Genomic DNA, 256646 nt, shown 5'->3' with positions numbered 1-256646 from the left:
TTTTTTTTCTTTTCTTTTTTTTTTTTGAGATGGAGTCTCGCTCTGTCACCCAGGCTGGAGTGCAGTGGCGCCATATCCATTCACTGCAAACTCCACCTCCTGGTTTCAAGCGATTCTCCTGCCTTAGCCTCCCAAGCAGCCGGGATTACAGGCGCGCACCACCACACCTGGCTAATTTTTGTATTGTTAGGAGAGACAGGGTTTCACTATGTTGGCCAGGCTGGTCTCAAACTCCTGGCCTCAAGTGATCCACCCACCTTGGCCTCCCAAAGTGCTGGGATTACAGGTGTGAGCTACCACACCCAGCTTTTATTTTTTAGAGATGAGATCTCCCTATGTTGCCCAGTCTGGTCTCAAACTCCTGGTCTCAAGTGATCCTGCCACCTCAGCCTCCCAAAGTCCTGAGATCATAAATATGAGCCACCGCGCCTGGCCTAGAAGTCTTAAGCTATCCTGGAACAAATGGGGCAAGAGCAGGGAGCAGGAGTACCTGGTGGGTCAAACCCAGACCTGAAGCTGCAGCTGGGAGTTGGCTGTGGATGGAGTAAGGAGCGGCAGTCCTGGCAGCTGGCGGCAGGAATAAGCTGTGTGTGTGATGGTCGAGGACCCAGCACGGACCTCCTCCATGCGCCCTAACTACTTACAGGCCATGTTCCTAGTCCAGAATATTCCTCCCTAAAAAACAAGAACATCTTAGATCAGCCTAAACTTACGGCAGGAGTAGGGACCAGGAATCGTGGGTGATCAGCTTGGCACTGGGACAAGCTGGAAAAAAAAAAAAAACAACTGTACCTCTGTACCTTGGCGGGGCGCGATGGCTCATACATGTAATCCCAGCACTTTGGAAGGCCTAGGCGGATGGATCACAAGGTCAAGAGATTCAGACCATCCTGGCCAACATGGTGAAACCCCGTCTCTACTAAAAATACAAAAATTAGCCGGGCGCAGTGGCTCAAGCCTGTAATCCCAGCACTTTGGGAGGCCGAGACGGGCAGATCACGAGGTCAGGAGATCGAGACCATCCTGGCCAACATGGTGAAACCCCGTCTCTACTAAAAATACAAAAAACTAGCCGGGCGACGTGGCGGGCGCCTGTAGTCCCAGCTACTCGGGAGGCTGAGGCAGGAGAATGGCGTGAACCCGGGAGGCGGAGCTTGCAGTGAGCTGAGATCAGGCCACTGCACTCCAGCCTGGGCGGCAGAGCGAGACTCCGTCTCAAAAAAAAACCACAAAAATACAAAATTAGCGGGGCGTGGTGGCATGCAACTGTAATCCCAGCTACTCAGGAGGCTGAGACAGGAGAATCACTTGAACCCAGGAGGCAGAGGTTGCAGTGAGCTGAGATGATGCCACTGCACTCCAGCCTGGCGACAGAGCAAGACTGCATCTCAAAAACAACCAACCCCACAAAACTACCTGAGTCATTCTTCACCCCCCTGTCAATGCATGTGTCCCCAGGGTTTCAAACTCACATGCTGCAAAGACCAGACCCGGAATGTTAGCAGGAAGCAGGGAAAACTGAAGCACACGTTACTCCTAAGTGTGATCTGCCTAAGGCTTGGGTAGATTAGGAAGGGGAATTCTCCCCAGTGTTAATACTGGTTTTGGCCTGGCGGGGTAGCTCGCGATTGTAATCCCAGCACTTTGGGAGGCAAAGGCAGGATGATCACTTGAGCTCAGGAGATTGAGACCAGCCTGGGCAACATGGTGAAACCCCATCTCTACTAAAAATATAAAAATTAGCAGGGCATAGTGGTGGATGCCTGTAATCCCACCTACTCAGGAGGCTGAGGCAGGAGAATCGCTTGAAACCAGGAGCCGGACATTGCAGTGAGCCGAGATTGTGCCACTGCACTCCAGCCTGGGTGGCAGAGCGAGACTCCGTCTCAAAAAAAAAAAAAAATGACTAATATAGTACTCTATGGAGCCTATTTGGCCTGTGAGGCTCCAGTTTTAATCCTCTAGGTACGGCTGAAATTGCATACATTGCAGATTGGAGGCTGCTTCTTGACCTGATCCCCAGCCCACCCGCTGAGTATCAGGAGGAGTCACATTCCCAGAAGCCTCCTGTGCTACATCAGGGAATCATACTAAGAGTGCCTACTCTGCAGGATTGGTGGTGGTAGTCAAATGAATGGTCATATATGTGCTTAGAATGGCATCTGGTACAGAGCAAGGGCCCAGTCGTTGCTGGGCCTCCCACATACTGAGCCCTGTGGCTGGGCAGATAGTAAGGTCTCATTCTTTTGTCTTTTTCTTTTCTTCTTCCTTTTTCTTTCTTTTTTCTTTTTCTTTTTTTCTTTCTTTTGACATAGGGTCTTTCTCTGTTGCCCAGGCTGGAGTGCAGTGGTGCCACCATGGCTCACTGCAGCCTCAACCCCCCCAAGGCTCAAGTGATCCTCCCATCTCAGCCTCCCAATTAGCTGGGACCTGCAGGCATGTGCCACCATGCTCAGCTAATTTTTTAATGTTTATTTTTTGTAGAAAGGGGACCTTACTGTGTTGCACAGGCTGATCTCAAATTCCTACCAAAGGTGCTGGGATTACAAGTATGACCCACAGCACCCAGTCTGGCTAGGTCTCGTTCTTTACCAATTCTCTCTCCCAGGGTGGAGGAGGAGGCCATACCCCATCCCCTTCAACAGGACAGTGAGAAGCACCTAACACAGGGCCTTGGTGGGGAGGAGTGTCAGACAAGGAGGGCTCAAGGTTCCACAAAGGGGTGACAGTTGCACAAAACTGCCTGTACCAAAAATTATTGAATTGTACACTACACATGCGTGACTTGTGTGGTATGTGAATCATAACTCAATAAAGCCCTTCTTTAAAAACCCCGACTCTACAGAGGGTTTCAGGAAGTTACCCTCCAGCTGGCACAGGGAACCCGACCCAAACACTAACTCCTCACTCATTTCGTTCAACAGATATTTTCCTGCTTTGCAATAAGTGAATTCGAGGACCACAAGCTTTAACCCAGCCTTATGGGGTGGGAGGTAGGGAGGGCTCCTGGAGGAGATGTTGCAGCTGAGAGTTGATCACTGTAGGGAAATGAGCAAGACAAAAGTGGTGGAGATGCCTATAATCCCAGCTACTTGGGAGGCTGAGGCAGGAGAATCTGTTGAACTCAGGAAGCGGAGGTTGCAGTGAGCCAAGATCGCACCGCTGCACTCCAGTCTGGGCAACAGAGTGAGACTCTGTTGAAAGAAAGAAAGAAGAAAGAAAAAGAAGGAAGGAAGGAAGGAAGAAAGGAGAAAGAAAGGAAGGAAGGAAGGAGAAAGAAAGAGAAAGAGGTGGAGAACCATGTTCCAGCTGGAGGGAACAGCACTTCCAAAGGCCTAGAAGTAAGAAAGCAAATATCTGTTAGATGTTTTTCCTTTGGTATGTAAGGCCTGTGTTGGACAACAATGGTGACCTTCTTGGTGCCTGAGAAACCCCAGGCCCCTACCTTCATGGGGACACTGACACATCACCACACATGACAGCCTGTGCTGTACAGGGGAGGCACAGGCAGGGGTCAGGCTGGGGTAGGGGAAGATCAGAGGGCATGGGTGCCCAGAGGAGACACTTGATCCATTCTGAGAGATGATCAGGGAAGGCTTTCTGGAGAAAGAGACAGAGCTCTGAACAGTCTCTGTTTGGGGATCTAGATCCCTTTGAGAATCTGTTGAAAGCTCATTCACAGAAGAAAAACTCACACGAACAAAGGTTGCAGGCAATTTCCAAGTATTCTCATCCTCCCTCGGAATCTTCTGTGGGTATCCCATTCCCACCCCCGCCTCCACAACCACCTTGCTGCATAAATGTCCCAGGAATTGCGACAGGGCTGGCCAACAGTGCTGGAAAACTGCAATCGAATTTCAGCATCCTGGGAGTGGGATCTTTCTTCTGAGATCTCACCCGCTGCCGGGCCCGGAGGGTGTGCCCCATGGATCTAATTGTTATCCTGCCTGCATTCCCTGCACTAACCCCTAGCCCTGGCGCTGGGGCTTCTCGCACTGGCCAGGACCGACGCGTTCTCCTCTGGAATGTTTAGAGGGAGGTAGTCCAGGCGGTCACCGCGCTCTCCAGACAAGCAACGCAGCGCCCCCAGATGGCCGCCGCGCGCCGGCGCAGCCCAAGCCGGCTGCGCCCCTTAGTGGCCGATGCTCGTAAAGTCTTCAGCGAGCCCTGAGCTCCTTTTGCGAGCCAGCCTTGGTTTTGCAGGCTGGGGTCGTTGTCGTTGTCATCATCATCATCATCATCATCAATAGCTAATAGACCGGGCGTGGTGGCCCACACCTGAGACCCAGACACTTCAGGCCATAAGTTCGAGATCAGCCTGGCCAATATGGTGAAACTGGGTCTCTACAAAACAATACAAAAAATCAACTGGGTGTGGTGGTCGGCACCTGTAATCCCAGCTACTCTGGAGGCTGAGGCATGAGAATAGCTTGAACCCGGGAGGCAGAGGTTACAGTGAGCTGAGATTGAACTACTGCACTCCAGCCTGGGTGACAGAGTGAGACTCTATCTCAAAAAATACATAAATAAAATAAAATAAAGCTATGATTGTCCAGGCACAGTGGTTCATGTCTGTAATCCCAGGGCTTTGGGAGGCCAAGGCAGGAGGATCTCGTGAGGCCACGAGTTCTAGACTAGCCTGGGCGACATAGCAAGAGTTGTCTCTACAAAACAAAACAAAATGCTATAGGCCGGATGCAGTAGCTCACACCTGTAATCCCACTACTTTGGGAGGCCAAGGCAGGCAGATCACCTGAGGTCAGGAGTTTGAGACCAGCCTGGCCAACATAGTGAAACCCCGTCTCTATACATTGAAAACCACTGCTTCAGCTGTCTCTCCCACTGGGAGGAGAGCTGCCTCCTTCACTCTCAGCTCATGTGGTTCACATGTTGACCCTACTAGAAGACTCCAGACCTGGCCAATGACAGAATCCCTTCCCTTCAGCCTTTGCAACTGGCTCAGGGACAGGCATGTCCCTGAAGCCAGACTGATGAGCGCTGGCTCTGGGACTACTGCTCGTTGTTGAAGAAGGGGCTTCCTAGACATGCTGTGCTGAAAGGGTATAGGCCTGGAGCACTGGGGTCTTGCATGGGAGAAGAGCTGGCCTGAAAATGCAGCCAACACAAGGGGAAGCAGGGCTGGGAGAGGAACAGAGAGACTGGTGCCTGGCGCACGTCATCTGCACCTCTGTCTCACCCTTCTCCAGAACATTTCAGGAATGTGACGTTTTTCTTTGCATCTTACATCAAATTTGTCAGCAAATTCTGTCAGCTCTAGTTAGAAAAGATGTCCCATCCTGTGTTGGAGGAAAAGCGATGCTATGTATCAGGACATTACTGGGTCAGTTGACAGAACTGGAATACAAACAGTCGATTAGAAAATTTCATGTACTAATATTAAATTTACCAAAGTTGATCACTATATTGTGGTCATGTAAAAGAACATCCCTATTCTTTTGTTTTGTTTTGTTCTGTTTTTGAGATGGAGTCTCGCTCTGTCGCCCAGGCTGGAGTGCAGAATGCAGTTCAGCTCACTGAAATCTTGGCTCACTGCCACCTCACCTCCCGAGTAGCCAGGACTACAGGCGTGTGCCACCACACCTGGGTAATTTTTGTATTTTTAGTAGAGACGAGGTTTCTTCATGTTGGCCAGGCTGGTCTCAAACTCCTGACCTCAGGTGATTCACCTGCCTTGGTCTCCCGAAGTGCTGGGATTATAGGCGTGAGCCACCGTGCCTGGCCCATTACAGAATCTTTTAGGGGTAGTGTGTTTGTAACTTAGCCTTAAATTTTTTTAAAAAAAATCAGAAAAAGAAAATACACCCACATAATAGAGAAGAGAGCAAGTGATAAAGGAAATAAGGTAGAAATGTTACCAATCCATGAACCTGCATATGAAATACAGGAGAGTTCTTTGTCCTATTATTTGTCTTGCAATTTTTTGGTAAATTTGAAATTCTTTCTTTCTTTTTTTTTTTTTTCTTTTGAGACGGAGTCTCGCTCTGTCGCCCAGGCTGGAGTACAGTGGCTGGATCTCGGCTCACTGCAAGCTCCGGATCCCGGGTTTATGCCATTCTTCTGCCTCAGCCTCCTGAGTAGCTGGGACCACAGGCGCCCGCCACCTTGCCTGGCTAGTTTTTTTGTATTTTTTAGTAGAGACGGGGTTTCACTGTGTTAGCCAGGATGGTCTCGATCTCCTGACCTCGTGATCCGCCCGTCTCGGCCTCCCAAAGTGCTGGGATTACAGGCTTGAGCCACTGCGCCCAGCCTGAAATTATTTCTAAAGGAAAAGTTAAAACACTTTCTAAAAATGAGAGATCTAAAATCTTAGGCCAGGCACGGTGGCTCACACCTGTAATCCCAGCACTTTGGGAGGCTGAGGTGGGTGGATCACCTGAGGTCAGCAGTTGGAGACCAGCCCGGCCGACATGGTGAAAACCAGTCTCTGCTAAAAATACAAAAATTAGCCAGGCATGGTGGGGGGTGCCTGTAATCCCAGCTACTCAGGAACAAGAATCGCTTGAACCTGGGAGGTGGAGGTTACAGTGAGCCAAGATGGCGCCACTGCACTCCACCCTGGGTAATAGAGCAAGACTCCAACTCAAAAATAATATAAAATAAAATAAAATCTTAGACAACACTATCATTATAAGTAGGATTAGGGAGATCAAAGACAACATGCTCTGTGCTGCAGGTACTGTTTGGTATGATGTTGAAAATATCAGATTGTAGACTTGATTTTTTTTTTTTTTTTTTTTTTTTTTTTTGAGATAGAGTGTTGCTCTGTCGCCCAGGCTGGAGTGCAATGGTGCGATCTTGGCTCACTGCAACCGCTGCCTCCCGGGTTCAAGCGATTCTTCTGCCTCAGCCTCCCAAGTAGCTGGGACTACAGGTGCACGCCACCACACCTGGCTAATTGTATTTTTAGTAGAGATGGGATTTCACCATATTGGCCAGGCTGGTCTAGAACTCTTGACCTCATAATCTGCCCTCCTTAGCCTCCTAAAGTGCTGCACTAACAGGCGTGAGCCACCGCGCCTAGCCTAGACTTGATTTTTTAAATCGTTTTCCTCCAATAGAAATAGACTTGATTTTTAAAAACGTGCATGGCCAGGCACGGTAACTCATGCCTATAATCCCAGGGCTTTGGGAGGCCAATGTGGGACAATTACCAGAGCCCAGGAGTTGGAGATCAACCTGGACAACATAGCAAAACCCTGTCTCTACAAAAATAAAAATATTAGGTGGGTGTGGTCGTGTACACCAGTAATAGCAGCTACACAGGAGGTTAAGACAGGGGGATCCGGCCAAGCGCGGTGACTTAAGCCTGTAATCCCAGCACTTTGGGAGGCCGAGACGGGCGGATCACGAGGTCAGAAGATCGAGACTATCCTGGCTAACACGGTGAAACCCCATCTCTACTAAAAAAATACAAAAAAGCTAGCCGGGCACCTGTAGTCCCAGCTACCCGGTGGCTTAGGCAGGAGAATGGCGTAAACCCGGGAGGCGGAGCTTGCAGTGAGCTGAGATCCGGCCACTGCACTCCAGCCTGGGTGACAGAGCAAGACTCCGTCTCAAAAAAAAAAAAAAAAAAAAAAAAAGACAGGGGGATCCATTGGGACCAGGAGTTCCAGGCTGCAATGAGCTAAGATCACTGCACTGCAGCCTGGGCAACAGAGCGAGACCCTGCCTCAAAAAACAAACAAACAAGCAAACAAACAAAAAAAGCAAGGTAAAATTTCAAAGATTGCTACTAAAAGAATAGAAATGGTGCATAGATTCCAAACTAGTAGAGGGAAAATAAAGAATAAGAAAACATAGGACAAAACCAAACAAAAAAATGCAGCCAATTCAAAGAAGCTTAAATGAGCATGGAAAAATAAATAAACGCAGAAATATGAGGACACTAAAATCACAAAGCAAAATGGTAGAAGTAAACAAAATACACCACTAGTCACACACACACAAAATGTATTCAGGACCAGGTATGGTGGCTCACACCTGCAATCCCAGCACTTTGGGAGGCTGAGGCGGGCGGATCACTTGAGGTCACGAGTTTGAGACTAGCCTGGCCAATATGGTGAAACCCCATCTCTACTAAAAATACACATACAAAAAAAAACAAGAAGTTAGCCAGGCATCGAGGTGCATGCCCGTAATCCCAGCTACACGGGAGGCTGAGGCAGGAGAATTGCTTGAACCCAGAAAGCAGAGGTTACAGTGAGCTGAGATTGCACCACTGCACTCCAGCCTGGGCGACAGAGTGAGACTCCATCGGAAAAACAAACAAAGAAAAAATGTATTCAGAGGCCAAATACTTCTTACCACCTCCACAGCTGCTACCCATATCTCACCCTCCTTCTTAGGGTTTGGAGTTCCTACTCCTGTCCCCACAATCTCTCCCTGTTATGCAGCTAGAGGGACTCTGAATACCCACGTCAAATCAAGTCCCTCTGCTGCTCAAAACCTTCCTGTGGCTCCATCTCACTCGAAGATATTTTTGCTCATTTGGTTTTTGTTGTTGTTGTTCTTGCTGTTATTGTTGAGACAGGATCTCACTCTGTTGCCCAGGCTGGAGTGCACAGTGCAAATCACGACTCACTGTAGCCTAGACCTCCTCGGCTCAAGCCATTCTCCAGGCTCAGCCTCCTGAGCTGCTGGGACCTCAGGCACACACTACAACAACCCAGCCAATTTTTTGATAGAGACGGGGTCTCCTTTGTTGCCCAAGCTGGTCTTGAACTCCTGGGCTCAACTTATCTACCCACCTTGGCCTCCCAAAGTGCTGGGATTCCAGGTCTGAGCCACTGTGTTCTGCCAATCTCATTCAAAGTAAGAGCCAAAGTCCTCACTGTGGTCCAGCAGACTCTGCACCATCTGCTTCTTGTTTCCTCTCTGACCTCATCTCCCTTCCACCTCCCACATCCTCCTCTGCAGCCACACAGATCTCCTTTTTGTTTCTCTAAGATCCACACATGTTCCCACCCCAGGACCTTGGCACTGGCTGTTCCCTCTGCCTAGGGGTCTCTTTCCACTAGGCTCAGTCTCTCTTATTTTTTTTTTAAATTTGAGATGGAGTTTTGTCACTTTTATTGCCCAGACTGAAGTGCAGTGGGGCGATCTCGGCTCACTGAAACCTCCGCCTCTCGGGTTCAGGCAATTCTCCTGCCTCAGCCTCCCGAGTAGCTGGGACTACAGGCACCCGCCACCACTCCCAGCTAATTTTTGTATTATTAGTAGAGACAGAGTTTCACCATGTTGGCCAAGCTGGTCTCGAACTCCTGACCTCAAGTGATCCATCTACCTCATTCTCCCAAAGTGCTGGGATTACAGGTGTGAGCCACTGCGCCCGGCCCCACTTGGCTCAGGCCCTCGCCACCAGCAGGAGAATGGATAAACTGATCCCACAGTGACCCTGTGTGCTGCAATGAGAATAACCTGTAACTACACACGACAACCAGGATGAATTTTTTTCACGGTACTGAGTGAAAAAAGCCAGATGCTAAAAAGAACATATTTTCAGATTGCATTTACACGAATTCAAAACAGGCACAACCAATCTATGCCGTCAGAAGTCAGGGTGATAATGACCTTGGAGGGAGGGCAGGTGATAAGGGAGCGTCGAGGGGGCTTCTGGGGGCCTGGAGATATTGCTTCTTCGGTTGGGGGCTGGTGACACAGGTGTGCTCAATCGGTGATAATTCCTCCAGCGGTTATACTTATGGTTTGTACTTTCCTGAATGTGGGTCTACTTCAATAAACCACTGCCGAAAACAAGGAGCTGCACCCACCACCCAGTGTCTCCTCCACCCAGTTTAAGCAACAGGACAGTCTCAGCCCCCTGGGGTCCCTCCCTCCCAATGCAATGGGCTTTTATATCTTCAAGGCGCCTGGCTCTGCCACCCTGGTTCCTTTCCCCAGCTTGCTATGCATGTCACCCCACGCATGTTCCAGGCAGCTCCACAGAGGTCCCCAGAGAGAAGGCTGGCTGTGGGCGGGAGGAAGGGCAGGGGTGGGGGATGTGGCTTCCCAGTGGAGACTGGGCAGGGGAGGAAACATTTCTGCAACACCCCACGCCAAGTCCTGACTTCCGGGGGAGCTTTGCAGGGTGAACTCTAAGTGCCCAGGGCCCCGTGTGAAGGGGTCAACTGTGTCCCGCTCTGTGTCTGTCTCTGTCTGTCTCTCTTCCTGTTTCCCTCCCTCCCTCCCAATCTCTTTCTCCTCAGGATGAAAAAACTCACAATTATCTACATAACAATTTTATATCAGACTGTAACCCAAAAACCCAAGTTCCAACTTTGAATTTTTCAATAAACTTTGAATAAATAGTAGTGCTATTTTTCTTTCTTTCTTTCTTTTTTTTGGTACTGTAATGTTTACTTTTAAATTTAATTTTTACTGGCACGACTTTACATATATGAGATTCAAGAAAAGAAAATCTCCACTGTTTACATTTCTTTTCTGGCTATTAATATTGTTCATTTCATTCCGTGATTATTACTGGAAATAATTTTGTCCTATGGGGAAGGGAGGCGCTTGGCAGGCCTTGACTTATTCTTTGAGACATGGGGGGCTGTGGTCAGATTTAGAAAATGCTTGTGGGTGGCTGGGTGGGAGTGGGTCAAGGGAGACATAAGGGCAGGCTGGAGTCCAGGGAGGAGGCCGGCCTGGCAGGCACCCAGGCAGCGGAGATGGGCAGGGCTGTGGAGAGTCCAGGAGGGGCAGGCCCTGGGGACTGTGGGTTGGGGAAGGAGATTATTTTATTTTATTTTTTCTTTTTTGACAGAATCTCGTTCTGTCTCCAAGACTGTAGTGCAGTGGCACGATCTCTGCTCACTGCAACCTCTGCCTCCTGGGTTCAAGGGATTTTCCTTCATCAGCCTCCCAAGTAGCTGGGATTATAGGCACGCAACACTACACCTGGCTAATTTTTAATATTTTTGGTAGAGACAGAGTTTCACCACGTTGGCCAGGCTGGTCTCATCCTCCTGACCTCAAGTGATCCACCTGCCCCAGCCTCCCAAAATGGTGGGATTACAGGGGTGTGCCACCATGCCTGGCCTAATTTTTTGTATTTTTAGGAGAGACAGGGTTTTGCCATGTTGGCCAGGCTAGTCTTGAACTCCTGGCCTCAAGTGATCCGCACACCTCAACCTCCCAAAGTGCTGGGATTATAGGTGTGAGCCACCACGCCCCGCCAAGGGAAGGGGAGAATGTGAGTGCTATTGAAGGTAGAAAACACAGAGCATAGGCTGGGTGTGGTGGCTCACACCTCTAATCCCAGCACTTTGGAAGGCCAAAGTGGGAGGATGGCTTAAGCCATTCAAGATCAGTCTGGGCAACATAGTGAGACCCCTGTCTCTACCAAAAATAATAAAATTAGCCAGGCATGGTGGCCCCCACCTGTACTCCCAAGGCTACTTGGGAGGCTGAGGTGGGAGGATCACTGGAGCCCAGGAGATCTGCGGTGAGCCGTGATCATGCTACTGCACTCCAGCCAGGGCAACAGAGTAAGACCCTGTCTCTAAAAATAAAAAATAATTTAAAATAAAGCACGGGGCCGGGCGCGGTGGCTCAAGCCTGTAACCCCAGCACTTTGGGAGGCCGAGACGGGCGGATCACGAGGTCAGGAGATCGAGACCATCCTGGCTAACACAGTGAAACCCCGTCTCTACTAAAAAATACAAAAAACTAGCCAGGCGAGGTGGTGGGCGCCTGTAGTCCCAGCTACTCGGGAGGCCAAGGCAGGAGAATGGCGTGAACCCAGGAGGTGGAGCTCGCAGTGAGCCGAGATCGCACCACTGTACCCCAACCTGGGCAACAGAGCGAGACTCCGTCTCAAAAAATAAAAATAAAATAAGGCACGGAACACAGTGTCAGGTTGTCTGTGGGGGAGCAGCAGGCAGGTGACCAGGAGGGCTGGCTGCTCTGTGTAGGGCTAGTGCCTGGGTCGGGATGACTCAGTCTCAGAGGCTGTAAATAAAGAAGAAAGAGGGCCGGGCAAGGTAGTTCACGCCTGTAATCCCAGAGCTTTGGGAGGGTGAGGTGGACAAATCACCTGAGGTCAGGAGTTCGAGGCCAGTCTGACCAACATAGAGAAATCCCATCTCTGCTAAAAATACAAACTTAGCCGGGTGTGGTGGCGCATGCCTGTAATTCCAGCTACTCAGGAGGCTGAGGCAGGAGAATCGCTTGAACTTGGGAGGAGGAGATTTGCAGTAAGCCAAGATCGCACCACTGCACTCTAGCCTGAACAAAACTCTGTTTCAAAAAAAGAAAAAAAAAGAAGAAGAAGAAAGAGCTGCCACAGTTGACAGCTTCCTGGATGCTTTTGTTAACTCTTGGGGTTCTCACAGCACCCACTTTACAGATGGGGAAACTGAGGCTCAGAGAGAGGAAGGCCCAAGTGGAAGAGCAGGCCTGGAGCCCCGGTCTCCTCCTGCCTAATCCTGGGCTTTTGCTGGTAGACTCCCACCCAATCTTGAATAACCCCAGGCCTTAAACAACCTCCCACGATTGCTTTTCCTCCCATTAGAACAATAAATGCAGAGATATAAAAACCAACTATGCTTGTCTACAAAGCCCAAGAGAATTTTTGAGGTAATAAAACTGTCATGAATCCATACCGTGGTGATTACATGACTTACGAATTTGTCAAAACTCAGAATCGAGCTGAACGAAATGATTCCTGCCTATAATCCCAGCACTCTGGGAGACCGTGGCAGGACGATCGCTTGAGGCCAGGAGTTCAGGACCAGCCTGGCCAACATGGTGAAACTCTGTCTCTACTAAAAATACGAAAATTAGCTGCATGTGGTGGCACATGCCTGTAATCCCAGCTATTTCAGTAGCTAAGGCAGGAAAATCGTTTGAACCCAGGAGGTGGAGGTTGCAGTGAGATGAGATCATGCCACTGTACTCCAGACTCTGTCTCAAAAACCAAAATCAAAACCAAAAAAAAAAACCCTTAAGAATCAGGCTTATACATGAACACACCCACACTCACCCATAAATTTTACTGTTTGTAGAAAAGAAGAAAGTTCAAAACCAAATACAATGAATGTACTTTCTCTGGATTCCAATTCACACCAAACAATTGTAAAAATTTGTTTTTGAGACAATTGGGGAAATTTGAATACCAACTGGCTTTTAGGAGATATTAAGGAATTTCTGTTATGTTAGACTTGATAATGGCATTGTGGTTGGATAATGCCCACATACCATGCCTTGGCTGGGTGTGGTGACTCACACCTGTAATCCCAGCATTTTGGGAGGCCTAGGTGGGAGGATTGCTTGAGCTCAAGAGTTTGAGACCAACCTAAGCAACACAGTGAGACCTCATCTCTACACAACATTTTAAAAAACGTTAGTCAAGTGTGGTGGAGTGGGCCTGTAATCTCAGCTACTCGGGAGGCTGAGGTGGGAGGATTACTTGAACCCAGGAGTTTGAGGTTTCAGCAAGCTGAGATGTGTCATTGCACTCCAGTCTGGGCGACAGAGCAATACCCTGTCCAAAAAATAAAGAAAGAAAAGAAAATGTACCCTATTCTTCTTTTCAAGATGCTCATTGAAGTATTTACGAATGAAACAACATAATACCTATCACCTGTAATTTTTTTTTGTTTTTTGAGACGGAGTCTGGCTCTGTGGACCAGGCTGGAGTGCAGTGGCCGGATCTCAGCTCACTGCAAGCTCCACCTCCCGGGTTCACGCCATTCTCCTGCCTCAGCCTCCGGAGTAGCTGGGACTACAGGCGCCCGCCACCTCGCCCGGCTAGTTTTTTTTTTTTTTGTATTTTTTAGTAGAGACGGGGGTTTCACCGTGTTAGCCAGGATGGTCTCGATCTCCTGACCTCGTGATCCACCCGTCTCGGCCTCCCAAAGTGCTGGGATTACAGGCTTGAGCCACCGCTCCCGGCCTCTCACCTGTAATTTTTTAAAAAATTTATTTATTAATTTTTTAGAGATGGGGTCTCATTCTGTTGCTCAGGCTGGAGTGCAGTGGCATGATCATAGCTCACTATAACCTCAAACTCCTGGGCTCAAGTGATCCTCCTGCCTCAGTCTCCCAAACAGCTGGGATTACAGGCGCTGGCCACCATGCTTGGCTAATGTTTTTTAATTTTTTTTTTTTTTTGTAGAGACAAGACTAGATTGACCAGGCTGGTCTCAAACTCCTGGCCTCAAGTGATCCTCCCAACTTGGCCTCCCAAAGTGTGGGAATTACAGGCGTGAGTCACCGTGCCCAGGCTGCAGTGCAGTGGTGTGATCTCGGCTCACTGCAAGCTACACGTCCTGGATTCACGCCATTCTCTTGCCTCAGCCTCCCAAAGTGCTGGGATTACAGGCGTGAACCACCGCACCCGGCCCTGCCTGGCCTATTTTTCATTTTTATTTTTTTACAGACAGGGTCTCACTATGCTGCCCAGACTGGTCTCAAACTCCTGGGCTCAAGCAATCCTTCTGCCTCAGCCTCCCGAGTAGCTGGGACTACAGGGTGTGATTTCTTTTTCAAGTATTCAAAAAAAATGGGAAGGGGAAAGAAGATGCAATGGCAAAATATTGATGGTTCTTGAACCTGGGTGATGAGTATATGTAAGCTTATTGTCTCTTGACTTTTTGTGTCTGTTTGAAAATTGTCATGATAGAAGAGTTTAAAAATTGAAAACAGGCCGGGCGCGGTGGCTCAAGCCTGTAATCCCAGCACTTTGGGAGGCCGAGACGGGCGGATCACGAGGTCAGGAGATCGAGACCATCCTGGCTAACATGGTGAAACCCCGTCTCTACTAAAAAATACAAAAAACTAGCCGGGCGACATGGCGGGCGCCTGTAGTCCCAGCTGCTTGGGAGGCTGAGGCAGGAGAATGGCGTAAACCCAGGAGGCGGAGCTTGCAGTGAGCTGAGATCCGGCCACAGCACTCCAGCCTGGGCGGCAGAGCGAGACTCCATCTCAAAAAAAAAAAAAAAAAAAAAAAAAAAAAAAAAAAATTGAAAACAAAATTTATAAAAGGAGTGTTTGGGCCGGGCGCAGTGGCTCACGCCTATAATCCCAGTACTGTGGGAGGCCAAGGCAGGTGGATCACCTGAGGTCAGAAGTTCAAGATCAGCCTGGCCAATATGACGAAACACTGTCTCTACCAAAAATACAATAATTAGGCCAGGTGTGGTGGCTCACGCCTGTAATCCTGGCACTTTGGGAGGCTGAGGTTGGTGTATCACCAGGTCAGGAGTTCAAGACTGGCCTGGCCAAGGTGGTGAAACCCTGTCTCTACTAAAAATATGAAAATTAGCCAGGCATGCTAGTGGGCGCCTGTAAATTCCAGTAACTTGGGAGGCTGAGGCACAGAATTGTTTGAACCCGGGAGGCGGAGGTTGCAGTGAGCCGAGATCACACCACTGCACTCCAGCCTGGGGGACAGGGTGAGACTCCTTCTCAAAAACAAAAGCAAACAAACAAAAAGCCCCAAAATGTGTCCAGGCGCGGTGGCTCAAGCCTGTAATCCCAGCACTTTGGGAGGCCGAGACGGGCGGATCACGAGGTCAGGAGATCGAGACCATCCTGGCTAACACGGTGAAACCCCGTCTCTACTAAAAATACAAAAACTAGCCGGGCGAGGTGGCGGGCGCCTGTAGTCCCAGCTACTCCGGAGGCTGAGGCAGGAGAATGGCGTAAACCCGGGAGGCGGAGCTTGCAGTGAGCTGAGATCCGGCCACTGCACTCCAGCCTGGGCGACAGAGCGAGACTCCGCCTCAAAAAAAAAAAAAAAAAAAAAAAAAATTAGCCAGGCATGGTGGCAGGCACCTGTAATCCCAGGTATTCAGGAGCTGAGGCATGAGAATCGCTTGAACCCGGGAGGCGGAGGTTGCAGTGAGCCGAGATCCCGAGATCGCGCCACTGCACTCCAGCCTGGGGGATAGAGCGAGGTTCTGTCTCAAAAAAAAAAAAAAAAAAAAAAAAAAAGAGAGTTTGGTGTTCATTAAGCAACATTTGGACTACGGAAAACTAGCAAGGCAAAGACGTTCCTCCCATCCCTAAGTCCTGTACCACTATGGTTGTTGACATTTTGATATATTTCCTTTCAGTCTTTTCTATTCTATGTGAGCTTTTTAAATGCGTGTGTGTGTGTGCACGTGTGTGTTTTACATAACTGTGTGAGCAAATTGTTTATACAGCCCTGTTTTTTCCCCTCTTAAAATGTAAGCTGTTCCCCTGTTAATACATCTTTGGATAAACACAATCTCTAATGTTTGCACTATGTTTATTCAAAAGGGCAGCATTGCCAGAGGTTGAAGCTGTTTCCAATTTCCTCCCATTATAAATAATGCCCCCATGGACCTCCTTGTGTGTCCCAGAGGAGGGATTCTTGGGCCAAAGGGTGCGGACCCTTTGGCAGAGCTCATGGTCAAAAATCTCGGCAGAGTTTCAGCCTGACCCGAAGCTAAGATGACCTCATACGGTTAAAGCGAGATTGGACTGCTATTTGTTTCCTAAACGTTTGATTCATGACTCAAGCTTGTCAGGGGATCTGTTTTTTTTTTTTTTTTTCCTTCTTCTGTATGTGCTCGGTTGCAAGAAACAGAAATCCATTCACACTAGCTCATGTCAAAAGGGAGTTCTACTGAGGCAGGGTAATTGGTTGAATCTGGGAGGCAAAGGTTGCAGTGAGCTGAGATTGCGCCACTGCACTCCAGCCTGGGCAACAGAGAGAGACTCCGTCTCAAAAAAAAAAAAAAAAAAAAAAGGTGGGGTGTTGTATCCATCAGCAAGTAAAGCTCATATTCAGCTTGGACAAGCTGTCTGCGGGGAATGTTGTTGGGGTATATTTAGGCTATGTTGATTGTTGAAATATTGAATTATTTCCCTATTGATTGGTAAATCATGCTGTCTCAAGTCGCTCCAATGATGTCCCCCACCATGGCCACTCCAGCTGCCCTGGTCCCTCTCCCAGGACTTCCCAGACCGCTCCACAATGCAGGAAGTGAAAAGGTCAATATCAGGCACTGAAGTAACCACGCTTCTTGATCAGTGCCCAAAGTATTGGTTGTCAAATTCACTTTTTCTTTTCTTTTTTTTTTTTTTTTTTGAGACAGAGTCTCACTCTGTCACCCAGGCTGGGGCTCAGTGGCCAGATCTCAGCTCACTGCAAGCTCCGCCGCCCGGGTTTACTCCATTCTCCTGCCTCAGCCTCCGGAGTAGCTGGGACTACAGGCGCCCGCCACCTCGCCCGGCTAGTTTTTTGTATTTTTTAGTAGAGATGGGGTTTCACTGTGTTAGCCAGGATGGTCTCGATCTCCTGACCTCGTGATCCGCCCGCCTTGGCCTCCCAAAGTGCTGGGATTACAGGCTTGAGCCACCGCGCCTGGCCTTTTCTTTTTTTTTTTGGAGACGAAGTCTCACTATATTGCCTAAGCAAGTCTTGAACTCCTGAACTCAAGCGATCCTCCTGCCTTGGCCTCTCAATGTGTTGGGATTAAGGTGTGAGCCACCGCACCTGGACTGGTTGTAAAATATTTGAGGATTCGCCTAGATGCAAGTACCAGAACAGCTGACTCTAATGGCTTCAGCTGTAAGGAGAATTTGTGGCTGGAAAATCCACACTTGTGCTGGCTACAGCCAAAGTTAACACAATGGCTCAGCCATGTCACCAAGGACCCCATTTCTTTCTGCCTTCCTCCTTTTTTACTTTTTATTTTTTTTGTGATGGAGTCTGGCTCTGTTGCCCAAGCTAGAGTGCAGTGGTGCAATCTCAGCTCACTGCAACAGCCTCCAACTCCCTGGAATTCAAGTGATTCTCCTGCCTTAGCCTTCCGAGTAGCTAGGACTATAGGCATGTGCCACCACGCCCAGTTAATTTTTGTATTTTTAATAGAGACTGGGTTTTACCATGTTGGCCAGGCTGGTCTTGAACTCCTGACCTCAAGTGATCTGCCTGCCTTGGCCTCCCAAAGTGCTGGGATTACAGGCCTGAGCCACCATTCCCGCAGGGCCCCATTTCTTTTTATCTCTCTGCTTTATCTTTTCCAGTGGAAGCTCTCAAGATGGCTGCCTCCAGCCTCTGGCCACAGGGAACCTCCTTCATATCCCACAAGCAAAGGAGAGCACCTTTGGCTCAAATTTCCTGCCAAAGTAATGAGGCTAACTCTGATTGGGCCAACCGAGGGCACGTGTTCATGCAAGAGCCAATCACTGTGATCTGAGGGACAGAAGGAAAAACCATAATGGCCAGATTGGCTGAGCCAAGTCACATGTTCCTCAACTAGTAAGGTGAGTGGCTCACACTAGGGCTGTGGAAGCCACACCTGGGTTCAATTTCCATTCTAGGCCAATTTCTGTCTTCTCTGCCCTGTTTCCCTTCAGTAACATAGAGATAATGAAGGCAATCATATGGTAGAGTTCCAGTGAGGATTAAATGAGTTAGTTAATACAAAGCACTGAGAATGGTGCCCATATACAGAAAGCGTTCAAATGTTAGCTTCTGTTATTGTCATTATATGCTCATTCTCACCTCTCAAGGCTGCTTTTCTTTGCACGCTCCTTATGCTCCACACATTTCCCTCTTTCTAGTTACTATTGCTTGGTAACAAATCACTCCAAAACATGGTGGCCCAAAACAACAACAGTCATCCTATTATTTTTCACTGTGTCTGTGGTCAGAGTTTTGGGAATAAACCAACTGGGCAGTTCTGACTCGGAATTTCATATGGTTGCAGTCACTTGGCCGCTGAAACTGGAACAGGGAAGCAGCTGGGGGTGGGTGGGTGGATGTCTCTCTCTCTCTCTCTCTCTCTCTCCTCTCTCTCTCTCTCTCCTCTCTCTCCTCTCTCTCTCTCTCCTCTCTCCTCTCTCTCCTCTCTCTCCTCTCTCTCCTCTCTCTCCTCTCTCTCTCTCTCCTCTCTCACCCCTCTCTCTCACCTTCTCCTGTGTCCATGTTGTCTCAGGCCTTCTCCATGAGCTGGTTTGGGCTCCCTCACATCATGGCAGCCTCTGGGCAGTTGGACTCACATAGCAGCTTCGGTCTCCAGTACAAGCGTTTTTATGAAAGTGGCAGCCTCGACCAGGTGCGGTTGCTTATGCCTGTAATCCCAGCATTTTGGGAGCTTGAGGCAGGCGGATCACCTGAGTTCGGAAGTTCAAGACCTAGATGTAAGGGGAGCTTACACAAATTCCACTTCCCAATGGAAGGGGTATCAAGGTTCTAGAGGAATATATGGGCTGGCAAACATTGTTGCAACCATCTTTGGAAGTTACATCTAGCTTTTCCCGGTACTGATTTAAGACCCACCTCTATACAGCCTGTGCCCAATAACATCCACCTGGGTACAACTCCAACTCCCTGTTCTAAACGGAAATAGTTAATTGAGAAATCTCAATCCTTTTGGATCAAAAACATGACGGTTTCCGTTTGTTTTGCAGTGACTGCTCTCTACCTGCTATCTATTGTTTTCCAAGACTGTGATCCAAACTCACAGCATCCAAGACTATGTCTTTTTTTATTTATTTATTGTTTTCGAGACAGGGTCTTACTCTGTCACCCAGACTGGAGTGCCGTGGCGCGATCTCCACTCACTGCAACCTCTGCCTCCCAGGCTCAAGCCATTCTCCTGCCTTAGCCTCCTGGGTAGCTGAGATTACAGGTGCACACCACTACTGCCTGGCTAATTTTTGTAGTTTCAATCGAGACGGGGTTTCACCATGTTGGCCAGGCTGGTCTTGAACTCCTGACCTCAAATGATCCACCCACCTCGGCCTCACAAAGTGCTGGGATTACAGGCGTGAGCCACCGCGCCAGGCTGGTGGTCATTCTTAAACTGTTGATTTTTCCCCTTCCCACCTGTTCCCCTCCACGATCACAATCTTCCCAGTCTCAAAAATGTCTCTACCTGGGACCTCAAGCCAGAAACCCAGGCAATTTGGAGGCACTTCCTCTCCTCATTCCACATATGCCACTCATGGACAATTCCTGCTTTCCTCTAAAGCAGATGCTTACCTCACCCCCTACCCCCACCCTTCTATTTAGAAAATTTCTAAACATGCGAAAGAGTTGCAAGAAAAGTAGAAGATATAATTATCAGGCCTCTGAGCCCAAGCCAAGCCATCACATCCCCTATGACTTGCACATATACGCTCAGATGACCTGAAGTAACTGAAGAATCACAAAAGAAGTGAACATGCCCTGCCCCGCCTTAACTGATGACAAAAGAAGTGAAAATGGCCGGTTCTTGCCGTAAGCGATGACATTATCTTGTGAAATTCCTTTTCCTGGCTCATCCTGGCTCAAAAAGCTCCCCCACTGAGCACCTTGTGACCCCTACTCCTGCCTGCCAGAGAACAAACCCCCTTTTGACTGTAATTTTCCTTTACCTACCCAAATCCTATAAAACAGCCCCACCCTTATCTCCCTTCCCTCTTTTCGGACTCAGCCCGCCTGCACCCAGGTGATTAAAAAGCTTTATTGCTCACACAAAGCCTGTTTGGTGGTCTCTTCACACGGACACGCATGACAATAATAACATACCATGGATATGGATTCACCAAGTTTTTGTGGTTTTTTGTTTGTCTGTTTTTGTTTTGAGATGGAGTCTTGCTCCATCGCCCAGGCTGGAGTGCAATGGTGTGATCTCACTGCAACCTCTGCCTCCCAGGTTCAAGCAATTCTCCCTGCTTCAGCCTCCCAAGTAGCTGGGATTACAGGCACCCACCACCATGCCCGGCTAATTTTTGTATTTTTCAGTAGAGATAGGGTTTTGTCATGTTGGCCAGCTGGTCTTGACCTCCTGACCTCAGATGATCTGCCAGCTTTGGCCTCCCAAAGTGCTGGGATTATAGGCGTGGACCACCACACCTGGCCTTTTGTGTTTTTGTGTGTGTTGTGTATGTGTGTGTGTGTGTGTGTGTGTGTTTATGAGACGGGATTTCACTCTGTTGCCCAGGCTGGAGTGCAGTGGTGTAATCACAGCTCACTACAGCTTCAACCTGCAAGGCTCAAGTGATACTCCCACCTAAGCCTCTTGAGTAGCTGAGACTACAGGCATCCACCACCACACCCAGCTAATTTTTGTAGAGATGGGTTTTCACCATGTTGCCCAGGCTGGTCTCAAACTCCTGGGCTCTAGTGATTCCCCCCACCTTGGCCTCTCAAAGTGCTGGGATTACAAACATGAGCCACTGTACTGGGCGTATTTCTTTGCGTCTTAAGAGGCAGGGTCTTTTTCTGTTGCCCAGGCTGGAGTACAATGATTCGATCATAGCTCACTGCAGCCTCAAACTCCTAGGCACGGGAGATCCTCCTGCATCAGCTTCCCGAGTAGCCCAGACTACAGGTGTGTGCCACTATACCTAGTTAATGAAAAGAATTTTTTTGTAGACATGAGTTCTTGCTATGTTCCCTAGGCTGGTCTGGAACCTCCAGCCTCAGGCAATCCCTTTGCTTCAGCCTTTCAAAGCAGTGGGGTTACAGGCATGAACCATCTGGCCTGGTCTCACTCTTTCTCTTTCTACATCTACATTGAGCTGTAGATATCTACATACTATAGATATCTAAAAGTTATGTAAATGTCTACTTAAGCTTATAGGCATGAGCTACAAATTGCTATTGTATTATGAGGGGAATTCAAAAAGTTCATGGAGAATGGAATTAAAAGATAAAAATTAAAAAAAAAATTATTTCTCACCATAAACTCCATCAACGTCAAAGTCAAGACACTTTTGTAAACCATTATACCAGCCATTTAGTTTATCACTAAATAACTGAGGGTCCCAGGAATTTAACCACATCAGTGCAGCCTTTTTACCCTTTTCTTTTCTTTTTTTTGAGATGGAATCTCACTCTGTTGCCTGGGCTGGAGTGCAGTCGTGCGATCTTGGCTCATTACAACCTCTGCGTCCCAGGTTCAAGCCCTTCTCCTGCCTCAGCCTTCTGAGTAGCTGGGACTACAGGTATGCACCACCACGCCTGGCTCATTTTTGTTGTTGTTGTTTTTTTTTTAGTAGAGACGAGGTTTTGCCAAGTTGGCTGGGCTGGTCTCAAACTCCTGACTTCAGATGATCTGCCCGCCTCCGCCTCCCAAAGTGCTGTCATTACAGTTGTGAGCCACTGCACCAGGCCGTTTTTGTTGTTGTTGTTCTTGTTGTCCAGGCTGGAGTGCAGTGGCATGATCTCAGCTCACCACAACTTCCGCCTCCTGGATTCAAGTGATTCTCCTGCCTCAGCCTCCTGACTAGCTGGGCTTACAGGCATGAGCTACCACAACTGGCTGATTTTTGTATTTTTTTTAGTAGAGACAGGGTTTTGCCATGTTAGTCAGCCTGGTCTTGAACTCCCGACCTCAGGTGATCTGCTCTCCTTGGCCTCCCAAAATGCTAGGATTATAGGTGTGAGCCACTGCGTGCAGCCCAGTCTTTTTACATTTTTTTTTTTTTTTTTTGAGGCGGAGTCTCGCTCTGTCGCCCCGGACTGGAGTGCACTGGCCGGATCTCAGCTCACTGCAAGCTCCGCCTCCTGGGTTTACGCCATTCTCCTGCCTCAGCCTCCCCAGTAGCTGGGACTACAGGCGCCCGCCACTTCGCCCAGCTAGTTTTTGTATTTTTAGTAGAGACGGGGTTTCACCGTGTTAGCCAGGATGGTCTCGATCTCCTGACCTCGTGATCCGCCCGTCTCGGCCTCCCAAAGTGCTGGGATTACAGGCTTGAGCCACCGCGCCCGGCCTTACATTCTTAACTGAAGAAAAATGGGTGCCCTTCAAAGATTTTTTTTTTTTTAAGATGGAGTCTCCCTCTGTCGCCCAGGCTGGAGTGCAGCCGCCCGATCTCAGCTCACTGCAAGCTCCGCCTCCCGGGTTCATGCCATTCTCCTGCCTCAGCCTCCCGAGTAGCTGGGACTACAGGCACCCGCCACCGCGCCCGGCTAGTTTTTTGTATTTTTGAGTAGAGACAGGGTTTCACCGTCTTAGCCAGGATGGTCTCCATCTCCTGACCTCGTGATCCACCCGTCTTGCCCTCCCAAAGTGCTGGGATTACAGGCTTGAGCCCCTTCAAAGATTTTAAGATTAGGAAACCAAAAGTCAGAAGGAGCCAGATCGGGACTGCCAAGTGGATGCCTAATAATTTGCCGTCAAAACTTGTAAAATGGTTCGTTTGATGAGCGGAATGAGCGGGAGCGTAGTCATGCTGGAAAAGAACTTTCTGGTGAAGCTTCCCAGGCTTATTTCTGCTAAAGCTTTGGCTTTCTCAAAACACTCTCATAATAAGGAGATCTTACTGTTCTTTGACGCTCCAGAAAGTCAACAAGCAAAATGCCTTGAGCATCCCCGAAAACTGTTGCCATGACCTTTGCTCTTGACCAATGTGCTTTTGCCTTGGCTGGATCACTTCCCCCTCTTGACAGCCGTTCTTTGATTAGGATTTGTCTTCAGGATTGCACCAGTGAAACCATGTATCATTTCCTGTTACAATCGTTCAAAGAAATGCATTAAGATCTGGATCTCACTTGTTTAGCATGTCCATGGAAAGCTCTGCTCTTCTCTGCAGCTGACCTGGGTGCGACCGTTTTGGCACCCATCCGAGTGGAAAGTTTGTTCAGCTTTAATTTCAGTCAGAATCTTGTAAGCTGAGGCCAGGCGAGGTGGCTCAAGCCAGCAATTCCAGCACTTCGGGAGAATGAGGCAGGAGGATCACTTGTATCCAGGAGTTCAAGACTGGCCTGGGCAACCTAATGAGACCCTCATCTCTACAAAAAAATACAAAACCTTAGCTGAGCGTGGTGGTGCGCAATTGTAGTTCTAGCTACTTTGGAGCCTGTAGTGGGAGGATTGCTGAAACCCAGGAAGTCGAGGCTGCAGTGAGCCACAATCTTGCCACTGTACTCAGCCTGGGCAACAGTGCGAGAACCCTGTCAGAAAGAAAGAAAAGAAAAGAGAAGAGAAGAGAAGAAAAGAAAGAAAGAAAGAAAGGGAGGGAGGGAGGAAGAAAGAGAGAAAGAGAGAGAAAGAAAGAGAAAGAAAGAAAGAAAGAAAGAAGGAAAGAAAGAAAGAAAGAGAACGAAAGAAAGAAAGATTTGTGTAAGCTGAACCAATTGAGATGTCTATGGTGTTGGCTATTGTTTCTGCTGTTAACTCTAAGTCCTCTTTAATTAGGGCATGAACAAATTTAATTTTTTTCCAGAAAAATTGATGTGGATGGTATGCCACAGTGGATTTCATCTTCAGCATGATCCAGGCTGGAGTGCAGTTGTACAGTCACGGTTCACTGCAGCCTCTACCTCCCAGACTCAAGTGATCCTCCCACCTCAGCCTCCTGAGTAGCTGGAACTACAAGTGTGCACCACCATGCCCAGATAATTTATCTATTTTCTGTACAGATGGGGTTTCACCATGTTGCTCAGGCTGGTTTCACATTCCTGAGCTCCAATGATCTGCTGGCCTCAGCCTCCTACAGTATTGGGATTACAGGCGTGAACCACCACGCCTGACCTTGTCCCTTCTTAAAACGAGTTATCCATTTGTAAATGGCTGATATCTCTGGGGCACTGTCAAGTTTTCGTAAAACATCAATGATTTCATCATTCTTCCACCCAAACTTCACCATCAGTTTGATGCTTGTTCTTGCTTCAATTTTAGAATTCATGTTGCTCTGATAGGAGCTCTTTTCTTTTTCTTTTCTTTTTTTTTTTTTTTTAGACGGAGTCTTGCTCTGTCGCCCGGGCTAGAGTGCAGTGGCTGGATCTCAGCTCACTGCAAGCTCCGCCTCCCGGGTTTACTCCATTCTCCTGCCTCAGCCTCCGGAGTAGCTGGGACTACAGGCGCCCGCCACCTCGCCCGGCTAGTTTTTTGTATTTTTAGTAGAGACGGGGTTTCACCGTGTTAGCCAGGATGGTCTCGATCTCCTAACCTTGTGATCCGCCCGCCTCGGCCTCCCAAAGTGCTGGGATTACAGGCTTGAGCCACCGCGCCCGGCCCTTCCTGCCTTAGCAAACTCTTGGCGGGGCTGCCGCCCAGGCGCCGCGAGCGCAGGACCACGAGGGGGCGCTGCTCCACCACGCTAGGGGAACGTCCCCGGCAACCACGTGGCCCCGCAGGTGCTGGAGGTCCGCGAGCGCGCCGCGAGGGTGGATGGGGTAGGTTACAACCAGGGAGCCCGGGGTGGCGCGTGGCCCTGCGCAGGGCAGTGGAAGCGGCGGGCCCCAGGGAGCATGAGACGCTGCGCTCCGTGGGGTGGTCCCAGCGCTGTGCAGCGAGGGGCCAGGGCTGTCCTCGGTCCCGCGCGGGCGGCTCCCAGAGAAACTGCGGTCTCCTGGGGGCGGAGCTTTAAAAAAAAAAAAAAAACCAGGAAGCGGGGTGGGGGCGCCCGGCTCTGTCACCCGTGGAATGCATCAAAATAGCCCGCGCGGCCGAGGGCGGTTCCGGGAGAGGAGGTGGCCGCACGGGGCGGGGCTTCAGCAGAGGGCGGAGCTTCCCAAAGAACGGAAGAGAGGAGTGCAGAACCGATCCCAGGGGGACGTCCTCCTGTTCCCCCAAAATGACCTAGATAGGCGTTTGTGTGGGATGGGGTTCCCGGGTAGGGCGGGGCTTTCAGTGCGGTGTCCCGGGTCTATTCTGAGCGGGCCGAAACCTGGGGAAGTGGGAGTGGGCGGTTGATCCGGGTTCCAGGGCCTCTTTGGAGCGAAAAGCTCCATGGAGAGCCAGAATCTCCAGCCTGCGCGTGGGAGGGAAGATGGGAAATGGGCCAAGAGGAGCCTGTGGGAGGTCCTCCCCGGGACGGCCCTCTTCCATCTACATCTGCGGGGACCGTTGTGGGGGCAGCTCTGAGAAAGGCTGCTCTGGGCGCAGGGAAGGGTGGTTGAATGAAGAGATCAGTCAGGGACGGGGTGGGGGTGCCTTGACTGTGTCCCAGATTTGCGGCGTGCTTCTGACCTCAGTTCCCCATCCTTCCAGTTGCTCAAATCCTCTCTGTCCCAGTCCTAGGCCGTTTCTGCCCCTCTCATTTCCTAGTGGTTTGCAGAGGGGAACCACTAAGGCTGCCTCTTCTGTGCCTGACCCTGTGTTGGCACGGGGAAGTGACTGAGACGCCCCAGACCCCCTTCTCCCTCACAGACCAGTGACTCAGATAGACCTGACACCAGTAGTGACAGCCCGAATGCGTCATTGAGAGGACGGGGGCCGGGGAAGGAGGCACAGGCAGATGGGTCAGGGCTGGGGTAGGGGAGGACAGGGGCCTGTAGGATCCAAGGAGGAGAGTGGGTACTGCTGACTCAGTCTGCGGGGGTTGAAGAGCTGTCTAAACCTAGACCAAAAAGATAGGATGGGGCCCGGACACCTGGCTCCTGCCTGTAATCCCAGCACTTCGGGAGGCAGAGACAGGAGGATCACTTGAGGCCAGGAGTTCCAGACCAGATTGGACAACATAGCGAGACCTGCATCTCTACAAAATAATTTAAAAATCAGTTGGGCATAGTGGTGCAGGCCTGTAGTCCCAGCTACTCAGGAGGCTGAGGTGGGAAGATTGGTTGAGCCCAGGAATTCAAGGCTGCAATGAGCTATGATTGCCCCACTGCACTCCAGCCTGGGTGATAGAGTGAGACCCCTGTCTTTAAAATAATAATAGCAAAAATACTGGGCTGGGTGCAGTGGCTCACGGCTGTAATCCCAACACTTTGGGAAGCCGAGGTGGGCAAATCACTGAGGTCAGGAGTTCCAGACCAGCCTGGCCAACATGGTGAAACCCAGTCTCCACAAAAAATACAAAAATTAGCTGGGTGTGGTGGCAGGCGCCTGTAGTTCCAGCTGCTTGGGAGGCTGAGGCAGGAGAATCACTTGAGCCCAGAAGGTGGAGGCTGCAATGAGATCGCACCACTGCTCTCCAGCCCGGGCGACAGAGTGAGACTCCGTCTCAAAAAATAAATAAATCCTTCACGCCTGTAATCTCAGGACTTTGGGAGGCCGAGACGGGCGGATCACGAGGTCAGGAGATCAAGACCATCCTGGCTAACACGGTGAAACCCTGTCTCTACTAAAAATACAAAAAAAAAAAAAATTAGCCGGGCGCAGTGGCGGGCACCTGTAGTCCCAGCTGCTCGGGAGGCTGAGGCAGGAGAATGGCGTGAACCCGGGGGGCGGAGCTTGCAGTGAGCCAAGATGGCGCCACTGCACTCCAGCCTGGGCGACAGAGCGAGACTCCGTCTCAGATAAATAAATAAATAAATAAATAAATAAAATTAAAAATAAATAAGTAAATCCATCCTAATGAAAGGATAGAATGGGGCTCAGGGCCTTGGAAGAGGGTCAGCTTCTAACAAGAGGTATTTGAACTGAGTCCTAAAGCATCAGTAGCATTCTTCTGGGAAGTGCTGTGTCACCCTGAAGGAAAGGGTGTTCTAGGCAGAGAGAATGACAAATGCAAAAGCTTGGAGGTGAGAGTGTGGCTCATCTCTGGCAGGGTCCTCTACTCCCTGCCCGGGGAATTCCCCCAACATCACACCCTGACAGAGCTTTTAGGTCTCCTAGTCCTGGAGTCCACAACAGGTTAATGGGCTGTAATGGAAACGCTATAGAGGGCAGGCCCTAGGCTTGTTCCCTCACAGCCTGATGCTTTTTTGTTTGTTTTGAGACAGTCTTGCTCTGTTGCCCAGGCTGGTGTGCAGTGGTGTGATCTTGGCTCACTGCAACCTTGGCCTCCCGGGTTCAAGCGATTCTCCTGCCTTAGCTTCCCAAGTAGCTGACAGCCACCTACAACCATGCCTGGTTAATTTTTGTATTTTTAGTACAGACGGAGTCTCACCATGTTGAGCAGGTTAGTCTCTAACTCCCAACCTCAGGTAATCCACCTGCCTCGGCCTCCCAAAGTACTGGGATTAAAGGCATGAGCCACCACGCCCAACCTTTTGTTTTGTTTGCTTTTTTAGACAGGGTCTCATGCTCACGCTGTCACCCAGGCTGGAGTGCAGTGACTGCATCACGGACCACTGCAGCCTGGACCTCCCAGATTCAAGCAATCCTCCCATCTCAACCTCTCGAGTAGCTGGGACTACAGACGTGTGCCACCACGCCCACCTAATTTTAAAATTACTTTGTAGAGACAGGGTCTCATTACATTGCCCAGGCTGGCCTTGAACTCCTGGGCTTAAGCGATCCTCCCACCTTGGTCTCCCAAAGAGATGGGCTTACAGGCGAGAGCCACTGTGCCGGACTCAGCCTGATGGTTTCACGACTGCCTTTAACTTTGGCCCACACAAATCAAATGTATCACCATGGGCCACTGACTCAACTTCCCCATCTATCCAGTGGGAACAGAATATTGGATTGCACATAATCAATCATCTCATTTTAAAGAGCTATAACGAAACAAAATTTATATAGCTTTTTTTTTTTTTTTTTTTTTGAGGCGGAGTCTTGCTCTGTTGCCCAGGCCGGACTGCAGTGGCGCAATCTCGGCTCACTGCAAGCTCCGCCTCCCGGGTTCACGCCATTCTCCTGCCTCAGCCTCCCAAGTAGCTGGGACTACAGGCGCCCGCCACCTCGCCCGGCTAGTTTTTTTTTGTGTTTTTTTTTAGTAGAGACGGGGTTTCACCATGTTAGCCAGGATGGTCTCGATCTCCTGACCTCGTGATCCGCCCGTCTCGGCCTCCCAAAGTGCTGGGATTACAGGCTTGAGCCACCGCGCCCGGCCTATATAGCTTTAAAAATACATCTTGTAGATTAAAGGACTCAAGAAATAATAGCAAGACTGCAAAACGCTGCCACGTCCGGTGACACTTTGGGCAGTTATGGAAAATGCTGACAAAACAAGAATTTGCCAGCATGGGCAAATATATACTATTACCAACCTGACTCATTAAAATAGTAATATTGAACTAATTTGAAGTAGTTTGTTTTTTGTTTTTGAGACAGAGTCCCGCTGCTCTGTTGCCCAGGCAGGAATGCAGTGGTATGACCTCAGGTCACTGCAACCTCCGCTGCTTGGGTTCAAGTGATTCTTGTGCCTCAGCCTCCTGAGTAGCTGGAATTACAGGTGTCTGTCACCACGCCTGGCTAAGTTTTGTATTTTTGGTAGAGATGGGGTTTCTCCGTGTCAGCCAGGCTGGTCTTGAACTCCTGACCTCAAGTGATCTGCCTGCCTCGGCCTCCCAAAGTGCTGGGATTACAGGCATGAGCCGCCGCGCCCGGCCAGCAGTTTATATTTTTCTTTTTTTTTTTTTTGAGACGGAGCCTCGCTCTGTCGCCCGGACTGGAGTGCAGTGGCTGGATCTCAGCTCACTGCAAGCTCCGCCTCCCGGGTTCCCGCCATTCTCCTGCCTCAGCCTCCGGAGTAGCTGGGACTACAGGCGCCCGCCACCTCGCCCGGCTAGTTTTTTGTATTTTTTTAGTAGAGACGGGGTTTCACCGTATTAGCCAGGATGGTCTCGATCTCCTGACCTCGTGATCCGCCCGTCTCGGCCTCCCAAAGTGCTGGGATTACAGGCTTGAGCCGCCGCGCCCAGCCAGTTTATAATGTTTTTTATTCCTCGGTTCTAAATCTGTAAGGAACATAAATGGGGTGATTAATTTTGGCTCCTTGAATACCTGCCTGGCAGGTGCTGAGTCAGTGGTACCACGCGATGACTCGGAGGTTCTCACTCAGGGACACCCTTCTGACTCCGTTTCAGTCCATGACTCAGGAGGAAAGGTTCTGGGGCCTCACCAGCGCCCTACACACACCCTCGTTTCCCGAGGGGCACCATTATAGTCTTCCTTTATTGGCTGTCCTTGTATAATACAAATCTTCAAGTTTAGATACAAAAAAAATCTGGAAATAAAAGATAGAAAAGTACCCGCCAGGCACCCCTTCCCCTTCTTCCCGGACCCCTCCCCAGCGGGCACGGACATGAGGTAACTGCGCATCTTCTCCTCCTCCCCCCTCCCGGCCTCCTGGGCCCCCAACTTGGCCCCAGCCCCCATGAGACCTTGGCTCAAGGAACACATGGGCCCCAGAGTTGGAGGGCAATGGGGGTGAGTACAGCATTGGCAGTGAACGCAGCGTGTGGGCAGAGGGCAGCCCTTAGCTTGTGCTGTGTATGGGGGGAGGAGACGACCAGATTTGGGGTGGGCACTGGTGTGGGGCCCAGGAGAGCCCCTAAGCAAGTGTCCTCCCCCATCCTGTCCAACACTGGAAGGTGGGAGGTCAACAGAAACTGGGAAATGGAGCGTGAACCAAGGGCATTCAGTGGGATTGTGGCCAACCCCTGTGTCTGGGGTGGGGGAAGGGGGCATTGCCAGCCTAAGTCCGGCAGTGAAATGGTTCCCTTAGCCAGGCTGGGTCCATCCCTGAATTCCATCCTGTTCCAACCTGGGTGTCACAATGTTGGTTCTGTAGTGGTTGTTGGGGTGGTTGAGAGAGGGGGGTGTTGAGAGGGTGCTGAGGGGCGCAGCCCCAGAGAGCAGGGTTAGGGGAGAGGTTGTGCCTCCACCCCCAGGCGTGGGGCACCTGCAGATGATGGAGTGGGCGGGGCGGCTCGGGCTACAGTTCAATCTCGAATGTCTTCTGCAGGTCACCAGAAAAGGGGTTGGAGGGTTTCTCTACGGTGGGTTTGCCTTCTAATGCCGCCCACTGGGCCTCAAAGGGGTCCAACTCTGGAGCTGGGGCAGGCGCTGGCTCTGGGGGCCAGGGGGCCCCATTGGGGCGAGGGCGGGCCTGGCTCCCAGGGGCACTGGGTATGGCAGGGGGTGGGAAGGCCCCAGCTTTCCCAAGCAGGGTGGCGGGCTGAGGCTGGAGCTGGGCAGCTGAGCAGAAGGCGTTGGCCACCATCTGTGAGGGTGTGATGCCCACCACAGGCACCCGGGGCATCGGTGGGTAGCCCAAGCCCGGATAGGTGGGCACAAAAGGGGGCTGCATGTGCGGGGGTGGCAGGAACACGGCCACTTGGGCAGATGCTGCGTCAAAGGGCCCCACAGGGGCAGGGAAAGGCTGCAGGGCAGGAGGCATGGTGGGCACCGGGGTCACAGAGGCTGTTTGCTGCTGCTGCTGCTGCTGCTGCTGTTGCTGCTGCTGCTGGGCCTTGGCCACCTGTGACACCTCCTCCAGCCATCGCTCAGCCTCTGAAGGTGTCCGCTTGTGCCCGGGCTGGAAGGCAGCTGCAGGGGGCACAGAGGGCTCACCCCAGGCAGAAGTCCCTGGAGAGAGAAGAGGGACAGGTGAGGGGGCAAGGGCTTCAGCAGAAGAACCTCAGGCTGGGAACTGGCATGGTGTGGGGATCAGAGCACAGACTCTGGAGCCAGACCGCCTGCCTCTGAATCCCAGCTCTGCACCTCCGTAGCTTGCTGACTTCAGGCAAGTGACTTCACCATTCTGGACCACATAATGGCTCTGGAGTGCTAAGAACATACAATTCTGAGCTTCTAAGGTCCTATGATGGGAAAGTCTAAGTAGGACTGACATCCTCCTAGCTCCACTACCCTTCTGACTGGTGAGTGCCAAACCTATTCACTATTTTGTTTTGTTTGTCTGTTTGTTTTGAGAGAGTTTCACTCTGTTGCCCAGGCTGGGATGCAGTGGCCCTATCTTGGCTCACTGCAACCTCCGCCTCCCAGGTTCAAGCAATTCTCATGCCTCAGCCTCCTGAGTAGCTGGGATTACAGGCACGCACCATCACGCCCAGCTGATTTTTTGTATGTTTAGTAGAGGCGAGGTTTCTTTTTTTTTTTTTTTTTTTTGAGACGGAGTCTCGCTCTGTCGCCCGGCTGGACTACAGTGGCCGGATCTCAGCTCACTGCAAACTCCGCCTCCCGGGTTTCCGCCATTCTCCTGCCTCAGCCTCCCGAGTAGCTGGGACTACAGGCGCCAGCCACCTCGCCCGGCTAGCTTTTTGTATTTTTTAGTAGAGACGGGGTTTCACCGTGTTAGCCAGGATAGTCTCGAACTCCTGACCTCGTGATCCGCCCGTCTCGGCCTCCCAAAGTGCTGGGATTACAGGCTTGAGCCACCACGCCCGGCCTGAGGTGAGGTTTCAACATGTTGCCCAGGCTGGACTCAAACTCCTATCTCAAGTGATCCCCCCACCTCGGTCACCCAAAGTACTAGGATTACAAGCATGAGCCACCACACCCAGCCGGTATTCGCCATTTTGAATGTCACCCTTGATTCTCTAATACTTTCAGAATGTATTGTTTTAGGAGTTAAGATTCTAAGATTGCATGGATCTTTCTCCACATGTATAATATTATCCTAACATAGTAAGGTCCGACAGTTTAGGGTGGGGCTTTCTAAGATTCTCGAGTTCTGCATTTACAGCGTTTGAGATTCTAAGGTGCTCCTGTGGTTCTAGGATAAGCCCCTGGCTCTAAGATGATACACAGTTCTCAAGGATTCCATGGTTCCAAAACGATCTCTGGGATCTAAGGTGATCCCAAGATTCTAGGATGAGCCCATGCCTCTGAGATGACCCCATGGCTCTAAGATGATCCCGTATCTCTAAGATAAATCATGGTTCTAAGGTGATCACTTGATTCTCAGGTAATCGCATGGCTCTAAGATGATCCATGGTTCTAGGATGATCCTCTGGCTCTAAGATGATCAGTGTTTCTAAGGTGATCCTATGGCTCTAAGATGATCCATAGTTCTAGGATGATCCCTTGGTTTTAAGGGGATCCCATGGTTCTACGGGGATTCCATGGCTCTAAAATGATCAAGGGCTCTGAGATGATCCATGGCTCTAAGATGATCACATGATTCTCAGACAATCCCATGGCTCTAAGATGATCCATGGTTCTAGGATAATCCCCTGGCTCTAAGATGATCCCTGGGCCTAAGGTGATCACATGATTCTCAGGTAATCCCATGGCTCTAAGATGATCCACAGATCTAGGATAATCCCCTGGCTCTAAGATGATCCATGACTCTAAGATGATCACATAATTCTCAGATACTCCCATGGTTCTAGGCTGATCCCCTGGCTCTAAGATGATCCCTGGGTCTAAGGTGATTGCATGATTCTGAGGTAATCCCATGGCTCTAAGATGATCCATGGGTCTAGGATAATCCCCTGACTCTAAGATGATCCATGGTTCTAAAGTGATTGCATGATTCTCAGGTAATCCCATGGCTCTAAGATGAACCACGGATCTAGGATAATCCCCTGGCTCTAACATGATCCATGGCTCTAAGATGATCACATGATTCTCAGATAATCCCATGGTTCTGGTTCTAGGCTGATCCACTGGCTCTAAGATGATCCCTGGTTCTAAGGTGATTGCATGATTCTGAGGTAATCCCATGACTCTAAGATGATCCACAGATCTAGGATGATCCCCTGGCTCTAAGATGGTCCATGGTCCTAAATTAATCACATGATTCTCAGGTAATCCCATGGCTCTAAGATGATCCATGGTTCTAGGATGATCCCCTGGCTCTGAGGTGATCCATGATTCTAAGCCTGTAGGATCCCAAGACCCCTGGAGTGTCTGGGTAGCCCTGGATAGAGGAGGGGGTACAGGAGGGACATGCAGGGTGGCTGCCCAGTAGAAAGCCTGGCTTTACCTGTTGTGGCAGGTGGTGGCCCTGGTGCTGGCGCTCCAGCACTGGCAAAAGATGAACTGATCTGTGTGCACAGAGCGTTGATGCTGTCACTGTCACTGGCGCCAGGAGGCTCCATCTCAGGCACTGGGAAGCAGGGCAGGACGGAGGTCAGCAAACAGGCCCAGGCCCTGTCGCAGCCCCGCCCTTTATCCCACGCCCTTTGTGGTCCTCTCTTGTGACCTGTATCCTTTCCTGCTGTAGTAACTAAGTGGCCATGACCGCCAAATAACTGCACACATGTGTGTCACATCTGAGTGGCAGAATGATCAACTTAGTGTGTGATCTTTGATGGTTGACAGTAACAGGGACCCCAAACCAAGGACCTCAAGATTTGTGTGTGGCCACAAACCAGAAGAGATGTCTAAAATATTTAGCAACATATATTAGTTTAAAAATATGCCCAACCACGTGCATGGCAAGGACATGGGCCCAGTCTGAATGGATTGTGGCATGGCCGCTCACTGGCTAGGGACCATTTGTCCAGCTTTGGGCAGAGAAGTGGGGCCCTGTCCACCCCACCCAGCCTGACCTATGGCAAACATCATGAGAGCAGAGATGCACCTGTGCCAGCAAGGCAGGAGACACTGAGCAGGCATGGCGGCCCCGCGAGCGCTTGGGATGAGCAAAGGTACCATCCAAATAAACAATTAAGGACTGCCATGTGTGGTGTGTGACACATGTCTGTGACGTTTTAGCCAATGGCTGTCTCCAAGGGGCCATGTAGATGCTCCAGTGAACATCAGAACTGGCCGTAGGAGTCTGCAGGTGTGCTGTGGGGGCGCCCAGGTGGGACAGCCAATGTCAACAATGATTGTGTATGTTCATCCATACAGGCATGCAGCTTCTGAGGTTGTGGCATCTGAGTGTGACTGGAGTCCAGGTGTGTGGCGTCCTGATGCATGACTCCCAGGTGTGAGTGCATCTGCCGTGTGATGTACGAGTGTGTTTGCAGGTGTGCATGAATCTGCACATGTGGCTTTGGAGTTTGCATAAATCTGGGTGTGTGATCTGTGAAGGTGTGTAAATCTGAGTGTGTTTCTTTTTTTAAAATATTTATTTATTTTTGACACAGGATCTCATTCTGTTGCCTAGGCTGGAGTGTAGTGGCACAATCTTGGCTCACTGCAACCTCTGCCTCCCAGGCTCAAGCAATCTTCCTGAGTAGCTGTGACTACAGGTGCATGCCACTGCACCTGCTTAACAATAAAGGTTAATTTTTAAAATTTTTTTGTAGAGATGAGACCTTGCTGTGCTGCCCAGGCTGGTCTCAAACTCCTGAGCTCAAGTGATCCTCTCTCCTTGGCCTCCCAAAGTGTTGGGATTACAGGTGTGAGTCACCACGTCTGGCCATGTGTGACTTCTGACTCTGTGATTTTGGAGTGTGTGTGACTTGAGAGTATACCTGACTCTGAGTTTGTGACTTCTGAGCATGTGTGACATGTGTGTGAGGGTACGATGTCTATGTATGTGAAATTTCTGTGTGGCAAGTCACATCCAAGTGAGCGTGCAGCTGGCCACAGGAGTGTGAGGCTTCTAAATAAAGCCTGGAGCTCCTGCCACCTCTCAGGAGCGTGTGTGACAGCCTGGGGAGTGTGCCTGATGTCAGGCTGCATAAGGACAGCAAATGTGAGGGTGTGTGATGGCCCAGGAGTGCTGCAGGCATGGAGTGAGTATGCGTCACTCTCAACAAGGGTGGGCACCTGCTCACCGGTTACCTTTTAGAGCAGCCCAGCCTCCTGGATACAGCTCAACACCCTCCCACACCAATCCCCAAGGCCATAATGGGTAGGCGATGCCGATTTGGCATCCAGGAACAAGAGAGTGGGCCAGACCACATGGCTTCACTGGCTGCTGGTGGGGAAGACAGCCCTTCTGCCTGCCTCCCTCAGGCAAAACTCAGTAGCATGCCACTTCTATCTTCTTCCTTTCTCATGGCAGACATTGTTCTTAATTTTTTTTTTTTTTTTGAGACAGGATCTCACTCTGTTGCCCAGGCTGGAGTGAAGTGGTACAATCTGAGCTCACTGCAGCCTCAATCTGCTGGGCTCAAGCAATTCTCCTTTCTCAGCCTCCTGAGTAGCTGAGACTACAGGCATGCACCACCACACTAGACTAGTTTTTGTATTTTTTTGTAGAGACAGGGTTTAGCCAAGTGATCTGCTTCAAGGGATCCCTGAACCCCTCTTGGCCTCAAGTGATCTGCCTGCTTTGGCCTCCCAAAGTGCTGGGACTACAAGCATGAGCCATTGCACCTGGCTAGACATCGCTTTTAGATCATGACGTATACCACCTGTCTCCTTTCCCTGGCCCACGGCAGACATTAGTAATCAAATACAATTTTTTCCTCCACGGAGCTCTTTGCTCACTGTACCCATCACCTGTCCAGACTTCATGGCTCCCCTGGCCAAGTGCTAGAAGAAACAGATCCTTGTAACTCCATCTTCCCTTCAAGTAAAACAGGACCTTTATATCTCCTCTCTCCTACCACCAGCCATGGCAGACAATGCCAATCAATTATGATGTGCTGCTCCTTTTTGTGATGGGTACTGCCTCTGCTCAACTCTGTGCCCACAACAAATATCCCTGATCCATCACTATGTCCCCTGACCCCTAGGATCTCTGAGCTCACTGGTGTCCTGCATGTCATGTTTCTACTGACCAAATTCTGGGAGTCTCCCCTTTGGGTAAAAACATAACACTCTTGCTACTCTCTCTTCTCCCTTGCCCATGACACACACTGTAAGGAGATCATGATTGCTAACCAATAATGATGTGCACCATCTTTCTTGTTTTCCTTAACCACAGCAGACATTGCTAATTGATCATGATTTGTGATGCCTTTTTTGCCATCCCTTGATGCTGTCTGCCCTAGGCAGACATTGCTAATCCATCGCAATCCTCCCTTCCTTAGAGTCTGAGGAATACCTGTATCCTTCACCTAGCCAGATTTCATAGGCAAATGCTTGGAGGGAGAGAGCACGCATTAACTTACAGTGCTTCAGTCCACTTCTGAGCAAAAACAGGCCAACAGTGTTGCTTCTCTTCTTTCCCTGGCCCATGGCAAACTTCCTTATCCATACCCGACTTCTTTGTCCATAGCGGACTTTGCTAACTAATCATGACGTGCGTCATCTTTCTCCTTTTCCTTAACCACACCAGACATTGCTAATTGATCATAACTTGTGATGCCTTTCTGCTATCCCTTACTCAGAGCAGACACGGTTTATCAATCCTGATTTGTGCTCTTTCCTCTCCCTTGCCCACTGCTAATCGATCATGACATGTTCCACCTCTCTCTCCTTTGCCCATGGCAGACAGTGCAAATCAATCACAGTGTGAACCATCTCGCCTCTATCCCTTGCCCACATCAGATAGTGCCAATTGATTCCAGTGCCCTTTCCCACTGGGCCCAGGGCTCACCTGTGCCCTTCACCTGGAAGTCAGTGCGGCGCTGCAGCGTGGATGGCAGCTCATTCAGCCGTAGGCTCAGCTGCCGTTTGAAAGGTGAGTTCTTCTGGCTGAGTGCTGGGAACCCACGGAAGGAGCCCTGGCGAACCAACTGCTCCAGGGGTGCATGGCGCCGGGGGATGGCGGCCGCAGTGGTGCCTGCAGCCACGGGGGTGCCTGCCTCACCCTTCTCACCAGGGGATGTGGTGGCTGGTGTTGGGGACACGTGCCCAGGCTGGGCAGGGCCAGGAGCCACAGTGGGGGCAGCTGCTGCCTCTGCTGGAGACATGGGGGAGATGGATGGTTAGATATCTCACCATGGCATTCAAGGCCTCTCCCACCTGGTTCTCTGGGTCATTCTCCAAGGCTGCCTTCCTTGTCAGTGAGTCCTGCCCTTAAGACGAGCTAGTCAAAGCCTTGAGATATCCCTCACTCCCACCCAAGTCAAGATCCCCTTCCCCAGGTGGCCCTTGGAAAACCGTCCCCCAGGCTCACCCTCTGTGTCTCTCCAGCTTCCTGCCCCTTTCTGTCTTGCCCTGCTGCTCTCACCATTCTTCCCTCGAAGACCCTCTATCTCCCTTTCCGATCATTTAACAAACATTTATTTGGTGCCGGAATAACGTATCAGGCATTGTTCCAGATGCTTTGCAAGTATTAACTCATTCAATCCACACGACTACGCATGGGGTTGATACGATCCTCATTTTACAGATGTGGAAACTGAGACCCAGCAAACGCCCAGTGTGATATGCCCAAATGACACTGCTAGGAAAGGACAGGCTGACTCTGGAGCCCATGCTCCAAATGACTGCCCGCCCTGTCTCCCTCTGGCCTGTCTCTCCGTATCATGTCTTTCTCTGTCACTGTCTGTTCCCCTCTGTCTCCCACCTCCCAGCCTTCTTCCCACCTCAAGGAGCTCCTCCCTTCCTCCAGTCATTCTAGACATGGCTTAGATGCTTCATCCTCTGAGAAGCTTTCCAGATTGTTCTGGTCTCTCAGCCTGGCTCCCTCCACTCTGAGACTGTTCTCTGTCCTCTGGGAGGAAGCCTGACCTCCGGACTCAGCAGGAGAGGCAGGCTCTTCAAGGGCAGGGCTCCCCTCACCCCTGCCAAACTACGAACACACACCTACCCTCCTACCAGGGCCTCCCCGAGCTGTGGCTTGAATACCATGGAGCTTAAACTCAGGCCCAGAGAGCCCCTCCCAGAAGGATGTCGTCCAGTGCTGCTTCTCCCATCGTGACACAATGGGGCACCCATGCAGGTCTGGCCCAGGGCAGTGGAAACAGCCCAGGACAGGTTGGAACCAGGAAACCACCTCTGCCCCCACTCACTGTGTGACCTCAGGAAGTCCCCTCCCCTCTCTGGGCTCCAGTTTGCCAACCAGAAACCTGGGATAAGTATCTCATGCTACTTCCCAAGCCTCCGAGAGGGTCAGTTTAGGTGGTGAATGTTAAATGTTTTGGAATCCAACAAAAGCCTGCCTGGACACAGTGGCTCATGCCTATAATCCCAGCATTTTGAGAGGCCGAGGTGGGAGAATCACTTGAGGCCAGGAGTTCAAGACCAGCCTTGCCAACATGGTGAAATACCATCTCTACTAAAAATACAAAAAAAGATTAGTTGGGTGTAGTGGCACGTGCCTGGGATTACAGCTACTCCAGAGGCTGAGGCAGGAGAATTGCTTGAATCCGGGAGGCAAAGGTTGCAGTGAGCCGAGATCGCACCATTGCACTCCAGCCTGGGCAACAGAGCGAGACTCTGTCTCCAAAAAAGAAAAAAAAAACAAGCAAGCTTAGCTGGGTGTGGTGGTGGGCACCTGTAATCCCAGCTACTCAGGAGGCTGAGGCATACGAATTGCTTGAAACCAGGAGGCGGAGGTTGCAGTGAGCTGAGATGGCGACACTGCACTCCAGCCTGGGTGCCAGAGACAGACTCTGTCTCAAAAAAAAGATGTTCTTTTTTTTCCCCTTACAATCTGGGATCCAATTCAGGATCACATCTTGCATCTATTAATACCTGTTAAATCTCATTAGTCTCCCTTAATCAGGATCAGTTTCCAATGGTAAATTCTTTGTAAATTCTAAGTAGTGTTTTCCCAAAAAACGTAAACTAGAATTCACAGTAAAAAATAAATTAATTAATTAAATTATATGGTGACTCAGGACATACATACAATTATAATTTAAACACACACACACACACAGTTTTAGAACTTAGAAAGTAACCATTTACCTAGAAAGTTAGTTTTACCAAGTATGTTTCAAACTTTCTTGATGGCAATCCAGAGTAAGAGATATCTTTTATATGGTAGCCTCTTACATGCACATACACACACACACACACACACACACACTCTCTCACTCAAATAAAAGTATCATTAAATTATATTTAACCCTTATGTCATTCAATATACTCTGATATTTTCTATGATTCTCTATTTCATTGTTTTTAAATTCATTTTTTTTTTTTTTGAGACAGGGTCTCACTCTGTCTGTCACCCAGGTTTGAGTGTGGTGGCATAATCGCAGCTGTCTGCAGCCTCTCCCTCCTGGGCCCAGGTGATCCTCCTGCCTCAGCCTCCTGAGTAGCTGAGACCACAGGCTGCACCACCATGCCTGGCTAATTTTTTAATTATTTGTAGAGACAGGGTTTCCCTATGTTGCCCAGGTTGATTTCATTTTTTAAAATGCCAGCCACATGGGCTGGGCCCAGTTGTCCACACCTATAACACCAGTGCTTTGGGAGGCTGAGGTGGGAGGATCGTTTAAGGCTAGGAGTTTGAGACCAGCCTGGGAAACACAGCAAGATCCTAGTTCTACAAAAACTAAAAATAAAACTAGCCAGATGCTGTGGTGCGTGCCCATATTCCCAGCTACCTGGAGGCGGAGGCAGGAGAATTACTGGAGCCCAGCAGTTTGACACTGCAGGGAGCTGTGATCACGCCACTGCACTCCAGCCTGGGCAACAGAATTAGACCTCAACTCAGCCGGCTACAGTACAGCAAATTGGCTTCACAGGTCTTGATACACAGGTTGAAAAGTCCTGAGAAGGCCAGGTATGGTGGCTCACGCCTGTAATCCCAGTACTTTGGGAGGCCGAGGCAGGTGGATCACCTGAGGTCAGGAGTTCGAGACCAGCCTGGCCAACATGGGGAAACCCTGTCTCTAATAAAAATACAAAAATTAGCCATGCCTGTAATCCTAGCTACTCGGGAGGCTGAGGTAGGAGAATTGCTTGAACCCGGGAGGCGGAGATTGCAGTGAGCTGAGATCGCACCCTTGCACTCCAGCCTGGGTGACAGAGCGAGACTCTGTCTCAAAAAAAAAAACACAAACAAAAAAAGAGAAAAGCCTTGAAAATCCCTGAATTGGTGGATAGTAAACCACTTAGTGTACCCTTAGAATACTGCCCAAAGAACTCTTTCCATGGAAGTTGCTTTGTTTGTTTATTTATTTATTTTTTGAGACAGAGTCTTACTCTATTGCCCAGACCGGAGTGCAGTGGCGTGATCTTGGTTCACTGCAACCTCCGCCTCCAGGGTTCCAGCAATCCTCCTGCATCAGCCTCCCAAGTAGTTGGGATTACAGGTGTAGGCCACCATGCCCGGTTAATTTTTGTATTTTTAGTAGAGACGAGGTTTCACCACGTTGCCCAGGCTGGTCTCGAACTTCTGACCTCAAGTAATCTGCCCACCTTCGCCTCTCAAAGGGCTGGGATTACAGGCGTAAGCCATGGCGCCTGGCCTGAAGCATCCCCTGCTTTGTAAACTGTTGAGTCCCTGTACCTCTGAAGCCCCCCGTCCCCTGACCTTGGGTACCCTGTGCCCACTCTGTGCCCTGCTGGTGCTCGGGGCAACACCCACCTTTCTTCTTGTCCGGGGCCTCTCGCTCAGCAGGCCGCCCACCCCCAGAGAGGCGGAAGGAACCCTCGCGGGCGAAGCTGGTGCGGCTGGCATCGAAGGCGGCCGTGACCCCGCATTCCTTCTCCCGTCGCTGTTTTCGCTCCAGGCAGGCGGCAAAAGCACAGCCCACAGCGTGGCTCAGCCTCTCGCCCTGTGGGGAGAGGATAGGCGGGGGTTAGAGGTGCTGGGCAGTGCGGACAGGGGCCAGGGGCACTGGGTTACAGCCGCTAGGTACTGGATCGCGCTGGATGAGTCCCTGCACTTCTCTGGGCCTCAGTGCTCATCTGCATCACGAGGAAGGGCTGGAAATGATAGCTCCAAGTGAGAGAAGCCAGAAACCAATGAGCCTGTTGTGTGGCTCCACTTACCGGAAATTCCAGAGGCAAAACTAATCTATGGTGAAAAAAGTCAGAACAGGCCAGGAGTAGTGGCTCTCGCCTGTAATGCTAGCACTTTGGGAGGCTGAGGCAGGAGGTTCCCTTGAGCCCAGGAGGTCAAGGCTGCAGGGAGCTATGATCGCACCACTGCACTCCAGCTTGGGTGACAGAGCGAGATTCTGTCTCAAAAAAAGAAAGTCAGAATAGTGGTAGTTTCCTACGGGGTGGGGAATGACTGGAAAGGGTATGAAGGGATGATTGGGTGGTGGCAATGTTCTAGATATTGATGGGGTTTGGTTACGTGGGTATATGCAGTTGTCAAAATTCGTTGACTATACACTGAAGGCTTGTGCATTGCTATGGACTAAATGTGTGTGTCTCTCCCAATTCAAACACTGAAGCCCTCATTCACAATGTGCTGGTATTTGGGGGTAGGCCTTTGGGAGACAGTGAGAGTTATGTTAGATCATGAGGTGGGATCCTCATGATGGAATTAATGCCCTTATTTATTTATTTTTTTTCTGGGACAGGGTCTTACTCTGACGCTCATGCTGGAGTGCAGCGGCACAACCTCAGCTCACTGCAACCTCCACCTCCCGGCTTCAAGTGATTCCCCTGCCTCAGCCTCCCAGTAGCTGGGATTATAAGCATGCACCACCACGCCCGGCTAAGTTTTGTATTTTTAGTAGAGATGGGATTTTATGATGTTGGCGAGGCTGGACTCAAACTCCTGACCTCAAGTGATCTGTCCACCTGCGCCTCCCAAAGTGTTGAGATTACAGGCGTAAGCCACTGTGCCCGGCCAGGATTAATGCCCTTAAAAAGGAGAAAAAGAGGCCGGGCGCGGTGGCTCAAGCCTGTAATCCCAGCACTTTGGGAGGCCAAGACGGGCGCATTACGAGGTCAGGAGATCGAGACCACCCTGGCTAACACCGTGAAACCCCGTCTCTACTAAAAAATACAAAAAACTAGCCGGGCGAGGTGGCAGGCGCCTGTAGTCCCAGCTACTCAGGAGGCTGAAGCAGGAGAATGGTGTGAACCCGGGAGGCGGAGCTTGCAGTGAGCTGAGATCCAGCCACTGCGCTCCAGCCTGGGCGACAGAGCAAGACTCCGTCTCAAAAAAAAAAAAAGGAGAAAAAGACATGAGATCTCCCTTCCACCTTGCCAGGTGAAGATACAGAAAGCAGACATCCATCTGCAAACCAGGAAAAGTCCTCACCAAGAAATGAGCCATTTGACACCCTGACCTCAGGCCTCTAGAAGTGCAAGAAACAAATGTTTGTCATTTAAGCCACAGAGTCTACACTATTTGGTTACAGCAGCCTGAACTAAGACAATTATATCTTTCGCTTTGAAGAAAAAAAAAATCTGGAAACAAATACAAATTCTACTTAATGGTGTGCATGCTGAAATATGGAGCGGGAAGTAGTCCGATGCCTACAAATTTGACATACAGAAAGTATCGGATGGTCCAAGCACAGGGGCTCACAGCTGTAATCCCAGCACTTCAGGAGGCTGAGGCAGGCGAATCACTTGAGGCCAGGAGTTTGAGACCAGACTGGCCAACATGGTGGAACCCCGTCTCTACTAAAAATACAAAAATTAGCCGGGCGTGGTGGCACGCACCTGTAATCCCAGCTACTATGGAGGCTGAGGCAAGAGAATTGCTTGAACCTGGGAGGTGGAGGTTTCAGTGAGCCAAGATCGTGCCACTGTACTCCAGTCTCGCTCTGTCTCAAAAAAAAAAAAAAAGGAATGAACTACTGATCCAAGCGGCTCACGCCTGTAATCCGAGCACTTTGGGAGGCCAAGGTGAGTGGATCACTTAAGTCCAGGAGTTCCAGACAAGCCTGGGCAACATGGTGAAACCCCATTTCTACAAAAAATACAGAAAATTAGCCGGGCATGGTGGCATGTGCCTGTAGTCCCAGCTACTCAGGAAGCTGAGGTGGGAGAATCGCTTGAACCCAGGTTGCAGTGAGGTGAGATTGCACCAGTGCACGCCAGCCTGGGTGACAGAGAGAGACCTTGTCTCATTAAATTAATTAATTAAATTAAAAATATTGCCGGGTGTGAGCCACCGCGCCCAACCAATACTCCATTTTTTTTTGTTTGTTTTGAGATGGAGTCTTACTCTGTCACCCAAGCTGGAGTGCAGTGGTGCAATTCTGGCTCACTGCAACCGCCACCTCCTGGGCTCAAGTGATTCTCCTGCCTCAGCCTCCTGAGTAGCTAGGACTACAGGTGTGCACCACCACACCTGGCTAACTTTTTGTATTTCAGTGGAGATGGGGTTTTACCATGTTGTCCAGGGTGGTCTTGAATGCCTGAGCTCAGGCAATCCACCCGCCCCAGCATCCCAAAGTCCTGGGATTACAGGCATGAGCCACTGCACCCGGCCCTCACGTGAATACTCTGAATTGGGAACTGAGTATGCCCTCTTCTCCAGATGAGGAAACTGGGCACACAGAGGTGAGTGACGTGCCTGAATGTAGGAAGCTTGTCAGGGTGGGGCTGAGATGCCAGGGCATGGGAGGGATGAGTCGGTCAGCTGTGGCAATACTCACGGAGTCCTTGAGTGCCAGAAAACAGTGGCAGATCCAGCGGCGGGTGGTCCCATCACGGCAGATATAGGAGAAAGCCTTGTCCAGGTTGCGGTCAGGAGCACAAAAGGAGACCTTTTCGATGGTCTGGTCGACCAGAAGATCCTAGGAGGGGCCGGGGAGGCCAGGAGAAGAGTGTGAACTGTCTTTCAAGTATTCACTCAACATTCTCTCCGTGTCTGCTGAAATCCCGTCCTGAACAGGGTAGGGACCCAGCAGTCACTGAGACACCCTGTGCCCTGCCTGCAGAGGGCTCCCAGATCAGAGGGAAGATCAGACCTATCACGAGATGGGCAGCCCAGAGTACAGCCAGGATGTGATGAAGGAGGCCCAGGCAGAGGGGTCAGGTCCAGGACCGGGGAGGCACAGGCAGAGGGGTCAGGGCCAGCATGGCAGAAGCCAGCTTGGGGTTAGTCAGACAGGGCTTCCTGAAGCAGGTATTAACTAGGAAAAAAAGTCAAGGAACAGTATTTTGGGCTGAGGGAACTGCTTTGCAAAGGTGGTGGTCTTGTTCTGTCATTAACCCAACTCTCAGCATGTCCTGGGCACCTCCTAGGGCAGTCTCTGGGCTGGGGGCAGGGGATTCAAGGTGAGCAAACAGATACCTAGATCGTGGCCTCATAGTGCTTCCTTCTGGCTGGGCAGAGTGACAACAAACACTTAACGGCTAACATTCATTGATCTGAGCAGTTATGTACGATGTACCAGACCCTATTTAAATAATTTTTTTTCCCAGAAGAAGTCTTGCTCTGTCACCCAGGCTAGAGTGCAGTGGTGTGATCTTGGCTTACTGAAACCTCTGCCTTCTGGGTTCAAGCGATTCTCCTGTCTCAGCCTCCCAAGTAGCTGGGATTACAGGCACGCATCACCATAACTGGCTAATTTTTGTATTTTTAGTAGAGGTGGGGTTTCACCATCTTGGTCAGGCTAGTCTCGAACTCCTGACCTCAGGTGATCCACCCGCCTCGGCCTCCCAAAGTGCTGGGATTATAGGTATGAGCCACTATGCCCAGCCCACATTAAAAAATTTTTTAAAAATTATTTTGTATAGATAGAACCTTATTCCTTTTCACAGGCTGATCTTGAACTCCTGGCTTCAAGGGGCCCTCCCAGCCAGGCACCATTTCAAATAACTTGCATATGCTTTCTCACTTAATGGTAGGGTCTATGATAATCCCACCCCTCTCCCCCCTTTTTTTGAGATGGAGTTTCACTGTTGTTGCCCAGGCTGGAGTAAAATGGCATGATCTCAGCTCACTGCAACCTCCACCTCTCAGGTTCAAGCGATTCTCCTGCCTCAGCCTTCCAAGTGGCTGGGATTACAGGCTGCACCACCACATCTGGCTAATTTTTGTATTTTTAGTAGAGATGAGGTTTCACCATATTGCCAGGCTGGTCTTAAACTCCTGACCTCAGGTGATCCTCCCTCCTTGGCCTCCCAAAGTACTGGGATTACAGGCATGAGCCACTGCTCCCGGCCTATAATCCCCACAACTGAGACCCAGAGAGGTTAAATCTCATGCCCAGGGGCCCTAAGCTGGGATCCGAGCTGAGGCAGCTGCTCCAGTCTCTCTCACCCACAGCCTATGCCAGTTCCCAAATAATCACAGCATTTATTCCTGAGTTATGATGACTGAGGGAGCACGCAGCATCGTCTAGAAGGTCCCTGAGGGAGGGATGTGCAGAGGAGGTGGGAAGGCGTCCTCCGCCCTGATTCCAGCAGGGTGAGCAGACAGGCCCCCTGGCATCCACCTCCACAGGCCTCCTACCTTGGTTTTGTCATCCACCACTCGGAGCCCATCGGCTGACACCCACAGGACAGACTTCACGGACTTTCGGCCCATCTGGGGGGAGGCAAGGGGACAAAGGAGCCGGGTCAGGGTGCCTCTCCCTGTCTGACCTCGCCCCCTCCCTTGTGCCAGCCCCCTCACTCACCGCCTTCAGCTTCTTCACCGCGTCTTCACACACGTGCATTCCCCGGGACTCCTCCACCTCCACGTGGCCCAGGTACTTGGGTTGGAGGGAATGGAAGGATATGAAACAGCACAGTAATCACTCATTCTCAGTGTCCACTGAGCATCTGCCATGCAGCAGACAATATTCTAAGCACATGACGTGTATGCAATCACTTATTCTGCATCTCAACTCTACAAGGTGGAGACCCCATTCCTAGTCTAGACATGCAGATGGGGAAACTGAAGCACAGCATGTGGTAGTGATTCAAGTCTAGCTATATCCCTGGGCCCTAACCTGGCACCACGGTCCTCCGGAGAGCCACTATTTGCATCTCTGTGCGTGAGGACTGGCCCCAGGCCAGGCAAAGCTGCTCTGCCCACCCTAAAGCAGCTAAAAAGAGCCCGAGCCATTCCCCGCAATGATTGATGGGAGTTAGGGTACCTGAGCCCCAGCTCCCTCACCTGCAAGTGGGATGACCGTTGCCTCGAGTTTCCCAGGGGAAAGCTCAGTTGCACACAGCTGCAGTTTTAATAACACACCCTTTACTGACTGCCTTACTTTCCTCACTCCCAACACCATTTCCTGCACCTCCCAAATGAAGCCCTCACACTCAGAGTCCGTTTCCGGGGGAAGGGAACATAAGGTAGTAGAGGGGCTGTGACCATGGTCAGTCATCACTCAGCCAGGAAGGGGCTGAGCTCCATAGTCCATGCCATGATTCCTGCTCTCCCCCTCATAGGAATGTAAAGGTATAGGGTATGGCTAAACCAGAACGCCCTTAATGGTAGAGTGCTTTGCAAATGCTACACATGACATGATGGTTTCCAGGTGATAGTTTGCTGGTACAAGAAAACGTGTTTTGGTTGGTTGGTTGTTTTCAAGATTGGGTATCACTCTGTTGCCTTGGCTAGAGTGCAAGGGCACAATTAAGGCTCACTGTAGCCTCGACCTTCCTGGACTCAAGTGAGCCTCCCACCTCAGCCTTGCGAATAGCTGGGACTACTGGTGCGTGCCACTGTGCCTACTTTTTGTAGAGACAGGGTCTCTCTGTGTTTGCCTAGGCTGGTCTTGAATCCTCCCACCACAGCCTCCCCGTGTGCTGGAATTACAGGTGTGAGCCGCCACCACGCTTCACGCCTTTTTTTTTTTTTTCCGAGACGGAGTCTGGCTCTGTCGCCCAGGCTGGAGTGCAGTGGCTGGATCTCAGCTCACTGCAAGCTCCGCCTCCCAGGCTTATGCCATTCTCCTGCCTCAGCCTCCCGTGTAGCTGGGACTACAGGCGCCCACCACCTCACCCAGCTAGTTTTTTGTATTTTTTAGTAGAGACGGAGTTTCACCGTGTTAGCCGGGATGGTCTGGATCTCCTGACCTCGTGATCCGCCCGTCTCGGCCTCCCAAAGTGCTGGGATTACAGGCTTGAGCCACCGCGCCCGGCCTTCTGCTCTGTCGTCCAGGCTGGAGTGCACTAGTGCTATCTCGGCTCACTGCAACCTCCGCCTCCCGGGTTTAAGCAATTCTCCTGTCTCAGCCTCCCCAGTAGCTACAGGCGCCCTGCACCATGCCCGGCTAATTTTTGTTAGAGACGGCAAGATGGCACCATGCCCAGCTAAGTTTTATATTCTTAGTAGAAAAGGGGTTTCACCATATTGGTCAGGCTGGTCTCGAACTCCTCACCTCAGGTGATCTACCTGCCTCAGCCTCCCAAAGTGCTGGGATTACAGGCATGAGCCACCGCGCCCAGCCGGCCTCATGATTTTTAATACCAACTTCAAATGACTTGAGCTCGTGTCCCAGTCAGGCCGTGCATGCGCACAGCACAGCACCCCCGTCCTCGCCCCCGCCGCGCCCCGCCCACTCACCCTGACCGGGAAGCTGCACGTGCCCTTCCGCACCGCGTCCTCGTCCGCCTGCCACTGGTGTGGGCGCGACGCCTCAGGCACGTAGGCTGGCTTCCTTCGCCGCAGGCTCTGCCGTAACTTGTTCATGGTGCCCGCCCCGTCTGGTGACACAGGACAGTGATGTGGATCAAGGGCAGGGGTCAGAAGGTATGGAGCTCAACGGGGAGGGACCAGTGCTCAAGGAGCATGAGGAAAGGAGCCAACAGAAGCCAGCGCAGTGCAAGCACTGGGCACTGGGGATTCAGAACCACGTGGCTAAGGGGCCAGAGGTCTGGGGTGGGGGCATGGGGCACAGGTTTCAGGGCGTTGCAGGGCTTCTTATCCATGTGGTGGATGCTTCCTCATTCCCAGGGCCATGAGCATCCAAAGGGTGGGAAGTCAGACATAGGAGGGCATGGGGGTTGGAGGGCATAGGGGTTGGAGGGCATAGGGGTCAGGGGCCACACAGTCAGGGGTTTTAGGGGTATGAGAGTCAGGCAGTGGGGTGATCAGAGGACGGCAGAGGAGTTGGGAACTGCATGGGTCAGAGGTGCGGGAGTCAGGTGCATGGGGTGTGGGGGATGGTGGCTTGTCTCTGGAACTTCAGACGCAGCCATTCTGTGACAACCGTGTCTAGTCCCCAGGCAAGGCTTCTGGGGCCTTGCACCCACGACTGTCAGAGGCAGCGCTGTGGGTGTGTGGAGTGGGCGTGGAGGTGGCAGCCACTAGGACAGTCTTCACTGATCAGCCATCCTGACAGTCCCAGGACTGGGAGCACCAACAGCAGAGGGGGACGTGTGTGTATAAGCAAGTGTGCAATGGTATGTTCTGGAAAGCTGTCTATGAGGGGATCTGTATCTGAGCATGCAAGTAATGTCTGTGAGTGTGTTTCTGAAGGCTGTTTGGAAGAACGCATGTCTGAGAGTGGTGTATGATAGTGTGTATCTGTGAATGCTTCTGTGAGGGATGCATCCAAAAGTGTGGTTGTTGTCTGTGAGTCTGAGTCCCTGAAGGTTGTTGCTGAAGGGCATTGATGTCTGAGAGTGCTTGCGTGTGTCTGCTGTCTATATCTGAGAGTGCCGTTGTTGTCTATGAGAACTTGTGGCTCAGTGCCTGTTGCCTGTGAGGGAGGGTGTGTCTGTGTTTGAGCATGAGGCTGTCGTCTTTCAAAGGGTGTGCCCATGGCTGTTATCCATGTAGCTATGTCTCTGTGTGAAGGTGTGGCTATTATCTGTGAGTCTGTGATGATATTGCCTCTGAGAGTGCGTCTGAGGGACCCACGAGGCTGTCTGTGTCCAAGAGTGCAGCTGTTGGTGGCAAGCCTGTGTGGCTGTGGCTGTGGCTGTGGTCTTAGAGTGCGGGTGCATGGGTATTGCACAGAGGTTGTATCTGTGTGCAGTGGTGCATCCGTTAGGGTGTGTGAGAACATGAGGTTGTCTTTAGCGAGAGTGTGTTCATGAGGGTTATTTGTGAGGGTGCGACTGTTGCCTGAGAGAGTGCTGGGTGCTCTTTGTGAGACTGTGTTTGTTCATGTTTGTGCACAACCGTAGCTCCCTGTGAGAGCCTGGGCCCACGGCTGCTGTCTGTGAAAGTGTGACTGTCATCTGTAGAAATGTGAGTCTGTGTGTGTTGTCAGATTGTGCAAGAGTAGGTCTTTTTTTTTTTTTTTTGAGACGGAGTTTTGCTCTTGTTGCGAATGGAGGCTGGAGTGCAATGGTGCGATCTCGGCTCACAGCAACCTCTGCCTCCTGCGTTCAAGCAATTCCCCTGCCTCAGCCTCCCAAGTAGCTGGGATTACAGGCATGCACCACCACCCTTGGATAATCTTGTATTTTTAATAGAGACGGAGTTTCTCCATGTTGGTCCAGCTGGTCTCGAACTCCCAACCTCAGGTGATCTGCCCGCCTCAGTCTCCCGAAGTGCTGGGATTACAGGCATTGAGCCACCGCTCCCAGCCAACAGTGTGTCTCTTGAGAGTATGTATCTCAGAGTCTATATCCAGCGAGCGTCTGTGGTCACCTGTGAATCTGGGTGTTGTCTGGGGATGTGTCTGTGTGTCTATGTATGTGTATATATGTTTGTGTGTGTATTAGTGTGATGAACATCTACTTAAGCACGTGTTCGAGTGTGTCACTGCATTAGCAAGTGTGTGTGATCTGAAAGAGATCTGTGTTTGTGTGTGTGTGTCTAACTGTATGTCTACAGATCTGAGTGTCTGAGTGTGGCCCTGCACTTGAGGCTGTAAGGGTGTCAGGGTGTGGGTCTGTGCATGCGTGGGACTCTGGCAGTCGCTGAGGAAGATGCCTGAGGGGGTCCACTCATGAATGTGATTAAGCCCATGTGACAGCAGGGACAGCTCCTCTGGTCGTGCTAGGCAAGACCACATACCCATTCAGCCCTGTCGTGTCCCAGGCTGGTCACTCACCTGGCTCCGTCCTGCAGGTTTCTGGGGGCCCCGGGGCCCCACACGGGGCTGGGGGCAGGTGCCGCTCAGGCCTCCGGGGTCCGCCCTGCCCGAGTAGGGGAGGACAAGGTGAGAAGTTTGTCTGGGGTGGGGCTCAGTCCGATACCTCACCCCAACTTGGGACTTCAGTCAGCCCCCTCCATCTTGGGCTCCCTGATGACAGTCCTAGTTGTCCTAGCAGCTGTTACCAGGGAGATCAGCCACCTGGTTCCAAGGGCCCAGGAAGAAGTAGGTATGTTTGGGGGCATATGTTGGGGATGGGCTGGCCTCAGGAGAGCCTCACTGCCCAAGGGGATGCTATGAGAGTGGCCTTGCCCTCTAGATGCATGTCCAGGGCTATACACGTATGCAGCCAGCTCTATGTATCTATGTATCTACAGGTGTCCCTAGCATCCGGCAACAGCCCTACACACTTGGTTACACAGAGATGCAATCACAGCTACATACCTTAGATCGCAGATACACAGAAACAGTCACAACCCCAGAAAGCTGCCACCGTAAACATCTGGCCACATATTCATGTTCAGACACACAGTCTCTACTACAGACATCTGTCCACATACATGTAGCACATCCCAGCCCACTTAGTCCCCACCACAGACACCTGCTCACACCACGCACTGAAATCTGGTCACTTCCATCCACATTCTCAGCCACATACAAATAACGGGGTCCAGACACACCCACTAGAGCCGCACATGCACGGCCACACCCAGTGACAGCTATGTTTCCTCAGGCACCCGTCCAAGATACTGACGTCACAGGCCCACCCAGATAGAATCACACCCAGAGTTCACCACACAACACAATCGCAGCTATACACACTTGTCACATGTATCTCCACTGCTGCCCACTGACATCTGGTCACAGATGCACACGGACAGGCACACATTTGGTCCCACGGAGACCACATGCAGGCACAGCTACACGTGGACATGCAGCCTCAACCAGACCAGTCACACCAGCACACTGTTTTTGGTCACACACTGTCACATGATCACACATACCCAGTCATAGGTGCTCACATCTGGTCACAGCATCAGTCACACAGTCTACTGTGACAGCCATACTCATGGGGACAGTCCTCTATACACAACCTCTATACATGGAGGTACTGATGGCCACAGCACGCAACCACCCACAAACAACTATCCCCAAGGATGGCCACCCTCAAGACACAGCCATGGTGGTCCTGTAGGCATGGCCACAGCATCAATGTCCACATGACCCAGCCACCTATCATGGTCATAATCCCGTCACCTAGTGTCCCATACACAGCTGTACCATGTCACTCCAACACAGTGAAACATATAGCCTTTCTTCATGAAGGCACACAAGTCACACAGACAAGTATGTGGCCACACAGAATCACAGCCCCGTGTGGACAGGTGTACAAAGTCATAAGCCCCACCTATACACGTCTCACACATAGAGACAAAAGCACACAGTTTTAGTTTCCCACCTCACAAGTACACAGTCCAGCGTATGCACAGAAATGCAGTGACCAGGACGTGGCATTTAGAGTTGGGTTTACACAGAAGACACAGGTCCTGATGGAGCCATGTGCACAGTCAGGGGCCAATCTCATCACCAAATCATACATTCAAACACAGGTAGTCCAGCACATACACACAGAGACAAAAACAGGCACACAACTACAGACCCCAAACTCTCACAGATGATGACATAGACACAAACATCTAGTCACCCAGGGTCACAGACATGCAGGTCATACACAGTAATATGGAAGCCATAGTCACATAAACACCCCTACAAACATAATTTCCTGGCACCAACACTGAGACACATCCATAGCTTTAGTCACACACAAATAATCCGTTTAAATAGCCACGGTTTCAGACACCTAGTCAAATACATAACCCAAATCACACATACAAGGCTAGAAATACACATAATCACTCATTATCACACACACAGCCAGATACAGTCATTGATATTAATACAACCCCAGTCACACACTCAGACATGGTTCTGCATACGCAACCACTGTCATACACAATACTGTCACACAACCCCAGGCACATAGACACAATGTGACTTCAGATACAATGGCAGTCACACAGGCAGAGTTGCACAGACAGGTGTGTGTCACTCATGTATATAAAATCAGGTAGAGACACAACTATAAACATTGTCAGTCATTGGGAGGGTCACACATGCACATGGAGCCATAGACAACTCCACTCACACAGTCACAACTCCACCCACATCCTGTCAGTCACACGCATGCCCACCCTCAGACTCAACACATACTGTCACATACCCAGTTATAGTTACCGAGGCATACAAACACAGGGTCACAAAAGACATAATCACAGACAACCACAGTCACAACCATGCACACCTCCAAACACAGTCAGACTAAAAAGTACAGGATTTTGCATAGTAAGCAGCTGTCACATACACACAAATACTAGGGTCACACACAAACACAATCATAGACACCAGCACAAGCACACACACAGGATTCCTCAGTCACCAGCTGCAGCGTACGCGTGCACACACACACATACACAGCCACAGCCACACAAACACAGGGCACACTCCTAGCCACCTCCCCATTGCTTGCTTCCCCCCTTCCCCCAGGTACCACACACAAAGCCGCTGTCACCGTCACCGCAGACGCTGCAGACAGACAGGGCTGCACCCGGTCCCTGGGGAGCCGCCCCCAGCCCAGCCTGTATGCTGGAGCCTGAGGGGCCCGGTCCAGGAGGGGGAGGCGGTGCATTGTCTGCGGGTGGGGCCACTCTTGGACAGCTGGGCAGCCCTGGGGACAAAGGGGGTGGCCTAGGGGTTCTGTGCCCTGGGACCCTTGACCAAGCCGGGGGGTGGAGGGATTGGGGGTTGCCTGAAATTATCCTTATTTTATTCAGGCTGGGGTGGGGTGGAGTCCCAGGCACGGGACCTTGTTTTGAGAAGGGGCTGTGCCTGGGACACCGCCCAAGGATTGGGGGGATGCTGTGCCCAGGGTGCCTCTGAGGCCTGGGGGCAGGCTGTGCTTGGGGTGCCCCCACGCCTTGGCGTGGTGGGAAAGCTGTACCCAGTGACCCCATCCTTGAGACCGTGCCTAGGGAGTTGTTGTGCTGAGACCCCCTTAGGCAGGGAAAGGTAGGGATTGTGTCTGCAATCACCTCCTGGAGGCCTTGGTTTGATACGGGGGCTGTATCCCCGACCCCATCTCCATCCCCATCTAGTTCTAGGAGTTGTACCTAGAATCTCTGTACCCCTGTCCTTGATTTTGTGGGGGGTCTGTGTCCAGGATCCCTATTTCCAGAGCCTTGGCAAGAGATGGCCCAGGGGTCTGTCCTGGGCTTTGGCTTATTGGGCCTGTTCCTGGACCCCCACCCAGGACCACCCTCTCCAGCCTTGGCACCCTCTCTCCATCCGGGCGCCGCGGCCGCCTCCCACCCTCCGCCACATCAGCAGCGGCGCCGCCCCCGACCCGAGCCCCCCTCTCCCGCCCTTCTCACGCTAGCCGCCGCGCTGCGGGACATCCAGGGCCCGGGCGCCCCCGCCTCCCGCGGCCCTAGCTGGGCCCGGCTCCCCGACTGCTGCTGCTGCTGCTGCTGCGGTGGCGGCGGCGGCAGCTCGGTCTGACGCGGGCCAGGGCCCGGGGCCGGGGGATGGTGCGGGATGCACGCGCGCGAGCCTGCTCGGCTCCCGAGAGGATTCCGTTCCGGGGGCGGGGGAGCGTCCCTCGGCCTCGGCTCCCCGCCCCGGCCCCGCCCATTGGCCCGCCGCCTGCCGTATATGCAGAAAGGCCCCGCCCTGCCCCGGCGCCTTGCCGGCCCTGCCCCGCCCCTTGGCCTGCAGGCCCCGCCCCCACGCAGACACCACCCCGCCTTCCCCGGCGCGGCCACCGCCCCGCCACGCCCATTGGCCAGTCCCGGGCTGAGCATGCCAATGAACATCGCCGAGTCGTTCCCCCGGTCCATCCTGGCCTGGACTCCCTTCCCCTCCGTGACCCCTGACCTCAGATCCCCTCCAGCTCCGCGTCCGAAAGAGTTGCTTCTGGAGGCGCCTTGCCGCCCCACACCCCCAAATCTTCCCGCTAACCCCATGGTTCCCCAGCCCGGCGGAGGCGGGCAGAAGCGGTGATGAGGCACTTTTTGCGAGCAAGGGGAGGCCGGGTGTGAACAGACCAAGGCGTCCTGGTGCGCGACCGGTTCGGCTTTGGGAACGGGGGCGCCAGGCTGGGACCAGGGCGTGGTTCTGGCCGCTGCGGCGCCCCCGCCGCCCCCTACGCCAATCCTGTGGATTTGGCAAAGCAGCTGGCAGTGACATTAGAGCCCATTAGTAAAGGCGAGGTTGCCGGGAGCGAGGGGAGGGAGCCTTCAGCCAAGAGGCACTGTGTGTGGGGGAGGCCTCAGCTGCCACAGCCCTTAGAGCAGGTGGTCAGCACGTGGGGGGGTGGGGAAGGCGAGAAGGAGGTTCCCGGCAACAGATGGCACAGGCAGGGCTGGGGCTTTCAGACAAGGGGGTGGGGGGGCGCTGGCCATCTGCACCTGGAGGCCGCTGGCGAGCTCCTCCCCCTCTCCCCGGAACCCTAGCGCAGAGAAAAGAGATGGGGGAAGGGGAGGGTTGCTTTTATTCCGATTGAAGGTTCAGCTCCCCCCTCCCCCCGCACCCCTACCTCTCCAACACACTGAGAGTCTGGAACCCGGGAGAAGGCAGCTGTTGGAGGAGCGAGGGAGGCAGAGGTGAGGACTGCCTCCAGGACCATCATCTCGCCTTCCACGGGAGACTTGAGGCAGAGGTGAGGGCTCCCCCTGATGAGTCCGGATCTGAAAACGGCATGCAGGGGCCCAAGGCTCCCTCAAATGTTGGCACAGATAAGTTAACTGCTTCCCTGGCTTAGAGTTCCCGGATGCCCACTTTGGAGTGGGGAGGTGCAGGATCTAGGGCATGAAGTTGGGAGTTCCCCAGCCCCAGGAATCCTCAGCTCCTGGGCCAAGGAGGAGAGCCAGGCAAGACTGGGAAGCCCAGGGGGCTCCCCTGACCCAGGGCAGACGGGAAGGGCTAAGAGGCACTACAGCAGGGTATGGCCTGCTTTGGGGACTGAATCCCCCACGGAGGCTGTCATGAGGGATCCGCCCAGGAGTCTCCTTTGGTAGGGAGGCTGCCGGCAGTGGCTGCGTCTGTCTGGCGACTGGCCCAGTAGCGGTGGTAGGTGTCCTGGAAGAGGTCCCTGCAGGCGATGTGGGCTTGGAGGCGGGCACAGGCCAGGAAAGCCCCTGCCAGCTTGCGGTGCAGAGCATAGGTCTCCTCGGGTGGGGGGCGCAGCCGGTGCCGCAGTAGCACCGGGATGAGGTCCTGGATGCGGCGGGCAGTTTCCCCCGACCCAAAGTCATAAAGGCCCTCGGTGGCGAAGGGCTCCCCCAGGATCATCACTGCCTCCACGTGGGCGTCAGAGAATGCCTGGGGGTGGGGTGGGGGGGACAGCAAAGGCAGCAGTGTGGACATAGAGCCCTCTGCATAACCCAGAAGCAACATGTAGCCTCCACTCCTTCCAGTCTCCACCATCAACACAAGCCTGGACACCCCCAAGAGTGAGCAGCTTCCGCTCCTTCCAGAACCTGGACTAGACAAGCAGCTCCCTATTCCCTGAGTAAGCACCCCTTGCTTCCCCGCAGAGCCTCCAGCAGACAAGTAGCCCTCTACTCTCTCTACAATAGAGAAGCGGCCCCCGCCCCTCCTGAACAGATCCACAGTGCCCATGTTCCCAGGGTTCCTGAGGAGTCAGGCAGCCGCCTCCCCTCACTCCTCCCACTCCTCCCCAAAGCCCCCAGCATGAATAAGCATCCATCCTAGAGTCCCCCACTCCCCGGGTATAGACACAGAGCCTCCATTCTCCCTAGTAGAGACAAGCCCCTCCTAAAGCCCCCAGTCCCCAGGTATAGACATGTTCCATACCCCACTTGAGTTCCTCAGTGGAGATAAGCAGCCCCCCACTGTACCCCACCAATAGACACCCGTCCCTTTCTCCTGCAGTGTCTCCCCACCTTGGTTTCAAAGCCTGTGAGGAATTTGAGGTCCCTGGACTTCTGTAGGACACGGTCTCTGTCTCCGTCAGCTGCAGCCTTCACCACCTGGGGAGACGGGTGGGAGTTAGAGGGAGAAAGGCCGGGGCTCAAGGGGGCTCTGAAGAAGAGGAGCTGGAAGCCTGGGCCTCCCGTGTACCCACCTCCATTCTCATCTGCCTGGGCCCTCCCTCACCTGGAAGCTTCCTGCTCCCCACTCTGCCGGTCTGTGACTCCCTTAAAGACTGTTCCAGAGCCTGGAGTGGAGGTGGGCAGGGATCCTGCCCACCTAGCTGGCAATGTGGGGCCTGCCTGGGAACTGCCACAGTGAAACAGTGCAAGGAACAAGTGTCAGGGCTGCTGGTGGGTCCAAACACTCAACTGGACGGGTGTGAGCGTGACCCAGAACTGCATCCAAAGTTGCCAGGGGCCACCTCTCTGTCTCCCGCACTGGACTTTAAGCCCTATGAGAGCAAGGATCCCAGTTGGGTGTAGTCGCATGGGGCACAGGGTCTGGTGCTCAGGAGGCCCTGGGTGAACCTTGCTTTAGCAAATGAGTGTGTGGAGCTGAGCAGCTCTCCAGCCATAAGCTCATACACACAGGGCAGGAGTTGTGGGCATGGACAGACACCCAGCTGGGGCCAGCTGGCTAGGGCTCCATCCCAGCTCTGCCACCTGCCGGCCTGTTGGGCCTCCACTTTCTCATCTGTGAAGTGGGGATGCTAAAAGTGCCTTCCTCATGGGGCTGTTGGGAGGATAAAGAAGGTGATGCCCGTGGCATGCCTGGCGCTGTGTCTCATGCAGGAAGCACCGAAAATATTATAATCTACCATTATTAAGAGGTGGGCACGTGGGTCCCAATTTCACAGAAGGGGAAGCAGACCCGGAGTAGGGACTGGAACCTGGGTCACACCCCTCACCACTGGGTTGCCCGTTTTTGTGAGGAGAGGGGTTCGGGATTAATTCCATTCCCTCTCTGCTCCCCCTGTCCGAGCCTGTCTGGCCATCTGTCAGGCCTGTGGTCCTCAGAAGCCGGTGTGATGGGGCTTTTATAAACTGGCAAAGGCTGAAGGCCTGCGTAGGAGGGGAGGGTGTCAGTGGGGAGCAAAATGTCCCAGCTACCCGAAGGGCCTCGGCTTTGTGCCTCAGTGGCCTGCAGACAGGGCCCCAACGGGCCTCTGTGTAAGGGGTTATCACCTCCTCTTCCTGTTCCCATCTCAGAGGTGGCCCCACCAGTCCCCAGGCCAAATCCCTGGACACCTCCATTGCTGACTTCCAGCCTGTCTGCTCCCATGGATTACCAGCTGGGCATCTCCCAGCCACCCCTCTGCCCCTCTCCACAGCTGCCCTGGGCTCCCAGCCCCCAGGTTTAGAGACCACTTCTTATTCAGAGGGAGTTTTCAAATTCTAACTGCATCCTTTCCCTGCTCAAATCTTTTTCCACGGCTCTGCAGGGCACCTGGATACAGTACGAGCTGCAGAGCGCGGCCTCCAAAATCCACAGTGATTTGCTGCAGCCTCGTCACTGGCTCCTGTGCTGCTCCCCCACCTGCCCTCCCAGTCAGAATGGGAGCTTCCTTTGGGTGCTCTGGGGCCTTACTACAAGTGTGGTCCCCATACGGGTAGCCTTGGCATCACGTGGGTGCGTGTCAGAACACAGCATCTTATGCCCGCCTCCAGACCAGAATCTGCACCTGCACAGGATCGCCAGGCTTCACATGCACATCCAAGTCTGAGAAGTACTGCTCTAATGGGAATATCACTTATCACTGCCTGGCCTTGGCACATGTTGTCTATCTGGAATACCCTCCGAGCCTTTTCCCAATTGGCCCCCCTCATCCCTCAGGTCTCGACGCTGACAATCCCTCCTCCAGGAAGCCCTCCCTGGCTCCCCAGGCTGGGTCAGGCTCCTCCTCTGGGTTCACGGTCCCCTGTGCTTCCCCCATCCCAGCCCTATCCACGTTGGGTCCTCACTGTCCCCTCACTGGACTATGAGTTCTGTGAGGAGGGGCCTAGGCTGGGCTCAGGTCACTGCTGTGTCTCCAGCTTTGCCTAGAATACAGCTGGGCACAGAGAGGGGTCAGAAAACATTTAGATTGGCTGGGCAGGGGGGCTCATGCCTGTAATCCCAACACTGTGGGAGGCCAAGGCAGGAGGATCACCTGAGGTCAGGAGTTCGAGACTAGCCTGGGCAACATGGTGAAAACCCATCTCTACTAAAAATACAAAAATTAGCCGGGCGTGGTGGCACGTGCCTGTAATCCCAGCTACTCGAGAAGCTGAGGCAGGAGAATCGCTTGAACACAGGAGGTGGAGGTTGTGGTGAGCCAAGATCACGCCAATGCACTCCAGCCTGGGTGACAGAGCAAGACTCTGTCTCAATTAAAAAAAAGAAAAAAAAGGCCGGGCGTGGTGGCTCAAGCCTGTAATCCCAGCACTCTGGGAGGCCGAGGCGGGCGGATCACAAGGTCAGGAAATCGAGACCATCCTGGCTAACACAGTGAAACCCCGTCTCTACTAAAAAATACAAAAAATTAGCCGGGCGTGGTGGTGGGCACCTGTAGTCCCAGCTACTCCGGAGGCTGAGGCAGGAGAATGGCGTGAACCCAGGAGGCGGAGCTTGCAGTGAGCCGAGATTGCGCCACTGCACTCCAGCCTGGGCGACAGAGCAAGATTCTGTCTCAAAAAAAAAAAAAAAGAAAAAAGAAAAGAAAAGAAAACGTTTAGATTGATGGCTATATGATTAGAGGACCCAGGGCAAATGTCTAATCTCAACAATTAATGAAATGGTGTTCTCTGCAGCCTCCAAGACAAACTGACCCCAGTGGGTGGGAGAGACGAGCAAAGTACATGAGGAAGCACCTCCTGTAGACAGAGTTGCCCCCAGGGACACACACCTGGGCTGGACACCAGGGCCCCTGCACAGCGTGGGGTCTGGAGAGGTGACAAGATGGTCACTGTGGGCCTTTCTCTTAAGAGGGAGCTGGGCAGTGGTTGGAAGCTTGGACTCTGGACCTGGACTACCTGAGTTTGAATCCCAAGTCTGCTGTGATCTTGGGCAGGTGACTTAACCTCTCTAGGACCCAGTTACTTCATCTGTAAAATGGGCCTAAAAATGGTCCTTACCGCATTGTGTTGCTGTGTGGTTTAAATTGGTTACGTAAGCACTAAAGATGGAGCCTGACATATTAAGTGCTTGGTGTGTGCTAGTTGCTACGAGTATTACTATTATTTATTATTTCTTAATTCCAGAAACTGCATTTCTCCTTTTTACTCCTCTGCCTCAGTATATGGCCTGAGCCTCAGCCTTTCAGAGGCTCTGGGGTCTGGGGGAGACTCACCTCGATGTAATGGTCTGTGAACTCTGTCCCAAACTCCCGGCTTGCACCAAAGTCCAGCAGGGTCACCTGGAAGCAAGGAATGGTGAAAGGAATGCTGGGATCCCAGTCACACCCCCACTGTCTATTGGGGCAGCCAGGATCTGTCTTCCTCCCCATGACCCTGCCTGCTCCTGCCAGAGCCCCTGCCTGGCTGCCTGACTGGGCTCCTGGCCTCATCTCCACATTTCCAACCCACCCCTAGAAGGTAGCTGAAGGCTTTTATTTTTTTAGTTCTAATTGTTTATGCAATAACAAATTTTAGACCCAGAAAAAAAATCGAGAGCATAATAAAATATACAGAAAAGTAAAATGAATACCCACAAATCCCACCACCCAGCACCTAGCCTAAAATATAAAATACTCCCCATCCGTCCGGGCGCGGTGGCTCACGCCTGTAATCCCAGCACTTTGGGAGGCCGAGGTGGGTGGATTATGAAGTCAGGAAGTTCAAGACCAGCCTGGCTAACATGGTGAAACCCTGTCTCTATTAAAAATATAAAAATTAGCCGGGTGTGGTGGTGCGTGCCTGTAATCCCAGCTACTCGAGAGGCTGCGGCAGGAGAATCACTTGAACCTGGGAGGTGGAGGTAGCGGTGAGCCCAGATTGCACCACTGCATTCCAGCCTGGGTGACAGAGTGAGACCCCGTCTCAAAAAAAAAAAAACAAACTCCCCATCCACATGGAGCCTCCTGTGTATCCTGCCCTGATCACACCTGCCCTGATCACACCTCCCCCAGGTCCCCAGGGTCACCACTTTCCTGCAATCATTATTATTTCCTGAAATTCTCATTTATGCATTTCTGTATTTTCTATGTATGTGTACAGCCGTGAACAATCTACAGTAATGGTGTGCATATTTTCAAACTTCACCAAAGTGGTATTTACTATTGTTCTCCTGCAACTTGTGCTTTTTGCCCAGCATGGTTTTGCGATTTATCCTTGTTGCCATGTGTCACTCCAGCTCAGTCACTCATTTCACATTGCTGTAAGGACTTCGTTGTGTTAATCTATCACAGTACATTTATCTGGCTGAGGAATACTGTGGCTGTTTCTGAATTTTTTCCTTCTTTTTAATATGTTTATTAGTTATACACTCTGTTTCTGATTTTTTTTTTTTTTTTTTTTTTTTTTTGAGACATGGTGTTGATCTGTTGCCCAGGCTGGAATGCAGTGGCACAACCATGGCTCACTACAGCCTCAAACTCTCACGCTCAAGTGATCCTCCCGCCTCAGCCTCCTGGGTAGCTGGGACTGCAGGTGCACCCCACAACGCCTGGCTAAGTTTGCAAAATTTTTTTTTTTGAGACGGAGTCTTGCTCTGTCACCCAGGCTGGAGTGCAGTGGCCGGATCTCAGCTCACTGCAAGCTCCGCCTCCTGGGTTCACGCCATTCTCCTGCCTCAGCCTCCCGAGTAGCTGGGACTACAGGTGCCGCCACCTCGCCCGGCTAGTTTTTTTTTTTGTATTTTTAGTAGAGACGGGGTTTCACCATGTTAGCCAGGATGGTCTCGATCTCCTGACCTCGTGATCCGCCCGTCTCGGCCTCCCAAAGTGCTGGGATTACAGGCTTGAGCCACTGCGCCCGGCCGGTTTGCAAAATTTTTTGTAGAGATAGGGTTTCACTATGTTGCCCAGACTGGTCTCGAACTACTGGGCTCCAGTGATCCTCCCACCTCAGCCTCCCAAAGTGCAGAGATTACATTAGTGAGTCATCTCACCTGGTCTGTTTCTAATTTTTGTGCTCAATGAACACATGAAAGAATGTTTCTAGGGCAGTAGTTTAAACAACTAACCACAACCCACAGTAAGAAATTGTTTCTACTGGTGACTGGGCGCGTTGGCTCACACCTGTAATCCCAGCACTTTGGGAGGCCAAGGGGGGCGGATCACCTGAGGTCAGGAGTTCAAGATCACCCTGGCCAACATGGTGAAACCCCACCTCTACTAAAAATACAAAATTAGCGGGTGTGGTGGTGCACACCTGCAGTCCTAGCTAGTTGGGAGGCTGAGGTGGGAGAATCGCTTGAACCTGGGAGGTGGAGGTTGCAGTGAGTTGAGATTGTGCCATTGCATTCCAGGCTCCATTGGCAACAGGAGCAAAACTCTATCTCAAAATAAATAAATAAATAAATAAAAAAATATATATATATGAGTATATGTGTGCATATATATGTGTGTGTGTGTGTATATAGTTTCTACTGGGCGTTCATGCAGATGCACAAATAAATGTCAAAAAGTGTCCCAAGTCCGGGCACAGTGGTTCATGCCTGTAATCCCAGCACTTTGGGAGTCCGAGGCAGGCGGATCACCTGAGGTCAGGAGTTCGAGACCAGTCTCGCCAACATGGTGAAACCCCGTCTCTACTAAAAATACAAAAATTAGCCAGGTGTGGAGACACGTGCCTGTCATCCTAGCTACTTGGGAGGCTGAGGCAGGAGAATTGCTTGAACCTGGGACGTGGAGGTTGCAGTGAGCCGAGATCACACCATTGCACTCCAGCCTAGGTGACAAGAGCGAGACTCTGTCTCAAAAAAAAAAGTGTCCCAAAATAATATGGATCCCTCCCATCTGTGACATACTGACATCATCTATTTCATTAAAAAAAAAAGTGCTGGTGGATCATGAGGTCAGGAGTTCAAGACTAGCATGGCCAAGATGGTGAAACCTCATCTCTACTAGAAATACAAAAAATTAGCTAGGCGTGGTGGCAGGCACCTGTAATCCCAGCTACTTGGGAGGCTGAGGTGGGAGAATCGCTTGAACCTGGGAGGTGGAGGTTGCAGTGAGCTGAGATCGCGCCATTGCACTCCAGCATGGGCAACAAGAGCAAAACTCTGTCTCAAAAAAAAAAAAAAAAAAAAAAAGTGCTGTTGAAAACCAATAAATTGATGTCAGGACTCCTATCACTTGGAGTTGGGTAAACATATCTCTGGGGTATGAGCCTAGGAGGGGACACGGTGTATGCACATTGTGGAGAAAGAAGGGGCAAAGGCCTGGGGCTGGAGACTCAGTGGAGCCACAAGATGCTCGGCAAAGCGTTCAGACTTGATTCTGAGGGGGCTGTGAAGCTGTGGGAGGGATATCTTGACCAGATTTGTGCTTTAGAAACACCCCTCTGGGGACAAAATGGGGATAGACCACTTTCGAAAACCAGTTGGCAACCCTTGATAAAGGTAATGATGTATCCACCAACACTCAAGCCTGTAGGTCCAAACCTTCCCTCCAGGTCTTTGTATGCCCCCTGCCCTCTGCTGGGAACAGTCTGCTCTCTGGATGGTTGTCTCCTTTTCCCCTGTCTCGTCTCAACTTTTTTTTTTTTTTTAAATAGAGTTGGGGGTCTCCCTTTGTTGCCCAGGCTGGTTTTAAATTCCTGGCCTCAAGGGATCCTCCTGCCTCAGCCTCCCAAAGTGCTGGAATTACAGGCATGAGCCACCATGCTCAGCTCTGGTCTCAGCATTTTTTTTTTTTTTTTGTGAGACAGTCTCGCTCTGTCACCCAGGTTGGAGTGCAGTGGCACGATCTTGGCTCACTGCAGCCTCGGCCTCCTGGGCGCAAGCATTCCTCCCACCTCAGCCTCCCAGTGGTCCCAGCTTTCATGGCACTTGCTTTAAGAAGCCTCCCTTAATCCCTGCTCACCCCACAGTGAGTCAGGCACGTTCCCTGGGATCCTATACCTTGCTGTGCCTCCCCCAACTCCAGCCCCCACCCCTCTGCCTGTGCCTCCCCCATCCAGGTCCTGACCCATCTGGCCTGTGCTCCTCATTGTGGTTTGTACGAACCACTCTAGCTCATCACTGTGTGGTGCCAGGCCCCCCCCCACCCCGCACTGGACTGGGCATTCTGAGAAGGCAAGGGTCAGGGATGTCTTTTTATTGCTATCAAGAGGCAGGGGCAGGTGATGGTGTGTTCTGTATGGATGATGAGTGTGGTAGTGATGGCTGACTGCCTTCCAAAAGCTGTACTTCCCCTCTGTGCTGTCACATTGCCACCGGGAACCACTGCGTAGCCAGGGACTCCATTTTCTAGCATGCCGTGCACCTAGGCAGGCCATGTGACTAGCTCTCACTGATGGAATGGCAACGGAAGTGGTATGTCCATTGCCCTAGGATGAGCTTAGTGTATTCAGCCTGGGCATTACTTTTTCCACTTCTGGCCAAAGCAGTAAGGCAGGGGGCTACCCTCTGAATCTCTTACCCTTTCCTTGGGAAGCAGAGCATTGCCAGGCTCCAGGGATGGCAAAACCACAAAAGGGAAGGAGCCAGGTCCCTGAATCGCCACTTGGAAAAGGGCCACCCCTGCCTCTTGTGGGGGTAATCAACTGCTATCATGTTGAGCTACCGAAATATCAAGGAATATTCGTTACAACAGCAAATGTACCCTGACACACATCACTAGGAACCAACCTGGTGGCTGGAGGCGTCATACAGGAAGTTGGCCCAGTTGGGGTCTGTCTGCATGAATCGGAACTCAAACAGCTCCCGCAGACACAGCGTCAGGAGCTGGAAGCAAATCTGGGGTGGGGAGGAGTAGCAGGCATCTTAATGTGATCTCCCCTGTGGCACCCTCGCTGGCCTGGAGAGGGACCATGAGCCTGGCCCACCCGCCGTGGGGCCATGCCCTTCCCACTGTGCTAGCAGATGGCATACCTGGTTCCGCAGGTCCTGGCTCAGGCCCTGGCACTGGTCCAGGGGGACTCCTCCGGCCAGCTCCATGCCCAGCACCCGTGTCGTGCACAGCTCCTTAACCACAGCTGGCACCCGGAAGAAGGGGTCATTTGCCAGCAGCTGCCTGGGGCAGGAGGGAAGGGAGGAAGGGAACTTCGTGCTTCAGGCTTGTGACCCAGCTCGAGGCCTCCTTCTTGTGCTCTCAGAAGTCCTCCATGAACTGTAGGTGCCATGCCCTCCCTCCTGCCCATCTCTTGCTGCTGTCTGCCCTGGGTGATGACCAACACCTGGCTGGACTGAGATTTAACAAGTATCTCCAAGGTGCCTAGTCTGCACCTGTCCCTAAACTGGGTGCTGTTGGAAACTCAGTTACCACTTCCCTGCCCGAAACCCTTCTATGACTTCTGATTGCCCCAGAAGGATGAGTTCAGGTGTATTTCAGCCTTTGCATTACTTTTTTTCATTAATTTATTAATTCATTCATCCCAAAATAGCCACTGGTATCAAAATCTGTGAAGTCTATAGTGATACCCATGGGTCACTCCTTGCAATCACTACTCTGAACACAGGTAAATAACAGGAAAGCATCCTCTGTGTCCGTCCCTGTGCTAAATGATGCTGGGGACAGAGCAGTGAATGAACCAGTCCCTGGACCTGGCCCCCAACCCCGAGACTCTCACAAACAGACGGATTATAGATTGAGGTAAGTGTGTTAGCCGGGTGCGGTGGCTTACACCTGTAATCCCAGCAGTTTCAGACACCTAGGTGGGAAAATCGCTTGAGCCCAGGATTCAAGATCAGCCTGGGCAACATGGTGAAACCACGTCTTTACGAAAAACTACAAAAATCAGCTGGGCACGGTGGCTTGCACTTGTGGTCCCAGCTACTCAGGAGACTGAGGCAGGAGAATCACTTGAGCCTGGAAGGTCGAGGCTGGAGTGAGCTGTGATCTCACTGGAAAACAGAGCGAGACTCTGTCTCAAAAGAAATAAAAGAAGTATGTCCATGTAAGATTTGGGAGGCAGAGAATATGAGAGAGGCCTCTGGTTGACGACCCATGGGATGGCTGGAGGAAAGTGAGGGGGAACAGGAGGATGGTGTGGGGTTTTACCCTAAGGGCACCGGGGAATCCTGTGGGGACAGGGGGTCTCTGGCCCATCACCCCACTTCACAGTCTTTTCCTCAAGCTCCCCTCCTTTGGGGTTTGTATTTTTGTCCTTGTTGATGAAAATCTCTGAACTGCTCCTCATGAACCAGACACGTGCTGTGCATTTAATCGGCACACTCCCCTTTCATCCTCACTCCACAGTGAGTGGATGCTCTCTGGAGACTACTGTACAGATTGTATGGATGCAGGCCATGCAACCCAGTAAGAGCTGACCCAGGATTTCATTCCACATCTGAGTCTAGAGTATGTGCTTCTAACCACTGCCTTCTACTGATCTTTCACTCTCTGTCTACGGAGCTTGGCATGTTTTAGGCTGTCAATAAATGTGTGAGCCACACTGTGGAGGATCCCACTGAGGTGCCATTAATTGCTACACATCAGGATGTCGCCCAGATATAACCACATTATTCCACATAGCCACGGTTCATGCATTTTCACTGCTATGAAATATTCCACAGATGAATATAGCATTGCTTCTTTGTCCACCCTGCTGGATAAACTTGATGGATATGGATTGTTTCCAGTTTGGGGCTGTTGCAGACAGAGCTGCTGTGAGCATTCTAGAATAGTCTGATGGTGTATACTGGCATAAGGGTCCCTGGAGTGTTCAGCAGGGAGGGCAATCGTTGGCTTGCAGAGTTCGTGAATATAAGGGCTTATGTGATGATGCCAACCTATTCTCAAAATGCTTCTACCACCTTCTCCCCCAACCTGCGGTGCAGAAGGGATGCTGTGGAGCCCACTCTCTCCACCTCCCAGTGCTATGGGCTCCTTGGTCTCCGTCAGTCCAGTGGAGGTAAGAGTGTGTCATTGCGTAATTAAGTGCCTGTGTCGGACCACAGGGGATATATGTGGTCCATCTCACAGAGAAGAAGACTGCCGCTTGGGAAGTGACCTGCCCAAGCTCACAGAGGACAAAGGGAGTAAGCGAAGTGATGGATGAGTGGACGGATGGATGAACAATGATTGAAAGAGAGAGTCTGCCCCACCCCACAGCTCCAGCTGCCAGAAGCTGAGGGGGCAGCTACTTCCCAACCAGCCTGGGAGGGAAGGAAGGAGGGAAGCCCAGGGGACTCAGCTCACCTGAAATTCTGGGCACAAGCTGCCTCACGACGGTAGTCACACTCCCAAGCCAGCTCCTGCTGCAAGGCCTGCAGGCTCTGCTCGGCAAATAGGCCTGCGGGGGAGGCGTGTCAGCCAGGGAAGGGCCCGGGGTGCACCCAGTGGTGGATGCCTTCTCCTGCCAACCCTCCCTCTCCTGCCTCCCGCACCGTCCCTCGCAGCTCCTGCTCCAGACCTGTAACCCACATCTGTCCCTCTCCTGTCTCCTGCACAGCTCCTGCTCCAGGCCTCTGACCTGCATCGTATCATCTGTCTACACATTTCCCTCGTCCTTCACAGCACCGCGGGGTTCCCGGGGTCTTCTGAAGCCTTTCCTGGGCTCTGTCTCTTGCGTGTGCCTGCACCCCAGTCCCTGGCAGCTCTTTCAGAGTCATGCTCGCCCCATTCTGTCTCCTTTTCATACTCACCCTCACGTTGCTCACTGCCTTTGAATCTCACTTCTGGGCCTGGCTTTCCCTGTCCCTCTCCGTCTCTTACACAAACACAACCCGCCCTCCTTTCTTCAGGCACCTCCTCACGTGCCATCCCCAGGACTGTCCTTTTCTGCTCTGCCGCACCTACAATCCCGCTCGCTGCATGCACACCCTCTGCGAGTCTGCTGCTGGATCTTGGCCCTGGGCTCCCGTCTCTCTGAGGCTCTGTTAAAATCCGTGAGGCTTTTCTCACACCTGCTTATGTTCCCTGGGCTCTCCCTGCCTTGGTGTCCTTTCTGTCTCTCACACCCCCGCTCACGACGCCAGCACACCCTGCCCATGCTCTCCTCTGGGCTCCCTCTCCTGCTTGCTCTCTGTGGGCATAGCCCCTTTGGGAGGTCAGCAGAGGAGTGGGTGGGCGCCTCACCCGCGGGCAGGGCTGTGCTCATCTTGAGTACCGCCAGAAGGTTCTGGACATCACTGTGAATGCTCTGGGCTACGCCGGGGTACTGTAAAGGGAGAGGGGAGGGAAGGAAGGTGGAAGTCACTCCTCTGGGCTAGCAGGGTGCCTGCCTCGACCCTGCCCGGCCTCCCCTCTCACCTGGATCTTCACGGCCACCTCCGTCCCGTCCTTCAGCAGGCCCTGGTGCACCTGCCCAATTGAGGCAGCAGCAAAGGGCACCTCCTCCAAGAAGGCCACCTTGGCCTGCCAGTCCCTGCCAAGCTCCTCTTCAAGAACTCTCTGCGGGGAGTGGTCACAGCCGTCATCATCGCGGCAGAGTTCATTCCCCAGGCTGAGTGCTTTACATGTTGATAACCCCAGCACTCACCACATGCAGGGCCCTGGGCTAAGCTCTTAGCTGCCACCCCCTTTACAGATGAGGAAACTGAGGCTCAGAGAGAATTCCCTTGTGCAAGTGACTAGGCCCGCACTGGCAGACTGTGAGGCTCAGCCCAGCCTGTGTCCCCTGAACCTGGACTCCCTGGGCTGTTGTGGGGATTGCTATTATTTATAGTTAAGACTCGTAACAATCCTTTTTCCCTTTTTTTTTTTTTGAGACAGGGTCTCGCTCTGTAGCCCAGGCTGGAGTGCAGTGGCACGCTCACGGCTCACTGCAGCATCAACCTCCCCAGCTCAAGTCATCTTCCTGCCTCCTGAGTAGCTGGGACTACAGATACGTGCCACTGTGCCCAGTTAATTATTACTGTTATTATATTTAGTAGAGACAAGGTCTCACTGTGTTGCACAGGGTGGTCTGGAAGTCCTGAGCTCAAGCGATCCTCCAACCTCAGCCTCCCAAAGTGCTGGGATTACAGGCATGAGCCATCACACGTGGTCAACCATCCTTTATTATGCTCTTATGTGGTATTATTAACTCACAGTTAATGTGATCAAGAAGAGCTAAAATTCACAGTGGGCTTCCTGTGGGCCAGATCCTATTCAAAGTGGCCCAGAGAGAGTCAGTACCTGCCTGAGGCCACATGGTGAGTAAGCAGAACAGGGATGAGAGGGCAGGTGGGTGGCAGAATCCTGGATTCCATGCCTTACCCAGTTATTAGAACAGCTCATGTCCTGGGCACTTACTTGGTGCCAGGCACCGTGCCAACCTATTTACAGACACAATCTCCTTTAATTAAAAAAACAGTAATAATCACAGCTAACACCTGCATGTCAGTCATGGTGAATTGGGCCGTTCTCAGCGCTCTATGTAAACTGATTTATGTGACCCTATGATGTGGGTGTGGTTGTCACTATCACCATTTCCCAGGGAAGGGAACTGATGCCGAGAGGTCAGGCTGCTGTTCTCTCCTTTAATCACCACAGCAATGCTAGGAGGTGTGTACTTTGGTTATCCCCATTTTACAGTTGGAGAAAGTGAGGCTCAGAGGAGGGGAGTGAGGCAGTGAAGCCAGGAGGGTCAGGCAGGTTGGAGGAGATGGAGCCTGCCTCCCTCACCGCCCTCCCCCACCAGGCACTCACCAGCATCTGCCAGCGGGGCATGAAGTCGGCGCTCTGGCGGACCCGCTCGAAGATGCGCTGCAGCTGAGGGCTGATGAAGCTGTTGTCTTGGGAGACAGTGGAACAAGGGGGGCGGTAAGTGAAGAGGTGAGGAGGGACCCCCATGTGAGTATCTGAAGTTGGGGCCTGTCGGTGGGTAGGGCTGGGGTGGAAGTGAGGTCAGGGGTCAGGGGTCGAGGATCATGCTGTACCCTGGATGCTGAGCATCTGGCCAACCTTGAGGGCAGCCCCTCGAACTGTACATAAGGTCTGCACAATCCGCTCGGCATTGGCCTCCGACAGGAAGGGGCTGGAGTCCAGTCCAGAACCACCCTCTGGGGAGAGAACAACCATTAGAATTACAACCACAAATATCATCACTGCGGCCCACGCCTGTAGTCCCAGCACATTGGGAGACCAAGGCAGGATGAATGCAGGAGTTTGACACCAGCCTGGGCAATAATGACATCCTTTTTCTATTAAAAAAATATATATATAAAAAAATATATATCTTCTGCACACCAACAGGAATGGCTAAAATGAAATAGAGGCCAGGCTCGTTGGCTCACGCCTGTAATCCCAACACTTTGGAAGGCCAACGCAGGAGGATAGCTTGAGTCCAGGAGTTCCAGACCAGCCTGGACAATAAAGCAAGACCCTGTCTCTGGGTGTATGGTGGCATGTGCCTGTAGTCCCACCTACTCAGGAGGCTGAGGCAGGAGGATTGCTTGAGCCCAGGAGGTTGAGGCTGCAGTGAGCTGTGATCCCACCACTGCACTTCAGCCTGAGCAACCAAGCAAGACCCTGTCTTGAAAAAATAAAAGAAAGAGAAATAAACATAAATTAAAACAAATTGCAGGAGAGTCAAAGAGTAACTACTACAGTATTGAATCGGTGAGCTACCACTACATGCAACAGCCCAGGCGGGTCTCAAAAATGTAATGCTGAGTGAAAGCAGCCGGGTGCGTGAAATCATCACCCAGTTAGGCTGATATAAAGAGCAAAACAAGGCCAAACATATCCAGGGTCCAGGAGCCAAGACAGAGGTCCCCCTTGGTGAGGGGAGTGACCAGGTAGGGACGTGAGAAGGGCAACGATTCTCAAAATGTGGGCCGGGGGCCTCTGAGGGTCCCTGAGACCGTTCAGAGGGGTCTGAGAGATCAAACTATTTTCATCATAACATTAAGATGTTATTTTCTCTTTTCTGCTCTCATGTCTCTAAGAACATTCACTGGAGTTCTCCAGAGGCTCCAGGACATGTGAGGACATCATCAGGCTGACAGCTGATGGAATGTGTACGTGTGTACTCTTGTATTTTAAAAATATCTCTGTATTTTTTTGTGTTTTTGAGACAGTGTCTCATGCTATCACCCAGGCTGGAGTGCAGCGGTGCAATCATGGCTTATTGCAACCTCCTGGGCCCAAGTGATCCTCCTGCCTCAACCTCTTGAGTAGCTGGCTATAGGTGTGCACCACCATGCCTGGCTAATATTTTTACTTTCTGTAAAAATGGGGCCTCGCTATGTCACTCAGATTGGTCTCAAATTCCTGACCTCAAGAGATCCTGCTGCCCCAGCTTCCCAAAGTGTTGGGATTACAGGTGTAAGCCACCGCACTTGACCTAAAAATTTCTCAGTTTTAATCTCTAATATGGTAAACATCAATAACTATAACCCACATAAACAAGCTCTTTGGGGGCTCATTCTAACAGTTTTATTGAGAAATAATTCACATACTGTATAATTTGTCATTTAAATTATATAATTCAATGATCAGTAGTATATTCACAGAGTTGTGCAAGCATCACCAGAATCAATTTTAGGACAGTTATACCACCCAAAAAAGAAACCTGGCTGGGAGTGGTGGCTCATGCCTGTAATCCCAGCACTTTGGGATGTCGAAGCGGGAAGATCACTTGAGCTCATGAGTTTGAGACCAGCCTGGGCAAAGTGGTAAAACTCTGTCTCTATAAAAAATACAAAAATTAGCCAGACATGGTGGTGCACGCCTATAGTCCCAGCTACTCAGGAGGCTGAGGCAGGAGGATCACTTGGACCCAGGAGGTAGAGGTTATAGTGAGCTGTGATCCTGCCACTGCACTCCAGCCTGGGTGATAGAGTGAGACCTTGTCTCAAAAAAAGAAAAAAAGAAAAAAAAAAAGGAAACCCTATACCCATTAGCAGTCACGCCTCATTTTCCCCAATCTCCCCAGGCCTTGACAACCACTAATCTACTTTATGTCCCTACAGATTTTCCTATTTTGTACATTTCATATTAATGGAATCATTCAATATATGGTTTTTCTGTGTGTGGCTGCTTTCACTTAGTGCTTTTTTTTCTTTTTTGAAACAGTGTCTCGCTCTGTCTCCAAGGCTGGAGTACAATGGCACGATCTCGGTTCACTACGACCTCCACCTCCCAGCGTCAGTCCCCCAAGTAGCTGGGGTTACAGGCGCCCACCACCACACCCAGCTAAGTTTTTGTATTTTTAGTAGAGTCAGGATTTCGCCATATTGGCCAGGCTGGTCTTGAACTACTGACCTTAGGTGATCCACCCGCCTCGGCCTTCCAAAGTGCTGGGATTACAGGCGTGAGCCACTGCGCCTGGCCTCACTTAGTGTTTTCAAGATTCATCTATACTGGAGCATGTGTCAGCCCTTCATTCCTTTTTATGGCTGGATAATATTCCATCGTATGCATATCACATTTTATTCATCCATTCATCAGTTTTAAGGGTATGCAGGGATCCTGAGTCCAAGCAGTTTGCGAGCTGCTGTTCTAGGGTTTCTTGCTGTGGGTACGGACACATCTACTTGGTGAAAATGCACCAAGCCATACACTTACCAGGTATGTGTACCTGGGTTTATATGCAAATTACATTTCAGCTTTGGCAGAGCAGTTTTTCTTTCTTTTTTTTTTTTGGAGGCGGAGTCTCGCTCTGTCGCCCAGGCTGGAGTGCAGTGGCCGGATCTCAGCTCACTGCAAGCTCCGCCTCCCGGGTTCCTGCCATTCTCCTGCCTCAGCCTCCGGAGTAGCTGGGACTACAGGCGTCCGCCACCTCGCCCGGCTAGTTTTTTGTATTTTTTAGTAGAGACGGGGTTTCACCGTGTTAGCCAGGATGGTCTTGATCTCCTGACCTCGTGATCCGCCCGTCTCGGCCTCCCAAAGTGCTGGGATTACAGGCTTGAGCCACCGCGCCCGGCCCAGTTTTTCTTTTTTTTAATATGAACACTTTATGAATTTGTGTGTCATCTTTGCACAGAGGCCATGCTAATCTTCTCTGTCTCATTTCAATTTTTATTTATATGTGATGCTGAAGCAAGCACAGCACCACAAAGCAATTCTTAGGCTTTTATTAATTTTGAAGGCCAGTTGTGGTGGCTCACAGCTGTAATCCCAGCACTTTAGGAGGCCAAGGTAAGAGGATCTCTTGAGCCCAGAAGTTCAAAGCTTCAGTGAGCCATGATTGCACCACTGCACTCCAGCCTGGGTGACAGCAAGACTCTATCTCTTAAAATTTGAAATAAAACAACATTTTATCGAGGTCATTATTGAGCTGTTCCAGGCAGAATCCTAAGTATCTTTGTGGATTCTCTGTCTGAATGCCCACAATCCCACCAGAAAGTAAGAATTATCAATCCTTTAATTTTCTTTCTTTTATTTTTTTTTTGGAGACGGAGTCTCGCTCTGTCGCCCAGGCTGGAGTGCAGTGGCTGGACCTCAGCTCACTGCAAGCTCCGCCTCCCGGGTTTACGCCATTCCCCTGCCTCAGCCTCCCGAGTGGCTGGGACTACAAGCGCCTGCCACCTCGCCCGGCTAGTTTTTTGTATTTTTTAGTAGAGACGGGGTTTCACCGTGTTAGCCAGGATGGTCTCGATCTCCTGACCTCGTGATCCGCCCGTCTCGGCCTCCCAAAGTGCTGGGATTACAGGCTTGAGCCACCGCACCCGGCCCAATCCTTTAATTTTCTTTCTTTTATTTTTTTTTTGGAGACGGAGTCTCGCTCTGTCGCCCAGGCTGGAGTGCAGTGGCTGGACCTCAGCTCACTGCAAGCTCCGCCTCCCGGGTTTACGCCATTCCCCTGCCTCAGCCTCCCGAGTGGCTGGGACTACAAGCGCCTGCCACCTCGCCCGGCTAGTTTTTTGTATTTTTTTAGTAGAGACGGGGTTTCACCGTGTTAGCCAGGATGGTCTCGATCTCCTGACCTCGTGATCCGCCCGTCTCGGCCTCCCAAAGTGCTGGGATTACAGGCTTGAGCCACCGCACCCGGCCCAATCCTTTAATTTTCAAGGTGAGAAAGCAAGAGACTCAGAGAGGTGCAGCATCTAGCCCTGCTCCAGGCAAAATCCTAAGTGTCTTTGTGGATTCTCTGGCTGAATGCCCACAATCACACCAGGAAGTAAGAACTATCAATCCTTTAATTTTCAAGGTGAGAAAGCAAGAGACTCAAAGAGGTGCAGCACCTAGCCCTGGGTCACACAGCATGGAAGTGGCAGAGTTGGGTGTAGACTCAGGCTGGTCCTACCCAAACCCTAATCCTCCACCTACCCTCAACTTTTTATTTTGAAAAAAATATCCAAGCTGGGTGTGGTGGCTCATGCCTGTAATCCCAGCACTTTGGGAGGCCGAGCAGGTAGGATCACTTGAGGCTAGGAGTTCCAGACCGGCCTGGGCAACACAGCAAAACCCTCTCTCTACAAAAAATACAAAAAATTAGCCAGGCGTGGTGACACGTGTCTATAATCCCAGCTACTCAGGAGGCTGAGGTGGGAGGATCACCTGAGCCCGGGGAAGTCAAGGCTGCAGTGAGCCGTGATCGTACCACTGAATTCCAGCCTGGGTGACACAGCAAGACCCTGCCTCAAAAAAAAAAAGAAAGAAAGAAAGAAAAAAATCCAAACAGAAAAGTCACATGTATGATATCATGAACACCTGCACACCCGCACACCCTCCACCTCGATTCAACATGGTACCATTCTGCTTCGTCTGCTTTATCTGTGCGTGTACCCACACACTTACTATTATTATTTTTTGCTGACCCACTTACATGTAGTTGCACTTAAGCTTTGCTAAGAATAAGGATACTCCCCTACACAATCACAGTACCATAATCACATGTAAGAAAATTAACACCAATTCCCTAAAATTTGCCATCCAGTCCATATTCAGATTTTCCATTTGTCCCCAAAAAGTCTTTCATGGCTGTATTTTCCAAAATGATATCCAATCATGGTTCAGACGCTCCATTTGTCAAATAATGTCTCCTTCGTCTCTTTTTAATCTAGAATATCCACCCCCACTTATTTCAAGACATTGACTTGTTGAGGGATCCTCCACCTACCCTCAGCTTTTTATTTTATTTTTTATAACCGCAAATGCTACACATCTAATTCCATCTCTGAAGTACACAGACCCTTGCTGACACTTCTATTTTCAGCTTTCCGCTCCTGCTCTGAGTTAGGAACTCCCAATGGCTTAAATTTTTTCTCAGATAATCTAATATATGGCCAGGCACAGTGGCTCATGCAATAATCCCAGCACTTTGGGAGGCTGAGGTGGGTGGATCACGAGGTCGGGAGTTTGAGACCAGCCTGGCCAACATGTCGAAACCGTCTCTACTAAAAATACAAAAAATTAACCAGGCGTGGTGGCATGGGCCTATAATCCCAGCTACTCAGGAGGCTGAGGCAGGAGAATCGCTTGAACCCAGGAGGTGGAGGTAGCAGTGAACTGAGACTGTGCCATCACACTCCAGCCTGAGTGACAGAGCGAGACTCCGTCTCAAAAAAAAAAAAAAAAAGAAATCTAATATGCTTCTCTTATTCATGACCCTGATAGTGGTTTAGGGTTGTTCAAAGCACTTCACAATGACTCTAAGAGGTGGGTAAATTATCATCACTTCCATCTTCCAGATGAGGAAACTGGAGCTCAGAGGGGTGAAGTCACTTGCCCCAGGTCACACAGCAAAGCCAGGATCTGAACCCAGGCAGTGTGGCTCACTCACCTGATTGCAGACGACCTCCTGGCAGGGACTTCTTAGCCATCTCGGCCAGCGCTCCCAGCCCCAAGCCCACAGCCAGTCCTGGAGGGAAAGAGAAAAACATGAGAGACCGTTTGCCTGGGCTGTCCCCCAGCCTAACCCACTCTCCTTTCCCAGTTTTTCTCCAAGAATGCTTGTCTCTCAACTCTTTTTTTTTTTTTTTTTTCTTTTATTTGAGATGGAGTCTTGCTCTGTCTCCCAGGCTGGAGTGCAGTGGCACAATCTTGGCTCACTGCAACCTCCACCTCCCAGGTTTAAGCGATTCTCCTGCCTCAGCCTCCCTACTAGCTGGGATTACAGGCATGCACCACCACACCTGGCTAAATTTTTTTTGTATTTTTAGTAGAGACGGGGTTTCACCATGTTGGCCAGGCTGGTCTCGAACTCCTGACCTCAGGTGATCCTGCCGCCTCGGCCTCCCAAAGTGCTGGGATTACAGGCGTGAGCCACCTCACCCGGTCTTGTCTCCCAATTTTTTGTATCTCTGTCTCCAAATCAGTCTCTGACTCTTCTTCCTGCACAGGGCTCCCTTTAAGGTGCAGCTTCCTCTTTCTTTAACCCTTTCTCCACGTCTCTGTCTCCCTCCCAGCAGTTCTCAGGCCTGGCTGCACATTCCAGTTACCAGAGGAGCTCCAGTAAATATAATGCCCAGACTCCGCTCCCGAAATTCTGATTAAATTGGCCTGAGACATGGGAATTTGTGCTTTGTTAAAAAGCACCTCAGATAATTCTAACGTGCAGCCAAGGTTAAGAAGGCCCCTCGGCCAGGCACAGTGGCTCATGCCTGTAATCCCAGAACTTTGGGAGGCCAAGGCGGACAGGTTACCTGAGGTCGTGAGTTCGAGACCAGCCTGGCCAACATGGAGAACCCCTGTCTCTACTAAATATACAAAATCAGCCGGGCACGGTGGCGCATGCCCATAATTCCAGCTACTCAGGAGGCTGAGGCAGGAGAATCACTTGAACCTGGGAGGTGGAGGTTGCAGTGAGCCGAGATCACACCTTTGCACTCCAACCTGGGCAACAAGAGCGAAACTCGGTCTCAAAAAAAAGAAGGCCCCAAAACAACTGTCCCAGGTCCCTTTGTCTTCTGGTGACTCTTCTTTCTCTGTCCACACCTCCTCTTCTTTTTCTTTTTAAAGACAGGGTCTCACTCTGTCACCCAGGCTGGAATGCAGGGGCACCATCACAGCTCAATGCAGCCTCAAATTCCTGGGCTCAAGTGATCCTCTTGCCTCAGCCTCCCGAGTAGCTGTGACCCCGTGTGCATACCACCACGCTCACCCAATTTTATATTGAGACACAGCCTCACTATGTTGCCCAGGCTGGTCTGGAACTCCTGAACTCACGTGATCCTCCTGCCTTGGCCTCCCAAAGTGCTGCGATTACAGGTGTGGGCTGCCAGGCTTAGCCTCTCCTTTTCTAAGCCAGTTATTTCTGCATCTCTTCCCTTCTCCCCATTTGTCCTATCTAGGTCTCTTTTTCTCTTTTCCTCCCTTCAATGTTATCTGTCCATCTCTGATTTCCTCTGCTACCTCTCCTCTTGCCCCTAAAGACATCTCAGGTCTCTCTCCTTTTGTTGTCACCATCTCTGTCAATTACCATACCTGGCAATTCCTGTGTCCTTTCTACATGTCAGAGGCTGTTCCCAGTGCCTTCTGTGCACTTACTAATTTTTGTCCTTACATGAGGTCTCCACCTTCATAAAATATATTTTACAGAAAAACTTTCATTTTACAGAAAAGGAAATTGAGGTTCAGATAAGTGAAGTAATTTGCCGACAGTCACGTCACAAAGCGAGGACATAGCAGAGTCATCCCTTGATCCCTGGGCAGCCTGGTGCCAAAGCTCTAACCAGTGCCTTCCACTACCTCTGCAGACTGTGAATCAATCAATCAATCTATCTATCTATCTATGTATATATATATATATATATATATATATTTTTTTTTTTTTTTTTTTTTTTTTTTGAGATGGAGTTTCACTCTTGTTGCCCAGGCTGGAGTGCAATGGCACGATCTCAATTCACCGCAATGTCTACCTCCTGGGTTCAAGTGAGTGAATCTATATTTTTAAAACCTGAACCAGGCCGGCCGCGGTAGCTCACACCTATACTCCCAGCACTTTGGGAGGCTTAGGCAGGTGGATCATGAGATCATGAGTTTGAGACCAGCCTGACCAACATGGTGAAACCCCGTCTCTACTAAAAACACAAAAATTAGGCTGGGCGCGGTGGCTCAAGCCTGTAATCCCAGCACTTTGGGAGGCCGAGACGGGCGGATCACGAGGTCAGGAGATCAAGACCATCCTGGCTAACACGGTGAAACCCCGTCTCTACTAAAAATACAAAAAAAAAACTAGCTGGGCGAGGTGGCGGGCGCCTGCAGTCCCAGCTACTTGGGAGGCTGAGGCAGGAGAATGGCGGGAACCCAGGAGGTGGAGCTTGCAGTGAGCTGAGATCTGGCCACTGCACTCCAGCCCGGGCGACAGAGCAAGACTCCGTCTCAAAAAAAAAAAAAAATTAGCAGCCAGGTGCAGTGGCTCATGTCTGTAATCCTGGCACTTTGGGAGGCCAAGGCGGGCAGATCACGAGGTCAGGAGATCGAGAACATCCTGGCCAATATGGTGAAACCCCATCTCTACTAAATACAAAAAAAAAATACAAAAAAAAAAACAAACAAGTTGGGAGTGGTGGCATGCACCTGTAACCCCCACTACTTGGGAGGCTGAGCCAGGAGAATTGCTTGAACCCAGGAGGTGGAGGTTGCAGTGAGCTGAGATCACACCACTGCACTCCAGCCTGGGTGACAGAGCAAGACTCTGTCTCAAAAAACAAAAACTTGAACCATGATCAGCAGTAAAGAAGACATTTACATTATAACCAGTGCAGACCAAGGTATATGTTTCATGAAACAAGCCTTTCCCCTGCTCTACAGGTGCACACATATTTTCTGTCCTATTCTTCTTTTTAAATGCTGGTTGCAACCCACTAAATTATTTCATGTGACCTGCATGACATCCGGCTCTGTAACCCAAAGTCAAGTTACCTCCCCTCTGTTAGCCTCAATGTCCTCATGTACAGAATATAAATAAACACTCATTGATTCAGTGCAGCATGTGTGTATATGGGGCACTGCACCTTACAGGTTCTCAGTAAATGTTATTATGGCCGGGAGCAGTTCATGCATAGAACCCCAGCACTTGGGGAGGCCGAGGCAGGAGGATCGCTTGAGACCAGGAGTTTAAGACCAACTTGGGCAACATCGGGAGACCCAATCTCTACAAAAAAAAATTTTTTTTTAAATTACCCGGGCCAGGCACAGTGGCTTACCGGGCAGGGTGGCTCATGCTTGTAATCCCAACACTTTGGAAGGCTGAGGTGGGTGGATCACTTGAGGTCAGGAGTTCGAGACCAGCCTGGCCAACACGGTGAAATCCCATCTCTACTAAAAGTACAAAAATTAGTCAGGCGGCCGGGCGTGGTGGCTCACGCCTGTAATCCCAGCACCTGGGGAGGCCGAGGCAGGCAGATCACAAAGTGAGGACCTAGCAGAGTCATCCCTTGATCCCTGGGCAGCCTGGTGCCAAAGCTCTACCACTGCCTGACGAACATGGTGAAACCCCGTCTCTACTAAAAATACAAAAATTAGCGGGGCGTGGTGGACGTGTGCCTGTAATCCCAGCTATTCAGGAGGCTGAGGCAAGAGAATCGGCTTGAACCTGGGAGGTGGAGGTTGCAGTGAGCTGAGATGGTGCCACTGTACTCCAGCCTGGGTGACAGAGGGAGACTTCGTCTCAAAAAAAGAACAAAAAATAAAAAACAAATAACCAGGCATGGTGGCGGGCACCTGTAATTCCAGCTACTCAGGAGGCTGTGGCAGGAGAATTGCTTGAATGTGGGAGGCAGAGGTTGCAGTGAGCCAAGATGGCACCACTGCACTCCAGCCTGGGCAACAGAGCGAGATTGTCTCAGGAAAAAAAAAAAGTCCCCGGGCATGATGGTGCACAAGTGTGGTCCCAGCTACTCAGGAGGCTGAGGCGAGATAATTGCTTGAACCCAGGAGTTTGAGGCTGCAGTGATTGCGCCACTGCACTCCAGCTTGGGTGACAAAATGAGACTCTGTCTCAGAAAAAAAAGGAAATCATCATTTACGTTCCTCTCAATTTCTCTTGGCTTTGCAGGCCCCTGCCTTTGTCTCTCTTTCTCTTTCTCTCTCTCTTTCCTGTCTCTGATTCATCCTCTCCCTTGCTTCAATCTGTAAATGTTGCCTCTTCTAATTGAGGTCACACAAAGATCCCCCAAAGTCACACCTACCCCCAAAGTTGGCCAAGCGGCTGATGCGGGAGGCAGGCACCTTGCGTTCTCGAGAGCGGTCACTCAGCTGGGAAATGGGGACAAGGTCTGAGTGTGGGAAAGTGGACATCCTCCCCAGAGAGTGCAGCCACCCTCCCACCACACCCTTCCCCAAGCTCACGGGGCCAGCAGTTTTCGTGGGGTGTTGCTGGGTGGGTGGGGGTAATGATACCTGGAGCCGGGGTGTCTTCCTGGGACGGGCCTCCCGTGCCCTGCGAATGTCCTCCTCACCCAGGCCTCTCCCAGGCCCACCCTGGTAAAACTTTTGGGCCCAAGAACCTCCACATGGCCCCTGCAAGAGACATACTTTGATTAGGAGGGGAGGACATGGGATCACCTGGCCCTTCTGGGCCCCTGCTGTCCTTTTACTCTACGAAGTCTCCCTCAGCCTCTTCCCCTTGAGGACCTGCTCCCCAGCCTCTTACCCAGTGGTGGGGCCCAGGCCCCAGGGCCCCACAAGGCCGACCAACAGTCTGGCCCAGCTGTCCACCGGTCCCCCGAAGTAGGCCCCCCACCTTCAGCCACATTGCCTGGAGGAGAAGAGGAGGGATTATTCAGGTGGGAGTTGCCTGGCTTCTTGGCCAGGCCCCCATGTTCCTCTGTGTCCACCTTCTCTGATTTCCACCCACCAAATACTTCCTCCACTATTAATAGATTCCCACAGTTTCTCCTGGTTCTCCCCTGGTTGCTAAGAACCCTTAGCTCTTCCTGCGCGCCTCCCAAAACCCACTTTCCCCCTCTCCCAACCCTCGCCGTTGCTAGGGTCCTCCCCCGTTTCTAGACACCCACAGTTCCTCAGGGGCTACCTCTCCACTTCTCTGACACCCCCTTCGTTGCTATGCACTGCCTTCCCCTCTGTTGGCCCTATAGGCACCCGCAATTCCTCTGGTGTCCCCCCGCCCGATCCCCACCCCGTTACTGGGCACCTCCCCCCGTTGCTAAGCACCCACTGCTGTCAGCCTCGGATTCCGCAACTTGCTGGGGGCCTCCTGTGCTTCCGGGAGCCTCAGCATGCCCGCCCCCTTCCGCCAGCCAACCAACGGCGCGGCAGCAACTCGCTGACTGGCACGGAGTTTCCCCATCTGTGCGCAGGGGAACCGGCCAGGAGCGAGGCCCGAGCGTTGGAGTCGGGAATTAGGGTGGGCGTCCGGGGGCCCACCTTTGGGGATTGCTGAGGCATCGCGGGAGCGCAAGAGTGCCCTGTCTGCCCTTCCACTCACTCCAAAGTGCCTTGTACGCGACAGACCCTTCCGTTCCCTACACTATCTTTCCTGCAAAGTCTCCCTTACAAACCTGACGCCTCTCTTCTGCACGAACATCTTGCCAACCCCCCTTCTTATTTTTACCCCTGGCAGGCTCAACACATCTCCTATGAATACACATTCTTCCCAGCAAACATTTCCCTTGCACATGGAGCCCCTCCACTTTGCACAAACACCCACATTCTGGCACCCAACCTCCTTCCTTGCGCATATAAACCCCTTGCCTTGCTTGCCAACTGTTTCCCGCTCACGCCTTCAACTCTTTCGTGTACATACCCCCCCCTACACACTTGCACACTGAGTCTCTGTTCCCTCACACAGCCTGCTCTCTCTGCTCCCCGCCCACCTGCGGGATGGTGCGACTGGGAGCCCTCTGCTTCCTGTAGGCCTGACATTTCCCAGAACACACTCAGCCAAGATTCCCAGTGCTGAGTCAGGAACCTTGGCATCCCAGAAAACCAGCTCCCATCCTTATCTGTGTGTGTGTGTGTGTGTGTGTGTGTGTGTGCGCGCGCGCGCGCCTTGGAAAGCCTGCTCTCCCCACAACAGGCTGACTCACCCACTTCTCACGGTCTGGAATAGAAGCAGCTGGTTGGGGCATCTTTCCCACCACTGGGAGAGGTAGGGATGCCGATGCTTCCCCCACAGAACCCAGCTGTCCCAACCCCTCTTGTCGGGAATCAGGCCTCTTTGTCTCTATTCCCGTACTGTGTAACCTCAGAAAAGCCCTCATCCCTCTCTGAACTTCTCCTTCCCAACCTGTATGATGTACTGGGTGGGCTCCTGCCTTTGACTTCTCATTGGTCTGTGAAGAGGTGACTCATTTTAGAGCCTTGGACCTGTACCCAGTGTCTCCCCCAGCTGATTCAATTTCAAGACAATCCACCTCCTGTCCCCCTTCAGACGTGAAGGGCTGACTCAGGAGCTGGGTGGCAGCTCAGCCTCAGGGGCAAAATATATCAAAATCACCTAGGACAATAAATAATCCCACTGGACTACAACTGACAGTGCCAGGCCTGGGGCCACATGCTTCACATATATGAGATCATATAGCCCCGTAGCTGCAAACAAAGGGTAGAGGCCGGCGGATCTCTGAGCCTCCGTCCTCATGTGTAAAATGGAGCCGTGGCATCCCTATTGTTCAGTCTTGGAGAATGACCTGAAATCGTGTCAGGGTCTGATACAGAAGAAGTGCTCTATACATGAGAGAGATTTCTCACGGAAAATTAAATGGAGCGTAAGTCATTTGCTCAGGGTAGCGGAGCTGGGAACTGGCAGAGGAAGGTCTCGAACCCACACCCGTGGGATCTCCAAGTCTTTGAAAGTTTGTCCCGCCCCTGCGTGAAGAATGGGCGCAGGGCTGACCTCGTCACCGGGGGTTTTAGGGAAGGTTGAACTTGTCATTCAACCGTGTAGGGAGGGTGGATTAGTCACAGGGGTGGAGGGAAGGAGCCCACTGGCGCGCCACCAGGACCCCAGTGCCCTAGATGCATACCTGGTCGCGCTTCGGACGCTCAGAGGCAAACCCCCTCCCCTTGGGAGGCGGAGTCAGACGAGGCTCCGTCTCGTTCCGTTGCGCCACGTCCGGTGGGGCGGGGCTTCGGGGCTTTCCCCTGTAAGGGGAGTATCGGTTAACCCTTGCGCAGCGGGGCGGGCTGGAGCTCCGCGGGCCGGAACCCGAGAGTCGGGGCTCCCAAGCCACACCCCTCGCGGGATTTAAAGGGATAGGAGTGGCCGGTTCGGCCGAAGCCCGAACCGAAGGAGCGGGCATGAGGCGCTGCCCGTGCCGTGGGAGCCTGAGCGAGGCGGAGGCCGGGGCGCTGCCCGTGGCGGCCCGCGTGGGACTAGAGGCGCCGCGAGGAGGACGGCGGCGGCAGCCGGGACAGCAGCGACCTGGGCCCGGCGCAGGGGCCCCGGCGGGGCGGCCGGAGGGGGGCGGGCCCTGGGCCCGGACAGAGGGGTCCAACCTCCACAGCGAGCCTGAGAGGGCCGGCCTCGGGCCTGCGCCGGGGACAGAGAGTTCGCAGACAGAATTCTGGACAGACGGACAGACTGAGCCCTCGGCAGCTGGCCTTGGAGTAGAGACCGAGAGGCCCAAGCGAAAGACGGAGCCAGACAGGTCCAGCCTCCGGACGCATCCAGAAAGGAGCTGGTCAGAGCTGGAGACGACCTGTCCTTGGACGGAGACTGGGACAGATGGCCTTTGGACTGATCCGCGCAGGTCCGACCTCCAGTTTCAGCCCGAGGAGGCCAGCCCCTGGACACAGCCAGGGGTTGATAGGCCCTGGACAGAGCTGGAAACACATGGGTCACAGACTCAGCCAGAGAGGGTCAAGTCCTGGGCTGATAACCTCTGGACCCACCAGAACAGTTCCAACCTCCAGACTCACCCAGAAGGAGGCTGTCCCTCAAAAGAGCCTAGTGCTGATGGCTCCTGGAAAGAATTGTACACTGATGGCTCCAGGACACAACAGGATATTGAAGGTCCCTGGACAGAGCCGTACACTGATGGCTCCCAGAAAAAACAGGATACTGAAACAGCCAGGAAACAGCCTGGCACTGGTGGTTTCCAAACGCAGCAGGATACTGATGGCTCCTGGACACAACCTAGCACTGATGGTTCCCAGACAGCACCTGGGACAGACTGCCTCTTGGGAGAGCCTGAGGATGGCCCATTAGAGGAACCAGAACCTGGGGAATTGGTGACTCACCTGTACTCTCACCTGAAGTGTAGCCCTCTGTGCCCTGTGCCCCGCCTCATCATCACCCCTGAGACCCCAGAGCCTGAGGCCCAATCAGTGGGACCCCCCTCCCGGGTTGAGGGGGGCAGTGGCGGCTTCTCCTCTGCCTCTTCTTTCGACGAGTCTGAGGATGACGTGGTGGCCGGGGGCGGAGGTGCCAGCGATCCCGAGGACAGGTCTGGGGTGAGTGGGACCCATCCTGCCCGTGAGCCACATCCCCCAAAACTCCTTATTCCCCTGCCTTTGCTTAGGAAGTTCTCTACCCATTTACTCTTAGTTGCCCACCAGCAATTTCATCTCCAGGAACCTCTTCCATCCACTGACCTCCTCTCTCTGACAGCCAGGTTACTAATTCACTACAGGCACCCCCTCTTCATTCTCTCCTTTCCTCTGCCTGCACTGTCTCCACTCCTGGGGATCTACAATGGAGGGCCACTGACCGACTTCATGGGGCCCAGGAGCCCCTGAAATTGTAGGACTAAGGAGACTGCTGTGCGTGTTCACATATATTGTTGCAGCGAGAGTCTGACATCTGTCTCATCCTCTGGAATCTGAAGAACACTGGAATAGGGAGATAGGCAGGGTGCACTTTCTACCCCACATTTCTTAATCTGGGGCCTGTGGCTGCCTTAAAGGGTTCACAGACCTTCACCACCTCTTAGCCCATTTGTATGTACATTTTTCTAGGGAGCAAAGCAATTCCCCCAGCTTTCATCAGATTAGCAAAAGGGCTGTGTGAACTCCAAACGCCAAAGGATCCTTGGCCTAGCTGGGAGCTCACCTGGTCTCCCCTGTGACCCTAGGTCCGCAAGGAGCCCCCTGCACACTCTTGTTTACTTCATCCACCCTCACCCCCAGCTTGGGTGTGGCTCTCCCCTGGTGAATCAGGAGGGCTGGCCGGGCAGGTTGAGGGAGGGCGGGACAGAGCAGAGGCCGGTGTGAAACCGGAGAGCCTCACGTGGGGCTGGGAGCGGAGTCCATCAGCTTGCCAGCTTGCCAGCTGAAGCCTCTCATTGCTCTGGGGCCCCTGGCTGGAGTCTGCTCTGAGCCCCCCTCACCCCACATGCCTTCCTTGGGGACGTGTTCACACATGTGGCCCTAGGAGAGACAGACCTGCCTTAACCTGCCTGTGCCTGTGCGCAGGGGCTGACACTCCTGGGCCCCATTGCTTTTTTCTCTCTGCCTGCCCTCTCACTTCCTTGGCATCTCAGAACAGCTGGGCTGGAAGTGGGTGAATAATAATAACAACTAGCACTCACTCATGTTTAGCCCTGTGCTAAGTGTTGTGCTTTTATTGACTCACTCACTCCTCACAGCAGCGGTACTTTTTTTTTTTTTTTTTATCTGAGACAGTCTCCCTATGTTGCCCAGGCTGGAGTGCAGTGGTGCGATCCCGGCTCACTGCAGCCTTTGCTTCCCAGGTTCAAGTGATTCTCCTGCCTCAGCCTCCTGAGTAGCTGAGACACCAGGCACCTGCCATCACTCCTGGCTCATTTCTGTATTTTGAGTAGAGACGGGGTTTCATCATGTTGGCCAGGCTGGCCTCAAAACTCCTGACCTCAAGTTATCCACCTGCCCCGGCCTCCCGAAGTGCTGGAATTACTGGCATGAGCCACTGCACCTGGCTGAGGTAGCTACTATTGTTATCACCTTTTACGGATAAGGAAACTGAGGCACAGAGAGGTCAAGTCACTTGTCCAAGGATATACACCTTGGAAAATGCAGATTGGATTCTAATCCTTACTGTACACCAGGCACTGTTTTAAGTTTTTTCTTCTTCGTCCTTTTGTTTTTTTTTTTTTTTGGTCTTTTTTGTTGTTAAACTTGTTTTCTGTCATTTTTTATCTCAAAATAGCATCTGTCTTAATTAAGGGCTTTGTATGTGTTAACTTTGAAACCTTATGACAGCAGTGAGATTGTCTCCATTCAACAGATGGGGCCCAGGCTCAGTGGCCCAAACCTGTAATCCCAGGACTTTGGGAGGCCGACGCAGGGGGATCACCTAAGGTCAAGAGTTCAAGACCAGCCTGGCCAACATGGTAAACCCTGTCTCTACTAAAATACAAGAATTAGCCAGGTGTGTGATGGTGGGCACCTGTAATCCCAGCTACTCGGAGGCTGAGGCAGGATAATCGCTTGAATGTGGGAGGCGGAGGTTGCAGTAGCCGAGATTGTACCACTGCCCTCCAACCTGGGTGACAGAGCAAGACTCGGTCTCAAAAAAAACAGATGGGGAAGCTGAGGCATAGAGAGGTGAGATTCTTTTTGCTTAGGGTTGGCCACATCAAATCAGAGCCAGGATTCTAACTCGGTTCTGACTGAGTTTCAAACCCGTCATTTAAACTCTGCAATGTGTGGCTCTGTTCCTAACTTGTCTCCCTCCCAGGCCTCCCTATCTTCAGTTTTTTTTCTCATCCTTCCAGAATCTGCCTCTATGGCCCAGCTCTGTCTGCTCAGGTGCCCTCTCTGAGAGCAGTCAGGGGCTCAGTGCTGTGTTCAGAACCTCCGGTCTCTAGGCGCCTTCCCAGAATCGGCTTCCTTCCCTTCTCCTGACCCCCTCTGCTGTAACTAGGCCTGAGTACACGCTGTTCCTTGAACACCCTGCTGTCATCCTGCCTCCATGCATTGCTCAAGCCGTTCCCACTGCCCAGCATACCCTTGCTTCCTTCTCCCTTAATTTTGAAATCCCATCTGACCGTAAAGGCTCAGCTTCCTTTCTCTCTTTCCTCCTTCCTTCCTTCTCACCATGCTGTCCTTCTTTTTTTTTTTTTAATTGTGTTCCTTTTCTTTTTCTTTATTTTGCTAGGGACGGGGTCTCGCTATCTTGCCCAGGCTGGCCTTGAACTCCTGGGCTCAAGCGATCCTCCTGCCTTGGCCTCCCAAAGCGCTAGAATTACAGGTGTGCTATCTTGTTCTTCTACTCAGACAAAAATCACTCCCTAAGCCCCTACTATGTGTTTTGTCCTATGTTAACTTTGTTGGGGAAACAGCAGTGGCCAAGACACTCATGGAGCTCCCAGGCCCATGAGAGACAGACCTATCAGCAGACAGTCACAGTTCAGAGTGGTCAGGAGGATGTGTGAGCCCAGAGGAGGTCACTGGCCAGACATAGGGTATCAGAGAGGGCTTCCTGGAGGAAGGGGCATATAAGCTGAGGTCATCGTGAAAAAAGTATGAGAAAGCCCAGATAAGCCATCAGATCTAACTCTTTTTGTTTTTTTGTGGGGGTGGTGGTGAGGGACCAGAGTTTCGCTCTGTTGCCCAGTCTGGAGTGCAGTGGTGAGATCTTGGCTCACTGCAGCCTCGGCCTTCTATATTCAAGTGATTCTCCTGCCTCAGCCTCCCAAGTAGCTGGGACTACAAGCGCACGCCACCACACCTGGCTAATTTTTGTATTTTTTTTTTTTTTTTTGAGGCGGAGTCTCGCTCTGTCGCCCAGGCTGGAGTGCAGTGGCGCAATTTCGGCTCACTGCAAGCTCCGCCTCCCGGGTTCACGCCATTCTCCTGCCTCAGCCTCCCAAGTAGCTGGGACTACAGGCGCCCGCCACCTCGCCCGGCTAGTTTTTTGTATTTTTAGTAGAGACGGGGTTTCACCATGTTAGCCAGGATGGTCTCGATCTCCTGACCTCGTGATCCGCCCGTCTCGGCCTCCCAAAGTGCTGGGATTACAGGCTTGAGCCACCGCGCCCGGCCTAATTTTTGTATTTTTAGTAGAGACAAGGTTTCACTATGTTGGCCAGGCTGGTTCTGAGCTCCTGACCTGAGGTGATCCGCTCACTTCAGCCTCCCAAAGTGCTGGGATTACAAGCATGAGCCACTGTGCCTGGCCCAGAGCTAGCATAAAACAGAGAGAGAAGATATTAAATTTATGACTAAGGGGCCAGGTTCACTGCAGCCTTTGCTTCCTGGGTTCAAGTGATTCTCCTGCCTCAGCTTCCTGAGTAGCTGAGACACCAGGTGCCCGCCACCACGCCTGGCTCATTTCTGTATTTTGAGTAGATTATAGGCTCATGCCTATAATCCCAGCACTTGGGGAGGCTGAGGCGGGAAGATTGCTTGAGCCCAGAAATTTGAGACCACCCTGGGCAACATAGTGAGATCTCGTCTCTACTAAAAGGAAAAAAGAATTAGCCAGGTGTGGTATATGCCTGTTTTCCAGCTAGTCGGGAGGCTAAAGCAGGAGGATCACTTGAGCCTGGGAGGCAGAGGTTGCCGTGAGCCACGATCACACCTCTGCACTCCAGCCTGGGCAACAGAGTGAGATCCTGTCTCAAAAAAAAAAAAAAAAAAAAAAAAAAATTACGATTAAAAAAAAAAATCTCAGGCCGGGCGCGGTGGCTCAAGCCTGTAATCCCAGCACTTTGGGAGGCCGAGACGGGCGGATCACGAGGTCAGGAGATTGAGACCATCCTGGCTAACGGTGAAACCCCGTCTCTACTAAAAATACAAAAAAAACTAGCCACTAGCTGGGCGAGGTGGCGGGCGCCTGTAGTCCCAGCTACTCCGGAGGCTGAGGCAGGAGAATGGCGTAAACCCGGGAGGCGGAGCTTGCAGTGAGCTGAGATCCGGCCACTGCACTCTAGCCCGGGCAACAGAGCAAGACTCCGTCTCAAAAAAAAAAAAAAAAAAAAAAATCTTGACTAACATCCTTCAGTCCAAGCATCAAAGAATGTTTCTGGAGCATCTTTTGTGTGCCAGGCCATGTGCTGGGGACATAATCATAACCATGACAACCTCAGTCTCTGCCCTCATGAGCTTGTAGTGCAGCAAGAGTATAGGGGATAAGCTCCAAGGCACTGGGATCCAACCAGAGCTAGAACCCCAGCGCTGTGTGGGGTGATGCTAGGTAAGTGGCTTCACCTCTCAGACCCTCTGTTTCCTCCTCTGTAACACTGAGACCATAATCTCCCTGGGGTTGTGTTTTTAGAAATTAAGTAGGTTGTGGCACACTAAGTCTTTGTCATTGTGCCTGGAATGTTCCAGGTACTTAGTAAACAGGAACCTTTATTAATCATCTTTTCCCGAGGGCTGGCAGCTGGATTGGGGAGGGACTAGCCCTTCCTGAACCCTGAAGTCCAACACCCTGACTCCCTCTTAAGCTTCCCACTGTCCCAGAGATGTCTGCGAGGTGGCTGGGCTCTGAGGGGGCTGGAGAGATGAGCACGCCCCTGATCCTGGGGTAGGAGGGGGATGAGCCATACAACTTCCTTCTCTGGAGGTGACCTACTCTCCCAGTACTTGGTAAGGGACTTGACGTGCTTGTGGGGCGCAGAAGGTATTCCTGTGTGTGTATGTATTCATGAATCAGACACTACCCCGTCTCAAAAAGCTCATAGTGGCCGGGCGCGGTGGCTCACGCTTGTAATCCCAGCACTTTGGGAGGCTGAGGCGGGCGGATCACAAGGTCAGGAGATCGAGACCATCCTGGCAAACATGGTGAAACCCCGTCTCTACTAAAAATACAAAAAAAAAATTAGCCAGTGTGGTGGCGGGCATCTGTAGTCCCAGCTTCTCAGGAGGCTGAGGCAGGAGAATGGCGTGAACCCGGGAGGTGGCAGAGCTTGCAGTGAGCGGAGATCACGCCACTGCACTCCAGCCTGGGCGACAGAGCGAGACTCCGTCTCAAAAAAAAAAAAAAAAGCTCATAATTTAGTCAGCATAATACAACAAAATCCCTGTTTTCTGTTTGCTTCTCTAGTTTTCTTTCTTTCTTATTTTTTTGAGTCAGGGTCTCGCTCTGTCACCCAGGTTGGAGTGCAGTGGCACAATCACTGCTCACTGCAGCCTTGCCCTCCTGGGCTCAAGTGATCCTCCCGCCTCAGCCTCCCAAGTAGTTGGGACTACAGGTGCACGCCACCACGCCTTAATTTTTAAATATTTTGCAGAGACGGGGTCTTACTATGTTGCCCAGGCTGGCCTCAATCTCCTGGGCTCAGTGATCCTCCCACCTTGGTTTCCCAGTGTTGAGATTTACAGGCGTAAGTCACCGTACCCACTGCTTCTGTGGTTTCTTTTGTTCTCTGTCTCTTTCTTTCTCTACTTCTATTCATCTTTTTCTTTTTACCATTACTTAGTATCTCTCTCTTTTAGTCTTCCTATATTTGTTTTTCTTTGTTTGTTTGTTTCTTTGTTTTTGAGACAGTCTTGCTCTGTTGCCCAGGCTGGAGTGCAGTGGTGTGTTCTTGGCTCACCACAACCTCCGCCTCCCAGGTTCAAACGACTCTCATGCCTCAGCCTCCCGAGTAGCTGGGACTACAGGTATGTACCACCACACCCGGCGAATTTTTGTGTTTTTAGTAGAGATGGGGTTTCACCATGTTGGCCAGGCAGGTCTCAAACTCCTGACCTCAGGTGATCTGCCCGCCTCAGCCTCCCAAAGTGCTGGGATTACAGGCATGAGCCACCACACCAGGCCTATTTCTTTCTCTTTTAGCTATTCTATACCTGTTTCTGCATTAGTCAGGGTAGGTCAGGATTTTCTGCAGTAACAAACAGCCCCCAAATCTTAGTGACTTAGAACAGCAAAGGATTATTTTGGTTTATATTACACATTGGTCACAGGTCAGTGGTGGGTCAGGGGCTCTGCTTCGTGCTGTCTTCACTCAGGAGCCCAGGCTGAGGGAGCTTCCATTTCTCTTCTTACTCCCTCCCCCACAGGGGAACAAACGGGGAGAGTCATAAACTGGTTCTTAAGGCTCCTACCCAAAAATGACACTTCTGCTCACAGTTCATTGACCAAAGCAAGGCCAGGTGTGGTGGCTCACACCTATAATCCCTGCACTTTGGAGACCAAGATAGGAGGATTTCATGAGGCCATGAGATCAAGACCAGCCTGGGCAACATAGCAAGATGTCGTAAAATAGATGGGCCTGGTGGTACATGCCTGTAGTTCTGGCTACTCAGGAGGCTGGGATGGGAGGATCGCTTGAGTCCAGGAGTTGGAGGTTACAGTGAGCTGTGATGGCGCCATTGTACTGCAGTCTGGGTGACAGAGTGACACCCAGTCTCTAAAAATGAAAACAAAACAAAACAAAAAAACACAACAATCCCCAGTTCAGGAGGGCAGGGGAGTCCCTGGACTGGTAGCTGGAGCTATGTGGTAAACGTCTCTCATGACTGCCACAGTCTCTGTCGCTGTCCATGTCTCTCTGTCTGTCATCTGTGTCTGTTTCTGTCTCTCTCTGTGGTCCATCTCCATCCATCAACTCCTGCATCTATCGTTTTCCCCAGAAGATCTGACCTGGTTTAGGGACAGAGATGGGGCTTTCAAGATTTGGGACTGGGCCTGACATAATGGCTCACACCTGTAACCCCAGGTGTGGGGTTTGGGAGACTGAGGCAGGTGGATTGCTTGAGGTCAGGAGTTTGAGAGTAGCTTGGGCAACATGGTGAATCCCTGTCTCTACTAAAAGTACAAAAATTAGCCAGGTGTAGTGGCATGCACCTGTAGTCCCAGCTACTCGGGAGGGTGAGGCAGGAGGATCCCTTGAGCCTGGGAGGCAGAGGTTGCAGTTAGCCAAGATCGCATCACTGTACTCCAGACTAGGTGACAGAGCGAGACCCTGTCTCAATTGAAAAAAAAAAAAAAGATTTGGGACTGTGTATGTGCGGTGGAAGATATAGGGGTTGGTCGTTATCACAACAAAACCTAGTCTATTCTTACTCATAAGATCCTTACTCATAAGAGAAAGACAGAGAGACATAGTGATAAAGAAAGTGATGACAGAGAGGGAGAAATGGACAAAGAATTTTCCCTATTTTGCTGAGGGCTTTGGGCGATCTTGTGATTGCTAAACTAAGTGGGGTTCACTTACCCCAACAAGCCTGGGAACAGTGATCCCAGGAAGCCTCCAGCCCTGGAAAGACTGCAGGTCCCCCTTCGTTCCTGCTCATGGCAGCACCCCTAGCCCCTGCCTTCCCTGGCCTTGGCCCTGACCCCACCCTGCTCTGCCCCCTACAGAGCAAACCCTGGAAGAAGCTGAAGACAGTTCTGAAGTATTCGCCCTTCGTGGTCTCCTTCCGAAAACACTACCCTTGGGTCCAGCTTTCCGGACATGCTGGTGAGTGGGGTGGTGGTGGACGGGGCTGGGCAGAGTCTCCTGGGCCAGGGAAAGGGATGTTCTCTGTAGTTTAGTTCCCCTACTAAACTTTGTATGTCAGGGCAGAGGGCTATTCCCTGTTATTCTGGTGGAGAGAGGGAGTTTCAACTGTGCGGACAGATGGGCCTGGGCTCAAACCCTAGTTTTGCTCTGTATTCATGGGTGACTTTGGGTAAGTTACTTTGCTTTACTGGGCCTCAGCTGCCCCATCTGTTAATGTGGAGATGATGTTACGTCCCTTGTAGGGTTAACTGAAGAGTTAAAATCAAAATGTATATAAAGATTGAGGCCAGGCACGGTGGCTTACGTCTGTAATCCCAGCACTTTGGCAGGCCAAGACAGGAGGATCGCTTGAGCCCAGGAGTTCAAGACCAACCTGGGCAATGTAGTGAGACCCCGTTTCAATTAAAAAAAAAAAGACTGGCTGGGTGCGGTGGCTCACGCCTGTAATCCCAGCACTTTGGGAGGCTGAGGCGGGTAGATCACGAGGTCAGGAGATTGAGACCATCTTGGCTAACACAGTGAAACCCCATCTCTACTAAAAATACAAAAAATTAGCCGGGCGTGGTGGCGGGTGCCTATAGTCCCAGCTACTCGGGAGGCTGAGGCAGGAGAATGGCATGAACCCAGGAGGCGGAGCTTGCAGTGAGTGGAGATAGCGCCACTGCACTCTAGCCTGGGCGACAGAGTGAGGCTCTGTCTCAAAAAATAAAAAATAAATAAAATAAAATAAATAAAAAACAAAACCCTAAAACCCCAAAACTTAGTGATGGTTAAAAAAAAAAAAACTTAGTAGAAGAAAACAACCATTTTATTAACCTCACAAGTTTTGGGTCAGCAATTCAGACAGGATGGCAGGGATGGCTTTTCAGTGCTCCACAATATCTGGGAACTCAGCTACGGACACCTGGAGGCTACAAGCTGAAAACTTTTGGAGGTTCATTCACTTACATGCCTGGTGATTGATGCTGGCTATTGGCTGGGGTCTCAGATGAGGCTGCCACCTGGAAAGCCTATACGTGGCTTCGCCATGTAGCTACTTGAGCTTCCTCGCAGTATGGTGGCCTCAGAGTACTCAGATTTCTAACAAGACAGCTCAGGACTGCCTTGAAGGTAAGTGTGTCTGCCAACAGAAGTCATACAGTAGCACTGCTGCCATAAACCCTCCCATATTTAATGGGAGAGCAATATATTTTTTATTTATTCATTTAATTTTGAGATAGGATCTGACTGTTGCCCAGGCTGGAGTGCAGTGGTGCAATCATAGCTCATTGTAGCTTTGAACTCCTTGCCTCAAAGGATCCTCCCACTTCAGCCTCCCAGAGTGTTGGGATTATAGGCATGAGCCACTGCACCCAGTTTGGGAGAGCAATTAAGAGTATACTCCTGGCCGGGCGCGGTGGCTCAAGCCTGTAATCCCAGCACTTTGGGAGGCCGAGACGGGCGGATCACGAGGTCAGGAGATCGAGACCATCCTGGCTAATACGGTGAAACCCCGTCTCTACTACAAAATACAAAAAACTAGCCGGGCGACGAGGCGGGCGCCTGTAGTCCCAGCTACTCGGGAGGCTGAGACAGGAGAATGGCGTGAACCCGGGAGGCGGAGCTTGCAGTGAGCTGAGAGCCGGTCACTGCACTCCAGCCTGGGCGGCAGAGCAAGACTCCGTCTCAAAAAAAAAAAAAAAAAAAAGAGTATACTCCTTGATGGGAAAATTCTAGAAGAGCAGGATCAGGGGTGGGTCTGAGACCCACTGAGATCAGGAGATACTGTTACAGCCAACTTTGGAAAATGTAATCCAGGCTGGACATAATCACAGCACTTTGGGAGGCTGAGATGGGAGGATCATTTGAGGCCAGGAATTTGAGACCAGCCTGGGCAACATAGCAACACTCCCCGCACCCAACATTACAATTAAAAAAAAAAAAAAAATAGCTGGGTGTGCTGGGAGTGCACATCTGTACTCCCAGCTACTCTGGAGATTGAGGTGGGAGGATCACCTGAGTCTAGGAGCTTGAGGCTTCAGTGAGCTATGATTGCACCACTGCATTTCAGCCTGGGTGACAGAGTAAGATCCTCTCAAATAAAAAAAGAAAAAGAAAATATCTGAAAATACAGCTTGCCACAAGAAGAAGTTAGAATTATTATAATCTATACTCTCTGTATGGTCCAGGAAATGCTTGATCTATAAATTAACTTAAATAGGCCCTGGTTGTTAGCACCTTGGGACTCCAGGCAGTAGCAAAAGCAAATCCACTCTGGAGAGTGATGCTCTGGACTTAGATCTCACAGGATTCCCACAGATGATCACATGTGTACAATCAAAAATTACAAAACACATGAGGACATCCTGTGCTGGGAACAGGAATTGGTTTAAGCAACAGAGAACAAAAATTGACCCTTTCCTTACCGGCCCCTGGCCAAGACTTTTAAGAGTTGCAGGCCGGGCACAGTGGCTCACGCCTGTAATCCCAGCACTTTGGGAGGCCGAGGCGGGTGGATCACCTGAGGTCAGGAGTTCAAGACCAGTCTGACCAGCAAGGTGAAACCCCATCTCTGCTAAAAATACAAAAATTAGGTGGGCTTGGTGGTGTGCGCCTGTAATCCCAGCTACTTGGGGGACTGAGGCCAGAGAATTGCTTGAACCCGGGAGATAGAGGTTGCAGTGAGCTGAGATCGCACCACTGCACTCCAGCCTGGGCAACAGAGTGGGACTCCATTTCAATAAAATAAAATAAAATCGGCTGGGCGCGGTGGCTCACGCCTGTAATCCCAGCACTTTGGGAGGCCGAGGAGGGTTGATCACGAGGTCAGGAGATCAAGACCATCCTGGCTAACGTGGTGAAACCCCGTCTCTACTAAAAATACAAAAAAAAATTAGCCGGGTGTGGTGGCGGGCGCCTGTAGTCTTAGCTACTTGGGAGGCTGAGGCAGGAGAATGTAGTAAACCCGGAAGGCGGAGCTTGCAGTGAGGCAAGATCACACCACTGCACTGCAGCCTGGGCAACAGAGCAAGACTCCATCTCAAAAATAAAATAAAATCTTAAAATCATTAAAAAAAAAAACAGTTTCAGGGAGAAAGAGCATTGCAGGAGGGTCAGGCAAGATAATGGTGACCAGAATCTGACCTGAACAGGGAGCTAGGGGGAGGTTCTCTTCCTGATCCAGTTTCTGATCCTCTCATTTATTCTACCATCTTTAGGGAACTTCCAGGCAGGAGAGGATGGTCGGATTCTGAAACGTTTCTGTCAGTGTGAGCAGCGCAGCCTGGAGCAGCTGATGAAAGACCCACTGCGACCTTTCGTGCCTGCCTACTATGGCATGGTGCTGCAGGATGGCCAGACCTTCAACCAGATGGAAGACCTCCTGGCTGACTTCGAGGGCCCCTCCATTATGGACTGCAAGATGGGCAGCAGGTGGGGCTGGGTCAGCCCTGAGGCAGGGGTGGAGGGCAGGGGGTGGGCATTATTGAAAATATTGGCCAGGCGTGGTGGCTCATACCTTTAATCCTAGCGCTTTCGGAGGCTAAGGCGGGTGGATCACATGAGGTCCGGAGTTCCAAACCAGCCTAGCCAACATGGTGAAACCCTGTCTCTCTACTAAAAATACAAAAAAATTAGCCGGGTGTGGTGGCGCATGCCTGTAATGCCAGCTACTCAGGAGGCTGAGGTGGGAGAATTGCTTGAACCTGGGAGGTGAAGGTTGCAGTGAGCTGAGATCGAGCCATTGCACTCCAGCCTGGGCAACAAGAGTGAAACTCTGTCTCAAAAAAAAAAAAAGAAAGAAAGAAAACAGCGCCAAGTTCATTTTCAAAGTGGTTGTACCAGTGTACCTTCCCACCACCATGTATGAGTGTTACAGTCATCCCAGATTCTCACCGGTGCTTGGTACTGTCTGTTTTATTAACTTAAACCATTCCAATGGGTTTGGAATAGGATCCCTTCTTTTTTTTCTCTTTGAGACAGAGTCTTACTCTGTCGCCCAGGCTGAAGTGCAGTGACATGATCTCACTGCAATCTCCACCTCCCAGGTTCAAGTGATTCTCCCGTGTAAACCCCCCAAGTAGCTGGGATTCCAGGCACCCGCCACCACACCTGGCTAATTTTTGTATTATTAGTAGAGATGGAGTTTGACCATGCTGGCCAGGCTGGTCTGGAGTTCCTGATCTGAGATGATCCAGCCACCTCGGCCTCCCAGAGTGCTGGGATTATAGGCATGAGCCATTGAGTCTGGTCTGCAAGAAGTGAACTCTAATTGCTTTCTCAAGCTGGGCTTAGTGGCTCTCACCTATAATCCCAACACTCTGGGAGGCTATATATATATTTATATATATATATATACACACACACACACACACACACAGATACACACACGCACAGATACACACACAGTCTTCAAATCTCCCATTTCACTCTTTTAGTAGTCTTTTGATAAACATATTTTGATAAACAAAATAGTATTTATATTATTATTATTTTTTGAGACAGAGTCTCGCTCTGTTGCCCCAGCTGAAGTGCAGTAGCATGCTTATAGCTCGCTGTAGCCTTGAACTCCTGGGCTCAGGCGGTCCTCTTACCTTAGCCTCCAGAGTAGCTGGGACTATAGGTATGTCCCACCAGGTTTGGCTATATTTTATTTTTTATAGAGACATAGTCTCCCTGTACTGCCCAGGCTGGTCTTGAACTCTTGAGCTCAAGTGATCCTCCTTCTTCTGCCCCCTGAGTGGCTGGGACTATAGGTGCATACTGTCACACCTACCTAATTTTCAATTTTTTGTAGAGACAGGCTGTTTAGAAAAGCTCTGAAACCCTGCTTTTCCGTTCTCACACCACTGCCACAACAATGACAGCACAGAAGACTTCTGTGACCAAATGTGTCGGTTTTTTAACCCCACTCACCAAGCAACAGACACCAGCTGGATGTCCTCCAATTAAATTCCAACTCCATCTACCTGGAAATAGTGTTAGATTCCACAGGTTGGGGACTTAGTCCCCAAGACTGCCCCCCAGCTATAGACACCAGTCATAAGTCCAGGCCTTCAGAACTTCTGACTGATTGGCTCTAAGTCAGAGTTCCCATGTCCTCCTCTTTGGGTTCAAATAATTTGCTGGAGTGGCTCAAAGAACTCAGGGGAACACTTACTTACCTTTACTGGTTTAATATAATGCAGGGGTCCCCAACCCCTGGGCCGCGGCCCAGTCCCTGTCCATGACCTCTTAGGAACAGGGCCCCACCGCCCCATTGTAGGAGGCCAGTGAGCATTACCGCCTGAACTCCACCTCCTGTCAGACCAATTGCCATTCTCTGGAGGGCTAACCCTGTTGTGAACTGTGCCTGCCAGGGATCTAGATTGTATGCTCCTATGAGAATCTAACTGATGCTCGGTGAGCTGAGGTAGAACAGTTTCATCCAGAAACCATCCCCCTCACAGTCTATGGGAAAAATTGTCTTCTACAAAACCAGTTCCTGGTGCCAAAAAGGTTGAGTGCTGCTACAAAGGATACTGCAAAAGATGAAGAGATGTGTAGAGCAAGGTATGGGGAAAGGGGTGTGGAGGTTTTTTTTTTTTTTTTGAGACGGAGTCTCTCTCTATTGCCCAGGCTGGAGTGCAGTGGCACAAGCTCCGCTCACTGCAAGCTCCGCCTCCTGGGTTCCCGCCATTCTCCTGCCTCAGCCTCCCGAGTAGCTAGGACTACAGGTGCCCGCCACCATTTTTTTGTGTTTTTAGTAGAGATGGGGTTTCACCTTGTAGCCAGGATGGTATTGACTTCCTGACCTCGTGATCCACCCGCCTTGGCCTCCCAAAGTGCTGGGATTACAGGCGTGAGCCACCACGCCCGGCCCAATCCTTGGGTTTTTTTTTTTTTTTTTTTTTTTTTGAGGCGGAGTCTCGCTCTGTTGCCCGGACTGGAGTGCAGTGGCCGGATCTCAGCTCACTGCAGGCTCCGCCTCCCAGGTTTACGCCATTCTCCTGCCTCAGCCTCCCGAGTAGCTGGGACTACAGGCGCCCGCCATCTCGCCCGGCTAGTTTTTGTATTTTTAGTAGAGACGGGGTTTCACCGTGTTAGCCAGGATGGTCTCGATCTCCTGACCTCGTGATCCGCCCGTCTCGGCCTCCCAAAGTGCTGGGATTACAGGCTTGAGCCACCGCGCCCGGCCAATCCTTGGGTTTTTATGGAGGCTTTATGACACTAGCATTCCTTCCCCCAGGGTATAGGGTGGGATCCTCTCTGGGGAGGGTCCTGAGACCCACAGTCAGGAAGATGGGGAGAGATTAGAGTCCTGCCTTGGGGCAGATGAAAGGAGGGCAGGAATAGGGCAGAGAGATTCTGGGTTTCTTGGGGCCAGCTCCTGAGATCTAACACACCCAAAATTATAACAAAAGACTGTTGCCGGGCGCAGTGGCTCATGCCTGTAATCCCAGCACCTTGGGAGGTCAAGGCAGACAGATCACTTGAGGCCAGGAATTAAAGACAAACCTGGACAACATGGTGAAACCCTGACTCTACTAAAGAATACAAAAATTTGCCAGGTGTGGTGGTACACTCTTATAATCCCAGCTACTTGGGGAGGCTGAGGTGGGAGGATCACTTGAACCCGGGAGGTGGAAGTAGCAGTGAGCCAAGTTCACACCACTGTACTCCAGCCTGGGTGACAGAGCAAGACTCTGTCTCAAAAAAAAAAAAAAAAAAAGGCGGGCGCGGTGGCTCAAGCCTGTAATCCCAGCACTTTGGGAGGCCGAGACGGGCGGATCACGAGGTCAGGAGATCGAGACCATCCTGGCTAACACGATGAAACCCCGTCTCTACCAAAAAAAAATACAAAAAACTAGCCGGCGAGGTGGCGGGCTCCTGTAGTCCCAGCTACTCGGGAGGCTGAGGCAGGAGAATGGCATAAACCCGGGAGGCGGAGCTTGCAGTGAGCTGAGATCCGGCCACTGCACTCCAGCCTGGGCGACAGAGCGAGACTCCGTCTCAAAAAAAAAAAAAAAAAAAAAATGCTGGGCGCAGAGGCTCACACTTACATGGGAGACTGAGGCAGGTGGATCATGAGGTCAGGAGTTCGAGACCAGCCTGGCCAACATTGTCAAATCCCATCTCTACTAAAAATAAAATTATCTGGGTGTGGTGGCGGGCACCTGTAGTCCAAGCTACTCGGGAGGCTGAAGCAGGGGAATCACTTGAACCTGGGAGGTGGAGGTTGCAGTGAGCCGAGATCATTGCCATTGCACTCTAGCTGGGCGTCAAAAAAAAAAAAAAAAAAAGATTGTAACAAGGGCTATGGGAGTTACAAGCCAGGAACCATGGACGGAAACCAATATACATTGTAACTAACACCACACAGGGTCTAGCTATGTTGCCCAGGCTGATCTTGACTTTCTAGGCTCAAATGAACCTCCTGCCTTGGCCTCCCAAAGTGTTGGGATTATAGATGTGAACCACTGCACCTGGCCCTACCTTTAATTTAGTCCAGTTTGTTGGTTTTTTTCATTGTGTTTAAGAAATCTTTTCCTATTCCAAGATCATGCAAATATTATGTTTTCTTCTACAAGCTTTATTGTTTTAGCTATCACATTTAGACCTACGTTCCAGCTAGAATTAATATTTCTGTGTGTGGGAGGTAGGGATCAGGTTCACTTTTTTCCATATGGATATCCTGTTGACCCAGCACTGTTTATTGAAAAGACTTCCCTTTCCCCACTGAATTGCAGTGCCTTGTCATAAACTGCACAACTCTATGTGTGTGTCTCTGTGGACTCTGTTGTATTCCGTGCATTGATTTGCCCATTCTTGTGTCTCACTGTGGCTTTATGTCTTATTATCGGGAAGGGTAAGACCTCCAATTTGTTCTACATAATTTCCTTTGTCACATCCTCTGTGTGCTCAGGACCTACCTGGAAGAGGAGCTAGTGAAGGCACGGGAACGTCCCCGTCCCCGGAAGGACATGTATGAGAAGATGGTGGCTGTGGACCCTGGGGCCCCTACCCCTGAGGAGCATGCCCAGGGTGCAGTCACCAAGCCCCGCTACATGCAGTGGAGGGAAACCATGAGCTCCACCTCCACCCTGGGCTTCCGGATCGAGGGCATCAAGGTGAGGACCAGGAACCGCCTGTCCTGTTCTGGGAAGGCCTATAGCCAGGTCCCAGGCAGGGCTTCTTGAGCAAAGCTGGGAGAGAGTGCAGGAGATGGTGGAGGATGAAAGGCAGCCTCTTTCTTACCCCTACACGCATCAGAGCCCATGTTCTGTTTATCCATCTGCCTGAGCATCTCCTGAGTCCATCTTTTCTTCCTCTTCTTCTCCGTGGTCATGTCCTAGTCCAGCCCCATCTTCTCCTGCCTTGATCTCCCTGGGCGTCCCAGCCCTGGTCCCCTGCAGCACAAGAACTGGAGGCATCCCTTTCCCCCAGCTATGGAGAAGGTTTCTCTTTTTCTTTCTTTTTTTTTTTTTTTGAGACGGAATCTCGTTCTGTTGCCCGGGCTGGAATGCGGTGGCGCGATCTCAGCTCACTGCAAGCTCTGCCTCCCAGGTTCCCGCCATTCTCCTGCCTCAGCCTCCCGAGTAGCTGGGACTATAGGCGCCCGCCACCTCGCCCGGCTAGTTTTTTGTATTTTTAGTAGAGACGGGGTTTCACCGTGTTAGCCAGGATGGTCTCCATCTCCTGACCTCGTGATCCACCCGTCTCGGCCTCCCGAAGTGCTGGAATTACAGGCTTGAGCCACCGCGCCCGGCCGGTTTCTCTTTTTCTTTCTTGCATTCCTTTTTCTTTGGCAAATTAAATATAATTGTTTGAATAGGCCAGGCATGGTGGCTCATGCCTGTAATCCCAGCACTTTGGGAGACCAAGGCAGTAGGATTGCTTGAGGCCGGGAGTAGTTCAGGACTAAGCTGGCCAACATAGGGAGCCTCTGTTTCTAGAAGAAAAAAAAAATTGTTTGAATAGCTAGTCACACAGTTCAAAAGTCAAAATAATATTATAAAAAGGTAAATGTGGAGGAATTTCTCTCCCAACTCTGGTGCTGTCCTTCCCATTCTGTCCCTCTACCCCTCCACCTGCTCGTGGGGAACCACTTTATCAGTTTCTTGTATTTCTTCCTGTTAGTGCAAGTAAACAGAGTTGTAGATCCAAAATGTTCCTCGGTACGCATACTGACTGGTACTTGGCTATTTTCACTTAGTAGTAACATCCTGGAGAGTTTTCCACATCATTCCATAGAAAGCCTCCTCTTTCTTACTGTTTTTCTTCCCCCCACAGCTATGTAACAGTTTTTTTTTGTTGTTTTTTTTTGTTTTTTTTGAGTCGGAGTCTCGCTCTGTCGCCCAGGCCAGAGTGCAGTGGTGCAATCTCAGCTCACTGCAAGCTCTGCCTCCCAGGTTCACACCATTCTCCTGCCTCAGCCTCCCAAGTAGCTGGGACTACAGGTGCTCACCACCATGCCCAGCTAATTTTTTGTATTTTTAGTAGAGATGGGGTTTCACCGTGTTAGCCAGGATGGTCTCGATCTCCTGACCTCGTGATCTACCCGCGTCGGCCTCCCAAAGTGCTGGGATTACAGGCTTTAGCCACCGCGCCCGGCCCGCACTGTTTTTGTGACTGTGCCTGGTCCCCTATAGACAGACCCCTGGGTTGTTTCCATTTTTTGCCATTAGCAGGCCTCAAAGAATCACTTTGTACATAAGACATTTTGCAAGTATGCAGATTGAGCTGTAGATTTCCAGAAGAAGGACTCCTGGGTCAAAGATTAAAGGCATGGGTAATTTGCTAGAGATTACCAAACTTCCGCTATTGGTGTTATGCCACCACACATCCCACCAGCAGTGTATGACAATGCCTGTTTCAGAGCCAACCATGCCAGTCTCCTGTTCAAAACCCTTCTGTGGCTCCGTAGTACCTTGAAGCAAAGTTCCATAGCCTGTAGGGCCCTCTAGGGTCTAGCCTCATCTCTCTCGCTCATTCTTCTCTTTTCATTTTTTTTGAAAAAGAGTCTCGCTCTGTCACCCAGGCTAAAGTGCCATGGCACAATCTCAACTTACTACAGCCTCCACCTCTTGGGTTCAAGTGATTCTCCCACCTCAGCTTCCTGACTCGATGTGATTACTGGCATGCACTACCATGCCTGGCTAATTGTTCTTTTGTTTTTGTTTTTGGAGACAGAGTCTCGCTCTGTCGCCCAGGCTAGAGTGTAGTGGTACGGTCTTAGCTCACTGCAAACCTCCGCCTCCCGGTTCAAGCGATTCTTCTGCCTCAGCCTCCCAAGTAGCTGGGATTACAGGTGCGCGCCACTGCTCCTGGCTAATTTTTGTATTTTTAGTAGAGACAGGGTTTCACCATATTGGCCGGGCTGGTCTTGAACTCCTAACCTTGTGATCCGCCCACCTCGGCCTCCCAAAGTGCTGAGATTACAGGTGTGAGCCACTGCGCCCAGCCTATTGTTTGTATTTTTAAGAGAGACGGGGTTTCACTATGTTGGCCAGGCTGATCTTGAACTCCTGGCCTCAAGTGATCTGCCTGCCTTAGCCTCCCAAAGTGCCGGGATTATAGGCGTGAGCCACCACGCCCAGCCTCTCATTCCTCTCTTTTCGTTTACCTTCAGGCACAGTAAAGCACTTTCATTTTTTTTTTTTTTTTTTTTTTTTTTTGAGACGGAGTCTCGCTCTGTCGCCCAGGCTGGAGTGCAGTGGCCGGATCTCAGCTCACTGCAAGCTCCGCCTCCCGGGTTTATGCCATTCTCCTGCCTCAGCCTCCCGAGTAGCTGGGACTACAGGCGCCCGCCACCTCGCCCAGCTAGTTTTTTGTATTTTTAGTAGAGACGGGGTTTCACCGTGTTACCCAGGATGGTCTCGATCTTCTGACCTCGTGATCCACCCGTCTCGGCCTCCCAAAGTGCTGGGATTACAGGCTTGAGCCACCGCGCCCGGCCAAGCACTTTCATTTGCTTGAAATAGGCTTGCTTTTTCCTGCCACAAGGCCTCTGCACACCTTTGCCAGGAATGCTCTTCCCTCTATTTTATTTTATTTTATTTTTTGAGGCAGTGTCTCACTCTGTCGTCACCCAGGCTGGTGGCGTGATCACAGCTCACTGCAGCCTCAATCTCCTAAACTCAAGCGATCCCCCCACCTCAGCCTCCTGAGTAGCTGGGACACAGGTGCATGCCACCACACCCTGGTCTCTTCCGCCTCTGTCTCCTGGTCTGGTTGATTCTCAGTCATTTTTCTGTCTCCTTTCAAATCTTACTTCCTCAGGGAAGCCCTCCCTGATTTCTATTCTACTAGATCAGGGTCCCCCCTTCACCTCCTCATAGCTCCTTATACTCTTTCATTATTCTTTTCTTCCTTTCTGATCATCTTACTCAGTGTCTGCCCCCTCATCTGACTGTGTCTGTCCTGTTACCCCCTATTGCCAAGTGCCCACATAGCACCTGGCACAGTGTGGCAGATGACTTAGGTGGGTTCTCTGAGTCCCACTCAAACATAACAGATAACATTAGTCGGCCGGGCGCGGTGGCTCAAGCCTGTAATCCCAGCACTTTGGGAGGCCGAGACGGGCGGATCATGAGGTCAGGAGATCGAGACTATCCTGGGTAATACGGTGAAACCCCGTCTCTACTAAAAAATACAAAAAACTAGCCGGGCGACGAGGCGGGCGCCTGTAGTCCCAGCTACTCGGGAGGCTGAGACAGGAGAATGGCGTGAACCCGGGAGGCGGAGCTTGCAGTGAGCTGAGAGCCGGCCACTGCACTCCAGCCTGGGTGGCAGAGCAAGACTCCGTCTCAAAAAAAAAAAAAAAAAAAAAAAAAAAAAAAAAAAACATTAGTCTCATTAGTCTCAAATAACTATGTGCCAGGCACTGTGCTGTGCATCCTACACACCTGGTCTCCTCTAATCCTTACACCAGCCTTAGCAAGTAGACACCAACACAATTCCCATTTTCCAGATGAGGAAACTGAGGCTGAGGCAGGTGAAATGACTTAAGACCCTCCAGCTAGAAAAGAGCAGAGTCACGGCCGGGCACAGTGGCTCATGCCTGTAATCCCAGCACTTTGGAAGGCTGAGGCAGGCGGATCACGAGGTCAGGAGATCGAGACCATCCTGGCTAATACGGTGAAACTCCGCCTCTACTAAAAATACAAAAAAATTAGCTGGGTGTGGTGGCGGGCACCTGTGGTCCCAGCTACTCAGAGGAGAATGGCGTAAACCCGGGAGGCGGAGCTTGCAGTGAGCTGAGATCCGGCCACGGCACTCCAGCCCGGGCGACAGAGCGAGACTCCGCCTAAAAAAAAAAAAAAAAAAGAAATCTCGGCTCACTGCAAGCTCTGCCTCCCGGGTTCACGCCATTCTCCTGCCTCAGCCTCCCGAGTAGCTGGGACTACAGGCGCCCGCCACCTCGCCCGGCTAGTTTTTTTTGTATTTTTAGTAGAGACGGGGTTTCACCGTGTTAGCCAGGATGGTCTCGATCTCCTGACCTTGTGATCCGCCCGTCTCGGCCTCCCAAAGTGCTGGGATTACAGGCTTGAGCCACCGCGCCCGGCCATGAGCCGAGATTTCACCACTGTACTCCAGCCTGGGTGACAGAGTAAGACTCTATCTCAAAAAAAAAAAAAAAAAAAAGAAAGAGCAGAGTCACGATTCAAAGCCAGCTCCACCCCGCTCCAAAGCCCACTTTGCTAGACGGGTTCAACCAGGAGGTTCAAGGTTGGAAGGGTGTGGAAGGACTGGGCTCAGACATGTGACCTGGGGCTGGGTTGAGCTGGGGCTGGGCAGGTAGGCTGGCTTCCTCCTCTGGCAGCAAGCGTGCAGGCAGGTGGGTGGCCCTGGGAATTTGCCTTTTTTGAGATGGAGTCTTATTCTGTTGCCCAGGCTCGAATGTAGTGGTGCAATCTCTGCTCGCTGCAACCTCTGCCTCCTGGGTTCAAGTGATTTTCCTATCTCAGCCTCCCGACTAGCTGGGATTACAGGTGCCTGCCACCACACTTGGCTAATTTTTTGTATTTTTGGTAGAGACGGGGTTTCACCATGTTGGCCAGGCTGGTCATGAACTCCTGACCTCAAGTAATCCTCCCGCCTCAGCCTCCCAAAGCGCTAGGATTACAGGCATGATCCCAAACCTGGGACCATAGGTGCACACTACCACACCAGGCTTTTTTTTTTTTTTTTTAATAGAGATGGGGTCTTGCTATGTTGCCCAGGCTGGTCTTGGCCACTGCGCCTGGCCTCCTGGGAGGTATTTGAGGTTGCTGGGTATTGGGCGTGGGAAGGAAAAGGCCATGACCCTGCCCCTCCACATCCTGCCCTACAGAAGGCAGATGGGACCTGCAACACCAACTTCAAGAAGACACAGGCACTGGAGCAGGTGACAAAGGTGCTGGAGGACTTCTTGGACGGAGACCACATCATCCTGGTGAGTGAGACACCTGTGTCCCAGAAAGTAGCAGCTTAAGACAGCCTCTGTTGGCCGGGCGCGGTGGCTCAAGCCTGTAATCCCAGCACTTTGGGAGGCCGAGACGGGTGGATCACGAGGTCAGGAGATCGAGACCATCCTGGCTAACACGGTGAAACCCCGTCTCTACTAAAAAATACAAAAAACTAGCCGGGCGAGGTGGCGGGTGCCTGTAGTCCCAGCTACTCGGGAGGCTGAGGCAGGAGAATGGCGTAAACCCAGGAGGCGGAGCTTGCAGTGAGCTGAGATCCGGCCACTGCACTCCAGCCTGGGCGGCAGAGCGAGACTCCCTCTCAAAAAAAAAAAAAAAAAAAAAAAAAAAGACAGCCTCTGTTTATTCTTGCTCCAAAGTCAGTGGTCTTCTGCTTTGGGTGGGGCTGAACTGATACTGGCTGGCTTTGCTCAGTCTGAGGTCAGCTGGTGGCTTGGCAAGGCTGGCTGGTCCAGGGTGGCCCTGCTCCCAGCTCTGCCGGTTGGCTCATGACTTGGCCCATGACTTGGCCGCGTGTCTCTTGATAGCAGGATGGCCTGGGCTTGTTCTCACAGTGGAGGCAGGGGGCCAAGAGAACAAGTAAAAATGCAAGGCCTCTTGTTGCCTGGGCTCAGAATGGCCACCATCATTTCTGCCGTTCAGCAAGTAATGTGACCCAGCCTGGATCGAATCGGGTCGGGAGACAGACTCCGCTTCTGGATGGGAGTGGAAATTCATGGAATCCACCACTTTTCTCCATGCCACCTTGATGAATCCAAGCCTTCACTCCTCTGCCTTGTCTTCCCCATGGCTCCCGTATTCCATCCTGGCTAGAGCCTGCCTAGTCCTTTGGGGGAATGGGGTAAGGTCAGAGCTCAAGGTGGTCAAGGCCCCACAAAGTCCCCATGCTAACCAAGGAACCCTCCCTGTCACACAGCAAAAGTACGTGGCACGCCTAGAAGAACTTCGTGAAGCTCTGGAGGTCTCCCCCTTCTTCAAGACCCACGAGGTGCGAGCCCTTGCTGCCATGGGTGGATATAGGGTTGTCGGGGTCCAGGTACATGGGGGGGAAACCATTGATGAGTTACAGGTCAAAAGATATAAAAAGGGGCTGGGTGTGGTGGCCCACACCTGTAATACCAGCACTTTGGGAGGCTGAGGCGGGAGGATTGCTGGAGCCCAGGAGTGCCAAGACCAGCCTGGGCAACATAGCAAGACCCTGTCTGTATTAAAAAAAAAAAAAATGCCGGGTGCAGGGGCTCATGCTTATAATCCCAGCACTTTGGGAAGCCAAGGCGGGCAGATCACCTGAGGTCAGGAGTTCGAGGTCAGCTTGACTAACATGGGGAAACCCCATCTCTACTAAAAATACAAAATTAGCCAGATGTGGTGGCGCATGCCTGTAATCCTAGCTACTTGGGAGGCTGAGGCAGGAGAATCTCTTGAACCCGGGAGGTGGAGGTTGCGGTGAGCCGAGATCATGCCATTGCACTCCAGCCTGGGCAACAAGAGCAAAATTCTGTCTTAAAAATAAATAAATAAAAACAGCGTCTACTGAGAGCTGACTGTGCCAACCACTGGGAGGCACCTGATGAGTAGGGCTGGTACCATCATCCCGATTCTACAGAGGAGGAAACCAGTCATCAGTAGCAGTCCACAAGGCCTGAGAAGTCACTGTCTCTTTCTAAGTGAAGGCATTATCCAATTCTAGTTTTTAAAATTTTTTTTTTGGTCAGAGTCAGGGTCTCACTGTGTTGCCCAGGCAGGAGTGCAGTGGCGCAATCATAGGTCACTATAGTGTCAATCTCCTGGGCTCAAGTGATCCTCCTGCCTGGACCACCTGTCTCTGGAACTATAAGTGTGCACTACCATGACCAGCACACAATCCCATTCTTTAGTCTCTGCCACGCTCTCCTCACTTATTCTGGATCCTGAAGGAATTTGAGTTTGGACTGTGGCTTAGCAAAGGCCAGGCACAGTGGCTCATGCCTGTAATTCCAGCACTTTGGGAAGTTGAGGCGGGAGGATTGCTTGAGCTCAGGAGTTCGAGACCAGCCTGGGTGATATAGTGAGACCTTGTCTCTCTTTTTTTTTTTTGAGACGAAGTCTTGCTCTGTCACCCAGGCCGGAGTGCAGTGGTACACTCTTGGCCCGCTACAGGCTCCACCTCCTGGGTTCATGCCATTCTCCTGCCTCAGCCTCCCGAGTAGCTGGGACTGCAGGTGCCTGCCACCACGCCCGGCTAATTTTTGTATTTTTAGTAGAGACAGGGTTTCACCGTGTTGACTAGCATGGTCTCAATCTCCTGACCTCATGATCTGCCCTCCTCAGCCTCCCAAAGTGCTGAGATTACAGGTGTGAGCCACTCTGCCTGGCCTTATATTTAAAAAAAAAAAAAAACAGCTGCCAGGAGCGGTGCTCACGCCTGTAATCCCAGCACTTTGGGAGACCGAGGCGGGCAGATCACGAGGTCAGGAGATCGAGACCATCCTGGCTAACATGGTGAAACCCCGTCTCTACTGAAACATACAAAAAATTAGCCAGGCTTAGTGGCGGGCGCCTGTAGTCCCAGCTGCTGGGAAGGCTGAGGCAGGAGAATGGTGTGAACCCGGGAGGCGGAGCTTGCAGTGAGCTGAGATTGCACCACTGCACTCCAGTCTGGGCGACAGAGTGAGACTCCATCTTAACAACAACAAAAAAAATTAGCCGGAAATCACCTGAACCTAGTAGGTGGAGGTTGCAGTGAGCTGAGATTGTGCCACTGCACTCCAGCCTGGGCAACAGAGTGAGACTCTGTCTCAAAAAAAAAAAAAAGAGGCCGGGCACGGTGCCTCAAGCCTATAATCCCAGCACTTTGGGAGGCTGAGACGGGCAGATCACGAGGTCAGGAGATTGAGACCATCCGGCCTAACACGGTGAAACCCCGTCTCTACTAAAAAATACAAAAAACTAGCCGGGCGAGGTGGTAGGCGCCTGTAGTCCCAGCTACTCGGGAGGCTGAGGCAGGAGAATGGCGTGAACCTGGGAGGCAGAGCTTGCAGTGAGCTGAGATCCAGCCAATGCACTCCAGCCTGGGCGACAGAGTGAGACTCCGTCTCAAAAAAAAAAAAGAAGAAGAAAAAAACCAAAGGCATGGTGGTGCATGCCTGTAGCCTCAGCTACTCAGGAGGCTGAGGCAGGAGGAGGGCTTGAGTCCAGGAGGTCAAGGCTGCAGTGCATTTTGATCATGCCTCACACTGAACATTTGCTGTGTATTTGCTGTGTAACAAGCACTGTCTTAAGCACTTAATGTAGATTAATTAATACATATAATATGCCCAGCAACCTCTGAGGTAAATGATCCTACAGTCAGCCCCTTATCCTCAGATGATCTCTTCCAATCCCCCAGCTGATGCTACAAACTGTGGATAGTACTGAACTATAGACTGTGTTTTCTTAGTCTGATAACCAAGGTGGCTCCTAGGTGACTAGTGGGTGGGTGGCGGATACAGCATGGACACGCTGGACAAAGGGATGATTCGCATCCCAGGTGGTATGGAGCAGGATGGCACAAGATTTCGTCACAGTACTTAGGACGGTGTGCAATTTAAAATGTACGCATTGTTTATTTCTGGAATTTTCCATTTAATATTTTTGGATCACAGTTGACTGAGAGTAACTAAAACCAAAGAAAATGAAACCACTGACTGGGGACTAACTGTATTACTCTCACTTTGTATATGAGGACGCAGAACTACAGAGAGGTTAAGACACCTGCCCAAGGCTTCACAGCCAGGAGGTGGCACAGCCAGGATCTGAATCAGGTAGCCAGGTTCCAGGGTTCATGTTGTCAACCACCCAGCTCTGCTGCCTGTCAGGAAGGGACCTTGGCCAGTGCCTGCTCCTTCCTTAACTTCCCGTCTCTCCCCCGGCAGGTGGTAGGCAGCTCCCTCCTCTTCGTGCACGACCACACTGGCCTGGCCAAGGTCTGGATGATCGACTTCGGCAAGACGGTGGCCTTGCCCGACCACCAGACGCTCAGCCACAGGCTGCCCTGGGCTGAGGGCAACCGTGAGGACGGCTACCTCTGGGGCCTGGACAACATGATCTGCCTCCTGCAGGGGCTGGCACAGAGCTGAGCTGCTCAGCCACCGCCAGGTTTAATTGGATGGTGCCAGTCTAGCTGGAGGAGCCCTGAGATGCCATGGGGGGCCTGAGGTTGGCCATGGGGGAGCTGGCCTCCAGGGACGGGAGAGATTGTGTCATGTGCCACATGAGACCAACGTGGAAAGGTCTGAAGGGCCTTAGGAGATCAGGTAGCACCTGGCCCCATCATGATGCAGGGGCTATGGGGACCTGGAAGGAACATGACGAGGCAGTGAGTCAGAAAAACCAGAACGGGGTCCCCCGATCTGCTGGGAAGGCTTCTGAGGGGCTGCCCTGAGAGCATTCACTTCAGATGTCACAGGGTATGGCGTGACAGGGTGCCTGTGGACGCATGAATCACTTCTAACCTGCCTCCCTGTCAGCCTCCAGGCTGCCAGCTGGCTGAGGTCTGGGACTGGGTCAGGCTCATCTGTGGCGCCTCAGAGGGTCAGGCATCATTGGTGAACAGATGCAGGCACTGCTGGACCATCTAGGGAGAGTGACAGTCCACGTCTTCACCAGGGAGCCATTTGAGTGCTAAGGGACAAGAGGCTCAGAGGGCTTGACCCCATGGGACTGGACACAGCCTGAGGGCTGATACCGCTGGGCGGTATCCTGCCCTGCTGTGGCCCTGTGGGATCCTCCATGTCCCTCAGAGGACTCTGCTGACCTCCTGCAGACCCAAACCACAGCCACATCTGTGCCAGCACTGTGACAGTACTTCGCTCCTCTGTGCACCAGATCCGGCCTCAGGACTTCCACCTCCTGCCTGACCCCCCGGCTTCTCCCTCCTTTCTCCTAGCAAACTGCAGTGGCAGAAAGGAGGTTCAGAGGCTGGGAAAGTGGGCCTCCCCCTGCGACTTAAGAGCTGCCGCACTCAGGAGGGCCCCATCCAATCCCGGGCCGCTGCAGGGAAAAACACTGGGTGTGTGTCAGAGGCACAGGGTGGGTGGGGCTGCCAGCCACAACCCTGGCCTGCAGCCTGATTCAAACCAAAGACTATAGAACCCTGGGGTGTGGCTAACAGCCCCTCCAGCACGCATAGCCAGGTCTTCCTGGCCCTTGAGGCTGGGCTGGAGGATAGGCACCTACCTCTTCCCTAAGCTCCCACACTTTCTTCCAGGGCTGAGGAGATGCTCTCCTTTTCTGCTGACCATCTTGATACTTATTTATACGAGAGGCAGTTGCTGCACGGGGTAGTACTGGGAAGCAGGAGGCAGAATGGCTCTGCTGAGCCTCCTGCCTGTGACAAAACCCCAATAAACAGGACATTCAGAGCCAATGTTGTAGAGCTTTTTATTTTGCATCTGGAGTGAATTTGGGCACTTGGGCTGGGTGGGGTAACAGGATAATGAGCAGTTTGGGAAAGAGGCAGGCTCTGAGCAGGCTGGTTCACTCATTTGGCACTCACTGGGTGGCTATTCTTGTGCCTGGATGTGTTACAATGCAGGGGACACGGTGGTGACCAAGGCTGCTCCAAGCCCTGGCTGGGATGGGGGATGCACAGGCAGGCTGATCAGGGCTGGGATGGTAGACACGCATCCTCTTTACCCTGATCACTGGTTAGAAATACTGCACTGTGGCCGGGTGCGGTGGCTCATGCCTGTAATCCCGCACTTTGGGAGGCCGAGACGGGCGGATCACGAGGTCAGGAGATCGAGACCATCCTGGCTAATACGGTGAAACCCCGTCTCTACTAAAAATACAAAAAAATACCCGGCGACGAGGCGGGCGCCTGTAGTCCCAGCTACTCGGGAGGCTGAGACAGGAGAATGGCGTGAACCCGGGAGGCGGAGCTTGCAGTGAGCTGAGAGCCGGCCACTGCACTCCAGCCTGGGCAGCAGAGCAAGACTCCGTCTCAAAAAAAAAGAAATATTGCACTGTGGCCTGGCACAGTGGCTGACACCTGTAATCCCAGCACTTTGGGAGGCCGAGGCGGGTAAATCACTTGAGGTCAGGAGTTCGAGACCAGCCTGGCCAAAATGGCAAAGCCCCGTCTCTACTAAAAATACAAAAAATTAGCGAGGCATGGTGGTGCATGCCTATAATCCCAGCTACTTGGGGGGCTGAGGCAGGAGAATCACTTGAACCTGGGAAGTGGAGGCTGGAGTGAGCCGAGATCATGCCACTGCACTCCAGCCTGGATGACAGAATGAGACTCCATCTCAGAAAAAAAAAAAAAAGGCAACACTGCTCTGTACAGTTTCCCTAAATGACACAGGCTCGGTTAGGGACAGAGAAGTGATCCAGACAGGCCTGTTCCTCCTACTTCAGAGTGAAGGGGTCAGGTATTCATGAAGCTAGTAATCACACACACTCACTAGATGTTTATATGGGTGGATAGCAAAGTTTGTGGTCAGCACCATAATGTTCAGGGAGCCAGGGAGTTCAGGGAGCTGGCTGAGAGACACTAACTACCTAGCTTGAATCCTGACCCGGCCACGTGCTAGTCATGTGACCTCAGGCCAGCGATTCCACTTCTCCAGGCCTCTCTTGCCATCTGTCAAACCGGGTCCATCTAGTACCTCCCTTACAAGGTTGCCAGACCTGCTAACACAGATAGAGGCGCTGGCACAGGTAACTGCTCCCAGATGGACTTTAAAACTATAAAGATAGGAGGTGCGGGGGATATCTTGACTGGGGCTGCGGGACTCTTCCATGAGGTAGTGATACCTGAGCCTTGATGGAGAAGTTACGGAATGATCCTCAGCAGAGGGCTGGGGTGGGCCTCAATGCTCTGGGGATTTGAACAACGCTTCAGGGATCTGAAAGGCCAATATGACTGGTAGGCGGCAAGTGTGAGGAAGAGCCTGGGCTAAGGAGGGGTGAGCTGGGGCTGGCGCAGTTCAGTGTCCCTGTCCTGGGAGCAGCAGAGGGCCCAGGCTCCTTAGATCTCGTGAGGTGACAGAGGCGGTCCCTAGTAAGAAACGGACAGATGCAACATTCAGATGGGACAGGCAGGCCGCAGGGTCTGGGCTGTCGTCAGTCTCTCCCTAGAGGGACCAGCTGGTGCTCAATACTGCAGGGGGTGGGCCTGGGGTTGGGACGATGCCCAGGCTTGGGAGAGATGCAGTGGGGGTGGCCTTATGAAGGATCCCTGGGCTGGAGGCCCTTGAGACCCAGCTTAAACCTTGGGGCCATCACACAGAGGAAGAAGTGGGGGCACACTTGAAATGGTGACCGAGCTAGGCTGTAGCCCGGGACTGCAGCCCCAGCTAATGACTGCAGTCTTGCGGTGTGAGGAGCAGGGCCTGGCCACAGAGGCCAGCCCGCACCCCACCCACGGGCACCACGTACACCCGGCCGTCAGTGGCCCGCGAGGGTGAGAAGTCCGTCAGCTGCAGGTTGCTGTCCCGGACTTGGTCGTAGTCCCACAGCTGATAGTGCCAACTCTTGCCCTGCTTGGACAGCAGGTAGACAGCTCCCGGGGAGCCCTCCTCCGGCAGGGATGGTGGCTGGCAGGGTGTGCCCAGCACTGGGTGGAACAGGCCCGGCAGCTCAGGGTCCTCAGCGTAGCCGAGACTAGGCACAGCCCGAACACCCAGCAGGACCCCTGGGGAAGAGGAGAAAGTGGTAAGTGGCAGCGACTGAGCCAGGACCAGGTGCTGGGGCTAACTTCCACCCCCTCCCATCCCTCCAGGGTGGGTGCAGCTGCCATTCCTAGGTTACAGTGACGTTACTGGTGACCAGTGGGTTGGGATTTGGCCCCACCACAGCATCCGGCTCCAAGGCTGTAGGCGTTTTAAGTCTTGCCTCCCTTGGCCTGACAGCACAGGGGAGGTGGGGAGGCAGCATGAGACAGAGCAAATGCCGTCACCCGGTCATCCCCAGCTGTCTAGGGAGGAGGATCCAAGAGGAGCTGTCAAGACCACACACCATGAAGAAGCTGAATGGAGCCTCCCCGGGACCTTCTGACATGGACCAACCTGGCCTTCTTTCAGGCGGGGGAATGATGGAAGACAGTGCTGGTAATGCTTACAGAGACGTGTCACATGCCAAGCCCTATTCTTTTTTTTTTTTTTTTTTGAGACGGAGTCTTGCTCTGTCACTCAGGCTAGAGTGCAGTGGCACCATCTCAGCTCACTGCAACCTCCACCTTCCACGTCCAAGTGATTTTTCCTGCTTTAGCCTCCCAAGTAGCTGGGATTTCAGACACACACCACCACGCCCGGCTAATTTTTGTAGTTTTAGTAGAAACAGGGTATCACCATGTTGGCCAGGTTGGTCTCAAACTCCTGACCTCAAGTGATCCACCTGCCTTGGCCTCCCGAACTGTTGGGATTACAGGCGTAAGCCACTGCGTCCGGCCAAGCCCTGTTCTGAGTGCTGCATGCTATGCCTACAAGGCAGCCTCATGAGGAGGGTGCTACTGTTACCCCGATTTCCAGATGTGGAAAGGAACGGCCCAGAGAGGCGATGATACCTGCCCAGAGTTACACAGCCTAGAAGAGGCTGCACCACGCCTGGAGCCCAGATGTTCTGATCCTGAAATCTATGCTCTGAGCTTCCGTTTGTAGAAGCTCCAACGGGTGGACACCTGGGGCCCAGCCTGCCCGGTGCTATGCTAAGTGCCCAGCCTGGCTGGGGAGACACCAGCACAAGGAGTGAGAATGTCAGGAGGGTTAATGGAGGCCAGGGAGACACAGGATGAGGGGTGCAGACAAAGGAGGGGACCCACCTGCGCTCACCGCCCAGTGGGCCTTGTGGCCCTTCCTCTGACACGGCTCATGGTTGAAGTCTTCGTCGTAGCTGGTGCTGGCATTAAGGTAAAAACGATAGCGTGGCCCTGGGACCCACCCTTCGCCACCCCTGTCCTCCTCCCTCCAAGGCCCTGGGATACGGGATGAGCAGGGGATGTCCAGTGACCAGGTGCTGCAGGACGAGGTCTCTGTTGGGACCACCCAGGCCGCCAGAGAGCAGCTTGGCCTGGCAGCCCAGCACCTCCTGGGCCAGCCTGCCCATATCGGCTACTGCATGGTGAGAACACACAGAGGGGGCTTGTTGCGTGTGCCCAGCACCGTGCCGAGGGTTCACAGTGGGCGATGCTTCCAACCCTCACCATGACCTTCCACTCCTTGGTACAAATGAAGAAAATGAGGCACTAAAAGCGTCAGTGGCTTGTCCATGGCCACAGCAAAGAGGTGGCAGAGCTGGGTTTGCAACCCGTGCAGCCAGTTCGAGTCCATCTTGTAACCTCTCTGCTCTATGGGCAGTGGGAAGGGCCCGAAGAATGGAACGAGACACCCTGACAACACGGCTGCCAGCACCCCACCCAGCCTCTCCGGTCCCAGCCTCATGAAGAGGTGATGGAGCACGCAGTCACCCGGCTCACCTGAGAACATCTCTCCCTGGGCTGTGTAGCCTCTTTCCGTGGCCACCTGCACGAGTCTCTCCAGGGGGACGCCACTGGGGGGCGACAGGAGAGTACCTGCCATCCACAAGGCCACCAGCCCGCATCTGGGGACAGAGAGGCCCAGCCTGTCAATCCTATGTCACAGCCTCCTTACCTGGAAGCTGGTGTTGGGGAACAGGTTTGCTGCCCTGGAGGAGTTCCCCCCCTCCCCGCTCTCCCAGGCCAGCAAGGGAGACCTGACTCCCCTTCAGGGGAGAGCCCAAGGCTGAAGGGCTGGGGGTGGAAGGGTGGGGAGAGGTCACCTGAGCTTCCTGGGAGGAGGAGCCAAGGTGGAGTTGGACCAGGTTCATTCGTTCATTCCTCAGATGTTCCAACTATGTTTACTATGCAGGCACCCAGAAGCCTGAGTGGAAAGTTCCCCCTTTTCTTCCCTCCTCCTCCCGCCAGGGACAATCCACTCCTCTTTTCCAGATCAGTCCTTAAGAAGCCCAGCAAGGGCAGAGTAAGGGCAGCAAAGGGGCTGGGAGGGTCCCACATCAGGGCACATACTGAGGGCCTTCTTGGATGAGGGACGGCAGGTCTGCACAGAAGAGGATCCACCGCAGGTCACCTCGGAACCTGAAGCAGAGCCGCGCTCAGTCACCAGGGAGCCAGCTCTGAAGCGCCCCCGACCTTGAGGTCTGGCTGGGAGTGGGGTATCCAGGGACGATGAAGGGAACACAGGCCTGGCTGTCCTAAGGCTGAAGGACGCTCCTGGTTCAGTCACTGACTTCCCCTTCCTAAGCTTCAGTTTCCTCATCTGGTTCGTGGGAATGGTCCTTCTGCTTGCCTGCTCCCTGCTCTCTCTCTGTTATTGAAGGGTGAGGAAGAAAGGGTAGCACTTTGCAACCAGATTTATCTGAGGAAATTTCTCAAAGTGGTATCTCCATCTCCAACTCTTTTTTTCTTGCACTGTTGCCCAGGATGGAATGCAATTATGCAATCAAAACTCACTGCAGCCTCGACCTCCCAGGGTCAAGTGATTCCTCCTGCCTCGGCCTCCTGAGTAGCTGGGAGTATAGGCACGTACCACCATGTCCAGCTAGTTCTTTTTATTTTATTTTATTTTTTTGAGACAGAGTTTCGCTCGTTTTGCCCAGATTGGAGTGCAAGAGTGCAATCTCAGCTCACTGCAACCTCTACCTCCCAGGTTCAAGTGATTCTCCTGCCTCAGCCTCCCAAGTAGCTGGGATTACATGTGCGCGCCACCATGCCTAGCTAATTTTGTATTTTTAGTAGAAATGTGGTTTCACCATGTTGGCCAGGCTGGTCTCGAACTCCTGACCTCAGGTTATCCACCCACCTTGGCCACCCAAAGTGCTGGGATTACAGGCGTGAACCACCATGCCTGACTCTTTTTATTTTTAGTAGAGATGAGGTCATGTTATGTTGCCCAGGCTCCAAACTCTGTGATTTGTTTTTCCCTTCAAGTCTGTTTCTTGGGCTGTTCAACACTGAAAATCCCTTAATTGAACTCTGAATAAAACCAGGTAACAACATGCTTAAGGCCTAATACATCACCTTGATAGTGAATCTTTGTACCCTGGGGGAGGCCACTCCTATAGTTTGGCCCTGGGGGATTCATTCCTTTTTTTTTTTAAGACAGGGTTTCCCTTTTGTTGCTCCAGCTGATGATCTCGGCTCCTGGGTTCAAGCTATTCTCCCGCGTCAGCCTCCCGAGCAGTTGGGATTATAGGCATGCACCACCACACCCGGCTAATTTTTTTTTTTTTTTTTTTTGAGACGGAGTCTCGCTCTGTCGCCCAGGCTGGAGTGCAGTGGCCAGATCTCAGCTCACTGCAAGCTCCGCCTCCCAGGTTCACGCCATTCTCCTGCCTCAGCCTCCCGAGTAGCTGGGACTACAGGCGCCCGCACCTCGCCCGGCTAATTTTTGTATTTTTTAGTAGAGACGGGGTTTCACCATGTTAGCCAGGATGGTCTCGATCTCCTGACCTCGTGATCCGCCCGTCTCGGCCTCCCAAAGTGCTGGGATTACAGGCTTGAGCCACCGCGCCCGGCCAACCCGGCTAATTTTTTTTTTTTTTTTTTTTGAGACGGAGTCTCGCTCTGTCGCCCAGGCTGGAGTGCAGTGGCCAGATCTCAGCTCACTGCAAGCTCCGCCTCCCAGGTTCACGCCATTCTCCTGCCTCAGCCTCCCGAGTAGCTGGGACTACAGGCGCCCGCACCTCGCCCGGCTAATTTTTGTATTTTTTAGTAGAGACGGGGTTTCACCATGTTAGCCAGGATGGTCTCGATCTCCTGACCTCGTGATCCGCCCGTCTCGGCCTCCCAAAGTGCTGGGATTACAGGCTTGAGCCACCGCGCCCGGCCAACCCGGCTAATTTTTTGTACTTTTTCTGTGTTTTTTTTTTTTTTTGAGACGACTGGAGTGCAGTGGTCCGATCTTGGCTCACTGCAAGCTCTGCCTCCTGGGTTCACGCCATTCTCCTGCCTCCGCCTCCTGAATAGCTGGGACTACAGGCACCCACCACCATGCCTGGCTAATTTTTTGTGTTTTTAGTAGAGATGGGGTTTCACCGTGTTAGCCAGGATGGTCTTGATCTCCTGACTTCGTGATCTGCCCGCCTTGGCCTCCTAAAGTGCCGGGATTACAGGTGAGAGCCACTGCGCCTGGCCATTTTTTGTATTTTTAGTAGATATGGGGTTTCTTCATGTTGGTCAGGCTGGTCTCGAACTGCTGACCTCAGGTGATCCACCCGCCTCAGCCTCCCGAAGTGCTGGGATTACAGGCATGAGCTACCGTGCCTGGTCTCCATTTTTTTTTTTTTTTTTTTGAGATGGAGTCTTGCTCTGTCGCCCAGACTGGAGTACAGTGGTGCGATCTTGGCTCACTGCCACCTCCACCTCCCAGGTTCAAGCAATTCTCCTGCTTCAGCCTCCTGAGTAGCTAGGATTACAGGTGTGTGCCACCATATCTGGCTAATTTTTGTATTTTTAGTAGAGATGGGGTTTTGCAATGTTGGCCAGGCTAGTCTCGAACTCCTGGCCTCAGGTGATCTGCCTGCCTTGGCCTCCCAAAGTGCTGGGATTATAAGTGTGAGCCACTGTGCCTGGCCCATGCTTATTATTCCTATTGCAAGGCTGGTAAGAGGGCAAGGTTCGGTTCGGGTATGGGGGTGGTACGGACTCAGAGCTCGTGGTTCCCAGTTTAGGGTACCCTCCCGATGAAAGATGGTAACACATAAGTATGATTAAAAGCATAGAGGACGGGCGTGGCGGCTCACGCCTATAATCCCAGCACTTTGGGAGGCCGAAGCAGGTGGATCACCTGAGGTCAGGAGTTCGAGACCAGCCTGGCCAACATGACGACACCCCATCTCTACTAAAAACACAAAAAATTAGCCAGGCATGGTGGCGGGTGCCTGTAATCCCAGCTACTCAGGAGGCCGAGGCAGGAGAATCACTTGAACCCGGGAGGTGGAGGTTGCAGTGAGCCAAGATCACACCACTGCACTCCAGCCTGGGCAACAAGAGCGAAACTCCGTCTCTAAATAAATAAAAAAAATAAGAAGCATGGAGCCAGGCTGGGTGCGGTGGCTTGTGCCTGTACTTCCAGCACTTTGGGAGGCCAAGACAAGAAGATTGCTTGGGCCCAAGAATTCAAGACCCAGCCCGGGCAACATAGAGAGACTCTGTATTTACAAAAAATATATATATGTACAAAAAATTAGCCGGGGATGGTGGCGCATACCTGTGGTCCCAGATATTTTGGAGACTGAGATGGGAGGATCACTTGAGCCTGGGAGGTTGAGGTTGCAGTGAGCTGTGATACAGCTACTGCATTCCATCCTGGGCAACAGAGCAAGACCCTGTCCCCAAAACAAACAAACAAACAAGCAAACAAACAAACAGCCTGGAGCCCTGCCACCAGAGTTCAAATTGGACTCTTCCTCTTTTTTGCACTATAGCCGAGGGGCTTCACTTCTATGAGCCTCACTTTTCTCATCAGGAATATGAGACAAAAACAGTTTCTACCTCATGGGGTTGTTGAGAGGATTCAATAAATTAATATTTAAACATTTAGAACAGCGCTTGACATAGGGTAGGCATTCAGTAAAGGGTGGCTATAATTTGCATTAAATTTGCCTCATCTCAGTGTGGGCATTTAGGGAAGATTATAAATGTGTCCGGAGACTGGGTGCCATGGCTCATGCCTCATCTCAGCACTTTGGGAGGCCGAGGCAGGTGGATCACCTGAGGTTGGGAGTTCGAGACCAGCCTGGCCAACATGACAAACCCCCGTTTCTACTAAAAATACAAAAATTAGCCGAGCGTGGTGGTGGGCACCTGTAATCCCAGCTACTCGGGAGGCTGAAGCAAGAGAATCGCTTGAACGGGGAGAAGGTGGGTGCTGGTGGGCAGGCGGAGGCTGCAGTCAGCCAAGATCACGCCAGTTCACTCCAGCCTGGATGAAAGAGAGAAACCCCATTAAAAAAAAAAAAAGGCCGGGCACGGTGGCTCAAGCCTGTAATCCCAGCACTTTGGGAGGCCGAGACGGGCGGATCACGAGGTCAGGAGATCGAGCCCATCCTGGCGAACACGGTGAAACCCCATCTCTACTAAAAAAAAAAATACAAAAAACTAGCCGGGCGAGGTGGCGGGCGCCTGTAGTCCCAGCTACTTGGGAGGCTGAGGCAGGAGAATGGCGTAAACCCGGGAGGCGGAGCTTGCAGTGAGCCCAGATCGCGCCACTGCACTCCAGCCTGGGCGACAGAGCGAGACTCCGTCTCAAAAAAAAAAAAAAAAAAAATGTCTAGAGGGCTTGGAGTTTCAATGTGAGTCCGGGCAAGTCTTTTCTCCCTCTTTTCAGCCAGGCAATCATTAAACCTCAGCCTCACAGCCCCAGCCCAGGTCTGGCGCTCTCCTTTCCCCTACCACCTGGGTCCCTGGATGTCCCAGTTTCCTCAAGGCTCCTAAGTACCACTTCCACAGGACTTCTCCATCCCTGCACAGAGCCTCTCCACGGCTCCCCCATGCCCTCAGGAAAGTCCCAGTCCCTTCGCAGAGCCCGCTCTGTCCTGCGTGGGCTGGCTCTGCCGCTTTCACAGCCCCATGTTTGCCACTTTTCCCGGCAAGTTAAGGACATATTTGCCGTTCCTTGAATAGAACATGTCCTCATTTCACTCCAGGCCCCTGCACAAGCTGGTTACTCTCATCACACAGCATTTACACGACTTGCTCAACAGCACTCAGGGTTCCCCTTCTCCAAGAAGCTCCCCCTGACTCCCCAGCCTGGGTCATACACCCCTCTGGGCTTTGTCATGACAGCCCTGTCCACTCTGGGTTGTCACTGTCTGGAGGGGTGGAGGAATCTGTCTCCCCCACTAGACTGGGCACTTGCTTTTTTTTTTTTTTTTTTAAACAGAGTATTGCTCTGTCTTCCAGGCTGGAGTGCAGTGGCACAATCTTCGCTCACTGCAACCTCTGCCTCCGGGGTTCAAGCGATTCTCCTGCCTCAGTCTCCCAAGTAGCTGGGACTACAGTCGCGTGACACCACACCCGGCTAATTTTTGTATTTTTAGTAGAGATGGGGCTTCACCATATTGGTCAGGCAGGTCTCCAACTCCTGATCTCAGGTGATCCACCTGCCGGCCTCCCAAAGTGCTGGGATTACAGACATGAGCCAACGAGCCCAGCATGGACTGGGCACTTGTGAGGACAGCTTTCTTCATTGCTGGAGGCACACCACCATGGAAGGGATCTAGGCAGGGGACCTAAGTAGTCAGGCTGTTTGATCGTGAGGACACGGGAACCGCCCCTCCCCCCAAAAGGAAATGGCTGAAGTGATCTGTGGAGAAGTGACTAGGGCAGAGCCTGGGTGGTGGGTGGGACATGGAGACCCTACCGGTCCTTGTGCAGTTTCAGGAGCCTCTTCACATCTTCTCTGCCCTTGGGGACCGGACCAGCCTTCTCCAAGGCCTCCTTCAGGAGCTGGCTCTTCTCCAGGCCGAAGACATGAGGGGGAGCAGGACCCGTGGCAGCGGGTGGAGGAGGCAGTGGGGGTGGTGGGGGAACAGCGGTCTGCTGACTCCAGGGAGGGGATGGTAAAGCTAAAAAGTCCAGGGGACTTGGGGGTAGAGGAGGAGATGGAATGCTGCTGGCTTGGGGTACAGGGGTTCTTGGAGGAGGGATTGGTGGTTTTAGGGGAGGAGAGCATGGAGAAGTCATTTTGGGGTCTACAGGAGGGGCTGAGAGGTTCAGAAGGTAGGGAGGGAAGGATCTTCCAACGGAGAGCGGTCTCAGGGATGGAGATTTTAAAAATTTGCGAGTTGAGTTCCAGAATCTGGGGGCTGAGCAGTGGGTGTGAAAGGACCACAGCTAATATTTGAAACCATGGGAGCAGGAACTGCGAGGGTGACTCAAGTCATAAGGCACCTGACAGTTAACAGGGTGGGGTCCTTAAATCCGGAACCGGATCTGTGGTACCGGTTGGGTTACCTCGGGAGTCTTAGGTGGAGAGTTAGTAGGAGTTAACTCATTCTTTGGGGCTGGATGTGGAAACACATGAGTAAGTTTGGGATATGAAGGCTCAGACCTAAAGTGAGGTGCCTGAAGGGTGCGACTTAGGAGCCCAGGGCTAAAGATTCGGAGAACTTAGGTTCAGTACCCCCTCACATCCCAGGCCCGAGTTTGGAACCTTTGGGCTGACCTTTGAGTCAGAGGTCAAGAGGTCAAAATGGACACCAGGCAAGAAAAATGGCCTAGTTGTGGAGAAGGTCCTGGAACCAGAGCAACAAAAACGTCTGTGGGTTGGAGAAGACTCAGAGATCAGAGGCCGGTGGGCGCCGCGATAACCGGTGGAGAAGGGAAAGGAGTCAGGAAGTAAGGTACACCTCCCACTCCCGGAAAATGGCGGCCCCCGCACACTGCTTTCCCCATATCACGGGGTATCACACGCAACAGTGCCAGCCCATTTGGCGATCACGTGACAGGAAACGCGGCTCTCGGGGGAAGAGGCGGGACTTCAAAAAGCATTGCCTCCGGAAGACACCACAGCGCCAGACGCGTCCCGATTGGCAAAATACTAGTGACCTTCACTGATTGGTCCGTAGACCCGGGAGTCACGGAAGGAGGTGGGCTTTCAGGAGGTTGGGCGGGGTTTTTCTACCTAGGCGGGAACTCAAATATCATTTTGATTGGCAAGAGCTGAGCTCAGAAACGAGACTTGCTCTGATTGGTCAAGCTACTGCGTTTCCGCGCGGGGATTGCCTGGCAGAAAGGCAGGGGCGGTGCCAAGAGAGAAAGCTTGGTGGTTTGGTCTCAGGAAAGTAGCAGGTGCCGCTTGAGAGAACTGCGGTCCTGTCGGAAGGTAACCTTGGGTGCAAACGACCATCGGCGGCGGGCGAGCGGTACGCTTGGCGTCCGGGCCTTCCTGGACTTGTCTCAGGAAACTTGCTGCTCGAGGCCAGGCTGCCCAAAACCTGTCCCCCTTTTTCTTTTTTTTTTTTTTGAGACGGAGTCTCGCTCTGTCGCCCAAACTGGAGTGCAGTGGCCGGATCACAGCTCACTGCAAGCTCCGCCTTTCGGGCTCACGCTATTCTCCTGCCTCAGCCTCCCGAGTAGCTGGGACTATAGGCGCCCGCCACCTCGCCTGGCTAGTTTTTTGTATTTTTTTTTTTTTAGTAGAGACGGGGTTTCACCGTGTTTGCCAGGATAGTCTCGATCTCCTGACCTTGTGATCCGCCCGTCTCGGCCTCCCAAAGTGCTGGGATTACAGGCTTGAGCCACCGCGCCCGGCCTTGTCCCGGTTTTTCTATACAGTCTCCCACATCCGGGTTTTTCTCCGGGACTGCCCTTCGAATGCGTGGGCCAATGGGAGTCGCCATTTAGGGCGCTCCGCCCACGGGGTCGCGTAGAGCATCCTGGAAGTCGTAGTAAATCTCTCGAGAGTTCCCTCTGCACGCGGGCTGGAGAAGCGGGTCCTACGCACGCTTTGTTGCCCTCGCTTTGCCTCGGTCCTTCCCCCTACTCCCGCCTTACCTGACTTCCTTTTGGGAGGAAGATCCTTGAGCAGCCAACGGTGGGACAAAGGATTTGGCGAAACCCAGGGCTAAAGTCACGTTTTTCCTCCTTTAAGCCTTACCTCAACACTTCACTCCATGGCAGTTCCCGAGACCCGCCCTAACCACACTATTTATATCAACAACCTCAATGAGAAGATCAAGAAGGATGGTGAGTTCTCGGGATAGTCCGGACTCCAGACTGTCCCGCACGGGCTGGTCCCTCTTCCACCCCCTGCACCCGCTTCTCTTTCTAAGTGTTCCTTCAGCCAAACTTCGAGTTAACCCCTTGGCTTTTACACAAACTACTTCCTGTCTTCAACACTCTATTAGTTCATCTTACACTCTGCCCTTTAACCTGGTCATTGTTGCTCATCTTACAAGGTTTGAGGTCACGGGACCCTTCCTCCAGGAAGCCTTCCCCTGTCCCTTCACGTGGCTGCCGCTGACTTCCCATACGCTGAGGCCATCTCCCATCAAGCCCTGATTCCTCTGAGCTGTCGTGGGGCTCTCTCTCCTCCCAGTGGCCTTTGAGCTCCATGAGGGCAAGGACTGAGGTTTTCTTGGTCACCGGCTTTTTCAGTGATCAACTCACAATGAAAATGTACCATAATGGTGGCTAACGCTCTGTATCATGGGCTGGTCTGTGTGCTTTTATATAAATCTTGATTACATTTAATTCTCACAACAAGCTTGTAGGAAGAAGGCTATTGTTATTCCCATTCCTCAACTAACAAACTGAGGCAGGGCGCGGTGGCTCACCCCTGTAATCCCAGCACTTTAGGAGGCCGAGGCGGGCGGATCACCTGAGGTCGGGAGTTCGAGACCAGTCTGACCAACATGGAGAAACCCTGTCTCTACTGAAAACACAAAATTAGGTGGGCGTGGTGGTGGCGCACGCCTGTAATCCCAGCTACTCTGGAGGCTGAGGCAGGAGAATCACTTGAACCCGGGAGACGGAGGTTGCAGTGAGCCGAGATCACACCATTGCACTCCAGCCTGGGCAACAAAAGCAAAACTCCGTCTCAAAAAAGAAAGGGAAAATAAACTGAGACAGGGTGATGTGACTTGCCCAGGGTCACATAGCAAGTAAAGTAGTTGAAGCCACCGGTATAGAATTTTGCTTAAGAACCCAATTTTTGGCTGGGCGTGGTGGCTCAGACCTGTGAGCCTAACATTTTGGGTGGCAGAGGCAGGAGAATCACTTAAACACAGGAGTTCAAGATCAGCCTGGGCAACAAAACGAGACCTTGTCTCTACAAAAAAAAAAAAGGCTGGGCATGGGTGGGGTATGCCTGTGGTCCCAGCTACTCAGGAGGCTGAGGTGGGAGGATCGCTTGAGCTAGAGAGATTGAGGCTGCAGTGAGCTATGATTGCACCACTGCACTGCAGCCTGGGCAGAGCAAGAAACTATCTGAAAAAAGGAAAAAAAAAAAAAAAAAGAACTCAGTTATTGAAATCAGAAAGACCCTCTCACGTTCTCAAGTAAATTATCACCTTTATTGAATCTCATTTTCTACATCTAAAAATTGAGCAAAATCATAATACCTTTTTTGCATGGATGTTGGGCAAGATTAAATTAGCTCAACCTTGCAGTATTTCTTTTTTATGGTAACTGGCAGCTAGTAAGGGCTGGATAAATGTTAGCTCTTATCACTTCTAGAAAATTGTCAGGAGAACCGAAGGAACTTACTGGGATTCAGTTTGAGGTCACCAGTGAAGTTGCTCTTGAAGAAAGCAAAACCAGCAGCTGGGGCACTGGCTCACGCCTGTAATCCCAGCACTTTGGGAGGCTGAGGTGGGCAGATCATTTGAGGTCAGGAGTTCAAGACCAGCCTGGCCAAGATGGTGGAACCCCGTGTCTACTAAAAATACAAAAATCAGCTGGGTGTGGCAGCGCACACCTATAGTCCCAGCTACTCAGGAGGCTGAGGCAGGAGAATCACTTGAACCCTGGGAAGCAGAGGTCGCAGTGAGCTGAGACTGCACCACTGTAAAAAGAAAAAAAGAAAACAAAACCAGGAATGTAAATTTTGCATGTGCTTTTAGAGTGTGGTGCCCAACCATTATTGGGCAGTGCTGGGGACACACTGGTGACATAGAACGCTGGTTCTTTTTTTTTTTCTTTTTTTTTTTAAATGAGACGGAGTGTCACTCTGTTGCCCCGGCTGGAATGCAGTGGTGCAATCTCAGCTTACTGCAACTTCCGCCTGCCGGATTCAAGCAGTTCTCTGCCTCAGCCTCCTGAGTAGCTGGGATTCCAGGCACCTGCCACCATGCCTGGCTAATTTTTGTGTTTTTAGCAGAGACAGGGTTTCACCATCTTGGCTACGCTGGTCTCGAACTCCTGACCTTGTGATCCACCTGCCTCGGCCTCCCCAAGTGCTGGGATTATAGGCATGAGCCACTGCGCCCGACTGGAACCCTGGTTCTTTAGGACAGTGACAGCCCAGAGTAGTCAGGGCCATCATGCAGGAGGCTTAGGCAGAGTGTTGAGGGCTGGGATTGGGACCTTAGAAAGACAGAGGATCCATTCAGCTTCCTGGCAAAGGAGAGGTTTTGGAGAGCCTGCCAGGTAGAGTAAGTAGTATTTATGTTACATTGAGGGAGAAGAGTGTTATTAACTTGGGCCAGCTTGTGCAGATGTTTAGGGGTAAAAGAGCCTGGCACATTCTGGGTATTACAAGTAGTTTTGTGGGCCTGAGGCCTAGAGGCCTGTAAATCATGGAGAAGCTTCCAGCGAGCTGTGAGCTGTGCACTGGTGGTTCGTGGCTATGAGGCGTCAGACTTTGCCCTGAGGGTGTTGGGGAGCCAGCTTGCTTCCCTGTCCTGGTTGCCTCCCTGATGGACTATCCTCCCAACTGTGGAGGGTAAATGCGAACGGGCAAGAGGAGGCTGGAGAGTAGAGAGAGGCCCAGAGTCCAGTGGAATGAGTGAAGTCTGAATGAGATTCATGGGGCTGGAGTATGGAGAAGAAAACCAGAAATGTTACCCCCAGGAGACTTTTTGACTAATTGCTTAAAAACAACCTTGATTGCTGTCCCTGCTCCCACCCAGCCTGCACACATTTTCTTGCTTCTTTCCTGCCTAGTATCTATTTTACCAAGTGGGTTCTGCTTCAGCTCAACGTTTTTTTTTTTTTGAGATGGACGTTCAATCTGTTGCCCAGGCTGGAGTGCAGTGGCATAATCTCTGCTCACTGCAACTTTTGCCTCCCTGGTTCAAGCTATTCTCCTGCCTCAGCCTCCCAAGTAGCTGGGATTATAGGTGCACTCCACCACAGCTAGCTAATTTTTTCTTTTTTTCTTTGTTTTTTTTTTTTGTTTTTGTTTTTTTTTTTTGGCCTTTTTAGTCGAGATGGGGTTTCACCGTCTTGGCCAGGCTGGTCTTGAACTCCTGACCTCAAGTGATCTGCCTCAGCCTCCCAAAGTGCTGGAATTACAGGCATGAATGCTAGGCCAGTTTTTATGAAGGTTGGAGTCCAGTGGCGGGATCATGGCTCACTTCAACCTCTGCCTTCCAGGCTAGAGTGATCCTCCCAGTTCAGCCTCCCAAGTAGCTGTGACCACAAGGCATGCACCACCATGCTTGGCTAATTTTTGTGTCTTTTGTAGAGACAGGGTTTCACCATATTGCCCAGGCTGGTCTTGAACTCTTGAGCGCAAAGGATCTGCCCACCTCGGCCTCCCAAAGTGCTGGGATTACAGGTGTGAGCCACCATGCTTGGCCATCTCAGCCATCTACTTTGCATAAGATATTGGTACCCTTTGCAGACCTGGGTGGTGAGAGGGAGTCCATCCTTGTTGAGCTTGAATCCCACTTGCTGTCAAGTGATGCCCTTTGCTGGTGAGATGTGGTGGTACCGGATTCAGATGGAATTCGTGGACTGGGCTCTGCCATGCCCTTGTGCCCTCCAAATTGTTGCCCTGGTCCAGTGAAGAATCCTCTGAGAACCTGTTTCCATTTGAGTAAAACTGGGACAGTCATTGTTGCCACTTCATGGGATTGCTGTGAGGAAGTTAGCTCTAGAAAGCATTTGATGGGGGTGCGATGACTCATGTCTGTAATCCCAGCACTTTGGGAAGCCAAGGCAGAAGGATCACTGGAGCCCAGGAGTTCAAGACCAACCTGGGCAACATAGGAGATTGTATCTACAAAAAAAATTAAAACTTAGCCGTGCGTCGTGTTGCGTGCCTGTAGTCCCAGCTCCTTGGGAGGCTGAGGTGAGAAGATCGCTTGACCCTGGGAGGTCGAGCCTGCAGTAAGCTATTATCATGGCACTGAACTCCAGCCTGAGCAACAGAAGGAGACCCTGTCTAAAAAAAGCACTTAGGCCGGGCGCGGTGGCTCAAGCCTGTAATCCCAGCACTTTGGGAGGCCGAGACGGGCGGATCACGAGGTCAGGAGATCGAGACCATCCTGGCTAACACTGTGAAACCCCGTCTCTACTACAAAATACAAAAAACTAGCCGGGCGAGGTGGTAGGCGCCTGTAGTCCCAGCTACTCGGGAGGCTGAGGCAGGAGAATGGCGTAAACCCGGGAGGCGGAGCTTGCAGTGAGCTGAGATCTGGCCACTGCACTCCAGCCCAGGCGACAGAGCGAGACTCCGTCTCAAAAAAAAAAAAAAAAATACAATAAAATAAAATTAAATTAAAAAAGCACTTGATGGTGTCTGTAGTCAAATGTTTGTAGCCAAGTGTGGTGGCACACTCATGTAATCCCAGCACTTTGGGAGGCCAAGGTGGGCTAATTCCTTAAGCTCAGGAGTTCAAGACCAGCCTGGGCAACATAGCAAGACCCCGTCTCTGCACAAAATCCAGAAGTTAGCTGGGCATGGTGGCATATACCTGTGGTCCCAACTACTCAGGAGGCTGAGGTGGGAGGATCACTTGAGTCTGGGAGGTTGAGGCTACAGTGAATCATGATCATGCCGCTGCACTCCAGCCTGGGTGACAAAGTGAGATCTTGTTGCCAAAAAAATAAAAATAAAAATGTGTGGTGGAGTCTGTGCTAGGCATGGAGATACTGCAGTAAACAAATGGAACAGGCTTATTGCTCCTCAGGCAAGATAGACAAGTTAACGTACCATGACAGGAGGTGGGAAATAGTCATGAAAGAAAAGGAATTAGAGTAAGAATGACATGGGAAGACATTTAGACATGGTGGTCAGAGGTGGCAACGTTTCCTCTGAGACTTGGGTGACTGGAAGGTGGCCGCCATGTAAACCTCGGGGGAGGGATGTTCCAGGTAAAGGGAACAGCCAGTGCAAAGGCCCTGGGGCAGAATTGGTATGTCAGACCTAGGGACCAGTGTGGTTGGGGACTCAGGAGCACAGTGGAATGTGGGCAGGAATGAGTTGGGGGAAATCGGCCAGGGCCACGTTATGCAGGCCTGTGTCAGGGTGCTGGTGGCAATGAAAAGAATCACTCATATTTACTGAGCGTTTACTATATATCGGATGCTGTCCTGAGCACTTTGCATGTATGTGCACATGTTCGTTATATAGCAGCTCTCTGTAAGCACATCTTACAGAAGAGTGTACCTGGCTACTTGAGTGGTTCCTGGTCGCTTCAGTGATTGTTAGGTCTTGAGAGATTATGGACCCGAGGCATTCTGGGTACCCTGTCAATTGGCTGATGGTCTTCTATCTGGGCTGTGCTTCTTCTATCAAGGGGAGCTCAAGGTCTTTTCTTTCCCCACTGCAGAGCTAAAAAAGTCCCTGTACGCCATCTTCTCCCAGTTTGGCCAGATCCTGGATATCCTGGTATCACGGAGCCTGAAGATGAGGGGCCAGGCCTTTGTCATCTTCAAGGAGGTCAGCAGCGCCACCAACGCCCTGCGCTCCATGCAGGGTTTCCCCTTCTATGACAAGCCCATGGTGAGCATTGTGGGTACGGAGGCTGTGTGGGTGTGTAAAATGTTATAGGAGACTGGGCGGGCCTGGATTAGAGGAGGGGATATTAGGGTTCATTCGCCAAGGTGAGACTGGACCAGGCTCCCACTGCACCTTGCCTCATTGAAAAATCTTTTTTTTGGGTGAGTGCAGTGGCTCACGCCTGTAATCCCAGCACTTTCAGAGGCCGAGGCAGGCAGTTTACTTGAGCTCAGGAGTTTGTGACCAGCCTGGGCAACACCGTGAAACTCCGTCTACTAAAATACAAAAATTAGCTGGGCGTGGCAGCATGCGCCTGTAGTCCCAGCTACTTGGGAGGCTGAGAAAGGAGAATTGCTTGAACTTGGGAGTCGGAGGTTGCAGTGAGCCGAGATCCTGCCACTGCACTCCAGCCTGGGCAACAGAGCGGGACTGTGTCTCAAAATACATATATATATATTTGGCTGGGCATGGTGGCTCATGCCTGTAATACAAAAATCAGCCGGGCGTGATGACTGGCACCTGTAATCCCAGCTACTTGGGAGGCTGAGGCAGGAGAATTGCTTGAACCCGGGAGTCAGAGGTTGCAGTGAGCCAATATCGCACCACTGCACTCCAGCCTGGGTGACACAGCAGGACTGTGTATCAAAAAATAAAAATAAATTTTAAAAAATCTTTAAATTTTTTTAAAGTTTATTTTATTTATTTATTTTTTTACTTTTGATGAGATAGACCATGCTGTCTCCCCTGGAAACACTGATTTTTGTATTTTTAGTAGAGATGGGGTTTTGCCATGCTGCCCAGGCTGGTCTCCAACTCCTGAGCTCCAGTGATCTGCCAGCCTCAACCTCCCAAAGTGCTAGGATTACAGGCGTGAGCTACTGTGCCACACTAAGAATGTTTAACATACCTTCCTCTACTGAATAAGCACCATGAAAGAGGGGTTTTTGTCTATTTTGTTCATTGCTTTATTCCCAGAGCCTCGAATTGCGCCTGGCATCTGGCAGGTTCTCCTTAAACAGCTAAGTGAATGAGATTGAACCTGGAAGACTGAGGTGTATTCTTGTGTGACAGGAAATGCCCCTGCACTGCACTCCTCTCCTAGCATTGTCTCCTCGGGCCTTTGGCCTGATGTTTATTGCTGTTCCAGCTTCCCTTGAAAATACCAACAACCTTTCTACTGAACACTTACTTTCTGTGTATCAGGTACTGTTCCAAGCACTTTAACTCATTTAGTCCTCATAACAGTCCTTTGAAGTGGGAGATATCATAATCCCATTTTTCAGACAAGGAAGTTAAGGCCAAGATATTTATATTTCTGTGTTTCTCGGTAAGCTCCTGATAAGGTCTGATTTTTTTGTTTCTTGTTTTTGTTTTGTTTTTTGTTTTTTTTTTTGAGACGGAGTCTCGCTCTGTCGCCCAGGCTGGAGTGCAGTGGCCGGATCTCAGCTCACTGCAAGCTCCGCCTCCCGGGTTTACGCCGTTCTCCTGCCTCAGCCTCCCGAGTAGCTGGGACTACAGGCGCCCGCCATCTCGCCCGGCTAGTTTTTTTTGTATTTTGTAGTAGAGACGGGGTTTCACCATGTTAGCCAGGATGGTCTCGATCTCCTGACCTCGTGATCCGCCCGTCTCGGCCTCCCAAAGTGCTGGGATTACAGGCTTGAGCCACCGCGCCTGGCCGTTTTGTTTTGTTTTTTGAGACAGTGACTTGCTCTGTCGCCTGGGCTGGGGTGCACTGGCGCGATCTCAGCTCACTGCAATCTTCGCCTCCTAGGTTCAAGCGATTCTCCTGGCTCAACCTCTTGAGTAGTAGTGCCCAGCTAATTTTTGTATTTTTGGTAGAAATGGCGTTTCCCAGCCAGGCACGGTGGCTGGTGCCTGTAATCCCAGCACTTTGGGAGGCTGAGGTGGATGGATCACGAGGTCCGGAGTTCGAGACCAGCCTGACCAAGATGGTGAAACCCTGTCTCTACTAACAATACAAAAATTAGCCGGGCGTGGTGGTGGGTGCCTATAATCCCAGCTAGTAGTGAGACTGAGGCAGAATTGTTTGAACCCGGTAGGCGGAGGTTGCAGTGAACTGAGATTGCATCACTGTACTTTAGCCTGGGTGACACAGCAAGACAATGTCTCAAAAAAAGAAAGAAAGAAAGAAAAAGAGAGAGGGACAGAGACAAAGAAATGGGGTTTTGCTGCGATGGCCAAACTGATCTCCACCTCCTGACCTCAAGTGACCTGCTCCCTTTAGTCTCCCAAAGGGCTGGGATTACAGGCATGAGCCACAGCACCTGGCCCCTGATAAAGGTCCAGTTTTGAATCTTGGCAATTGGGCTCTGAATCCATGCTCTTAACCCGTTCTGCTCTCTGTTTTGGTAGCGTATCCAGTACGCCAAGACTGACTCAGATATCATTGCCAAGATGAAAGGCACCTTCGTGGAGCGGGACCGCAAGCGGGAGAAGAGGAAGCCCAAGAGCCAGGAGACCCCAGCCACTAAGAAGGCTGTGCAAGGCGGGGGAGCCGCCCCCGTAGTGGGGGCTGTCCAGGGGCCTGTCCCGGTAAGCCAAGCAGCAGAGACCAGCCCTCCCACTGCCAGGCCTTCCTCAGCCACATGGACTGGCTTTGGGGAGAGTTCTCCACTTGGGGCTTCAGACCCCTCCTTTCTGTTTCCTTATAGAGATATGTGTCTGTCTCCCTTTTTGGGTGTTGAGCACCTAGATGATGCTATATCCTCTTGAAACGCTTGTTCCCTCCTTGTGAATGTTTCTCAAAGTCTTTCTTCATGGCTGTGACTTGGTTTCGCTCTCTCCATGGCCTTGATTTTGTCGCCTGTGTCTTGTAACTCATTGTGCATGTAGAAAGTCCAAGTGTTAGGCCGGGCGCGGTGGCTCACTCCTGTAATCCCAGCACTTTGGGAGGCCGAGGCGGGCGGATCATGAGGTCAGGAGATCGAGACCATCCTGGCTAACACGGCGAAACCCCGTCTCTACTAAAAATGCAAAAAATTAGCTGGGCGTGGCGGCGGGCGCCTGTAGTCCCAGCTACTTGGGAGGCTCAGGCAGGAGAATGGCGGGAACCCGGGAGGTGGAGCTTGCAGTGAGCCGAGATCGCGCCACTGCACTCCAGACTGGGGGACTGAGCAAGACTCTGTCTCAAAAAAAAAGAAAAAAAAAGAAAGTCCAAGTGTCTACTAAGCAACTGTTAGGATTAATAAGTGAACTTCATTTAGAAAGGTTGCTGGATATAAGGGCAATATGGACAAAATGAGTTTAATTATTTATTAATATTATTTTTGAGACATGGTCTCACTGTCACCCAGGTTGGAGTGCATCACAGGTTGGTGCCATCACAGCTCACTGCAACCTCCGCCTCAGCCTCCCTAGCAGCTGGAGCTGCTGGTGCGTGCCACCCCCCACCCAGCTCACTTTTGCATTTTTTGTAGAGATGGGGCTTAGCCGTATCACCCAGGCTAGTCTCAAACTCACTGTCTCAGCCTCCGAAAGTGCCAGAATTACATGCATGAGCCACCATGGCCGACCCCCAGTTTTATTTTTATATGCCAGTAACAGACAAGTAGACTTCACATTGAAAAGTAGCACTGAGGGGTAAATCCAACAAAAGGTTTGCAGAACGACTACACTGAAATCACAGAACTCAGCTGGGAGAAATCAGAGATTCAGCAATGGATAGAAAGACTCAGTATTGTCAAGAGGTCAGTTCCATCCAAATTAATTGAAGATTCAACGTGATTGCAGTCAAAATCCCAACCGGTATTTTGGTAAACACTGGACACTGATTGGCTCTTTCTAAATGTATGGAAATACAAGGCTAAGCCAGGCGAGGATAATAAAGCACCCGGACCTGCATGACCAGGGGAAGCTCCAGCAACCAGGCCAGACCCAGTGGCTCATGTCTGTAATCCCAGCACTTTGGGAGGCCAAAATAGTAGGATTTCTTTTTTTTTTTTTTTTTGATACAGAGAGTCTCGCTCTGTCACCCAGGCTGGAGTGCAGTGGCGCAATCTTGGCTCACTGCAAACTCCACCTCCCGGGTTCACGCCATTCTCCTGCCTCAGCCTCCCCAGCAACTGGGACTACAGGTGCCCGCCACCACGCCCGGCTAATTTTTTTGTATTTTTAGTAGAGATGAGGTTTCACTGTGTTAGCCAGGATGATCTCGATCTCCTGACCTCGTGATCTGCCCTCCTCGGCCTCCTAAAGTGCTGGGATTACAGGCGTAAGCTACCACGCCCGGCAGGAGGATTTCTTTAGGTTAGGAGTTCAAGACCAGCCTCCATAAAATAGCAAGACCTCATCTCTACAAAGAATAAAATAGAGAACCGGGCGTGGTGACTCATTCCTGTAGTCCCAGTGGCTCAGGAGGCTGAGGTGGGAGGATTGCTTGAGGACTGGAGGTCGAGGCTGCAGTGAACAATGGTTTTGCCACTGCACTCCAGCCTGGTTGAAAGAGTGAGATCTTATCTCTTTTTTTTCTTTTTTTTTTTTTGAGAGGGAGTCTCAGTCAATCTGTCTCCCCAGGTTGGAATGCAGTGGTGCAATCTCGGCTCACTGCAACCTCTGCCTCTTGAGTTCAAGTGATCTTCTGCCTTAGCCTCCCAAGTAGCTGAATGACAGGCATATGCCACCCTGTCCATGTGCAAAAAAAATCTGCAGCAACCAACCAGGATGATACACAGTTGGCAGAAGGGTAGGAAGACCGACCAAGGGGACAGGATATGAAGAGTCTAGGCAAAGCCACACTTGTACAATTACTTGATGTGTGATGAAGGTACCACTGCACTTGACTAAGGAAAGGAATTTTTTCCCCTAGTTCATGATGCAGGGCAGTTGGATATCTGCAAGGAGAAAAAATTAGCCCTGTCTCATACTATATGCAAAATGTAACTTGAAGTGAATTGCAGATACAAATGTGACAGCTCACACAATATAGCTTCTTTTTTCTTTTTTTTTTTTTTTTTTTTTTTTTGAGACGGAGTCTCGCTCTGCCGCCCAGGCTGGAGTGCAGTGGCGCAATCTTGGCTCACTGCAAGCTCCGCCTCCTGGGTTTACGCCATTCTCCTGCCTCAGCCTCCCAAGCAGCTGGGACTACAGGCGCCGCCATGTCGCCCGGCTAGTTTTTTGTATTTTTAGTAGAGACGGGGTTTCACCATGTTAGCCAGGATGGTCTCGATCTCCTGACCTCGTGATCTGCCCTCCTCGGCCTCCTAAAGTGCTGGGATTACAGGTCTTTTTTCTTTTCTTTGTTTTTTTTTTTTTTTTTTTTTTTTTGAGACAGTCTCGCTCTGTAGTCCAGACTGGAGTGCAGTGGTGCAATCTCAGCTCTCTACAACCTCCGCCTCCTGGGTTCAAGCGATTCTCCTGCCCCTGCCTCCCGAGTAGCTGGAACTACAGGCGTGTGCCACCACACTCAGCTAATTTTTGTGTTTTTAGTAGAGACAGAGTTTCACCATGTTGGGCAGGCTGGTCTCGAACTCCTGACCTCAAGTGATCCGCCCTCCTCAGCCTCCTGAAGTGTTGGGATTACAGGCGTGAGCCACTGCACCCGGCCCTCACACAATAAAGTTTCTAGAAGAAAACAGGAAAATGTCTTCATGACCTTGGTGAGGGCATGAAAAGTGGAAACATCCTGTTTTCCAAACAGGATACAAAAAGCATTGAGTAGAAAAAAAAGATGGATGCACCAGGCCCACTCCTTAGGTCTCTGAGCCTCCGTGTCTCTCTGGCTTTGATGAGTCTCGTGGCTCTGACTGGGTCGTGCTCTATTCGATGCCACTCACATTCTCCAAGTTGGTGATGGTGTCTGGATTACTGTCAACTCCTGTTGTTAACTTCTCTCCTCTTCACTGCACCTAGTTTTCTGTCCACTTTTGACTTCAGATTGTGTTTCCAGCCCGAGTGTGCTACCTGCCATCTGTTGTCTCCCCTCTTCCCCTTGCTGCCATGCGTTTCGTTCTGCACCTGCCCTGAGTGTCCCTTTACATCTCTGCCCTTCTTTGTTTTTGTTTTTGTTTTTTTGAGACAGAGACTTTGTTGCCCAGGCTGGAGTGCAGTGGCGTAATCTTGGCTCACTCCAACCTTCTGCCAGGTTCAAGTGATTGTCCTGCCTCAGCCGCTCTAGTAGCTGGGATTACAGGTGCCCACCACCACGCCTGGCTAATATTTGTGTTTTTAGTAGGGATGGGGTTTCACCATGTTGCCTAGGCTGGTCTCAAACTCCTGACCTCAGGTGATGTGCCTGCCTCAGCCTCCCAAAGTGTTAGGATTATAGGAGTGAGCCACCGCGCCCGGCCTGCCACACATTTCTTTCTGCACCTGCCCTGACTGTCCCTTTCCATCTCTCTCCTCTTTTGATTTTGTTTCTTAAGAGACAGGGTCTTGCTCTGCCTCCCAGGCTGGAGTGCTGTGGCACAATCAGGGCTCACTGCACGCAGTCTTGACCTCCTGTGCTCAAGCAATCCTCCTACCTCGGCCTCCCTTCTCCCAGCCTGTGGCTGGGTGGTCCCTGGAGGGTGATGGCCAGGAGCCATCTCCATGGAAACAGACCTCAGAATTCTGCCAGCATTTAACTCCCAAATAGCATTGAACTCTTTCTGATTTAATATCCCACTAGACCCTGGGTTTGTTTTGTTCTGTCCAGCCCTCTCTGGGTGCCTTTTTTGCCTCTTTCTGGTTGTTTTTCCTTGTATCTCTCACCTGCTGGGTTTGCTCTGATGGCCTCTTCTGTGTCTCCCGGGGCTGCTGTAACCACACCGTGTCCTCCCTCTCTCCACAGGGCATGCCGCCGATGACTCAGGCGCCCCGCATTATGCACCACATGCCGGGCCAGCCGCCCTACATGCCGCCCCCTGGCATGATCCCACCGCCAGGCCTTGCACCTGGCCAGATCCCACCAGGGGCCATGCCCCCGCAGCAGCTTATGCCGGGACAGATGCCCCCTGCCCAACCTGTGAGTATCTAGTCCCACCCCACCAGGTCTCATGTAAATAGTCAGAATACAGGCCTAGAAAGGGACCAATCTGGGGGCTGTTGTAGGTTGGGTGGTCTGGACAGGCCCCTGAGGAGGTGGTACTGAATGAGGAAGTAGCAGTGGGGTTGGGCCCTGGGCAGAGAGGAATTGGCATCTGGTTGGAGGGTCCGGAAGGTTAGGGTAGGCTGGAGTGGTGCCAGCACCTAGATTGATTACACGAGCTATTGAGCACCTGCTTATGTGCCAGGCCCCGTTCTGCACTGTAGGGCTGCAGCAGGGACTGAGACAGAAACCTCTGCTGTCCTGTGGCCTGCAGTCTGTGGGGCCAAAGAGGTGGGAGGCAGACAGGCAACAATATGTGCTATGTTGGGAGAAAGTACCAGAATGAATTCAAGCAGTGTGAGGGATGGAGGAAGGGGCAGTACTAGGGGTCTCCCACTGGGTTCAGGGCTCCTGTGCTCACCGACTCCCGTACACCCTCGCAGCTTTCCGAGAATCCACCGAATCACATCTTGTTCCTCACCAACCTGCCAGAGGAGACCAACGAGCTCATGCTGTCCATGCTTTTCAATCAGTAAGTGGGGCCTGTGGCTGGGTGGTCCCTGGAGGGTGATGGCCAGGAGGCATCTCCATGGAAACAGGCCTCAGAACTCTGCCAGCAGAGCTCTGAGCCAAGTGAGGCTTTGCAGGAGGGACAGCGACCAAAGATGTGAAAGGAGGAGGCTGTGGCTGGGCCCATGGCCTGTGGGGGACACGGGGATGAGGCTGGAAAGGTCTCCATGGCCAGGGCTTGCCGGCTTTTTTCAGCCTTAATTGAGGGCTGAGGGAGTCCGGCTCTGGGCCTCATTTTCCCAGCCCTGAAAATGGGGGCATACAAGGTAACGTACACGTAAAACTACATTGAGATGTCCTTGAACACTGGTTAAGACTGGCAGAAGGCCGGGCGCGGTGGCTCAAGCCTGTAATCCCAGCACTTTGGGAGGCCGAGACGGGTGGATCACAAGGTCAGGAGATCGAGACCATCCTGGCTAACACGGTGACACCCCGTCTCTACTAAAAAATACAAAAAAAAAAAAAAAAAAACCTAGCTGGGCGAGGTGGCGGGCGCCTGTAGTCCCAGCTACTCGGGAGGCTGAGGCAGGAGAATGGCGTAAACCTGGGAGGCGGAGCTTGCAGTGAGCTGAGATCCAGCCACTGCACTCCAGCCTGGGCCACAGAGCGAAACTCCGTCTCAAAAAAAAAAATAAAAGACTGGCAGAAGTCAGCGTGCTCAAAAACAGCAAGTGTGGGAGATGGGGATTTGTGAACTCTTGTGCCTGGCGTCAGGGTGGAGTCCGGTGCGGCCGACGTGTAGAGAGGGGCTGTTCACCGGTGTTGAGTGAAGTTGTGGGTGTGGGTGAGTTCGTCTGGTGGTTCTGTTTCAGAGGCTGTGAGTGGCATTCATCACAGTGTTTGTGGTGAGGAGTTGAAGGCTGTCTGGGAGAAGGGATGGGCTACATGCAGCGTCTCACCATGCTGCACTGCATGGCACTTGGAAGAACGGAGAGTGCAACTTGATAATAGTGCCAAGAGGAGATTGTGAGAACCTGAAAAATATAGAACAGTACCACATGTGCAGCATGTCCACAAAGCTGTATATTTTGTGAGAATGCCAGTGGAAAAAAGGATACCCAATAAACGTGAGGATGTTTGCTTAATGGAGAAAGAAGTATGGAATGAGAAGAGGGAAATTAGAAACAGCAGATCAGAAAAGTGAGAGTAAGGCCGGGCGCGGTGGCTCATGCCTGTAATCCCAGTATCTTTGGAGGCTGAGGCAGTTGGATTACTTGAGGTCAGGAGTTCGAGACCAACATGGGCAACATGGTGAAACCTTTTCTCTCCTAAAAAGTGAGGATATCAGTTATTATTGGTATGGCGGGTGGGTTATGATTTAGGAAGGGCCCAGGGGACCGTGGTGTACTGTTTCTTGATTTAGGTTGCAATTGCATGGGTGTTTGTGTTTAAATTTTTCATGAAATGCTATATTTACATTAGAGTTTTTCAACTCAGTACTATCTGCATTTTGGGCTGGATAATTCTGAGTAATGGGGCCCTGTCCTGTGCATTGGAGGCTACTTGGCATCATTTCTGGCCTGTGTCCACTTGATGCCATTATGTTAGGGAGAAATGCTGAGTCCCTGAGGTCTGTCATTCTCTTTCAGATTCCCTGGCTTCAAGGAGGTCCGCCTGGTCCCTGGGCGGCATGACATCGCCTTCGTGGAGTTTGACAATGAGGTACAGGCAGGGGCAGCTCGTGATGCCCTGCAGGGCTTTAAGATCACGCAGAACAACGCCATGAAGATCTCCTTTGCCAAGAAGTAGCACGTTTTCCCCCCATGCCTGCCCCTTCCCCCGTTCTGGGGCCACCCCTTTCCCCCTTGGCTCAGCCCCCTGAAGGTAAGTCCCCCCTTGGGGGCCTTCTTGGAGCCGTGTGTGAGTGAGTGGTCGCCACACAGCATTGTACCCAGAGTCTGTCCCCAGACATTGCACCTGGCGCTGTTAGGCCGGAATTAAAGTGGTTTTTTGAGGTTTGGTTTTTCACAATCATTTGTCTGTTTGATATTCTTGCTCTTCATGGTTCCTTTCCCTCCACTTCAGCAGCCCATCCTGGGTTTTTGGACGTTGGCATTTTGAAGTTTGCAACCTTGGGGAAGCACAGGATAGTGTAAGTAATATTGTTCAAACTTGGGTTACAATTACTGCTTTGGCAGTTTTGTGTATTATCCCAGTTCACAGCAGGAAATGGAATCCTAGGTCAGGAAATGGAAAGTCAGGGCTGCCACATACAGTTAGGCAGGTTGGGTACTGCACAAGAATATTATATGTTTACACCACCAGTTTTCTAGCAGATGACAAGAGTGTTAAGGAAGAGGTGTTTCTTCACCTTTTTCTACTCTTCACAAAAGTGCAGCCTGTTGTAGCAATGTCCCCACAGAAACCACAGTAGGTAGTTCAAGCAGAAAGGAATTTAATACAGGAAACTTGGTGCTGCTGAAATCACGCGGAGTGTGAGTGGTAGGAGTGGCAGTCTTGAGTTCGAGTTTGCAACCCCTGAATGAACTCCTAACTAGAGTTCAGCGGGATGCCACTCTGACTTCTGGCAGTGCCTGGACTCATTTGATCACTCCTGGGAAGCTACTGACTTGATCCTGGTATGAGGGGTATGGCCGCCTCACACACAGGTGATCTACCTTCCTGGCCAGTGGCCAGCCAGGAGCCTCGGGCAGGTGCCTGACCCCAATTCCCCTGCAGTGTCTAGCTGCGGGGAAGTCTAGAATATGTGACTTGTGGCTGTACAGCCGCATACCCAGCTGCAACTCTGGATAAGAAAGGGAGATTGGGGGCCGGGCACGGTGCCTCAAGCCTGTAATCCCAGCACTTCGGGAGGCCGAGGCGGGTGGATCATGAGGTCAGGAGGTTGAGACCATCCTGGCTAACACGGTGAAACCCCGTCTCTACTAAAAATACAAAAAAAAAGCTAGCCGGGCGAGGTGGTGGGCGCCTGTAGTCTCAGCTACTCGGGAGGCTGAGACAGGAGAATGGCGTAAAACCCGGGAGGCGGAGCTTGCAGTGAGCTGAGATCCGGCCACTGCACCCCAGCCTGGGCGACAGAGCGAGACTCCGTCTCAAAAAAAAAAAAAAAAAAAGAAAGGGAGATTGGGGCCAGGCATGGTGGCTCATGCCTGTAATCCCAGCACCTTGGGAGGCTGAGGTGGGCAGATCACGAGGTCAGGAGTTAAAGACCAGCCTGACCAACATGGTGAAACCCTGTCTCTACTAAAAATATGAAAAAAATAAGCCAAGCACGGGGGTGCGTGCCTGTAATCCCAGCTACTCAGGAGGCTGATGCAGGAGAATTGCTTGATCCCAGGAGGTGGAGGTTGCAGTGAATCAAGATCGAGCCACTCCACTCCAGCCTGGGCCACAGAGCGAGACTGTCTCAGAAACAAAAAAAGAAAGGGAGATTGAGTTGGGCGTGGTGGCTCATACCTGTAATCCCAGCACCTTGGGAGGCTGAGGTGGGCAGATCACGAGGTCAGGAGTTCAAGACCAGCCTGGCCAACATGGAGAAAACCCCATCTCTACTGAAAATACAAAATCAGCCAGATGTGGTGGCGTGCGCCGGTAATCTCAGCTACTTAGGAGGCTGAGGCAGAAGAATCATTTGAACCCGGGAGGCGGAGGTTGCAGTGAACCGAGATCATACCATTACACTCCTAGCATGGGCGACAGCAAGACTCCGTCTCAAAAAAAAAAAAAAAAAAAGAGAGGGAGATTGGCTGGGGGGACTGTCCTTAGCAGTTTGTCACACTCCTGTCCTAGGGAATTTTAAATTGACCAAAAATAACATGTGCATGGCCCGGTGCTGTGGCTCACGCCTATAATCCTAGCACTTTGGGAGGCCGAGGTGGGTAGATTATCTCAGCTTAGGAGTGCAAGACCAGCCTGGGCAACATGGTGAAACCCCATCTCTATTAAAAATACAAAAAAAATTGGCCAGGCGTGGTGGCTCATGCCTGTAATCTCAGCACTTTGGGAGGCCAAGGTGGGAGACTCAGCTGAGGTTAGGAGTTCAAGACTAGCCTGGCCAACATGGTGAAACCCTGTCTACAAAAATACAGAAATAAGCCTGGCATGATGGTAGGTGCCAATCCCAGCTACCCATGAGGCTGAGGTGGGAGAATCACTTGCCCCTGGGAGTTGGAGGTTGCAGTGATCCAGGCTTGCACTGAAGCCTGGGCAACAGAGCAAGAATCTGTCTCAAAAAAAAAATAAGCACAAAAAATTAGCTGGGCGTGGTGGTAGATGCTTATAGTCCCAGCTACTCGGGAGGCTGAGGCACAAGAATTGCTTGAACTTGGGAGGCAGAGGTTGCAGTGAGCTGAGATCGCACCACTGCACTCCAGCCTGGGCGACAAAAAGTGAGACTCCATCTCAAAAAAAAAAAAAATGTATATATGTGTGTGTGTGTGTATATATATGTATATATGCGCATGCACACATTAAAACCCTTTCTCACACCAGGTACATGGAAAAAGGCAATCTTTTGGCAAAAGGTAGATCTACCACTAAATACAGTAGGCTGGGTGCAGTGGCTTATGCCTGTAATCCTAGCACTCTGGGAGCCAAGGTGGGTGGATGACGAGGTCAGGAAATTGAGACCATCCTGGCCAAGATGGTGAAACCCTGTCTACTAAAAATACAATAATTAGTTGAGTGTGGAGGCATGTGCCTGTAATCCCAGCTACTTTGTCGCCCAGGCTGGAGTGCAGTGGCATGATCTCAGCTCACTGGAACCTCCGCCTCCCAGGTTCATGCGATTCTCCTGCCTCAGCCTCCCAAGTAGCTGGGACTCCAGGCACCTGCCACCATGCCTGGCTAGTTTTTATTTTTATTTATTTATTTATTTTTTGAGATGGAATTTTGCTCTTGTCGCCCAGGCTGGAGTGTAGTGGCACGATTTCTGCTGACTGCAACCTCCGCGTCCCGGTCTTAAACTCCTGACCTCAAATGATTCACCCACCTCGGCCTCCCAACGTGCTGGGATTACAGGTGTGAGCCACTAATGAACCTGGTGAAACATACTAAATTCTTATTTTCCTGCCAAGGCTCTAAACCCAATCCTGCTCATGCTCTGCTCTTCCTGTTCACGAGGAATATCAGTATCAGAAGCAGTGAAGATACAGAGCTCCCCATGCAGACCTCTTGTGATGGGAAAGGTGGGAACGAGAGGAATTGCCGTCTGCAGTAAATGATGTTTATTGCTGACAGGCAAGGGGAAACATCTTGCCCACCACACTGGCAACCACGGCCTACTGGCTATTAAGTATGTGGGGTCCGTGGTCAGCCGGTCCTGGTTTCTGCTTTCTGGGGACTTCCTAGCTGTTAGCCTATGGGCAGTTGATGTCCCCTCTCTGAGTTTTGTTTACTTCCTGTGTAAAGAGTAGTCCCTCTATATTAATACCATGATGATGTTTGTAGTTATTACCCATCCCCCAACACACACTCTCTCTCCCTTTCAGACACTTAGCAAACACTGAATAAGTTCAGCAAATATTTGCTGAGTACCTATTGTTTGCTACATACTTTTGTAGGGATAAGATATGCAGTGATGCCGGGCACGGTGGCTCAAGCCTGTAATCCCAGCACTTTGGGAGGCCGAGACGGGCGGATCACGAGGTCAGGAGATCGAGACCATCCTGACCAACATGGTGAAACCCCGTCTCTACTAAAAATACAAAAAACTAGCCGGGCGAGGTGGCGGGCGCCTGTAGTCCCAGCTACTCGGGAGGCTGAGGCACGAGAATGGCGTAAACCCGGGAGGCGCAGCTTGCAGTGAGCTGAGATCCGGCCACTGCACTCCAGCCCAGGAGACAGAGCAAAACTCCGTCTCAAAAAAACAAACAAACAAACAAAAAAGATATGCAGTGATGAATAAAATGGACAATTTCCAATATTGTATTGTGATGAAAACAAAACTGATGTGGTGGGGCCAGCACACTGAGAGGCCGAGGTGGGATGGTTGCTTGAGGCAAGGAGACCAACCTGGGCAACAAAGCGAGACTTCATCTCTAGAAAAAAAAAGAAAAAAAAATTAAAAGTTAGCCATGTGTGGTGGCACATGCCTGTAGTCTCAAGCTACTTGGGAGCCTGAACCAGGAGGTTCACTGGAGCCCAGTTCAAGGCTGCAGTGAGCTATGATGGCACGACTGTACTCCAGCCTGGGTAACAGACCAAGAATCCCCATCTCAAAACAAAAAACAACCTCGGCTGGGCCGGGCATGGTGGCTCACGCCTGTAATCCCAGCACTTTGGGAGGCTGAGGTAGGTGGAATACTTGAGATCAGGAGTTCGAGACCATCCTGGCCAACATGCTGAAACCCTGTCTCTATTAAAAGTACAACAACAACAACAAAATTAGTTAGACGTGGTGGTGTGTGCTTGTAATCCCAGCTACTCGGGAGGATAAGGCAGGAGAATCGCTTGAACCTGGGAGATGGAGGTTGCAGTGAGCTGAGATCTCACCACTGCACTCCAGCCTGGGTAACAGACCAAGAATCCGTCCAAAAAAAAAAAAAAAGGCCTGATGTGAAGGGGATGGTGGGGCTGGGAACAGTACTGAGTGGTCCAGAAAACCCCTCTGAGAAGGTGCATTTGAGCTGAGCTCATAGTGCTTGGTGTTGGGTTTGTAGACATGGCACAGACCTAGTCTTCATCCCTGACAAACTCCTCCCTGGCCCCAAGCCTGTGTGTGTCCATTCTCTTCTAAAAAAACGCTTGGACTTGCCAGTCTAGAGGTGAGGGTCCCTGGGAGCAAGGCAGACCCTCTGGAGAAGGATGCTCAGCCTGTGGATCTCTGAAGCACACTTTGGAGGTGAGAGATGAAAAAAAAGAGGCTGGGCGTGGTGCCTCACCTCTGTAATCCCAGCACTTTGGGAGGCTGAGGTGGGCGGATCACTTGAGGTCAGGAGATCGAGACCAGTGTGGCCAATATGGTGAAACCCCGTCTCTACTAAATATACAAAAATTAGCTGGGCATGGTGGCACATGCCTATAGTCTCAGCTGTGTGGAGGCTGAAGCAGAAGAATTGCTTGAACCTGGAAGGTGGAGGTTGCAGTAAGCCAAGATTGTGCCACTGCACTCCAGCCTGGGTGACAGAGCGAGATTCTGTCTCAAAAATTTAAAAAATAAAAAAAAAAAAAGTGCTTCTCAGTGGCCCTGCTCCTGTGGCTGCGATATGGAGGGAGAGTACAAAGTGGGGATACATCCAGCTGCTATGTTGTGAGCTGTCTGTAGAGGTCCATGTGTCAAGAAAACTGAGGACAGAGGCCCTCAGTCCAGTTCCCACAAACAACTGAATCTCCACAACAGCTGCCTGAATGGACTTGGAAGCAGTCCTCCCACAGTTCAGCCTTCAGATGAAACTGTACCCCTGGCTGACAGGCTGATTGCAGCCTTGTAGCAGACCTTGAGCCTGAGATATTCGACCCACAGAAAAGTTGATAATTTTGGTCTTTTTTTTTCTAAACAGGGTCTTGCTCTGGAGTGCAGTGGCATGATCATGGCTCACTGCATGCAGCCTCTATCTCCTGGGTTCAAGTGGTCCTCCCACCTCAACCTCCTGAGTGGCTGGGACTATAGGTGTTTACCACCATGCCCGGCTAGTTTTTCTTTTTTTTTCTTTTTGTAGGTATGAGGGTCCCACTGTGTTACCCAGGCTGGTCTCAAATTTTTAGGCTCTAGCAATCCTCCTGTCTCAGCCTCCCAAAGTGCTGGGATTACAGGCATGAGCCACTGCACTGGGCCAATGTTGGCCTTAGGCTAAGTATGCAGCAGGAGATACATGCATTGGGCTTTGGGAATTGAAGTCACTTCTACTTCTTTGTGGCTTTATCAGTAATATGGGGCAGGGGGCACAGTCCCCACAGCTGATTCTTGAGTGTTCTGAGTATCCTTAATACTTCACACACTTTCATATATCTGAACTTTGTTCATTGATTATCTCCCCTTTATTTTTCATTCCTTGATGAATCTCCAGGGTCTGGATCAAGGCCTAGCATACTTTATGTTATCATGAAATCTTTAATGAATGAAGAAATGATTTTTTTTTTTTTTCCTGAGATAGGAGTCTCACTCTGTCACCCAGGCTGGAGTGCAGTGGCATGATCTTGGCTCATTGCAACCTCCACCTCCCAGGTTCAAGCAATTCTCCTGCCTCAGCCTCCTGAGTAGCTGGGACTACAGGCACGTGCCACTACGCCTGACTCATTTTTGTATTTTTTAGTAGAGACAGGGTTTCACCATATTGACCAGGCTGGTCTCAAGCTCCTGACCTTGTGACCTGACCGCCTCGGCCTCCCAAAGTGCTGAGATTATAGGCGTGAGCCACTGTGCCCAGCTGATTTTTTTTTTTTTTTTTTTTTTTTGAGACAGGATCTCACTCTCTCGTCCAGGCTGGAGTGCAGTGGCATGATCTTGGCTCACTGCAGCCTCCACCTCCCAGTTTCAAGCGATTCTGGTTTGGCTTCCCAAGTAGCTGGGACTACAGGTGTGCACCACCACGCCTGTCTAATTTTTGTATTTTCACCATGTTGGCCAGGTTGGTCTCAAAAAACTCCTGACCTCAAGTGATCCGCCTGCCTCAGCCTCCCAAAGTGGTGGGATTTCAAGAGTAAGCCACCATGCCTGGCCTGAATGAAGAAATAATTTTTTTTTTTTTTTTTTTAGGCGGAGTTTCACTCTTGTTGCCCAGTCTGGAGTGCAATGGCACTATCTCGGCTCACCACAACCTCCGCCTCCCAGGTTCAAGCAATTCTCCTGCCTCAGCCTCCCTAGTAGTTGGGATTATAGGCATGTGCCACCATGCCCAGCTAATTTTTTTTGTATTTTTAGTAGAGATGGGGTTTCTCCATGTTGGTCAGGCTGGTCTCAAACTCTCGACCTCAGGTGATCCACACACCTCGGCCTCTCAAAGTTCTGGGATTACAGGCGTGAGCCACTGCGCCAGGCCAAGAAATAATTTTTTAAAGAGGGTTTTAAAGTGGGGCCGGGTGCAGTGGCTCACACGTGTAATCCCAACACTTTTGGAGGCCAAGGCGGGTGGGTCACTTGAGGTCAGGAGTTAGACACCAGCCTGACCAACATGGTGAAACCCCATCTCCACTAAAAATACAAAACTAGCTAGGCGTGGTGGCACATGCCTGTAATCCCAGCTACTTGGGAGGCTGAGGCAGGAGAATCACCTGAACCCAGGAAGGGGAGGTTGCAGGGAGCACCATTGCACTCCAGCCTGGGCAACAAAAGCGAAACAATGTCTCAGAAAAAAAAAAAAAAAAAAATTGCATTTGGAAGCCAGGTGCAGTGGCTCACACTTACAGTCATGGCTACTTAGGAGGCTGTGGTGGGAGGATAGCTTGAGTCCAGTTGTTCAAGGCTGAGTGAGCTGTGATTGTGGCACTGCACTCCAGTCTGAGCGACAGAGTAAGACCCTGTCTGTAAAAAAAAAATCTTTCAGGCCGGGCATGGTGACTCACGCCTGTAATCTCAGCATTTTGGGACGCCGAGGCGGGTGGATCACCTAAGGTTGGGAGTTCAAGACCAGCCTGGCCAACATGGAGAAACCCTGTCTCTACTAAAAATACAAAAATAGCTGGGCATGGTGGTGCATGCCTGTAATCCCAGCTACTCGGGAGGCTGAGGCAGGAGAATTGCTTGAATCCAGGAGGCAGAGGTTGCAGTGAACCGAGATCATACCACTGCAATATGAGACTCCATCTTAAAAAAAAAAAAAAAAAAAAAAGATAGCATAGCAATGGCTGTGGGCCTGGATACAAGTCTTAGCCCCTCCACTTCTCCAATTCCTGGCTCTGTAAGCCTTAGACAAGTTCCTTAACTCCACACTTCCATTTCCATGTAATAAGGGGTTATAGACCAGGCATTGGTGGCTCATGCCTGTAATCCCAGTGCTTTGGGAGGCTGAGGCGGGAGTATCACTTGGGGACATGAGCTCAAGACCAGCCCAGGCAGTATAGAAAGGCACTGGCTTCAGAAAAATAAAAATAAAAATAAATCATCCAAGAATGGTGACCCGCCTACTATTCTACTCAGGAGCCTGAGGGGGAAGGATTTCTTGAGTCCAGGGGTTCAAGGATGCAGTGAGCTATGATCACATCACTGTACTTCAGCCTGAGCAACAGCAAGATCCTGTCTCAAAAAATTAAATTAGGCTGGGCTTGGTGGCTCATGCCTGTAATCCCAGCACTTTGGAAAGCCACGGTGGGCAGATTGCTTGAACCCAGGAGTTTGAGACGAGGTTGGGCAACATGACGAAACCCTGTCTCTACCAAAAAATACAAACAATTAACTGGGCATAATAGTGCATGTCTGTGGTCCCAGCTACTCGGTAGGCTGAGGTGGGAGGACTGCTTGAGCCCAGCAAATAGGGGCTACAGTAAACCAGGATCATGCCACTGTACTCCAACCTGGGCAACAGAGCAAGACCCTACCTCAAAATAATTATTTAAAAAAAATGGATTAATCGGGCATAGGTGGCTTGTGCCTGCAGTCCCAGTTACTCAGGAGGCTGAGGTGGGAGGATTGCCTGAGTCTAGGAGGTTGAGGCTGCGGTGAGCCACGATGGCACCATTGCACTCTACCTGGGCAACAGGGTAAGACCCTGTCTCAGAAAAGAAAGGGAGGGTTTATAATCACTCCTCCTGACATGATACAGAGTATCCATTTGAGTTCATAACATAAATACGTACTTGGTGAATGCTCTGTAACTACTGGCTTTTTTTATTGTCCCCATTTTACATATAAGGATGCTGAGGCTCTGCGAGGAGAAATAGCTTAGCCCAGGTCATCCAGTGGGAAGCGGCTGGTGCAGAGAAATAGTGATTGTGGTGGGACATTGCCTAGCCTAAGGTTCAGCATACAATATTCAGTCAGTACTCCAGGGCTGAGCTGTTTCTGGTCATCAAAGGGCTGCCTTGTTCTCCTGCCCCACAGCACAGGAAATTCCAAGGTGGTTTTCCTTACAGGCTCCTCCTGCTTCTGTCGCCAGAGGGGACAGCAGAGGAGCCCAGGTACCTAAGCCAACTCAAGAGAAGATGGAATTGAATATCTCAACCACCTTGTCTGGGCCTCTGTGATTGTTGAGGAGGGGGCTGTCACTGGGAAAGCTGTGAGCTGCTTTGGACCTTATCTGGAAATTTCCTTGGGCTTGCAGCCTTTACCCTATCCTTGAAATGGTTCTGGCTGGGTAGCAACTTCTAGGTGGTGTGGGTGAAATTTGGGACTGGTTTAGGGTGGGGATAAGACCAAGAACACAAGTTTCCTTGAGCTATGGGAGAGAGGGAGGGGAGGAAACTGGAGACCTCAGCACCCCTTTGCTCACTCTCTTGCTCACAGTCCACGATGGCCTGGTCCCTGGTGTTCCTCGGTGTCATCGTCTTGCTGTCTGCCTTCTCTGGACCTGGTGTCGGGGGTGGCCCCATGCCCAAGCTGGCTGACCGGAAGCTGTGTGCAGACCAGGAGTGCAGCCGTAAGAGTGGGGAGGGGAGAACTGGGGGCTTGGGGTGTTAGCCTGTGTGGAGGGTGCTGCATTCCCTTCTATTCCTTCCCTAGACCCTATCTCCATGGCTGTGGCCCTTCAGGACTACATGGCCCCCGACTGCCGATTCCTGACCATTCACCGGGGCCAAGTGGTGTATGTCTTCTCCAAGCTGAAGGGCCGTGGGCGGCTCTTCTGGGGAGGCAGTGTGAGTCTTGGGAGAGTGAAAGAGGGAAGGGTACAGGGCTGGGGGACATTCATTATCCCCATAAAGGGAAGATCTAACCCTAACCCTAACCCTAACCCTGGGGTAGATTCATTATCCCCATAAAGGGAAGATTTGAGGGGGATGAACTGAAATAGACATTGTGGGGGGATATCCATCCTTCCTTCCTTCCTTCCTTCCTTCCTTCCTTCCTTCCTCCCTCCCTCCCTCCCTCCCTCCCTCCCTCCCTTTTTTGAGACAGCGTCTCACTCTGTTGCCCTGGCTAGAGTGCGGTGGTGCGATCTCAGCTCACTGCAACCTCCACCTCCCGGGTTCAAGCGATTCTCCTGCCTCAGCCTCCTGAGTAGCTGGGACTACAGGCATGCGCCACCACGCCTGGCTAATTTTTGTATTTATAGTAGAGATAGGGTTTCACCATATTGGCCAGGCTGGTCTCGAACTCCTGACCTCGTGATCCGCCCACCTCAGCCTCCCGAAGTGCTGGGATTACAGGCGTGAGCCACTGCGCCCAGCCCTTATTTATTTATTTTTAATTTTTTTTCCAAGACAGAGACTTGCTGTGTCACCCAGGCTGGAGTGCAATGGTGCAATCTTGGCTCACTGTAACCTCCACCTCTTGGGTTCAAGTGATTCTCCTGCCTCAGCCTCCGGAGTACCTGGCATTACAGGCATGCACCACCACACCTGGCTAATTTTTGTATTTTTAGTAGAGACAGGGTTTCACCGTACTGGCCAGGTTGGTCTTGAACTCTTGACCTCATGATTTGCCCACCTTGGCCTCCCAGAGTGTTGGGATTCTAGATGTGAGACACCGCCCCCCCCCCAGCCTATTTTCACTTTATTTACCAATTTTAGGGCACCTGCTATGGTCCCACGTTCTGTTCTAGACACCAAGATACAACAACAAATGATCCTTTTTATTCTAATGGAGGGAAATGAGCAAAAAGCAAGTCATAAAAAATAGCAGCCGGGCACAGTAGCTCACACCTGTAATCCCAAGTAAGGCCAAGTTGGGAGGATAGCTTGAGCCCAGGAGTTCAAGACCAGCCTGGGCAACATAGCAAGACCCCCCATCTCTACAAAAAAAAAAAATTAAAAATTAACTGGGCGTCATGGTGTGTATCTGTCGTCCCGGCTACTCGAGAGGCTGAGGTGGGAGGATTGCTTGAGCCCAGAAGTTGAGGCTGCAGTGAGCCATGATCGTGCTACTGCACCCCAACCTGGGCGACACAGTGAGACCCTGTCTCCAAAATAATAATACTAATAGAAGCAAATATGCGCTGCTGTGAGAATGAACAGAGACTGACTTGGGTGGTCAGAAAAGGCTTCTGAACAGGTGACATTTAAGCTGAGATTCATATGACAAGGATGGAGCCAGTTACGTGGAGATCAGGGAGAAGGGAGAATGCAAAGCCTTCAGCAGGCATAAGCTTGCCATCTTCCCAGACCCTAGCTTTTAACTCATCTTCCCTAGGTTCAGGGAGATTACTATGGAGATCTGGCCGCTCGCCTGGGCTATTTCCCCAGTAGCATTGTCCGAGAGGACCAGACCCTGAAACCTGGCAAAGTCGATGTGAAGACAGACGTGAGTGTCATGGGGGCTGGCAAAAAATCTGGGGGGAGGACCCTTAGGTTGTGGGGATGGGCAAAAATGCTCCCACCCTTGGCTCCCTAGGTGTGTGCGCTGGGAGAAATTCTTTCCCTGCCTCAATTTTCTCACCAGTAAAATGGGTCCAGTTGGGAGGTGCAAAGATTAGAGGGCTCTAGGCTAATTTGCGTAGCACTTGTGTGGCCAGACCTGGACCCTGCCACTGCAGCCTTTGCTAAAACCATTAGATCCTTTGTGGTGTGACCGCTGGTTTTCTCTCCACTGTTTCCCCTTTCTCTGTTTCAGAAATGGGATTTCTACTGCCAGTGAGCTCAGCCTACTGCTGGCCCTGCCGTTTCCCCTCCCTGGCTTTATGCAAATACAGTCAGCCCAGTGCAAACGACCTGTCTCTGTGGTCTTTGGGGTGGGGTAGGGTGTGGTGGGGACTATACAAATAAAATGTTTCTCTGGGTTCCTGAATCTAACCAATTAACCCGCTGCATATGGTAACGTCAGTGGTTGCTAGGCAGTGTTTCACTGATGAAAGCCCTGTGCGGTAGGAGGGCTCCTAAGCTTAGGTTTCGGACACAAGCAAAGGAAAACCTAAGCAGCCCAACTAGGGGGTTGTGTCCTCTCTAGACCAGTGGGAGGGAGCCAAGCGGACTACGCGGAGGATATAAATCGCAGAGCAAAGGTTTTCTTGGAAGATTATCTGCAAAGGGAGGCGGGAAGTAACCTACGCCTATCTTCCGAGTTTTCCTCCTTTTTGCCATTGAGACCAGTAATCGCTCCCGCCAGCTCAAGATCAGCTCCTCTTCCAGTCTCTTTCTGTCAATCCTGCCCGTGCCCCCTTCTTTGCATTCGTATCCCCTCCCCCAAGTCCGCTCCAAACCAATCCGGAGACTCGACTCTGCCCCCGGACTCCAGACTAAATCCGTTCCTCGGCTCGGCAAAGCAGCTCTGCACGTCCCTTCCCACTTGCTCGGCCAATCGCTGGCCTCGGCCCCACCCCTTTGGGCTTCTCACGCCACCAATCCGCGCCTTTTGTCCCGCCCCCTGCCCGCGAGTCCGCCAATCCCGCCCTTCGGAAAGCGTGGTCTGGTATCCAGCTGCTGGAGCGGGTCGCGCTGGAGGGGGGCGGAGGCGGAAGTGGCGGTGCCGGGCCCGGGGAGTAGGAAGAAGCCGGGGCTGTAGCCGGAGTGGAGCGGCTGCCAGCCGAGGAGCAGGCGCGGCCGCGGCGCCATATTGCGGCCCTCAGCGGCCGCGACCGAGTCATGGCCGAGACCTACGGTGAGGGTGGTGGGCCGAAGCCGGGGTCCTGGGTCTGGGCCCAGGGAGGATGCGGCCTGTGGGAATGGGCGGGGCTTTGCAGATCAGGGGGCGGGGCCTGGTGTTATGGAGGCAGGGCCTCAGTGGATGCTGGGAGGGGTTTAGTGGGTCTGAGGCTGAGCTTAATCGATTTAGGTGGAGCCTGAGGGTCTGGTGCGTGGGTTAAATAGATCTGGGGCGGGATTTGAGGGAGCTGGTCCTTAGGGGTTCAGGGAGGCCCTGAGGGAAGAGGTGGGCCTTAATAGATCTGGGCGGAGCCTGAGTGAAGGGGCGGGGCTGACTGCGTTAATGGCAGGAGTCGGGCTTATGGGCTAGAGGGAATACTGGATGGAAGCTCGGAATCCTGGGGCTGATCTGGCTGGAGAGAGCTCTGGAATGGGTTTGGGTATGGGCTGTCCTTGAGTTAGGGGCAGGACTTAGTGGCAAAGGGTGGGGCTTATGCATGAGAATGGAGCCAGGGTCTGGGCAGAGGGAGGGAAGGAGAGGTCGGGAGGTGGAAAATCAGTAGGGATGCACCACAGGAGGTGGTGATTGGAGGCGGAGGAAGCGCAGGTTTAGGAGTCAGAGGGAGCCGCATTCGTTCAACAAATACAGAAGAGAAGAGTGCAAAGACCCTGAGGTGAGAACCAGCTTGTCGTTTTCAGGGAATAGACTGAAGGTCAGGAGCTATAGTGGAGTGAATGAGTCAGAGGGTGGTAGGAGGTGAAGAGGAACAAGGGCTAGATGGTAGTCCTTGTTTAAATAGCTATCAAGAGACTTTAGCGATGAAATAGCTAAGATCTGGGACTGGAGCCCTTGGCGTAGGTTTGAATCTCACTTCTGCCTAGCTCTGTCACTTGGGGCAAGTCAGTTAACCTCTCTGGTCTGTTTCCTCATCTGGAAAATGGGAATAATTTTTAGGCTGCCTCCCTCATAGAGTTTTTCTGAGGATGATGTGAGCTGTTGATGTGAGTAAAGACCTTTAGAGCTGTTCTTGGCCCACGACAACACACAATTGACCTATGTAACAAACCTGCACATGTGGGCTGGGCACGGTGGCTCATGCCTGTAATCCCAGCACTTTGGGAGGCCAAGCCCGGCGGATCACTGAGGTCGGGAGTTTGAGATCAGCCTGACCAACATTGAGAAACCCCGTCTCTACTAACAATACAAAATTAGCTGAACATGGTGGCGCGTGCCTGTAGTCCCAGCTGCTCGGGAGGCTGAGGCAGGAGAATTGCTTGAACCTGGGAGGTGGAAGTTGTGGTGAGCCAAGATCGCGCCATTGCACCCCAGCCTGGGCTAAAAAGAGTGAAACTCTGTCTCGAAAAAACAAAAACAAGGACAAAAAAAACCTGCACATGTATCCCCTGAACCTAAAATAAAAGTTGAAAAAAATATATAGAATGTACCTGGCACATGGCAAGTACTACATAAGAGTTATCTGTTATTGTTACCTATTGGTTTGTTTCTGCCTATGTCTGTTTCTTTCCCTCTAACTGTGATGGTTAGAGAGACAGATTGGATTGGAATCCATCTTTTTCCCTGTATCTTTCTCTCCCTGTGGGTATCCCTGATTTTGGCTCCATCTGGTCAGACTTCCTCTTCAAATCCTGGTGATTGGCAGTGCAGGAACTGGCAAATCATGTCTCCTTCATCAGTTCATTGAGAATAAGTGTGAGTTTCCTGCAGTGGTCCTGGGAACCCTGAGCTGTGGTTATGGGCATGGTGTGGGCTGGTGGGCAGCTGGTGGGGAGGGCAGGGCTGGCCATAGGTACGAGTCCAGTCCTGTCTTTTTGGTCCTTGCTTTGTCATATGTCCTTTACTAGGTTCTCCTTGACCTCAGTCACTCCAGCAATGAGAATGGGTTTGTAGAGACTGAGAAGGCCTTGGAGGATGGGGGATCCTCTGAGCTGCCTCCTCTCTCCCTGCACTGCCCCTTCTGTTCCTCCCACTCCCAGTCAAACAGGACTCCAACCACACGATCGGCGTGGAGTTTGGATCCCGGGTGGTCAACGTGGGTGGGAAGACTGTGAAGCTACAGATTTGGGACACGGCTGGCCAGGAGCGGTTTCGGTAGGTGGGCTGGGCTCCCAAGGGTGATGAGGAGAGAGAGAGAGAGAAGGAAAGAGAGAGAGAGACGTGTGTGTAGAGTCACTTGGAGACACTGAGAGGGGAGACACCATAGTTAACAGGTATATATATCCAAGGAGAGAGGGAGTACTGGAGAGAAAGAGATGGCGGAAGAAAAAGAGGTAGGGGCCAGGTGCAGTGGCTCATGCCAGTAATCCCCGTGCTTTGGGAGGCCAGGGTGGGAAGATTGCCTGAGCCCAGGAGTTCGAGACCAGCCTGGGCAACATAGCGAGACCCCATCTCAAAGAAAGAAAAAGAGAGAGAGAAAAGTAGCTTGGGGAGGGGGTGAGGGATAGAGACTGAGAGACACTGAAACAGAAAGAGAAGGGGAAACTTGAGAGACACACACCCAGAAAGGAAAAGAGCAAGAGAGACAGAGACTAAGAGAGTTGAAGAGAATGATAAGAGAGGTAAGGAGGCCTGGCACAGTGGCTCACACCTATAATCCCAGCACTTTGGGAGGCCGAGACGGGCGGATCACGAGGTCAGGAGATCGAGACCAGCCTGCCACCATGGTGAAACCCTGTCTCTACTAAAAATACAAAAAAATTTAGCTAGGCTGTCCTGGTGGATGCCAGTTACTCGGGAGGCTGAGGCAGGACAATTGCTTGAACCTGGGAGGCACAGGTTGCAGTGAGTCAAGATCGCACCAGTTCTCCCCAGCTGGCATGACAGAGCGAGACTGTGTCTCAAAAATAAATAAATAAATAAATAAAGGAGGTGAGGAGACACAGAGAAACAGAGGTCAGAGGCAGAGAGGGAGACAGGGCAAGTCGGACAGGTGTAGCTGGACATTGAATGAATGAATGCATAGATTTATGGAAAGGCAAGGGTGAGCATGAGAGCCACAGAGATGGAACAGAAAGAGACAGCAAGAAATAGGGAACTGAAGGCACACAGGTCAAGGCAGGAGAACCACTTGAGTCCAGGAGTTTGAGACCAGGCTGGGCAACATTGTGAAATCCCATCTTTCCAAAAGAGAAATGGAGAAATGGACGTGTTGTGGGAGAGGAAGAGGGAAATGCGAAATGCATAGGGCTCAACACGTGGTAGGTCTTTAGGAGATGACTGCAGAAAAGTTGATTGACACCTAGAAACCTTAGGCGAGTCTGAGAAACAGACAGAGAGCAGGGAGAGAAATAGAGGGAATTCAGTCCATGGAAAAGTGTGATCTATAGCAGCACTTAGTAGCTGGTGAGTTAATACTTGTGTATGGATTCACTGCGGGAGGTGCACAGAGCCCAGAGGCAGAGAGAGGGGCTGAAGGATAGACAGGTGTGTGGCATGGGCTAGGTTTACGGTGAGTGTTTAGTAAATGCTTGTGGAATGATTGCATGAGTTCCAGAAGGACCCAGACTGGTGAGACTGAGAATGCAGAGTTGGCTACACTGGGAAGGAGCCTCCACCTGACACAGCAGGACAATGATAAGCAGATGTTGCACAGTGCTTGGGCAGGGCCAGGCAAAGGGGAGATTTGCTCAGAAAATGTTGAATGAACGAATGCACAAATGCATGGGAAGGCAAAAGTAAGCATGAGAGAGCCTGAGAGATGAAACAAACAAACAAAAAAGACAGGGAGAAATAGGAAATTAAATAGGGCCAGCCACGGTGGCTCACACCTATAATCCCTGCACTTTGGGAGGCCTAGGCGGGTGGATCACTTGAGGTCAGGAGTTCAATACCACACTGGCCAGCATGGCGAAACCCCATCTCTACTAAAAATACAAAAATTACCTGGAGGTGGCAGTGCATGCCTGTAATCCCAGCTACTTGGGAGGCTGAGGCAGGAGAATCACTTGCATCCGGGGGGCAGAGGTTGCAGTGAGCCGGGATCACGCCATTGCACTTCAGCCTGGGTGAAAGAGCAGAACTCCATCTCAATCAATCAATCAATCAATAAAAGACACGTAGGGCTGGGCACAGTGGCTCACGCCTGTAGTCCCAGCACTTTGGGAGGCCGAGGTGGGCGGATGACTTGAAGAGTTTGAGATCAGACTGGCCAACATGGCAAAACCCCATCTCTACGAAAAATACAAAAATTAGCCGATGTGGTGGCATGCATCCGTAATCCTGGCTACTCAAGAGGCTGAGGTGGGAGAATCACCTGGACCCAGGAAGTGGCGGTTGCAGTGGTTGCAGTGAGCCGAGATCATGGTTCACTGCAGCCTGGGAGACAGAGTGAGACTCTTACTAAAAAAAAAAAAAAAAAAAAAAAAAAGACACATAGGTTAAGGCAGGAGAATCACTTGAGCCCAGGAGTTGGAGACCAGCCTGGGCAACCTAGCAAAGCCCTATCTTTACAAAAAAATATTAAGAAATTAGCCAGGTGTGGTGGTGCACACGTGTAGTCCCAGGTACTCCAGAGGCTGAGGTGGGAGGATCCCTCCCCTGGGAGACTGAGTCCAGGAATTCGAGGATGCAGTGAGCCAAGATCGTGCCACTGCACTCCAACCTGGGCTACACAGCAAGACCATCAAAAAAATAAAAAAAAGACTCACATGTAAGAGACACAGAGAGAAAAAGAGACCAATGGAAAGACAGGGACACAGGGAGAGACAAAGACAGGGAGACTTACAGACAGAGGCAGCTGGCCAGCTAACTGAGAGAGGCAAAGAGAGGGACTGCAAGGATGCAAGAACAGAGAGGAATTGCATGGCGACCCGACCAAGGCCAGGTTTTGGGGGATGGGCCAGCAGTGAAGGGGGGCCTCCGAACCACCAGTCTCTCTCTGCAGAGGGGGGCATTCTCAGGGCAGATCCCAGCCTTGGGGGTGACTGGGTCCCCCTGGCCCCACAGGTCGGTGACGCGGAGTTATTACCGAGGGGCGGCTGGAGCCCTGCTGGTGTACGACATCACCAGGTGGGTGCCTGGGGTGGGTGGGGCAGGGCATGGGGGGCTCCTCTCTGCACTGCCTCCCTCCCCTCTCCCTTCTCCACAGCCGGGAGACGTACAACTCACTGGCTGCCTGGCTGACAGATGCCCGCACCCTGGCCAGCCCCAACATCGTGGTCATCCTGTGTGGCAACAAGAAGGACCTGGACCCTGAGCGGGAGGTCACTTTCCTGGAGGCCTCCCGCTTTGCCCAGGAGAATGGTGAGGGCTGTGTCGTGGACCAGGTGGTGGTGGGGGTGGACAGTCCACAGGGACCATGGGTTTACTGGCTCTGAGTGGCTGTGCCCGGCAGGGGCACGTGGAGGTTCAGAGGTCTGGGTTCAAAATTGAGTGTTGGCTGGATGTGGTGGCTCACACCTGTAATCCCAGCAGTTTGGGAGGCCAAAGTGGGAGGATTGCTTGAGCCCAGGAGTTTGAGACCAGCCTGGACAACATAGTGAGATCCTATCTCTACAAAAAATTTTAAAAATTAGGTGGGTGTGGTGGCTTATACCTGTAGTCCCAGCTATAGTGGAGGCTGAGGCAGGAGGATCACCTGAGCCTGAGAGTTTTTAAGACTTCAGTGAACCGTGATCACGACATTGTACTCTAGGAGACAGAGCAAGACCCTGTCTCCAAAAAAAAAAAAACAAAAAACAAACAAACAAAAAGCCTAAGTGTTGCCACCAGTGAGCTGTGTGATTACAGTGGTTCTGTTTCCTCATCTGGAAAGTGGGATCACAGTGTTTCTGCCTCACAGTGTGTTGTGATGATTAAGGGAGATTGTCTGTGGAAAGTCCTCAGCACCTGCCACAGAGCGGGTGCTAGATTAATGTTGGCTGCTAAGGTTTCGCCTACCGTGGGGAGGCAGCACAGGGTATTGGTTTAATTAATTATTTTATTATATTTTATTTTATCTATTTTTCCTCCTACCGCACCTTCCTGGGTATTGGTTTAATGTAGAGATTGCAGCCCCCGATGGCCCTAGGTGAAAGGCAGTTTTTTTTGTTTTTTTGTTTTTTTTTTGAGACAGAGTCTCGCTCTGTCACCCAGGCTGGAGTGCAGTGGCTGGATCTCGGCTCACTGCAAGCTCCGCCTCCCAGGTTTACGCCATTCTCCTGCCTCAGCCTCCAGAGTAGCTGGGACTACAGGCGCCCGCCACCTCGCCCGGCTAGTTTTTTTTTTTTTTTTTGTATTTTTAGTAGAGACGGGGTTTCACTGTATTAGCCAGGATGGTCTCGATCTCCTGACCTCATGATCCGCCCGTCTCGGCCTCCCAAAGTGCTGGGATTACAGGCTTGAGCCACCGTGCCCAGCCTGAAAGGCAGTTTTTTTTTTTTGAGACAGTGTCTTGCTCTGTCACCCAGGCTGGAGTACAGTGGCACAATCTCGGCTCACTGCAACTTTTGCCTCCTGGGTTAAAGTGATTCTTCTGCCTCAGCCTCCCGAGTAGCTGGGACTACAGGCACACGCCACCACACATTTTTGTATTTTTAGTAGAGACGGGGTTTCACTATACTGGCCAGGCTGATCTTGAACTCCTGACCTTGTGATCCGCCCGCCTCAGCCTCTCAAAGTGCTGGGATTACAGGTGGGAGCCACCACACCCGGCAAAAGGCACATTTTTGAATATAGGAGATGGGATGGGGTAGATCCTAGAGTAACAGGCACTAGTGTTAAGAGGAGTGCAGCATACTGACAACCCACACCAAAAGGCTTGCAAGGGCCAACCACAATGGCTCACACCTGTAATCCCAGCATTTTGGGAGGCCAAGGTAGGAGGATCACTTGAGGTCAGGAGTTTGAGACCAGCCTGTGTAACAGAGGGAGACCCCACCTCTACAAAAAAAGAAAAAAAAAATAGCTGGGTGTGGTGGCATATGCCTGTGGTCCAGGCTACTCAGGAGGTTGAGGCAGGAGGATCACTTGAGCCCAGAAGTTCGAGGCTGCAGTAATCTATGATCGCACCACTGCACTCCAGCCTAGGGGACAGAGAGATACTTTGTCTCAAAGAAAAAAAACAAAGAAAAATCGTTTGCAAGTATAAACTCATTTGAAAACTTTGTGTTGGCCAAACCACCCACATCTGGTGGCTTGAGATCTGCTTATGTTCCCCTGGTTTGCAACCTCCAGGTTTTTTTTTATTTTTTTTGAGACGGAGTCTCGCTCTGTCGCCCAGGCTGGAGTGCAGTGGCGCGATCTCGGCTCACTGCAAGCTCCGCCTCCCGGGTTCACACCATTCTCCTGCCTCAGCCTCCCGAGTAGCTGGGACTACAGGCGCCCGCCACCTCGCCCGGCTAGGTTTTTGTATTCTTTTGAGTAGAGACAGGGTTTCACCGTGTTAGCCAGGATGGTCTCGATCTCCTGACCTCATGATCCGCCCGTCTCGGCCTCCCAAAGTGCTGGGATTACAGGCTTGAGCCACCGCGCCTGGCCTTGCAACCTCCAGGTTTTAAAGGAGGTTTAGCCATCAGAGAGGTGTGGGTGCAAATCCAGCTCTGATTTTCTGACTGTGGGACCTTGTCACGAGGCTGATGGGTAGACTCTGGTTGGCCTGTGCCTGTCCTAGATGGTGCTAGGGACACAGTGTTGGAGACAGCCCTAGGCTCAACCTGCATGGAGCTCACAGTTCAGTGGGTGGGGGTGGAAGGACAGGCCCACTTGCCAGACAGTAACAGCCCAGAAAGGTCAGGGCTTGATGGCGAAGCACCAGGAGAGACGGGTGAGAGCCAGCAGGGGAGAGCCCCAGAGGGGTCAGGGCCAGGACTAGGGGAGCAGGCAGAGGGATTGGGGTGGGATGGAGAACACAGGCAGAGGGGTCAGGGCTGGGATAGGGCAGGCACAGGTACAGGGGTCAGGTGGGATGAGGGGGCACAGGGAGAGGAGTTACATGGAATGGGGAGCATGAGCAGAGGGTTGGGGTGGGATGGGGAGCCCAGGTAGAGGGGTCAAGGCCAGGTTTGGGGGGCACAGGCAGAGTGGTTGCATGGGATGGGGGAGCATGGGCAGAGGGGTCAGGGGTGGAATGGGGCAGGCCCAGGCAGAAGGGTCAGGGGTAGAATGGGGCAGGCCCGGGCAGAGGGGTCAGGGGTGGAATGGGGCAGGCCCAGGCAGAAGGGTCTGGGGGATACAATGGGGACCCAGGCAGAGGGTTGGGCCAGGATGAGGAGGCACAAGCAGAGGGGTCAGGGCCAGGATAGGGGGCCACAAGAAGCTGTGGGAGCCCTAAGTAGGCACCTAACACAGCCTAGGAAGTCAGGGAGGACTTCCTGGAGGAGGAGCTGTGTGAGCTGAGCTCTGAAGGAAGAGCTGGGTGGGCATATGGGGAAGCGGATATCAGTGGCAAGGAAATGGCATGCGCAGAGGCCTGAGGTGAGGGTAAGCGGAGATGGAACATTGGAGGAACAGGATGAGAGTCAGCAGGTGAGAGCTTAGTGGCGGGTGGGGACTGACTGGGGCCCTGACCTCAGCGTGTGTGTCCCTGCAGAGCTGATGTTTCTGGAGACCAGCGCTCTCACAGGTGAGAATGTGGAAGAGGCGTTCCTCAAGTGTGCCCGCACCATCCTCAACAAGATTGACTCAGGTGAGGCCCCTACCGGCTCGAGTGGGAGCAGAGGGCAGGCCTGGGGGTCTCCAGGCAACCAGTGCTGACTTCTCCCCTTCCCCGACAGGTGAGCTAGACCCCGAGAGGATGGGATCCGGCATTCAGTACGGGGATGCGTCCCTCCGCCAGCTTCGGCAGCCTCGGAGTGCCCAGGCCGTGGCCCCTCAGCCGTGTGGCTGCTGAGCCTTGTGGAGCCAGGTGGGACACTGGGGGCTCAGAGAGGCAGGGTGGTCTCTTGGGAATGGGGGAGGTGGTGTAGAGATAGACACTGAACATGTCATGGCAAGAGAAACAGAGAGAGAGAGAAAGATGCAAAAACACATAAGCTAAAGGAGGCATCTGGCTGGGCGCAGTGGCCTGTAATCTCAGCACTTTGGGAGGTCCAGGTGGGCGGAGGCAGTTCATTGGGTGGGGGTGGAGGGACAGACCCACTTCCAGACAGTGACAGCTCAGAAAGGTCAGGGCCAGGCTGGGCACAGTGGCTCACACCTGTAATCCCTGTACTCTGGAAGGCTGAGGTGGGCGGATCACCTGAGGTCAGGAGTTCGAGACCAGTCTGGCCAACGTGGTGAAACCCCCCCCTCTACTAAAAATACAAAAATTAGCCAGGTGTGGTGGCAGGCGCCTGTAATCCCAGCTACTTGGGAAGTTGAGGCAGGAGAATAGCTTGAACCCAGGAGGTGGAGGTTGCAGTGAGCTGAGGTCATGCCATTGCACTCTAGCCTGGGTGAGAAGAGCGAGACTTCATCTCAAAAAAAAAAAAAAAAAAAGGTCAGGACCAGATGGGGAAGCATTGGGAGACTGGGGGAGATGGGTCAGAGCCAGCAGGGGAGAGGCCCAGGGGTGTCAAGGCCAGGGTCGGGGTACAGGCAGAGGGATCAGGGGTGGGATAGGGCAGGCAAAGGGGTCAGGGTGGGATGAGGGGACACAGGCAGAGGGGTTGCATGTGATGCGGGGGGGATACATAAGGTCAGGTGTTCGAGACCAGCCTGGCCAACATGGTGAAACCCCTTCTCTAGTAAAAATACAAAAATTAGCCAGGCATGGTGGTACATGCCTATATTCTCAGCTACTTGGGAGGCTGAGGCAGGAGAATCACTTGAACCTGGGAGGTGGAGGTTGCAGTGAGCCAAGATTTAGCCACTGCATTCCAGGCTGGGCGACAGAGCAAGACTCTGTCTCAAAAAAAAAAAAAAAAAAAGACATCTTCCGGGCCACAGGGAATCCACCTGTCCCCTGCAGCTCCAGGCCAGCTTCCTGCCCTAGACCTTGACCCTTCCATTCATAGTTCTCCAACGATTTATTGAGCGCCTGCTGTGTGCCAGGCCCTGCTCAAGGCACTGGGGCTATGGCTGGGAGTAAAACAGACTCCCATCCTCATGGTGCTGACATTCTCTTTGGAGGAGACAGGTGATAAACGAGATGTAAGTCGGCTGGGTGCAGTGGCTCACACCTGTAATCCCACCACTTTGGCAGGGTGAGATGGGAAGATCACTTTGAGACCAGGCTGGGCAACAAAGCAACTTTATCTCCACAAAAAGTTTTTTAAAATTAGTCAGGCGTGGTAGTGTGCACCTGGAGTCCCAGCTGCTCAGGAGGCTGAGGTGGGAGGATGACTTGAGCCCAGGAGTTCGAGGCCGCAGTGAGCTGTGACCACGCACAACAGCACTCCAGCCTGGGTGACAGAACGAGACTGTCTCAAAAAAAAAAAAAAGAAAAGAAAATAAATACATAAGTAAAGTATGTAGTAGTGAGGAAGGTAAGAACTATGGAGAAAAATAAAACAAGCACAAATGGGTGGATAGGGTGGAGGAGTGTACTTTTTTTTTTCTTTGAGACGGGGTATTGCTCTGTCACCCAGGATGGAGTGCTGTGGCATGATCTCGGCTCCCTGTAACCTCCACTTCTGGGGTTCAAGTGATTCTCCCGCCTCAGCCTCATGAGTAGCTGAGTTACTGGTGACTACCACCACGCCCAGCTAATTTTTTGTATTTTTAGTAGAGACGGGGTTTCACCATGTTGGCCAGGCTGGTCTCAAACTCCTGACCTCAAGTGATCCACCCATCCTCAGCCTACTAAAATGTTGGGATTACAGGCGTGAGTCACTGCGCCTGGCCAAGAGTGTACTTTTTTTTTTCTTTTGAGATGGAGTTTCACTTTTGTTGCCCAGGCTGGAGTGCAATGGCTCAATCTTGGCTCACCACAACTTCTGCCTCCCGGGTTCAAGCAATTCTCCTGCCTCAGTCTCCTGAGTAGCTGGGATTACAGGCATGTGCCACCACGCCTGGCTAATTTTGTATTTTTAGTAGAGACGGGGTTTCTCCATGTTGGTCAGGCTGGTCTGGAACTCCTGACCTCAGGTGATCTGCCCGCCTTGGCCTTCCAAAGTCCTGGGATTACAGGTGTGAGGCACTGTACCCGTCCTTTTCTTTTCTTTTTTTTTTTTTTGAGACAGAGTCTCGCTCTGTCGCCCAGGCTGGAGTGCAGTGGCCAGATCTCAGCTCACTGCAAGCTCTGCCTCCCAAGTTTACGCCATTCTCCTGTCTCAGCCTCCTGAGTAGCTGGGACTACAGGTGCCCGTCACCACGCCCAGCTAATTTTTTGTATTTTTAGTAGAGACGGGGTTTCACCATGTTAGCCAGGATGGTCTGGATCTCCTGACCTCGTGATCCGCCTGCCTTGGCCTCCCAAAGTGCTGGGATTACAGGCTTGAGCCACCGCGCCCAGCCCCTTTTTTTCTTTTCTTTTCTTTTTTTTTTGAGATGGAGTCTCGCTCTGTCACCATACTGGAGTGCAGTGGCATGATCTTGGCTCACTGCAACCTCTGCCTCCTGGGTTCAAGCGATTCTCCTGCCTCAGCCTCCCGAGTAGGTAGGACTACAGGTGTGTGCCACCACACCCGGCTAATTTTTGTATTTTTAGTAGAGACGGTTTCACCATGATGGCCAGGTTGGTCTCGATCTCTTGACCTCGTGATCTGCCCACCTCAACCTCCCAAAGTGCTGGGATTACAGGTGTCAGCCACCACACCTAGCCTAGAGTGTACTTTTAAACAAGATGATGGAAGCCTCACTGAGAAGATGACATTTGAGTAAAGGAGGGGAGATAGGGAGACCTGTGGGGATCTGGGGCAAGAGCGTTGGCCGAGAGCACAGCAAGTGCAACGCTGCTAGTGAGGTGCATGCCTGGCGTGGGTGAGGGTAACCAAAGCAACCAGTGTGGGCATCATGGAGGACCTGTGTGTGTTTTGCAGGTACAGCATGAGATGGGGTCAGGGGTTGGAGGAAGCAGATCAGTTAGGGCCTGTAGGCCCTGGGGAAGCCTCTGGCTTATACTCTGTGTGGGAGCCACAGGAAGCTTCTGAACAGAGGAGGGATAGGATCCGATTCAGGGGTTCATAGAGTTCCTCTGCCTGCATAAAGAGAAGAGGCTGTGAGGGGCAGAGGGGGTCACCAGGACACCAGAGAGGAAGCTGCTGCAAAGTCCAAGGGAGAAATGGTGGAGGACAGGACGAGGGGGCGGGCAGAGGAATGGCTGAGAAGGGAATAGGGTCCATGTCCTCCCTAGACTCTTTGTCTTCCAGTTTTGGCCAATCTTTTTTTTTTTTTCTTCGGTCCTGTCTTTTTTATTATTATTTTTTTGAGACAGAGTCTCGCTTTGTTACCCAGGCTGGAGTGCAGTGGCGTGATCTTGGCTCACTGCAAGCTCCGCCTCCCGGGTTCACGCCATTCTCCTGCCTCAGCCTCCCGAGTAGCTGGGACTACAGGCGCCTGCCACCATGCCCGGCTAGTTTTTTGTATTTTTTTTAGTAAAGACGGGGTTTCACCGTGTTAGCCGGGTTGGTCTCGATCTCCTGACCTCGTGATCCGCCTGCCTCGGGTTCCTAAAGTGTTGGGATTACAGGCGTGAGCCATTTTTTGGTTTTGTTTTGTTTTGTTTTAGAGAGAATCTCACTGTCACCCAGACTGTAGCGCAGTGGCACCATCTTGGCTCACTGTGACCTCCACCTCCTGGGTTCAAGTGAATCTCCTGCCTCAGCCTCCCAAGTAGCTGGGATTACAGGCGTGTACCACCATGGCCAGCTAATTTTTTGTGTTTTGTTTTGTTTTTTGAGACGGAGTCTCACTCTGTTACCCAGGCTGGAGTGCAGTGGCACGGTCTCGGCTCATTGCAACCTCCGCCTCCTGGGTTCAAGCGAGTCTTCTGCCTCAGCCTGCCGAGTAGCTGGGACTACAGGCACGTGCCATCATGTCTGGCTAATTTTTTGTATTTTTAGTAGAGACGGGGTTTCACCATGTTAGCCAGGATGGTCTCGATCTCCTGACCTCATGATCTACCCGCCTTGGCCTCCCAAAGTGCTGGGATTACAGGTGTGAGCCACTGCACCTGGTCAATTTTTGTATTTTTTTTTTTTTTTTTTTTTGAGACGGAGTCTAGCTCTGTCGCCCAGGCTGGAGTGCAGTGGCCGGATCTCAGCTCACTGCAAGCTCCGCCTCCCGGGTTTACGCCATTCTCTTGCCTCAGCCTCCCGAGTAACTGGGACTACAGGCGCCCGCCACCTCGCCCGGCTAGGTTTTTGTATTTTCTTTTTTAGTAGAGACGGGGTTTCACCGTGTTAGCCAGGATGGTCTCGATCTGCTGACCTCGTGATCCGCCCGTGTCGGCCTCCCAAAGTGCTGGGATTACAGGCTTGAGCCACTGCGCCCGGCAATTTTTGTATTTTTAATACAGATGGGTTTTGCCATGTTCGTGAGGCTGGTGTCAAACTCCTGACCTCAGGTGATTCACCCGCCTTGGCCTCCCAAAGTGCTGGAATTACAGGCCTGAGCCACTGCGCCCGGCCAATCCTGTCTCCTTTTGATGCGGCCACTGGGTCTTTCTAACACACACATCTGCTCCTCTCACTCCCTTGTTCAAAACCATCCATGCCTCTCAGGGTCCCAGGACACAGCTGAACTCTTCAGCCTGGTGTTTGACCCTCTGCAGGGACTGGCCCCTGCCAGCCCAGCCTCTCCGGCCTCACCCACTTGTCCGTCTCCCTACCTCTCAGGCCACTCCAGCCACACTGAAGTTCTTCCCATTCCTCTGGGCCCTTGCTCATGCTGGGCCTCTGCCTGCAACACCATTCCTACCCTATTTTCCCTGGCAACCTCCTTCCCTCCTCCAGGAAGCACTACTTGTTCCTCCATGCTTGGTCCAAACTTTTTTTATTTTTTTTTTGAGCTAGAGTCTCACTCTGTCACCCAGGCTGGAGTGCAGTGGCATGATCTCAGCTCACCGCAACCTCCACTCCTGGGTTCAAGCAATTCTGGTGCCTCAGCCTCCTGAGTAGCTGGGACTATTGGCACCGGCCACCAACGCCTGCTGATTTTTTGTATTTTTAGTAGAGACAGGGTTTCACCATGTTGGCCAGCTGCTCACAAACTCCTGGCCCCAAGTGATCCACCCACCTCAGCATCCAAAGTGCTGGGATTATAGGTGTGAGCCACTGCACCCGGACGCAAACTTCTGAACAGGCTTTCAAAACCCTGCAGGATTTGGTCCCATCCCCCCCTCTCTTGGGGATGTGTATGTCTTGCCAGTTCTCCCTTCTATACTTCATGCTCAATCCCCTCCCAGCCCTTGGCAGCTCCAGGGTGGGACAGGTGGGGAACAGGTGGTTAGACCTTGGATCTACTTGGAAGGCAGAGCTAACATGATTTCCTCATGGAATGGATGTGTAATCTGAAAGAGAGAGAGGAATCAAGGATGATGTCTTCAGAAAGTGCTCTCTTGTCCTTCCAGGACTTTGCACCTGCTGTGCCTGAGCAAGAAGTTTGCTTATCTGTAAAATGAGGCTGATAATAGCACCTGCTTCTCTAGGTGTTGAGAAGAAATAAGTTAATTTACGAAAGTGCTCAGAATGGCGCCTTATGGTCAAGACTTGATCGATGAGGGCTGTTTTTAAAGTTTTCTTCTTATCCATCTTTGGGCTGAGCTCAAAGGAATGGGTGTGTCCTCTTCACCTCAGGGCGTAGCAGAGACTCTGTCCTAGAGTTTGTCCTCAGCAGGTCAAATGTAACAAGGCAAGGCTTTTTCACACTTTGTTGACTGCAATCTGCAGGAAGAAATATATTTTATGTGTTGATCTAGGACTGACTGTAGAAGATCCCACCCACATATAAAACTCAAACACATTTTCCTACCACCAGTATTCTTTCATTTTTTGGCACTGAAGCGAAAGTCACATAACATACATTTACGTGACTTTCCAGAGTGTACAATTCAATGGCATTTAGTACATTCACAGGGTTGTGCAATCACCACCTCTGTGTTGTTCCAGAATGTTTTCTTTTCTTTCTTTTTTTTTTTTTTTTTGAGACACAGTCTTGCTCTGTTACCCAGGATAGAGTGCAGTAGAGCGATCTTGGCTCACTGCAACCTCCGCCTCCCGGGTTCAAGCGATTCTCCTGCCTCAGCCTCTGGAGTAGCTATAATTACAGGCATGCACCACCACACCCACCTAATTTTTGTATTTTTAGTAGAGTCGGGGTTTGACCATGTTAGCCAGGCTGGCTCGAACTCCTGACCTCAGGTGATCCACCCACCTCGGCTTCCCAAAGTGCTGGGATTACAGGCCTTAGCCACCGCGCCCGGCCTCAGGACGTTTTCATTACCCTAAAAGGAAACCCCATACTTATTAAGCAGTCACTCTCCATTCCCCCAGCCCCTGGCAACTACCAATTTGTTTTCTGTCTCTGTTGGCCAATATAATATTTTTTTGCTTTACCTTTTTTTTGAGAAGGTTCTCACTTTGTCACCCAGGCTGGAGTGCCATGGCACCATCTCAGCTCACTGCAGCCTTGACCTCCTGGGCTCAAGTCATCTTCCCATCTCAGCCTCCCAAGTAACTGGGACTACTGGTGTGCACCACCACACCCGGCTAATTTTTGTATTTTTATTTTTTGAAGAGATGGGGTTTCACTATGTTGCTCAGGCTGGTCTCGAACTCCTGAGCTCAAGCGATTCACCCACCTCAGCATTCCTGTAAGTGCTGGAATTACAGGTGGGAGCCACCATGCCTGGCCTCTTTTCCTTTTTTCTTTTCTTTCTTTTTTTTTTTTTGAGATATGTTCTCACTATGTTAGCCAGGTTGGTCTTAAACTCCTGGCCTTGCCGGGTGTGGTTGCTCACGCCTGTAATCCCAGCACTTCGGGAGACTGAGGCGGGCAGATCACAAGGTCAGGAGTTCGAGACCAGGGTGACCAACATGGTAAAACCCCATCTCTACTAAAAATACAAAAATTAGTTGGGCGTGGTGGCATGCGCCTATAATCCCAGCTACTCAGGGCTGAGGCAGAGGAATCGTTTGATCCCTGGAAACGGAGGTTGTAGTGAGCCGAGATCGTGCCACTTTACTCCAGCATGGGTGACAGAGCGAGACTCCGTCTCAAAAAAAAAAAAGAAACCCCCAAACCAAACCAAAAAAACCTCCTGGCCTCAGGCAATCCTCTACCTTAGCCTCCCAAAGTGCTAGGATTACAGACATAAGCCACCGAGCCCAGCCAACCAATGTAATATATCTTTTAAAATTATTATTATTTTTTGAGATGGAGTTTTGCTCATGTTGCCCACGCTGGAGTGCAATGGTGTGATCTCGGCTCACTGAAACCTCTGCCTCCCGAGTTCAAGTGATTTTCCTGCCTCAGCCTCCCTAGCAGCTGGGATTACAGGTGTCCACTACCATGCCCAGCTAATTTCTTTGTATTTTTATTAGAGACAGGGTTTCAACATGTTGTCCAGGCTGGTCTCAAACTCCTGACCTCAGGTGATGCACCTGCATTTAAAAAAAAATTTTTTTTTTTAAATAATGTTTTAATTTTGTAGAGACAGTGTCTGTGTTGCCTAGGCTGGTCTCGAACTCCTGGGCCTAAGTGATCCTCTCCTGCCTTTACCTCCCAAAGTGCTAGGATTATAGGTGTGAACCACTGCACACGCCCAACCAATAGAATATTCGTATTATATATGATGCACTCTGATACTTGCTGTTCTATGCTATTCTATTTGATTTTAAAAATTGGTCAAGGCCCACCAAACTGATTTCCCCACCAAGGTAGTGACACACATTAGAATTACCTGGAGAACTTTAAAATATACTCATGCCCAGACCTCACCCGAGAGATTCTGAAGTGGTTTCAGGACTTTTTTCTTTTGCTTAATTAAAACATAAATAGAGATGGGGTCTCACTATGTTGCCCAGGCTGGTCTCAAACTCCTGGCCTCAAGCGATTCTCCTGCCGTGGCCTCCCAAAGTGCTGGGATTAAAGGCATGAGCCAGCCAGTTTCAGCATTTCTGGAAGCTCCCAGTTAATGCTATATACAACCAAAGTGAGAAACACTAACCTAACGTCTCCCCAGTTTGGGGAACACTGAAATGAGACAGAGCCAGGGTGATCTAGGAACATAGAGGGACACAGAAAGATACAAAGGCAGGTTCATTTTATTTATTTATTTATTTAATTTTTTTTGGAGATAGAGTCTCCCTCTGTCACCCAGGCTGGAGTGCAGTGGTGTGATCTTGGCTCACTGCAACCTCCGCCTCCTGGGTTCAAGTGATTCTCCTGCCTCAGCCTGCCAAGCAGCTGGGACTCCAGGCGCCTGCCACCATGCCCGGTTAATTTTTGTATTTTTAGTAGAGACGGGGGTTTCACCATTGGCCATGCTGGTCTTGAACTCCTGACCTTGTGGTCTGCCCGTCTCGGCCTCCCAAAGTGCTGGGATTACAGGTGTGAGCCACCGCGCCCGGCCTATTTATTTTTTTGAGACAGTCTCACTCTGTTGCCTAGGCTGGAGTGCAGTGGCACAATCTTGGCTCACTGCAACCTCCACCTCTCAGGCTCAAGCCATCTTCCCACCTCAGCCCCCCAGGTAGCTGGGACTACTGGTGCATGCCACTACGCCTGGCTAATGTTTATATTTTTTTGTAGAGATGGGGTTTCATGGTGTTGCCTAGGCTGGTCTTAAACTTTTGGGCTCAAGCAATCCTCCCGCCTTGGCTTCCCACAGTGCTGGGATTACAGGCGTGAGCCACTGCGTCCAGCCAGATTCATGATATTTAGATGCTGAAATGTGGCTTTACAGACTTAGACAGAAAGAGAGAGAAAAAAAAAAAGAACAACAACAACAAAAACAGACTTAGACAGCTTTCTGAGGCAAACAAACAGGGAGATGCAGGTACCCTCAGCGCAAGCCCCAAATTACCTGCAGGGGAGAGACGGAAAATCAGACAATGTAGAAACTGGGAGAAGAAAGGTATGGACAGACCGATGCAGATAGGAGGGCAGGGAAATACCTGGAAATGAGATAGAGACCAGCTGGACAGACCCCAGGGACCCTGCAGGTCACCACACCCTTCTCTTTCAGCTCACCTGTTCTTCAGGACCAGCCCTGCCCTTCCGGCTGGGGCCCAGGCCCAGGCTCCGAGAGGCCGTGTCCCAACCTGCCCTGGCCCCGGAGAAGCTGCGCCGCCACCTGTCCCCCTTCCTTGGTGGGGCCTGGCTTTGGGGCAAGACTGAGCCACGGGGGAAGGGGGATCCCGTACCTGCTGCTGCTTCCTCTGTCTTGGCTAACCTCTGTCCCCCTGAACCCCTAACCATACCCCAAGAGCTCCCAAAGCCTGAGACCAGGGTCATTTGTCCCTACCTCCCCGCCTGGCCCTGCTGTTGCTAGTACCTGTTATTTATTACCTGGAGGCCTGTCCAGCGCCCACCCTACCCCCATAAAGCATTGTTTACACCTGTGTCTTGGCCTCCATTATTCTGAGATGGCAGGGAGATGGAAGAGGGCCCTGATGGAAGAATCAAATGTCATGGTGTTTGGGGGCCTTGTTTCTGTTTTTCGTTTGTTTGTTTTGAGATGGGAGTTTCCTTCTTGTTGCCCAGGTTGGAGTGCAATGGCACGATCTTGGCTCACCACAACCTCCACCTCCCGGGTTTAAGAGATTCTCCTGCCTCAGCCTCCCGAGTAGCTGGGATTACAGGCATGCGCCACCATGCTCAGCTAATGTTGTATTTTTAGTAGAGATGGGGTTTCTCCATGTTGGTCAGGCTGGTCTCGAACTCCCGACCTCAGGTGGTCCGCCCGCCTCGGCCTCCCAAAGTGCTGGGATTACAGGTGTGAGCCACCGGCATGGCCTTGGGGGCCTTGTTTCCTGATTGGACATGGTGTGGGGTATACCAAGCATGATGACTCAGGTGCCTGTTGTGGAGGGAGGGAATTTGGTACTGTGTGGACGGTTTGTGACAATCTGTGTTTTAAGCTCAAGTGTGTAAACATGCTGATGTCCCTGTGTTTGTGACACGTGTACATGTTTCCAGTACCTGCGTATGGGATGATGTCTATAGGAATGTGTGCTGGTTGTGTGTGACGCTGATAGCTGTAACTGCTCTGTGGCCTTGGTGATTGTATTGGTGAGGCTGGTATTGTTTGGGACATCAAGGCCAAGGGATGGGAATTTGGACCTATAGGTGGGCCTCGGGTCTGTGCATGTCTGATGCCTGAGAATCAGAGGCGGTGACTCACTACTGCTTGTGTGCCTGTGCATGTGTGCCCCTGAGGTCTGTGTGTGTTTTGGTGTGAATTTGGCTCCTTTTAAACACGCATGTGTGGCCAGGTGTGGTGGCTCATGCCTGTAATCCCAGCACTTTGGGAGGCCAAGGCAGATGGATCACTTGAGCCCAGGAGTTGGAGACTAGCCTGGGCAACACAGAGAGACCCTATCTACAAAAATAAAAAACAGAAAAAGTTAGCCAGGTGTCATGGTACACACCTGACGTCCCAGCTACACCGGAAGCTGAGTTGTGAGGATCACTTTAGTTGGGAGGTTGGGCCTGCAGTGAACTGTGATCGTGCCACAGCACTTCAGCCTGGGCAGAAGGGCACATCTCAAAAACAAAACTAAACAAGAAACACCCTTGTGTGGCTATGAACCCTGTGTGTGCCCTGAGGACTGCGGGTTTTTGTGCAATCCTCACGCATGTGTAGATACCAGTATGCATGTCCTTGTGCTCACGCGAACCGCCCTACGCCCTCAGGTGTCCTGCTGGGGACTGGTGCAGCCCCCTGAAGACACTCCCAGTTGCTCGTCGCCCTCCCACCTCCGCGTCCGCCTTACCGACCCCGCGGGAGCCTTGAGTCCCAGCTCTCCAGAGCTACGGTGGAGGGGGCGGGGCATTCAAAATGACCTTATCTCCTTAGTCCCCCAAAATGTTCCCAACTCTAGCATTCCGTGGATTTTTTTTGTTTCATTTTTAAATTTTGTGTAAAGATAAGGTCTCACTCTGTTGCCCAGACTTTCCCTGGTTCTTTATTCTGATTCCCACGATTGTCCCGAGGGGGCAGGGCGGAGCGGGTCTTGAAAATACACATTGGTACAACATCCCTTCTAGTCCGTGTTCCCTTTTCTCAAGGGCATCCCGCACTTTTTCTCCTCCGTTATAAAAGCTACTTATGTAAATTACTTACTGACGTGCGAATTTACATACATTTCCCAACTAACTGCGCAGCCATTTCTCCATCTCTCACCCCCGTTCCTGGGCTGCGAGGAGGAGGAGGAGCTGACCCTGCAAATGAAGTCACGCGCACCGCGCTGCCGAACCCGGTGCCCGCGCTGGGGGGGGAACGCGGGGTGGGCCTGTCCATGTAAATCACATCATTTGCGTGCTCCGCCCCGCCAACGCCACTTGATTCCAACATGCAGGAAACGCCCCCTTCAGACCCGGCCCCTCACACTGCGATCCCCCACCCGTGCAAAGGGGGCGGGGCGGAGGATGATGCAAATGAACCTCGTGTCGGCGGGCCCTGTTTCCTTTCTCCCTGACTGGGGGGTTGTCCCGAACTTCCTCGCCCAGCGCGGCTCAGGTCTGCGCAGGCGCCGTTGCCTCCGCGGGGGCGCGGTCACGTGCCCAACGGGCGAGGCGGGGCGGGGCTTCGCGCGCGGTGGGGGCGGGGTATGGCGCGCTGTGCGGCGCAGGGCGGCTGGCACAAACGGCGGCGCCGGGGCCGGAGGAAAAAGCTCGGTGAGGAGGTCGCGGGGCGAGAAGGGAGCGGGAGGAGACTGAGTCGGAGCGGGGGCGCCGACGCGAACAGGGCGGGGTGTGGGGGCGCCCGCCGTGGCCTGCCGGGGCGACCCCGGTAAAGGGGATGTAGGTGCGGCGCGGGGGAGGGGATGCGCGCCGGAGACGTTGGGTGCCGGCCGTTGGGGGGGTGGGGTGGGGGCGGGGAGCGCGCGCCGGGCGGAGGCCGAGGGGAGGGGGAGGAGAGGGGGTCCGAGCGGCCCCTAGGCCCTGTCCCTGTCGCTACTGCACTCCGAAGTGGCCTCAGGGCCCGTCCAGGGTTGGGGGCGTGGGGGTGCCCTAGAGGAGGGTGCCTTTTTCTCTCGTCCTGTCTCCGGGTGCGTGCACCCTCCTCCGTCCTTCCCTCTGCAGCCGCGGACCCTCTCCCCGAGGGCCCCTCCCTTCGGTCAGTCTCGGGACCTCCCTTCCGTCTGGGCGTGTGTCCGCCCCCGGCCGGCTTCCTCCCGTCGGGCTCGGGTCGACCCCACCGCCCCGCTCCGTCCCAGGCCCTCCCTCCCAGCTTCCCTCCGGTTTGTTTTTCTGTCTCTAGGCCCCTCGTTCTCTTTGTCTTTGGACTCCCCAGTTTCCTCTGTCTTTTGACCCCCCCCGCCCCCAACTCTGATTCTCTCAGAATCCCCCACATTTCTCTGTCTCTCTCTGGAACGCCGAGGCAGATCCCTCCTATTTTCCAAACTCCCTCCTTTCCACCCCTCCACACCACCCTTTTCTACTCCAGCCCTCCTTTCTCTGTCTTTGGTTACCGCGTCCCACAACCCGCACCACAGTCCTCTGTCTTAGGGTCATCTACCCAGCCTCTGGCCTCCAGCCTTTCCCTATCACTGTCCCTTATCTGTCAGCGGACTCACACCTCCAGATTCTCAGGGTCTTCTCCCCGACTTGGCCGCAGGTTTTGGGGGACCTCTATAGTCAAGTCTGTCCTGGTCGTCTTCCCCACTCCTGCCCATACTATCCCCTCTTTCCCCAGCTTGCCTGTCTCTAGCTCCTCTCACATCCCTTTTCTTTTTCCTTTTTCTAGCCACCCTGAAGGGTCCCTTCCCAAGCCCTTAGGGACCGCAGAGGACTTGGGGACCAGCAAGCAACCCCTAGGGCACGAGAAGAGCTCTTGCTGTCTGCCCTGCCTCACCCTGCCCCACGCCAGGCCTGGTGGCCCCCAGCTGCATCAAGAGGCAGAGGAGGAGGCGGAGGAGGGTGGCACCATGGGCCCGGGCGGTGCCCTCCATGCCCGGGGGATGAAGACACTGCTGCCATGGACAGCCCGTGCCAGCCGCAGCCCCTAAGTCAGGCTCTCCCTCAGTTACCAGGGTCTTCATCAGAGCCCTTGGAGCCTGGCCGGGCCAGGATGGGGGTGGAGAGTTACCTGCCCTGTCCCCTGCTCCCCTCCTACCACTGTCCAGGAGTGCCTAGTGAGGCCTCGGCGGGGAGTGGGACTCCCAGAGCTACAGCCACCTCTACCACTGCCAGCCCCCTTCGGGACGGTTTTGGCGGGCAGGATGGTGGTGAGCTGCGGCCGCTGCAGAGTGAAGGCGCTGCAGCGTTGGTCACCAAGGGGTGCCAGCGACTGGCAGCCCAGGGCGCCCGGCCTGAGGCCCCCAAACGGAAATGGGCCGAGGATGGTGGGGATGCCCCTTCACCCAGCAAGCGGCCCTGGGCCAGGCAAGAGAACCAGGAGGCAGAGCGGGAGGGTGGCATGAGCTGCGGCTGCAGCAGTGGCAGTGGTGAGGCCAGTGCTGGGCTGATGGAGGAGGCGCTGCCCTCTGCACCTGAGCGCCTGGCCCTGGACTATATCGTGCCCTGTATGCGGTACTATGGCATCTGCGTCAAGGACAGCTTCCTGGGGGCAGCACTGGGCAGCCGCGTGCTGGCCGAGGTGGAGGCCCTCAAACGGGGTGGGCGCCTGCGAGACGGGCAGCTAGTGAGCCAGCGGGCGATCCCGCCGCGCAGCATCCGTGGGGACCAGATTGCCTGGGTGGAAGGCCATGAACCAGGCTGCCGAAGCATTGGTGCCCTCATGGCCCACGTGGACGCCGTCATCCGCCACTGCGCAGGGCGGCTGGGCAGCTATGTCATCAACGGGCGCACCAAGGTAAGGCTAGGTGGGGGCCTCTTTGGAGGGGCTTTGCAGCACCCCGATTTGGCATTCAGTGCTCTGAGCACAGTGGGTTTGGAGACAGGCTTCTGGGGGGCTTCTGGGTTTAGGCAGTTCAGTGGAGTGGGTTGCTCACTTGTGGGGACTCGGGGGGTCTTTGTCCTCCCTGTGGGCCTTAATGTGTGCACCTGTAAGCTAGGAGTTTGTCCTGGAGCCACAGTGGTTCTTGATTTTGCCAGGAACCCTCTTGAAGAAACTCATGAGAGTTGCTGACATTCACAGCATGGGCCTTGGTGGGGTTCATGGCCTCCTGGTGTCTGTTTGGGGCCCCAGACCAAGCGCGGTGATGTAGACAGGCACACAGTTCACTTGTCCGTCCTCTGTTGCTGTCTGTCCCTGTCCGCATCCTTCCCTGTGCTCCTGTTGTCCATCCCTGTTTGCTGGCCCATGTCTCTGGTTCATCCATCCTGTCTCCCAGGGAGGAGAAGCAGAAGGGGGAGGGTGGTGGTGATGAGTGAGCCCTGGGCTGAGGGAAGGAAAGGGGTGCTGCCCGCTAGGCCCAGTGCTTGGCCCTGGACTGCATTGTGCCCTGAGTCCCTACTGTGGCATCTGCATTGAGGACAGTCTCCTGGGGCTGGTACTGGGTCGCTGCCTGCTGACCCAGGTGGACCTCTCATCCCAATGTCTCCCACCCTTCCCTGTCCCAGTCCCTGCCGTCCATTCCCCCCATCCTGTGTGTCACTTCCTCCCTACCCATGTTTGTCTCTTCCCTCTGCCTTTATGTGTTTGTTCTTAGTACCTTTTTCTTTTTGCTTAGAACAGTAGTTCTTAATTGTATTTTGGAGTCTGGGTCTTTTTGAGAATCTGACAGAGGCCGCAGATCCTCTCTTAAAACAAATACTCATTTGCTTGGAGTTTCCGGGCAGTTGTCAAGGCCTCATGGCCTCCAGCTGCCTGTTCAGGAACCTGGGGTCAGGAGCCCAGCACAGGACAGTGGTCCACAGGGCCCTTCGGGCATGCTGACAGGATCACCGTCTTCATAGGTGGTATGGGGGCCTGGCCTTGAGTACAGGGCTTGGTGTTCTTTGGACAGGGCCCTGTGGGGAGTGCCCACTGCTCAACACAGCAATGCCTGGCTGGCCGATGGCACGGGCTGTGTTGTGCCTTGCAGGTGTGAGGCTGAGCTCCTGATGTCCCCTGCCTCCTCCTGCAGATCCCATCTTGGGTTCTGCCTCTGTGTGGCTTTCCTCTCAGGCTGGAGCTGGCTCAGGGACCAGGGCTCCCCCGGGGCCAAGGCCTGTTTCCTCCCCACCCCAGCTGGAACTTGTTCTACTTCCCTCTCCCTCCCGTTACTTGATAGCTAAGCCAGAGCCGGCCCCTCCCTGGGCTTGGCTCCGTGCGGGCAGGATCAGTGGCCTCCCTGGCCCAGCATCTTCACACCAGGTTGGCTGTTGTCCTCGTCAGGGGGAGACCAGAAGGGCTGAGTGGCCCAGATGGGACACTGCTCTGAGCCTCAATTTGCTGATCCACAGAATAGGAAAACCAGGTTACATCCCCAGCGAGTCTGTGGCAGTTTGGGGTGGGGAGAGTAGAAGGAGACGATCTCTTGTCTTTTTTTTTTTTTTTTTTTGGAGGCAGAGTCTTGCTCTGTTGTCCAGGCTGGAGTGCAGTGGCGAGATCTTGGCTCACTGCAAGCTCCGCCTCCCGGGTTCACGCCATTCTCCTGCCTCAGCCTCCCGAGTAGCTGGGACTACAGGCGCCCACCACCTCGCCCGGCTAATTTTTTGTATTTTTAGTAGAGACGGGGTTTCACCGTGGTAGCCAGGATGGTCTCGATCTCTCGATCTCCTGACCTCTGTGATCCTCCCGCCTCGGCCTCCCAAAGCGCTGGGATTACAGACGTGAGCCACTGCGCTCGGCCAGATCTCTTGTCTTTTGGTGCCTCTGGTGTCCACCTTCCAGGTGGTTGGGGACAGGGCCCCGGCGAGGATTGGAGAGGGGAAGTGTTTGGACCTTTTTAGCCCTAGGTGACCCTAATTGTCCTACAGAGGTAAGGATAGGCCAGGCTGGACTGGGAACATAGGGGAGGAGCCGTCCCCTCCCCAGTGAGAAACAACTCCAGGCTTGCCTGCTTTTAGAGGGCGCCATCTGGACTCTGCTGGACTCCAGGGTAAGACTGTGGGGTGCTGAGGTGGGCCGCAGCAGTTGCCGTGGGGACATGGATCACCTGTGTGGTGTGCTAGAGCCAGTGGGAATCTGCTTCTTAGTCGTTCTTAGTGGAGCTCCTGTGTCCTACCTTCCCCCAACTCCTTGACTGGGGACAGGTGCTTGGTTGACCTGTAGTTGGGAGAGAGTTGACTCCCACTGGCAGCAAGGGCCACCGGAGGGGACCCCAGGGAGGGTCCACCTTGCTTGGTTTACTCCTTGAAGAGCAGCTTGGAGGTGGGACAGTCACAGGCTTCTGACTTGGGGGTGTGTTCAGTGGTGTTGGGTCTCTTGGCAGGCACATTGTCACCAATAGCCTTTAAGTCTTTAGGCTCCTGGCCCTGGTCCCACCTGCCCCTCCCCTAGGTGGGAGGGGTTGAGAGCAAGTTTCCTGAGGCCTTCCCCTGTGAGGGCAGGAAGTAGATACTTTCCTTGGGGCCAGAGGATGCTTTCACCCCCAAGGTGTGTCTATGTGGGGGAAGGGTGGGGCCCTAAAGAGCAGGTTCCTGTTTCTGCATGAGTCCTGTGTGCTTGGTGAGAGATGCTGTGTGAAAATGTACAGGACAGGAGGGAACACAGCAGGGCTGGGGTGCAGAGGAGGCCCAGAGCAGTGCGCTCAGCAGGTACTGCACTGGGTACTGGGGAGACTGACGTGGCCCCAGGGGCTTCGCTGTGGCTGCTTTCCAGGCCAGTACTAGGTAAACAGGTGCCTGTGCTGATGCCATGTTGCTAGGAGTGGAATGGACAATCAGCTGGAGTACTCAAGGTGACCCTTGGCCTCTGAATCCTGAATAACAAGGAGGGTCAGAAGGGAGAGTGTCCCAGGCCAGTGCAGAGGCCTTGTGGTGGTGATGAGCTCAGCCTGTTGAGGCATGGAGTGGAGTGATGGGAGTGGCACATGAGGTTGGGGGCCTTTGAGGCTGTGGCTGGGAATTCGTCTTTTCTTGGGATGCAGCGAAGACCTGGAGAAGAGGGGCTCTGGCTGCTGTGTCGGGATGAATTGTGGTGAGAAGAGGGTGCAGCACCAGACCCCTTCCCTGCCACCCATCCACGTGCATCATCAGTGTAATCTCTGATTGGATTCCTAACTGGGGAGGCCTTGCCCATCTCTAGTCAGTAACTTACTGATTCCAAGCCTCCTTGGGCCATGGCCAAATTCTTCTCCCAGTGAGGTGGTTGCTCAGAGTGTTGACCCATCTACAGGGAGTGAGCAGTGCAGAGAAGGTGCCCCTTCCTGAATCTTGAGGTGTAGGGTTTTTCCGGGGGTCTTCTCACTAATTGTACTCTGGTGCTGCCAGGGAGAAGGTTGTCAGCTTCCCACTGCTAGGTGGCCGTAGATGGTGGCAGCCCTCTCTTTCCAGGGCAAGGTCTGGTGGACGAGGGTGCACATGGTTAATGCAGAGCAGCTTAACATCCACCGCAGAGGGTTAGCCCTGGGATAATGTGTTGGGAGGCGTCCTGGGGAGAGTGAGGATTGAAGCAGCCCAGCCTGCCGTGGCGTGCGTGCTTGGCAAGCATCCTGTTGTGGCAGCAGCCACTGATGTTTGATCATGAATGTTTATCTTGGGGCTGTCTTGCTGGGCTGGGCCCATAGGTGTAGCTGAGCATTTGTGGGGAGCAGACGCCAGCAGAGTTGTACCCGGGTGGAGAGGTCAAGACAGACGGTCCAGGCTGGGGAGAAGCTGAAGGGTCTTTGTGCCAGTCCTCCCGTTTTTGTCTGCTACTGCAGTGACTTTGGGCAGCGGGTGAGACAGGGACCTTTTTAAATTTTTAAATGGCGTTTCAGCCTGTGCTCCAGTGCTCCATGTGGCAGGCACTGAGCTGGCTGTCTTCCCAGACACTTGTTATCTTGTTCACTTGTTCCACAACAACCTGTGAAATAGCCGTCAGCTCCATTGGATCCATGGATGAGGAACCTGAGACCAGGAAGTCACCTGCCTGATGCCACAGCTCATGTGGCAGCACTGAGACTTGAACCAGGGAATTGGGTCTGCAGAGGTGGCTGGGCCATTTCCTTTACCTCTCAGCCACCTTTCTGCCAGCTCCCTGATGACAAACATCCCGGGGCCCTGGCTGCAGCATGGTAGGGCTGGATCAGGGGAGTGGCAGCTGTCAGGCAGAGGAAAGAACCTTGTAGACAGAGAAATCAAGCCCTGGAATGAGTCCTGTTAGGTCTCCGGGGTATGGGGGTCCAGAACCTCCCAAATTATGTTCTCAGAGGGGTTAATTGCTACTGCTGTAAACAGAGCAGGTGTTTATTACCCCTGTTGTACACCTCAGGCATTTGAGGCCCATTCAGGTGATGGATCTGGCTAGGGTTGTCCAGCAAATTATCCTTGGAGTCGGAATTAGGTCTCACTTTCTATTCAGACTGTAGGTTTTGGCTCCTGTTCGGATGTCTATGGGACAGATAATTTAGTGGGGATTCTTTGTAATCCAGGGCAGCAGTTCTCACATTGCTGCATGGTAGAATTATCTGGGAACCTTTACCAATTTCAGGCCCTTCCTTAGACCAGGTACATCAGAACCTCAGCGCTCCCCAGGGGGTTCCACTCCACAGCCAAGGGTAAGAATTCCTGGTCTAGGGCTGGGAGGCCACTTCCTTGCACACCTGAAAATGTTTAAATTGATATTATTCTACTGAAATAGCTGAGGTAGGGTTTGGGATATCTTGAAACAAATCAAACCGTCTGTTACTAATTGAGCCCTAGCTGGGTGCCAGGCCCCAGGTATGTGTGTGGGAGGGATTGGGCTCTTGAGGCCCAGGAGCTGAGGTTTCTGATGGACTTGGAGATGGGATTTTGGCTGAAAATGGAGAAAGTCTTTTGGGGCAGGCACTTGGAACCCTTGACCCAAGGAAAACAGGGCAAGGAGGGGTGGGAAAATAGGTAATTCATGGCTGCTTCTCTAAGATGTGCCTGCCTAGCCCCAGTAAACCTACCTCCCTCCATCCCTGCCAGGCCATGGTGGCGTGTTACCCAGGCAACGGGCTCGGGTATGTAAGGCACGTTGACAATCCCCACGGCGATGGGCGCTGCATCACCTGTATCTATTACCTGAATCAGAACTGGGACGTTAAGGTAGGGGTGAGGGCGAGGGTGGGGCTAGGGTGAGGGTGGGGCTGGGGTCAGGGCTAGGGCTGGGGCCGGGGTAGATGGGGCGTGCATCCACTCCATTTTCCACTTTCAGCCCAGATTCTGGCATTCTCCTGTTCCTCTTCTCAGCATACAGCCAGCGGTGCAATCTGCTGGTCTTCCTGGGAAATGGCACCTCCTCCTCTCTATCTGGCTGTGTGATGGGAACTCCCCTCTTTCCGGGAATGGTGCTGTCTGCCCAGCCCCACCCGGCCTTGTAATGAACACTTTCCCCCTTTTCCTGTCTTTAGTAGCTTCCTGCCCATCTCCATGGTGATGCAGACTCTGGGTTGTCATTCATTTTGAGAGCCTGAGGGGTGGGAGGGAGTGATGCGGGCGGATGCTGCACCCCCTAGTGGGCTCCCGGGTTCCGTGGGAGGCAGCTGCTCCTGGCGGGACAGGCCAACCTCATCCTCTGGCCTGCCCCCAGGTGCATGGCGGCCTGCTGCAGATCTTCCCTGAGGGCCGGCCGGTGGTAGCCAACATCGAACCACTCTTTGACCGGTTGCTCATTTTCTGGTCTGACCGGCGGAACCCCCACGAGGTGAAGCCAGCCTATGCCACCAGGTATGACCTGTACTTCTGGGGAGGCACCCAGGTACTCCCCCTGTGACAATGTCCTGTCAGAGCCTCAGAGTGACTAGGGAGCGACTTAAGTACTGAGAGGGGGCCTAGGTGGGAGCAGAACCGGGTGGCTCGAAAGGATGGCCTCCTAGCATGTATGGATATGGTAGCTGGAATTGCAGAAAACTGATGTCCAACCATCCTGGTCCCCAGGTACGCCATCACTGTCTGGTATTTTGATGCCAAGGAGCGGGCAGCAGCCAAAGACAAGTATCAGCTAGGTACCTGCTTCCCTCCCTTCAGTCCTTCCTATTCCGTGGGCCCTGTTGGGCCTTATGCCACCCCATCCCCCTCATCAGCCTCTTGTTAAATCCCACCACTCATTTTTCTTCATCTCTGCCCACCTTCCTTAGACAGTCCACTCTCCTGGTACCCCAACAGGAGCCCCATTTCTTCCTGGTCCTCTCCCCATTTCCCCAGGTTTCCCTTGGCTTTTTTGTCCCTCTCCTGATGACTCACTGTCTCCTGTCCCCTCTCACCCCCAGCATCAGGACAGAAAGGTGTCCAAGTACCTGTATCACAGCCGCCTACGCCCACCTAGTGGCCAGTCCCAGAGCCGCATGGCAGACAGCTTGCCCTGACTTCAGGAGAGCCCTGGGCCTGTATTGGCTGCTCCTTCCCTGCCACCGCTGCTGCTTCTGACTTTGCCTCTGTCCTGCCTGGCGTGGAGGGCTCTGTCTGTTGCTGAGGACCAAGGAGGAGAAGAGACCTTTGCTGCCCCATGATGGGGGCTGGGGTTGTGACCTGGACAGGGGGCAGCCTTGGAGGCAACCGTTACCAACTGAAGCTGGGGGCCTGGGTCCTACCCTGTCTGGTCATGACCCCATTAGGTGTGGAGAGCTGGGAGGAGGCATTGTCACTTCCCACCAGGATGCAGGACTTGGGGCTGAGGTGAGTCATGGCCTCTTGCTGGCAATGGGGTGGGAGGAGTACCCCCAAACCCTCTCACTCCTCCAGCCTGGAATGTGAAGTGACTCCCCAACCCCTTTGGCCATGGCAGGCACCTTTTGGACTGGGCTGCCACTGCTTGGGCAGAGTAACAGGTGCCAGGAGGAGCATGGGTGTGGAAGTCCCGTCAGCCAAGAAATAAAAGTTTACCTCAGAGCTGCACACATCTGACTCCATCTGAAATTTAGGGCCTTTATTGACCAAGGAGGGTATGGAGGTTTGAGGGCCAGTGAGCCCACTATAGTGGAACCTGACCTTAGCAGGCCACTAGCTGGAGCTGGAAGGCTGGGGGGACACTGCCCAGGCCACTGCACTGCAGGTGAGGTTGATGGTGCCAAGGTTTACCACAGGGAGCAGGCAGAACCTCTGTAGGGTGGCTGTAAGGAACAGGAAGATCTTCAACTGGGCCAGGCCTGCGCCCAGGCACATCTGCTTTCCCAGGTACACGGGTGCCTAGTGAGCACCATGCACCCCAGAGCCGGTCCAGGCTGGTCCCCTTCCTCCCCTGCCCGTACCTGAGGCAAAGGGCATGAAAGGGTCATTGCCCTGGAACTTGCCCTTGTCCAGGAAGTTGGTAGGGTTGAAGCAATCTGGGTCTTTGAATTGAGTGGGGTCAGTGTGCAGTCACAAGCAGGGGAATCACAAAGGTGCCCTGGGGGCACATGCAACTCGGGTTACCTGTGGGCTTGTGAGCACGGGCACCTCCTCCATCCAAGGCCCTTTTTAAAAGCCTAAGGGAATAGGCCAGGCAGGTAGCTCACGCCTGTAATCCCAGCACTCTGGGAGGCCGAGGAGCATGGATCACTTGAGGTCAAGAAGTTTGAGACCAGCCTGGCCAACACAGTGAAACCTGTCTCTAGTACTAAAAATACAAAAATTAGCCAGGCGTGGTGGTGGGTGCCTGTAATACCAGGTATTCAGGAGGCTAAAGCAGGAGAATTGCTTGAACCCAGGAGGCAGAGGTTGCAGTGAGCCGAGATCATGCCATTGCACTCCAGCCTGAGCAACAAGGCGAGACTGTCTCAAAAAAAATAACAAAAACCGAAGGGAAGGCGGGCCTGCCATCCTGCTCCAGGAGTAACTGATTGTGCTTCAGTCTGCACAGTGCACACCCGCCGATTCTGGCTGATCTCGGAATACACCTCATGCACCCGGGCCCGGCATAGGATTCCCAAACTCAGTGGGCACCTTTGGGCAGACAGTGGCTGTGCAAGAGGGTGTCGAGGGTGAGCGCTGTTGCCCCAGTGGCACCATGCTGATGAAGCGCTGGATCTGGAGCAGCACTGCATTGGTGTAGGGCAGTCGTTCGTGGTCGTCTGGGCTTGGGGCACGCCTCCACCCTACCACACAGTCCAGCTCCTGCACCTTGGCTGGGGCTGGGGTAGGCTGTGAGCTGCGCACTTCCAGGACCCTCTAGCCATCCCCAGACCGCAGCCTCCCATTCTGGGTCTCTCCAGTTCGCAGACCTGCCACCTCTGGGTACTTAAGCAGAATGAGGAGCCCATAGCACAGGGTGGTACTCGTTTTGGTGCCACGAAAAAAAAGGTGCGTCATCATTACCGACCTCTCCTGGAAGTGGCTCTCTAGGTCCTGCTGTTACTGTGGGCAGAGGAGACGCGCTGCCGTGTGCCAGGCACCTGTTGGTGGGAGGCATGGATAGAGTTTAGGGAGCTGGGAACCACGCCTTACCCATCTGGTCAAGCAATTGATGAAATCGCGGGGCTCCGCCGGCTGCCGCATCTGCTAGTGTCGTTGGATTTGCTCAGAGATGAAGACCCACAGCTCCGAAAAGTTTTGGAAGATTCGGCGGTGCCGGCCTGGGAGCCAGTCCATGAGGGACGGGCAAATGTACATCTGGAGAGAGAGGGTCTCAACAAGGGCCCTAGACAAGGCCACTAGGTCTTAGTTTCCCTTCAGGGAGATTGGACCAGTACATTGATATTGGAGGTCCTAGAACTCTTCAAAGAATCTAACTGTCCCATTCTAATGATCCACTGTAGGTAGGTCTGTGTACTCGGGATTTGGCATAAGGCTGGACGCACAAGGGAGAGACTGTGGCCGGCCCTCTCACCTCGCCCCATCTGGAGCTCATGATGCGGAAGTTGTCACTGAAGAGGTTCAGGAGCCTCAGGAACTCCGGGTCCCCGTAGCCATAGCGGTTCCCGAAGACAAGAACAGATAACATTGGATACAGCATTATCCAGTAGTCTCACGGGGTCAAACGGGGCTCCTGGGGGTAGGAACAGGACGGTAGTCATAATGCGTGGTCCTGCCCCCAGCCAGCCCCATGGGCTTACTGGCTTCCACCCAAGTACCTTCCCGTGGCCTCATCTTGGCAGTCCAAGGGCCACTCCCACACCAGGCCCTTCTGCCCTCCCGGCCAGGCCGCGCCGATGGTGGCTTGCATTTCGTCTAGCAGACAAGCCGCCGCCTCCAGGACATGCGCCTGGATGGTCCGTGTACCTAACCCCAACTCCTTCAGCGCTCCAACTGCAAAATTGCGCAGTGTCCACCAGCGCGGCCCGTTAGAAAACAAGATTCCTGTGGTAGGGACAGGAAAGGAGGCGGGCCCGGGAGTTGGCCACGCCCCATCCAGGAAGCGCCAGGTCACTGGCTACATCTCTTTCGGGGCCTCCGACTCCTGCGGCCGAATTCCTGCGCTTTGCTTCTTTACCAGACCTGTAAGTGCCCTATCCACACATTGGCCCCGCGTTTGCTGGGCTCGATCTCTGACCTAGGCTGGCTCTCGGGCTTTGACTCTTAGGCTCTTCTCTCCTCTTGGGTGCAGGATGAACCTCGATTCGAACCTTATGCTTTAGCGCCGCCGCGCCCTCTCTCGGCCGTTTGCACCTCATTAGCTGGAATCTCTATTAGGCCCCGCCCCCATTTGCCCGCCTCTACCGTTTACGGGCCCAGCCTGAGGTGTGCAGGCCGGCACGGCCAGCGCCCGGGCCTCACCGTTTCCGCGTGTGAAGCGTTCGAAGACTGCCATGGACCCGCGGCCGGAGAAGGCATCTGCCTGTAGCACTAACGCGTCCCGCAGCGCTGCGTAGCCGCACAGCACCACTGCAGGGCGCGGGCCCAGCTGCACTGTGAACACCGGGCCCCGGAGAGCTACAGGGAGCCGGTGCTCAGCTGGTGCCCATCGGGTTTCTCATCGGAGCCCTCGCCCCCAGCTCTCTCTTCCTTCAGACCCAGGAGTCCTCGTCTCGGGCCCTCATTCCTCAGGCCCAGGAGTTCAGATCCCCAGCTCCTTCCTCCCTGAGATCCAGGAGTCCAGGCCCCCACTTCCTTCTTCCCTTGGGACCTAGAAGTCCAGCTTCCCAGCCTCCTGCACCCTCAGAGTCGGGCTCCTGGGCCCTCAGTACTCAGCCTCCCCACCTTGAATCAGGGGAACAGACCCTCTGCTCCCCTCTTCCCACAACCTGATTTCCTGCTCTGGGCTCCTTCCTTACCACCCAGTGTCCCGACCCCAAGCTCTCCACTCCCTAGTCTCCTTTCCTAGAACTCAGGAGCCCGGAGCACTCATCCTTCCTGTCCTTCCTCAGGGTCTTAGAGTACAAGCCCTTAGCTGTCTTCTTTCAGGAGGAGTTCTAGTCCCCAGCCCCACCTCCACGGATCCAAAATTCGATTCCCTCTTTCCTGTAGGGAATGGAGTGCGTGGTCCATGCCTCCGGACTGCAGCTGCAAGTTACCCAGCAATGGGAGTGGCCTGGGCCGGGGAGGTAGGGACCCCTGCATCTGAGCGCGGCACCCATCCTACCCCCACCGCGCCAGCGCCAGCACCAGAAGCCACAACAGCAGCGCTGCAATACCCGTGATCATCATGCCTGCAGTTCTCCACGCCTGGACCTCTATTTGATTTCCAAAGGGTCTTGGGTGGAGCAGGGGCGGAGACCCGATGTGGGAGGAGTGGGCGTCTCTGGGCTGCTCATTCCGTGGATTCCCCAACCAGACATCTCCACCGCGCCCCCAGCCCTAGTGGAACTGTGCCCTGGCTCCCCCTGGCTTTTTTTTGTGTGCCTGCCTCAGCCTGCCCTGCTTAGCAACTTTTGTGCACCAGCATTTTCCTGTCAACACACCTGGCCAACAGGTGCAGCCTCCTGAGTCCCTAGCACCTTTGAGTCCAATTTACTTGGCCTGCAGGTGTGTATTCCTCAATCTCCGGGCCACCTCTGGGCCCCCTGAATGCTGTACCCTGGACCTCTGATTCCTAAATACACACTGACTCTCAAATACACTTCTTCTGTTTTTTTTTTTTTTTCTTTTTTTCTTACAGTTTCACTCTTGTTTCTCAGGCTGGAGTGCAGTGGTGCGATCTTGACTCACTGCAACCTCCACCTCCCAGGTTCAAGATTCTCCTGCCTGAGCCTCCCGAGTACTTGGGATTACAGACATGCACCACCAGGCCCGGCTAATTTTTGTATTTTTAGTAGAGACGGAGTTTCACCATGTTGGCCAGGCAGATCTCAAACTCCTGACCTCAGGTGATCTGCCTGCCTCGGCCTCCTGAAGTGTCGGGATTACAGGCCACTGCGCCTGGCTCAAATACACTTCTGAAGACACCCCTGACACTCCTGTGCTCTGTGCCTGTAACTCCTAGGAGCTGACACCTGAGCCCTTGTCACTTCCATTGTTCTTGGGACCCTGTGTGCTACGCTTGTTCCCCAAGAGGGGGCAGACTCAGGCCTGGATGGGCCAGGGCTGGGGTGGTGGGAGCGGTGAGGTTGGGGCTGTATTTGGAACAGACTGTTCAGGAATGTGGTCCACCCTCCTGCCTGTCCCTGCTTGGCCAAATCCAGCCTTCGTCCGAGTGCCTGGCACAGGGCCCAGACCTGGGGAGGTGGGGGGACTGTGCAGAGCCTAGGACTGGCATTGTCTTTGGGAGAGTCTCTCTTGTGTATCTCTGTTTCATCTCAGTCTCACTTGCTCTCCCCCTTCCCCCCTCCCCTCCCCTCCCTTTCCCTTCCCTCTTTTCTTTCTCTCTCAGAGTCTGGTTTCTGTCCCCCAGGCTGGAGTGCAGCGGTACGATCATGGCTCACTGTAGCCTCAACCTCCTAGGATCAAACAAGCCTCCCACCTCAGCCTCCGAAGTAGCTGGGACCATAGGTGCACACCACCACGTCCGGCCAACTTTTGTATTTTTTGAGGAGACAGGATCTCATTGTGTTGCCCAGGCTGGTCTCCAACTCCTGGGGCTCAAGCAATCTTTCTGCCTTGGTCTCCCAAAGTGCTGGGAGTATGGGCGTGAACCAGCGCACCCAGCCTCCCTCACTCTCGGTCTCTGTGTTTCTGTGTTCATCTCTCTCTCTCCTCTTTCTGTCTCTTCCCATCTCACTCTCTTTTCTCTCAGTCTCTGTGTCTGTTTTCTGTCTCTCTTTTCAGTATGTCCATATCTTCCTCTCTCTGTATCTCCCCCAGTCTGTGCTTCCCTTTATCTCAGCCTGGCACTTCTGTGCCTCTCCTTATTTCTTCAGGGTACCTTTCTGCATGTTGACCCCCTTGTACCTCCATATTCTGTCCTGCCCTGTCCTGGGTCTTCCTGTCAGCCTTTCTGGAACCTGGTGACTGACAGGGGTTGTGGGGCAGGGCCCCTGCACAGAGCTGCTGACTCTGAGGACAGTGGGGGTGTGGTGGGGCACGGTAAGTCGCATCCTCCCCCAGCCCTCCCCCACCCTCTGTGACAGGCTTTAAGGGATCCTCTTTATTATGGCCTCTGGCTCTCTCCCCAGCTCCTGACTCTTCCTCTGTTTTGCTCGGGCGGGCTGTCCTCTGGAACGTCAGCTCTTCTAGAGCAGGGATTTTGCCTTGTTCGCTCCTGTATCCCAGCACTTAAAACAGTGCTCAGTACAGCAGTAGGCGCGTAGTACATATTTGTTGAAAGAATGCCCAATTTTTCTTCCTCCCTACTTCTCTTTGTTTTTTTTTTTATAGAGACAGGATCTTGTTAGGTTGGCCAGGTTGGTCTTCAACTCTCGGTCTCAAGCAGTCCTCCTGCCTCAGCCTCCTAAAGTGCTAGGATCACAGGCCTGAGCCACCGTGCCCAGCCTCTTTCTTCCCTCCCCTCCCCTCTTTTCCCTTTCTTCTTCTCTTCCCTTCCATCTGTCTTGTTCTGTTGCCCAGGCTGGAGTGCAGTGGCACCATCACAGCTCACTGCAGCCTCAACCGCCTGGGCTCAAGTGATCCTCCCACCTGAGCCTCCCAAGTAGCTGGGACTAGAGGTGCGTGCCACCATGCCTACCTAATTTTTAAAATATTTGTAGAGACCATGTCTCATTATGTTGTATGTTGCCCAGGCTGGTCTCAAACTCCTGGGCTCAACTGATCCTCCTGCCTTGGTGTTTCTCTCTCTTTGTAATTAGACTGGATTTCTTTGTTTCTCTCTGTTTTCCTTTTCTTCCCTTTTTCTTTTTCTCTCAGGTCTCTCTCTCTCTCTTCATTTCTGTTCTCTTTATTTATCTTTGTTTTAGGGTCTCTGTCTTTCCTCTCTCTGGACATCGCTGTCTTTCCCTTTTCTCAGTGGCTCTCTTTCTCCTCCTGGTCTCTGTTTTCCAGGATCTCTCTGCCATCCTTGTGTATCTGTCTCTTCCTCTTCCTCACCATCTCTTTTCAGTGTCTCCATGTGTTTTTCTCCATCATCTCTCTCTGCCTGTCTTTCTCAGGACCTCTGAGTCTATTTCTCCCTCTCTTCTCCCACCTCTGTGTCCCTGGCTGGGCCCTGGGGCCGACGCTGGTCAGCCTGTGATGGGAACAGCATTGGGATTAAAGAGCTGACATCTTAATCTCCACGTGGGGACCACCTACAAGCCTCACTCCAGCCAGCCCCATGCTCAGCAAAGCGTGTCCCAGTTTCTGCATCGCCTTGGGGAGACCCCGTTCAGGGTAGGTCCTCCCAGGCCACCTTCACTGATGGCTGAGGGGCCAGTTCCACTCTGCCTGAACCTGGCTCAATGTGCTTTGGGACGCTTGCCCAGCGAGAACAGCCACTGCCAGCAGGATGTTAGGGTATTAGGTCGGTTCCTAGGTTGGGAGGGTACATGCCTGAGGTTGCTATCCACCCCAAAGGGGAGAATTTCAGTGAGAGGGTGGGAGGGCCGAGTGCAGTGGTTCACGCATGTAATCCCTGCACTTTGGGAGGCTGAGATGGGCAGATCACTTGAGGCCAGTAGTTCAAGATAAGCCTGGCCAACACGGTGAAACCCCATCTCTACTAAAAATACAAAAATTAGCCAGGCATAGTGGTGCGTGCCTGTAATTCCAGCTACTTGGGAGGCTGAGGCACGAGAATCACTTGAGCCCTGAAGGTGGAGGTTGCAGTGAGCTAAGATCATGCCACTGCACTCCAGCCTGGGCAACAGAGCAAGATTCTGTCCAAAAAAAAAAAAGAAAAGAAAAGAAAAGAGGGGGTGGGGATTGAGGGAGAGAGCCTCAGTCCTCGGAACTCCCACTGTCATTGCTTATCTGTCTTTCTCTGGTCATTTCTCTGTTTCTTTCCATTCTCTCTCTCTGGATTCCCCCTGCCTCCCGTTTCTTAGTGTCTGTGTTTTTCTGCTTTTCTCTGTATTTAATGGTGTCTTCCTCTTTCTTTCTGGGTCTCTGACTTGTGAATTAAAAGGTAGTGATTAGAAGTGCAGTGTCTGAGTAGGGCATGGTGGTGTGCACGGATTGTCCAGAACTTTGGGAGGCTGAGGCTGGAGGATCACTTGAGGCCAGGAGTTTGAGATCAGCCTGGGCAACATAGTGAGACTTCCTCTACAAAAAAATAGAAATAAAAAAATTATCAGCTGGGTGCAGTGGCTTACGCCTGTAATCCCAGCACTTTGGGAAGCTGAGGCGGGTGGATCACCTGAGGCCAAGAGTTCGAGACTAGCCTGGCCAACATGGTGAAACCCTGTCTCTACTAAAAATACACAAACACACACACACACACACACACACACACACAGAGATGGGTGTGGTGGCAGGCGCCTGTAATCCCAGCTGCTCGGGAGGCTGAGGCACGACAATTGCTTGAACCGAGGAGGTGGAGGTTGCAGTGAGCTGAGATCAAGCCACTGCACTCCGGCCTGGGTGACAGAGCAAGACCCTCCCTGTCTCAAAAAATAACTCTAAAAATAAAAATAAAAGTAATGTAGCCAGGTGTGGTTGTGATGCAGCCTGTAGTCCCAGCTACTCAGGAGGCTAAGGTGGGAGGATTGCTTGAGCCTAGGAGGTTGAAACTTCAGTAAGCTGTGATTAAGCCATTGCATCCCAGCCTGAGAGACAGTGAGAGCTTGTCGAGAGAGAGAGAGAGAGAGAGAGAGAAGGAAGAAGAAGAAGAAGGAGGAGGAGGAGGAGGAGGAGGAGGAAGAAGAAGAAGAGAAGAAGAAGAAGAAGAAGAGAAGAAGAAGAAAAGAAAAGAAGAAGAAGAAAAGAAGAAGAAGAAAAAGAAGAAGAAAAGAAGAAGAAGAAAAGAAGAAGAAGAAAGAAGAAAAGAAAAGAAGAAGAAAGAAGAAGAAGAAAGAAGAAGGAAGAAGAAAAAGAAGGAAGAAGAAAAGAAGAAGAAAAGAAGAAGAAGAAAAGAAGAAAAAGAAGGAAGAAAAGAAGAAAGAAGAAAAAGAAGGAAGAAAAGAAGAAGAAGAAGAAGAAGAAGAAAGAAGAAGAAGAAAAGAGAAGAAGAAGAAGAAGAAGAAGAAGAAGAAGAAGAAGAAGAAGAGAAGAAGAAAAGAAGAAGAAGAAGAAAGAAGAGCAGTGTTTGTAACCTCAGAGTCTGAATTTAGATCCCAGCTCTGCCTGTTTCTGTATGATCTTGGGCAACTCACTTCACCTCTCTGAGCCTCAGTTTGCTGATCTGTAAAAACATGATAATAATACTGCTTTGTGACCAGGTGTGGTGGCTCATGCCTGTAAATCCCAGTGCTTTGGGAGGATGAGGTGGGAGGATCGCTTTAGACCAGGAATTCAAGACCAGCCTAGGCAACACTGCAAGACTCTGTCTCTACTAAAGATTGAAAAAAAAAAAAAAAATTAGCCAGGCACAGTGACTGTAGTTCCAGCTACTTGGTGGGCTGAAGCAGAAGCAGGAGGATCAATTGAACCCAGAAGTTCAAGGTTGCAGTAAGCTTTGAATTGTGCCATTGCACTCCAGCCTGGGTAACAGAGGGAGACCCTGCCTATAAAAGAAACAAGCAGGCCAGGCGCAGTGGCTCACGCCTGTAATCCCAGCACTTTGGGATACCGAGGTGGGCAGATCATGAAGTCAGGAGATCGAGACCATCCTGGCTAACACGGTGAAATCTTGTCTCTACTAAAAATACACAAAATCAGCCAGGTGTGGTGGCGGGCGCCTGTAGTCCCAGCTACTTGGGAGGGTGAGGCAGGAGAATCACTTGAACAAGGGAGGCGGAGGTTGCAGTGAGCCAAGATCACGCCACTGCACTCCAGCCTGGGTGACAGAGCAAGACTCTGTCTTAAAAAAAAGAAAAAGCCCCCAAATCAAACCAAAGCAAAAAATATGACTTTGCCTCATAGGGAGACTTAAATGAGGCATTCAGACAGTGTGCAAATAGGGAGTGTCATTTAGTGTCAGTATTTGTTCCTTAGCCTCACTTTCCCCTGCTTCCATCTCTCTACAGTGCCCTGCATCTCTTGCATATTCTCTCTGATATCTCTCTGCTGTCTCCTCCTCCTCCTCCTCTTCCTCCTCCTCCCCTCCTCCTTCCTCCTCTCCTCCCCCTTTCTTCTTCTTCCTTCTTCTCTCTGCTGTCTTTTTCTTCTTCTTCTTCCTCTTCCTCTTCCTTCTTCCTTCTTCCTCCTCCTCCTCCTCCCGCTCCTCCTCCTCCTCCTTCTTCTTCTTCCTTCTTCTTCTTTCTTCTTCTTCTTCTTCTCCTTTTTTTTTTGAGACAGAGTCTCGCTCTGTCGCCCGGACTGGAGTGCAGTGGCCGGATCTCAGCTCACTGCAAGCTCCGCCTCCCGGGTTTATGCCATTCTCCTGCCTCAGCCTCCCGAGTAGCTGGGACTACAGGCGCCCGCCACCTCGCCCGGCTAGTTTTTTGTAGTTTTTTAGTAGAGACGGGGTTTCACCGTGTTAGCCAGGATGGTCTCGATCTCCTGACCTCGTGATCCGCCCGTCTCGGCCTCCCAAAGTGCTGGGATTACAGGCTTGAGCCACCACGCCCGGCCTCTTCTCCCTTTTTTTGAGACAGGGTCTCACTCCGGTCTCCCAGGCGGGAATGCAATGGTGCAATAATAGCCCATTGCAGCCTCGACCTCCCAGGCTCAAGCAATCCTCCTGCCCCATTTTTTGTAAAGTCAGGTTTCACTCTGTTGCCCAGGCTGGTTTCAAACTCCTGGGTTCAAGCGATCCTCCTGCCTCAGCCTCCCAAAGGGCTGGGATTACAGGTGTGAGCCACTTCGCCTGGCCCTGCTGTCTTTTTCTCTGTCTTGGTTTCTCTGCCTCTCTGGTTTCAGGTCCTCACAGCCTTTACCTTCAAGTCTGTCACCAGGATACAATTTCTCCCACCCTAGCCACCCTAAAGGTGAGGGCAGAACTGTGGGGAAAAGAGAGAGATTTCAGACTGTTACTGTGTCTATATAGTAAGAAGTAGACATAAGAGACTCCATTTTGTTCTGTATTTGAGATGCTGTTAATCTGTGACCCTACCCCCAACCTTGTCCTTGCAAGAGACATGTGCTGTGGTGACTCAAGGTTTAACGGATTTGCGGCTGTGCAGGGTGTGCTTTGTTAAACAAGTGCCTGAAGGCAGCTTGCTGGTTAAAAGTCATCACCATTCTCTTAATCTCAAGTAGCCAGGGACACATATACTGCGGAAGGTCGCAGGGACCTCTGCCTAGGAAAGCGAGGTATTGTCCAAGGTTTCTCCCCATGTGATAGTCTGAAATATGGCCTCGTGGGAAGGGAAAGACCTGATCGTCCCCAGCCTGACACCCGTGAAGGGTCTGTGCTGAGGAGGACTAGTGTAAGAGGAAAGAAGGTCTCTTGGCAGTTGAGACAGAGAAAAGCATCTGCCTCCTGCCCGTCCCTGGGCAATGGAACATCTCGGAGTAAAACCCGATTGTATGTTCTGTTTACTGAGACAGAAGAAAACTGCCTTAGGGCTGGAGGTGGGACGTACTAGCAGCAATGCTGCTCTTTATGCACTAAAAAGGTTTATGGAGATGTTTGCATATGCATATCAAGGCAGAGCACTTTTCCTTAAACTTATTCATGTCACAGATCTTTATTCATATGTCTTACTGCTGACCTTCTCCCTACGATGATCCTATTATCCTGCCACTTCCCTTTTTCTAAGATGGTAAAGATAGTGATCAATAAATACTGAGGGAACTCAGACCGGTGCCGGCGTGGGTCCTCTGTATGCTGAGCACTGGTCCCCTGGGCCCACTTTTTCTTTCTCTATACTTTGTCTCTGTGTCTCATTTCTTTTCTCAAGTCTCTCGTTCCACCTAAGGAGAAACGCCCACAGGTGTGGAGGGGCAGGCCACCCCTTCACAGAACTAGCCAGTGTCTCCTTCTCTGCAGCCAGCTCCCTTCTCCCCATCCTAAATGACTGTCATCCTCCCTTTAATTCAGCCAAGACTGGTTTGAATCTATTACAAATGTACTAAGAAATGATACAAAAAGCCGAGAAAAGGGCGTGCCATAGAACAAGCTCTGTGGGTACAAAAAGACATGGCCCTTCCACACATCTGCCTCTGCCCTGCAGACCGGGTACAGATTGGAGGGATGGGGGATGGGCATGCGGCACAGCGGGCAGGGAAGACAGCGTGACTGCCAGAGGGATGGGGGCAGACCGTGGATCAAGAAGGAGACGGAGCAACCCACATGGATGGGCCTCATCACCCACAGGGGAATCTGGAAAGGCCGGGACGCTAGCACGGGGCAGGCACAGCTGGAAAGGCTGCGGCAAATTGCCGGGACCTGGGCTGAGTGGGGTCAGGTCGATGTCCTCGGGCACACCCAGCGGCTGCAAGGAGAAGCTCTGCAGGATGGCGGTGAGGTACAGAAAGAGCTCCACGCGCGCCAGCGACTCGCCCAGGCACAGACGGCGCCCTGCGAGGGTGGCAGGGTGGGGAGCGGCGGTGAGATATGATGAAGTTAGAGGCTGCAACCCCACATTCCCAGAGGAAGACATAAGAGGAAAGGAAGACAACCGCTGGGGACGTCACAGATTCACCCCTCTAAAGATCTGGGAAAGATGCTTTAAACTGTGGAGTGGAATGAGCTGGGCTGCTTGGGTTCAAATCCCGGCCCTGTCACTACTAGTTTTGTGATCCTGGACAAACCACATTTTCTGGGTATTTAAAATGGGGCTATGAAGGATGGGCGCGCTGGCTTAGGCTTGTAATCCCAGCACTTTCGGAGGCCAAGGGAAGAGGATCTCTTGAGCCCAGGAGTTTGAGAGCAGCCTGGGCAACACAGCAAGATCCTATCTCAATAAAAAAAAATATATTTTTTTAATGTGCAAGGTGGCACATGTATGCAGTCCCAGCTGCTTGGGAGGCTGAGGCGAGAGGATCACCTGAGCCCAGGAGATCAAGGCTGCAGTGAGCCATGATTGTACCACTGCCCTCCAGCCTGGATGACAGCAAGACCCTGTCTCAGAAAGAAAAATAAAAGGAGGGATAATAGTGCCTCATGAGGCTGCTGTGAATGGTAAACACAGGGAGAGCAGTGAGGTTATAAGTAGCTTACCATGGGCCATGCACTACTCTAAGCGTTAGATCACCATTAGTTCTAACAACTCCAAGAGGTAGGCCTTAGTATATCTCCATTTTATAGATGTGGACATTGAGGCACAGGAAAGTGAAGTAACACACCCAAGGCAACACAGCTAGGGGGTGACAGATGGGATGCAAACCCTGCTGGAATCTAGGCTGCAGAGCCAGCATTTGATGCACAGTAGGCAACATGGTAAGTTACCTATTATTATGCCAGTTTTTTGTTTTTTCTTTTCCTGCCACTGAGTAAAGAGGGAAGTATTTTTCAGCAGGATAAAGAGGAAAGGCAAAAAAAAAAAAAAAAAACCCAAAAAACAAAAAACAACAAAAAAACCCCTTAGAACCACCTCAACTGCGCCACCCAGTGGAGAGGTAGACAATGACCACTCCCAAGTTCAATTATTATTATTTTTTCTTTTTTTCTTTTTTTTTTTTTTTTTTTTTTGAGACGGAGTCTCGCTGTGTCGCCCAGGCTGGAGTGCAGTGGCGCGATCTCGGCTCACTGCAAGCTCCGCCTCCCGGTTCCCGCCATTCTCCCGCCTCAGCCTCCGAGTAGCTGGGACTACAGGCGCCCGCCACCGCGCCCGGCTAGTTTTTTGTATTTTTAGTAGAGACGGGGTTTCACCGTGTTAGCCAGGAGGGTCTCGATCTCCTGACCTCGTGATCCGCCCGCCTCGGCCTCCCAAAGTGCTGGGATTACAGGCTTGAGCCACCGCGCCCGGCCTTATTATTTTTTCTTTTAAACATTTTATGTATTTTTTAGTTTTGGCTAGTCAGTATTTTTTATTGTGGAGAAAGGATCTCGCTCTGTTACCCAGACTGGAGTGCAGTGGCGTGATCATACTCAGTGTAACCTCAACTTCCTGAGCTCAAGCGATAATCCCACCTCAGCCTCCCAAGTAGCTGGGACTGCAGATGCAGGCCACCACACCCAGGTAATTTTAACATTTTCAGTAGACAAAGGGTCTTGCTATGTTGTCCAGGCTGATCTTGAACTCCTGGCCTCAAGTGATCCTCTCGCCTCAGCCTCCCAAAGTACTGGGATTACAGGCGTGAGCCGATGCACCTGGCCCAAGTTAAATAATTATTATAATTATTTATTTTTTTGAGATGGAGTTTTGCTCTTGTTGCCCAGGCTGGAGTGCAATGGCACAATCTTGGCCCACAGCAACCTCTGCCTCCTGGGTTGAAGTGATTCTCCTGCCTCAGCCTCGAGAGTATCTGGGATTACAGGTATGTGCCACCATTTCCTGCCTAATTTGTTTTTGTTTTTGTTTTGAGACGGAGTCTCGCTCTGTCGCCCAGCCTGGAGTGCAGTGGCGCTATCTCCGCTCACTGCAAGCTCCACCTCCTGAGTTCACGCCATTCTCCTGCCTCACCCTCCCGAGTAGCTGGGACTACAGGCGCCCGCCACCACACCTGGCTAATGTTTTTTGTATTTTTAGTAGAGACGGTGTTTCACCGTGTTAAGCAGGATGGTCTCGATCTTCTGACCTCGTGATCTGCCCGCCTTGGCCTCCCAAAATGCTGGGATTACAGGCGTGCCTTCCTGGTGAATTTTGTATTTTTAGTAGAGGTAGGGTTTCACCATGTTGGTCAGGCTAATCTTGAACTCCTGACCTCAGGTGACCTGCCCGTCTAGATCTCCCAAAGTGCTGGGATTATAGGCGTGAGCGACTGCTCCTGGCTGTTATCATTATTTTTTTTTGAGACAGAGTCTCGCTCTGTCACCCAGGCTGGAGTACAATGGTGCAATCTCAGCTCACTGCAACCTCCGCCTCCTGGGTTCAAGCGATTTTCCTGTCTCAGCCTCCGGAGTAGCTGGGACTGCAGGTGCCCGCCACCACACCCAGCTAATTTTTGTATTTTAAGTAGGGACGGGGTTTCACCATATTGGTCAGGCTGGTCTCGAACTCCTGACCTCAGGTGATCTGCCCACCTCAGCCTCCCAAAGTGCTGGGATTACAGGTGTGAGCCACCGTGTCCAGCCCCAAATTAGATTATTAATTAACCTCCCCACCTCGCTTCACGAGGATTTTAGTCACTACTTGCTTATAGGAGCAGAGTTGAGAGGAGGAATGAATGTCTCTGTACATCCAAAGCTAAGAATGGGTGGAAGGAAGGAGTGAAAGAATTTGGCAAGTTGAATTAGGATGAGGAATGTAGGCAGAAATTGGGCCAGAAAGACTCTGATTCCTGCCCTCACCGGCTGAGAAGGGCGTGAAGGCTGGGCTCTTCTTGAAGGACTGATTGGCATCCAAAAATGCTCGGAGTTGAACTCCTGGGGCGTCAGGAACTGGCTGGGGTCATAGTGGATGATGTTAAGGAGGGTGATGATATTGGTGCCCTGTGTGGGTGAGGAGGTGGAGTTAGCAGTGTAGGAGGGCTGGGAGGCTCCCAAACTAGTTTCCATTTTATCGGCTGGGTGTCCTGGGGACTTGATAAGGGGTGGGTGGGTGGGGTATGGGACTCAATCAGGGGCCAAGGACGTGTGGGTGTCTAGGGTTCCAGGTGATGGGTGCTATATGCTGTATTATTGGGGACTTTGGCAGGGATGTGGGAAAGCCCCCCCCTTTGTTGGAGCAGATGTGGGGTTTCTGGGAAAAAGGATGGGCCCTGAGAATAGCGTTTTAGGCACAGAGGATCCTCAAGATGAAGTTCCAGACCCCAGGGCTTCCAGGGAGGAGTTCTAGGAAGGGGATTTGTCATGGGTCTAGTCCACTATGATATGAGATGGGGTCCTGGGAAAGGCCCGAGCTTCTGGATTTAAGGGTCTGAGATGTCTGTAGCTAGGGCTTGGGATGCCAGTTGCTAAGGCCTGGGGTGTTGATTGCTAGTGCCTGGGATACTCCTTGCGAGTTGCAAGAGTCTGCGATGCCTCCTCTTAGGTTGCCTGATACCGTTTGCCAGGCCTAGCGCACCTTGGGTATAAGGAAGCCGCAAAAGGCTGTGTCCTGAGTGAGGCGGTGCGGCAAGTTCATGGGGATGATGTCTGCAAAGCGCTGCACCTGGTGGATCACTGCGTCTGTGTAAGGCATGGTCGGGCGGTCTTCCAGTGCCGCCGGCAGTCACGCGCGTCCCACTGCGAGGTCGATCTCCTGCACGCGAGTTGGAGGGGGTGGGGGAGGAGGGGTCAAGGATATCCGCGCGATAGGGCAACCAGGCTGGGAAGAGGTGTGTGCTTGTGTGGGGAGAGGTCTAGTCAAAGCCTCCAAGCGCGGGGCGCCACTTGGGGCTCACGTGAGAATTAGAGCTGGCCTGCTGGGTGGCTCATGCCTGTAATCCCAGAATTTGGGAGACCCAGGCGGACGGATCCCTTGAGCCCAGGAATTTGAGACTGTAGGGAAAAGAAAGAGAGATCAGAGTGTTACTGTGTCTATGTAGAAAAGGAAGACATAATAAGTTCCATTTTGATCTGTACTAAGAAAATTGTTTTGCCTTGAGATGCTGTTAACCTGTACCTTTAGCCCCAACCCTGTGCTCACAGAAACACGTGCTGTATGGAATCAAGGTTTTTTTTTTTTTTTTTTTTGAGACGGAGTCTTGCTCTGCCGCCCAGGCTGGAGTGCAGTGGCCGGCTCTCAGCTCACTGCAAGCTCCGCCTCCCGGTTTTACACCATTCTCCTGTCTCAGCCTCCCGAGTAGCTGGGACTACAGGCGCCCGCCTCGTCGCCCGCTAGTTTTTTGTATTTTTTAGTAGAGACGGGGTTTCACCGTATTAGCTAGGATGGTCTCGATCTCCTGACCTCGTGATCCGCCCGTCTCGGCCTCCCAAAGTGCTGGGATTACAGGCTTGAGCCACCGCGCCCGGCCTGGAATCAAGGTTTAGGTGATCTAGGGCTGTGCAGGATGTGCCTTGTTAGCAATATGTTTACAGGCAGTATGCTTGGTAAAAGTCATCGCCATTCTCCATTTTCAATTAACCAGGGCCACGATGAACGGTGGAAAGCCACAGGGACCTCTGCCCAAGAAAGCCTGGGTCTTGTCCAAGGTTTCCCCTCATTGAGACAGCCTGAGATATGGCCTCATGGAAAGGGAAAGACCTGACTGTCCCCCAGTCCGACACCCGTAAAGGGTCTGTGCTGAGGAGGATTAGTAAAAGAGGAAGGCCCCTTGTGGTTGAGATAAGAGGAAGGCCTCTGTCTCCTGCATGTCCCTGGGAACGCAAAGTCTCAGTGTAAAACCCAATTGTACATTCATTCTATTCCGAGATAGGAGAAAACTGCTCCGTGGCTGGAGGCGAGATATGCTGGCGGCAATGCTACTCTGTTACTGTTTGCTACACTGAGACGTTTGGGTGGAGAGAAGCATAAATCTGGCCTATGTACACATCGGGACACAGTACCTTCCCTTGAACTTAATTGTAACCCAGATTCCTTTGCTCACATGTTTTCCTGCTGACCTTCTCCCCACTATCACCCTGTTCTCCTGCCGCATTCCCTTAGTCGAGATAGTGAAATTGCTAATCAATAAATACTAAGGGAACTCAGAGACTGGGGCCAGTGCGGGTCCTCTGTATGGCACCGGTCCCCTGGGCCCATTGTTCTTTCTCTATACTTTGTCTCTGTGCCTTATTTCTTTTCTCCGTCTCTCATCCCGCCTGACGAAAAATACCCACAGGTGTGGAGGGGCTGGCCCCCTTCATCTGACGCCCAACATGGGTGCCTTTCTCTAAGGTGAGGGTACGCTAAGAACATGAGCATTGAGGACAAGTCGATGAGAGATTCCCGAGTACATCTGTGGTCAGCCTTGCAGTAAGCTTGTGCGCTTGGAGGAACCCAGGGTAACAATGGGACAAACTGAAAGTAAATATGCCTCTTTTTTTTTTTTTTTTTTTTTTTACAAGAACACAAATCCACGTTTATTTATGATTTTTTTCGTTAGTTTAAAGCCTTGAGGGGTACAGCATCACTCGGATTCTGTGTCCAATGGCCTTCGCAGGAAGATTGCTTCGGAATTTGGCACGAACCATGCCACTGTTTCCATGGGCCCGAGTTACCTTTCCCCAGATGACTCTGGTTTTATTTGGTTTGCCGCCTGGAGTCACTGTGTTGTTCTTTGCTTTGTATACATAAGCGCATCTCTTGCCCAAATAGAATTCTGTTTCATCTCGGGCATAAACACCTTCTATTTTAAGAAGAGCTGTGTGCTCCCTTTGGTTCCAGAGACCCTGCTTATAGCCGGCAAAAATGGCCTTGGACCACAGCCTTCCAGACATATTTCCTTTTAGAAGTCCCATTCCCGTTTCCTAGCCCGCTTGCACCTCGGCGATCCCCGACTCCCTTCTTCATGGCGTCGCTCCTGTGCTGTGGGCCGAAGCTGGCCGCCTGCGGCATCGTCCTCAGCGCCTGGGGAGTGATCATGTTGATAATGCTCGGAATATTTTTCAATGTCCATTCCGCTGTGTTGATTGAGGACGTTCCCTTCACGGAGAAAGATTTTGAGAATGGCCCCCAGAACATATACAACCTTTACGAGCAAGTCAGCTACAACTGTTTCATCGCCGCGGGCCTCTACCTCCTCCTCGGAGGCTTCTCTTTCTGCCAAGTTCGGCTCAATAAGCTCAAGGAATACATGGTGCGCTAGGGCCCGGGCGCGTTTCCCCGCTACAGCCACTCCTCTATTTAAAGACTCCCTGCACCGCGTCACCCGGGTCGCGTCCCATCCTTGCCGGCGCCCTCTGCAGGACTGGGTTTCCCGGGCGAGAGACTGAATCCCTTCTTCCATCTCTGGCATCCAGCCCCCGTGGAGAGGGCTGAGGCTGGGGGGCTGTTCTGTCTCTCCACCCTTCGCTGTGTCCCGTATCTCAATAAGAGAATCTGCTCTCTTAAAAAAAAAAAAAAAAAAAAAAAAAGAAGTTCCATTCCCAGCAGGCCTCCACAGGAGCCAAGATGGCGGGAAGAGAAAGACCAGCATAAATATGCCTCTTATCTCAGCTTTATTAAAATTCTTTTAAGAAGGGGGGAATTAGAGCTTCTACAGAAAGTCTAATTACGCTATTTCAAAGAAGAGAAGATAGCATTTCAATTTCTGATGCCCCTGAAAGCTGTGTAATAGATTCTGAAGAAGAGGCAGGGACAAAATCCCGGAAAGTTCACATTGTACATATGTAGCAGAGTCTGTAAGGGCTGGGTCAACTCAAAATGTTGACCGCAATCAGTTACACAAGGTAATATCCTGAAACATTAAAATTGAGAGGAAAAGATCCAGAATCATTGGGGCCATCAGTGCTAAAACCACGATGGCCACCTCCTCCGCAGTGGAGTGAATGCTGGGGGAGGGAGCCCGAAACCCCGCTCACTGTGACTTGACTCACTGCACCCATTATTAAACAACCTGCAGTTCACTACGGTAAAGGAGCAATTCAGACTCACCCCGCAGTGTCCCGTCTGGGTTGAACAGTGGCTGCTCCCTAAGGAAAAGTTGGGGGTGCTACATAAAATAATTAAAAGAACTATTTTAAAAAGGGCATGTTTCACCCCTTTTCTCTCCTTAAAATTCTCCAGTGTTTGAAATTCAAAACAAATCCAGCACATGGTGCATGCTGACCGACTTAAGAGCTGTTAATGCCGTAGTTCAACCCATGGGGGCTCTCCAACCCAGGTTGCCCTCTCTGGCCATGACCCCCAAAGACTGGCCTTTAATTATAATTGATCTGAGGCCGGGCACGGTGGCTCACATCTGTAATCCCAGTGCTTTGGGAGGCTGAGGCGGGCAGATCATGAGGTCAGGAGATCGAGACCATCCTGGCTAACACGGTGAAACCCCATCTCTACTAAAAATACAAAAAATTAGCCAGGTGTGGTGACAGGCACCTGTAGTCCCAGCTACTCGGGAGGCTGAGGCAGGAGAATGGCGTGAACCCGGGAGGCAGAGCTTGCAGTGAGCCAAGATTGTGCCACTGCAGTCCAGCTTGGGCAACAGAGCGAGACTCCATCTCCAAAAAAAAAAAAAAAAAAAGATTGATCTGAAGGATTGCTTTTTTACCATTCCTCTGGCAAAACATGATTTTGAAAAATTGCCTTTACTATACCGGCCATAAATAATAAAGAACCAGCCACCAGGTTTCAGTGGAAAGTGTTACTACCTCAGGGAATGCTTAATAGTCCAACTATTTGTCAGACTTTTGTAGCTCAAGCTCTTCAACCAATTAGAGACAAGTTTTCAGACTGTTATGTCATTCATTATGTTGATGATATTTTGTGTGCTGCAGAAACGAGAGACAAATTAATTAACTATTACACATTTCTGCAGACAGAGGTTGCCAACGCAGAACTGACAATAGCATCTGATAAGATTCAAGCCTCTACTCCTTTCCATTACTTGGGAATGCAGGTAGAGGAAAAAAAATTAAACCACCAAAAATATAAATAAGAAAAGACACATTAAAAACATTAAATGACTTCAAAAGTTGCTAGGAGATATTAATTGGATTCGGCCAACTCTAGGCATCCCTACTTATGCCATGTCAAATTTGTTCTCTATCTTAAGAGAGGACCCGGAATTAAACAGTAAAAGAACATTAACTCTAGAGGCAACTAAAGAAATTAAATTAGTTGAAGAAAAAATTCAATCAGCACAAGTAAATCCCTTGGCCCCACTCCAACTTTTGATTTTTGCTACTGCACATTCTCCAACAGGCATCATTGTTCAAAATACTGATCCTGTGGAGTGGTCATTCCTTCCTCACAGTACAATTAAGACTTTTACATTGTACTTGGATCAAATGGCTACATTAATTGGTCAGGCAAGATTACAAATAATAAAAGTGTGTGGAAGTGACCCAGACAAAATCATCGTTCCTTTAAACAAGGAACAGGTTAGACAAGCCTTTATCAATTCTGGTGCTTGGCAGATTGGTCTTACTGATTTTGTGGGAATTATTGACAATCAATACCCAAAACCAAAAATCTTCCAGTTTTTAAAATTGACGACTTGGATTTTACCTAAAATTGCCAAATGTAAACCTTTAGAAAATGCTCTGACAGTGTTTACTGATGGCCCCTCGAGGCCAATTATATCATAATTGTATGGGCCAGACTCACTCATATTCAAGGCCCCATCGATCTTGCCCATTAATCCGGCCTATGATAATGATTTAACTGAAACACTGGACCAGATTTATAGAAGGTTAGAATCACCCTATCCATGGAAATGGGGTGAAAAGGGAATTTCATCACCTCGACCAAAGTTAGTTAGTCCTGTTACTGGTCCTGAACATCCAGAATTATGGAAGTTTACTGTGGCCTCGCACCACATTAGAATTTGGTCTGGAAATCAAGCCACAGGAACAAGAGATTGTAAGCCATATTATACTATCAACCTAAATTCCAGTCTGAATTTGCAAAGAAATTTCTTTGCAAAGTTGTGTAAAACCCCCTTATATGCTAGTTGTAGGAGACACAGTTATCAAACCAGATTCCCAAACTATAACCTGTGAAAGCTGTAGATTTTTTTACTTGCATTGATTCAAGTTTTAATTGGCAGCACCATATTCTACTAGTGAGCACAAGAGAGGGCGTGTGGATCCCTGTGTCCATGGACCAACCATCAGCGGCCTCGCCATTCATCCATATTTTAATGGAAGTATTAAAAGGAATTCTAACTAGATCCAAAAGATTCACTTTTACTTTGATTGCAGTGATTATGGGCCTTATTGCAGTCACAGCTATTGCTCCGGCTGCTGGAATTGTTTTACAATCCTCTGTTCAAACTGCAAAATATGTCCATGATTGGCAACAGAATTTCTCAAAATTGTGAAAATCTCAGACCCAAATAGATCAAAAATCGGCAAACCAAATTAATGATCTTAGACAAACTGTCATTTGGATGAGAGATAGGCTCATGAGCTTGGAACATCATTTTCAGTTACAGTGTGACTGGAATACGTCAGATTTTTGTATTACACCCCAAGCCTATAATGAGTCTGAGCATTACTGGGACATGGTTAGACACCACCTACAAGGAAGAGAAGATAATCTTACTTTAGACTTTTCAAAATTAAAAGAACACATTTTTGAGGCATCAAAAGCGCATTTAAATGTGGTGCCCGGAACTGAGGCAATCGTGAACGCTGCTGATGGCCTCGCAAATCTTAACCCGGTCAGTTGGGTTAAAATCATTAGACGTTCCACTATTGTAAATTTCATATTAATCCTTGTATACCTGTTCTGTCTGTTGTTAGTCTACAGGTGTATTCAGCAGCTCTGAAGAGACAGTGACCAGCGAGAATGGGCCATAATGAGGATGGCAGTTTTGTCAAAAAGAAAAGGGGGATATGTATGTAGGGAAAAGAAAGAGAGATCAGACTGTTACTGTGTCTATGTAGAAAAGGAAGACATAAGAAATTCCATTTTGATCTGTACTAAGAAAATTGTTTTGCCTTGAGATGCTGTTAATCTGTAACTTTAGCCCCAACCCTGTGCTCACAGAAACACGTGCTGTATGGAATCAAGGTTTAAGGGATCTAGCGCCGTGCAGGATGTGCCTTGTTAGCAATATGTTTGCAGGCGGTATGCTTGGTAAAAGTCATCGCCATTCTTCATTCTCGATTAACCAGGAGCCCAGTGCACTGCGGAAAGCCGCAGGGACCTCTGCCCAAGAAAGCCTGGGTATTGTCCAAGGCTTCCCCCCACTAAGATAGCCTGAAATATGGCCTCATGGGAAGGGAAAGACCTGACCGTCCCCCAGCGTGACACACATGAAGGGTTTGTGCTGAGGAGGAGTAGTAAAAGAGGAAGGCCTCTGACTCCTGCATGTCCCTGGGAACAGAATGTCTCGGTGTAAAACCTGATCATGCATTCATTCTATTCTGAGATAGGAGAAAACTGCCTGTGGCTAGAGACAAGATATGCTGGCGGCAATGCTGCTCGGTTTCTCTTTGCTACACTGAGACGTTTGGGTGGAGAGAAGCATAAACCTGGCTTACCCCCACATCCGGGCACAGTACCTTCCCTTGAACTTATATGTAACCCAGATTCCTTTGCTCACATGTTTTCCTGCTGACCTTCTCCGCACTATCACCCTGTTCTCTTGCCACATTCCCTTAGCCGAGATAGTGAAAATAGTAATCAATAAATACTGAGGGAACTCAGAGACTGGGGCTGGTGCGGGTCCTCCGTATGCTGAGTGCCCGTCCCCTGGGCCCACTGTTCTTTCTCTATACTTGGTCTCTGTGCCTTATTTCTTTTCTCCACCTCTCGTCCCGCCTGACGCGAAATACCCACAGATGTGGAGGGGCTGGTCCCTGTCAGAGACCAGCCTGGGCAACATGGTGAAACCCTGTCTCTAAAACAAAATAGAAAAATTAGCTGGGCATGGTGGCACACACCTATGGTCCCAGTTACTTGGGAGGCGGAGGCTGGAGAATCGCTTGAACCCAGGAGGCAGAGGTTGCAGTGAGCCGGGATCGGGCCACTGTACTCCAGCCTGGGCAACAGAGCGAGACTCCGTCATAAAAAAAAACGGGGGAAAAAAAAAAGAATTAGCCAGGGCCTGGGAGGAAGTGCATCAGTGAGGGCAAAAGGTTGGCTTGTGCAAGGGCCTGGGCGTTGGCTTGTGTGGGCGGGGCTTCAGGGAGGCCTGGAATCCAGGACCTGATGGGATTTCAGAAGCAGTTTTGGGACTCTACTGGCTGGACAGTGGATCGAGTGGGTGAACTGTGCAGGAGGGCTGGAGATCAGGGGCAGAGCAGGGGATATACCCAGAGGTGGAGCTTGGGGAGGTGGAATAGCAGACAGAGCTGTGTGTGTGGGCCAGGCTGTGTGGGAGAGGTAGGGTTCCCTGGCAGGTGTGTGGCTGGGGCTCTGGGGCAGGGCTCTGGGAGGACTGTTAGCTGGGCTCTGAAGCCGGAGGTGGACGTATGCGGTGGTGGACACAGTTGGAACAAGGCAAGACTAAGTGGGTGCAGGTGGGGAGCAGTGGCTGACACCTGTAACCCCAGCACTTTGGGAGGCCGAGGTGAGAGGATTGCTTGAGCCCAGGAGTTGGAGACCCGCCAGGGCAACACAGCTAGACCCTGTCTGTACAAAAAATAAAAAGTTAGCTGAGTGTATTGAGTGTGGTGGTGCATGCCTGTACTCCCAGCTATTGGTAAGGCTGAGGTGGGAAGATCGCTTGAGCCCAAGGGGCTGCAGTGAGCTGTGATTGCACCATTGTACTCCAGCCTGGGCGACAGAGTGAGTCTGTCTCAAAAACAAACAAAAAATTAAGCAGAGCTGGGTGCAATGGCTCATGCCTGTAATCCCAACACTTTGGGAGGCTGAGGCGAGTGGATCACTTGAGGCCAGGAGTTTGAGACCAGCCTGGCCAACTTGGTGAAACCCTGTCTCTACTAAACATACAAAAATTAGCTGGACGTGGTGGTGTACACCTGTAATCCCAGCTACTTGGGAGGCTGAGGCAGGAGAACCCCTTGAACTCGGGAGGCAGAGGTTGCAGTGAGCCCACTGAGATCACACCACTGCACTCCAGCCTGGGTGACAGAGCAAGATTCCATCTCCAAAAAACCAAACAAAAACAAAAAAAACAACAACTAAGCGGGTGGGATCTGGGTTGGGATTCGGGCAGGTTGTGTGGACCTCATGGTCTGTGTGGATGGGATCGGTCTCCATGTGGGTTTGTGGGTTTGGCTGTGGACTCCTGGGGTCAGCAGGAGGCTATCTCAGACCTGGGAGACGGGGCGGTGGCTCCCTGCTCTGGGGCGAGGCTGGAACACATGGGCACCTCCGCGCCGCTGTGTGGGTGGGCCTCACCTTGAACTTTTGGGTACTTCATGAGTGCCAGGAAGGCTTGGCGCAGCGTGGTGCCCACAGGCTCGGTGCCGCCAAAGAGCAGGTTATGTGTGGTCATCAACAGGGTATCCATGTGGAAGTGGCTCAGTGGGTCCTCCTCCTGCCGGGGTGGAGGGGTGGGGATGTGAGCCAGGGATGGAGACCCCTTCCCTCTAGACCAGTACGACTGCTGCTGGGGACCCATTCAGTCCCAGGTGGGTTTAACTTTCTTTCCCTAGGAGAGCTGGGGAAGGCAGAAGGGCAGGGCTGGGAAAATCTCAGCTGCAGGGCCTACAATTAACTTCTTGGATAGAGCTTGAATGACTTCTTGTTTTTTGTTTTTTTTTAAATACGTTTTATGTATGTATGTATGTATGTATGTATGTATTGTAGAGACTGGGTCTTACTATATTGTCCAGGCTGGTCTCGAACTCCTGGACTCATGCGATCCTCCTGCCTCGGCCGCCCAATGTGCTGGGATTACAAGCGTGAGCAACTGCGCCCCCCGCGCCCTCCCCCGCCCCGCCCCGCCCTGCCCTCCCCCGCCCCGCCCCGCCCCGCCCCACGGCCTTTGATTACTTCTTAATGAGCTGTAATTGGAGGTGGCTGCGAGTGGCTCCTGGCTCCAGCCCTGCTGGGCCAGATGCTTCAGCTTCTCCAGGGAGAAGGTCCCCCAACTCTGCCCCATCTGGGGTCCCTGTGGGTTTGAGGCAGGGGCAGCAGGAGAATTTCAGGTCAGACTAGAGGTGGGATTTCCAGGTAGGGATTACCTCTGCCATCTTGGTGAGGAAGCAGTCGATGAAATCCCGGGGAGATCTGGGGTCTAGTGAGGCCTGGTGGTCGTGGACGCTGTGGGCGATGAGGTCTCTCAGGCATTGAAGTTCTGGAACATGCGTTGGTGCGGCCCGGGCACCCAGTCCAGGAGGCTCGGGAAGATGTTGTACAACTGGGGACCAGACAGAGTGGGAGGGTTTTGGAGGAGGATGAAGGGTGTTCAGGGGCGAACGGGTTCTGTGTGGATTAGGTAGGCAGGGACCAGGTTTCGAAAGATAGCCAGGTTCTGGAGAGGCCGGGGTTGGGGTTAGGGCTGAGTACCAGTGGGAAGGAGGGAACGGGGGCCATAAATGCTCAGTGGAGGGGAGTGGGCGTGGCCATGTAACTCTGGGTGGGGTCAGATGGGAGGGGGCGGGCCCTGGGAGAGCCATTCGCAGCCCTTTCCCCGCCCACTGTTTCCTCTCCATTCCTAGGTCCTGCGGAACACACACCCCGTCCCTGCTGGACTCAGTTGGCTCGCCTCGCCCCAGGGGCCGCTCATGATTTGGAAGCTGTCATTGATAAGGCGGATAATGGTGAGCAGACGCTCATCATCGTAGTGGAAGCAGCTGCCGAAGAGCACGGAACAGATAATGTTGGACACTGAGCGACTCAGCACAAACGTGGGGTCAAAGGGCTCGCCTGAGGGTGGGGAATGGAATGGATCAGGAAGACGCGATGTGCAGCACACGGGACCTCATGCAGCAACGCCATTAATTTGCACACAACATCCGACTCAACCATGGCAACGTGTCTTGCGGTGCAGAACACAGGCACATGGTCACAATATGGTGCTTAACAACACCCCAAAAGCATCGGTCAGTGCCACAGACAGCACAGAACCCACAACTTCCTGCAGCACATCGACAGCAACAATACCAACCACAGAACCAGCTATTCTTGGCAACACAACACACAGCAGGCAACATAGCACAAGGCAGTCATCAGGCATCACGGAACACAACAACACAGGGCAACAGAACACCCAGCAAATGAGATCACAGTAGATGCCAACACAGGACACTCGGTGTCCTAACAAGCAGCCCAGAAACATCCCAAGACACGGTAACCACACACCAACACAATGCCAGCATACAGCTCCATAATCCTGCCACACAACACACACTAGTACCCAGCAACCCAGCAGACAGCACCCAACACACGATGTGACATCACAACACATACAATCAAGGCAGCAGAATAAAGGCCACACTATGCAGCAATGCAACAACGTTGGCAGCCAGCAGATGACACAACGCAAAACCACATGCAGCGCCTGACGACTCTACGATCTCACCCAGAAATATCTCAACACAACACCTAGCATCTGGCCGTCCAACAGCTGAACAGACCATAGTAAATACCGAACAGCACATTTCTTTCTTTTTTTTGGAGATGAAATCTCGCTGTGTCGCCCATGCTGGAGTGCAGTGGCACGATCTCGGTTCACTGCAACCTCTGCCTCCTGGGTTCAAGCGATTCTCCTGCCTCAGCCCCCCAAGGAGCTCAGATCACACCCAGCTATTTTTCTTTTTTCTTTTTTTTTTTTTTTGTATTTTTAGTAGAGATGGAGTTTCACCATGTTGTCCAGGCTAGTCTTGAACTCCTGACCTCAAGTGATCCACCCACCTCGGCTTCCCAAAGTGCTAAGATTACACACATGAGCCACTGTGCCAGACCCAGTTTTTGTATTTTTTGTAGAGACAGGGTTTCACCATGTTGCTCAAGCTGGTTTCGAATTCCCGAGCTCAAGTGATCCACCACCTTGGCCTCCCAAAGTGCTAGGATTACAGGTGTGAGCCACCATGCCCGGCTGAAACAACACATTTCAACACAGCACCCAGGACACAATAGCACAGCCCAGAAAACCAGATCTGGAGTTAGATGGACGCGGTTTGAATCCTCATTGGTCTCTTAGTCTTGGTGTGACTTGGCAAACTGACTTCCTTTCTCTGATCCTCAGTTTGCTCATCTGTAAAATGGGTCTGATGGCACTTCTCTCATCATGGGGCTGCTATAAGGAGTCAGTGAGTGTGTGACTGGGAGTCAGTGAAGGGCCTGACCCAGTGCAAGGCTGTTACAGATCATGGTGCCGTGGCAGGCTGTGATGGCCCCCAAAGATGTCCATGTCCTTATCCTTACAACCTGTGAATTTGTTCCCTTACATGGTAAAAAGGACTTTGCAGGTGGGATTAAGTTGAGGATTTTGAGAAGAGAAGTTTACTCTAGACTATCTGGCTGGGCCTAATGTAATCACAGCAATCCTTTTTAGAGGGAGGCAGGAGGGACTGAGTAAGTAAAGGTAATGTAGGCTGGGTGTGGTGCCTCACACCTGTAATCCCAGAATATATTGGGAGGCTGAGGTAGGAGGATTGCTTGAGCCCAGGAGTTTGAGACTAGCCTGGGCAACATAGCAAGACTTCCTCTCTACAAAAAATTAAAAAGAAGGAGCTGAATGTGGTGGCACATGCCTGTATTCCCAGCTACTTGGGAAGCTAAGGTGGGAGAATCAGCTGAGATGGCTTCCTTCCCTCTCCCTCCCTCCCTCCCTCTCTCCCTTCCCTCCTTCCCTCCCTTCCCTCCTTCCCTCCCTCCTCTCTCCTTCCTTCCTTCCTTCTCTCCCTCCCTCTCTCCCTCCCCTCCCTTCCTCTCTCCCTCCCTCCTCTCCCTCCTTCCCTCCCTCCCTCTCTCCTTCCCTCCCTCCCTCTCTCCCTCCCTCTCCCTCCCTCTCTCCCTCCTTCCCTCCCTCCTCTCTCCCTCCTTCCCTCCCTCCCTCTCTCTCCCTCCTCCCTCCTCCCTCCCTCTCTCCTCCTTCCCTCCCTCTCTCCCTCCTTCCCTCTCTCTCTCTCCCTCCCCTCCCTTCCTCTCTCCTCCTTCCCTCCCTCCCCCTCTCTCCCTCCTTCCCTCCCTCCCTCCCTCTCTCCTTCCTTCCCTCCCTCCCTCTCTCCCTCCCTCCCTCCCTCCCTCCCTCCCTCCCCCCTCCCTCCTTCCTTCTTTCCTTTTTTCCTTTCTTCCTCCTTCCTTCTGTTGGTCCCTCCTTCCTTCCACCATTTATTGGGTCTTGTCACATAGCTTCCTTTGAACAGAGATTTGTGTTTAAAATAAAGTTTGGGGCTAGGCGCAGTGGCTCACACCTGTAATCCCAGCACTTTCGGAGGCTGAGGAGGGCAGATCACAAGGTCAGGAGTTCTAGACCAGCCTGGCCAGCATGATGAAACCCAGTCTCTACTAAAAATACAAAAATCAGCTGGGTGTGGTGATGCATGCCTGTAATTCCAGCTACTCAGGCAGGAGAATCACTTGAACCTGGGAGGTGGAGGTTGCAGTGAGCCGAGATCGTGCCACTGCACTGCAGCCTGGGCAACAGAATGAGACTGTCTGAAAAATAAATAGATAGATAGATAAATAAATAAATAAATAGATAGATAAAGAGTGGAATTCAGGACAGTGGTGGGATCTGGAGGTGGGGAAGGTGGGACAGACTTCACTGTAGACCAACACTACCTCGCTGCATTGCATTTGGTGTCATCAGTGATCTCAGCAGCCCTGAGTGTCAACAAGATTGAGATGACAGTCTCCACCCTCACCCCCTCCCTCAATATGGAAAAGGCCCAGAGTAGAGGAGACAAGGACGAGGCTTACCATTGCCCTTGGTAAAGTTGAAAGACAGGGTAGTCACCGTGGCCACTAAGCTCCTCTCCCTGGTCCACCAGGGCCTCCTTCATGGCTAGGTACCCGCTGAGGACCACCACCCGCCTGGATCCCAGGTGCACTGTGTACACAGAGCCATACTCCTTGCTCAGCTAGGGATAGGAAGACAGAAGTTACAGGGGTTCCTGTGGCCATGGGACCCCCTCCTCCTGATCCTTCCACTATCACCCAAGCTAAGGGCCTTGCACCTTAGTGAGAGAAGTCAGCATGTTTTGGGAATGAAGCAGCAGCAGGTTTCCCAGGAGTGGGAGGGGTCTGGGTCCTGGAGGCAGCTTTCCCTTATCTTTTGAGCTTAGGGTCAGGAGCAGACAGATGAGAGCCAGGAGCAGGAGTAAGATGTCTGTGCTTATGCTGTCCATGGTGCAGGCAGCTGCTGGCGTCTGGAGGGCAAAGTGGGAGAGGACATCCCTGAGGAGAGGGTGGGATCCCCCTTTCCTGATCTCCCCTGGGGCTTGCCTTCCCTAGGCTCTGGAAATGAAGGCAGATGGAGAGAAGGAGACAGGGAGAGAGAGGCCAGGGGTTGGGGAAGGGAGGGAGAAAGGACGAAAGAGGCAGAGATAGTCAACATACAGACAGATAATGAGACAGAAACACAGACACAGAAATGGAGAGAGACAAGGGATAGAGGAACAGAGACTAAGAGAGGTCGAGAGAGATGCATAAAGATAATGAGAGAGACAAAAAATCAGTGAGCGATCTACATATGTACAGATGTCTGTCTACCTATCGGCCATCTATCTATCACCCATCTCGATCGATCTATCTATCTATCTATCTATCTATCTATCTATCTATCTATCTATCTATCTATCTCCTATTATCTATCAGCCATCCATCATCTATCTATCTATCCATCTACCTATCTATCATCTATTATCTATCTATCATCATCTGTCCATCATCTACTATTCTTCTATCATCTATCTATCATCGATCTATTATCTATCTATCATCCATCATCTACTATCATCTATCTTCTATGTATCATCTATCTATGTATCATGTACATATCTATGATCTATCTATTATCTATTGTCTGTCTGTCTATCTATCTATCTATCTATCTATCTATCTATCTATCTATCTATCTACCTGCCAACCTATCATTCCCTGTCTGTCAAGAGACTGATTCTCATACAGAGACAGTGATAAAGAGTGATAAAGACACACAGGGACAGAGACAGACAAACATAGAGATAGGGAGAGCCAGACAGAGAGCACATCACAGAAAGAGAGAGGCTGACACAGACCGGAGGAAGAAAGAGACAGAACTAGACAGACACAGAGCTAGAGAAAGACAAGAGAGATTGAGTGGAGAGACAGCGAGATGGACACTGACTGAGAGACAGAGATGGACATGGAAGGATAGAGAGAAAAAGGGTGAGAGAGCCAGAGAAAAGAGACAGAGACTGAGGGAGAAGAGAATGACAGAGACAGAGATACACAAAGACAGAGTCACAGAGAGATGGAGAGAGAGAGAGAGAGAGCGAGAGAGAGAGAGAGAGAGAATAAGAGAGGCAGGGAATGTTAGAGCCACACAAAGACACAGGTAGACTGCAAAGGGCAGATCAAGAGAGACTGAGGCTGGGGATGGTGGCTCACACCTGTAATCCCCGCACTTTGGGACGCCGAGGCAGGTGGATTGCCTGAGGTCAGGAGTTCAAGACCAGCCTGGCCAACATGGTGAAACCCTGTCTCTACTAAAAACACAAAAATTAGTCTGGCGTGGTGGCAGGTGCCTGTAATCCCAGCGACTCCGGAGGCTGAGGCAGGAGAATCACTTAAACCCAGGAGGTGGAGGTTGCAGTGAGCCAAGATTGAGCCACTGTACTCACGCCTCAAAAAAAAAAACAAAAAAAACCCAAAACAAAACAAAACAAAAAAACAGAGAGAGAGACTGAGACAGAGAGGAAGGGCACAGGCAGAAACAGTGACAGGGAAGAATCAAGTGTTGCCAACCACGGAGTCGCATTGCAGAGAAAGATGCCACCCCTGGGTGAAGCGCCAGTACAGAGATCCCGGTGCTCAGAACAGGGATGTGAGAGCTCTCTGAGGAGACAGCAAAAGAGATTCCTGGCCAGTCTCAGAGACAGGGATTGGAGCTGGCGACCCAGCCTCTCTTGGCAGCCACCCTCTCCTCCTCTGCGTCTGTCACCTTACCTGCTGAGCTGCAGGAGACACTGGTTGGGCTGCGCTAGACCCTGCAGCTCTGGGTGTGCTTGGGGGGTGGTGGGCAGAGGTTGTTCTTGTTTCTTCCCACACCCTCCTCCTTAACCCCCCTTTTCTTGTTCTCGCTGTGAACTTTAAATCCCTCCCATCATCCTCCCATACCTTTCCTGCGGTCCTAGGGCTCACAGCCAGCTGGAGAGGTGCCTGGGAGGGAGCCATGCCTGGGGGCCCTCCTGGGATGGGGCAAAGCTTTTTCCTTTTTTTTTTTTTTTTGCCATTCGGGCCCTGGGCCTGGTTTTGGGGTAGGGAGAATGGGGTAGTAGTGGGGCTATGGCAAAGAAATGGGCCAGGGATAGGGGCTGGGTCCCTTTGGTGTTTGGGGCTTAGATCTCTTTCTCTGGGTTCAAGTCCAGTTCTGCCACTGATGGGCTGAGTGGCCCTGGCCAAGTCCCTTTCCCTCTGGAGCTGGAGTTATCTCTTTCTCTGGAAGCCTATTTTTTCATAGCTCTTGCGGTTCCCTGTCTTTTGCCATGGGTCTCTGAAATGCTCTGTGTCTTGCTTTGCTTCTGCCTCTACAGTCTCTGCCTCTGAATCTTTTTGTGTCTCTGTGTCTCTGTCTCTCTCTCCCTCAGTATCTCTGGGTCTTTATTTCTCATGCTCTCTGGGCTTTCTCCTTCTCTCTGCATCTCTCCCTGATCTCCCTGTAAGTCCTTCTCAGTCACTCTCTCCTGATCTCTCTGGTCTCTCACTCTCTCTGTCTCTCATGTCTCCACGAGTTAGACTGCACTTGGTGGGACTGAAGCCAGGCTGAGGTTGAAGGAGTGTTTAGGAGAAGGACAGAGCTGGAAGCCACACGGAAAAAGTTTCTCAGACTAGAATGACAGTCTCTCTCCCACCACCGGCTCATAAACAGCCCTCTTGCTGCCCTCCTGAGCACCCCACCAGCCATGTCTACTCTTGGCTCCTGCCTTAGAAATGGACCCAGTAGGCCGGGGAGGGTGACTCATGCCTGTAATCCCAGTACTTTGAGAGGCCGAGGTGGGTGGATCACCTGAGGTCAGGAGTTCGAGAACAGCCTGGCCAACATGGTGAAACCCTGTCTCTACTAATAATACAAAAATTAACCGGGCATGGTAGAGGTTGTAGTGAGCCAAGATTGTGCCACTGCACTCTAGCCTGGGCGACAGAGCGAGACTCCATCTCAAAAAAAAAAAAAAAAAAAAAAAAAATACACAGCATTTCTTCTGTATGCTAAGGCTGCTTCTGGGAAGCCTATGTAATGCTTTTGAGAGTCAACCATGTGTTACATACATCAGAAGCTCATTCCTATTCATTATGGAGAAGCCTGTCACTGCATATGGATGTGACACAATTTGCTTTTCACCAGCTGATGGAAATATGGATTGTTTCCAAGGTCTGGCTATTATAAATAATAATATGTATTATTCTTGGTGTATATGCATATGTCTTTATGGGGATCTATGTTTCATGTATCTGGATACATCTGTGAGTGTGACTGCTGGGTCCTACGATAAGTGTATATTTATAAGAAACTTCCAAACTCGCTTCCAAAGTGGCTGTGTCATGTTTTCGCTCCCTGTCGTCCCAGCTACTCAGGAGGCTAAGGCACTAGAATCGCTTGAACCCGGGAGGAGGAGGTTGTAGTGAGCTGAGATCATGCCCCTGCACTCCAGCCTGGGCAACAGAGTGAGACTGGGTCTCAAAAAGAAGAAAAAAAGAAACTGGCCCTAGGTACCCACCTCCTGGCCAGGTCACAAGGGCATATTGAGCTGGGCCAGGGCTCTGGTGCCAGAGGCTAGGCTGGGTGGAGAGCCCCTGAGGTCAAGGGTCTGGGAGGCCAGGTGGAGGTGTGGGTACCCACGCAGGTTCGTGGGTGTGCACCAGGATTGCTGTTCCCAGAGGGGCAGAGGAGGAAGTGTTTGGAGGTCCTGGGGAATTTGACACCCTAGGTCCCAGGCATAGGGTGGGATGGAGGTGGCGCCCATGCTGTTGTTTCAGTTCTGGAAAGGCCGGTTGGGGCAGGTCCTGGAAGAGGGCTGAAGGCTTGCTTGATGATGGGATTATATAGCTCCAGTTTCCCTTGGCATCTACCCCCTACTTCTAAAGGGAGGGTGCAGTGTTGGATCCACACCAACCCTGAAAGCAATTTTTCCCTTACCCTAGAACTTGGTTAAGAGGGGCATAGCCGGGCGCGGTGGCTCAAGCCTGTAATCCCAGCACTTTGGGAGGCCGAGGTGGGTGGGTATTCTATTTGCCCTACCATCTCCACTCTCCACCATGGCCTGTCTTTTTTTTTTTTGAGATGGAGTCTCGCTCTGTTGCCCAGGCTGGGGTGCAGTGGCCGGATCTCAGCTCACTGCAAGCTCCGCCTCCCGGGTTCACGCCATTCTCTTGCCTCAGTCTCCCCAGTAGCTGGGACTACAGGCACCCCACCACCTCGCCCGGCTAGTTTTTTGTATTTTTTAGTAGAGACGGGGTTTCACCGTGTTAGCCAGGATGGTCTCGATCTCCTGACCTTGTGATCCGCCCGTCTTGGCCTCCCAAAGTGCTGGGATTACAGGCTTGAGCCACCGCGCCCGGCTGACCTGTCTTTTAGAAGGGTGGCCTCTATCAGCTGTACCACCCATGCTCCCTTCACCTCTACATTAAAAAAATTTTTGGGTTTGGCCAATGGAAGGTTGAGAGAAGAGCAATGTCAGATTATTTTGCTTGGCCGTGTGATAGCAGTGGTTGTATTCCTCTGCCAGAACCATGCCCTCCTGCTGGGGGTTCTCTTTTACCCCTATACAATCAGTCTCGGTTTCAGATACTGCTCCCTCTCACTGCACTTTTCAACCTAGGGATGATGATAGCTTCTCCTTATTGTAAGCCATAAAGTGCTTCAACATCTTATAGGTTTCCTTCACACTGCCCTCCACTTTGTAAAAAGTCCCTCCATTGGCCAGGCACGGTGGCTCACACCTGTAATCCCAGCATTTTGGGAGGCCGAGGCGGGCAGATCACGAGGTCAGGAGATCGAGACCATCCTGGCTAACATGGTGAAACCCCGTCTCTACTAAAAATACAAAAAATTAGCCGGGTGTGGTGGCGAGTGCCTGTAGTTCCAGCTACTGGGGAGGCTGAGGCAAGAGAATGGCGTGAACCCAGGAGGTGGAGCTTGCAGTGAGCCGAGATGGTGCCATTGCACTACAGCCTGGGTGACAGAGCCAGACTGAGTCTCAAAAAAAAAAAAAAAAAAAAAAGTCCCTCCATTAAGCGCTCATATTTTTCTGCTGGGATTCTGATGGACAAAGTCTATCAAATGAATGTATCATAATTTGTTTAACCAATATCTTGGTGCACATGTTGATTTCCCATTTTTCATTACATAAACAGTTCTTTGATGAATCTAGATGATTTTGCACACTTTCATGTACATCATAGGAGACGTTACTACAAGTGGAGTTAACTGAATCCAAGAGTATGCTCTTTTGTAATTTAGACAAAAGCGTTCACATTACTGTCCTCTGAAGCTGTACCAATTTACAGTTCCAGGAACCGTAACCGAGAGTAAGGATTGCTCTGGGAGGCTGAGGCGGGAGTGGATACCAGCCTGGGCCATATAGTGAGACATCATCTCTACAAAAAAAATTTAAAAAATTTTCTACTACTAGGGTGTGGCAGAACGCACTTGTGGTCCCAGCTGCTTGGGAGGCTGAGGTGGGAGGATTGCCTGAGCCAGGGGGTCAAGGCTACAGTGAATTTTGATTGCGCCACTGCATTCCAGCCTGGGTGACAGAGGAAGACACTGTCTCAAAAAGACCAAAAACCCCATCCCAAACAACCAACAAAACAAGAGGCCGTGATTTCACACCCAGTCATCTTAATAGCTCAAGTTTGGATTTAGAGACTGTGGTTTGAACATCTGCTAAATTCCTGATGTTGAAGAATCGCTGAGTCAAAGGTTTCAGCCTCTTTCCAAGGGAGAGAGCATGTGGACGATTACCATTTCATGCAGGCATTTGGTTTTATGGTTTTATGGACTCACGTGCTTGTTACAAAACCAGATACAGCTTTAGGGCTTCTTATTACCTTCCCCCAACCCGTCCTTGGTAGAAGAGTCAACAAATGACATCTAAGCTGCCAACACATATTGGAAAATGTTTGAAACTTGAGCTCTGTGGTTTATTATGAAACATAAAGTGCTCTGGAGTTTGAATTTCTTCCCAGTTGGTCTTAGTACCCTGTCTGCAGATTGAGGGTAAAGGGCAGGAAGGGGAGTAAGTGTAGTTAAGACCATAGCCTCGGCCGGGTGCGGTGGCTCACGCCTGTAATCCCAGCACATTGGGAGGCCGAGGTGGGTGGATCGCTTGAGGTCACAAGTTCAAGACTAGCCTGGTCAACATGGTGAAACCCCCATTTCTACTAAAAATACAAAAGTTAGCCAGGTGTGGTGGTAGGTGCCTATAATCCTAGCTACTCGGGAGGCTGAGGCAGGAGAGTCACTTGAACCTGGGAGGCAGAGGTTGAAGTGAGCCGAGATTATGCCACTACACTCTCAGCCTGGGTGACAGAGTGAGACTGTCTCAAAAAAAAAAAAAAAAAAAAAAAAAAGCATAGCCTCTAGAGTCAAACAGATCTGACTACTACATCTGTGCTAGGTACTTTTGGTGGTTGAACCTTAATGGTTCCGACTCTCGGTTTGCTCACATGTAAAATGTTGACGATCACAGAACCTTCATCACGGATTTCTAAAGACTGCATAGCATACTCCAAGAAAAGTTCTGCTTTGCACAGCATCAGGCACAGGGAAGCTCAACACCTTGAAGCTGCTGTTATTATTTCTAGGTCCCTAAGATCTTCCTTGTCCTCCTTATGTCTCCCCTCTTGATCCTCCATGTTTATTCCTTTCTTGAAAGTCAAGGGTCCAGGAAGAAGATGATATCCTGGAGGCCAAGCCCACACAATTGGGATATGTGGTGGACATTCACCTGTTCTTAGATCCATTGCTGCTCTTCCTCTGCTTGTCTATCACAAGGGGCTGACACCTGCACACTAATTCTGTCTTGAGTGAGACTGTGTAGGGGAACATGGCCATTTGGGTCCATTAGGAAAGGGTTTTGAGGTCAGGACGTGGGTATTTGGTGTACATGAGAGTTTGGTGGCCTCTGTTGTAGGAGGCTTTGGAAATGCGTATTGTTGCGAGGTCCTGAGGGAGGAAGTTTGGGATGAACATGGAGATTCTAGGCTGTGGAAGAAGATGCAACATGGCGACTGGAGGATTCTGGGACTTTACCTTGGTACCTTGGTAATGAGGAAATCTTTAGCTTCATTTTTATTATTTACTTTTTTTTTGAGATGGAGTCTCCCTGTCACCCAGGCTCGAGTGCAGTGGCATGATCTTGGTTCACTGCAACCTCTTCCTCCTGGGTTTAAGCAATTCTCCTGTCCTAGCCTCCCGAGTAGTTGGGACTACAGGCATGCAAGCCACTACACCCGGCTAATTTTTGTGTTTTTAGTAGAAACGGGGTTTCACCCTATTGGTCAGGCTGGTCTTGAATTCCTGACGTCAGGTGATCCACCCACTTCATCCTCCCAAAGTGCTGGGATTACAGGTGTGAGCCACTGTGCCTGGCCAATCTTTAGCTTTAGTGTTCTTGCAGACTCTGCACTGCAATTCATTGTCCTAAAATCCCTGAACTTCTTAGATAACAGACTTCATGGAAATCTTGGTTGATCCTCAAGTTTGTGTTCTGGGCCCTAGAAATTCAGCGATCTCCTTATAGACTTTAGTTGGAGAAAGAGAGAAGGAAGACCTGGAACCAGGTTTATGTGGAAATTGCAATGTCTGAAGGATCCAGGGACCTAGTAGAAGCTGCATATTGGAGAAATATGCAGAAGGGATTGTAGCTATCTACGTGTGCCTGGGGATTCTCAGGAATCTGGAATGAAGGCAAGTCCTGAAACTTCTGGGATTTCACAGATTTTGTGAGTCTGAGCGGTTGCTAGGGATCCACAGATCTTGGAGAGGCTGGATGGTCCCATAGGAATCCAAGGGTCTCAAGACATTCTGATGGATATTGGATTATCTCTGGAATTTCAGAGGGAAGGAATCTACAGAATCTGTGGACTACCTGCTACAAGGGAGGAGAAAAGCTCTGTGCAGTCTTGAAGAAGCTAACTGAAATCCAAGGGATTCAGAAAATGCCAATATTTTTCCATTTCTTTGCTGTAGTGGAAAGAATTAAAGGGCTCAAAGTCATGGACACTTTTATTGTGCTCTGAAGGTCTCTTGGTCTTCCAGGAGTCCGAGGGATCCAGGGATCCTGGAAATGTTAGCGGCTTAGTGAGCTCCTGCTGCTATAACACATACCAGAGATGAGTGACTTAAACAACAGAAATTTCTTCCTTCTTTTTTGTTTCAGATGGAGTCTTGCTCTGTCACCCAGGCTGGAGTGCAGTGGCGCCATCTTGGCTCACTGCAACCTCTACCCGCTGGGTTCCAGTGATTCTCCTGCCTCAGCCTTCTGAGTAGTTGGTATTACAGGCCTCCAACACCACACCTGGCTAATTTTTGTATTTTTAGTAGAGTTGTGGTTTCACCATGTTGGCCAGGCTGGTCTTGAACTCTTGGCTTCGGGTGATCCACCTGCTTCAGCCTCCCAAAGTGCTAGGATTACAGGCATGAGCCACCTTGCCTGGCCAGAAATTTATTTCTTAGAGTTTTGGGGGCACCAAGATCAAAGTGCCAGCCAATTTGGTTCCTGGTGAAAGCACTCTTCCTGGTTTGCAGACAGCCACTTTCTTGCTGTATCCTCACATGACCGAGAGGTAGAGGGAGAGATCATCTCTCTCCTATCTCTCTCTCTCTTTTTTAGAGATGGGATTTCTCCTTGTCACCCCAGGCTGGAGTGCACTGGCACAATCATAGCTCACGGCCAACTCGAATTCCTAGGTTCAAGCAATCCTCTTGTTTCAGCCTTCTGAGTACCTGGAACTACAGGCACATGCCACCACATCTGGTTAATTTTTAAATTTTTGTAGACACGGAGTCTCACCATTGGAATTGTTCAGGTTGGTCTCGAACTCCTGGGCTCAAGTGATTCTCCTGCTTCAGCCTCCCAAAGTGTTGGGATTAAAAGCATGAGCCACTGTGCGGGCTCCCGTCTCTTCTTACAAGGGCACTAATTCTATTCATGAAGTCACCACCGTCATGACCAAATTACTTCCCAAATGCTCCAGCTCCAAATACCATCACATTATGGATTAGGACTTCAACGTACAAATTTTGAGGGCACACTAACAGTTAAACTTCTATAGCAGCTGGATTCTGAGGGCTTTGATATTCTTTGGTGTCTGAAGCAAGAGCAAGGGGACCCAACCTCCACTTCAGTCAAGAGACTCCCAAACTGTGAACTGTTATAGGCCTGGAAACTGAGGGAGAGACAGTAACTTTCTACTGTGGATGTTCGTATTTCTGGCCAACAGACATGACTTTTTTTTTTTTTTTTTTTTTGAGATGGAGTCTCACTCTGTTGCCCAGGCTGGAGTATAGTGGCATGATCTCTGCTCACTGCAACCTCCACCTCTGCTAAGTTCAAGCAATTCTCCTGTCTTAGCCTCCCGAGTTGCTGAGTTTACAGGTGCATGCCACCACATCTGGCTTATTTTTGTATTTTTAGTAGAGACAGGGTTTCACCATGTTTCCTAAGCTGGTCTTGAACTCCTGACCTCAGGCGATCCACCCCCCTTTGCCTCCCAAAGTGTTGGGATTACAGGCGTGAGCCATTGCCCCCAGCCTAGGAGTAGTGTATTAATCTGTTCTCACATTGCTGTAAAGAACTACCTGAGACTGGGTGATTTATAAGAAAAGAGGTTTAGTTGATTCACAGTTTTGCAGGCTGTACAGGAAGCATGGCTGAGGAGGCCTCAGGAAACTTACAATCATGGTAGAAGGTGAAGGGGAAGCAGGCACATCTTATATGGCTAGAGAAGGAGGAAGGAGAGCAAAGGGGGAGTTGCTACACACTTTTAAACAACCAGATCTCATGAGGACTCACTGTCACAAGAACGGCAAGGGGGAAATTCATCCCCATGAGCCAACCACCTCCCATCAGGCCCATCTTCCAACATTAGAGATTACAATTCAACATGAGATTTGGGCAGGGGCCCAGATCCAAACCATATCAAGTAGAATTTCTGAAAATTATGTTTCACATTAATAAGCATACTTTACTTAAAAGGTCTACAGCTACATACCAGCAGATTGAATAACCTAGAAGAAATGGTACATTCTTAGAAACATGCAATTTACTAAGAATGAATCTTGAAGAAATAGAAATAAATGGGACCAATAATGGTATTTCTTGGTTGTATGATGTGGTAGGGAGAATAATGCCCCACCCTTAAAGATGTACACACCCCAATCTCGGGAATGTCTTACCTTGTATGGCAAAGGGGACTTAGGAAATGTTACTAAGGTATGAATCTTGAGATGAGAAGATTATTCCAGTTCATCCAGGAAGTCAATCATAATTCCTAAGATGTGCAGAACCTTTCTCAAGCCATGGAGAGAGAGAGAGAGAGAGAGAGGAAGAGAGAGACAGATAGAGGCGGGGGGGGAGGGGGAGAGAGAGAGCGAGAGAGAAAATGAAAAGAATAATGTAATGATGGAAAAGGTTCAGAAAAAAGATTTGCGTTTTCTTTTCTTTTCCTTTTATTTTTTTTCTTTTTCATTTTTTTCTTTTCTTTTCTTTTTTTTTTGAGGCAGAGTCTCATTCTGTTGCCAGGCTGGAGTGCAGTGGCACAGTCTCGGCTCACTGCAACCTCTACCTCCCAGGTTCAAGCGATTCTCCTTCCTCAGACTCCCGAGTAGCTGGAACCACAGGCACACACCACCAAGTTCAGCTAATTTTTGCACTTTTAGTAGAGACGGGGTTTCACCGTATTGGCCAGGATGTTCTCCATCTCCTGACCTCATGACCCGCCCACCTTGGCCTCCCAAAGTGCTGGGATTACAGGCGTGAGCCACTGTGTCCAGCCGATTTGCGTTTTCTGGTTTTGAAGATGGAGGAAGGGGCCAGGCACGGTGGCTCACGCCTGTAATCCCAGGGAGGCTTTGAGCCCAGGAGTTTGAGACTAGCCTGGGCAACATGGTGGAACTCTGTCTCTGATAAAAATACAAAAACTAGCTGGACATGGTGGCACATGCCTGTAGTCTCAGCCACTCGGGAGGCTGAAGTGGGAGGACAGCTTGAGCCCAGGAGACAGAGGTTGCAGTGAGCTGAGATCATGCCACTACACCCCAGCCTGGGTGACAGAGCCAGCCCCGTCTCAATAAAATAAAATAAAATAAAATAAAATAAAATAAAAAGTAAAATTAAAAAAAGAAGTTATCCATTACAGAAAGCTAATGATCTGGCAGGTTTGGTTAAGGGCTTACTCTGGCCCCCCTGTTCTTCCTCCACCCTAGCCTGCTGTCACTCTCTGGTTAAATAAACTCAGATAGAGAGGCTAGTCCTATCTTGGTCAGTGATATGTGACCAGCATTGCCCAGTCTTCCACAGACATGAGAGAGGCATGCGTTTGTGTTTGTGGACTGGCTGACTAGTTGAATACATTCTTCTCATGTTCTCCTCTGACAGCCTTCTTTTTCTCTGAAATAGGGTAAAAAATCCTTGCCTCACAAATTTGTTGGAAGTATTAAAGTTGGCAGTACACACAGCATGTTAAATACTTATTGAATGAATAATGGAAGAACCGTTCAGTCAGATTGGGAGGAGAAAGAGCCCATGCAAGGGTTGAAAGGATGTGACAAGGGCAATGTTCCAATGGGTGAGTAAGGATGGTGCCACAGTATATATGGGAGTGGGGTGGAATTATACCAAACTAGGTGGTGTTTTCTGAGCCAGCAGGTGTTTTGGGTTGGAAAGGCTGTGTTGATAGTGATATTGTTTGGGTGTTTGTCCCCTCCAAGTCTCCATGTTGAAATTTGATCCCAAATGTTGGAGGTGAGGCCTAGTGTGGGAGATGTTCGGGTCATGGGGGCAGATGCCTCATGAATGGCTTGGTGTCATCCCCATGGTAAAATGAGTGAGTTCTCGCTCTATTAGTTCACATGAGAGCTGTCTGGCATCTCCTTGTCCAGAAGAGGTGATCTGGTCAGTTTCAGTTCCTTGATATTACCTGGGAGGCCTGATGATTGGTTTCCTGAGAAAGGAACTCAGATAAGACGAATCTAAGTTTCTCAAGTTTTAAAACTGGGATGGTCAATTTCTCTCTTGTTTACTTAAAAAAATAATAAACAACTATTGCCAGGGTAGAAGGCCTTATTCAGGTACTACAGCCAAGGAGAACAGGAGATCAGTCTCATATACATCTCCCTACTCAATTAAAATTAGGGAAGAAATATCTCTCCCGAATTCCTGGCTTAAACAGCAGAGAACAAAAGTAATTACGTGTGGGAAAACACAAATTAGGGAGGGATAAGGAAGGGGAGTTGGTCAACTGACAGCAGGTGGCTGGTGAGGCAATCATGAGAGGTGAGGCAGCGAGTGCAAAACTGAGAAAATAAAGAGCAAAACTGAGAAAATAAAGAGCTGACAGTCCTTTGAATTTAACCATATCAATGCAGTCTTTTTTACATTATTAACTGAAGACAAATGAATGTCTTTATAGTTTTTTTTTTTTTTTTTCAGATTGGGAAACAGAAGTTATAAGGAGTCAAATTAGGACTGTGAGGTGGACGCCTCACGATTTCCCATGGAAACCCTTGTAAAATTGTCCTCATTTGATGAGAGGAATGAGCAGGACCATTGTTATGGTGGAGAAGGACTTGATGGTAAAGCTTTCCTGGGTACTTTCCTGTTAAAGCTGTGGCTAACTTTCTTAAAACATTCTCATAATAAGCAGATGTTACTGTTCTTTGGCTCTCCAGAAAGTCAATAAGCAAAATGCTTTGAGCATCCCCCAAAACAGTTGCTCTTAACCTTTGCCCTTAACTGGTCCACTTTTGCTTTGACTGGACCACTTCTCCCTCTTGGTAGTCATTGCTTTGATTGTGCTTTATCTTTAGGATTGTACTGGTAAAGCCACGTTTCATCTCCTTTTGTACTTCTTCTTCTTCTTCCTTTTTTTTTTTTTTTTTTTTGAGATGAAGTCTTGTTCTGTCACCCAGGTTGGAGTGCAGTGTCACCATCTCGGCTCACAGCAACTTCTGCCTCCTGGGTTCAAGTGATTTTCCTGCCTCAGCCTCCTGAGTAGCTGAGATTACAGGTACCTGCTACCATGCCTGACTAATTTTTGTATTTTTAGTAGAGATGGGGTTTCACTGTATTGGCCAGGGTGATCTCAAACTCCTGGCCTCAAGTGATCCGCCCACTCCTGACTCCCAAGGTGCTGGGATTACAGGCATGAGCCACCACACCTGGCCACCTTTTACAATTCTTTGAAGAACTGCTTCAGGATCTTGATCAAGAGTGGGATATTTCATTCTGATCTTTATAATTTCAAACATCCAAGTTTCTGATAGTCTATGATTTTAGAGACCAAAATTTCTCAGTGAGTAATAAAATAAGAGTCATACAACAAAGAAGATTGTTGTGACAGTTTACAGCTGCAGCATGATTTTGGGAGAAATGTTGCTTCCTGTTGACTTTACATCCGGATCCACCTGTAACTGTTCACTCACGCTGATGAGTGGCAGGGCCGATTTTCCACTTTCCAGTTCAAGATAAAGACAGTTTCCATTTGTCTTATCTGTGATTTATGGCTTGATTCAAAGATGTATTATTACTCCCAAGAGTAACTTTCACAGCAACTGATACCAAAAAACCAACACGTCAATTCTCAATTATTTATTTTATTTTTTGAGTGATCATGATAAATAAGAGACTAGAGGGAGGACAAGCAGCTCTAGTTTCAGATAAGCATTTAAAAAATATACTGTACAAATTATTCATGAAACATTTACAATGTTTTAATGTCAGAATTTATTTTTCCAAAATAAATACATCAAAATTAAAGATAGTTTGAACTTTAAGAAAAAAAAATTTTACTTTAAAAAAAGTTAACTATTGCCAGGTGTGGTTGCTCATGCCTGTAACCCCAGCACTTTGGGAGGCCAAGGTGGAACAGGAATTAAAAGAAATTAAAGAATGTGTAAGCAAAAACTCAGTTGTATGTAAGAAAACCCAATTCCCCCTGAGGAAGAGAGAGAGCTGGAGTCCTTTAAAATTAACTGCCTGTTTTTCTGTGGCTAGTGAGCCTTATCTCTACCTTTCCCAGGCATTGTGAAGACTCTGTTTCTCTAGCTGTGCAGCTGCAAGGTCAGTAGACAGATAATCTCAAGTCATAAAACATGTTGTTCCTTGAAAAGTAAGAAATGATGTAATGCATGTCTCAACTGAATAACTGTCTTTGTTTCTCACTTCTGTTATATGCTTCCCCCTGCACAGATCTCCCCCCGCCCCATGAAATGCTTAAAAGGTAACCGGACTCTTTGTTCGGGGCTCAGTCTTTTTGAATATTAATCTGACTGGGCCGGTGCACCTAAATAATAATAAGAAATTCTCCTCGGCCGGGCGCGGTGGCTCAAGCCTGTAATCCCAGCACTTTGGGAGGCCGAGACAGGCGGATCACGAGGTCAGGAGATCGAGACCATCCTGGCTAATACGGTGAAACCCCGTCTCTACTAAAAAAATACAAAAAAACTAGCCGGGCGAGGTGGCAGGCGCCTGTAGTCCCAGCTACTCAGGAGGCTGAGGCAGGAGAATGGCGTGAACCTGGGAGGCGGAGCTTGCAGTGAGCTGAGATCTGGCCACTGCACTCCAGCCTGGGCGGCAGAGCGAGACTCCGTCTCAAAAAAAAAAAAAAAAAAAAGAAATCCTCCTCAACCCTTCGGTCTCTCTGATTCCTAAATTAGCCCGCTGCAAAGGCAGGAGAATTGCTTGAGTCCAGGAGTCAGACCAATCTGGGCAACGTACTGAGACTCTGTCTCTATAAAAGATTAAAAAAATTAGCCTGTGGTCTCAGCTACTTGGGAGGCTGAGGTGGAAGGATTGCTTGAGCCCAAGATGTCCTGGCTATAGTAAGCTATGATCATGCCACTGCCTTCCAGCCTGGGTGACAAAGCAAGACTTTGTCTCAAAAAAAAAAAAAAAAAAAAGTTGGGCTGGGTGTGGTGGCTCACGCCTGTAATCCCAGCACTTTGGGAGGCCGAGGCAGGTGGATCACCTAAGGTCAGGAGTTCAAGACCAGCCAGACCAATATGGTGATACCCCCGTCTCTACTAAAAAATACAAAAATTAGCCAGGTGTGGTGGTGTACACCTGTAGTCCCAGCTACTTGGGAGGCTGAGACAGGAGAATTGCTTGAACCAAGGAGGTGGAGGTTACAGTGAGCTGAGATCGCGCCATTGCACTCCAGCCTGGGGTGACAGAGTGAGACTCCATCTCAAAAAGAAAAAAAAAAGTTATTTATTGTCTTTCTTATTCAGATTGGGCACAAAATAGGCACTCAACAAAGTTGTTTGTTATTAGAACCTATTACTTTGTTATTTTTAGAGCTGGAGCAGGTAGTATTTCTCTTACATCACAGACTCTGGTGGGACGGACCTTGGTTGATGAGACGTGTGATTCAACAAATAGCCTATGCCAGCCTTCCAGCCTCACATGGCTGAGAGTAAGTGTCTTGGAGCCAGACTGCCATTTTTAAAGGGAAGGTGAGAAGACCACCAGCCACTTGGTATTTTTGTTAGGATTAAGTAAAAAAATCCTAAATGAAAAGTATAAATTGCAGCTGGGTGTGGTTGCTCACACCTGTAATCCCAGCACTTTGTGGGGGCTGAGGTGGGTGGGTCACCTGAGGTCAGGAGTTCAAGACTAGCCTGGCCAGCATGACGAAACCTCGTCTCTACTAAAAAATACAAGAATTAGCTGGGCGTGGTGGCAGGTGCCTGTAATCCCAGCTACTTGGGAGGCTGAGGCAGGCAGAATTGCTTGAACCCAGGAGGCAGAGGTTGCAGTGAGCCAAGATTGTGCCACTACACTCCAGCCTAGGTGACAGAGTGAGACTCCATCTCAAAAACAAAAACAAAAAAAGTTAATTATTATCTTTCTTATTCAGATTGGGCACAAAATAGGCACTCAACAAAGTTGTTTGTTATTAGAACCTATTACTTTGTTATTTTTAGAGCTGGAGCAGGTAGTATTTGGAATGGATTAATACAAGCACCTTCTCATATACTTGTTTGCCATTAATATGTCTTCTTTTGAGAAATGTCTATTCAGATCTTTTACTCATTTTTAAATTGGATTATTAGATTTTTTCCTATTAAGTTGTTTGAGCTTCTTATATATTTTTGACAATAATTCTTTGTCAGATGGATAACTTGCAGATATTTTCACCCATTCTGTAGGTTGTCTCTTCACTTTGTTGATTGTTTCCTTTGCTGTGCAGAAGCTTTTTAACTTGATGTGATCCCATTTGTCCGTTTTTGCTTTGGTTGCCTGTGCTTGTTGGATATTACTCGAGAAATCTTTGCCCAGCGCAATGTCCTGGAGAGCTTTCTCAATGTTTTCTTTTAGTAGTTTCATGTTTGAGGTCATAGATTTAAGTCTATGATCCATTTTGATTTGATTTTTGCGTATGTCAAAAATACGGGTCTAGTTTCATTCTTCCGCATATGGGTGTCCAGTTTTCTTGGCACCATTTATTGAAGGGACTGTTATTTCCCCAATGTATGAATATTCTTGGCACCTTTGTTGAAAGTGAGTTCACTGTAGATGTATGAAGTTGTTTTTGGACTCTCTATTATGTTCCATTGGTCTACATAACTTATTATGGTAGTATCTTGTTGTTTTGGTTACTATAGCTCTATAATATGATTTGAGGTCAGATAATGTGATTCCTCTAATTTTGTTCTTTTTGCTTAGGGTAGCTTTGGCTACTCTAGATCTTTTGTGATTCTGTTTAAATTTTAGAATTTTTTTTTTCTATTTCTGTGAAGAATGTCATTGGTATTTTGATGGGAATTGCATTGAATCTGTAGATTGCTTTGAGTAGTATGAACATTTTGACAATATTGCTTCTTCTAGTCCATGAACACAGAATATCTTTTCAATTTTTGGTGTCCTCTTCAATTTCTTTTATCAGTGTTTTATAGTTTTCATTATAGAGATCCTTTACTTCTTTGGTTAATTCCTAGGTATTTCATTGTATTGTAGCTATTGTAAATGGGATTACCTTTTTTTGAGATAAGGCCTTGCTCTGTCATGCAGAACTGGAGTGCAGTGATGTGATCTTGGCTCACAGCAGCCTGGACCTCCTGGGCTCAAGAGATTCTCCTACTTTGGCCTCCCAGGTAGCTGGGATTACAGGTGCACACCACCAGGTCCAGCTAATTTAAAAAATATTTTTAGTAGAGATGGGGTTTCGTTCGACATGTTGCCCAGGCTGGATTTTTAAAAATTTCTTTTTCAAATTGTTTGCTTTTGGCAGATAGAACTGCTACTGATTTTTGTATGGTGATTTTGTATTCTGCAATTTTACTGAATTTGTTTTTCAGTTCTAATAGTTTTTTTGTGGAGCCTTTAGGTTTTTCCAAATAGAGGATCATGTCATCTACAGACAAGGATAATTTGACTTCTTCCTTTCCAATTTGGATGTCCTTTTTTCCCCTTCTCTTGTCTAATTGCTCTAGCTAGGATTTCTGGTACTATGTCAAATAACAGTGGTGAAAGTGGGCATCTTTGTCATATTCCAGATCTTAGAGGAGGAATTTCAGTTATTCCCCATTCAATATGATACTAGCTGTGGGTCTGTCATTCATGGCTTTTATTATGTTGAGATATGTTCCTACTATACCTAGTTTTTTGAGGACTTTTATTATGAAGGGATGTTGAATTCCATCAAATGCATTTTCAGCATCAATTGAGATGATCATATGGTTTTTCTTCTTCATTCTGTTGATATGATGTATCACATGGATTGATTTGAGGTGCCAGCTCAGTTGCAATAGACTAGAGCACCAGGTAGATTGCTAAGGCCTTGGCTCCTGGACAGCATCTCTCTTCCTGCCTGGGGCCTGGAGGAACTCGCCACAACAAAGGGAAGAACAAACACCTGCCTCCTCCCTAAACTCCTGGCAACTACTATCTTTGTACTGTCTCCACAGTTTCATTTCTCCAGACTGTCATATAGTTGGAATCATATAGTATGTGGCCTTTTCAGACGGGCTTCTTTCACTTAGCTACATACATTTCAGGTTCTTCCATGTCTTTCTGTAGCCTGATTTCTTTTTATTGTCGAATCGTATTTCTTTTCTTTTTTCTTTTTTTTGAGACAAAATCTCACTGTGTCTCCCAGACTGGAGTGCAGTGGCTCCATCTCAGCTCACTGTAACCTCTGACTCATGGGTTCAGGCAATTCTCCCACCTCAGTCTCCCAAGTAGCTGGAAGTGCAGGCTCATGCCACCGTGCCTGGCTAATTTTGGTATTTTTGGTAGAGATGGGGTTTCACTGTGTTGGCCAGGCTGGTCTCGAATTCCTGACCTCAAGTGATCTGCCTGCCTCTGCCTCCCATAGTGCTATAATTACAGGTGTGAGCCATCACGCCCTGCCATATTTCATTGTATGAACATATCACAGTTCATTTATCCATTCACTTGTTGAAGAACAGCTTGGTTGCTTACAAGATTTGAATTACGAGTAAAGCTGCTATAAACATCTGTGCAGAAGTTTTTGTGTGTCTATTTGTTTTCAACTCATTTAGGTTAATACCGAAGAGCATGATTGCTGTAGCACATGGTAAGAATATGTTTAGCTTTGCAAGAAACCGCCAATTTGTCTTCCAAAGTAGCTGTGCCATTTGCATTCCCACCATCAATGAATGACAGTTCCATTGAGCCACCTCCTTGTCAGCATTTGGTGTTGTCAGCTTTGGATTTTAGCCACTCTAATAGGTGGGTAGTGGTACATCATTATTGTTTCAATTTGAAATGGCTACTGACATATGATATGGAGCATCTTTCCTTATGCTTATTTGCCATGTGTATGTTTTCTTTGGCGAGGTGTCTGCTCAGATCTCTTGCCCATTCTTCAATTGGGTTGTTTTCTATTGTTGAGTTTTAACAGTTCTTTGTGTATTTTGAATGTAAGTCCTTTATTAGGTATGTTCCCTGCAAATATGGTCTCCCAGTCTGTAGCTTGTATTGTCATTCTCTTGACAAATCTTTTGCAGAGCAGAAGTTTTTAATTTTAATGACACAGAACTTATCAAGTGCTTCTTTCAAGCATTGTTCTTTTGGTGTTGTATCTGATAAGTCATCACCAAACTTAAGGTCATCTAGATTTTCTCCTACATTATCTTCTATAAGTTTTATAGATACTCATTTTTCATTTAGGTATACAATAAACTTGGAGTTAATTTTCGTGAAGGCTGTAAGGGAGTTTCTTTTTTTTTTTTTTTTTTTTTTGAGACGGAGTCTTGCTCTGTCACCCAGGCTGGAGTGCAGTGGCTGGATCTCAGCTCACTGCAACCTCTGCCTTGCTGTAAGGGAGTTTCTAAGGGGGATGTACACTAACTTCTTTGAGAGTGGGCAGTGATTGTGAAACTCTTAGTTGGGTCTTACAATGGACCCCAGATCCATCAGGAGAGCCCCACCTTCAGAAACGCATAGTGGAATGTGTTTCATGGATACACAGAGGAGAATATGCAGTCATATGCTCACATGCACACCTGCACATGATCACACACATGCATATGGTTGTCCTGATCCAGAGTTCTCTCATCATTCTCTGTAAGTGGTTCTCTCCTTCAACTTCTTCATTAAGGGATATATTGACAGAATGTCATTAACATTAAAAACTTCTGCTCTGCAAAAAAATTGTTAATGGACTGACTCTGTATGTCGATTCATGTCTTGTTGTGTCCCTGGACTGACTCTGAATGGGCCACAGCGGCCTTACCTGGTAGTGAGCACAGATTACACCCTGGTATTCAAAGCATGTTGAGTAGGTGAGAGTGTGGGCATGTGGGCAGTGAAGGCAGGACAGCTACTCACCAGGTCTCTGGAAAAAACCCCCAGGACAGGGATGTTCAGGCCATGTGATGCTATACTAAGCTGTTTTACGTGAGGAATGGGTGCTTTTTAAGAATCTTTCTAGAGGGCTATGGGCACATATCTGTGTTCAAAGATTTTCTGGGCACTTATGTTTTATGAGACATCAGATAGACAACTTTCTTTTTTTTTTTTTTTTTTGTTTGAGACGGAGTCTTGCTCTGCCACCCAGGCTGGAGTGCAGTGGCCGGATCTCAGCTCACTGCAAGCTCCGCCTCCCGGGTTCACGCCATTCTCCTGCCTCAGCCTCCCGAGTAGCTGGGACCACAGGCGCCCGCCTCGTCGCCTGGCTAGTTTTTTGTATTTTTAAGTAGAGACAGGGTTTCACCGTATTAGCCAGGTCTCTCCATCTCCTGACCTCGTAATCCGCCCGTCTCGGCCTCCCAAAGTGCTGGGATTACAGGCTTGAGCCACCGCGCCCGGCCCCGACAACTTTCTAAGCCTCCGCATTGTCACGTGTAAAATGGGCATGAAAGCTTTTCCCCTTCGTAGAGGTTTGTGGCAATTAAGTGAGGTGAGCGTGCAATGCTTTGTGAACAAACGCTTTTCGTACAAAGCTGACATGGGGGTACTTGTTCGGGAAATAAGAGCTGCTATTATTACTACTCTTCATAGCATAATCTAAGGTTTCCCTTCCTCTCATCCCAGCTCGGAAGCCCCTTATCAAGGTCAACTAAGCCCCTTCTGTTTCTTCTCTTCCCTCTAACCACCTCGCCGCTTCCTTTCCCCTATCCGGTCCCCATTCTTAGCCTCGCCCCTCCCACGAGCCCCGCCCCTGGCCCCGCCCTTTCCATGGCCCCGCCCACCAGACCTGCACCAGCGCAGCCCTCATTCAGCGGGGCAGGAAGCTCATGGTGTAGTTTCGTGGGATCGTGGCAAAGCCCACGTGTTTGGGGGACACGTCGATGTCCTTGGGCGACTGGGGGGACTTGAAGCGGAAGTTCTGCATGATGGTGGTGAAGAAGAGAAAGAGCTCCATTCTGGCCAGGCCTTCTCCGAAACAGTTCCGCTTTCCTGAGGAGGAGAGGCGGGAGGGGTGGAGGTGAAGCCCACTCTCAGTGCAGCCTCGCCCCACTACCGACCTCCAGCTGCGGCTCTCCCAGGGAGGAGGGGTGGAATATCATGGCCTGAGAGACTTTCAGAGGAGACTCTGATCCTCCCTGAGTCTCAGTTTCTTTCTATAAGAGATGTAACAATGGTGAACCAATATTGATATATTATTATTAACCAAAGTCCATAGTTTACATTGGGGTTTACTCTGTGTTGTACATGTCTATGGGTTTTGAAAAAGGCATAATGTCACGCATCCATCAGAGATGGATGATCCATGCCAGGTGTAGCAATGCGAGGTTTAGATGTCCCTTCCTGCAGGATACACTTGAAAATACGACTGCTGTGCCGTCATCTCCTTTTTAGGGATCTGAAGAATCTGCTGTGTGACCCTAGACAAATAAATCTACGGGGAAAGATGTTTCCTTTCCTTTTGCCTGGGCGCAGGTAGTGGGTGCTTGGTGGTTAAGGGAGTATCAGCTGGTGGCTCAAGGGTAGAATCTAACAGGAACTTCCAAGCTGGAGAAATACCAGGGTACACCGCAGAGAGGGGAGCTGGGTGAGGGAGGCACCTGCTGGTGTGAGCAGTGGCCTGGCAGCAAACAGTGGTCTCTTACCGATGGCAAAGGGCACAAAAGCATCACTCTTCTTAAACTGCCCCTTCTCATCCAGGAAGTGCTGGGGATTGAAGTCCTGGGGGTTGGAGAAGAACCTGGGGTCTTTCAGCACAGAGCCCAGCATAGGGAACACTTCAGTGCCCTGGTAGGGAGGAGGAAGGTGTGTGTGATGAGGAAGGTGGGGGACTGGTGAAAGTACACGGGGGCTGGAGGGGGACCAGGGTGCCCCAGGTAAGGGGAAATGGCAGAGAGTTGGGGTCCTCTGAGGGAGGAGCTTTGGGGGATAGAAGGTTCACGTCTCTGAAACAGGAAGTTTGGGAGACATGGGGTCCATGTCCTGCTAGGCAGGATGTTTGGGGGACCTGAGATTTGTGTCCCTAAGGCAAAAGGCCTCATGGAAAGGGGACTCCTGTTTCTTAAGACAGGAAGTTTGGGAACATGGGGTTGATTCTCCTGACACAAAGAGTCTGGGGAGATGCAGGACTCAGGAGTCTCTAAGTGGGAAGGTGGAACGGATGTGGTGGGGGGGGAAGTCTTCTTTGACTAATTGAGGGAGTGGGACAGGGTCTAGAAAGCTTCTAATGGGGGTGGGATGTTGGGGACGCAGAGAGGGGCTGGAAGTCCCTGTAGTCTGGGGGGGGGGGGACAGCACCTTAGGGAGGAAAAAATCCCGAAACTTGGTGTCCTTGATGACCCTGCGGGCCAAACTCATGGGAATCACGTCTCCAAATCTTTGGATCTCGTGGATCACTGCCTCCATGTAGGGCATCTTGACCCGGTCCTCAAACTTGGGCTGCTGGTTCTTGCCAATCACTCTGTCAATCTCTTCATGGACCTTGGCTTGGGGAGAAGGAGGAATGTGTTTGGGTATCTAGGGGTCTCAGGGCAGGGAAGATAGTGTGAACAGGTAAAACGGGGTGGATGACATGGCTCCACATATGATACAGAGGTAGACCATTCATAACAGACCTCAGCCATTCTCATTGTTGGAGTAGAATCCTGTTAACCAGACTGTGCCAGAATCACAGGGGAGGCACAGAGAGGAATTTAGGGGATGATCCGGAGGAGCGGGTAATGGGGCACTCAGTGGGCTTGGGACAGGAGTGACTGACCAATCACTGCAGACATTTTCAACATTTTAGCAACTAGTGAGACTCAGCTGATTCCTATCAGCTGAATATTGCCCTGTCTCTGGACAGCAAAGCACGTCTCAGGGTCCTGGGATCTGGCGCAGGTGGGGACATTGCACCAGGGTCAGGAGAGTTTTGAGGGTCTGGGACCCTCCACTTCCCTCCCCCTCCAGCCTTACCCTCCACCGCTGGGTGTTTCATGAGCAGCAGGAAGCCGTAGCGCAGGGTGGTGCTGACGGTCTCGGTGCCCGCGAAGAAGAGGTTCAGCGAGGTCAGCACCAGGTTCTTCAAGTGGAACTCCGTGTTGGGGTTCTTCTCCTCCTGCAGGGAGAGGGGGCTTTAGATCAAGCTCACTTCCCATGCTCTTGGGGCCCTTCTAGGGCTTTTCCTTTGAATCTTCCTCTCTTTGGTCCAGACCAAAGGTGGAAAGAAGGATCCTAGATCTGCCAGCCTTGCTCCACGTTCCAGCCCTTGCCCTGGCTGCTGGCTTTGGCCAAAATGCTCTTCCTTCTCACCTTCTTTACCTTGCTGACCATCTGTCCTTTAAATATCAACTTAGCTGTCAGTTTTTTTTTTTCTTATACAGACTTGGTCGTGCTAAGTTGTGCAGGGTGTACTCGAACTCCTGGGCTCAAGGATCCTCCAGCCTCAGCCTCCTGAGTAGCTGGAACTGCACATAAACATGACCATGCAGGCTCACTTGTGTTTTAAAAAAAATAATTTTTTTGAGACAGGGTCTCATTCTGTCACTCAGGCTGGCGTGCAGTGCTGTGATCTTGGCTCTTTGCAACCTCTGCCCCACTGGGCGCCACCATGCGCAGCTAATTTTTGGATTTTTAGTAGAGAGGGGGTTTCACCATGTTGGCCAGGCTGGTCTCGAATTCCTGACCTCAGGTGATCCACCTGCCTCGGCCTCCCAAAGTGCTGGGATTACAGGCGTGAGCCACCGCGTCCGGCCAATTTTGAGGATTATTATGATGAGGGCTAATTTGAATGGGCCTGTGTTATCTGCCCGCCCCACTCCCAGCCTGATTTCCCTCTGCCTGGCTTTGCATTTCCCCGCACTGGCTGCTGGGGGGTACCTCCTGCATGCGGATGAGAAAGGAGTCGATGAAGTCCCGTGGGGAATTGGGATCCAGCGTGCGCTGGTTGTGCTCCACCTTCTTGGCTATGAAGTCCTCCAGCCCTTGTAGCTTCTTAAAGGCCTGTTGCTGTGGTCCTGGCAGGTGTTTCATCACTGAAGAGAACATCTCATAGAGCTGGGGTTGCAGAGAGAGGATGGGAGGGAAGGACAGTTGTCAGGGGGCAGGAGCTGATGGGAATGGGACTTGCTTCATAGCAAGGAAGGAACTGAGTTAAAGGCATCTGTCCAGGTGTTTAGGTATTTCAGTGGGGTTGGATGGGAAGTTATATCTAAGTTTTCACGTGGGTTAGGTGCCAGGGCCACGGTCTAGTAATTTAGGTGAGAAGAACTGAGGCATATATCCAGGTTTCAGGTATTTAAATGAGGCTGGATTGGAGCACACATCTAGGTGTTCAGATATTCAAGTGAAGTTGAGCTGGAAGACACCTGACGAGGTGTTTAGCTATTCAGGTGTGGCTGGTATGAGGGGAGTGTCACCTGTCTAGGTATTTAGGCATTCAAGTGGGCTTGGTTGGAGACAACTACCCAGATAATTTTTGGGTCTTAACTGCGGGCTTTTGTTCAGGTGTTCAGGTATTAAAGCGGGGCTGGTGAAGATGTTGAAGTGGAGGGGATACCTGTTCAGGTGTTTACCTAGCCAAGTGGGATGCATTGGAAGCTCCTCTGTAAGGTGTGTGATAGGAAAGTTTTGGGGAACACTTATTTGGGTGTCTGGGGAATAATCTGTCTAGATATTTATGTGTTTGGGGTGTTGGTTAGGGCAGCTGTCGATGTTTTCAGGTATTTAAGTGGGTGAAGTAGAGGGCGCTTGGCCAGATATTCCAGTGGGCTAATTTGGGACATTTGTATAGATGCGAAATGATTATGATGGGCTGGATTTTGCAGCACCAGCTGTTCAAGTATGCAGGAGGTGGGTTGAGGCAGTCACTTGTCCAGGTGTTAAAGTATTCAGAAGAACAGGGTAGGGAGCACTTGTTACAAATTACAGTAAATTGGGGATGGGAACACGTGCCCAGGTGAGAGAGCTGAGTTGAGGGCTTGCATCCTGCCGGCAGGCTCTGTTTTGGGGAGCATCTGTTGGGCTATCCAGGTGTCCTTGGAGACTGGGTATTGGGCACCCATCCTGAGTTCTGGTGCAACCGTCCAGTTGTCCAATACTGGGGGCTGATTTTGAGGGGACATTGTGTGGAGGGTGGGAGTTTGGGGCACCTGTCTCCAGGTAGGGGAGCAGTTGGCAGGTTGTGGTAGGGGCGTCACGGGCCGGGCTGCAGCCGGTTACCTGCCCCGTGGAGGTTGCCGTGAACTGGAAGCTTCCCAGCATCATGCGCAGCAGTGACAGGAACTCTTTGTCCTCATAGTCAAAGCGGTCCCCAAAGACAATGGAGCTGATGACATTGGAGACGGTGCGGCTCAGGAAGAAGGTGGGATCGATATTGGCGCCTGCGGATGTGGCCGGAGGAGAGGATTGGGGAGAGAGTCAACTCAGAGGCCTGAGGAGAGTCAGGATTCCGGGAGGCAGGGCCCTGTTGAGCCAAGTTCCCAGCGCCAGACTCTAGGGCTGGAAGTGCGGGGGCCTTTCCCCACCTAGTCCCCATCCTCAGGCAGAACGCGGGCGCGGGTCCCCGCCCTGGGCGTTTTCCTGCTCCTGCCCCCGCACTCGGGGTCCACTGCTCACCGCGCGTGCCCCGGAGGGCCTCGATGAGGAAGCCCGCCTCCTCCTGGATGCGCTCCTCGATGCCGCGCTTGCCCACCCCGAAGTCCCTCAGGGTGGCGATGGAGAAGCGCCGAAGCTGCTTGGCGCGCTCCCCGTTGCTGAACGCCACGCCTGGGGAGGTGAACGTGGAGGTGGAGAGAGGTCGGGGGCGGCGGAGGCAGGAGCAGACCAGCCCCAACGGGCTCCCCAAGGGTGGAGCAGAGAGGGACTGGGGTGGGAGAGAGATGGATTCAGCGAGAGTGCCCAGGAGAGCTGCAAACTCAGAATGAGTGAGAGAGAGAGAGAGAGAGAGAGAGAGAGAGAGAGAGAGAGAAGGAAGGGGGGAGAGAAAAGAGAGATGAGATTGAGAAAGAGGATGGGAGAGGGGAAGTGAGACATGGGGAGATCTGGGAGGAGGAAATAAAAATGGTGAAAGATTCTTAAGCTGAGTTGGAGAAGAGAGAAACATATAGACAGAAACAGAGAGGATCGGCAAGGAGGACAAACTGTTACTCAGAGATGGAGGCTGGAGATGTGGAAGTAGGAATACGGTGAAATCCTAAGACAGAGGAAGAAGTGGGAGAGGGAAGCAGTAAGCAGAGAAACATCGAGAAGCACAGAAGCAGAGAAGGACAAAAAGACAAATGAAGACAGAGGACCAGGGTTGGAAAACAGAAACCCAGGATGTCCTCAGAGATGGACAGAGAGGGGAAATAGGTGGCTCCAGTGAGACAGAAGGAAGAGAGAGAGCAAGGGGCAGAGAGAGGCAGGGAGGAATCAGGACAGGGACGCTGGAGACAGGTGAGGGACACACAGGGAGAGGCCACAATGAAGGGAGAAGGGGAGAGAAGACCAGACCGGGGGCTCTGTCATAGCCTCCAGTGGGCAGGAGAGTCAGGGAGAAGCCTGGGGACACTGAGACCATCGCGTCCGCCTGGCCACCTTCCCCCTCTTGGGCACCCCCTCACCATAGCCTTTGAAGAGCCAGTCGAAGGTGGCCTGCTCGCCTCGTCCGCTGAACTCCTCAGCCTGGTCCACTAGAGCCTCCTTGACGGCATCATGTCCGCACAGCACCACGACCCGCCGGGGCCCCAGGTGAATGGTGAACACAGGGCCATAGCGCTCACTGATCTGATGGAGGCGGGTGGGAGTGGTTAGAGCGAGCAGCCCCCACTCTGAATGGGCCCAGCACCGAGATGTCAAGTACTGGGATCCTTCGTCCCCAGGTTCTCATAGTCAGGGAGCTGGACATCCCAAGATCCTGTGTTTCCTGGCTAGGACCCTGATGCTTAACCTCCAAAACTCCCTTTCCTAAGCCTCTGGTCCATACTGGTGAATCCCCTGCCACAAAGCCCCAGACAACTAGGCAGTCCCCACCCTGTGTCACCCATCTCCCTGCCTTGGGAAACCTTCATGAGGGAGTTGCACATCTGCTCTGTGTTCAGCTGCAGGTAGTTTCCAATGAAGGGCAATGGAGTGGGTCCCGGAGGCAGCTTCCCCCTGCTCTTCCTCTGCTGCCAGACAGACATCAAGACCATCACAGTCAGGCAGGCCAGCAAGGCCACCAGAAGCAGCCCTGAGGCCACCATGGTGGCAGTGGGATGATAGATGGTGATGACTGGGGTGGTTTGCCTTTATATTGCCTGATAAAGAGGGGTGGACTTTGGCTGATTACATAATCACCTCATTTCACCTCCCACTACACCCCCCACCATGAATCCCGCCTAGCTTGGGACACAGTCAGCAAGGGAGGAGGAGGGGGACCCCAGGGCAGTTGAACAGAGAGGGCGCCTCCAGACTAAATCTGCGGTACTTCAGGAGGGGTGCCCCAGGGCTATGGATTTAGGAGGGGGCAACAGATAAACTGTAGAACGGAGGAGTTTGGAATATTTGCATAGGGGAGCACTTGGGCTTTGGATTTGGGGTCTGAGACTGAGAATGCACCCCAAAGTTGTGGATTTGGGGGTTCCAGGGGAGAGGAATCCAAAGGTCTGGGTTTTATTAGGGTGAGACAGAAGTGTGGCTGTGCATTTGGGGGTCTTCTGGTGAGGAGGATGCAGGGTTAAGGGTCTCAGGAAAGGGGATTCCAGACATATGGACTTGAGAGTCTTCGGGCTGGGAAGACCCAGGCTGTGGGTGTGGAGTTTCTGGGAGGAGGAGTGTGTAGCAAGCCCAGCAGCTCCTCCCAGAAAGCCCAGGGGCTGACGATTTTACTTTGGCCCAGAGCTGTTTCTTGATGCCCAGAATCCTCACTGGAACCTCAGAGTGAGGCCAGGATGGGTGCCATAGAACCTCCACTGCCCATCTCTTGTTGGGAAAGGGGTGGAAGACCGGATCCGTATTTCAGAGGAACTTTCCCCACACTTGGAGGAGAGTACCTCAAGTTATCAGCTGGCAGAGGGATTGGCCAGGTCTGGAGAAATAGTAATAACAACCCCCAAATGGTGGGAAAATCTCAAGTGTCCCAAGGGTTGTAATTTACAAAGACCTCCACTGGTTTCCAACCCAGATCCTTAGGGAGACCCACTAGATTGATTGCATCATTCCTATGAATATTATTATTGTTATTTATGTTTCTCATTTTATATAAGGGTCTACAGAGGACAGAAAACAGACCGTGGGCTGGGGACATGCGTGAGTGGCCCCGAATTCCCGTCTCTCCTCCTCTGCATCCTTAGTTCCACTTTGTGGATTTGATTTTCCTGCCAGTGGAAAGGAAGTATTTAGGAAGAGAAGATCATATTTGAGGGTAAGTTAAATCTCCTTTAAGGGTGATTCCTGCTTTGTCAGGGGCTACTACTATTAGAGGGAACAATCGCAGAAGAGATTGGGGTAAACTCCAGTGTTAGGCACAGAGGCAGATCCTGGGGTGGGTGGGAGTGGAGAAGGGATGAGTAGCCTCCTGTCCTTCCCTCAGGGAAATTCTTCCTTAGTAAACAGGACAGTTAGCCTTTGGTGAGCAGGTCGCATATGGGAAGATCAAGTCTAGGTGTGTATGACCTGGTGGAATCTTTGTAACAATGAGGTTGGTTCATCATCATCCTCATTTTGAAGACGAGCAGATCTGGACTCCATAAATCCTCTTGAGTGAGGTCACACAGGGAGTAAGTGAGGGAGCTGGGATATGAACTGTCTCCTCGTCCGCCTGCAGTGACTGGCCTAGATCACCCTGGGAGTCAAGTGCAGGCCAGGCTTAGCAGGAGGTGAGTGCTGAGACTGGCATCAGCAGTGGACACATGGATGACACTGGTGGGTTCTGATATCTGCATCAAGTATGGCCCGAGAGGGAGAGGCATCGTGTTGGCTTTGGGACTGCCCCCAGGTGTACGCGAGGATGGGAAACAAGTTGGCACTGAACTTGACAGCAGGAGAATATTAAAGTCATGTTTGGTGCCAAGAGGGCTCTGTGTGTTGTCTCAGGTGTCACTGAGGGCATAAGAGTGTCCTGCTTCAGGAGGGCATAAGAGTGGCACCATATAGGTTCTGAGGTTGGTCCCAGTGGGCTCTGACGTGAGCATGAGGCAAGTGCTGATATTGGTCCTATGTGGCCCTGAGATGAGCCTCAGCCAGATCCTGAGAGGGGCCCCAGATGGGCACAGGACAGGCTGTGATGTTTGGACCCTCCAGGGTTGCACCTGTCCTCAGGGTCACCAACTTTGGACAAGGGGAGGTGGGTGAGGTTGGCACCCCAGGACTGATGTCTTGCTCAAAGTGTTCTAGGATGCTGAGCTCTGAGACCTGTGTGGAGGGAGCAAAGTTCAGAGAACAAGGTGAAGAGAGGAAAGTTGTTTGTTGATTTTGTAGGGGAAGAGGTGGGAAGGAGGATTGGCACCATCTGGGCAGGTATCAATCCCTCTAATCCTGGTCACCAGCCTGCACTTGGGCCTGGCCCCTCCTTTTCCTTCTTGTTTCTTAAAAAGGTGGGAGACAGACATTTGAGGAGTTTGTTTCTCAGTGAGGTTGGCACTAGGAAGGGCTCTGAGTGGTCAGCAGGCTGCCATGACCTGGCCACGGAGGGGTGAGGAGAGACAGGCTGGGAGAACTTCAGTATTTGTGGACATGGAGGTCAATCGATGTTGGACTTATTGATTACCCTGGAGCATGGAGTGAGAGAATGGTGTCTGAAATCATGTGGGGCGGACTTGTCCCATTGGGCAGTGACATGGGTACAGGCTTTCAGAGTGAGTTAGTGTTGAACCCAGGAAGATCCCTTTTCTTTGCTGGGCCTCAGTTTTCCTTCTGGACAGATAGTACAATGATTAAGGTCTGGATTGGAATCCTAACCTTATCCTTTCTTTTTTGTGTGGCCTTGAATAGCTGACTTCATTTCTCTGAGCCTTATGGAGCCAAGAATAGCTCCTACCTCTTTGGCTATTTAGGGGAGAAGTATATGTATTAATGCAGATGAGGTACATGGCAGTAAGTGCTCAATGAATAGTAGTTGTTCTCTTTAATCTGTAGGATGAAGCGGATGGATGAGATGTTGCCTAAGCACCTTCCGTGCTTTTACATTCTCTAGTCTAAACCTCCCAAATCTTTTCCTTTGGGAAGAAGGGAAGGGACAGAGTCTTTGGGAACCTCTTTCCCCATGCCTTCCTCAGTACAGCCAAGATTTACCCCATGGAGCTGTGAATAGGAAATTAATGCTTCATGGCCTCCTGGAGCATGGTGCTGAGTTCGGCAGTATCTGCAGAAGGACAGGCCGGCATTAGACTCTCAGGTTATTCTGGTTGGCCCTGGAGCCCTGCACAGGACTTTGCCCACCTGTCTGTCTTGGATCCTGTCTTTCTATTTTTCTCTTTCTCCTCTGCCATGTTTATCCTCATTTATACAACTGTCCGTGTGTCATTCTGGGTGCATGCTTGTCGTGTCTGTGTGCATGTATGTTTCAGTATGTCCGTGTAGATACATGAATTTATGTGTGCGCCAGGCTTTGTGGGGTGTATGTTTGTGCTTGATAATGGGTATCCATTCCAACTTATGTCTACACATGCACATGTGTGTGTGTGCCTGACAGGGTGTGCCACTGTTTCTCAATGCTTGCCAATCTTTTTGTGTGTCTCTGCATACAGCAGGTGTGCACACATGATTTAGGGGTGTCTACGATGTGCATTTCTGTGTGAAACAAGATGTATGCTGCATATTCATATTTGTGTGGATGCATTCACAACTGAGTGACTACATATAAGTATGTGGATGTTTTCATGTGTGCATTCTGGTGTCTGTATGCAGGCTTGTGGGCCATGTTGCATACAGCTGAACATCTGATATTTTCCTGTGCTCGTCTGTGTTTGGATTAAAACAGTCCTAGCCCAGCTCCATTTATCTGCTTGAAAAAAACCCCAGAACTGTGGGAATCTTTTTATGAGCATTATCTTAATTAAACTCATTGCAAGACTGTGAGGTTGGCTTTATCATCTCCATTTTACAAATGAGTTCGGTAAGGTCCCAAAGTCGGTCGTAAGTGACTTGCTTCTGCATTTCACAGCTAATGAGGGTAGAGTCTTAGTATGGTCTTGTGTGATGGTATATATATGTATACATACACACACACACATATACACACACATATACATATATACACACATATACATATATATACATATATACATACATATATACACACACACGCACATACACATATTTATATTTTGAGATGGAGTTTTGCTCTTTTGCTCTTGTTGCCCAGGCTGGAGTGCAATGGCGCGACCTTGGCTCACTGCAACCTCTGTCTCCTGGGTTCAAGTGATTCTGCAGCCTCAGCCTACCAAGTAGCTGGGATTACAGCCACCACACCCAGCTAATTTTTGTATTTTTAGTAGACATGAGGTTTCACCATATTTGTCAGGCTGATTTCAAACTCCTGACCTCAGGTGATCCGCCCACCTCGGCCTCCCAAAGTGCTGGGATTACAGGCGTGAGCCACCACGCCTGGCTGTGAATGTAAATTTCATGCTGTTAACCACCACTTTGGACTGCCAGGTCCCGCTTGTTTTTCTTTATGAAACATTAGAAAAACTGCTCGTAATCTCTTGTGTTTCTTCAAATACTTCTGTGTAAACATGTAACAAAAGATTTCAAAATGTTAGAAAAAAGTATTTTAACAGGAGGGAGACTTGACCTTGTATCGTGTTTGTACTCTTTGGAACCTTAACCAAAGATGTAGCTGGCCAGTATACCCCTCAGGCCATTGGCAATGAAGCAGTGGGGGAGTTGGGGTACCAGTGGTTGTGGTCAGAGAGTGAAATGTCTGTGTTTCACATTTCAGAGTGATGACAAGGATTGGGGGTGGCTGTGGGAATGTTGGCTGAAATACAGTGAAGAAGGTCAAAGAAGAGAAGAAAGTCAAGATTCTTTTTTTCTGAGTGTTTGGATAGCTCACATCCATGGCCATGAAGTTCCTCCCTACCAGGAAAATGGCAGGACTTAGAGTTCAGTGATGGGAAAGAAGTTGGGTAGATGACAGGGATAAACAACTTTTTTTGTTTTGTTTTTTTTTCTTTTTTGAGTGGAGTCTTGCTCTGTCGCCCAGGCTGGAATGCAATGGTGTAATCTTGGCCCACTGCAACCTTCGCTTCTTGGGTTCAGCCAATTGTCCTGCCTCAGCCTCCCAAGCAGCTGGGATTACAGCCACCCGCTATCATGCCTGGCTAATTTTTGTATTTTTATAGAAATGGGGTTTCACCATGTTGGCCATGCTGGTCTTGAACTCATGACCTTAGGTGATCCATCTGCCTCAGCCACCCAAGGTGTTTGGATTACAGGGATGAGCCGCCATGCCTGAACAACATTTTTTGTTTTTATGACAGAGTCTCGCTCTGTTGCCCAGGTTGGAGTGCAGTGGTGCAATCTTGGCTCACTGCAAGCTCCACCTCCTGGGTTCATGCCATTCTCCCGCCTCAGCCTCCCAAGTAGCTGGGACTACAGGTGCCTGCCACCACACCTGGCTAAGTTTTTGTATTTTTAGTAGGGACTGTGTCTCAAAAACAAAACAAACAAAAACAAACAAACATGATGCAACTATATGCTGCCAATAAGAAACTCACTTTACCTGTAAAGGTGCATATAGACTGAAAGTACATAGATGGAAAAAGATATTCCATGCAAACAAAAACAAAAAGCAAGCAGGAGTCGCTATAACTTATACCAGTTAAAACAGATTTTAAGGCCGGGTAGGTATAGTGGTTCACGCCTGTAATCCCAGCACTTTGGGAGGCTGAGGTGGGTGGATCATGAGGTCAGGAGATGGATACCTTCCTGGCCAACATGGTGAAACCCCATCTCTACTAAAAATACAAAAATTAGCCGGGCGTGGTGGTGTGCGCCTGTAGTTCCAGCTGCTGGGGAGGCTGTGGCAGGAGAATCACTCGAACCTGGGAGACAGAGCTTGCAGTGAGCAGGGATCACGCCACTGCACTCCAGCCTCGGTGACAGAGCGAGACTCCATCTCCAAACAAAACAAAACAAAACAAAAAACGACAAAAAGAACCCCAATTTTAAATAAAAAACATTAAAAATAAAAATGAAACAAAGAATGAACCCGGGGGATGGAGGTTGCAGTGAGCCAAGATCATACCACTGCACTCCAGCCTGGGCAGCAGATCAAGACTCTATCTCTAAACCAAAACCAAAAAAAAAAAAAATTCTGGCAGCATTACATTTCTTAGTCCCAGAAAGAGGGGCATGTGACTAGGCATAAAATGACCCAGGTTCCATTTCATGCACACACCCTCTGGAGCACAAATCTCCTTCTCTCTATCCCACTTAGATCTGGGTTTGTCTCTTGTCTCTGTATCTCTTTGTTTCTTTGCCTTTCTCTTTGTTCATCTCCATCTCCAACTTTTTGTCTAGTTGGATTTCTCTCTGAGTCACTGGAGCGTTCACTCTTTGGGTTCCTCTTGATTCTCTTCTCAGCCATATGTCACTTTTTCATTCTCTGTGTCACTGAAACTTTTTTCCTGTCTTTTATTCTTTCTGTTTCTATCTGCTTCTCTCTGTTTCTTTGAATTGTCTTTTGTCTCTGTGTCCTCCTTGACATTGTCTTTGACTTATTGAATCTCTCTCTCATCTCTATTTTGTTTTGTTTTGTTTTGTTTTGTTTTTGAGACAGAGTCCAGCTCTTGTTGCCCAGGCTGGAGTGCAATGGCGCACTCTCGGCTCACTGCAACCTCCACTTCTCGGGTTCAAGCAATTCTCCTGCCTCAGTCTCCTGAGTATCTGGGATTCCAAGTGCCTGCCACCACGCCTGGGTAATGTGTGTGTGTGTGTGTGTGTGTGTGTGTGCGCGCATGTATTTTTTATTAGAGATGGGGTTTCACCATGTTGGTCAGGCTGATCTTGAACTCTTGACCTCAGGTGATCCACCTGCTTTGGCCTCCCAAAGTGCTGGGATTACAGGTGTGAGTCACCGTGCCCGGCCTCGTCTCTATTTTGATCTTGCTCTGGTTCTGTTTCTATGCACCTCTATTTTCTCTCAATCTTGACCTCTGTCTCCATCACATAATACCTGCCATAATCTGCCATGCTCTGAATTTCTCTGCCTCAAGTTGTCTGCAATTATTTTTCCTCTTTAGCTTGCTTCTACTTTTTAGTGCAAGTTCCTCCATTCCTGGCTTCCTATCTGGAGGTGGGATAGTGAAGGGAGCTGTTCTAAGAGTACTTGCTCTCTCCCTTCCTGTCTGAATCGGAAAACCAGACACACAACCAACCAACATCACCACACAGACACCACCACCACAAGATGGTTAAGAGATTAGTCCTGAATGGGTGTTAAGTGTTGGGGGGTGAGAATCAGAATGGGATGGGGAGGCGAAAGCTAAGAGAGTCAAAGGAGATGGGCTGAGCTGAGTCTCTACTCCAAGAAAGACATTCTAGTAGCAGATCCAAGAGACAAAAAGTGATACTGTGTGTGAGTCACTCAGTTTTCCCAGAATTTCCACTTCTGGACACAGGATGTCTCGGCTCAGCCAGCCAAACCCTATTCCCCAAACCTACAGATACCTTGAGGGATTCAGCTTCCGAGTCTGAGAATTCAGTCGCATGAAAAGGACATTGAATTCTGTTAAATAGTATATGTGGGTAGGATATAATATCCAGGAAGTTCATTTCAGGACAATAAGGCTTTGAAAATATTTGGTGTAGAAAAGGTAGTGAATCACTTTAGGTTATAAGAAACGCAATCACTAATTGTGCTGGAAGAGACGTTCCCCTCCAGAGACTGTGGTTCAGGGGTGATCCCTACACCTTAGACTTTCCAAATACACACACACACACACACACACACACACCCCGACACACACTACAGCAAAGTTCTTTTTTCTCTTTTTTTAAATTTGCTACAGCAAAGTTCTGATACACCAACACAGGCAATCTTTGATTATTGTTATTTAACATTATCTTGAGTAGAAAACAAGAACTTTTTGAACAAAACCCTTTCAATTGATTTATTTCTCTTGTTTTCTAAATCTTCAGCTTACTTTGCTTATTAATATTCTAGTGTTCCATTACACAGTAGGGTGGCTGTAGTTAACAGTAATACATTGCATATTTCAAAATAGTTAGAAGAGAGGATTTTGAATGTTCTTCCTACAAAGAAATGACAAATGTCTCAGTAATGGATATAATAATTACCTGAATTTGATTGTTATACATTGCATACATGTATCAAAACATCACACTGTACCCCACACATATGTACAATTATTATGTGTCAATTCAAAAAATTTAATAACTGATTAATTAGGGTTACCTTAATTAAATAATGAACAAAGAGTTTTCCTTATTGTCTATCAAGGCTTTCTAAAACAACATGGTCTGCCAGCTGTGGTGGCTTACGCCTGTAATTCCAGCATTTTAGGAGGCTGAGGGGGGTGGATCACTTGAGGCCAGGAGTTCGAGACCAGCCTGGCCAACATGGTGAAACCGCATCTCTAGAAAAATACAAAAATTAGCTGGGCATGGTGGTATGCGCCTGTAGTCCTAGCTACTTGGGAGGCTGAGGCATGAGAATCGCTTGAACACGGGAGGCAGAAGTTGTAGTGAAATGAGAACATGCCACTACACTCCAGCCTGGGTGACAGAGTGAGAATCTGTCTCAAATAAAATAAAATAATACAAATAAAACAACATGGTTTCCCTATTTGATAGATGGGGAAACAAGTCCCAGAGGTTAAGTGACTCGCCTGGTGAAGAAAAGACAGAGCTACCACTTGTACCCAGATTGTTTGGATCCTAAAACCAAAAGCCTAAAAAGAGAATAATGTGCCTCTTACCCTCCACCAAGAAATTCTGTCAATTCTGTTGAGCTGAGAGAGAAGAACAGGCAGACTGGAAATATGAAGAAAGGGGAATGGCCCCAGAGGATTTCCCTGTGTGAATTCAATTTACCCTTATTCAGATGGGCGATTATAGGTTATATAACCACCCCCCAAATAAAGCAATCTCTTCCCTGATGACATTCAAACCTGGAAAACTTGAATCCCAGGGTGTTCAGATTTTGGTATAAGATGATCTCTCAGGACCTATTTAGGCAGGATCTGGTGCCCAGGATAGAACCTGTTGACCTGGCATCATGGAGCTGGGAGGGGCTGTCACCATCTTTCTGGCACTCTGCTTGTCTTGCCTGCTCATCCTCATTGCCTGGAAATGAATGAACAAGGCAGGAAAGCTGCCCCCAGGTCCTAGACCAATTCCTTTCCTGGGGAACCTGCTGCAAGTTCGAACTGATGCTACGTTTCAGTCTTTCATGAAGGTGAGTGTGTCTGTCTCCTCTAACAAGGCTAAGAGCAACTAATCCCATAGCCAGATTCACATAGAACCTTATGCCTTCTAAAGATAGACTCTCAGAAGCACAGACTTTGCAAACCTTAGAATTCTGAAATTCCAGAATCCTGAAATGTTGGAAACACACATTCTCAGTGCACTGAAATAAGATTTTCATGATCTCAGGACTTTGGAATCACAGTACATTATATTTTTAAACACAGGATTCTTTGACTCAGGTTGTCTTAGCACTTTGAGACTTGGTATCATGAAGTCTTCAGATTCTAGAAATTTAACATTTCAGAGAGAGAAGTATGAATCTTGGAATTTGTTGAATCCAGGTCCATTATTTTATAGATGAGAATAGTAAGTCTTGTGGGGAGGGATGAGCTTTTGCCTAGGATGATAGAAGCCAAGACTTCTGCACCTGTTTCCCAATAGTCCTTCCAAGCCCAGATTTACCTTGATTCCTCAGTACCATGTTTATATCCCCCGGAAATCACCATCCTCTAAAATCCTCGATTGGCCTATAGTTGGTACTCCAATCAGCCCCTCCTCTTGTGTTTTCCTTCACTCCAAGCTCAGGGAGAAATACGGCCCTGTGTTCACTGTGTACATGGGTCTCCGGACAGTGGTGGTTTTATGTGGACATGAAGCAGTGAAGGAAGCCTTGGTAGACCAAGCGGATGAATTCAGTGGCCGTGGAGAACTGGCTTCAATAGAGCGAAACTTCCAAGGTCATGGTAGGTAGCAACAACAACAAAAACAATAAAACCAGAAATGACTGCAATGCACTCCCTCTATGCCAGGTTCTTTGGTAAGTAAGTACTCTACATGACTTATTTTTATTATTTTTATTTTTTTTTTGAGATGGAGTCTCGCTCTGCCACCCAGGCTGGAGTGCAGTGGCCGGCTCTCAGCTCACTTCAGCTCACTGCAAGCTCCGCCTCCCGGTTTCCCGCCATTCTCCTGCCTCAGCCTCCCGAGTAGCTGGGACTACAGGCGCCCGCCACCACGCCCGGCTAGTTTTTTGTGTTTTTTAGTAGAGACAGGGTTTCACCGTGTTAGCCAGGATAGTCTCGATCTCCTGACCTGATCCACCCGCCTCGGCCTCCCAAAGTGCTGGGATTACAGGCTTGAGCCACCGCGTCCAGCCTCTACATGACTTATTGCATTGCCTCCCTTAGGAGAGCTGTTAACATTATACTAATGTCGTCAATGAAAAAGCTAAGATAGGCTGGGCATGGTGGCTCACACCTGTAATCCCAGCACTTTGGGAGGTTCAGGCAGGCGGATCACCTGAGGTCAGGAGTTCGAGACCAGCCTGGCCAACATGGTGAAACCCCATTTCTACTAAAAATTAAAAAAAATTAGCTGGGCGTGGTGGTGCACGCCTGTAATCCCAGGTGCTCAGGAGGTTGAGACAGGAGAATCGCTTGAACCCTGGAGGCAAAGGTTATAGTGAGCTGAGATCGCACCATTGTACTCCAGCTTGGGCAACAAGAGTGAAACTCTATCAAAAAAAAAAAAAAAAGAAAAGAAAAGAAAAGAAAAAGCTAAGATAAAGGTTAGATAATGTCACACAGTAAGTGGTAGGATCATTTTATTTTGAGCCTATGCTATCTGACTCTAAACTGTTTTCTGTGTTATTTCTGCTATTATTTTTAATGGAATAGCAATATATATAATATATATATTTATATATATATATATACACACATTTTTTTTGAGACAGAATTTGACTCTTGTTACCCAGGCTGGAGTGCAATGGCATGATCTCGGCTCACCACAACCTCTACCTCCTGGGTTCAAGTGATTCTCGTGCCTCAGTCTCCTGAGTAGCTGGGATTACAGGCATGCACCACCACACACGGCTAATTTTGTATTTTAAGTCGAGATGGGGTTTCTCCATGTTGGTCGGGCTGGTCTTGAACTCCCAACCTCAGGTGATCTGCCCACCTCAGCCTCCCAAAGTGCTGGGATTACAGGTGTGAGCCACCGAGCCTGGGGGTTTAGTGATATTCTTTATGCACCCATAGCCAAGCCTCATAGCCCTCACAACCAACCTTATTTCTCATCTTCCTATACTCATACACATACCTAACCCCATAGGTCTCTGCGTCCTTCACTTAGTTAGGTCTCTTTCTCCCATGCATCCATCTCTAACTGCCCACGTCCTTCAATTCCAAGCAGGCTCACCACATGCTGTCTATCTATCTATTACCTTTTCTTCCTTCTGTCCATCGATCCATATCCATCAGAAAATCCATTCATTATTCTTTCTATAAAAATATCTTTTACTCTATTATCTATACATTGGTCAATTAACTTTCTATTTATTAATCTATTTATCATTCCATCCATTCATTAATGCTTTCATCATTCATACATCTATCAATCTCTCTATTCACTCTCCAACCGTCATTCACTCAGTTATTTTTTTATTTATCCAATTCCACCTCTCCTTCCTGTAAGAAACACTGTTTGATCTCTCCCATCACTCCTGCACTGATTCCCTTTTCCTCCACCTCAGTCTGAAGTTTTTTCTTTTTCTTTCCGAGGATCCTGCAGAGAGGGAACCTCACTCTCTTGATTGAGCCTTGAAGGTTGGGGATGGCTTCCTGGACAGCACAGTCTAGAGCTTTCACAATCTTTCCCTATCACTGTGTAGCACCGGGTTGAACACAGCAAGGGGAGGGAGGCAGAAGCCTGAGACTGAGATCTTGGCAGGTGTAGCTCTGGCCAATGGAGAACGATGGAGGATTCTCCAACGCTTCTCCCTGACTATCCTTTGGGACTTTGGGATAGGAAAGCGGAGCATTGAGGAACGAATTCAGGATGAGGCCAGCTACCTACTGGAGGACTTCTGGAAGACCAAGGGTATGGGGGCCACAAGGGGGAGGGCCACTAGGTGACTGGGTGGTTATGGAGCTCTCAGTCATAAGAAGATGGGCTTTGGTGGGGGAAAGCTCTGGAATGGAAGAAGAGGGAAAATATTAAGAATCCACTGGGATTTCTGGCCAGCTTCCGTATTAAGAGTTTACATGAGCTGGGCATGGTGGCACAGGCCTGTAGTGTCAGCCACTTGTGAGGCTGAGGCTGGAGGTTGCTTGAGTCCAGGAGCTCAAGGCTGCAGTGAGCTATGATCATGCCACTGCACTTCAGTATGGCAGATACGGTGACACTCTGTCTCTTAAAAAAAACAAAAACAAAAACAAAACAACAAAACAACAACAACAATGGAACAGTTAATATGGATGACCCTTAGGGACCACTCATCTGGAAACTGTAATCAGTGGATCTCAGGGGGTCTGTGAGCTCTTGATATCCTATGCAGATTTTGGTGACATGTGACTTTGTGACTTTTCCTGAAGACAGACTCAAATTTCATTATATTTTTATATCTGTATTGTGGTAAAAAAATACATAACATAAAATTTACCATATTCACCATTTTAAGTGTCCAGTTCAGTAGTGTTAAGTATATTCATGTTGTGAAAAAGATCTTTTGAACTTTTTTATCTTGCAAATCTGAAACTCTATACTCATTTCATTGTGGTTTTAAAAGAGTTCAGTCCCACCAAAAAGTAAGGTCTAGAAACACTGGGTCTATAGAGAAAAGACACAGAGGCTGAAAAAAAAAACAGAGAAAAATAGACAAGAGGTAGAAATAGAGACACATTTTCTCTACATCCGAGGCTCCTTGCCTAGTCTACATGGGTGATTAACAGGTCTATATAAAAGCTTCAAATGCCCATGTACCCCAGAAATTATTCATAAAATTGTGTATTTGTGAATATGTGCATTATTCTGGAGAAATTCTTCCCAGATCGACCGATCTTGTTTTACAGAAGGTGTAGGTAAGGGCAAGGGAAGGATTTTGTTTTGTTTTGTTTTGAGACAGAATCTTGCTCTTGTTGCCCAGGCTGGAGTGCAATGGCATGATCTCAGCTCACTGCAACCTCCCCCTCCCAGCTTCAAGCCATTCTCCTACCTCAGCCTCCTGAGTAGCTGGGATTACAGGCACCTGCCACCACCCCTGGCTAATTGTCGTATTTTTAGTAGAGATGGGGTTTTACCATGTTGGCCAGGCTGGTCTCCAACTCCTGACCTCGTGATCTGCCCACCTCGGCCTCCTAAAGTGCTGGGGTTACAGGCATGAGCCACCACGCCCGGCCGGGAAGGATTTTTTTAATTGCCCAAATGGAATGTTCGGTAGAGCTAGACAGAATTCAGGAACTTTTATAATGTGTACCTTATCCCACTTTACCCAAATATGTAAGTCTCTAACATCAACACATTTAAGTAATAATAATAAAAAATAATGATTAATCTCAGCTGGGTTTTCTTGAGTGCTTACTGTATGCCAGGCTTTGTGCTAATTATTTTATACAGATAATGATATTGAATCCTCATGAATCAGTGAAATGGTTCCCAAGCCAATTTGCCAATTGGCCAATCTAGACCCAAAACACAAAAATGAGGTGGCTCACACATGCAATTAAGCAGTAGTGCTGGGACTCAGATGCATCACTGTGACTCCACACCCCATATTCATGACTATTACCTCCAACATAGACAATTTCCACTGCCCAGGTGTCCCCATCGACCCCACTTTCCTGCTGAGCTGCAGCATTTCCAGCGTCATCAGTTCTGTTGTCTTTGGAAGTTGCTTCGACTATGAGGACAAGCAGTTCCTGAATCTGCTGAGGTTGATCAATGAGAGTTTCATTGAGATGAGCACTCCCTGGGCACAGGTGCCCACTCAGCCACCTCTCTGTCCACGCACCAACCCCAGTTAACTAAGCACCTTCCTATACCCCACTTGATCCTCCCCACACCCCCGGGAGGTTAGTACAGTAGTTCCCCCTCATTGCTGGGGGATATGTTCAAGACCCCCAGTGGATGCCTCAAGCCATGGATAGTACCCAATTCTATAAATACTAAGTTTTTCTGATATATACATATTGTGATAAAATTCAGTGTATAAATTGAGTGCAGTAAGAGACTGGCATTCATAAGTAATAAAATAGAACAATTATAACAATATATTCTAACAACAGTTATGTGAATGTACTTACTCTTTCTCTCTCAAAATATCTTACTATATGTGGTATTTTTAGACTGCAGTTGACTGCACACGTAACTGCAATGGTGGAAGGCAGAACCAAGGTGAAGGGGGAACTACTGTCTCAATAGGACCCAAGTTCCATGAAGCAAAAGGGCCTCACCTGATTCTTAGACCCAGCACTGGACTTTGAGCCCAGCTGTCCAACTCCAGACTCAGCCCATGTGGGCCCCTGGCGCCCATCAGTGACAAAGTCCCCTTACCTATTCCCACAGCTCTATGACATGTACTCTGGAATCATGCAGTATTTGCCAGGAAGACACAATCGCGTCTACTACTTGATAGAAGAGCTCAAGGACTTCATTGCCTCCAGGGTCAAGATCAACGAAGCATCCTTTGACCCCCAAAACCCTCGGGACTTCATTGACTGCTTTCTCATCAAGATGCACCAGGTACCTCCTCTTCTTCCACTGGTCCTTCCCTCTCATCTCCCCAACCTCTAGTCCCTGCAACTTTCAACCAATCTGCAAACATTGAGGGCAAAACAACACAAAACAAACAAACAAAAAAACAAGCATTATTTCATAGGGTTTACTTTTATCTGTAGATGGATATAGAAACTGTAAAAGTATAAACTGTTACAGCTTTAAAACAGACTTTGAATCTAGAAATTTTAGGAATTTGGAAAATTTAGGAACTTGGAAACTTAAAATCTTATACCTTATACATGCCAGAGAGTTACAACTGCAGTTCTGAGTCTTAGAATTTCAGAAACTTAGAAATTTAAAGTTTTGAAGTGTAAGACTTTAAGCATTTAAGTTAAAGTTAAAAGATTTGAATGTGTAAGGACAGTAGGGTATAGAATTTAAATTTCTAAGGCCAAATGTTCAGTAACATAAAAATATAAATTTACAAATGTATAAAACTCTTAACAAATGATGATGCAGAAATGTTAACCTTCTGAATTTGTATAGACCTCCACTTCCCTCCCCCTCCAGCCTTCCCTCCACCTCTGGGTGCTTCATGAACAGCAGGAAACCATAGCGCAGGGTGGTGCTGACAGTCTCGGTGCCTGCAAAGAAGAGGTTCAGCGAGGTCAGCACCAGGTTCTTCAAGTAGAACTCCATGTTTGGGTTCTTCTCCTCTTGCAGGGAGAGGGGGCTTTAGGCCAGTCTCACTCCTCTTGCCCTTAAGGCGTGCCACCACATCTGGCTAATGTTTTAAAAAATTTTGTCGTAAGGACTGCCTCTTGCCATGTTGCCCAGGCTGGTCTCAAACTCCTGGGATCAAGCAATCCTCCTTCCTCAGCCCCACAAAGTGCTGGGATTTCAGGTGTGAGCCACTGCACACAGCCCAGATTATTATTTATTTATTTATTTATAAGTAGACTGGATTCATGCCTGTAATCCCAGCACTTTGGGAGGCTGAGGTGGGCAGGTTTGTTTTCTGAGATGGAGTCTTCCTATGTCACCCATGCTGTAGTGTAGTGGCGTGATCTCGGCTCACTACAGTCTCCACCTCCCCAATTCAAGAGATTCTCCTGCCTCAGCCTTCCGAGTAGCTGGAATTACAGGCCTGCACCACCATGCTCAGCTAATTTTTGTATTTTTAGTAGAGATGGGGTGAAACCCTGGCTCTACTAAAAATACAAAAAATTAGCGAGCTGTGGTGGTGGGCACCTGTAATCCCAGCTACTCTGGAGGCTGAGGCAGGAGAATCGCTTGGACCCTGGAGGCGGAGGTTGCAGTGAGCCGAGATCGTGCCAATTTTACTCCAGTCTGGGCAACAAGAGCAAAACTCCATTTCAAAAAAGTAAATAAGTTACCTAGTCTGTAATATTTTGTTATAGTAGCATGAAACAGAGTAAGATAGATAGATGATTGATTGATAGAATAGAACAAATCATACTGGGAATGGGTTAAAATGTTAACCTAAGGTGAATCTGCTTAAAGAGTATTTTTTATTTTTTTGCCATTTTATGTTTTACTTTTTTTTTTATTATACTTTAAGTTCTAGGGTACATGTGCACAATGTGCAGGTTTGTTACATATGTATACATGTGCCTTGTTGGTGTGCTGCACCCATTAACTCGTCATTTACATTAGGTATATCTCCTAATGCTATCCCTCCCCCTCCCCCCTCCCCACAATAGGAGCCGGTGTGTGATGCTCCCCTTCCTGTGTCCAAGTGTTCTCATTGTTCAATTCCCCCCTATGAGTGAGAACATGCGGTATTTGGTTTTCTATTCTTGCGACAGTTTGCTGAGAATGATGGTTTCCAGCTGCATCCATGTCCCTACAAAGGACACGAACTCATCGTTTTTTATGGCTGCATAGTATTCCATGGTGTATATGTGCCACATTTTCTTAATCCGGCCTGTCACTGATGGACATTTGGGTTGATTCCAAGACTTTGCTATTGTGAATAGTGCCACAATAAACATACGTGTGCATGTGTCTTTATAGCAGCATGACTTAGAACAGAGCCCTCAGAAATAATACCACACATCTACAGCCATCTGATCTTTGACAAACCTGACAAAAACAAGAAATGGTGAAAGGATTCCCTATTTAATAAATGGTGCTGGGAAAATTGGCTAGCCATAAGTAGAAAGCTGAAACTGCATCCTGTCCTTACTCCTTATATGAAAATTAATTCAAGATGGATTAGAGACTTAAATGTTAGACCTAAAACCATAAAAACTCTAGAAGAAAACCTAGGTAATACCATTCAGGACATAGGCATGGGCAAGGACTTCATGTCTAAAACACCAAAAGCAATGGCAACAAAAGCAAAAATTGACAAATGGGATCTAATTAAACTAAAGAGCTTCTGCACAGCAAAAGAAACTACCACCAGAGTGAGCAGGCAACCTACAGAATGGGAGAAAAATTTTGCAATCTACTCATGTGATAAAGGGCTAATATCCAGAACCTATAAAGAACTCAATCAAATTTACAAGAAAAAAACAAACAACGCCATCAAAAAGTGGGCAAAGGATATGAACCCCAGGCATTTGAGCAGAGAGTGGGCAATCCCCTCATACTGTATGGGAGCTCTGTTTTCACTCTATTAAATGTTGCAACTGCACACTCTTCTGGTCTGTGTTTGTTCCAGCTCAAGCTGAGCTTTCACTTGCTGTCCACCACTGCTGAATGCCGCCATCACAGACCCAACGCTGACTTCCACTCCTCTGGATCGGGCAGGGTGTCTGCTGTGCTCTGAACTAGTGAGGCGGCCATTGCCACTCCCATTCGGGCTAAAGGCTCGCCATTGTTCCTGCATGGGTAAGTGCCCGAGTTCATCATAATCAAGTTGAACACTAGTCGCTGGGTTCCATGGTACTCTTCCATGACTCATGGCTTCTAATAGAGCTATGACACTCACTGCATGGCCCAAGGTTCCATTCCTTGAAATCTGTGAAGTTGGCCTTCAAGGTCTATAATTCAAGGGAGGAAACAGCTGAGGCCCAAAGACAGGCCCGCCTAAAGCAGAAGGTACAGCTCCAGACTCAAGCCTTAGTTGCTGCTTTGCAGCCTAGCTGTAACCCAAAACTGGAGAGCAAAACCCCCGGAGGCTCAAAGACAATAAAAGGGGCTTGCTATAAATGCGGTAACCCAGGGCATTGGGCTAATAGATGTCCCCAGAGTCCCCAACCGTCTGAGCCAGTGCGGCCGTGCTACAAGTGCGGAGTAGCTGGACACTGGGCTAAAAAGTGTCCTAACCCTCGTCTGCCAACAACTGCTTGTCCAGCATGCCATGAAGAAGGGCACTGGAAGTCTGACTGCCCCACCCTGAAAACGGGCATGGCGCCTCAACGTGATGTCCCTTCTCAGGACCCTGGGAGCTCCTTCCAGCTCTTACATCTGGATGACGACTGAAGGTGCTGGGACTCGGGGACCCCCATCACCCTCGCCGAGCCGCGGGTAACTCTCCTGGTAGCGGGTAAGAAAATTAATTTTTTAATCGCCAGCGGGGCTGTCGATTAAAAATAAGGATGCCCTTATATTTATTGTAAGATCCATTATGCAACCTTGAGACAGAAGAAACCCACTGCTCTCTTTACCATTGTGAATCAATGAACCCCCCTTCAATACCAATTAAATATCAAAGACCCATGGGACCCCCGATGGGCAGATGGAGTCAAAGGTGGACTCTACACAGGCTACACAATCCTTAGTTCATATCCCATGGCTACTCTCCTGATAAAAAGAACACTTGTCCAGCAAAAGTCCCTTCCTCAAGACATACAAGCCCTACAGAATTTAACCTTAGCCATACAAGCACAAGAACAGGCCTTACAAGATCAATTACACTCCTCCAATAAGGACCCCTTCTCATTGTTAAAACTAGTCCGTCAAGGGTTAAACCTAACACGGGCAGCCAACCTAACAAATCTCTCCCACTGTTTCCTCTGTGCGGCCCTTGAAAGAGCCCCTTTAGTGGCAGTCCCTTTACCTACGGCTTTCAAGGCTACAACTAACTCCATAGGCACCTCCCTAAAACTGTTCTTACTCCACGTCCCACTATACCAAAGCCCAGAAAGTCCAATCCTTCCTTTCTGCTACTCTACCCCAACACCTCCTGGTGTAACTATACCCAGCCACCCGCTAAGACCCAGACGGCTCCCATGGGAGGTTATTTCTGGTGCAACAAAACCCTCTTCAAGGTCCTTAATCACACATCCATTGGTCAATCCGTTTGTGTCCCAGTGTCCCTAGTACCTAGTTTAACCTTATATAGCAAAGCAGAAATAGCTGAACTCGTCAATTTAACCCTCCTCCTAATGATCTCCAAAAACGGGCTGTCTTCCTTCCCCTAGTCATCGGAGTCTCCCTGGCCGCCTCCTTAGTGGTGTCAGGGCTTGGAACTGGGGCACTTGCCCACTTGGTACAGTCTACCCAGTCTCTAGCAGCTCAAATCCAAGAGGCCATAGAGGCTTCAGCTGAAAGCCTGGCCTCTCTGCGGCGTCAAATTACCTCAGTGGCCCAGGTAGCAGCACAAAATAGGAGAGCATTAGATTTACTTACTGCCAAAAAAGGAGGAACATGTCTCTTCTTAGGAGAAGAATGCTGCTATTACGTAAACGAGTCAGGCCTAGTAGACACTAACATCCAAACCCTAAACAGGATTAAAGCAGAATTAAAAACCTACAATACCCCCTTCACCCCCGGACCACCGGTATGGCTGCTGCCCGTAATACAGCAGATGCTCCTGTTCCTAATTCCCATACTAATCCTCCATTTTGTCTTATGTCTCGCTCCTGTTTTAATCAAATTTCTCCGAGCCAAAGTTCAAGAGATCACGCGCGTCACCTTCAACCAGATGCTTCTTCATCCGTACCTCCAAATACCAACCATAGACCCCAACCTTAACGACGTCCCTTAACAGCAGGAAGTAGCCAGACAGACCACGCCGCCCCTTATCACTATTATCAATAAAAGGTTGGACTGTTTGGACGAACGGAGGCAAGATGGTGCAGTTCCGGGTTCTTCACCGTCAACTTTCCCGTGCCTGGGAAAGACACAGGTCCACTGCGCAGGCGCAACCCGACCTCGGAAGGAGAAGAACCGGAACCCGCCTAGCCACGCCTACTGCCCCGCCCCTGACTCGCCTATGTCCCGCCCACTGCCCGCCCACTCCCGGGCCCAGGACATAAAAGCCGCTCCGGCAGGTGTGCGGAGTGAACTTCCTCG

General features: G+C 50.9%; 12 protein-coding genes, 2 long non-coding RNA genes and 1 other non-coding gene across 42 annotated transcripts; 7 read left to right on the top strand and 8 right to left on the bottom strand.

The window, feature by feature from the left end:
• The first annotated feature begins 13389 nt into the window (after positions 1-13389).
• Positions 13390-16737, top strand: LOC117093796. Its single transcript, XR_004441240.1, has 2 exons — positions 13390-13419; positions 16624-16737. It is a non-coding gene; the product is annotated as an uncharacterized LOC117093796 (long non-coding RNA).
• A 12955-nt stretch (positions 16738-29692) lies between these two features.
• On the bottom strand, positions 29693-54944 carry NUMBL (NUMB like endocytic adaptor protein). Of its 3 annotated transcripts, none has more exons than XM_033224925.1 (10): positions 53659-53923; positions 50129-50213; positions 47686-47825; positions 45806-45880; positions 45640-45714; positions 43835-43975; positions 40852-41041; positions 36961-37263; positions 33502-33624; positions 29693-31139 (listed from the first exon to the last, which is right to left on the bottom strand). In XM_033224925.1, exons 1-10 carry the CDS (start codon positions 53680-53682, stop codon positions 30487-30489), a joined length of 1809 nt encoding a protein of 602 aa, XP_033080816.1. In that variant the 5' UTR covers positions 53683-53923; the 3' UTR covers positions 29693-30486. The 3 variants fall into 3 exon arrangements, with proteins under 3 accessions (XP_033080816.1, XP_033080814.1, XP_033080815.1); XM_033224923.1 differs by lacking the exon at positions 53659-53923 and adding an exon at positions 54822-54944 and having other exon boundaries at positions 29705-31139; positions 36961-37266; XM_033224924.1 differs by having other exon boundaries at positions 29705-31139; positions 36961-37266.
• Positions 54759-82411, bottom strand: COQ8B (coenzyme Q8B). 6 transcript variants are annotated; one of them, XM_033224916.1, is made up of 15 exons: positions 82106-82411; positions 79774-79878; positions 79521-79640; positions 79310-79376; positions 74959-75036; positions 69167-69289; positions 68937-69022; positions 67557-67697; positions 67383-67464; positions 66504-66597; positions 64235-64376; positions 63992-64099; positions 59550-59615; positions 56191-56277; positions 54759-55606 (listed from the first exon to the last, which is right to left on the bottom strand). In XM_033224916.1, exons 1-15 carry the CDS (start codon positions 82379-82381, stop codon positions 55268-55270), a joined length of 1914 nt encoding a protein of 637 aa, XP_033080807.1. In that variant the 5' UTR covers positions 82382-82411; the 3' UTR covers positions 54759-55267. The 6 variants fall into 6 exon arrangements, with proteins under 6 accessions (XP_033080807.1, XP_033080813.1, XP_033080808.1 ...); XM_033224922.1 differs by lacking the exon at positions 82106-82411 and adding an exon at positions 80957-80978; XM_033224917.1 differs by lacking the exon at positions 82106-82411 and adding an exon at positions 80299-80392.
• On the bottom strand, positions 72172-72280 carry LOC117093995. The gene has a single exon (XR_004441336.1). It is a non-coding gene; the product is annotated as a U6 spliceosomal RNA (small nuclear RNA).
• ITPKC (inositol-trisphosphate 3-kinase C) lies at positions 82235-110263 on the top strand. 2 transcript variants are annotated; one of them, XM_033224914.1, is made up of 7 exons: positions 82235-83534; positions 91312-91411; positions 94651-94864; positions 99336-99540; positions 104745-104846; positions 105794-105865; positions 108771-110263. In XM_033224914.1, the coding sequence occupies exons 1-7, from the start codon at positions 82380-82382 to the stop codon at positions 108972-108974; spliced, it is 2052 nt and encodes a 683-aa protein (XP_033080805.1). In that variant the 5' UTR covers positions 82235-82379; the 3' UTR covers positions 108975-110263. The 2 variants fall into 2 exon arrangements, with proteins under 2 accessions (XP_033080805.1, XP_033080806.1); XM_033224915.1 differs by lacking the exon at positions 105794-105865.
• A 635-nt stretch (positions 110264-110898) lies between these two features.
• CUNH19orf54 (chromosome unknown C19orf54 homolog) lies at positions 110899-121511 on the bottom strand. Of its 9 annotated transcripts, none has more exons than XM_033224931.1 (7): positions 120240-121511; positions 114884-114952; positions 114314-114438; positions 113822-113951; positions 113660-113736; positions 112279-112534; positions 110899-111898 (listed from the first exon to the last, which is right to left on the bottom strand). In XM_033224931.1, exons 1-7 carry the CDS (start codon positions 120560-120562, stop codon positions 111739-111741), a joined length of 1140 nt encoding a protein of 379 aa, XP_033080822.1. In that variant the 5' UTR covers positions 120563-121511; the 3' UTR covers positions 110899-111738. The 9 variants fall into 9 exon arrangements, with proteins under 9 accessions (XP_033080822.1, XP_033080823.1, XP_033080825.1 ...); XM_033224932.1 differs by having other exon boundaries at positions 113660-113730; XM_033224934.1 differs by having other exon boundaries at positions 110899-112534; positions 113660-113730.
• An 81-nt stretch (positions 121512-121592) lies between these two features.
• SNRPA (small nuclear ribonucleoprotein polypeptide A) lies at positions 121593-137835 on the top strand. 3 transcript variants are annotated; one of them, XM_033224941.1, is made up of 7 exons: positions 121593-121703; positions 122472-122566; positions 128101-128273; positions 130644-130823; positions 135058-135231; positions 135738-135826; positions 137454-137835. In XM_033224941.1, the coding sequence occupies exons 2-7, from the start codon at positions 122494-122496 to the stop codon at positions 137611-137613; spliced, it is 849 nt and encodes a 282-aa protein (XP_033080832.1). In that variant the 5' UTR covers positions 121593-121703; positions 122472-122493; the 3' UTR covers positions 137614-137835. The 3 variants fall into 3 exon arrangements, with proteins under 3 accessions (XP_033080832.1, XP_033080835.1, XP_033080831.1); XM_033224944.1 differs by having other exon boundaries at positions 121639-121743; XM_033224940.1 differs by lacking the exon at positions 121593-121703 and having other exon boundaries at positions 122140-122566.
• On the bottom strand, positions 132764-148626 carry LOC117091942. Its single transcript, XR_004440578.1, has 3 exons — positions 148255-148626; positions 144990-144993; positions 132764-132911 (listed from the first exon to the last, which is right to left on the bottom strand). It is a non-coding gene; the product is annotated as an uncharacterized LOC117091942 (long non-coding RNA).
• On the top strand, positions 137831-149560 carry MIA (MIA SH3 domain containing). Of its 4 annotated transcripts, none has more exons than XM_033224949.1 (5): positions 137831-137956; positions 147203-147335; positions 147419-147552; positions 149045-149155; positions 149465-149558. In XM_033224949.1, the coding sequence occupies exons 2-5, from the start codon at positions 147209-147211 to the stop codon at positions 149486-149488; spliced, it is 396 nt and encodes a 131-aa protein (XP_033080840.1). In that variant the 5' UTR covers positions 137831-137956; positions 147203-147208; the 3' UTR covers positions 149489-149558. The 4 variants fall into 4 exon arrangements, with proteins under 4 accessions (XP_033080840.1, XP_033080839.1, XP_033080838.1 ...); XM_033224948.1 differs by lacking the exon at positions 137831-137956 and adding an exon at positions 146368-146975; XM_033224947.1 differs by lacking the exon at positions 137831-137956 and having other exon boundaries at positions 146368-147335; positions 147419-147495; positions 149465-149560.
• A 723-nt stretch (positions 149561-150283) lies between these two features.
• Positions 150284-168854, top strand: RAB4B (RAB4B, member RAS oncogene family). Its single transcript, XM_033224945.1, is given in 9 exon segments — positions 150284-150448; positions 152064-152075; positions 152078-152143; positions 152428-152542; positions 155396-155458; positions 155538-155692; positions 158958-159053; positions 159142-159272; positions 168477-168854. Coding segments are annotated over 8 exon segments (639 nt in total). The 5' UTR covers positions 150284-150432; the 3' UTR covers positions 159258-159272; positions 168477-168854.
• Positions 168855-171015: 2161 nt separating this feature from the next.
• On the top strand, positions 171016-184424 carry EGLN2 (egl-9 family hypoxia inducible factor 2). Of its 7 annotated transcripts, XR_004440575.1 has the most exons (8): positions 171016-171130; positions 172203-173270; positions 178439-178558; positions 179043-179179; positions 179390-179457; positions 179722-180127; positions 182185-182865; positions 182973-184424. XR_004440575.1 is itself a non-coding variant. In XM_033224926.1 (6 exons), exons 2-6 carry the CDS (start codon positions 172434-172436, stop codon positions 179775-179777), a joined length of 1218 nt encoding a protein of 405 aa, XP_033080817.1. In that variant the 5' UTR covers positions 171016-171130; positions 172203-172433; the 3' UTR covers positions 179778-180348. The 7 variants fall into 7 exon arrangements, 5 of the variants coding, with proteins under 5 accessions (XP_033080817.1, XP_033080818.1, XP_033080819.1 ...); XR_004440576.1 differs by lacking the exon at positions 182185-182865; XM_033224926.1 differs by lacking the exons at positions 182185-182865; positions 182973-184424 and having other exon boundaries at positions 179722-180348.
• Positions 184425-191751: 7327 nt separating this feature from the next.
• Positions 191752-209558, bottom strand: LOC117093101 (cytochrome P450 2F5-like). The gene is given in 13 exon segments (XM_033227765.1): positions 191752-192236; positions 195111-195164; positions 195167-195251; positions 195826-196002; positions 197817-198057; positions 198168-198730; positions 204629-204796; positions 205446-205549; positions 205552-205621; positions 205970-206130; positions 209131-209153; positions 209155-209291; positions 209388-209558. Coding segments are annotated over 13 exon segments (2403 nt in total). The 3' UTR covers positions 191752-191787.
• On the bottom strand, positions 197747-198168 carry LOC117091931 (60S ribosomal protein L35a-like). The gene has a single exon (XM_033224913.1). It carries the CDS (start codon positions 198141-198143, stop codon positions 197790-197792), a length of 354 nt encoding a protein of 117 aa, XP_033080804.1. The 5' UTR covers positions 198144-198168; the 3' UTR covers positions 197747-197789.
• Positions 209559-230060: 20502 nt separating the features above from the next.
• LOC117091930 (cytochrome P450 2A13) lies at positions 230061-237251 on the bottom strand. The gene is made up of 9 exons (XM_033224912.1): positions 236531-237251; positions 236090-236252; positions 235104-235253; positions 234708-234868; positions 233367-233543; positions 232464-232605; positions 231807-231994; positions 231155-231296; positions 230061-230501 (listed from the first exon to the last, which is right to left on the bottom strand). The coding sequence occupies exons 1-9, from the start codon at positions 236708-236710 to the stop codon at positions 230320-230322; spliced, it is 1485 nt and encodes a 494-aa protein (XP_033080803.1). The 5' UTR covers positions 236711-237251; the 3' UTR covers positions 230061-230319.
• Positions 237252-245603: 8352 nt separating this feature from the next.
• LOC117093077 (cytochrome P450 2G1-like) lies at positions 245604-252143 on the top strand. Its single transcript, XM_033227700.1, is given in 6 exon segments — positions 245604-245871; positions 246463-246625; positions 248613-248762; positions 250479-250639; positions 251226-251402; positions 251949-252143. Coding segments are annotated over 6 exon segments (1026 nt in total). The 5' UTR covers positions 245604-245691.
• Positions 252144-256646: the final 4503 nt, after the last annotated feature.

The sequence above is a fragment of the Trachypithecus francoisi genome, unplaced genomic scaffold, assembly GCF_009764315.1.
Source record: "Trachypithecus francoisi isolate TF-2019V2 unplaced genomic scaffold, Tfra_2.0 Lachesis_group12, whole genome shotgun sequence".
Taxonomy (NCBI): Eukaryota; Metazoa; Chordata; class Mammalia; order Primates; family Cercopithecidae; genus Trachypithecus; species Trachypithecus francoisi.
Note: the sequence above shows the minus strand (reverse complement) of the source record. Positions and strands in the feature narration are given on the sequence as shown.

Bases quoted from the DNA above. Each gene is read 5' to 3' on its own strand.
- NUMBL (XM_033224923.1), bottom strand. From the start codon at position 54,914: ATGATGGTCCTGGAGGCAGTCCTCACCTCTGCCTCCCTCGCTCCTCCA. The intron at 47,826-50,128 runs GTGAGTGACCAG...CTGTGTCACCAG, and splicing joins AACCTGCAGGACGGAGCCAG to ACGGGGCGGGCACCATGAAC. The intron at 37,267-40,851 runs GTGGGTGTTGCC...CCATGTCTCCAG, and splicing joins GGCCCCGGACAAGAAGAAAG to CAGAGGCAGCAGCTGCCCCC.
- ITPKC (XM_033224914.1), top strand. From the start codon at position 82,380: ATGAGGCGCTGCCCGTGCCGTGGGAGCCTGAGCGAGGCGGAGGCCGGG. The intron at 94,865-99,335 runs GTGGGGCTGGGT...CTGTGTGCTCAG, and splicing joins GACTGCAAGATGGGCAGCAG to GACCTACCTGGAAGAGGAGC. The intron at 104,847-105,793 runs GTGAGTGAGACA...CCTGTCACACAG, and splicing joins ACGGAGACCACATCATCCTG to CAAAAGTACGTGGCACGCCT.
- COQ8B (XM_033224916.1), bottom strand. From the start codon at position 82,381: ATGCCCGCTCCTTCGGTTCGGGCTTCGGCCGAACCGGCCACTCCTATC. The intron at 79,377-79,520 runs GTATCATTACCC...CCCATTTCCCAG, and splicing joins GGAAGACACCCCGGCTCCAG to CTGAGTGACCGCTCTCGAGA. The intron at 67,698-68,936 runs GTGAGTGCCTGG...CACTCCCCGCAG, and splicing joins TGCCCCGCTGGCAGATGCTG to AGAGTTCTTGAAGAGGAGCT.
- CUNH19orf54 (XM_033224931.1), bottom strand. From the start codon at position 120,562: ATGACTTCTCCATGCTCTCCTCCCCTAAAACCACCAATCCCTCCTCCA. The intron at 114,439-114,883 runs GTATGTGCCCTG...CTCTGTCCCCAG, and splicing joins CTCATCCAAGAAGGCCCTCA to ATGCGGGCTGGTGGCCTTGT. The intron at 112,535-113,659 runs GTGGGTCCCCTC...CCTCTTCCCCAG, and splicing joins CCACTGGGCGGTGAGCGCAG to GGGTCCTGCTGGGTGTTCGG.
- SNRPA (XM_033224941.1), top strand. From the start codon at position 122,494: ATGGCAGTTCCCGAGACCCGCCCTAACCACACTATTTATATCAACAAC. The intron at 122,567-128,100 runs GTGAGTTCTCGG...TCCCCACTGCAG, and splicing joins TGAGAAGATCAAGAAGGATG to AGCTAAAAAAGTCCCTGTAC. The intron at 135,232-135,737 runs GTGAGTATCTAG...ACACCCTCGCAG, and splicing joins AGATGCCCCCTGCCCAACCT to CTTTCCGAGAATCCACCGAA.
- MIA (XM_033224946.1), top strand. From the start codon at position 147,137: ATGGGAGAGAGGGAGGGGAGGAAACTGGAGACCTCAGCACCCCTTTGC. The intron at 147,336-147,418 runs GTAAGAGTGGGG...TTCCTTCCCTAG, and splicing joins TGCAGACCAGGAGTGCAGCC to ACCCTATCTCCATGGCTGTG. The intron at 147,553-149,044 runs GTGAGTCTTGGG...CATCTTCCCTAG, and splicing joins GGCTCTTCTGGGGAGGCAGT to GTTCAGGGAGATTACTATGG.
- EGLN2 (XM_033224926.1), top strand. From the start codon at position 172,434: ATGGACAGCCCGTGCCAGCCGCAGCCCCTAAGTCAGGCTCTCCCTCAG. The intron at 178,559-179,042 runs GTAGGGGTGAGG...GCCTGCCCCCAG, and splicing joins ATCAGAACTGGGACGTTAAG to GTGCATGGCGGCCTGCTGCA. The intron at 179,180-179,389 runs GTATGACCTGTA...CCTGGTCCCCAG, and splicing joins AAGCCAGCCTATGCCACCAG to GTACGCCATCACTGTCTGGT.
- LOC117091931 (XM_033224913.1), bottom strand. From the start codon at position 198,143: ATGGGACTTCTAAAAGGAAATATGTCTGGAAGGCTGTGGTCCAAGGCC.
- LOC117091930 (XM_033224912.1), bottom strand. From the start codon at position 236,710: ATGGTGGCCTCAGGGCTGCTTCTGGTGGCCTTGCTGGCCTGCCTGACT. The intron at 236,253-236,530 runs GTTTCCCAAGGC...CGCCTCCATCAG, and splicing joins TGTGCAACTCCCTCATGAAG to ATCAGTGAGCGCTATGGCCC. The intron at 232,606-233,366 runs GTACCCCCCAGC...CTCTCCCTGCAG, and splicing joins TTCTCATCCGCATGCAGGAG to GAGGAGAAGAACCCCAACAC.